Source organism: Cyrtonyx montezumae, unplaced genomic scaffold (genome assembly GCF_038088225.1).
Source record: "Cyrtonyx montezumae isolate F1298 unplaced genomic scaffold, pur_monq_1.0 scaffold_8, whole genome shotgun sequence".
NCBI classification, from domain to species: Eukaryota; Metazoa; Chordata; class Aves; order Galliformes; family Odontophoridae; genus Cyrtonyx; species Cyrtonyx montezumae.
In genome coordinates, this window is record NW_027072089.1 from 30604931 (window position 1) to 30890599 (window position 285669).

Sequence of the window (285669 nt, forward strand, 5' to 3'; positions counted from 1 at the left end):
CAACTGGAAATTTGGAATTCAGAAATGCTGAGGGAATTGATAAGTACTGCACAAAATCACGTTTCACATCTGATATTTCTATCAGAGATGTGCATAGATTCTGTGTGCCTTGCTCTCAAGTTGTACCTTAAGCCAAAAGGGCCAAATGTTTCTTGTGTGCTACTTTGACTGTAAATCAAGTTTGCGTGTGATATCTGGTTGTCTTGGTGCTGTCAGAATCATAAAGTATGGAGAAGGAAATTATAAAGGAAGCTTTTAAGGTACTTCTTCAGTTCTTTGAGATGTTGGAGTCTGAGGATTGTGACTGTTGTGTCCCTAAGGCAAACTGTTTTTGTAAAGCTCATTCTTTGTCACGAGAGGCTTGAAGTGTGAACTTCAGATTCACTTCCAAAAACTTAGAGGAGTGTGTTCTTGCCTGTCAGTACTGACATTGTTTTTTTGTCTCCTGTTGGCCTTATGGATGTTCTTGGCCTTTGGACTTCACAAATAGAATTTTTACTTCCATGATGGCTTAAATCTTCATCTTTGCCTTATAGGATTTGTTGCTTTCTGACGAGTAATACAGAACGACTTCTCTAGATCTTGGGTTTGAGCAGAGCATTGAATGCCAGTTTCTTTCATCTTCTTCTGCCATAGCTAAAAATACATATTCATAGTTTTGGAGGAGACATTCCTGACTTCCTGCAGCAGCAATAATTTTTTAATTTCTACCTTGTGGTGAAAACTTCTGTGAATTTAGAAGATTTTGAGACTTCTGTTTCCGATTTGTTACTTACTTGCTTTGGCATAAGATTATTCTTGCCTCTTTGAATAGCTTCTTTTGAGTTGCCTAAATTCTGATTTTCAAACCTTTTCACATTTCATCTGTCTGTTTGTAATCTGGGGTTCATTAGGATAGAAAATCAGTTGTCTAATAATGTTTTCAAAATAACAGTATCAGGAAAATTAAAAATGGAAATAACTGAAGAGCTCATTATTGCACTGCTATGCTTAATAAAACGCTTTTTACTTAGGCTGTAGCAGTTTATCCTGATCAATTACTAGATCCTACAAAGAGAAGGCTTTGTCCATGTAAATGGATGTGAATTGAATGTTCCATACAGACTGTGGGTTTTCATTTTATTTTCATACCTCTTTCCCCCAGCCTTGTAAGAACTCTTTCAAGACTTGCAACTGATGATGTTGGGCCTTTCTTTTTTTTTTTTTTTGGCCCTAAATGTATGTTTGCTTTTGGTGCCAGGATTAGTTACCAGAGCCAGGACTTTACTGTTACTAAATAATTTCATGCAACTTTGAAGTACTTTGAAGTAAATAGGCAGTGTGGAGCAGCTGTCGTTTATTTTCAGTTTTTGCTCTTGTTAAGACACTTTCTCCTCGTGACAAGTTAAAAAGAATGATTTCTCATGTGTAAATTACCTGCGAGGGTGACACTTTACAAACTGCTTTCTGTGTGATCCCATGCCCACACTTAGGAGCGATCAAGGGAAGGGAAGGGATTCGTGCAGAGAGAATGCATAGGCTACCGTGTTACAGTATGCTGAAAGGAAATGAAGTATGTTGGGATAACGTATTTAGAATATCAGTCATTATGAAGCTTCTGTTATTTTTCCAAAATGCTTTTCTCTTTGAGAATATTAGTTGTGTTTATGGAATTACATGACCTTGAATTCTAGGAAATAGTTACTTTGATAAGAGTAATCGACCTTCTGTAATCAGACTGCTATAAAAAGAGTTAATGTACATTTTCAGCCCTTTAAACAAATACTTTGCAAAAGTAACTGCACCTGACACTGTTGTTGGGAGTCAGATTTGGTGCTGGAGGGAAGCTGTGCTAAACTTAAAGTACAGTAGGTTGCTGCCAGAAAGTGCCCCTTCTCTTTTTCTAGTGCAAACCTTTTTTGTTGCATGGTCTACTTGATCAAGGAGCTGGTACAGTTGTAAACTGACGTGTTTGCTTAGTTGTTTCTTTACTGAATTAGTTGCCTGAGAATAATCCTGGAGGTAGATGAGTCTTTATAGATAAACGAGAGGAAGAGATGTTGGAAAAAAGTGCATGAAGGTGTGAGGCAACTATTCCTTTCAACTGCTCATTTTTTGGTTGAAAATGACAGATTACACTATGTGTAAGTTGGAAGCCCTTATTGAAGGGCTTCCAGTCTTCAATACAAGAAGGAAACTGGGCTGTCTGGTAGCTCTGGCATGCCAAACTGATTAAGTATTTATGGATTTTCACCAGGTATTTTGGTGAAGGGGAAATAATCAGTATTCTGTAGTGAAATGCATTTTATCCATTTCAGTTTATGGATTACCAAGCAATGGAACATGATTTCGGTAGTGTAGAAATAGGAATTCTGAAGACATAATTTCTTCTGGATCAAGGACCAAGTTTACTTTCCTTAACAGCCAGGAAACTAGAACTTCATTTCACCGTGAACCCTTAACGTACTGAAGCAGGTCTTGCAGAGAACTTTGCAAGAACTGCGTTGTCTTTCTGTCTAGAAATCTGGGAGGGAGGGCTCTTGAGTGTATCTTCAGCTTGTTTTTCTGTTTTCGAGAAGTTGGCTAGCCCATTTTGAGGTCATGCTTACATTTTGTGCCATTTGTGACTCAGCCCTTGAACTGTGTTCTAGAAGGCAGGATCCAGCAGTTTCTGTGGGTGCCCTCTTCGTGTTGGCCGTCTGCCGGCCTAAGGGTTCTCTGTGGAAAACATGGGTACAGAAGGAGATAGAACATCAGATCGTGCTGCCTGTTCCATGTGCAGGCACAGCACGACTTAGCATACAGAGCATGCTGCATTCTAGTGGCTGCTAGTTAAATGCCTGCAGGTTCGATAATAGTTATCCTATTATACAAGTGCATAAGTTATTTCTTGTGCTGTGTGTGATTATGTCCTACAAAATTAAGTCTGATTGGGGAAATCTTTGAAAGATTCCTTTGGAAGGAATAGAACTCTTCAAAGAAATGATGTCCATTATCATCTGTTCATTGTGTTTGAATTTCTCATATTGCCTGTTTGTTTGGGCTTTTGTTGTTGTTGTTGCTCTTGGCTTCGTGTCTTCTGTTTTATTTTATTTTTCTGCTATAGATAGTGATGGATCTCTGTGGTGGGTGTACCCTCTTCTCATTGCTATCCCTGTTTTCACTGCTCCCCAAGCTACTCAGTTTAGAATCTAATACACCTGGTTCTGTGCGCATTAAGGAATTTGGCATACTTTTCAGAACTAAAATAGAAGCAGTGCCTGAGTGTTTCTGGAGCAGACATGTAAGAAGGAAGAAGCACATTAAAGCAATATACAGGGTGTCGTCAGAACCCATTTAATGGGAACTGAAACTCTTTATAGCATGAATACATTTTGATACAACTTGTATTTCAAGTGAGGTGTTTGAATTTAGCTCACATTCAGATAGCAAGTGCCTTTCTGTCCATGAAACAGAACTATTAGCATCTACAACTGTCGGTTCCCCTTCTGTGAGTGATGGGTGAGGAGTCCTGGGCTGCAGCTGCAGTAGGTTTTTTTCTGCCTCTTAAGGAAGTTCTTTTGATGTTGACTAGAAAAAAGTTAACAACTCCTATTTCAGGTTTAAAGAGAAAAAGAAAAAGCGCTACCTAGTTTTGAATTTAAGATGATTGCTCTTGATCTCGCACAGTGTGTCCTGTCACTTTTATTTTGGGTACCTGCAAATACTTTTATTTGTAGCCAGCTTGAGAATGGAAAATCTGTGATGTGAGTGCCAGAAATGACAACTCCTTTTTCGTCTTTTTATGTTCGAAACTTCTTGCAGAATCAGAGCATCAGAGGTGTAGCTTTATAATTTGATTGCTTTTCAGTGTTTGGTTTTTCTTCTTATTTATTGTGGTTAACATTTAAGGTCAGGCGCTGTCATGCAGCACAATGCAGTTGTCATTTCTTATTCTGAACAGAAGAACGTTATGCAACATGATATACTGAAATTAAAAAAAAAAAAGTGTTAAGTCCTGACTGCTTCAGGAGAAATTGGTACTCCTGGATGTTTTTGTTGGTCCATATTTTTCTGTATCTGTTCACTATTACTGTTTTTCTCATTTAGGAAACTGGGCACATAGGATTTCTCTATCTGTAGAAAGTAGGTCTGCTGTTAGACAACAAAGACATTGGCAAGTTACGGTCAAGGACTTAGATCTTTGTCTGTGTCTTATATTGATTATGAATGTTGAAGGATGTATCTTGCATTGTAATTAATGGATTAAAAACCCTGCCCGTAGTGATGGGAATATTGTAATGGGATAGGAATTTCAACTCTTGAACTTCAGGCTGGAAGCCAAACCAAAACTACCTTGTGTTCTCACACAGGTGATTCCTCCTCTTTGTTTCTTAGATTCATCATTACCTTTGTTTTGTTTATTTAGATTGTAAGTTCTTTGTGGCAAGAGTTGTCTTGTGTGTGTGTGCGTGTGTACCCAGGACAATACGGCCTCGAGCCCCAATCTGTGGAAGCTGTAATAAGCAATCACCTTGTTATCGTTTTCCTGGATATCTTAATAAAGAGTATCTAATTAAAATTGTGCTTGAATAGTCTGTCATCGACTTGAGAACCTACATCTGTGCACCTTCATTGGAAAGTGCATCTTGGTTGTGGCAGTGCTTGCATTTAAAACCTTTATAGGTGCTTCATTGAAACAGAAGAAAAAAAACAATGCAATCTGATAAAGCAACCTCTACGCTGATCCACTGGTGATGTAGGCCGCATGGTAGGGAGCTTTCACCTGAACTAAGATGAAAGTAAAGGCTGGCTGTAGAATATCTGCGCCATGTGTGTTGCCTTCAAATGAATGTTGCCTTCCATATATGATGTAGGGGTTGGCAACAGATTGAAGAATCTCCAAATTTGGCTCAAGATAAATCAAGAGTTCTTATGAAGAATTATTTCACTATTTACAAATGTAGGATTTTAAAATTATTAGCTTGTAAAACCTCAAATTAATTGATAGAAAATGTTAATCGAAGGCTAGTCACCCATGAAGACACATCTGGTTCTTGGGTTCACTACAGTTGGGTCGATTACAATTGATACACTCATCGCTTGAAAGGAAATTGTGTTAGATAATCAATGGAGAGCATATGATTGTAAGAACCAGAGCTACCTGAGTGCTGGATGTAGCTGTCAGGTCACCAACTTGAGCACGTGTGGCGAGGACTGACTGGCGGGTGTTGCACATAACGCACCCAGGAAGGCTGACAAGTCACAGAATTGTAGTGTTGGAAGGCACCTCTTGGTAGAGTCCAACCGCAGTCCCCTGCTGCCCCTCTTGGCGTCATCCCCTTGCCCTGCTTCCCCTCTCAGGTGGGTGATGTGGAAAATGCTGGTGGGAAGTGGAGCAGCTGGAGCCTTCTGAACCAAGCTCGTGATGAGTTTGGCATGCAGGAGAAAACAGCCGCTAGAGGCCGCCACAATCTTTCTGGCGGCTGCATTTGAACTTGGGTGCCCAGGAGCCCACGGTCCTGCTACGCTTTCTGGAAAAAGAAAATGCATATTTTGGTCTCCTTGTAAGTAACGTTTCTGTTGTAACTCAGAAAGCCAAGCACTGAGTTAAATTAGTCTCAGCTCCTTGTAGTTTTGATCTTGCTGCTGACCTAATTTCTTTTACTTTTTAGAAAAGTGATATTCTGCAGATCTTAAAAAACAATCTGGTTGGAATGGAAATTATTTCATGACTTAGTTCGGGAGAGCAGGATGTAGGTTCTCAGTACTCAAGCTTTATTTTGTTCCAAAGCTGCAATATCTTACATTAAAAACTGAGTTGAGAGTGCAGTGCAAGTCTCAAATTAGATCTGCTGGCTGTGCTTGGCTTTGCAGGCTAGTACATAGTGCTGTGGCTGAGGCCGATTTCTCTGCTTGTGTAGGGAAAAAAAGGAAAAAAAACCTGTTCTTTGCATCTCCAGAAATTTTTGATGCTTTCAAAGCAACATATGAGATGATACCATAAGTGTTTTCTGCACTGAAAGATTTGTTTCTATCTGCTGATAGGAGAGCCTTACTCTGTGGAAGCACTGCCTGTGGACATCCCCCTCTAGATGCTGCAGGAGCTGAAGAAGAATTCTGCAGTTAAATTAATTTCAGAGGAAAAAAAAAATATATATATATATATATAAAACTTTGTAGCTTTTATAGTTTTTCTTTTTTTTTCTGTAATCCAGAAAGGTCTTGTTTCTTTGGCAAGTGCCCACTTTCGTGTAGAAGGGAGTTAGAGGGTGGTTTTGGAAAACTGTATTCAATATATTCATTTGTGTCAATATCTTGCAGATCTGTCCTAAACACCTGGATTTGGGTAGTGCTGGTGAGGGATGGCGGATGAGAGAGATCACGTTACTGGCTGTGAGCGTGCTCTGATTTGCAGTTCATTAGATGGTCGTTCAGTGCTCGGCCTGCTCCCAGCTCAGTGGCACTGTGCTGACCGCTTGGGCAGAAGCGCAGCCAGTCCGTCTGTGTGGCTCTGCGTCAATGAAAAAGCGTTTGGAAATGGGCTGTGAGGCACACAGTGCTTATGCTGAGAAGATGGGAGGTTGGGCTTTCTCCTTCCTGGCTGTGTTCAGATCTGCAGGACGACGCAGAGCCGGGAGCTGTGCTAGTGCTGGAGCAGCTGAGTCCCTCAGGACTGGAAGCTGTACCCCTCTTCCCACCCCCAGAGCTGCCCTCCTTCAAGATCTGAAGAGATTTGACGTGGAAACCTTTTAATTTATGGCAATAAACAGCATTTAGCAGCTTGGGGGCTATTAGGAGCCTCTAAGTGAATGGAGGATGGAGTGTGTCCCAGCCTGGAGAGAATGATGTAAATCATCTTAATTCTTGGCGTTGGTGTTCTAAAAAGAAAAAAAAAGAAAGGAAAAAAAAAAACCCAGACATTTTAAACTGTGCTGTCAAGAAAGCTCTCAGCTTTCTAGAGCAGAATGTTGAGAAGGAAATGCTGTATCATTTCTGGATTCAGTGTGGATGGGGCCACATCCCTCCTGCCCCTTCTAACTCTCGCTCTGCCCCGGAAGATGTGGGGCCATGGGAAGGAGCTGCTGCAAGGGCCAAGGGAAACTGCTTCACCCACCGTGCAGGTTCCTCTTGCAGAGGCCAGCAGACCTCTTGTCTCCAAGGCCCTGGGAAAGCCCAGCGCCCATATCCCTGTATAGAACCATGCCTTCATAAGGGCAAGGAAGGCAAGATGGAGAGCTGCGACCCTACTCCATTTGCCCCATGTGTGAGGGGCTTCGGATGCCTCCAGGTGCATCAAGACTTCTACTACTCCTTGGTTTTATAGCTGCCGATGGAAGTATTCTACATGGATTTGTATGATCCCTCTTGAACTCATTTAAGTACTTGGCATCCACAGTACTCAGTCAGTTACACAATTTAATGACGCCTTTTTTAAAAAGAATGTATTTCCTTTGGCTTGTTTTTTAAACCTGATGATTTCCGTGTGTGAGTCTTGAGCTGTGAAAATTGTTCCCTCTTCATCTCTTTCACACTAGCACACAGTTTTATATACCTCTTCATTTAAAGCCCAGGCATCCCCTATCTACTTCATGTTTTCTTCTGCCCATCTGATTCTCCCTGCCACTTTTATGTACCTTTCCTAGTTCGCCTAAACGATTTATTTATTTATTTATTTATTTATTTATTTCATTTATAGAATCATAGAATCCTTAGAGTTTGAAGGGACCTCTGAAGGCTGTCTAATCCAACTCCCCTGCAATGAACAGGGACACCTCAGCTGCATCAGGCTGCCCAGGGCCTTCTCCACCCTTACTGGGAAGTAGTTCCTAGCAGTTCATCCATTTCTAGATACATTATTTTCTTTATAAATCTTAAACTACATTATTTTCCAATGTGTATGTCACAATTCTGCTAGTTTCATTGCAGGTGTTTCCGTGTTAGATAGTCAAGCAGTTGTATTCCTTCAGCAATTTGATAGCAAGGCATCCATTTTAGAATGCTGATCAATGATACGCAAGCAAATTAAACAGCAACTTGTCAGGCTTAGTCCTGCACACAGGCCTGTCCTGGCTCTGCTCCCTTCCACTCCTCTCTGTTGAGTTTGTCTGTAGCCTGCTGGGCAGGGGTTGGTCTCTGGTGCTGTTATTGCTGGTGCTAGTATGACATATTTCAAATGATTCGGAGAAATGCTTTTAAATGTAGCATTTTAATGCAAATGTGTAATTATTATGTGACTATTGCGTTCTTGAATTCTCTGTGAAACATAATCAGGGCTGAGTTTCATCCTACTTAAGGTCAGAGGGAATCAAATCCAAGGTCTGCCATACCTCGCCTCTTATTTTAACTTTTGCTCGAGATTACACCTCTCATCAATGAGCTCTTATGTGCATGTGCATCTGGAATCTGAAACTTAGTATACTATGTACACATATTTAACAGAAAAAATATGACCCACAAAGACAAGGATCCAGAACACAGTTGTATACCTGAAAAACAGCGTCAGATACCTGAATGATGCAAGTCAGGAAGAAGTCCTAAGGTGGTCAGAATGCCTTGCTTTTGCAGTGTTTCAATAGCAAACACTGGAAGTGTCAAAGGTCTGGGATCATGAGTGACTAGCTCACCAGGAGAAGCTCAGATTTCCACTAGAGGTGGAGCTCACACTGAAAGGGCCATAACTGAACTCAAGCCATAAATTTAGAATTGAAAATATTTTAAATAGGGCTACTTTATTGTTTGTTTTGTCTTTCGTTGTTGTTCTTGTTTTGTTAAAATATTTGCTTATCTTTGTCCTCGATAAATTCATAAAATGCAAAGTTGCTCTCTCCCAGCGTGGAGCTGTCTCCTGGAGCTCCCAGCAGCTGGACTTGATCTCCCAACAACTTCCGAGGATGGCTTTTGATTTCACAACAAATGGAATTGCTGCATAACGCGGTTAAGAAGTTAAGATGAAAACAGTGATGAGTTAAGTTCTGTCTTTGAATCTGTCTGTCATCTCTGTGAACCTCAGACCAATCATTTTGAACTTCCTACCTGCTTCTCTTTAAACTGTGGATTATATTTAGCTCACGTAGATATTAAGACAGTGACTCAATCATCTTCTCACGCCTTCCATCCAAGGATCTCAGTGATCTATAGATAGGTTAGAGGGAGCTTAAAAACAGTAGTGAGCCCAACTTTTTACATGGTCTGATGATAGCAATAGGACGAGGGAGAATGGTTTTAAACTAAAAGAGGAGATAATAGAATTAGATATTAGATTCCTTACTGAGAGGGTGGTGAGGGCAGTGGCACAGACTGCCCAGAGAAGTTATGGGTGCCCCATCCCTAGGGGTGTTCAGGGCCAGGCTGGATGGGGCCATCAGAAGCCTGAGCTGGTGGGTGCCCTCCACAGCAGGGGTCTGGAAATGTGTGGCTTTAAGGTCCCTACCAGCCCCAGCTGTTCTGTGACTCTGTGTTTTCTGTGCTATGCCTTGCAGCTGCTGTTTTAGAGATGAATGGTGTAACGCCTTGGGTTCTGCGTGGCCAGGTGAGTCAGCTTCATGGGAAGGCTATTTCTGTTCAGACTGTCTGTGACTTCAGAAGCAGATTTGTTTGTGTTTCTACTCAAGACACGTTGCATGATGAAAACAAGCTGCTGTGCCATAGTGCTTTGGATTTTCCACGCTTCCAACTCTTAGTCCTTTGACCTGGATAACTAAAAATAACTATACAGCATGTATGCTCAAGAACAGCTAAAAACCTGAGGACTCGTAGCTAAGTAAAAATCTGATAAAAGATGATCTATGAGTTTGAGACGGACTGCAGTGGTAATACTGTTCTCATCTTACAGTAGAATGGGAGCCAATGGTCAAAGGCTTCTGTGGTACTACAGGGAGCTGGGCCTGAATGCCAGCTCAACGCATGGAAGGGCTCCACCTCTTCCTCCCCTGCATGGCTGTAGTGGAAGCACTGCCTGAGATGCGCTGTCAGAATTCTTCTGTAGTCAGAAGATGTGATGGTATTTATGCTCATTTACACAGGAGGCAAAAAAAAAAAAAAAGAACTAAAAAGAAGAAGTGAAGAAGGGCTGGGGTGTGAGGCACCTTCTGACAACCAAGTCCTGAAGACTGAGGTGTGCCAGTTTTACATCAGAGTGTTCAAGGGGCTATACCAGAAAGGAGAAATTTGTCCTGGCTCTCACATGCCTACAAGGCAGCTGCTGACTGCTCCACTCAGCCCCCAGGGTACAGTGCAGCCATTTATACTGCTCCAGAAACTGTCCCTAGAGGAACGAAAATTTTTTCAGCTTTTTTCCCCCCTCACCCTGGCACACGGTCACTTTTCCATGCCTGCAGCTGTGAGTAATATTTGTATCTGGGCCTGTAATTTGGTGCGGTTTGGGACTTCCAAGTTGTACAGCAACCCCGCAGTTTTTGGCAGCAGCCGAGTTGTCGAGCGGCAGAATCTTTTGATCTCAGTTCAGGTTGCAAATGAACATTTCATCTAACACCTGAATGCCTGCCTTCCCAGAACAATGGGACTCTTGATCCACCTCCTCCCTCCGACACAACGCGGTTGAGCAGCCCCACAATGGATGGCTGTGCTTCCAGCTCTGTCTGCAGGACTATAAATAGGCTTAAATAATGTGTGGAAGGATCCAGTGTATTGTCTGAAGGATCTAAAATTAGATTCTTCTAATGTTTGTGCATCAGTCTTCCTTTGCTGCAGCAAAATGAGTTCCTTTCTGAAGTATTTAAGCTTGAATTACGGCTCCTTAATAACAAGGGAGGACAGGGAGACAGTGTGAGGGGAACTCCTGAAGAGATGGTTCCCGTTGTCCTAGGAGGACACAATGGCACCAACGAAGTCAGCTACCACCATTGCTGAGGAAAAAACAGCTGCAAGTTCCTGGAAAGCATGGACATACGTTCTTTCTTACAGTTTGTTTCCAAAATATCAACTTTACACTTCTTGTTTCAAGGACGTTTGCACCTTGAATGCAACTTTACAGAAGGTGGGGTGGAAAAATCCCAGAATGCACATTGGTCTTTTTGTCGGTGATTAAATGACTTTGCATGTCCTGTGTTTGGGGTAGCTTTTTTCTTGTTCTCTAACCATTCTTTGCAGCAAATCTAAGGTAGCTGTGTATTTTAGATAAATTTGAATGTTTCCTGATATCAGCTTGAAATATCTGAGTTAGCTGTTACTTCTGTGAATGTCTGTATTACTCATTCTATACGATGAAATAATGCATTCTTGTTCAAATAAATTCCTATTAAGTTGAAAGAGAACATAAATATTGGTAATTCCATAGTCTTCTGTTCCCATCTTCATACTGCAATGTTTTCTGGGGAGAATTTATTGTATAATGATATTTCATATAAAAAATCTAGTACGCTTGGTGCTTTCTGTAGATTTTGTTAGTAGTGGAAGCACAGAAAATAATTCATTGTTCTGCTGATGAAATTGCAGCTTGACTGGAAAATAGAGCTGCTTATTTTACATTTGGTTTTGTCTCCTCGTGCAAGCCCATGGTGCATCAAGACAGAACAAGAGGCATCCTCTGTTTTGTTACCGGGGCGGGGGAGCGGGCTTCAGGCCCTTGGAGTGCATTGCCATGGCACTCTTAAACAACACTAATAACACGACTTGACTTTCACTTTGTAAGGGCTGCCCTTGCTTTGTATGTTGGATTTATAATAGCCATTGAAGTGTGCTAAAAAGTGTAAACTGTTGAGGTCTATGAAGCAAGTGAAGTCTTGAAATGCCCGTAGAAAGTAGTGGATAGAATTCCACACAACCTCGGAAGAGAAGCTGAAGGGTGTGTGTTTAATCCTGTGAAGGAATCTAGCAGTTTCACATCTTTAATTTGCTAGTGAGTCTGTCAGTTTAACTCTTACTATCTCGGGCACAGCACTTTAGTCTGCAAACACTGATAAGATCACTTCTTTTGTAAGGAGCGGTACATGTACGAATATCCGATCCCTGGTAAGTTTTATTTTCCAGTTTAATCAGCCATTTGAAGGAGATAAATGTTTGTAGCCTTTCAACAGAAGGACAGTAGATGAAATTGTATCTGCAGTACGAAGTGTAAGTGTGGTGCATTGTTTAACTCGTGCCTTGTGTGTGTGAACCTGTATGTGACCGTGCACTGACAAAGAAATTCAGGTGAAGAATTCCTTTTCATATGAATTGTCACAAGACATCCAAGTGCCCCCAAGTTAGCAGTAGTTAGTTCTAGCCACGAGAGGGAGTGATGCTTAGCATCAGTGAGAGAGTGGCTTCAACTGGGAGGGATTAGCATTAATTCACAGAGTAAAAACTCTTTGTTTTCAGTCCTTATTGCAGTTCTGTTCTCATTTTTCTGTGCCTCTCAACAAAACACCTGAAAAAGAGACTGATAAGTATCAAGCAGTAAGCGTAACGTTGCTGATGAGGAGCCTCCAACTATGTTGACTTTCACCTGAAAACTGCACTGCACTCCTGAGTGGGATATATCTGTTGTACTTTGGCCTGGCTGACGTACTGCTTCTGTCAGGGGATTCCTGCAGCAGAGCTGGAAACTGCACTCCATTCTCCGGCACTATGCTTTTCTTTCCAATTCTCCTCTGCTCTCCTGAAGGCAGCAATTGGAAATATAATTTTATTTCATAATTTACTCAGCAGCAAATGAGTTCAGAAAGGAAATGATTCTCTTGCTGTTCCAAGCTGCTGGTGTATTTTTTCCATGTTTTTTCCTTTTTTTTTTTTTTATCTACTGAAAAGTTGAAGTCCTGTACCTAAGCCTCCTCACTAAGTGATCCCTGAGCTGGGACAAAAACACCTGCAGAGAGGAGCTGAAAAGGCTGATGGGGGAGGGCTGCTTACCTCCACCAGCTGCAGACTAATGGACCTGCACCAGTTGTATGACAGCAGCTGTAAAACAGCACAAAATGGGAGCAGCAGGTGGTAAGAGGCTGGTTGCTCTGGGGAAATGCTGGGGATATAAGGCTTGAAAAAGAAAAAGCAAGAGCAATGTGGAAAGGAGGGGTGAGCAGCAGGGAGGTATAGCAGCAAATCAGCAGCAGTGGATATTTAAGGGGTAGGAGGAAGAGGTCTGCTGCTGCTCCTGTTTTGTATCATTTCACAACTGCTGTTGTACAATTGGACATAAATCCTCAGGCTGGCCCAAAGATCCTCATGTCTCATAGGTATGGCCAAATGACTGCTGTATGTATCCAAGAGACAGGTATGGAGTTATGTGACCTGCATACCTGTGATCTGGCACAGAATGGAGTATGGTTTAACAGAACTCTCTTTGTTGTCCTTGCATACCCATCCCAGTTCCACCTAAACATTTCGCACGCGCTTCCTTGACTTGTCAAGTGATCAACATTTAAGTGAAGTTTAGAGGTGTGTTACAAATGAAGGACTATGACATTCTTGAGTTCCATTTTTCTTGCGGGACGCTTAATGCAGAGGATTTCAGGTTTTGCTGGTAGGTGGGTTTTTATCTGTTTGGTTTGGAATTTTTTGGATAAATTTTCCTGTGGAGACCTGGTCTGTAATACAGAAATATCACTTGCTTATTGTCTTCCCTGTCTCTATTCTCTTCTCTATCCCTGTTTGTGGGTTTTTTCTCTGGCAGAAATGGGAAAGGACATGTGTGCTATCAGAGCTGCGGCAGTCCCTGTTAGTGTGATTGCAGCCTGGGGACGGAGAACAAATCCAGTTTGCCAGGGTCAGACAGTAGCATCCTGTTCCTTGGTGGCAGTGGGTCTTTGAGGTACTACAGAGAAGTGGCAGGGACAGCTAGGTTTAGGGCTTTTTGTTTTCTGGGTTATAATGCAAGTATGCCTAATAATAGTCCATGCTCTTCTCAGGATTTCACAGTTTGCATGGGCATAAGTACAGAAGACAGAATGAAAGCAACAGATATTTCTTCTTAGTTCTTCATTATAGGGAAGTTGTGAATTTAGCCTTTTTTTTTCTTTCTTTTTGGTCTAAAGAAGCCATAAGGGTCTGAAAGCTGTGTTTTAAACTGTAACAGCATATCTGAATTCGTTGTTTGTGAGCTTGTGCTGTCAAGGCTGTTGCTTTCCTGCTGTAAGATGAACAAAATGATTGAATTTTATACTTTGGCCATGTCTGGAATATGAAATTATGAGGAAAAAATGCACCTTTGGCAATGTCCTTGGGGTAAGTAAAGCTGTAGATGGTAGATTAGGCTAGAGGATTCAGTGGAAGTGTAAGTATTTGCGTATGATAGAATTGGCGGCTGTCGAGGGTTTTATTACAGGGTTTGATCTCAGCTATAATAAGAGTCTGAGCCTGGAAACATGGAATGGATCTTTCTCATGAACAAAACTCCATGTGCATATTTGACAGCCAACATGACCAAAAATGCTGGAACTCACCATTGGGTGTAGCCTGGATAAATTTTTCTGTACTATGACCAGAAGCATGCCTTAAATCAGAACTGTGCAGGTTTGATCTGTTTTTCTTTATACAGACATGGTATAGAAACATGATACTAGTTTAATATATATGCATAACTTCATTAAAAAAGCTGGTTTCTCTACCTACTACTAGCTGCTTTGCTGATTAACTATTTTCTCTGTGTCATTTCTCGGGGAAGTTTGGTCATTTCAGAGATCTGACGTTAGGTCCTTTCCCATTTTTCAATTCGTTTGTAAGAAACTAAATCGTAGTGGTAAGTTGTTCCAGAGATTTTTTTTCTGAAAATGCGGATCCCCTCTGTCACTATTAGAGGCATCATACTGGGTCTCTCATTCTCATGACAAAGGTAGTGGTAAGGAGAAAAAGCAAACAGAAGCAGCTCTCCTAATTGACTACTGTAGTGACATTCGATGTATGAATATGCTGGTTTCTAAAATGTTAGAGGTGAGCTGTATCATAGGATTTGTGTTTTTCACCTTAAAATACTGACCTTGATTCACACATGAACCACAAGTAAGTTAATGACAGCATTATTTGGAGAATATGGAAAACTGGAATGCTGTTTTAGAACTGCTTAAGCAATTCAGCAAGTGTAAGAGAAAAAAGGAGTCTTCTAGTGAACTGGTCAAAAAAGGGAAAGCAAGAAGAAATTAATGCTGAGGTACAGCTGCCGATGACCAGAAGTTTGAATTTGGTTAGGAAAATCAAAGATTGCAGATGCAACCTTTTAAGCTGCCTGGGAAACAAATTCAGAACAGTGGGTGACAGGCAGGAGAGAGCTTGTGTTAGAACCCAAAGGAAATTCTGTCTTACTGTTGGAGATGCTGAAGAAATGTTAGCATGACTAGTGCGGTGTCTCAGCTTGCAAGTCAAGCTTTGCTAACCCCACAACAGCAAGTGCTTCTGTAGCGCTCGGACATCCTCTTTTCTCTTGTTCTTTTGAGATGACATGACAAAAAAATGAAAAACCTATTTCATAATATTGCTCATGCTGCTAAAATGCTGCTGTGAAATGCCCAACCTTATTCCTGTTTGTAGTGAAAGATGTTCAGCAGCACGTGGTTTGGTCATTACCAATGAGACATCGTGTACATAAAGATAATAACAATCCAGTGATCTTGGAAAAGCTTAGAAAAACAAATTCTTTGTGTCTACAATACCACCTTTAATTCCATCTGAGCTTGGGGAGCTATAGCCTCAGAAGGTTTACCCTGCTGCTGGCTGAATCACAGCCACTTCTGCTTGAAAGAGCAGTATCAGTCTGACAACTCAGAGATCTCTTGCACAATAGCTTTGAGCAGGAAGCAGAGCCTAAAGTTGTCTTGGGGGAAGCTGAGAGTGGTTACCAAGACTGGGGCCTGGCCTGGGATCCAGGCAAGGCAATCTTTCCGAGACATGTGTGCCAATCACTCCCCTTTTCTTTTCCCCTCCAACCAAAAGTCATCTAGGACTTCACCTTTTGGTCTCATTCTGCAAATTCTGACTGCTTTTAAAAACATTGTTATTGAAAACATGTTTTTAAATACCATTGAATTAAAAGCAGATCTTAAAATACAGAAATGAGGATTTTATTCCCCAGACACTAGGCTCTTCTGGACACACTCACTTCAGAGGTGCTGCTTCAGTGTCAGTTGGATATTTTACACACTTCATTATTTATTTGCTTTAATGCGGTGATTGTCCTAAATGATCTCCTGTCACTGGTCAGGAGCACACTGTACAGAGTTGCCCTCTTCCCAGGCAAAAAAAAAGCTGACAGAAATTGTGAGAGTGTTTGATAGCTTTACCCCTTCTATCCTTGTTCCAGATTTCCATGTTCTCAGGTATATAATCTTACACAAAAGGAGCAAACAATTGCTGCTGAGCCTCATAACATCCTTATTGGCTTGCAGATTGAACCTCAGACATGAAGAATCCATAGTATCTCAAAATGCAGTTTGCCCTGATTGTATCCAGGAACCTAGCAAAGAGCCATGTTTTATAACTACATCAAACTTCCTTCTTGCCCCTATCTTTCCTTTTTCTTTCATTTTCTTCCCTGTTGGGGCTTGATTTCAGTCCCCATATAACCTTACATTTGATGGGATTTATTACCTAGTGTTCCATAGGGTATCAGCCAAACAATTCTGCTTCAGATATTTTTCTGAAGCTCTCCAGTTGTTTAGGGTTTCTAAAATCTTCTAGTAGTCGAAATGATGCAGAGTTGTTTCTATGCATGCTATGAACCTGCAAAACATAATTCTTAGTGTCTCAAAGATGATAAGAAGCATTTCTCTGGGTTCTCATACTTGTTCTTACGTTGCTCTACTCTTTCAAAAAACTGGGTCCCCCATTTCAAGTCTTCACCTTTCTGCTGCTTTCCTTCATTTCTGCAGAGACACCCTACTGAGGTAACTTTCCACTTAGAGCAAAACAGCCCGGATTGCCACGCATCAGCCTTACTCAAGAGATGATGATAATAAAAGAGTGCTACCATTAATGGTAAAACATTCTCTCCATCTCTCTTTGATTTTAGGGTTCTTGTAATTTGTGTTGATCAACTTTCTTTCCATATTGCTAGGAACGTTCATGAAATTAGACTGAGACGACCTTCCAAACTGTATAAAACTGGGAAGGAAAGAAAAATGTCCAGTTTTGTCTCAATGAGGAAATTTCACTCTTAGCTTTTGGTAGCAAGGTAGATGAGGACTTTGCACCTGTTAAGAATCCAGCTGTCAGTAAGGTGATGGAAAAGCACTTGTTCTCTGCACTGCAACAGAATCGCCTACAGATAGCAATTATTAAAGTCCAGAGTCCTACAGTGGCCAAAGCTGTAGTTGCTATCAGCAATGCCTATTGCTCTGGCTGCATTCAGGTGTTCTCTGATGCTGAAGCATGACATACTGTGTCTTGAAGATGCAGGAAATGGCCATCACGTGACAGATTTCTGAAACTTGCTAAGAACTTTTGATTTTTTCACTCTTCTTGACACCAGCTGCCTCTGAGATGGCTGTCTGTTGCACTAAATACCAGGCCAGCTTCTTTATAATTTCTTTCAGGGCTTCAAATTGGGTTCACAGAAAAATACAGTCAAAATCAGTAATGACTTTTTGAAATGCCTGAATCTTTGCAAAGCATTTGGCGTTCATTAATGGGAAAGTACTAGAAGCAGCTGTGAAAGCATTAGGAAACAGTATTGTGCAAAACACAAAACTAGGATAGAGACTCTAGCTGTGCCATTCACTTAGTATGTGCTCCCAGCCACCTTTCTTTTTGTTACCTACTGTACGAAAGATATTTTTTCACTCCTTCAAGGTATAAGAAGTTGTATTTTATTTCATATTTAAGACCAGTAACAGGGTCACCCAAAGGACTTAGGAGATCTTGTGCCACCAAATACTTGAGTGCGCTCTGGGGATATCTCTGACCCCAGATGGTTAAAAGGCCATCTACATGGAGTGGATCAGAGTGGATTCATCATGACAAAGATGAAGGTTCACACTGTTAACAGTCTGTAGCCAGATTTGTTGCACATGGACAGATATGTTTAGTAATGCAATTCCCTTACCTGCATCCAGCCCCTTCCCTATAATTATAACTTCCTGCTAATATAGGAAGCATCTGTCCATTCTGCTTTACATGTATCACAGATTTTTTGGTCATGAATTATGAAATCATGTAAAGTTTGCTATGTCTGTCAAGCGTGTTGCAGGTGACAGTGCTCACTGAATTGGAGCTTGTGCTCTAGATTTCACCAAGCCCTTGTTTAGTTTTAGTTTTCATGTGTTTTGTGGCTGTTTTTAGATATGTTACAACATATATTTAATATATTTTTATATATACATGTATATATACTTCCATATATATATATATATATATATATACACCCACTTCTTTCTGGATGCTTTTTGGACGCATCCCAGTCAGAGTGCTATGATAAATTATTTGGGTTTGGGTTTTTTCAGTGGGTTGGTTTCTTTATAGTTCTTTTGCATCATACGTGGGTAGTACTACTTAAAATGCATAGCAGCTATAGATCAGGAAAGATAGTTCAGAGGGGCATAGAGGATTTCTCTGAAAAGCATCTCATTGATAATTTTTTTCTGTGAAGCCATTAGGTTTTGTTTCTTTTTAAAAACGCCTCTCAGAACAAGAGCATCATTTTTCTGCCAATGATTGTTCATATTAGTTTGTATACTGCAGATTTGCTATCTTTTTTCCTAGTAGAAATTTTCTTACAAAGAATGTGTCTGTTTAGATATACTTTCAGGTAAAAATACATTCCAATACCTTTGTTGCTGTTGTTGTTGTTGTTTTTAACAAAATAGCTCTGTATTTCTTGAGATAAGGGACTGCTTTTGTGGAAGGACTGGGTTTTGCCACTTGTAAAAGTCATTACCTCATTGGTTTCAGTCGAGATGGCCAAGTGCTACATGCAGAATTGCTGTTCTGTGGAAATATATTTATTTTTCCAAGAGGTGATTGTGGGTCCCAAAATAGCTGCAGTATGACTGTGCGTAGGAAATTTTAGATTTGCCAGCCTTGGCACTATCTTTTAAACAGTTTCTTTCCTCCTGCATATTTCTTCAATACCATCTTTAAAAATAATGTATCTCAAGCAATTGCAGGGGCAGTAAGATCCCTCGTTTCCTGGTGAAAATCCAGTTTTCAGTGAAATAAGCTGTTTTGCACTTCAAGTTGTATGCAAACTTTCACTTGCATTTATTATCACTTCCCTGGATTAGTCACTGGGTATTACAGCAGCAAGTAAGAAATGAGGCGTTGATTTTCTGCAGTACTTGGGGGAAGGGAGAGGCAACAGGAAATAAAAGCATGGCATGTATTTTTACTTCTCCTGTAGTACTATTATTATTTATACAGTGCATAGTGCAAACAAGGCTTGATTGCTTTTATACTAACACTTTTATTGAACGCTTTCAGCCAAAAGACGTTGACAGGTGCAGAGTGTTGGTAAAAGTTTTGTCTGAAAACAAGGGGAAAAGCTCAAAGCCCTTAATCAGCGTCTGGCACGCTGCATGTGCAAATGCTGTGGCAGAAGCACAGAAAAAGCAGAAGGAAAGCTGATGCAAATGGGCTGAAGGGTCGCACCTGCGGCATGCCAGCAATCAGTGCCGCCCCTCCTCACTGCTCCGATGGAGGCTGCGCCCATGCACGCGAATCCTGACTGATTCACACATTTTATTAAAAGCATGCTGTATGGTTTGTTTTTCTTTCCTTCCAAGGGAGTGCTCTGATTAACCATTTCCCCCTGTGGGTCTCTCGTGTGGGCTGTCTCTCCATAAACTACTCATCTTTGAAAAGTTCCCCCACCCTCCAGGCCCCATGGGACAAGAAGGCAAGGTGCCCTCTGAAGATGATGTATCCTTCATCTCATCAGGGGACTGAAAGGAATGATGAAAAATAGATCAGGAGGAGCAGTGACTGTCTTTGGGAGTGGAAGCCGGTGGCCAGCGTCCAGCTGAAAACAATGGGATGTGACAGGCACTTGGGGAGGGGGCATTCCTCGGTGGGGTCCCATCAAGAGCCACGTTTATCAGCAAGGGCAAGCATCTGGGGCTGGAGAACAAAGTGCAGCAGACAGGAGGGGGAGGTGTCCTCAGGTGCAGAATGCACAGGAGGTTTTGGTGCCTTTCTGCTTAACAAGGAGTACTGAGCTACTCTGATATCATCACCTGGGACAAGGCGAGGGTGACACCATGTGATGTCTTCTGCAAGATCTCCTTTCAGAAGTGAATTTTATCTTGCGGTCTGCTTAACATACCATTCTTCTCAGAAATAAAGTAAATGGCCTAATGTTTCTCTCAGAAAATGACTTCTGGTCCCAAAGGATTACTTCCTTCATTTGAGGAAGAAGATTTGTAATTGAGATACCACAGAAGTTAAGTTGTTTCTTTATGGATGAGTTGGTGTTTACATTTATTTGTGAGCTGCCTTTGCAAGACCGTGTAAGGACAGATAGCAAAGTCTTTCAGTGTACATTAAACCAAATGCTTCCACCTTTCTTTCTAGTTCTAATGCCGTGCTGTCCTATATAGTGAGTGAGTTATGGTAATTAGTAATAGAAAAACCTTTTAAAAGAATCCTGAAGGCCTGACTTATTTTTATATCAATAAAGCTTCTGTAATTTCTTGGCCATCTCGTAGCTTCAGAGAAAATTCAGAGTACCAGCAGAGTAAGTGTAGTGTGGGAGGGGTTGAGCTGAAGCGTAAATTAACTGTATTTCATTTCCCCTTAATAAAGAATTTCACTTTTTCCACAGCTAACTGTATAATCAATTTGCTCCCCTGCTGCCTTGCTAACTTGCTGTTGGCTTTGCTTCAATAATATCAAGCCCGTAATGAGGGAAAAGGGAGGCTCTAATCACACAGAGGAGAAATAAGCAACTGTGATATAGCACGGAGTTTAGCTGTTCAGAATTTTGCTGCCTCTTCTATCATTGAAGAGCTCAAGTATGTTTCCCCCCATGCTCGTTTTACTTTGCAGACTAAAAAGCAGTGTACTCCTCCAGACTCATTAATCATATTTCACTGATTGGATGACACTAAATACTTAAATCCTATTCAGTTTTCTACAGCCTTGAGCTCACTCATTCTTCTCCGTAAAGTTTCATCTTTAAGCTGTACTTGCGTAGTTGGGGTGCACTGCAGCTACATTTTTCTGCATTAGTACATTCATAAATGTGACCATCATTTTGTTTCCTTCTGCTGCTTCAGGTATACTATAATGGTAGCATTCTTGCACCACAAGTCTGGGAGAGATTACTGTGAAGAAAAAATACAGTATAATAACTGCCGAGTTTGTTTTTCCTGCCTTCTCCATGCCTAGAAATTATACCCTGCACTATGGGTTTGTTCAGTTACTCACTTGCAATTCCACATTTTTTTCCAACACTTTGGATATACAAGGCACAAGTTAAACATACAAGATAAACAAAGATTATCTTTAGTCACAGTATCGCCAGACAAAAGGCTCTTCTGAGCTCACAGTCCCCACCCCTACATTTCTATTTCTGCTCTTCATTCTAAATGCTCTGTTTCCAGTTGCAGATAATATGCCTGGCAGAACTGTGCAAGAAGAAAAGTCTTTGTGTCAAATCAAATGTATGAGTTTTTTTTTGTTGCTGTTTGTCTTCAGGACTTGCGGGGAATTACTTGCTTGGGATATTTTTTCTCCTTATTATTATATAAATATATGTTTTTGCTGTCAGTGCAGGGGGGAAATAGCTGAGGGGAGGAGGTGGGGTTAAAGTTCAATTTTAGTTTTCTGCGTCATTTGGTCTCATTTTGAATTGTGGCCATGTGATCAGTCAGCACTCAGTGCAACGAGATGTAGAGTGGGGGAGGCTGAGCCAGTGTCAGAAAAGCTTAGAAGACAAGTCAAGATCATGAATTAAAATCAGATTTTATCTAGTTTTCTGCTTTTTTTTCCTCATTATCAATACATGATTGCAGAAACAACTTCTTGTTGCTTCTCATGGTGTGCTGGAATCTCCCATGTACAAAGTCACGATGGAAAAAACAAAAAGGCCTTTTTTATTGCACAGGTCAATATTGCTGCAAAGACATCTGACTGCTTTCTATGTCACCAAGAGTGTGTGATAAAGCTGTCATTCCTAAGTACGTGCCCTGATTGTAGTAACAGTTTAAAGAACAAAACGATGTAAGTGTAAGCAAAGCAATGAAGTTTGCCACTGTTTTTATTGTTGCTAATAACAGCACACAGTGGTTCCATTTTGAGAGGAGTGGGAGTCCTGGAGGTCCCACAGCTGAAGGTGCAACTCAGAGGTAAGCCAAGTAAACATGATTATTTTGATTATCACAGGGAACAGCCAAAAGGAAAAAGCTATAAGGAGTGAGGGATACTGGATATATAATATTGCATCTTCTCTGATTCTGCTTTGCATTCTGGCTGGGTTGAGCACATCCAGTCACTGCTTTACTTTTTTATGTAGTTAGAGCCCAAGATTTACAGGGCATGCAAGGCTTTCTGTCTTAGATCAAAAGACAGAGTTGAGTTGCCTTTTGATTAATATTGTGATTCATGGTTTTCAAATCCGAGTGCAAAAGATTAACAATGAGGAGCATGTTGTTTTGTTTTTAGCACTTCAGAAAAGAAAAAAATAGTTACTGATTAAAATTTACATTTATCCTTCTGCATAATGCAGATGAGCTCGTTTTACATCATGACTGTAAAGCTTCAGAGAAGAACAACAGCAGTGATCACTTTAGTGGGGAAAAATGGCACACAAATCCTACTGAAGCCTTACCAGTTGTGGTACTATTTATCACAAACTAGGCCTGAAAGTGTCAGTGATCGAGGAAGTTGTCAGTTACATCCATCACATTAAGCACTGGTTTTAATGGAAGAGCTGGAACAGCTACAAATTGAGATAGGGACAGCACAATTTAAAAGAAGGTATTCTGTCATGAGGAAATACCAGGTCTTCTGGTAGCTGTGTTCTGTTAAACAGTGAAGTTTGTGGCTTTCTTCAGAAAACTTAACCTGATTTTAGTGCCAGCTTTCAGAATGACACATTTTTAAAACGTTGGTCGGAATTCTTGTGAAATATGCAGATAATGAGCTACTCTGTCCTTGTGATGAATACAATTCATGAAATAGAGAATTACTGAGAGTATATCTCCACAGAAGGAGACTCCACAAACTCCCTGGTCATTGTGTTCCAATGTTCTGTAACCTTCAAAGTAAAGAAGTTTTCCCTCATGTTCCAGTGGAACTTTCTATGTTTCAGTTTGAGCCCATTGCCCCTTGTTCTGTCACTGAGTACCACTGGAAAGAGCCTGGCCACATTCACTTGACTCCTGCCTATTAGATAGTTATAAGCACTGGTAAGGTCCCTTCTCAGCCTTCTCTTCTCTAGGCTGAACAGTCCCAGGTCTCTCAGCCTTTCCTCATAAAGGAAATGTCATCTTTGTGGCCCTCTGCTGGATTCTCTCTTCAAGTTCTCCATCCTTCTTGAACAGAGGACCCCAAAACTCAACACAGAAGTTCAAATGTGACCTCACCAGGGCAGTCAATGGAAAGGAGAACCTCCTGCAGCCTATTGGCCACACTTTTTAATGCACTCCAGGATAGCATTGGCCTTCTTGTACATGAGGCCACACTGCTGGCTCATGGCCAACCTGTTGTCCACCAAAACACCCAGGTCCTTCTACACAGAGCTCCTTTCCAGCAGGTCAGCCCCTAATCACTACTGATTCATGAGGCTATTTCTCCCCAGATGTAGAACTCTACACTTGATCTTGTTGAACCTTGTAAGATTCCTTTCTGCCCACCTCTACAGCCTGTCCAGATCTCACTGAATGACAGCACAGACTTCTGGTGTGTCAGCCACTCCTCCCAGCCTCATTATCATCAGCAAATTTGCTGAGGGTGTATTCCATCCTTCATCCAGGTCATTGATGAAGACAAACAAAATCATACCCTGTACTCACCCTTGGGGAACGCCACTTAGCTACAAGCCTCCAACTGGACTCTGCACCACTGATCACCACTCTCCAACCTCTGACGGTCCACCAGTTCTTAATCTATCTCACTGACCACTCATCTATCCTACACTTCCCAGGCTTATTTATGAGGATGTTATGAGAGACAGAGTCAAAAGCCTTGCTAAAGTCAAGGTAAACCACTTCTACTATTCTCCCCTCATATACCCAGCTGACCGTGACATCACAGAAGACTATCTAATTGGTTAAGCATTATTTCCCTTTGGTGAATCCATGCTGACTACTTCTGATAACTTTCTTCTCTTCTACTTGCTTGCAGATGAAATCCAACATAAGCTATTCCATCACCTTTCCAGGATGGAGGTGAGGTCGATTGTCCTGTTATTTCTTGGTTCCTCCTTTTTGAAGACTGAAGTGATACTGGACTTCTTTCAGCCTTCGAGCACCTCTCCTGTTCTCCATGACCTTTCAAAGATTATGGAGCATGGCTCAGCAAACACTTCTTCCAGTTCCCTCAGCACTTGTGAGTGCATCCCATCAGAGACCATGAATTAGTTTGTGTCAAGTTTGCCTAGATGATCTCCGACCAGGTCCTCCTTGACCAAGAAGAAGTCTTCTTTTGCCCAGATTCTCTCTTATTTCCACAGTCTAGAATTCCAGAGGGTCAGTCTTAGCAGTAAAGACTGAAGAAAAGGGAGCATTCACTAACTCTGCCTTTTCATTTTCCTTCATTACAAGGGCACCTACCTCATTCAGTAGTGGGCCCACATTTTCCCTAGTCTTCCTTTTGCTACTGACATACTTAAAGAAGCATTTCTTGTTCTTGACCTCCCTCACCAGATTTAATTCTAGGTGGGCTTTAGCATTGCTTATTGCATCCCTTGACAACATTCCTATATTCCCACCCAAGGGGCAAGACCCATTTTCTACATTCTATAGACTTGCTTCTCTTCTGCCATCTTTACCTGATTTTTTACTGATAGGGATGTACCTATCTTAAACTTGAAAGTGGTGCTTAAATGTGAGCCAACTCTCTTGAACCCCCTTACCTTTCAACGTACTTACCCAAGGGATACCTCCAAGTAGGTCCTTGAAGTGGTCAGAGTTGGCTCTCCTGAAGTCCAGGGTTTCAGTCCCACCTATTGCCTTGTTTCTTCCATGTGAGATTCTGTACTCCATTATCATGGTCTTTGCATCCAGGGCTGTCCCCAGCCTTCACTTTCCCAATCTTTATTTGTAAGAAGGTCCCAACAGCCTGGGAGGTTCAGCAGTACAATTCTCCTCATTGGCTCCTTTTGCAACTGCATCAGAAATCTCCCATGCACAGCAGAAACCTTCTGGACTGTGTGTGCCTGGCAGTGTTGCTCTTCCAGTGAAAATCAGGGTGGTTGAAATGTTCCCCCTGCAATAATTTTTATAAGATTGACATTGTATTTTTTATAAGCATTTCCTTCTTCACCAATCACCTTTTCTGTTGTAGGTTTCTCTTCTCTTCTCTTCTCTTCTCTTCTCTTCTCTTCTCTTCTCTTCTCTTCTCTTCTCTTCTCTTCTCTTCTCTTCCTTTCTTTTTCTTTTTCTCTTTCTTTTTCTTCTATTATCTCTTTTCTCAGTACCTCTTAGTTTAGTATTACCTGACATGATTAGCATGCAGTTTTGTTAATGAAGATGTTGAAAGAGAAGAAACCAGTTTCACAAACCTCATTAAGCTTAAACACAGTTAAATAAACTTAAATAATCACTGTTCTAACCTTCTGATATTTAAAGATGGCTATAGATGTCTTTCAAGACCTGTAAAACAGCTTGAAGTCACTCTTTAGGGAAGATGAAGACACATCATGAACCCCTGAAAAAACCTGTGAAACAGGCCCTGCTATTGAAGGAGGGCAACCTGGTTGGGTACTACAGGTGTTTCTTCCATATTTAAAGCATTTTAAATGAGATGGTACCATCAGTTTTATGTATGTCGTTGATATTTCTTTCAAGTGTATTAGACATCTTGCTATACCTTACTCAGAGAAATTGTTTTCTCTTCTGGCCTAATGCCTTGCAATGAAAATTAAAGTACCTAAGCATTTCCTGTGTCAGGTTACTCATAACAAGTATCAAAAGAGAACTCCTAAGGGGTAACTGTTCTCCAGAATGCACTTTATGTTTTAGAAAATAGTCATCCATGTGCCTACAAGGTCAGACTGAAGGCTGTAAAATCTGCTTGATACAAGGATGAGGGAAAAGAAAGATTCTAAGTAGACCTAATCATACAACCTTCTATAACCCCACACTGTATTTAAATATCCTTGAGCACTTTTTTATTTTTTTCCTGGAAAGAAGCTCAAAAATTTATATATATAAATATATATATATATATTTTTTTCTGTAGTGACTATCTTGTAGACTCAGGTGCACTCAAACTTCTCAAAGACTTATGTAAACATTTCTGGATAAAATATAAAGAGCTTTGTAACGGTAGTAACAGAAGTATAACTGTTATCACTTTCTACTTTTAGAGCACCTCCATGCACTATCCCACTAGTATGAGTAGTAACATGCTATTACAGTAAAGTGGGAAGAGAGAACTTCCTCAGTGTCATACAGTGATATGGTTATATTGTTGAATTTAGAGCAAGACATTAGGAAGTGTCTGGTATTTAGTTCAGTACTTTCTGAGAGCAGTTAATATATCAGATAGTGTTTGATTTGCTAGTGATTACTCTGCCAAGGGATACACTGGGGAGATTGTTTCTCCTTCTCATAAATGTGTTGGAGTTTTTCTTCTGAACCTTATCTGATAGGATGCAGTACTTTTGTTTTTATTTCAGTGAGAGGTGACTTATCTGTTAATATTCAGTTTTAGATATTCCAGGGTGTTCTGTACTTGCTCAACATTTGCAATGAAGTCAGCTAGAATATGCACCAAGCTTTGTGAGGTTATCTATTTCCTGAAGGTACTTTCAGGCCACAGTTTCAACAAATTGCCAGTTACATTATGTGCCCCAGTTCTTGTGGAAACATTGGAGGGGACCTGATTTTCAGAAAGCATTGAGGACAGGAGAACAGATTACATTAAAATTTCAATTACCCTGAAATTACCAACAGTGAGATCTTGGCCATTACTAGATTCATTTCCCTAGGTAATACTCTGTACTTTGCATATAATCTAGCATAAAAATAATAAGCTTATTTTTTCTTGTTATCTTATTTGCTGTAGAAAGCATTTAATCTAAGGAATTTCAACTGATATATAATTCTTGTTGTTTACAGATTTCATAACAATTTCAACTAAATTGAAAATATGTAGACACCAGTTTTAAATTCCTCCCTCAAATTATTTTCTTGCCTGCTTATCATAATCAAATGTTTTTCACTTTGTTTTTATGGTTACCTTGGTATTCCTGTTGAGAAACTGGAGCTGTTATGACCCTGCTATGTTTCTACTCACATTCATTTACTCATATCAAGTCTTCTTCATAGGAAATAAAAATTCTTTCACTGATCCCCTGAAGAGAACATGCTTTCTTGCACTGCACTCTGCTTTCTGCACAGTGATTATTTGCTTATTTTTTCTCTTGCTGGTGGTGATGGCCTTTTTCTATTTTTTATTTTTATTTTTATTTTTGGAAACTATTTAATATCGATACAAATAGTTTTTTGAATTTCATTCTTAGAGATGTGGTTTCTTGTTCAATTTCTAATGAAATGAAACATGCACATTAGAAAACCTGTGCTCAGAAGAAAACAAAGGTCTGCTTAATGTCTCCAGATGAAGTGCTTGGAGAACTGTTCTTCATTTCTTAACGGAACTGTAAGCAAACCCATTCTATGTTTTGCTGTTTGTTTTTTTCCTTTTTTCTTTCTCCTCTATTATTTTGTTCATCTTGAAAGATATCTCAGTTTTTAATGTGAAATTTGAACATTCTTCCCTCAGTAAGCCTAAGGCAAGGATGTTGCTTACTCCTAAAGATTTCAAAGTCTGAGCAAGCTAAGCTACGGAGTTACAAATCTGCTTGCATGACAGTGCTATACTACAGGCCTGTATACTTTTTCCTTCATCAGAAATGGGACTATGGCATGAGTATACAGGTTTTCTTATCCATATAATTTGATGGCAGGAAATATCAAAATAAACTATAAAATAAACTATAAACTCAATTTGCAGCTTGTCTGAGGGAGGAAATTGGAATATGACTGGGTGAAATACAGATTGCAGCCTAGAGTCTAAAAAATGTGGGTATGAAGAAAGAGAATGATTACATAAGGTTCTCTGTCATTTTCTTTCAGTGGCGTTGAATATAATTACCTCACTATTTATCTTAGTAAATGCTGGGTTCCCAAACAAATCTACATAAACATAAGTTTTTGTATTCCTTAATAAAACTGGGGAGTCTTAACTAACTGTCCTTTGTGAAGCTTCTATGTCTTAATCTATGCAATCAAATTAATTAAGGATTTAAAGTTTGGAGAAAACAGCTATTACTCTGTGGAAAATTCACTCCTAGAAACAGAATTAGTATTTTGTTAATTTTTCTTTTCTTTTTTGGTAGAACAATGAGGGCCCAGTTTTTAAAGGTGCTGAACCTCTTCTAATTAGTTTGTAAGTGAGTTAATTGCTTATGGAAGCTGTTCTACGAAGATAGTAGGAAAGTACAAATTGGGCTGCATAGCTGCAGGTTTGGTTCCATGTCTGGGGCCTGGAGCAGCACCCCATTGCTCTCATTTTGGGCCTCCTCTCTTCTCCTACAGAATGCCCAGTAGGGCCTGCTAGCACTGACTCCTCATGGGTGTGCTGCCTGCTATCTGAAGCCGTCTGGCTCCTGATAAGATGCACTGCCCATTGGAAGCAGGTTTTTTGTTCGTGTGTTGCCATCATGTGGGGCTTTTTATTTCTTTTTCTCTGACATCTACCAGATGCCCAGGTTTCAAGAAAATTTCAGCAAAAGAGTTACAGTTTTTACTAGATATATATATATATATATTTTTTTTTTTTCACTGAACTGCTGTTTCCAGGTGCTAGTAACACAGTGATTTCTATTTTCAAGTTTTTCTGGTGGTGGCAAAGGGCTGTGCAGCACAGGCCGGGCTCTGCTCCACTTCCTCCCCACCTGCACTGGGAAGCTAATGCTACCCCTGGCCACTCTTACCCAAAATGGCAGATAAAGTGATTTCTCTGCGGAAAAGGGAGGCTGGGGATTTTATTTATTTATTTATTTTATTTTTGCGCTCTGTGAAAGAGGAAGCAAAGAGCAAGAGAGGATCTGATGGGGGCAAGGGGATCAGCTGGGGCAAAGGGCTGTGGGCAGAAGGCCCATGCTGCTGGAAACCAGGCAGATCTCCTGTTGCAAACCTGAGCGGTGTCAGTTTATGCCTGAGCTGACCCTTCACCCCAGAGGTAAATGAGATCTCACTGTTCTGGCTGAGCAGTCCAAAGCAATCAATTTGCTTTCTGAAAGTCTGTATCGCTTTTACTTGCCATTAATTACACTGGGACTGTCAGATTATGAGAACCAGGAAAGTTTGCTTTACACAGCGTTTTTCTTTTCAGTGGCTAAGAATGTGCACAACTTGGAACCCTCTACACCTGTAACCTCTCAACACATGGGCACTGTGAATGTGAGGGCAGATTTCTATATACGAAGCACACCATGCGACTGCTTGTCAAAATAGTACAGATGTAACTGTCTTTTTAATGAAGTTAAACTCTTAGTCTATTTACAGGATTTTTAGCCTTCAGTTTGGAGCTGATATACTGCAAGCTGTTTGGTTTCCATTACTCTGCTTGGAGGAACATTTTCCCTAGTGTATTATTTATACTTAAAGCAGGCAATGAGTAGCAGTACCAATAGGAACATCTCGCAATGCAGAGAGAGGAATGATATTGGCTGGAAAAAAAAAAGCATAGGGAAGCACAGCCAGGGAAAGATTTCCATGGTCTTGTTTTAACACTTCATGAATTGTTTTGCTTTATGCAATTGATGTCAGTGCTGCAGTTCTGTCCCAGTTAATGAGGAAAGGTAAGGATAGCACACGGCATCCATATAAAAAGGAGCTGACGCAGTGTTTTGATGCACCTGTGCACGAACCAGTTACACCAGAACTATAAAGTGTTCTTCTCTTTTTTTTTCTTTCTAGGTGGTAGCTGCAGACACTGTGATTTGAGATAGGGTGAGATCCCTTTCTGCTTGCATTTAGAATATTATACTTGCATCTACAAAACACAATATAGAGATGAATCTTCATGTTTTCCCTAGTAGCATTTTTTTTCCACTAAAATCATGCAATACTCAATGTAGGTACTATCCTTATTGCAGTCTGCACTATATTTTGTGTTGTTTTCCATATTTGGATTATTTGAGCTGTGTGAATGAGGTATGCTGTTATGATAGGTTTTGAAGGAACGTATAAAGTATGGGATGCCATTGCTTCAGGTAAAGATATATTTCCATAGCTTAACTATTCAGGAAGTTCATTTATTTTTAGCAAGATACCTTTTCACTTGCTCTGAAGTAGCAATTTAGTCATGATTTGGTTATATATTAAGGGATATCTGGTATGTGCATTTCTGTGTTGAAGAAACAACCTGGTTTTCAGTTTCACCTCTATTTGCATTTGGCTTCCAGAACTTCTCACTGTATGCACTGAGCAAGCATTTTGTATGTAAAGAGGAGAAATTATCTCTTGAAATTATTCTTGTTTATTAGAATTTTATCTTCTCACAAATATGCATAGCTTTAACTTTTCCTCCTCTAGTTGCTATCACTTGGACTTCAGCGTGTTTTATTTCAAGGAGTACAAATAATTACAGCTAGTGATTTTATAAATCACATTTTATGCCTATAATGTGCACATAGACACATCTCTACACATAATGGAGGAAATCACAAATGATTAATAGAGTCAGGTGAAACTCTAAATGTTTAAATACTCCGCTTCTGAAAAATAAACAGCACTAATTAGAAATCATTCTTGCATTACTTCTTCATTCCACTGTTTCGGGTTTGCTGGCTTACTTGATTTTCTTGTTTGAATCACGTGAACTAGGAATGCTTACTCGAAGTAGGCAAGTGCACTGCTCCTTTCTCGTGCTGTCCTTGGTATCCTTGGTTGTCATTTACTTTTTCTACTTTTTGACACAGTAGTGAGAAGTGCTTTGGAAATAAGTTCAACTCTGGCTCATAAGAATAACAACTGTGGGCTGTATCAGGGGACATTTACATTCGTCTGTTCTTGCATAACAGCTAAACTGCAATTTATTTCTAAATGGTTGCATTTGCCGTCTGATTTTAATAGAAATACAATACAGGACTTCTCTAACCAAAATCATTCTACTAAAATTTACAAGCATTCACAAGCCACATATCAGTGAAGTGTTAGCTAAGAAAAAGGCACTGGGGAATTCAACATAATTTAAAGTAAGGAATGAAATAGAAAAAGGATACAAAACATTTAATAGAGTTTATTTAGTATTCTACTCAATTATTGTAAGGAGTTCACAAACTAAAATGCATTTTATCCTAAAAGTGTTTGCACATGAGATAGTGTGGAAAACCAAACTGTGTTCTCTATCAATGAGTATGTTACCTAACTAAATGCATTGTATATATGAATATTGACACAATCAAAATTATACATATTATACTCCATTATATAGTTCTTTCTCTGCATGGTACACGTTTTGTAATGAAAGATTTTATTAAAGTACCAAGGGATAAGTAATTTCTGAAACCAAAAAGAAAAAAAAAAGAAAAAAAACTCTTTCCATTTACAGACCTATTTTCCTCAAAATTAGAAATGTGTTACAAACACTGAAGTGCTGGATTTATTCATTTTTTCATTGATAGCTTTCATTTAAACAGGAAAAAGGATGATAAGCATCTACAGATGTAAGCATGAAAATTTTGTCTTTTAAAATATATAGGTAGCAAAGAAGTTCAAGTGAAGGTATGTTTGCAAGGCATGTTGTTTTATGCATGATTCTCTCCTGCAAAAAACTAGCTAGAACCAGGCTCAACAGCTTTACACAAACACATTTCAATTTCTATCTCCAAATATCTTAAATAGACTCCTGATTAGCAAGGTACTTAGGCATGCAAGCAGTCCCAATGAGTATCCCCAGCAAAGCTCAATGTATTTGCCAAATCACTTACCTTAGGGTGTCTCCTGAATTTTTTGAATTGTTGCATTGTTTACCCTGCTCTAGTTTCTACCCAGAGTGACTCAACAACAGTTAAGCAGCTGATCTAGTAGGACACCTCTCTCATACCAAACCCCATACTTGGTCAATTTCTCATTGTTCTTTTTAGCCTGAGTTTCTAGATGCTGAGTGGGGATGAGGTTTCTAGTTTCTTCTTTTTAATTATTCGTAGGTTTTATTATTATTTTTTTATTTCTTTTACCCACCCATTCTCTGTCTTGTTTTCAGCTTGTTTTATATGATCAGGTAAAAACTGTTCACAATAAATTTGTAGTCCTTAGCAAAGTATTATCCTGTTCAACAGCTGAACCTCCTGATCTTTAAAGGAGGAAAAATGCAGTTCACAGTTTGGCTCTATAGTTAGCTGTGTGTGACCTGTTTAAATATATATATATATTAAAAAAAAACGTGAGCACATGTGACCATCTCAGTCTCTCAGAAAAAACAAATTCTTTATCCGGCTTTGGAGGTTTATTATTCACATATCATATTGTGTGGCATAAAGCTATCAGTGAGGTAATACTAAGACTTTTCTGTACTGAAAGAGCAACTTCCATTATATTGGTTTGTCAAAATATTAACAAAGGAGAAACTAATGCAAGAGCACCTATCTTTGGAAAATTCAGGCAGACTTACACACAAACTGCCCCAGTTGTTTACTGTGCTTTCATTTTACATTTGGAGTTTGCTGAAATGTACAGACACTAATCCTTTAAAAAACTCTGCCAGACTTTTAAATAATATTTTATAGTATTTCCTTATATTATCTTATGAAGCGATAACTGGGTGAGGTCTTCAATTGAAGTGCTGGTCAGTATAATCTCTGCAATAATGTACTAAGATATGCTTTTATATTTGTCAACTTAGATGTGGTACTTAGTGATATGGTTTAGTGGGCAATATTGGAGGTTATATAGAGGTTAATTATTGGAGCAAATTATTGGAGGTTAATATAGAGTAGTGTTTTCAGTGCCTGTAATTTCTCGGACAAAGTTGGATGTTTTGTGTCAAGAACGCTTTCTCCTTTACCAGGTGAAGAAAGCCCACAGGCCCAGGGACCTGCAGAACAAGATATAAAAGGAGTGTTGGAAGGAACTGAGGTTGCTCAGCCTAGAAATACGTATACATATTTTACAAACACAGCAGCAGTTCTGCACAGGTGACACACAGTAAGTAGAGAGACCCCCCCAAAATTGGATCTCCATACCTATGATAGTTTTGAGGATAAGGCTTAAAATGCAGCAAAAGAAACTGTCTAAGCTTTAGAAAAACGAACGGTGGGAGAGCAAGGCAAGGCAGTGCCTGGGAGGCTGTGATGTCTTCATCACAGGTCATTAAGAACAGGTTAGACCGACGTCTTAGCAGTGAGATAGGCGTTGATCGTCCTGCTTTCAAGGAGGGGGAGGACACAGATGACCTCCTGACCTCCTTCAGCCTCATGATCTTGTTGTTTCTTTTTTTCTGGAAAGAGAGTATATATTTAACCCACCTGGCTGCATTTAAACTAAGAGGGAATGTGATTGTTTTCTGTATAGGGATGAAATTCCTCCTCGCACTTTGTCACTCTCTAATGTAAAAAATGAACAGCTCTGGCTCAGCAAATGTAACCATCTCTTCAAATGTGCTTTAATTCTGCAGTGCAGGGTCTTTGTTAATTATGAGAGTCAATCAAAACACAAAGCAGCAAGCTTGGGCTGTAACTCGTCTTCTGAAAAGGACAGCAAAAGATAGGAAAGAGTTTTATGCCACTCATCTTCTTAATGTTGAGGGCTACAGTGGCTCTTGCAAAACATTTGTTGATTTAAACAGCACAGGCAGAACTATTGATAGAGCCCATTACCTCAGCTGTCAGACTGGAGTCACCAGACAATAGTAAGACTGAGTTGGTTAAGTTATGTGTAAGTATGCGCATTGTTACATGTTGTGTTTTTCCAAACCATTCAGTGCATTTGCATCATCTTTCAAGAGCCTAATCAAGCATGTATTATCTTACTGCAAGCACAAACAGTAAGTTAATCCATTTCTCTTAGTTCTTTTTCTCTATTTAATTTTTAATTTTTATGAAAGTTTAATATTTAGTATTCGTTTTTGCAAATACTACAATAATTACTAAAAGCACATTTGTGAACTTATAAGTGAAAAAATATCCTTCTACAGTTTTGCCTTTGCTGACCTTCCCATTTCTTGATGGGCCATATTTAACTTAACAGCCACAGGTAATAAAAATAAAAGCAATATCTCTATCAAAAATAAATAAATAAAAAGAGAGAGACCTGAGCACGTACTATGGTATTGCAGCAACTTCAGAAATGTGAACTATCTCATACCGATCAAGAGCTGTCTACTAGAATACCTAGGAAGGCTGGAGCAATCGCTCTGAGACATGTTTTGGTGAAATGTTAATTCTGGTGACCAGTAATAATTTAGAAGTAAACTCTGTTAACTTTTCTTCTTGTTACAAGAAAGGAGAAAGCCTTAGAAGTGTTAGCTTTCTGGTGAGCAAAGTGTCTTCTCATCCTACACCTTGAGAAATTGTGTGGTAGTAGTGGCTGCTCCTGAGACCTGTAAGTAGGAAGACTGCAAGGAGACCACCAGAGCAGACAGAAGTCAGTGGGCCCCGACAGCTGCCTAAGGAAGGAAAGGATAAATATTCAACACCTTCCAGGGAGATCTTCGGCTGGTTGGTCTGCACTCTCTGGCTCACTCTTTAGGAATGACTGCTCCCCATCCCTAATGCCTTCATCTGGTGGGTCAGGTGGGGCTGATGCTAACTAGCTTTCAGGGGGCAAGACATTAGGCTGAAACAGAGGTAGTTTCAGGAAAATGAAAACTCCTGACCTGCCATGTAGTCTGGAAAGCTCAGGAACAATAACTTTTTCTTCTAGTATTTGTTAGATTAAAATAATGCCATGCAAAAAAGCATTGCTTATTCTGCAGTTTAGCATTGGAGATTAAATATGGAGCTGAGCTGTTCCTGGCTCCCTATATTTCATTCCATACGCTTTCTGGACTTTATTTACTTCAGTCAAACGTTTGTAAGATCAAGTTTGTGCTGCCTCTAAACCAAAATGTTACCTGTGGCCTCAAGTTTGGAAAGCCATTTAACTGGTTCTGTGACTAAATCACTGTCATCTCTCCATCTTCATTTCATCTCTTTCATAACAGCATTAAGAACTGCAATGCAGAGAGGCAGATCTTAAATCTGCTGTATGAAATATGTTACTTGTACAGACATGCTGAGTTTTTGCCAGTTAAAAACATGCTTCACCTCTTCTCTGATTTTTTTTTATGTCTTTTGCACTCTAATTACATGAGCTAATAAATTTACATATGTACATATCTCCAGGCTTATATGGTAAGTGGCCAATGGAGAGCACGGATTGATCATCCTCAACATGTAATCTTCAGAGGTAATTTAGAAAGTGCATTCAGCAGTAAAGTCGTAGGGCCCTTTAGACTGAAGGTTGCACAAGCATTATGGTTTTGGAGGAAAACATTCTGATGTGTTTGGTCAGTGATGAGAAGTAATTGTTAAATATTAGAGTAATTTTTCTGAGAACATCCAAGAGAGCAAAAAAAGGGTGTGTCTACAGGGGTTGTTAAAGTGTACATGTCAACTTGCTAATGATTGGGTGTCTTTTGAGAAGTGTTAGTTCCTCCTTCCCTCAGCAGAGCATTTTATTGTCAAGTCATTGGGAAGGTTGGAAAATACATATATTCAAGCACAGGAAACCAAGGGAGAAAGACAGTAATACACAATTCCAAACAGAGGGTAAGTTAACACTCAGCAGTCTAATTACAAGGGAAAGAGAATCTTGCTCTTTAAGCAGCAAAACATGAAGCAACACTTGTAGCTCTATTTCTTATGTGTAGCTCAGTTGTGCTCCTTAGTGTGGATGCTTGATGACTTTGGCTTTCTTGATTAAAGTCTGACTATAGGGGTGAGCTTGGCTTTTCGTACTTCACAGAAAGAAAGGCAATGTCTTTTTGAACAGGCTATGGAAATATGCAGAATATGTCAGGGATTAAGTATTGCTGAGCACACACTGCAGGAAGAGAATGGTAACAAAAGCCCAGGAAAAAAAAAAGATAAAAAGGAAAATAAATTCAAAAGAAAAAAGAAAATGGTGGAAAAGAGTAATAAGAAAAGTTAAAAGTTAAAAGAGAAGTGTGAAATAAAGCAGAGAAGCAGAAAGCATTTTGTCTTCCACAAAACAAAAACAAAAACAAACAAAAAAAAACAAAACAAAAAAAAACCACCATCAGAGTAGCACAAAAGTCCTGAGGCTGGAAGGGACCTGCTCCTGCCAGCAGGGTCACCCAGAGCGGGGTGTGCTGGAGCGCCGGGTGTCTGTGCCAACAGCAGTGCCATCACAGTATACAAGAAGAAATTTAGGGGCAGATTTTGTTTTGATCTAGCACTTACTGTGGTCGTGGTTTCTATCCCTGGAGTTATTCAAGGAACATTCAGGTGTTGTGTTGAGGGACATGGTTTAGTGAGAACTATTGGTGGTGGATGGTTGGACTGGATGATCTTGTAGGTATTTTCCAACCTCTATGATTCTATGCATAGCTGAAGGAAAGGTGCACGAACAAGTGGGCTGAGTAAAAAATGTGTGAGATTTTAGGCGATACTAGAATACAATGACAAATTTACACCAGTATAGCAGTTGTGCTTGAGTTATATACGTTCATTTCCCTCAGCTGAACATCATTTTGTCTCTGCCTGAACTACTGGCAAAGTAGCATGAATAAAACAAGAGTAATTTACTATTAAAAATATTTGAAAAAATATTGATTAAAATTCTAATATTTTCCCTACAAGTTAAGAATTTTCATATGTAGGTAGTCAAGTGAACTCAAAAATGTTAACAGTACCTTTCAGTAAAGAGTTGCTTTAGCAAATTCAAAGCATTTTATAACATGGAATTGTTCTCGATTTCTTGTCTTTAAAAGGTTGGGAGCTTCTCAAAGTTGTCTGATTAAGAAAAAAAAAGAATATGAAGAAAATTATTGTGTTAATAACACATCAAAATGGAATCAAATGCTTGATTCACCACTTTTTAGATTTACGATTTTATTATTTGAGGTGAAAAAAAAAATGTATATTTCTTCAATTTTTTTAAGAGAACAATCAATCTTACTTTTAGTTCTAATACATAAGCACAGCATGCTTAGGATATGTTTTTCACAGAAACATCTTAATTAAGCCAATCTATCAATGCATGAAATGCAAATTAAGCCAAAGTCCCACTGGAGAAGCTGAACTGAATTATAGATTCTTTAAAAGAACTTAGTGCCACTTAAGTTAGTGTTACTTGGAGAGGGGAGACATTGGCGAAGGGATAATGGAAGAAGGATAATCAGGGTGTTTGGAGATGTAATATCAGGTCAAAGGGGTACAGGAGCTGTAGGAACCACAAGGCATGCATAGCAGAACAGAGGAGCGCAGCATACTTTTCGAAGGTCATAGTGCCTGGGAGAGGCACGTGGTGACTGGAAGAAGGTAAATGTTGCTTCTGCTTTCAAGGGGCTAGATTTGCAAAAGAAGGGGCCAGACAGTCTGACCAGTGGGAGGATTAAGAAGGTAACAGGGGATGGGAAGTAACAGTTTACAAGATGTAAATTCTGCCTGGCCAACCCAACTACTTTCTGCAATGGGAAGGGTGAAGAGGAGAGCAGTGCCTATCAATTACCTTGACTTTTCCAACACTTTTGAGACAATCACTTGTAGACCTCTTTTAAGTACATTCCAGGGGCATGAACTAGATAAGTAGAAGGTGACTCGGGGAGAATCGGCTAGACCGTTGGGCTCAGAAGTTGTGATCAGCATTAGTTGATCCAGCTGGCAACCAGGATTCCCTTGATGGTACTGTGTAGCACCTCTGTCAGTGACCTCAGTGATGAGTTGAAGGGAACTCTCAGCAAGTCTGTGGATAACATTAGAATTGGCCCTACTTAGAGCTGGGGGTTCAATCAGAAGACTTTGACACGTCTCCTCACCCTAGAGAGGGTGAAGATCATATTGTAGATTTACTTGATTTAAAAATTAATTTTGTTTTCTTTGTGAATTTAAGTTGGATATATACTGGATCAACAAAAATTCAACTGATTTCATCAAGGCCATATTTAAATCAAATCGGGAATGTTTATGAGCAAGTGGGGACACGATTCTCCATAAAAAATGGGCAGAGTGAATCCACAGGGTAAATGCAGCTGCTCATGAAAAAGAGTTTGCACACCAACAGCTGTTTTACATATAGCCTTGGTGTCAGCAGGTGCACATAAACTTTTTGTTCCACGCTAAAGCTGCAGACGAAGCTTGATGAGACAGCAGCCATACCTAAGGGGCTTACCAACTCCGAGAACATTAAACAAATTATTCATTACCTTTCAACTTATGGAGGAGCAGCTTTATGATTTATTTGAAAATCAGGCAAGAACACTGCTATGTATGTTAGGTCTACTCACAGTACCCCTCATGTGCCAAATTTTGTAGACTTATGTAGACAAAATAAATAATTCTAAAGAATAGCGAAAAAGCACACTGAAATAGGCAGCAAGGGTATCACAGAACTGTAGGGGTTGGAAGGGACCTCTAGAGGTCATGGAGTCCAACTCCCTGCCAAAGCAGCTCCCTAGCCCAGGTTGCACAGGTTGCGTCCAGGCGGGTCTGGAATGTCTCCAGAGAAGGAGACTCCACCACCTCTCTGTGCAGCTGTGCCACTGCTCTGTCACTGCACTGGGAAGAAGTTCCCACGCACATTTGTGTGGAACTTCCTATGCCTCAGTTTGTGGCCATTTCCCCTCGTATCACCACACACTGCTGAGAAGAGTCCAGCCTCGTCCCTTTGCCTCCCGCTCCTTAGATATTTATAGATGTGGATCAGATCTCCTCTGAGTCTTTTTTCAGGGCTGAACACACCCAGGTCTCTCAGCCTTTTCTCATTAGGGAGGTGTTCCATGCCCTTTATCATCTTTGTAGCCCTCTGCTTGTCTCTTTCCAGGAGATCCCTGTCTTTTTTATACCAGGGAGCCCAGAACTGGACACAAAACTCCAGGTGAGGCCTAGAAGTATAAATAGGAGGAAGATCACAGAGTGGCTTAGGTTGGAAGGAATGTCAAGGGTCATCTAGTTCCAAACCCCTGCTGCAGCCAGAGTTGCCACCCACTAGGTCTGGCACAGGATTGGGCTGCCCAGGGCCTCATCCACCATGGCCTTGAAGATGGAAAAGGATGGACATTAGAGGACGGCAGAAAGTATTGGTTAAAGTTAGAGGAGCTTCTATTGAGAAGCAAAACACAAATCTACTCAGCTTAACACAGCACTAGTGGCAAAATGTTGGAGAAGGTTTAGAAAAGAGCTGCATCTTTGAACAAAATCCAGCACTGAAGTGTGTTCAGCAGATCCGCTTTCCTCTGGATGATGATATTTTTGCTTTAAAGAGCAGCAGTCGGGAATAACATAATTTCTGGCCTTCACACACAATGATACTTCCAACCAGGCTTTATTGGCCTTTGATGACAACATGTATTTGCTGATGAATTAGCAGCTTGGAACAAATTTCAGAGGATTTGAACATATGCGTGCAGTTAGATCCCCTCTCTCACACAGTGTGACAAGGACACTCCACTGCATCAGGGCGGGGGTTCTGTCAGTGCCGAGCCAGCCCTGAACTTTGTGACACATGGGCTGTCTTTGTGTTTGCACCCAGCATGGTGAAGGACTTTTTTGGTGGGTGCAGGTAATCATTTAATGAATACTTTTGGTTACATTAAAGGATGTGTGGATTTGGAAAAAAAAATCAAGCATTCATGTGTAAGAAAGACTGGAACTAAAATTACCTGTGCAATTCTAAATTGGACTGCTTATGGTCATAATATCAAAGACATTACTTTTTTTTTTTTTTTTTCCAGCAGACCACTGTCTCATTTTGCATGGGAAAATGAACGGATCATGACCGCGAGGTAAATAAGATTATTGCCTGTATAACTGTTAGCTTATTTGCTACAGAAATTTGCACAGATATAACAAATGAGACCAGAGGAAAAGCTCAGTCCCTTTGCCCCAGGGTTTTTTCCACATACAAGCTGCTCTCCTTTGCCATGCTATTTCAAGGTAACATTGTGATTTCTCCCCACTTCACAGTGGCCCTTCTGCCTCCTGGCTGCTGCCCAATGCCGGTGCCAAAAGCAACCTCCAAAAGAGTGATCAGAATCCTGATTGCAGAATCATGGAATCATTAAAGTTGGAAAAGACTTCTGATGGCCATCCTTACCCAAGTCCTTTCTCCAGAAGAAAAAAACAGATGGTTACAATGCTTTGGTTGCAAAGACCGTTTTTGGATGTGGTTGTGGGGAAAGAGGGGTGTAGAAGGTTTACCTTAGATTTGTTCTGAGAAACAATTGAGCTATTACTGTGCAGTGAAAGAAAAAGAAAACAGTAAAATAATCTGAGTCAGACACAAGCATGGGAAACCTTATGCAGAGCAATCTGTAGGGCAAGAAGTAACCATCTGAAGAGCAAGGATTATTGTCCTGGCAGTACTGGACAAGCCTGAACCAAGTAGAGTTCTTCATACCTCCAGTGACAATGCATAACCCCAGGATGAGCACCAAAAACTTGGGGCTGCGCATCCCTCAGAAACAATTGTTACCACCGCTGAGAGCAGCTTGCCATCGCTACTGCTTGTAAGAACACAAAGCCCTTCTGCCAAGGTGGGATTTCTGCACCGTGGCATTCACGCAGAGCTGAAGGGCAACGGTCAACAGTCACCCTTCAGCCCTTAATAATCTTTAACTTGTATTCAGTCCCCACACATGGAAAAGCCCACCTCTTCATCTCCCCGTCGCGTGAAGCACAGCTGATGCAGCGCATTTGTGCAGCGGTGTCACGCGGCGTTTTCCTTTTTTTTTTTTTTCCCCTCTTTTTATTTTGTTTTATTTTATTTTATTTTTCCAGGGGCAAAGGGAGGCGGTGAGCCTGCTCTCACGTTTGGCTAAACGTGGGCTACTGACACCCGCCCTGGGGCAGCGAGGGGGCACGCTTAAAGTCTCTCCCAGCCGAGGAAGAAGGACTTTTTTTTTCCCCCTCCTTTCCTCCCCTTCCCCCTTCGGAGCGCGGACGGCTGCCATTGTCCGCGGGCGCCGAGCGGGGCAGCACCGCGGGAGCACCGCCCGGCCCCCAGCGCGGGGCCCGGCCGCCGCCGCCGCCGCCGTGCCCGGGGGCAGAGGGTGTGCCTTGCGCCTCCCCCCGCCTCCCGCTGCCCGGCCCTCCTCCGGGCAGAAGGGGAGGAGGAGGAGGAGGAGGAGGGCGAGCGGTGGGAGGGTCTCCATTGAAATAAACAAGCAGGCAGTTATTAAAACGGGAACATGGCGGCCGCAGCCCCAGCTTCAGCTTCATCTTACAAAGCGAAGGTCAGCGGCCGCGGCGGGAGGCGACACTGACCCCGGTAACGGCTCCCGCGCGCCCCCTCGGCCCCGGCCCCTGCCCGCCGGGAGCGGAGCGGTGCGGAGAGCGGCGGCGTTGGCGGGCGGCAGCGCGGCCGCACCGGGGCGGCTTCCCCCGCGTCCGGGCGGGGGGGGGGGCGTGAAGCGAAGCCGGGCGGCGCGGGGCCGCCCCTCGCCGGGCACCGTGCTCGGGCTGCGGGCGGACTTCCCCGGGACGGCCCTGCCGCCGCAGCCGCCGCCGGGCCGGGGGTGAGGGGTTGGAGGGGGGGGATCGGGGCACGGCCGCGGAGTGGGGATGGTTGGGAAACTTGCGGGAGGCTCCGCGCCCGCCGACAAAAGGGGCGATCCGAGCGCAGGGCGGTGTTCGCCCCTTCCCCGTTGTGACACCGGCGCAGCGCCGCGGCCACTCCGCGCAGCTCCGCTCCGCTCCGCGGGGAAGGCGGGGGCACAGCGGGCAACTTCTGTTAACTTTGTGTGCGGGGGCTGCGCCTGCGTGCGGGCGCCGGGCCGGGTCGAACCGCGGTGGGGCGGTGGGGGCCCCGCGTTCAGGCCGCGGCCGCACGGCGCTACGCAGCACGGGGCGCCCCGCCGCCGCCGCCGCCTCCCCGCGATCCGCCCGAGGAGGGGAGGGGTGGGGGCCCGGCCGCCGCAGTGCCGTGTGGCTGCGGGTGTGCGCGGGGCGGGGAGCGGCGGGGGAGGAGGAAGACGAGGAGGAAGGAGGGGGTGGCAGCCGGCGGTGGAGGGTGAACCGGGGAGGGGGTGAACGCGCGCGGGGGGCGGGGGAGGGGAGGTGCCCGCCGCCCCCCCCCCCTCCTCTCCCGCCCCGTCGTGTGCGCGCAGCGGGGACCCCACCGCCCTGCTCGTCCCAGGCCGTGGGGCGAGGCGATGCCGAGTATGGGCGCTGCGGGTGGGACCGCGCGGCACGGAGCGTGTGCTGTCCCGCGGCGATGGTTGAGCTGGAAAGCGGTGCCCTGGTGGGAAGAGGACGGCTTTGCTCCTGCTGCTGCGTGCCGGTTTTTTTAGGAAGCAGGTGAACGGGGCTGTGTAACCGACCCGGTGATAATTCTGTGGTGTTGAAGAGGAGTTTGGGCTCAGCGTGTTGCGTCCGGCTATGGCAGTTCCAACGCAGCTCTGTTGCTGCTAATGATAAGTGAGCAGATTAAGGCTGCTCATCTCCTTACTTCCAGGATTTGCTTGTTTATTAATTTTGTTCTCCTATGCTGCTGATAGCGTTCATCCTTTTGCAGTTTGGTCCATGAAAACCCAAAGCCTCCCCTCCCCAGTTCACTTCCAGCTCATCGCAGCCCTGCATCAGCACTGGGCCCCACTCCCTGGGGAGCCCCGAGAGGCTGCAGAGCTCAGGGTGCTGCTGAGGCACTGTACCCACCCACAGAGCACCCAGCCCAAACCATTATCCAGAGCAGGGCTCTGCTTTGCTTCCTAACTGCCCCTGTGAGTAGTAATTGTGTCAGTTATCAACCTCCTGCAGAGTTTTCAGGATGTCTCTTGCGTACACAGTGGTGGTGTCTCACATAGGGTACATAAGGCCCATGCAAACATGCACATGTATACATCTCCAGGCACGCATGGGCACTCGTGTTTGTGTTCCTTGTTTTGTCACTTGGAATACAGCTACTCGAGGGCTGTGTTGGAACTGAGCTCAGCAGTCAGCTGCGCTGTGTCACGGAGATAAAGTGATGTGTAACTGTACACCCGTGGTTGCTCTCCAAGTCCACGACAAGTGCCACGATGAGCTCGGTGTTCGCAGCCAGCCCTGGGATTCAGCACCCTGAGCTGTGCTGTCATGGCATTGGCCCTCAGAAATAATGGAACAGCTTTACAAAGAAAGGTTGATCTTAAATGCCATACAAATATTTGGAGGATCGTGTAATTTTTTTTTTTTTATATGTTTGTATCTCATTTTAGTGAGCATTGTGCAATAAGGGCCTGGCAAAGGTGCTGTTACTGTGTCAGTTTTCCAGTCAGCATATTATTTTATTTTTTCACAAAAACTCAAGTTTTCTCAACTTTGTATTTTTTCAGGCTTGAGGCCTTTTACTGGCAAAAGGGGCCACGCGTTGCACTGATACTTCGTAGGCATGTATACTTCACATTGCAGCTCCTGAAGATGCCGTGTGCTGCAAAGTAGGGTGTGCACATCTGCCCTGTTCTTCGTGTGTCCTGGTGGTGTCAGTGCTCTGTGAAACCCAATGCATCTGAGTGTGGAATACTTTATTCCTATCAAGAATGATACTGTTGCAATAAGACAGTTGCATTTAAGTTTTTAAAGCACAGCTACGTTTCCCTATTGAAAAAAACGTATGCAAACACATCCCCAGTGTTTTGTTTTAACGTGGTGTATTGTATTAAATTGAAGCCATAAAGGTTAGTTATTTGAGAATGTTGTTTTATAATCCTGAAGGTGCAGCTAGTTCACTGCAGGGGTCTGTCCCAGCGTGGATGTGTGCTGTGCAGCACTGCTCTGTGGCTGAGGGCAGCTCTGACCTGGTTCATCTGCAGCGTGAGGGCTTTCGGCAGGAAGAATAAAGTCCTTGGGAAAGACAGCTGCAGTGACAATGCCCACTGTCTCCTGGTCCTTTCCTTTGTTGCTGATGTCACCGTCTCTTGGGCAAAATCTGGGGTTCAGTGCTGAGCTGAGTTTTGGTAGCACCACCCAGATTGTGAATTCTGGAAACTGCTGAGGCTTGTGAGATGTAAGCCTTGAGGATGCTGTCAGTTCGTTTAGGAGAAAAAGCTGTACGAAAGGCTGGTGCCAAATTCAAGTACAAATGTAACTCTCTTTGTCTGCTCAGCACTAATAGGCTCTGCGCTGGAGGAAGGCAGTGCTGAGCCAGTGCTGTCTTTGCCACGCTCGTTTTTGCACACTTGCCCGTGGACGGCTTCTCCAAACAATGCAATTTGCTTCCAAGTGCATATGAAGTATTTAACAAATCCCATGCATTTCTGTAGTATTCTTACCCACGTCAGAGTGCTCAGTTTACATTTATTTCTGCGTTTGGCTGCTGAAGTCAAAGGTTGGGTGTGCTGTTACAGGGTATGTGCCCTTCTCTGTGACTTAGCTTTTTGAGCTAGAGACTGGAGCGCTGATATTTACTTTGCAGAGGGTATATGGCAGCATCCATTCAGCACTCATTTGCTGCTCTCGGATCATGTAGTTACAGATGGCTACTCTGGCAGGAGCCCCTGTTTTTATTTTTAAATAAGGTGAAGTTCAGTGCACCACTTTATTTGTGTTAGTTGTTAAAACATTCTCGTGCTCCTGGTGGCAGATAATGACAAATTTCTCCATGCGATGCTGGGAGCAAGAGGGGCGGAGAGGGAAACAGGGAGGGACGGAGGGGGGGAACCCTCCTGAGCATATGGAGACATCCAGAAAAAGATGTGCATCGTCAGCTGTGATTCCATTGTGTGCTGGCAGACAGGATCTGATCCTCTCTTCTCTGGGGAATTTAAGCCTCACAGAAGTGTTCTTCGACTTTTACCCGTCAGGTTAATCGAGCTTAGATAACGTACACTTCACTTATTTATTATAGATGGTATTTTGATAAAGATAGTATTTTGATAATATTTTAAGATTTCAGGGAAAATATACAGTTGCAAGGACTCCTGCTGTGTGTTGGAATAATATTTTGAACAGCCATGCACGTTGCTGGAATGGTAACTTGGAGTAGTAAGAGCAATTTATATTATGACATCAGTGGTTACGTGCCACTAAAGCAGCTTACCAGTTTGAGGTTAGTAGTTTGTCAGCAGCATTTGCATTATGCAAACGCTCCCTGTTTTAATGATTCAGTAGCTTTAGCCTTCTCAAGCTATACCAGGTAGGAATGTGACGTGGAAAATGACAGCTTGTATAGTTTAGTCAGTGTGGGGTGCAGTGTTTTTGTGTGTTAAAAAAAAAAAAGAGAGAGAGTCACCATGGTGTATTTTTAAATCAGGTCTTAAAACAAACAAACAAAAAGCCCGAGCTATTTTGTCAGTATTGTGATGTAAGTACTTAGAAATAGCATTAGCATGAATTTACCTGATGGAAAAAAAGACTGAGTGGAGGAAATTAATTTTCTTCTGCTCAGTCCTGCATTTACTTATTACCTAGAACAATGTTTCCTCTCCTGAGCTTTTAGACTATTTCTGCTGCTTTTATAAAATTGCTTTGAATTGATGAATAGTTCAAAATATAGATCTTGAATGTGGTGGATTCACTGCATTACATTTTGTTAATGTTTATGATTTTTCAATCGTGTTCTGTGGAAATAAGATGTTTTTCAAGATAAGTGTAATAGAAATTTTGCTTAGTTTTAGGGAAATCATATAGGCTCAATTCCTATGGAAAGTGTATGGTCACTGGAGCAGTTGGCTTTTTGAAGTTAGTTCATTAATTTAAATGTCTAAAGCTATACAACAACACATTAACATTACACTTTTTTTTTTCCTCCTGCAGCTGCATCATTATACCATTCCAAGCCTTGCATTTCCTTAAATGGCTTCCATAACAATCTCCCATTAATACAGTTACTGGCAGATATTATTCTCTCTTTGCTCTCATTTTAGCAGTTATAGCTGGTAGTAAATCTCATTCTTTCTGTGAGCATACTCTGATTAGATTTTTCGGGAACCTTTTTATAAAATTTGTTTGATTTTTTGCAGGTAAGATGCAGTGCTCTCTGTGCAAGCCCCAATTACGTTTTTTCTGCTGTTTGTTGAAGAAGTTACTTGCTACTTGGAAAGAATAATGTGTTTTGCTGAAAGTAGTAAATGTTATGGAAACTGTTTATGTATTAATGACAGGGCAGGGAATATAGGTGACAAATTAAAGACATACTGAATGTGTTGATTTATCTATAATTCTTGGGTAGTGCAGATCACATGAGCTTATGTGGGGAGATCCTGGGATATAGTGAGATCATATATCTGATGTAGTGATGACTGAGTGTTGCTGTTTTGATGCTTTTTTAGTGAGCTACGTAAGACATATTGTTGCTCTTTGGTAGGATTTATAGTGGGCATATCACAATTGGCTGCTTTATTGGCTGCCTCAGTGGAAAAGACTGGGATTGAAGAATGGGCATGGAAAGCAAAGTAACATTTTACTTGTTAGGTCAGAATTATTATGGAATCTTACACTGTCTGTGCTGTAATTCATCTGTGAACTGATTCAGTTTTTCATTGCTGTTAGTATTGATCTCTAATGAGCCCTACACAGGGATTTTGAAGAAAATTGCTCCAGTTCAAAACAATGCAGTATGTCGCTTATTTGTGTCTCACAGATAATGCAGGAAGCACTGAAGTGCATTTCAGTAGGGAACTTTGTGAGGGAAGGAGGAAATTCTGCCTATGAAAAAAAAATGAAAAAAATGTATTGACACTTATTACAGCTATTTTTATGAACTTATAAATGCATCACGTGCCTCCATGAAAGATTCAAATTTAGAAAAATAAATTAAGGTCATGTGCTTTTCATACCTATGCAAGTGAGAGTTCAGGTATTACCTGATCTACAGTGGAGATGACTTTTCTTCAGTTTTCTTCCAGCAGGCATTGAGTTTGCCAGCTTTTCTCTTTCTAAAGTAGTATCAGGGCTTATGGACCAGCCACACTTTTTTTTATTCCCAGGAATAAATGTGATTATTGTCAACGAATTTTACTTGCTACCCTTACACAGTTTTGTACGTTGGTCTCCAGAGATATAAGCTACATCATCCTCCTGTCAATTTCCTAAAATAGTTTCTTTGAGGAGGAAGACTGAGGTTATACAGATCAATACGTTATTTATTTTGGCAGATTTCAACTGCAGCTTCAAGAAGAAGAGCTTTGGAAATCCAAGTCTGCATTTTTTTCCCCCCTATAATTGAAATTTACAAGTGAAAGTATGCTGTTTTGTTTTAGTAGAACTGTTGCATTGATCCTTTATTGTTGTTATTGTTATTTTGTTTTCTTAAGCTAACCTGTTGATACTGTCAAGAATAGCTTTAGTGACATGATCTAAAGCATTTTTTTAACTGCTTTTCAAATACTTAACTACCTTGTGTTGGCAGTTGATGTACAAATGTGCTTCTGATTGTTTTGCTTTTTTTTTTTTGAGAATCATGGCTTAATTTGATACAAAGATACTGTTTCTAATGAGAACCTCCAATTGTTTTCTTGCTACAGTTGTGTGTGAAATTAACTGTGTAGTAATAAGATGACTTGTAGGACCATTTCTTTGTAGTGTTCAGATTCCCTCTCTTACAATGTGTGTAGACAGTCAGAAAGTATATTCTGTAAGCTTACACGCATTAACTGTTCTACACGTGTTTCAAAGTTGCTGTCCTTCACTCTTCTCAGATACACTGTAGTTTGTAAGGCCACTGTTTGTTTATTTTGTTTGCAACTTGTAGTCATTGTGGGGCAAGTAAGTAACACAACTTCAACACTGATGTAGGTAGCTGAAATACAGAGGGCCCTTTGCGCAGTGAAAGAAGTTACTGTGAAGGAATAAAAAATAAAGATGTGAAGTGGCCTGAAGTCAGAGGTTAGTTATTTTGGGCCTTATCAATTTCACTTAGCCTTTAACCTTGCCTTTAAATTTTTTTTTCCCACTTTGAATTATGAAAAATTGATTGAATGGTGGTATTGGAAAATGATAAGTGTGAAGAATAGTAACTATGATACATTCCATTTTTGTGTCCTAGCTAATGTGATGCGCTCTATGAGGCAGAGACCCCTTCCTCATGTAGGCTTTTGTTTGAGGCCTGCATACAGGACTTATAATACTGTTAATGGCAGTGCTCAATCACTGTGAAAGCTGGCTTTATGCAAAGGTGGTTTCTCTTGAGTTTCCAGTGGCACACTAAGGACACTTCTGATTCTTGTGGGAATGATTAGCATGGCAATAGGTACTACTGGTGCGGTTTCCTACTGTGTTCCTTTTCCTTTGTATTTCAGGAGAGAGCTGAGAAGGAAAGCAAGGACTAATAGGTATTGTCAGTGCCCAATATTTGTCACTTTCTTCAGTGGTAGTGTAGTTTAATGAAAAGTATAAATCTGGAGTACACTGAATGATATGTGTTTGGGTACATCATTTTTGTCACTAGCTGTGGTACAGTTGGAGGCTTAGAAAGAAAAACCTTGTCAGTAGTGTTTTGAAGATAGTTTCATAAACACTATCATGCAATGTCTTGGCTTTTGTGTAGCTTGATTATTGTTTTTTTTTTTTTAATGTTGTGCATCTAGAGCAAGTGAAAATGACAAATTCTGAAGAGTTTTCATTGTTGCTGCCCTGTGTGCTACAGAGTTGCCATTGGGAATCATATTAGTTCAGCGCAGACTCTTTGAGCTGTGATATTGGAAGGCCACATAGATCAGAAGGGAATGACCTGAAATATGTTAGCAATAGCAAAACACCAGCCATGCTAGTTGTCCAGAGATGACATGGTATTAGAGTAGTGCCTATCCTCACTTTCTGACCAGCTGAAGGACAGGCATGAGGAGGCGGATTCAGCCCTAAGACTTGGGAGATGAGTGGAAAACACTTCTGTGTACACAAGTTCTTGTTATCATTGCTACCCTATTGGAAAGGGCCTCCCTGCTGTGGCCTGGGCTGCAGCCCTTGGTCTCTGCCTTTGACATGAAGAGCACACATCACCCAGCTATCATCTGCTACTTGGGCAGTGGCTTCCCTTTACGGCCTGCTTCTGTGCTGCAGGTGTCTGACAGAAATTGTAATTCCCGTGGAATTACCACATGATCTGATATATTTGTTACTGAAAAATTCTAAGATCACATTTTCCAAGAATATGAGCAAACTCCAAAGCCCATATTTGTGATTTGTGGACCTTGTATGCGTAGGCATTCCTGAGGGGATAATGTTTGTTTTCAGATCTTCTGTGTATATGTGTTATGTAAGAATACTTTTTTGTTAGTGGGCCCTCTGGCAGCCTGTTGCTGTAGTGGTATCCTGTCTAACTAGAAGAATTCAAGCCATGTTTATTTGAAGAAGGTTTATGTGAGATGGAAGAATTGACAGAAATAACATCGTTTTAAAGTTCCATTTTTCTCGAGGCATAATTAGTGCTTTATGTTGTTGTCAATAACTTATGGCTCTTCATGTTCTACTCTTCTGTTAGTCAGAATGATGACTTAGAAAGCTCTTTGGTAGCCTGCTTAGATACATTTTACGTAAAGTACTGTTTGATCTACAAAGTAAGAAGTCCAAGTTTAGTATTTTTTGTGGATAGTCCCATGTTAGTATTACCCTCCTGCTTTTCTTTCTTCAGACAGTATACATTGCTCTTCTGAAATCTTAAGTTCTGTACTAATGAAGAAATCAGGTATTTGTTTTTTAAAATCATTATAATGCTATTACTTTATTGTTTTTAATCTCTCCACTGATACTCATCACTGAGGTCAAACGCCCTCTGAGTGAAGATTTGGAGATGGAGCATGGTTCTGTACATACAATTTTTAATGACAGTTGAGAGACATTTTTATAAAAACACCAGTTTTTCCTTTTTAGAGATTTGAAACTCATGTGTTATAAAGTCAACCAACCAAGCAGTCAACCAAAAAAGGAACCAACCACTTTCACAAAGAATTAGCACAGATTCTTTTCTGAAAATGAGGGCTACATACCATGTGAGTTTAAACATCGTAGTTGCTATCCCTGCAAATCTGTAGGAGGCAGCAGGTAAAGAGGAAGTTGCTTGCCTGTAGTGATTATTCAACTGGAAGGAGATTATTGTTATGTCTGGAAAAACAGTTAATACTCTGCAAAGCGTATAATGTTCCCCTCATTATGTTACACTTGTAAGTGTGGTTTACTAACACATTTTCATTTTTTCTATGCCTGCCTTCAGAAAAAACTAATTCTTTTTTTTCTCAATTTTGTTCACAGCACGCTTGAGATGTATCTGAGTGCTGGGGCCCCCTATAAACGCAGTCTCTAGAACTCCTTGACCGTCCTACTGAGTCCCGGTGAGTTGACTGTTGGTCTCTCTGTTTTATTGGATTGCTTTAGTTTTACCTCCTTCACCAAGAAATCCAGTGTGAGATGTCTCAAACTGATTGTGTGCATACAGCAGAACAAACCTGGTTTTAAGTAATGTGTGGTTTTGCAGTCAGTAGAAATATGTACATTTTAGAGACACTGAACAGTAGCACCCAAATTAGTTATGGAAGCAGGGACCTTGCTTTTGTTCCAAGGCCAGAAATGGGACTCTTTGCTGAGAAGAGCTGAAGGGGATCAATGTGATGTTCTCTCCCTTGAAGTTTGTTTGATACTTGATCCTTTAACCAAGGAACTGATGTTTTTCAAATGTGCTGATTATGGTCTGTCTTATGGTGAAGGTTGACTATGAAGTAATGCAGACTTTTCCATCCAACTATCTGCACTAATAAATTACTTAAATTGAGGGCTGAAATAAGTATAATGACACTTGATGACTTAAACTGCTTGTGGCTCAAAAATTACTGTCTGATGGCTACATCAGGCAGTCCTGTTCCTGTTCAGTGCTGCTCACAAGAAGGGATAATACCTCTGAGAATTAGGAAAAGGGACCCCTGCGGATTGTTTAAATGCAGACTAATAATGGTTTGGTAGAATAGTGAAAGGAAGTAGAATATAACTGCTGTATTTTTATTTTAGGCATGTTTAATCTATCAATATACGTGGTATAAACCTTTTACAAATACGTATTTGAGATTTTATGTGAGAACCTTTTCAGGTTACTCATGAATAAATGTTGTCTTTTAATGCACAGAGTGACTTATTAAGGTCAGAAATATGTATTTTTGAGGCTTGCATGCTAAATATAGAGGTGGGGAATGAGCCAGCTAAGAAGGGCTTTAGTTGTTTTGGGTATGGCTGTTTGTACAATGCTGGCCGTTTATGGGTAAAATTATGTATGTCTACATCAAGTATAATTTCCTCCTTTGCTAATTGCGTTGAGCAGTTTTTTTTTACAAGCTAACAATGCTTTTCTTTAAACTTACTTGATTTTCTAGCATCAGTGAATGAAAACAGGTTTAAGAAGCTTCTGTGCTTGTGTTTTTCTGTCTTTTTCTGTGGCTGTTCTGATAACAAGAATTTGCAGTTCATTGCATTCAGTAGACTTTGTAATATTGGTTGAATAGTTTGCTTATATAATACATTACTTTGAAAGGATCGTGCCATGTAGATGTTTTTTATCTATGTACACTTATTGCTTACCCTATATTATTTGTGTACACTACTTCTCTGAGCTGTGCTGTGACCATAATATGCAGGTGCAGGTTTTCTTAATAGGAAGCTATATTTGTGATCATTTAAATCAATTGTTTAAAAAGAAGAAAATATTCTTCCCAAAACACCTGCTTTTTCTTTGAGTGAATAAAAGACTCACAATAGAATGAGTTGGGTATGACTAATGAAGAAAGGAAAATGCCACTGTCAAAATTCCCCCAAAGGGAGCGTGAAATTTTGTTGTCAAATTGATAGCATGTTTGTTTTCATTTCAGTTATCTTGATTGTAATTTTCTATTAAACAAAGAATATGTTAGATTAAGGCTGAAAAAGGTGAATATTCAAATAAAAACAATTTGCATATAATTACCTTTTTTCCTAATTAGTCTGAGTGGGGAAAAAGACAACAACATTCTTTTGTTTAGTGGTGCTGAATTCTGCACCAGACTTCCAAATTTTAGTTGTTACAGCACCAGAAAGTAATCTGATACCTCTACAGATACTGTCTATAAATATGTCTATAACATAATTGCTGTTTTTGAAAAATTCACAAGTTTTAACACGAGCAACTAGGAGGTAAAAACACCTGGAGGTGTTCAAGGAACGTTTAGACACTGTGTTGAGGGACATGGTTTAGAGAGAACTATTGGTGACAGGAAGGCAGTTGGACTGGATGATCTTGTAGGTCTTTTCCAGCCTTGGTGATTCTGTGATCTTTCTATGATTTGTGAAAAATTGGTGTATAGTGTGTATAATGTGTATAGTAATAAGTGAGAAAGAAACCAGTGTTAAAAATGGATATAATGAAATGATTCAAAAGACAAGGAACTTACCTCTGCCTGGAAGCAGAGAGGTAATTTTCCCAAAAGAATATCCTGATGTTCTAAATTGAATAGTTATTCATGTCTTCCCATGGTAGTTTAGTGAAAGGGAGCTGCATAAGACATGGAATAGTTTCAAATTTTGTTTCCTCTGAACCCTTGGAATTGGTACCATTGAATTCTGAAGTCCTATTGTTTGATTTATTCAGATGTTCTTCCTCTATAGCACAATCTCAGTTAGAAATGAATTTAACTAGTATACCAATTTGAAACTATACTAAGTGTGAAGTTAGGAAGGAGGTGCCAGCTGGAATCTCCTAAGTCCTGGCCTTGGCTTTTAATTGGAGCTGCCTGTTGAATAAGTGCTGGGTTTCAGTGAGCATTGTGATGCTGTACCATGAGTGTGGCTAGACTTGTCTTCATGCAGCCTCTGCCACTGCTGTGAGCTGAAAAGCAAGTGCAGTTCCCACTTAGTGCTGATTGGATCTATTTTGAATACGATGTAGTGCATAAGAGTTTGAATCTTCAGCATATTAAATGGCTTTAGAGCATATGTAGAGATGCACATAGAAGTAATGTGAATGCTAGAATTTGTGATTGCTCTTTTGGAACTCTGGTGGCTGGGATAATGCAGGATAGCTGTGTGCTACCAAAAAGATGTGCACTTGGAGATGGTGAGGACAGGCAAGTTCTTAAAGCAAACCAACCAATTGCAAACTTAGCTTTCCAGTCTAAAGATTTTCAGTCTGAAAATATCTTCACTCCCTTTTCCCTTTTTTTTTCCCTTTTCCCTTTTTTTCACATTCTCAGGGAAAAAGAGAGAACGTAGATTACAGAAATCTCAGTTTTCTGTCACTTTCAGTGACACTCTGCTTCAACCCAATTTTGCAGTGGCTTCATTGGCATTTGTGTTGTAGTTAGTGTCAGACATGATACATAGAAAATACTTGTCTGTTTGTTATGAGTTATAGCGCTCCTTATTGTTGCTCACAGCAGTCATAGATAAAGAATAAACGTCAGATGTCTCACTTTAGACAGTCCTCCAAATATGTGTATGTGTAAAAGAAGCACTGTCAGAAAGTGAAGCGTGATACTGAAAATATGAGTACCTTCTACTGAAACAAGTTTTGAGTCTTTACTGTTAATTTGAAAATTCAAGAAGGAAATATTACAATAGGCTTTAAGTGTGAAGTATAAATGAGGGAGAGAGCTCACTTCTATCAGAATTCAAAGCCACGCTGGGATGGATCCTACCAAGAGCTTGGGAGTAAGTTCACAGAACTTTGACTCCCAGAGGAGCACAGTAAAAAAAAAAAAAACAAAAAAAAACCTGAAATAAAACAGTTATTGATCACAAGAATGGATAATCTTTACTAACTCAGATCCTCTCATTTGAATCAGAGTTTGTGAACAATTTTTAGCCTAGTTTGAATTGGTTTGTGCTAAATAAAGAGAATGTGGTCACATTCTGAGACCTTCATACTGAGTGGTTCTGTTCTGCATGAAATATGATTGGATCTCTTTTCCAGTAGTGATATTACTTGATGTGAATTGGCTATAAAGGTGCCTGTAGAAGTAGATTCTTAATTATAGTGAATGTAATCCAGTCAGGGTTAAAATGGTACTCCTAATCTGAGAGTGAACACTGTGTGGGTGGTACAATGAGAATGTTAAACAGTAGAGAAATGAGCATCTTTTAATATTTATGAAATCTTTTTTTCTTTCTCAAGTTGGGAATGGGTGATTATGGAAATCTTCAATTTTTATTGTATGGAAGAAGTGAAATTTTTGCGATTGCAATATATTGCATTTCCTTTAAAATTAATGAAAATTGAGAGTACAGAGGAATCTCATTATCCTTACTACTAGTAGAACTAGATTTGTTAACAATAAAAGCAGACATCAAGTACTTCAATATTTTGAGGCCACAACATTCAATTTCATTCTACATCTGGGTAAACTTTCCTTAAATATGTAAGACTCATTAATTACCTTGAATGGATTTAAATGGAGTGCTCTGTCAATGAAATTCTTACTAAACTGATAGAATCAAACCTCATTTATCAAGGACTGTTGAAAACACTATCATTCAATTGATTGAAATTTGCCTTTTGTAGTTATATCCAGGAAGATTATTTCTAACGTTTCAGTTTCAGTGAGATATATAAAAAAAATAGCTAACTTGATTTCGTCCATTTCTTAAATATTGGTTTTGACTTAGTAATGGGCTTTGGTAAGATTTTTTTCTTTTCTTACCTTGATAGGAACCTCTTTATGTTGAGAAAGGTATAGCGTTTATGCGTTTTCAGAAGGAATAGCTGTCATTATTGTCTGTGGAAAATCAATATATATTTTAAATATAGATTGATGACATTCTACCACCAATATTGGAGCCTGGGAATTCTAGAGAGGTCAAGAACAGGACAACTGAGCACTTGCATCATCAAAGAAGATGAGATGCATTTATTCAGGCAAATTTTCCTCTGGGCCTGTGTTTAACCTCCGAATTGGGAAGAATGAAATATTTACCCAGTTCAGTTCTTGACAGTAAATAGTATTAATTAAATACAGGGCTTGAAAATGACACTGATATTTCAGATTAAGGCCAGTAGATTTTTGCCTTGGCTTTCTGAATATTGAATTCCAGTAGTCTGCTTATTTGACAGCATTATAGTACAATAATTCGAGGATCATAGATATTTATGTACATTAAAGTGGGTGAATTTTTATCATGCCACAGTGCTGGCATGTTAAACTCTCAAGACTTATGTGACAAGAATAGTAAGTGAATTTACAACCGGTTAATATAAAGTGTGGCACAGTTTGTTTTCATCTGATTAATTTACCTTTATACTAACTGAATTGGCAAGAAATTTTAACTTTTTTAAAACAAACTTTGGATATTGAAAATGTGATCTTCAAGATATTAAGAAGCAAAATATTATCTAACTTAAAGAAATGATTTTGAAATATCTCTCTAACTACACGTAGCTTGACAAAATAACTCATTGTAGCAATCTGGAGAGAGAGGAGGTATTTGAATATTTTCCTTCCCCAGAAAAGACGACCATTTGTGGTTAGCTGACTGCACAGGCACCAGATTTTAGTATATGTGTTTAGCAACTGATGATCCAGATGCTTCCTCTTTATCAGTACTTTGTTCCTCAGTAATCCCAGTTCAATAAACTACAGTGTTCAGTATACACCAAATTCCATGTATTTGCCAATAGCAGCAATAGGAGATCTAGGATCATTTAAAATTAGATCTGAGAAAAGAGCTGGATTTGTAATGGGTATTGCAAATCAGTTCATTCTTGTGGCAAGTGGGGTCATACATCACAATGTTTCCGTTAGTTTTCTTTCAGCATACTTTTTTGTTGCTTTTGCTGATACTATGTAAACCTTTAATTGTTGTCCATACTAATAACCTATTGAAGTGAGGGTTCCTTTTTGCTCTGAGTTCCTTTGTCCTTCAATCTCCAGGCGCCTGTTTCATGTCTATGAGAGACAGATGTGTCCTACATTGCTTTGTTCAGGGTGTAAGCTTGAAACTCTACCGCGTGGTGTTAGCTAGTAGTATTTTGGAGTGGGATTGAAACATAAATTTCTCTGAAAGTAGGTGGCCAACAAGTATGAAATTTCAGTTGAGTTAATTTTTATGGCCTTTCAGTTTTCAGTTGTGGTTTTTCGCTTGGCTTCTCTTCACAAATCCTGCTTAGCTCTGCTTTTACTGCTTCGCACAGCTGAGGAGACCCATGCAGAAAAACCTTTCCAGTCTGGAATTGCGGTGTGTTACTTCCTGAATGTATTCAACAGTGGAGTAGTGTATGTATGTGTGATGATATACCAAGTTTCACATGTGACTACTAATGTTTAAAGTACTCGCCTGAGACTGTGATGCTGATCTTGAGTTCTTCATGAGCCTGCTCTTGTCATAAGTTCTCAGCGTCTGGTCAGCACTGAAATATTTAGGGAATCAGTGCATGTGAGTATATTTTATAACACTTAAGATGTGCTTGATACAAATTAACAAAAGTTTTAAGAAAGTCGCACACAAAAGAACAACTTGCAGTATGTCATCTTACGTGAAATAACACGTGCTATTCTGCTGCTGTTATATACCAAACCTGTTAACACAACTATTGTACACTGCAGGAGATGTGCTTCAGCCTCAGCTGTTACGTGTCATTTCTTCTGTTAATTTTCTGCTGCTGCAGGTTAGCATCAGATATGCTGTGTGTGTACAGCACATCTGTGTAGTATTCACTTATTTTTTAATGTCAGCCTAGGACCAAGCATATCATGCTTGCTCCTGTTTTAGGGCACTGTTAGAAGGAAAGAGAAGAAATGTAATAGCCTACTGGTGGTGAATTTGGTTCCAGTAACAGCAGTTCACAAAGTTCTGACAGAAATGATAACACTTCAGGCTAGTCAATGCTCGTCTGCTTTGTTAAAACCCCTAGGCAGGAGTGATGTGTGGATCAGGACAGTCTGATCCATGTGAAGCTCTCATAGGAGTCTGGAGATGGATTGGTCAGTCCCTCTGCTTCGTGCTGCCTGTTCCCATTCCCCAAGAGCTGCTTCCTTTATCAAGTAGGCCTAACCTGTCCCTGGTCATTCGCAGGACACGTCTCCTGCCACAGCCTCCATTACCCAAGGAATGGGGAATTAAGACTGAGTTCAGGGGCTGGGGAATGCTGTCCTGGACCCATGTGGGCACCAGTGTGTACAATCAGGGCCACTCCTGTCTTTGGTCACTGAGGGAAGGGAGGGTGGGAGGGTAAATCTGTGTATGCTACCTTACTTGGAAAATGCAGCAGCATGGAGGAGGGAGTCACAGTACTTCTGGTGCAGAGCAGGGCTGCCCATTTAGGTGTCCTGGGAGGCTGCTGCCGCTCTGGGCTGCTGATGTTTCCTTGCAGGCAGCTTTCTATCCCTGCCTCTGAAGCATATCTACTTCTTACTGCTGTTTGAATGCCTTGTTGGAGAGCTGGATTTTCCATGTCAGCTGTGAATGCCCTATCTGCTATGTGTGCTCTGCAGGAAAGTGTGGGAGTTTCTTCACTTTGCCACTTCTGTTTATTTAATTTATTTATATGCTACCTATCAGGTTGTCTTCCCAGGCAAGGTACTGCAGAGGAAGCCAAGGTGTACATTTACAGATATATTTAGCAATTAAATCCCCTTGTGGTTGCTCATAATATTTCAGGATAGCTCACCCTACTCTGACATGAAGTAAACTTTATGAAACAAGGGCATTTTTTACTGGCAAAGTGTGTGTTTGTGCAACTTGAAAAGTTTTAAAATTTTTTAGGTTTTCTGTTGTTTTGGGGTTTGTTTTTTGCAGAGTCTGAAATGAAAAAAAAAAACATTCTAGGCACAGTTCCATTCGTTGTATTTGTGATATCTCTGTCCATAATTAAGTGATGCAGTTCACTATGAAGGTACATCACTATTCGATTTTCCTGTAGTTGTCACTGCACATGCCATCTTTTTTCCATGTTCTTTGGTTAGACCAGTGTCAAGTATTTTGCAGAAAGTGAGAAGTTCTTGGAAACATGAAAAGATCAAAATCAACATTTTTAGATATTCTGCTATTTTGAGTAAAAGGAGAACTAAAAAGCTGATTACAACGTATTTCCCAAAGGTGGAAAACCACCCTTTAAACTTTAGAATATATCACTCAATGTGTATTATTATAGTGGGAAGGGAATTTTCTATCACATTATTTGGTAGTTAGATGATTTGGGGACTGTTTTGATTAATTTTTTGTGTGTATGTGTGGCAGTGCTATTGTGTAGCCATTGCAGTCACTTTTTCACAATGAGCTGTATTCTGTTCTGTTAACACTCCTGTAAATGGTTTCACATACCTCAATATAACTGCTTGAGAAATATAGCGTCCTGTACCTCTGCACCTGTAGGGTTTCCTTTGAGGAGTAGGGTCCTTTTCTATACATACATGTGTGTATATATATGAAGATGAGACTCTAAAAGGAAATAGGAGGGACTCTTGCATTAAAGCTAAGGCACCTATTGCTATAAAATCCCATGCTGGTGAAACCTTGTTTGCTAATTGAAGACTTTTTTTCATTTATATGGACTGAGTGTACATATCATCTTTCACTGTTTTTTAACTGATTTTACATACCATGGACAGGGAAGGAAGTTGGTAATAGGGTAATAGTGACACATGATTTTTTTTTTTAAGGTATTTTAATAATTGAACACTTGTGTTTGTTTCTATATTGTAATTTGCACCGATTGAATTACCAGTTCTTCGTTCTGTCCTGTTGCTTTGTTTAGGGTATCGGGTAACTTTAGGAATCTTTATGCCATGCTGATGATGGTCTCTGGCTCTTTGGAGAAGCGTCTGTTACTCTCATATGGTGCTGAATGATCAGTTAATTTTTTTTATTCAAGTCCAGAATCAGCGATGAAAATCAAATGTAGTGGTACTTTGGATGACTCTCTCTTAAAAACCAACAGATTTGGGTAAGATGGCAGGAAACATCTGTAGAATTTGAGGGCTTACAGAATTCATCCCAGAATGAATGGATTCTGCGTTGGGAATTTAACACTACCTGTGAGAATTATGGTACATGGATAACTACTGGAATGGAATTATCCTCTGGGCTTGTGCTTGGGATCCAGGGACTTCTACTTCAGTGTCAGGGTGGGTGAGATGTGTTCTGAACAAGTCATCTGAGCTGTAAGCCCCTTCAATTCCTTATCTGTAAAATTGGCTCAGTCCTCACTTTTTTTCTCCATATACAGAATATTGAAGTTCACTGATGTTCTTATTTTCTGTGAACAGTCCACAAACATTTGTTTTCTATTTCCTCAAATGTAAATAAGATCTACTTTTATCTACCTGTATTGTGATATATTAATGAAGTTGTAAGAACTGCTGTTCAAGCAATGGCCTTTCTCCATTTTATTAAACAACCCAAATTGGTTTGAGTTAACAGTATATTTGGCTGCTCACGTTAGGAGATAAACCCGAGCACTGACAGCTTTGCATTTCACAGAGGAGAAGAATTAAAAACTATCTCCAAGTGGTGATGGTGGAAGTTATTCTTTGAAATTCTAATTTAACACTTCAGTAATGGGTCAAGCTTTCTCCGAATCCTATGTGGGATTATTTGATTTGCTGTCTGGTTGACCTCACGGAAAATGGGATGTCTTCAAATTACAAGAGGTGCTATAGCTATCGTCTTGTAATAGAGCCACATAGGAGAGCTGGTTGTTTAAAATGAGGATGGTTGCTTAATGACTAAGGGATTATGTGAATGGGGCTTATTCTCAAGAACTACCTTGAGGGAGGAAGCTGCATTTTTCAAATTATTATTATTTGGTTACCATCAGATGTATCATTGAAATTGGTATGTTTGAGAGATAAGGGGAAAATACCTACCTACCTGAGTTGGGGGCTGTGGGGGTTGGGATGGGGTTAGGGTTTAGTGCCTGTTTCATCCTCAGCATTATTTATGCATAGATGAGTTTTGTCTTTTCAGATTTTCTTTTATGCTACAACAAGAAGAATCATTACTTTTTTTTTGTATAAAAATTGTTTATTAAATGGTATTCACATGCCTGAGGAGTTGGAGGGAGAAATTCTGCTTTTTATAAGCAGACAAAGAAGCAGCTTGAATATTTTGCAAGTTCATGCATGTTGTGTTTAGCCTGCCAGAACCTTTAAAATTAATTTGCAAAGCACTGAAATAAAGAACTCAAATGTTTTGTGCTGTGTCATACATGAAGGGAATAGTTAGAAGTTAATTTGTAACTGAATTTTAGGGGGAAAATAAAGACAGGATTTTAGTTAATAATGAATTCTCTCTGAAATTGTACTTTTTGATGTTATTTATGCTAGATGTCCTGTGTGCATTTCCACTGTATTCTTTTCAGTCACAGTTCACCTTTGAAAGCCATACAACATACCTACTCATATTTTAGTGGGTTATGTATTTCTCCATCTTACAAATTAAATTGAATTTTTAAACATCTATGGTTTATGATGTCATAGGGTATAAATTAATACAATGAAAAGCTCAGTGGAATAAATCATTTTAACTGCACTTAGTGTCTCTTCAGGATTATTGAATGGAGGCAAGCTGTGCAGCGTGCGTTGCATGTATTAAGAAATATCAGAAGACGTTTTTGACAGGAGTTTTGGAGTGAGTGGTAGGCTCAACTCCAGCACTGCTGAGTGCAACCCTTCCTGCAGAACTTTCCACTACCATTTTGTCACAGGCCGCATGCCTTTATTTCAACTAAGACTTCCAATTTCAGTAACTCTAGCTATGTTAGTTGAATTGCATATTTGCTTTGAATTGCATAGTTGAATTTACTTAGTGTTGCTGGTTTTTTTTCCTAATTTCTTTAAGAATTCAAATGTATTGGTTCGTGTAAAGTTCAATTTATATCAGTTTGAATTAATGTGTTGTGGCACGTTTCCGAAGTTGGCAATAGCTATGGAAATGTAAATCTTGTAAGATGTTGAGAAGGAACATTGGGTAAAAAGCAGTGTAGTCATCAGTTTTGTATGTATGGAGAGGAGGGAAATTCTTCAGGATGTGAACATTTAACTGTAATTTCTAGTGACTGACAGGGAGATGTAAATAACATAATGCAATGAGGTTTGTAAAGATAGAAAGTGCACAGATTCATTTTACAGTATTTCCACCAAGGGCTTATTTTCAAAGGCAAAGCCTCCTTGTTCTGTCTTCTGTGTTAAAATATATACGATGAAGTGTTAGTTGCAGCACAAGCAGCTGGGTCTGGCTCACAAGCTTCCACGTGAAGAATTGGTAGCAAGTAGGATTTGGGCTGGTTTGATGCTTCTAACTGGATATCTTCCTCTTGATACAGAGATATGGTTACCCGTTTGTTACTAAAAATAGTGCTACTGGAGTAAGCAGCAGCATGGTGAGCACACACAAAAGAAAATAAGAAAAACACCCAAAACCCACCCACCCTTCCCCCCCCCAAAAAAAAAAAAAAAAAAATAACAACCAAACCCACAATTCCAAAGCACTAACAATTCAGCAAGTAGGCACTTAACACAGCATGCACCATCTCCTCACAGTACACAGAGTTATGAGTGCATTGTCTTCCAAGTCCAGCTGAATGGACAGCTTCTGTCTGCAGTATGTCTTGAAAGTCATCTATTGGGGCTATTTGGAGGAAAAAAAAAAAGGTATTTAGAACCATAGAATCTTAGAATGATTTGGGTTGGAAGGGGCCTTTAAGATTGATTTAGTTAATTTATTTTCAAGAGCTTTTGCTTTTGCAGGGGATGTTGGATTTTGCTTCTGTATTTTTTTTCCTAGAGAGGGAATATAATGTCAAGTTTGCCTTCTAACCCCAGCTCTAATAGTGGAGTGTGGTGGTTCACATAGATGAGTTCCAGGCAGAAACCCCAAATACATTGCAGACTGGAGCTTACACCATGAAATTTAGAGCATTGTAGTTGTGAAACAATCTTCCTATCAGGGCTCTGTCACGTGTGGAGAGAAGTGATTTTTTTTTATTGGTAGATGAAGCGCATCTCTGTTTTTCTTCCCTTTAACCCTGATGTGACCCTTAACAAGGTGAAAGGTGGTTCAAACTGCTATTCACTGAGATCTGGAGATTTCCGGAATATAAACTTGCTAGTTGTGCCAAATTATATAGGGCCACAAATCATCAGACTTTCTCTAGAATTTCAACTTTGGTTAAAGTAAGAGTTCAAATAAGGAAAAAAGTGTAGCATTTCGTAACATAATGTATGTAGATGGTTTTGTGTAGCATTTTTACCTTTATTAACTACTGTTCTTTCTGTGGTAGTTTAGACTTTTATAGCCATCTTCTTTTCTGTATATAGGGATAAAATACCAATAAAAATAAGGGAAAAGATATATCTTTTTTTCAGGCTTGCTTGCAGCATACATAGAGAAACAAAGAATATGTTCCAAGTCCTAATGGAAAATGTCATCGCATGATACAGAATTTTTTCTGAGTGGTGGTTTTGAGAGATCATGTACCGTGAAAGAACGAGTCACTTGGCAGATTTTCCACTAGTAGTTTGTGTTGTATTTTGGTAGGTAATACACAAGACATCTTTGTGATCACACAATTTCTCCCCAATGGCCATGACAACTGCTTTCGTGGGAAATGAGTACTAAGAACGTGAATTGATGTATTTTGGGTTTTCTTTACTGCAATTAAACATCTGGAAGTAAGCAGAGCTGTCACCATGGGACCAGCCAGCTTTCTACAGAATATCAGAAATACTCCGTGGGCCAGTCTTTGTAAATGTCTGCTGCAGTTATCTGGTGTCTATTTTTCATTCAAGGCAGTAAACTGGACTCACTGTCAGGGCTGGCTTGACATCTGACCAGTAGTCCTTCCTGATTACTGTTAAATACTTACAAATGTGCTTGTTGCTCTTTGTGAAATAAATATAAATTTGGCTCCACTGTCATCTTGGAATATTGGGATTGCACTGGAAAGTCAGAGGCAGAAATAAGAGTAAGAGTAAACTGTGTATCTTCAGGATTTTAATGAGGAAATCAGGAGGATGGTAGCTGGTAGCAAATAAAGCAGTCTGATTTGTATTAACAGATAATAGCTCAGTCTACTAAGTTTCACTTATAGAAGTACACCAGATGCTGGAGTGAGAATTTGGTGCATGATTACAGTCTGTGTAAATAGTCTTTATTGTAGTGAACTTTTTGCCTTCAGACCTGTGCTGTGTTTGTATTAGCTGAGTTTTAAATACAGAATATGTGAATAAGAAGAGTAACTCTCTGGCAATGAGTAAGGCAAATACTTCATAAAGTGTTTAAGAAAAACAATATTGATTTTCCACTTTTTCCCCTTTACCTCTCTGCCTTCAGTCTCTGCTTCCTGGCCGTGTCCTGCTAAGATAATACAGTAAATGTCTAAGCTCTGGCAAGTAAGGCTGTCACATTGATGTTTAACTGACTTTGAAGCAATGCAGCTGTAAAGGGGAAATGAATTCTGTTCTCTGTCAAAGCCTGTAAAAGAGTGTTTGTTTTAGCAGCTACTGAAGATGGAAGTGTTTATTCCATGACTGCATTGGTTGTCAAGCTGGACATATTTTCCTGTATTAATAATATTTGGAATTTTTCATTAGTTATCATTTCCTGTTGATTTCTCAAAAGGACTATTGAGATTCTGATCACTGTTACAGTCTTTATATCTTTGCTTTTTGAATTTGAATGGAAATCTTGGGATTCCATTTCTGTGTGTGTATGTGCATGCCAGCGTGTGTAAGTGCATATTATATAAAATTTTAAAAGCGGTCTCAAGTGTCTGATCCTTTCCCATATGAAAATGCAATGGATTTTTGTACAAGAGGCAGAAGGTCAGCTCGTGCTAGGTGATCGAGTAAGGAATCTAACACTCACGAAACACAACTCCTTACACATATTTCTTTTTCTCTTACTGTTTCTGTCACAGGCTTTTGCCTCTGAAGTGCGGAATCCTCTCTTGGTATGAGAAGAAAAATCCATGTTTGATTGATATATGATGTTCTGTGCAATTTATTTCAAAAATAACATACTAGGTGCACATAACAAATGTTAGCTGTTCAACGTAAACAAAATCATCCTGAAGTGTGTCTGGTACATTGTAGCTACAGTGAGAAGAAATGGTGAAGTGGTGAGGTTAGAGTATTTTTGGTTTGTTTGGCTCTTTAACGTAGGTTGTCTAGAAGTGAAAAACTTAATTAACTGTAAACTGGAAGCAATAACCATGCTAAGTAAGCCTGTCACTGTCTTGGCATAGTTGCCACAGAGAGCAAGCGGCAAGGGAAGCTACATTTTGGACTGGTATTGCTTGCAATTGTATTGCTTGCAATTGTATGCAAGTTACTCATTATCTTTGCTGTAAAATGGTTGGGAAACAGCCAAAATGCAGCTTCTTTGAGAGGATTACACTTCCCGTGTTTTTACAGGAATTACATGGATGCCAAAATGTTTCCCAAGCTTCTCCGTGATGATGAGTGATACATAGCAGGGAAGAATGACCCAATATCATAGTGGAAGTGAGAAGGAGAGAAAAAGTGGGAGAGAGAAAAAGGTGTGAGAGTAGAGGATTCTGTATGATAGCTGTGTGTTTACTCTCCTTGTTTCAATCTGGTTTCTGAAGGAAATAAAACTCACGTGATTATGACTGAGACAAAACATGTTGATGCGCATTTGCGTGGCTGTGTGCGCTTGCCGCTTCCTTCCTCAGCCCCCAGAGAAACTGCTCCCACAGGCTGCAAGAACATCCGTGCTCAGGGAGATGCTGGTGACAAAAGGTATGCTAAAACCTGTTCAGTATCAGGAGGTCATCAGGCCACCACTGTGGGTCAGGGGAGGCACCAAGTTGATCAAGGTGCTGGTGTGGCTGTCCAGCTCCTTTTTCATGTGCTTGGCTTCTGCTTGACAGCTGGAGGCTGCATGCCTTCTGATGCGGAGGAATTGTGAGGCTTAACGCGGCCTTACCTTAAAAATCAGAAGGTTTTATGCTTAGGCACTGTCTTTTGTGTTTTAAAATCTATTGCTAGAAGTCATCTACTTGTGCCGTACTGATAAAATAATCTGAGATGCTGATATGATATTCCAATACATAGAAGTAGTGAAATGTAGAATTCCATTTTTAAGTGTCTCTGTTGATTTTCAAAGTCCATGCAGGCAGAAAGCATACAGTGCTGTATGCTAGTGGGACAGTGCAGGCCTTCATTTGTCCTTTCCCTTTTCTAATGTAATGATTTTGGCTATCAGCACTGCAAGTTGTTTGCTTCAGCTTCAGATAATCAATCTGGTTAAGTATCTTGGCAGAATTTGATGTTACACAGAAACCATTTGGAATGGTGGAGAGAGATTTCACGGAGCTACTGCTCATGTGAAAGGCTTCATTTTAATAGTCTTGGTGATAACAGAACTAACTGAAAGAAGAGAGAGATGGGAATAATATATATTGGAATGTATCTTTTAGAGCGAGTGGTTTTAGACATTAACCACTACTTAGGGCTTCCTCCTATGTGCCTAGTTCCTATCTGGGTGAGTGAAAGCAGTGACATTTGTGTACTTAGTCTAATTAAGGTGTTGCTTAATAAAGTTGAGGAATAAGTTCTGCAAGCAGCACAAGTGTAAAGAACACAAGCTGCTAACGACCAGCTTTGCATTCCCGAGGATTCTGCAAGGCAGAAGATGCCTGTGGCCTCAAGTCTGAACCCCCTGGTGAGGGCAGCGATACTTCAGGAAAACCTGAAAATATGATATTATCTTAATTGCCCCAGAGACTCTCCAGCATGGCTGTGAACCAGCTTTAACCTGGGCTTATTTGATTCTGACAGCAGTGGTTGGATGGCTTTGCTTTAGCGTATCTTGCAAAATGACACCTGATAACTGACTTATTTGCTATAATAAGGTTTCTTTGGAGAAGCCCATCCCCTAGGAGCTCTGAGGAGTGTTTCAGGGAGCTGATCAGCTCTGAGTTATTGTGTCCAGTGTGTGTGGCAGCATCTCTGGCAGCCATCCCTCAAAGCTTCCGCCATGTCTTCACACTTGGCCTTTCTCACTGCAGTTAGCCAAGACTTAACTTCCCTAACACCTAAGTAGAAATTAGTTTACAAAAGAAGAAGAAAACACACACAAACAACCAAGACAACAAAAGAATGTAATCTAACCATCAATAGATTTGATTTGTAGCGAAAACTTGCTTCATTCATCTTTCTCAGTGCTAAAATTGATGTGGCACAGAGGGCCCGCTCTGTAAATGAATGCAAGCCTGATTTAGCTTCTCGTCTGCAGCAAAGTATTCAGCCATACTTTTTAAGGAATGGTTATTTAAAAGTAATGTGTTTTTGCTGCAGCACAATTATATATTTAACAGGAAACTAGGCTGCAGTGTTTATGAGTAACTCGTATTACTACTGCTCGCATGGTTTCCAGGAGATGATGGCTATAATGCTATATAAAATCTTAAAGCATATAGCATCGTCTTAGTCAATTTTCTTTTCTGCCTCATGGTACTACTGCTCTATTATTTCATCAGGAAATTTATTAAATTCAAAAACTGTATGAATAGAAGGAAATATGAAAATATTATAATTCCTTTTTGGTTTGGATGGATTGTAGGAGGACCATAATGGAACCACATCCTGACATTTTCTTTGTTTTTGCAGCTTCGTATGCATAGGTACAAAGCATATCTGAAACCTGTGTTTTGCATAAAGGAAAACATTGGCTTTTTTAATTAGTAAAACACAGTGCAACTATTCTTTTGAGGCAGCATAATCTTGCACAAAACTGATAGGATGATTTTTTTTGGTAATACATATATTTAATAAAAAGTTTTAAAAATAAAAGCATGTAATGGATGGCACTTCTCAACCTCACGTCATTTACTGCCGGGAAACAGAATCTACCTACAAGTAACTATGTAAATGACCGCACATGGGATTTCAGAGTTCCTTTCTTGGAAAGGTTTGTGTGGGGAAGAAACAATTTGGGATCTGTCCTGCAAAGAATTCCATTTGAGAATCAGAAGTATTGATCATTAATAGTTTTTTGGGTTTTTTTTTGTATGTCTTTTTTTTTTATTTATTTTAAGGAATACCAGTCCTGTTCAGTCAGTTTGGTAGCAGTGCAATATTTTTCTTACGTCTGCATTTCCTCATAATTCTTTAAAATAATGGGAGCGTGGCTATCTGTGTGCCTTTTACAGTTGTATATTACCATGATTTGAGAAGCTGACAAAACAAGCATGCAAGGACTGGTACTTGTGTCAGATGTCTTTCATTAGATATTTTTATTGGCTTAATTTTTCATGTGTGCTTTATTTTGGCAGCTTTATTTATTTATTTGTTTATTTTTGTGGATGAAACTTAATTGTCTTTCTTTTATGCACATTTATATTTTAGTAGATTAAAGTTTTACCACAAAATGTAATTTAAATTGGCATACAGAAAGTAAAGGCTTAGCTAGAAGACGATCCATTCTTCAGGCTTTAGAAAAAGGAGAGAAAAGCATCATATTTGGGTAGAGGAGCTTTTGACCACCTGAAGAGCTTAATGTTTTATTTTTCATTTTACTGCTTTATGATGGCCCTTAAGAAACTTCTGTGATGCTGCTTTAAGGAGCGGACAGAGTCCTGTTATCCATAATCAAGAGTATAACTTAAATTATTGTAGAGAGTTAGCTAGATTCTGATGATACACATTGTATGGCAGTCTAAATCCTTGTCAAATAAGTAAGGTAGTACTGAAGCTTAAGTTCTCTCTTTGGCCCTTGAGATGTTTGGTTTCCTAATACATCTGGGAAGCATCTCCTGAGGAGATAGAGGTCCTCAGTGGTCTCAGAGCTCCTGGTATCCATTCACACCAGCTGTCAACCCCTTTTTGAAAAGCGTATCTGAGGGAAATGGGTGTGAATGGTAAGACAAATGATTTAAGGCTTTAGCCTGTGTCAGAAGTTAAGCAGAGTAGAGCTAAAGCAGATTTTTTACTTTCCTTTCCCAAAAATAGCGAGATATCTGATATATGCTTGTTTTATATGAAGATGAGATTAAAGTTTCAGAAGTTTTTTGCAGACTGTGTGGATGAAAGAAGTTCAGAAATAATGAATAGCCGGTGTTACAGCATTTTCCTGTGTTGACAGGGACTCTGGTTGTAAAATTGCCAGCTTGTCTAATTCAAGGCAGGGACTTAAACATCTGTAGCAAAGCACTAGGACTGTCAGATGGGTTATCTTGGGGCGATACTTCACTGCTCACTCAAAGGTTCGTCTTGAATCTTTTCTAACAGGGCTTCTAAAACTGATTTGTTCTTGCAAGTGAGCTGGTTTTGATCAGTTAGTGTATTTTAGATGTTATTATAAAGAAAATGTACTTGCTGCTAATCTGAAGCTGAGCATTCTGTGACCCATTCCCCCTGCTCTGTTGTGATGGGAAAATGCAGAGAATGAAATAGAAGCAATGGAAACTTGCCCAAACTAGTTCATGGTCTTCTTCCAGATGAGACTTGATTTTGGAGAAAACAAAATGGTAGGAAAAAAAGACTGGTGGTGTGGGAATCCAGTACAGTCTGCTCAGCGCAATGGAACCATTGTAATTGTGGACTCATTTATGTATTTTCTTTTACATAATGTCCCACCCACATACAGATTTGCTTTTGCTTCACTGTACTTTACTAGATTCTGTTTGTTTGTAATGTAGCTGCTGTAATCCTGTCCTCCTATCTCTCAAGCTCTCCCTTAAGAGCTTTCAAATAATGCTTTGAAATGTTAACGCTCCTCTTTTTCAAAAATATTCTTTAGCTTTCAGATGAGAGCCACTTTGAATTTACTTCTGACACTTCTCATTTTTGTGCACTTAAGAAACCAAGTGAAGTGTACTCACTCTGTTTTCCTTTAGATAACAGATATCATAAAAAAGAATAGGACCTTATTTATGTTAGCATTACAAATTTGGTAACACAATATGTGTACATCTTAACATCATTCTGATTTTTAGTTTTATAAAAATTATTTTCTCACCTCCCTTTACCAATGCAGAATTGACTATAACACAGTCATGGACACGAGGGGAAAAAGATACATGGCTATGGAAGGGTATAAAATGAAAAATTGAACTAAATTGAAATTGAGTAGAATAAACAAGTATCTTAACTGACAAATGATTGTAAAAAAAAATAATTGTTATGGCTTGCAAGTTCAGTTGTGAAAGTATTAATTCATATTGTTTACGTGCAAATACAATGATACATGTTTTGATAACTGACTTTTAGAAACATATTTTATATACAAATATTGAAACCCCAAAGAAGGACTTAAATTTCTGTTGCACAGTTTATATCCGTAATAGCTAGGAAATTCTAAATTAAATTACATTCTTATTTTTCATGTGCAAGTACATTCCAAGGTTTTTGGTCCCAAACCTCAGAAATCAAGTGTGAAAATGGTGACTTAAGCGTGGAAATTTACCTATTTGTTTTAGTATAGACAATGGGTTTGCAATTAAATATAATTCTGGTAATTGTGTGCTTCCTGTATATCTCAGGATACAGTCAGAACAAGTTGCAGCTCTCAATGACTTAAATAACTCAATTAATAAATAAATAGCTATAAAATCTTGCAGAAGTGGAAAGAGTGGTCTTCTGCATTCAGTGCTTTTCTACAAATTAAATCAGTGTTCAGCTGTCTCCTAAGCATAATGCACAAATGGTTGTTACTAAAATATGCATTGTTATTACAAAGCAAAAGAGGTATTTAGGAAAAAAAAAAAAGTCTTCAGAGTAACAATTTTGCTTTATACATAAATGCATTTTATTCCTTCCCCTCTTGCTTTGTTTTCGTGTCTATTTTCTATCTGCTGGTGTTATATCTTTTGCACGCTTAGTTTTTAAATGCTCTTGTGAAAGTATCGCTCTTATTACTTCCAGCTGAGTAAGTACTCAGTTGCACCTCATAAGCTTTCCAAGTCACGTCTTATAGCAGTGACAACTCTGGTCGGAAAACAACTGAGGTTTTAAAGCCCAGTTCTTGTTCTCGTAAACCATGTTAGTGATGCTTGGAGTTGATTGCAGGCCTATCGATGAATGACGACGCAGTAATTTCAATTATTCCATTCAGTGGTGATGTAGGTGCTGATCGGTTTTCAGATACAAATCCAGCAGTTGGCCACATGTGCTAGCTTGTCCCATTAAAGAGCAGCCCTCAGAGAAAACGAGTACTGAAAGAACGAGGCAGTAGTTGAGATGTTTCCTATGTAACTGGAAAGTAAAATAAAAATGGGTGGATAATTTCAAAGACTGCGATGAGCTGTCACTGGCCTGTGGCAGTGAAAATAAAACAACCTTAAATAAGGCAAGCTACAAGACTGTTTTCTTCGATTGTCTTGCACTTCAACTTTTAAACAAAGTTCTTGGTTAATTCAAGTGTTCTCAGAGAGGAAAATATGTTGGAAGTGTATGCAAGACCGTTTTTATTCTAGTGCCGTTTCTACAATTCAAGATTAATGTCAACAACTTTTGTCACCAGGAATGCAATATAACCATTAGCAGAGGAAAATCTGTCCAACTGTCTGGGGATGATTCCTCTGCTGTTGTAAATTAGCTGGAATTCTTGTGAAAAGCTTTCCACATCATGAATGCTTTGGAGAGTATCAGTGCAGGCTTCAGCTGGTTTTAATTTGCCTTAGCTGTATATTATGTCCATGTTTGCTCCTAAAAGTTGTGCATAAATAATTACTTGTCAGTCTACAAATGGTGCAACAGCACTTTGATTGCAAAGCTAGCTTTGGATGGGCTAGACACAAAAGCAGAGCTGTACTTTTCTGTACATTTAATTTTCTTAGAAATTACTTTTTGCTGGATTCCTTTTTTTGTTGTTGTTGTGCAGTCACTCCTTGGCACTCTGTAACTTCACAAGACTACCGTACACAAGGTTTAAATCCTCATGGTAAACGATTAGTACTTGTAAGTCCATTTATTTCCATACATTTTGTCAGTTTCTGCTGAAGCATGGAGGCTTGGTTTAATTATCTTGCCTTAGCCAAATATTTTTGTCTGATTCTGCCAATTTCATGATCTATAGGGAAGGTATGTATAACTTAAGATCCAAGGATACTTGTGAAGGGATTGTGCATGTGTGTTCAAAGGCAAAATGAAGAAAAAAAATCCTCTTTTTCTCTTTCATCCTTTTAAAACTACAAAAATGTTTTTTAATGGGTTTCCTTACAGTACCGTGGTACATGTAAGCTTTGTATGGTTTCAGTTCCACCTTGTTCTTAAACTGCTTTTCACTGTGTCTTTTTTAGTTTGGCTCCTCTGGGATACAAGAATCAAATTTCCAATGTACAGCTTGTTGGAACAGGTTTTACTCCATCTCCTTTCTTTCCATTTGCTGGGTTTGTGTACGTGCAAATTTGAGAATTATCTACCGTCCCTTGATTAAAACATTTCAATTTCAAAAAGCCAGTACCTACTTAAGAAAATCAATACAAATTTACTTGTCTTCAGTTTAAGCTATAGTTATGCATTTCTGTATGTTTGATACATACAACCTGTTTGAGTTCGTGAACAGAAGTCACCAACACTTTAAAAATGAAATCATAGCAATTGTGCATTTTCTTGCAGAATAAAGTAAACCATTAGTGAATGTGGGCTCTAGCGGTACTTACAGGACTAGAGTTTTCAACAGTTCATTGTGAATGAGGTGTAAAGAATATTTTCTTCAATTATAAACTGTGGGTGTGGTATTGTTTCTGAATGTTGGCTGTTTAAGCTGATCTGCTAACATAGATATCTGTGTATTTGGTTTGTTGGGTTTTGTAAGGTTTTTTTTTATGAAATAATCAATGTTAAAATTCTATATAGTCTAGAGAAAACAAAAAACATAAGTGAAAAGCCCTATCAGCCAATCAAGATATTTCATTCCTGTTGAGATTAATGAGGAAGCTGAAAGAAGTAACAGATTCCAAGGGCACCTTCAATATATACGGAAGTGATTTTTAGGCCTGACTTTAGCAAGCTGCAATTTTTCTATTCTGAATGACTTCTAGGAGGAATATTCCTAAAATATGTTTACGTAGCCCCTCCTTCGTGGTGCTCGTACATGCTGTTTCCCAAAAAGTCTCATTAGTTGTTCTAGGATAAGCCAGAAAGCAAAATCGGATAATGATCTTAACTACCGCAGGTTTGCTTTGTGGAATTAACTGTTTGGAGAAGTCAGAAGCATGAAAATGCAGAAAATGGTGCTATCTTAGTAAAAAAGAATGTTATGTCAAACTTTTGGAGGAGTTGGTCCAATTGTCCATTGTCTCTCTCATGCCACCTTGTTTTGTGTGAGGGTCGGTGGTTTTGGTTTTTTTTGCTTGCTGATTTTTTTATTAGTTTGTGTTTGTTTGTTTTTTCTCTTGGAAAAATTTCCTTTAGAAGGTACATCCTCTTGGACCTAACAGAAGCACTATATAAATGCTCTCTTTTTCTTTTTGTTGTAGTATCACATTTTATTTTTCTCTTTAATGCCAAGATTCCTGAAAATGGAAGCAGCAATGGTTAGCTTGTTCAGAAACTTTCAGGCTGTACTTTTGCGTATATAAATATATGTATCTACTCCTTCACTGAACCTCTCAACGCTTCTCTACCACAAACTGCACATCAATGAATATCATCATTTTTTCATTTAGGAAAGAAAGCAGGCATGTGCATATTTGTTTCTGCACACGTATTAAACATAAGACTTGCTGGATACCAATTCCATGCTTAGTTCCCTAGGTTTTGCAGTTTGTGCGGAGATATTGATCTTGAGCATATTTAGCAATCTCTGCTGGTTGCCTCTGTGAATGTTCCAGGGTTTGTTACACACTTGATATGCTGTCCTGGTAGAGGACTCGTTCGCCAGGGACTTTTCCGTGCATCGCAAAGCATGATTTAAGCTTTGTAGGAATGTTCATCCTGTAATTTTGGACATCTATAGTTTAATAATTGTATCACTATTTTTACACGTGATCCTGAACGTTTCCAGCTGTTATCTGAAATCCTAGTTTGCAAAGACATGTGTTTCAAGGACTGAGATTTATCACATTTATGTAACAAATGAAATAATTATGCTGCCACTACATACTTGTTTACTAATAGCATAAATTAATGCAATTGTAATGCACAGCAGAACTACTGTGAAAGTACGTATGAAAAAACCATCTCCTTTACCACGTTTTGCAAAAATGATGAACGCTGAGTTAGAGGGATTGCTGATGTACCTTAAGTGTGTTTGGCTGCACGGGTGAAGCTGGCTTTGCACTTGCTATGGAAACGCAGGAAAAGACAGCATAAAGTGGAATCTGTGTACTCTGCTGTTAACAAAGCTTAAAAGCATGGACAGACATCCAGCTTCCAAGCTGTATGGGTTACTTGGGGAAGGTGTGCTGGCAGAGGCAGAGTACACAGAGCAGCATTCCAGAGAGCTTGTGACTTTGTACCCTGGAAGCATTTGGCAACCTGCAGAGATTGTTACAGCAAACATTTTAACTCAGTTTGGAAAAGTTGCTATTACAGAAAGAAAATAATCATTTGACCTTAAATAAACATGTTCTGAAACTTGTTAGAGAAAAAAATAGGTTTCTTTCTTTTGTGGTTTTGTTTCAGGATAGACTCTGCACATGTAAGGATTTTGCATCTGTTTTAGTACAGCTTGATCATGTTGGCCATACAGGGCAATTAGCAGCCCAGCCATAACTTTTCATGTGTAGTAAAAATACATGGGTGCTAATCAAATTATGAAGGGCAAAAAAAAGGTTGGCCTAAAATGCAACCGAATTAGAAAGGGAAATCAGAGAGTTTTGACAGCATGTTGTATTCTGGAGAAAACATGGTCTGAAACATACCAACACAATTATTGCCAGTCCTGAGTGTCTTGGCAATGCAAATTATTTTGTTATTTTATTTTATATTTTTTTTTAATCAAGTGGACGGAGTAAAAAGTAAAGTCGGGAGGTATTAGGAAAACTAAAAGATGAATTTTGGAGTAATGAATTATTGCCAGGATATAGTTATTATGAGACCATATGAAGTTTAACAGCAGCAATAATAGTGAAGTTGTTAGCGATTGGAAAACCCTTAAGCCCAGCTGGAGGTGAGTGAGATTATAGGAATGGCGTGCTTTTCTCTCCCAATAGCCCTGAAAGTGTCTTTGCAACAAGTCTGCCTTGCTCTCTTAGAATATCTGTCTTGGCTGGCAGTGTACGCTCCTCAGCTGTCCTAAGACGATCAGTGCAGCCACTGATAAAGTAGAGGTGACCAATTTCTAATAACGTTTAATTATCTTGCAGAGTTTAGGTCTCTGATTAGAGAGGGAAATCAGTTGGTGTTGTGCCTGGCTGTAGGTTTGTGCTGAGCTTGGTGGAAGGGGCAGCCCTCTGCATGCTCCTTACATCTTACTAACAGAAAAGACTCGGTCACCTGTTGGTGGAAATCTGAAGTAGGCTATAGCCATCATAGTTTTTAGGTGTGAAGTGCTAGTGGAGCATGCTGTGTTTTAGCTATTTTTGTTTTACTGCTTTTATGAGTGGGCGCTTGAACGTGGCATGATTCAGATTTTCAATCAGATTGTGGTCCACCTCACTCTAGAGTACGGGCCCATGTGCATTCCAGCAGGCATTATGTTTACCTGGAAGGCTGGTGTGCCAGATTAGCACAACAATACGTGGTGTGGTGCAGATTTGGGTGGTTCCTGAATTTCATCAGTGGAAAAAAATTAGCTATGTGTTTGGGCTGGGTTCAAGCAAAGGCATAACTTCCTGCTTGGGATCTATGCTTGTGGGCACTTGGTACATAAGTCAGCCCAATTCTAACAAATCTCTTACTTCACATTCTTCCTTCAGTGTAGTCATTTGAGGAGTAAAAAGATCTTCCGATTTGTTTACCAAAACAAGTCTGTAAGTCTGGTATAGAATTCTAACGAGTTGTTGAAACTATGATCATAATGTTGGTAGGATAATGTTTCCTAAAGAGCTATTTAAACAAGATGTAATTTCAGTGATGTTCACCTTTTATTTGGCTTAGAAAAGCAGTTGATGATAGAGCTTCTAGTTCTTGAAATACCCTCTCTGCATTTGTTTTTTAGTTGTAAAAATGGCTCATATAAATGAGTAGTATGAGCAATATGAGGCATTCAGACTATAAATAACATGTATCCAAAGGCGTCCAATTTGCCAAAATAGTTCTGATATGTTTGAAAACACTATTCAGTAATTACTAGTTTTGAGTTTGATACTGTTTCAATAGGACCTCTAATAGCTATTGAAATAGGTATGAAAGAAAAAGTGAACTGTTTTACTTAAGCATTTATGTATTTTTCCTTTTTTAACCTAAAATGATCCAAAGTTTTCCAGAATTTCTTAGCAATGGAGAAACTTTCACCCTTCATTCTCCCCAAGACCATCATGTGCTTCTAATAGAGACTCAGGGAAAATATTGTAAGTAGGACCACATGCCAACCATGGCCTTTTGGACCACCATTTGGAAACTGCTGCTTTTTAATATTTATTTATTAGTTTATAGTATTGCTCTTTTGGCTATAGCTTGAACACACGTTTTAAGTGTTAGTGCTGTAAAAACTGTAATGCTGACTGTCATGATTTTCATTGTAAATCTTCCACTGCAGTATTTTCTCACTTTTTTTTTTTCAGAATTGATCTGCTGTGTTAGAAAATGTGATTGCTCTCAAGTACATGTGGAATCATTTTAAAATAATAATAAATATATTTCCATGTATCAACTTTTCATGGGCCCTAATATTCAGAACAGTGATCAAATACACACTCTTTCTTTAAGAAAACATTTACGTAGCGTTTAACTTAGTAACATATTCTTTGTTAAATAGGTGTATCTCCCATGCAAGAAATCAATCCTGCTTTTGTAACTGATTATCATGGATCTATCGGCTTGGTTATTATAAAAGTGCAGTTACAGAACTGCAAACAGTAACTGAAAAACATTAATACTGTAAAATGTATTCTTGTGTTTGAGCTGAACAGTGGTTGAATGGAACTTGAGAAAGCCACAGGGGACCATTTGCTCGGCCAGCTCCCCTCTCCTGGTGAACCACTGTCCTGTGAGCTGTCCTCCTTGCTGTGCCAAGCCAGTGCTGGGCTGCTGAGGTGCTTGAGGCTGGAGGGTGCACCAGGTCTGTACCTCATGTCTTACCTCCTCAGCACAGATTGTGGGTCTGGTCTTGTGTGTGGCTTTGGGGCAGTCCTACAGAAGTGCCATAGCTATATAGTAGTTGAGGCGCTTGGTCTTTGAGATAACTCTTGCTGTATGACAGTCGGTCATATTTTCTAAGCACTTGACGGAGACTTTGTGGGAAATCCGTAATGCTTTTGGAGGGATTCATGATACCTGTCTAAAAATATTCCTAATGGTCTAGTTTATGAAAAGTTGGTGCAACTCTGAAGTGCAGTCCCAGGAGCAGACAGCTGCTGAAGTTTATCTGTCACACGCTGGCTATGAGAGCCAGCTCCAGGAGGCAGGAGCTCTGCTGACTGGAAGAAACTTCACACTGTGAAGAAATGCTCTGACCCACTTCATCCATCCTCCTGGGCTGGTGGTTACTCCTTCTCCCTGGAGCATAAAAGATCAAAGATTTCCAGGTGTGGCCCAGCATTATTTGCTTTAGCAGAGCTGGCTGAACAGGGGGTATAAGAGATTTCATGAGGGCTTCTCTAAGCAGGCACACCTCCTGTATTGAAATTACATCACTTCTGTGAGGTTGTTAAAGCTGGAGGGTTGCATACCTTGAAGCCAGTGTTGCTTCCTTCATCTTTGCTGAGTGAATCAAAGTGTGACTGTTTCTGTGACGCTAATGTTGATGTCATTTTATTCTACCAAGAATGCTAGCTGTCCAATGCAGGTCTGAAATCTTCTTCCAAGGTAATTTTATTCCTCATGTATTCTTCTTTATAGTAATAATTAAAAAAAATTTTTTTTTCCCTCTTAGCAGATTTCCTCTTTGCTTAGGCATCCTTTGAAGAAAACTGCTTGTAAAAGATTATTTACTTTGAGAAGTCTTATCTGCTTTCTTCTCTTATTGTGTAAGAAGCACTGAGGGAGCACAGGACTGAACTGGTTTGCCTTGCAGAGCAGTCAGATTTTCTCCTGAACTTATTGGCCAGTTCTATCCAAAACAAAATCAGTCATCCTGAAAGGCTCTAGGAAGACTCCAGCATCTTGTTTGTTGAGACTGTGTCTCTGTAGTAGCCAAGACTTTCTCTGACCTTCTGGATGAGATGTTGAGATGTCATGAGTATCACATGGGAAGATCTCACAGTTTTCTTTGATATTCTGCAGGTGAACTACTGTGCTTCTCAGTATTGTTCTATTCTTGTTTATGTGCATACCATGATCTGGAGCAGGTTACCCTTCTAGATTTGCATCGAAGAGCAGATAGCAGTTAGCAGTTTTTCTTTCAGTGGTGTAAATACTTCATTCACACAATGCAGAGTCACTAAGCTTTACCCTGTAGATAGATTATGTGAATATAAATAGAGTTGGGAATAAGTTTTGCTTGAAGGAAGGTCTTGTGATTGGTCAGGATGTTGAAAGCCTTTTCCTTTTATGTGGCTTTGAGGCATGTACAGTCCCAATGCTGAATGAATCTTTCACATTCTGATGAGCAGCAGAGCAGGAATACCCAAATATAGAGTTTGACTGGGATCATTACTGATAATAAAAACTAGATACACTTTGGTCATTGCCTTGATAGGTTGCCCGGAGAGGTTGTGGTGATGTACTTGGAGACATTCAAGATCCATTTGGGTATGTTCCTGTGCAGCCTTAGTTCTGACCCTGCTTGATTAGACAGGTTTGACCAGATGGCCTCCAGAGATCCCTTCCAACCTTGGCTGTTAAGTGGTTCTGTCACAGTGATTTCAGTGTAAATTCTTACACTTCAGGTGTGAGGCTGTGTTTATGAGCAACTCCATGCTATTGGAAGCAGTAAGAAGACAGTTTCAGGCAGTATTACCCATTGATCTTTGAGAGTGCTTCAGTGGTTTGGTAACAACTGGCTGAGCTAAAGTCTCTTTAACCTGCCTGATGGAGGTGAGGACCACGGCTGAATCCCACCCTATGATCTCCTTATTTCACTAAGCTTGATCAAAAGTTATTTTGGGTCTGAAAATTTTCCTCTTTTGCCTGAAGAAGAAACAGTTGTCTGTCCTATGGTCAGAAGGAAGAGAGTGGAGACTAATAACATTGTGAAGGAGATTATATGGGGGGCAGTTGTCAATTTCTTTATTTTTCCCCCATTCAAGATCAAGGGGCACTGCATGAAATGAGCAAGAGCTGGTTCTTCATTCAAAATATGCTGAAGCTGTGGAAGTCCTTGATTTTGAGGAAGAGTAGGGACATAGATTGTATATCACTCTTGTGTGCTGTGATTTGTGTACTGTGTTGCAAACCTTTGTTCTATGATTCTCTGTTCTGAAATGTGGTGGTGGGGAACAAAGCAAGAGTTCAGACTTCAGGTTTCCTTAGACCATAGCTGCTGTTTCATATTAATACTGAAAAAGTATTCAGTGTCTAGAGAAAAACAACTTGCTATCAGAAGAAGAGAAATCTTTCTTTGAGTGAGAATATACTCCTCTTCTGGAAGTTGCTACAATATTCTTTGCCTTGCTTGCATTTGATTGATGCTCATTTACATGTTTTTAGGACATTTGTATGTTGTTTTTCTTCACAGTGAAGAAGATAAACTTAATGAAAGAATGGTGTTATGTAACTAAAACACTATCATAATGTATTTGCATGATGTGATGGAATACTCAAAGCAGCACTGATGACTGTCAAGCCACTGTTTCCCATGTTTCAGTGTCTTGAGTACGTAACCCAAATTGTGCTCTTGCATAACTTGTGCAGGAACCATCGTGGATTTAATTAGGAGGAAATAATAGCGCTGTCATTTTGTACTGCAGCTGTAGTATCTTGAAGCATTTGACTGAACTACAAAACTGTCAGTGCCATCAGCCTTTGACAGAATGGATAATTTGATTTTAGGTTTTAAGGTGTTGAATCATCAGGCTGTCTTTCTCATGCAGTCTTTTTCCATGTTAAATACTTAAGAAAATGGTTCTCTTGTGGAGCATTGGCTGCCGTAACTAGTACTGAACCTGTGCTTTGAGGATCATTGCGTCATGGTTGGCAGTAAGGGATCTGCTGACCTGTGTGCTGACTTTGGAAGGTGATTTGGGAGGACACGGAAGAAAAGTTTTCTGCTGACCAACTGAAGTGATTCTGGCAATTCCATTGCTGCTTTGGTGGTGAAGTGAGCTCAGCTTTATAATCACTGGTTATGACTATGGTAAGCAGCCAAAAATCTTGCAGGAGTTAAAGAGAAAAGAAAAATCTGACTTTAACAACTTATATATCATCCAAAAACGAGTGGAATTTCATGGGAGAAAATGGAAACAGGGATTTCCTCTGCTGAATATCAAAGGTATACTGTAAACCATAGAGGTGTAGGCACTTCTGCTTGACAAGTTTTCAAGATCTTTATGATGAAAGGAGTTAGGAGGTTGAAGTTATAGGAGTTACTGACAAGTCTCATTATATAGTGCATAGCAGGGTTATTTGAAATGTCCCATTGACCCCAATTTCTTCGTTTTATTTCTTTCTTCTTGTTGCTGCTTGATATCAGGACTGTGTTGAAAAGATTCTGTGATCTGATGTTTTTGGGTATGCCTGAGAATTTCATCTCAGTGGTCTCACTCATGCTGGGCCAAATTCAACTTAAGTAATTTCAGGACATTTCTTTGCCTGAAATTGTATTCTTCTAAAAACAGGAGTTTTAGTGTATCACAGGTTCTGTGGTTTAAGTCATAGTTTCTACACATTGTGCATTTGTTCCTAATTGGATGTATTCTTTCTAGTGTGTGTGTATTACGTACTTACTTGTTGGTCAAATAATTATTTCCATGTATTTTTAAAGATTATGGGGTTTTCCAAATCTGTTGAAATTCTAAGCAGATTCTTATGGCAATCTTGAAAATAGTATGAAACCCATGCAGGGTGGGCCACATTGCTATAGGATCAGTATTCATATTGTAAACTTTGCAAGACAGAGGTTGTCATGTTATGTGTGTGTGGCTTGCAATTCTTTCGCTCTAAATTCATTTGGGTTTTAATTAAAAGCTGTGCCTTTGAGAACAGCTGGAATTTTTTGCTTTAAATCTTGTTTTGTGAACTAGCAAACTGATCCTCACAGAAATGTTTGTCCTTTGTTTTCTGTCTCTTGTACCTTTCATCAGTTTTCATCCTTCTTCCCCTCACCGCATTCCTGAAAAGAAGGTGCTTATTATAACTGTAAAAGGAAAATACATTTGACAACTTTGCAATGAGAACTAATTGTTCAGTGTATATGAATTTAATCAGGATATGACTGGAATTGTATTAATCTCATCTAGTCACTTTAGTGAGCTAAATTAGTAAGCTAAATTAGTCACTTTCAGAGACTAATTTAGCTTGACTTCAGAGGTTGTGGTGTTAAAGAAAAAGTAATGTAATGAGAATAGTCCCAAAGAGGAACTTCTAGTTTTCACTTAAAAATATATTTTAAAAGAGCCCAGATTTCTGAGATTGAAAAGTCAGATAAAAAGTCCTTCATGTAATTTTTTCCTTTATATTTCTATGAAGGTAAATGAGTGGAGATTAAGAAACAACAACAACAAAATGTTTCTAATGGATTTCAAACTTCTGAAAAGCTTTTGATTTATTCCCAAAGGCTGCAGCCACTGGTAAACAAAATACAGAATGAATGGCAGATAAGAAAAGGTGTTCTTTTCCAGTAACGCCACCTTAGTTACTTTTTTATTTTTATTTTTTGCTGACCTACAGCAGCACTCCACAGTTGAGCAGTGGAATAATGAGAGTTTTTATTCTACAAGCCTGACCAATATAATCAACATTTATGTGAACAAATTACAGATTGCGAGATAGCTGCAAAAGGATTATCTCTAATATTTAACCTGGGATCTCTGGAAGCTCAGTGTACACGAGTCTCAAATAATGAGTGGCAGTACCACAGCCAGCTGGGATATGCAAGAGAAACTGCTGGGTGTCCACAAGGAGCTGAAGGTGGGGATTTGTTCCATGCAAGTTTGCTGCGGGTTGCTGGAAGATATATCTGGAATCCCTAAGCTTATGTTGCATCCAGTCAGGTGAAGTAGGTATGATTTTCTTCAACAGTTTTGTTCCTTTTGTTGTTGTTGTTTTTGTTTTTAAACTCAAGGGTTTTGAAATCAATGAGTTTTTGAGGGTTTTTTTTCCTTGTGAGTACCCTACAACTCTTGTGTTTTGCATGAGAAACTTAGGGAACTTTGTTTATATCCCCATCTGTACACGTTATTTGAGTTATGTACCTCATGAGAAAGAAAGCATAAGGACAAGCTGTGGTAAAAATGACATAAACAGTAATCTTGTTTTAGCAGGACGTATTAAGATGGCAGAGAATATGAGAGGCATAGTTGGAGGGGCTGTGTATAAAGATTTTGGCTTCCACTGCAGCTAGGCTGTCTGTGGCACAGCAAAATTACATACTGGAATGTAAGGAATTAAAAGTCATAAGATTACCAAGAGCTATAAGACTTTACTAAGCCTGATTATAGAAAAACATTTTAATGTATTATTGTTTTATTAAAAGTCAACAGTCGAGCACAATTTCTAGAAAAAAGACCTAGAAAAGTCATAATTCCTAACCAAAAGCAGAGATTTTTTCATACAGCAGCATATTAGTAAAAATTTGAGTCTATACTCTTTATAAGAGTCCAGTGATAGAGTTGTGTAGCAAGGAAAACCCCCTTTTAGACTGTGCTTTAGCAGCTAAATCTAAAAGCAAAACATTATGCTTTACTTGATACATGAGTGAAATGAGAAGAGAGGAAAGCATGGAATTAGAATGAGCAGACTAAAGTGCAGTCAAGAATCAGAATAAGGAGACTAAACAGAACATTTAATACCCTTACTAACTTGAGTTCAGTGCAGGTTCTGTACATGTAAGGCTTTGTACTTACTAGTCGAGCTGTCTTGTTTGAAGCTAATAGTTAATAGCTTAGAAGTTGACTAACTTGTCATACCAGTCTCGCCATGCATTTGTTTTTCTCAAACTAGATGAAAGGTTCCTTTAAATATGGTTACTGTAGTACTGCATTCCTGATGATGCTAGTAGTTAATGATACTCTTTGTTGTAGAAATCAGGAAATGTGGGTTTGTGGCTCTGGGATCTGCATGGCCAGAGAATGGAAATGCTATATCCTGAATGGCAAGGTATTGCAGGAACAACATACCTGGTAATAGATGTCAGTAGTTTCGTGTTTTAGATGAATTTACCCTCTTGATGTGCTGCTACATCACATCCGCCCATGCAAAAACACTCATTCTAGAACTTAAAATCTTTCTTAATAAGACTATTCTGTGTTTGTGAGAGTGTTTGGTATTGGCGTCTGGTTTCTGTCACGAGAACCGTCTGATCACATCATTATTCAACATCTATTGGGCACAAAGGTTCTGGTTGGTGAAATGAACTGACATTTAACATGAATTAATTTCATTATACTGAATAAAACATCTCTTGTGGTATGCAGCCTTATTTCAATTTGAATTTTTAATTTAAATGGGAGGAAATTATTCATGGAAGTTTACATAATGGAATGTTTGTCATAAACTGCATTTAATGTATGCCAAGCTCAAGTGTTCTTACTGTGAGAAGAGGCTGTGAGATTTTCTCGCCCATTTGGCTCTTTCAAGGTTTTCAGTGAAGTGTGGGTGGGGTGGAATTGGCATTGGAGATGAGAGATTTCTGCATTTGCGATTAATTTCATTGAAATACTGGGATCCTTGTGTTTCTTGCAAATTACATTTTGACTGTTTAATGAAAAGCAAAACTCACTTATTGAAGCAACGATGGCATTGTTTCCTCAGTGAAATACCTGTGCAGTCCCTTAGATGTTTCCTAAATTACTTCGCTGTCCAAAGGAAGAGTCATCAGTGAAAATAGAGCCACTGCCAATGCATCTCAGAGGGTGCTGTTAAGGATGAAACCGTAACTTAGCTTTCTTCTCAACCTCTGATCTCTTGACTAAACTTTATGCATCATTTGGAAGCTATATGATATAGTGACCTGCTGTATCTAGGCACATTAAATATCAGCACCTCAAGCGTAATGACAGTGCAGGTATTTCAATACAGCTAAAAATAATGGAGGGCACTGCAGTGGTTTGTGTGATGGAGATTGTGATTAAACTCTTGTCTTCCTACACTGATTCCTAAAGAGCTATTATGTAGTTCCATGTTCTAAACTATTTTCTTCATTGCAAAAATATAAATGGAAAGATGTCAAAACCTATAGATTTTCAAGCCTGAACAGAGTATCAGATTTATGGTGTGTGTACATGGTATACTTCCTGTGCATTCTTCATTTCTTCACAAGAAACAATCTCTTAGTTCTATCTATCAGGATTAATCTATTGCAAAAGCCTGTTAGTTTTAAATTTCATGAAGACCCAAATGTAAAGAAAATGTACTGAGGATTAGTGACGAGCAATTGCAACCTCTTGTAACATGCTTACCCTTTCTGGTGGAGACTGGCCCTGCAAAGAACTGAGAACAGACCAGAAATGTGCAGTTGTCTGCCTTTGAGATTTTATGTTCTGTGTGCTTACAAGACAACTATTAGTGAGATATGAGGAAAATATATAATAATTTCAAAGTTAACTTTGAGATACACTTAGGATATGGGAAGGAATCTGGAATTTATTCAATCTCCTCCTGTGCCCATGTTGGGACGCTATAAAGTGCAGCAGTCAGGATTTACAGTTCTCCCATCTACATTCACCCACAGGGAAGTGCTGCTCAGTATCTTAAACTTTTTCATGAGTAAAAGATATAATAATGCTATACATATAGAAGCAGTACATTAAATTGTTGAGTAGATTGACTTATTTGGAGAGAAGGATACAGATGATGAAGGGGTGAATTCACCACAGTAAAGAACTGTGAAAGTGGTTCAATGAGAGTATGTCAATAGGATTTCAGAAAAGGAGTATTCCAAATTGTCTTAAAAAAGGTAAATTTCTTACCATTCCACTTGATTTGTTGTTATATTTTCTCAGATTTAAGCCTTTTAGTTTGTCATGTTTGATAGGCTCTTTACAAAGTGTGCTTGCTAACGTAACATTTAATTATTGCACTAAAAACAGTACTCTTTACCTTATATGAATGCAATGTTGGTTTCCCAGTTGCATGAAACAGTTGTCTTGTAAAGGCTGCAAGCAAAGCTTAGCCTTAAAGGTATGGCAAAACTAAACATATAGCAAAAACCTTGTTTTGTTTTCAGTTGAATAAAGCTTTGTTGTTTTTTTTAAGCAACAAACACAATTTCTTTATACTGAAGAGTGAGCTATTTCAGCTGTTAGAAAATAAGAAAGTTAGAAAATTGTTAGTTTTTGAGGATTTTGTTTTGAGAGTGTTCTGTTGGCCATTATACTAAAGAAGCCAAACAAATCACCCAAAATGTGTTAGGTTTGGGTTTATATATTTCCTCATTACAAGTAGGTGCCTTCTACTAATAGAATAAGATGTGCATGTTATAAAAATTGTAAAAAAAAAACCAAAAACCAAACCCTAAAATTATACTAAATCTAAGAATGTACAAGATGGACAATACTGTATCTTTTGTAATTTCCTTTCTTATATTACCTTATATCTTGTTTTACTTTATTTTCTTTCATTTCAGTATTACTCTAGGTATATTTTCTTAAAAAATTGTGAACTTATAGCCAGTGTTAGAAGATCTGGCTGTTTTTAAGCAGTGTTGAATCTAATCTAGGCATTCATGATGCTGGAGCTGAAGTTCCATGACTTGCCAAGGCAAGAAAGATTCAAAAGTACAAAAAGTTAAGTGTATTGTCGTCAGGAAGGCATTGAAGTCTCTGATAAGACTGGAATTCGGCTGTTGGCTATGCAGAATTTGGCTTAGGAGCTGCATGCATACAATGACTCTCTTGCCTTAAATCACCCAAGACAAGTCCATCCTGTAGAAATGCTCTCTTTTGGTTATGGCTCTTGGGGCTTTCTTTTTCCCTTTTTCTTTTTGTTAATGTGCTGAAGCAAATTTGATGAAAAATTATTGTGTATACTAATTTTTCTTAAATGGTGCTTAAAACTATCAGAATAATTTTCCTATGGTCCGCTGAAAATTTGACTTCTATAAAATTTGTATATTATTTTCATAAGGGGGGAAAAATTGGTTACAATTTTAAAGTATACATTTTTTAATCTATCTGCACTTATTCCTGGGTTCAGACTCTGATGCGACAGACTTGAGATTAGACTGTTTATTTATTTATTTAATTTAAGTTGTTACGCACAAGCTAGGGGAAAGTACTCAAACATTGTTCAATAATTTAATTAGGTTGTAGCAGGACATCTTTAATATGCAATCAGTGCTTTGGATTGATTCAAACTTGGAAAACTTTGCCCTTATAAGGGAGATGGTTGGAAGATGAGCCTAAAATAGGAGTCTTGGCAAACGCTTAACATCTTCGGAGGGGTATGAATGTAAGGACTGTTTCCAGCAAGATAGCTCTAGAAAAACCCCAGCATTTTAATCTGCTTAAAGTTTTGGACAGCAAGATTTCCCAGTTGTGTGATAACCTCAAATAAAGCTGCTCAGCATCAAAAAGCTGGAGAACTCCTGGTGCTTAGAATAATCTGGATTTTTTCTGTCTTATTTTTTTGAAAATAGAAATATGAAATGAATAAATTGTCTTGTAATCATCAGGGAAGGAGCCTGTTCTTTAGGGATGCTCTAATATCCTGCTGTTCTGGGATCTTTACACCTGAAGCATACAGGTTATGCCAGCACAGTGCTGTGCTGCCCTTTTCCAGAGCTACTCACTTGTGTGTTGCTTAGAAGCCCAAGGAGTTCTACAAAGAAGGTCCTTCTTTGTTCTTCTTCTACAAAGAAGGTCCTTTTTTCCCTTGATAATTAGTTTTAAAGAGTGCTTAATCCAGAGTAGAACTCGTTTTCTCATAGTACAAGTGAGTTGTGGTTTGCCAGTTAAACCCCAGCACCTGTTTTCTGTATATTCTCCGTTACATGTAGCCCCTTATGCTCCCCATGCAATTCTGATCCAGACTTCAAAACCAGAACCACTTTGGGTAATGTCTTGCTAAATATTTCATCTGGAGATATTACAGCCAGGCCTTCATTGTTTAAGTAACGTTTGAAGATGGCAGCCTGCATGTAGTTGTAAACAAGAAGTACATGTTGAGTTTCACGGACATGCCTTCATTCAGCCCAACACTGGTATCACCACTTTTCTTCATTACAAGCAGACCTTTAATCCGTTTGTGTTGTTGCACCTTTGAGGTGTTGATCCTTACAAGCCTAGTGGGACCTTTGCTTGCCGGTTATGTTAATGAGCATGCTTATAAATCTATCGACTCAATATATTAGGGCTAGGCCTTGCCTTGTCCAGCCTTAAGAGGTGTGATCCTGATTGATTTACCCAGCTCCATCTAATTAACACCTCCAGTTAATGGAGTTAAAGCCTAGGGGGAAGCTTAAGTATTAACTTATGAGGTTTAGCACTTTTTGAAGAACAATTGCTTTGCCTTGACAAGAGTTTTAGTAAGGAGCTAATTAGGTCAGAGCAGGTAACAGATCCAACATCTTAATTGCCAGGCAGTGCGGTGTGTTACCTGTGCAGTCCCAGAATTCAGGCTTGCTGTGATTCAGTGCAATTTTTGTTCTCATCAGCTTTAGGAGAGTTGTGGGTAGTACAGTACAGATGTGATGAAAGGCATTGCGCTTTCCCCATACACCAAGATATACTCAGATACCTTCACTAAGAAAGGATTTAATGACCCTTTGAAATTCAGAAGTTCAGTGTTTGAACTTGTTTTGCATTAAAAAGCAACGATTGTGTTTATGCTGTCTGCCTCTCTTAGCGTTTCATCACTTGTACTTCTGCATTATTAGCGCTTTTCAATAAAAATTGGCAAATGACTCAAAGGGAGGAGGAGTGAATGTCTCAAAAACCTGTATAGTAACAGAAAGTTGAATAAAGGAGAGAGACTTTTATTAGTACCTGAGCTGAAGAAGAAAAAGCATTAGACTCAGGGGAATTGGCATTGGCAGAAGTGATCTCACGGATGTCTCAGCCATGGAAAGAGTTTTAATGTGAGTGAAATCAATCAAATGCATGACACAAATCTGTAGGAAAGCAGGCTTTATTCCTCAGTGCTTGCTGAATGACTTGTTTTGAACAAGCATGTATTTATTTTACAAATAGCTCTACCTTAAGCCTTCTTCATTAAACAGGGTGGCTATTGGAAGTTAGGAATTTGTTGTGTGCTTGTTGAATTAGCTGATAACATTACTTCAGATTTCAAAGGCTCATTCAAGATGCACTGCATTTCCCTCAGTAAAGTCAAAGCCTGGTCTGAAGTGATTGACCAAAGTTAATTCAGAGCAAAAATTAATTCATTACAAAGTCATTTATTTGTTAATGTTATTTTATGGGCTCCTTAAAAGCCATTCTGAAAGATGATGAAACATCTCTTATTTGAGTGCATGTCTCCATATAAACAATTTTTTTTCCGTGTCATTTCGGTCAAAATGTCTGATCATTAAGGTTGTTGTTTGACATACGACAGTGTAAAAATATCTCAGTACAACTGTAGGAGAAAGATGCTTTAGCTTTCTGAAAGCATCAGTCTGGGATTACATTTAGAGACAGTATAGGAAAGGTGACTAATTTAAATCTTTCATATCCCTGTTGCTTTGCAGTAGTATTGTTCTTCTGCTGGAGAATACACATAAGACCTTTCCTCGAGTCTTGATGCTGATTATATCATTGATTGCAACAAACAACATGTACACAAGGGTTGCATAGTGACAACAGTAGGCTGGTCACTTTCCCAATGCATGTGAAAGTGCTTAGCAAAGGGCAATTTTTAATGAGGAGTTTGTTTTCTTTTTCCCATAAGAAGGCTGCTTCGTATTTGAAATGTTATCTGTTTGTTTACATAATCAGGAAGAAATGGAATTCTCTTTGCCTGTAAATGTGTTGTCTTCTTCGTTAATTCAGAAACTCGCTTATTATATGATGGGTTGAAGCCTTTTCAACAAACCTCGGAAAAATTTGATAATCTGCTTCTAACATTGTCAGTGCTTTGGAAAGCTTTTAATTAAAAACATTTCTCATGCCAGTCCAAAATGCAGAATTGATAAACTAATGTTGATTGCTGTTAGTGATTCTGTTACAATTGTAATAAAATCAAAAATGTATAAAATGCCATAGAACTGTTTCTGTAGATCATCTTTTAAAAATTATTGTTCTCTTATTTATTTCTTTTTTTTACTTCGAGAGCACAGCTTCACTTTTCCTTCTTTCTCTGTTTGATTAATGACTGGGATCAGTGCGGTTCCTATTGTTTACATCTCTGTAGACTTGAGATGATTTCATTGTCCTTCTTTGCCATTTTCTTCATTTTATTAATAAGAAAAATGAATTAAAAAAAAAAAAAAGTGATGTGGGTTAGAGACTGCTCATAATACTAATTTAATAGTACCCTATCTACATACGGCAGATCTTTGTGGATGTAGAGAGCAACGATGCATGCTGATTGGGGCGGGTAAGATGTGCTGTAGTCAGTGAGCAGAGATGCAGAGTTGCCAGCATCCCCAACCAAAGCCCTTTTGTTTCTAACTGATGTTGCCAGCAAACCAAAATAGTGAAGTTTTTATGAAATCAAGACCACGTTATGCAGAGAATTATGACAAAATGCTGCTTCAAAAACAAAGTCAGTTCCTTTGTGGGAAGCTTTGGAGATGCCAGCCCTTATAATTTGGGCAAACCTACGGTGCCCATTTGCTGGCACAGTTCTGTAGCTGTGCTAATTTAGGGACAGCTGTGATTTAACTTGTGCTGAAAAAAAGTCATTGCCAGTTTTATCCTTTTCTGCTTCTCATTTGATGATTTTGTTTTCTTTGTCTTGTGGTTGGAATCTTCCTGTTTCCACCCCTTTCACTTTCCATCCCAAAATAATGAAGATGGTGAAGGAAGCAGGCTTTTTTCACTAAGAGACAGCTAGGTGGAAGTGAGCCAAGGATCAATTGGAGGCACCCCTTTGGAAAATCACTGTGGACTTCTCAGAGTGCTGCTTCTGGTATTCAGACATCTGAATCAACTTTAGGTTTTTCCTTCATCGCTGTGTATTTATGTCTACAAACACTGCTTAGGGTTTTTGCGCATCCTTTTAATTGGGGATTCTTTTGTAATACATTAGAGTGGGAAATTGGAGGGTCACTATATTCCAAGGTCTGTAGGTTACTTGAGATGTTACTTAGTATATGACTGAAGCTCCAGTCCGAAGGGAAGTGGATATTATGTGAAAAATGTGCGTGAAAGTGTACTTTTTACCAAGAAATCTGCATGGGAAGGATATTTGCTTCTGTAAGTCTTTGCCCTTCAATGGGAGTGGGGAAAAAAGAAAACACTTCCAAACTGACCACCACCACAAAAAAAAATCAGTTTCACGTTCAGACTTAGGACTGGAAAATTGAACCATCTGAAACAAAGCAAGACACATTTAGGACACTGAATTTGCCAGAAACATTGTCATTAACTGTTAGTGATTTTCATAAAGCTGTGAGAGGAAATAATTTTAAGTGTTTTAAAAGCAGGGCGTATGATGAAGATTTGCTGTAGTGTGACTGTCAGACCTTTACAAGAGGTGATTTGATGCCCTGAGAGCTGAGGAGGAGAGAGGCTGTCATGGGAGACCTCAAGCTGAGCTGTATTCAAAGTCTTTTTATGGTAGTACCTTAACTTTGGAGGTTCAAAATGTAGAGAGGGTGTCTTGTAAACTGAAGACAATTTGCACTGTACTCTTCAGAGAGGGGCAAAAAAAAAAAAAAAAAAAAGGCATTGCGTGGCACTGTGAGAAATGGGTAGAGCGCAGAACTTCTTATAAGTAATATTTTTTTAATTATTACTTTTTAAAGTCTCACTCTATAAGAAGTTTCAGGATGCAATTCTGAACTAAAAAATAAGCATTACCTAAAAAAAACAGATGCACATAAATTTGTGCAGAAAGTATAAGGGATGAGCTTTGAAAAATGCTCACCAGAGATCTCCTATGGCTCTGTGTGTCTGTAAATTTGCCAACTCCTGTCCAATAACTGCATGGTTTATCTTCATGGCTGCTGATTGTTATTTTTACTCCCGATGTATGTGGAAAATTTAAATTTACTTAGAAGAATACTGTCTTGGTTGGGATAAGCTGCTATTGTAGACTTAACAGCCTGACTCCAACCTTAGATAAAATCTTGAAAAGACTGACCCAGGACTTGACTACCAGGAATTAGAAGAGGGCAATATAATTAATGTTAGCTGATATAGCTTATTTGACAAGATCAGCTCTGATTTTATCTCGAGGAATGATTAGTAGTTCTCATGCAATACGCTGACACAATACATTACAGAAACAGCACTCAGATAAAGTTTAAGTGACTGGGCACAGAGATGGCTGTCCTCTCCCCTTCACTACTGAGCGAGCATGGCACCATGTTTTTGTGCAGGCTTCTGGAGTATTTTGGTTTTGTTCTAATTCAGAACTATTTAACAACCAAACAAATATTATTCTCAGGAACATGAGGCAGGGCTCCGGGTTTTCTTCTCCTTGATAGTTTTCTTCTCAAACTCTACTCCTGAAAAACCATGCTTGCTGTCATGTTTTGCTCATGTGTCTTCCCCTGTTTCTCCTAGTCACTATGAACACTGAAATACATACAGAAGAGAGATTGTGAGAATTTGAATACTGTGGGGACTGAAGATAGAATTATGTCCATGACTGCCGTGCATTTTGAGTAAATTTGTAGCTGGCTTGTGAGTTAGTGTTGCATGCAGCTGTAAGAAATTAGAACAAGGCAAAATCAAAATGCTTTATAACCACTCTATAAATTATGGCTAATAAATTATGAGTGAGGAATCACTGAGTAACTATTTCAGTAGAAAACTACAAGTGACTTATTTGGTCATATGCCCTTTGATACTGATGATATGAAATAGAATACGAAGAAATTAAATGATATAAAAGTTTGTGAAATAACAAATGATGAAGAGAGCAAGGAGCAGCTACAGAGCCATTTGGACCACTTGGCGGGCGGCAGCAGAATGACAAAATGCATTTGAACAGTCAAATATGAAGACATACATCCAGGAATAAAAGGTAGCTGTTGGAAAGGTGATGGCAAATAATCAGCTGAATCCAAGTGCTGCCAATACAATTCTGTCAAAAAAACAAAACAGAACAAAAAAGGCCAACACAACTGTGGCTGTCTAAAGAGAAGAGCAGAGGAAAGATGTATAGCAGTAGTCAGGATCTTGGATCATTTCTGTAGTAAGCTCGTTATTTTATTTTGCTGGCACCCATAGCTGGGGTTAATAAATACAAATGCTTCAAGTCAGATGTTTAGATTAAAGAATCAGAAAACAGCAGAAAAGCCTGCATCATGAGTGTAATTCCCTTTGGAAAGACAAGTCTGGGGCTGGGAGGGTGACTGCCAGAGAACTGTTCTGTGGTAGTGGGTCTGGGTCTGTAAGTTAAGCAAAGTAATCTGTAACCAAATCCAGGGGCAGGAAGACTAGATAAACTTAATTCAAAACTAAAGATGAAACTTGTTGTAAGGACAGGAACAGAAGAGCTCTGCACTGCCATATATGGGGTGAATTTTACAGTGAGTTTTAATCTAGATCAGATGCTTTTCCCTCTAGAGAAGCACTGTTTCAAGTATTAATTCAAAAACTAATTTAGCTTTTTGGCCTGTAATGCACAAAAAGTAAGGTTATGTGATCACAGTGGATCTTGTGGTTTCCTGATCTGTACTCCCTAACGTGATCAGGTATTTGTTTACTGCACATGTTGATAGTTTTATGAGAACTCAAAAGGAGAGGTGGAAAAATTCATTGTATGAAATCCACTGTTCTCTAGCATGATAAATATCTGACTCTGCACAGGAGACGTGAATTTATTATTTTTAGTTCACAGACGTCTTGAAGTGAGGCTATGTCATTTACACATTACATTTGTATTCAAACTTGTGGTATTAGTCTGTAAATGAACAGTTCAGCAATAAATATGATGCTAAAGAGCCATACTTAGCTGCCTTTGTAGTGTATTTTTACTACGTTTTACATTTAGTTGATACGTTTTTCTTCCAACATTATTTCTTCTGAAATTAATGCTTTATTCTTTCCTTAAATTATAAAACATTTTATCTTAAAAGAAAAACTGACTTGTTCATATAGAAATAAAAATAGTTATATATATACATACACAATTTTATTTTTATATAAAATACCCAAACTTAGAGAAACATGTATATAGGGAGTACATAAAACTTAAATGTGGAAATTTGTAGCCTGTAAAGCTGACAAACCACAGAAAGTGGGCAGAGAGTTGGAGAAACTAGTATTTTAAGACAGTTATGATAATATTTGTAACTTACACTGATAGAACTTGATATAAATATGAAATCTGATCTTCAGTTGCTTTCACCTTTACTGTTTTTTCGTGGTGGGTGTCTACCAGAAGCTGAATTAACAAATACTTATTCTGTATTTTTTGATCAGAAGTCTCTGTTTTTGTGGATGAGACTGTTTGAAGCTTTAATGTGTCCCCTCTTAGCAGTTCTTTAGAGTGTGTGCTTTGGAGTGAGAATTTAGATATTCTGGAGAAAAAGCTAGATCTTGTTTTATCATTGAGCAGAAGAAAATGCATTACATCAACATTTTGGGCAGGGTGTAAGCTTTAAAATACTTTGGTTTCAGTAGATGAAACATCAGAAGATGTTGTCTTTGTTGAGTTCACTTGTGCTTTGCTCAGTATCTTTTGCAAAACAAACACATGATCTACATAGGCTCTTTCTTCCCTGTTTTCCTTGCATTTCTTATCCCAACAGGGTTGTGGTGCTTGGCTGGGGGTCCAGTAGTTGACTGCAGGGCTGAGCAGAGAGAGAGACTGGTGTTGGCATGTGGAACTGGAGAGAGGTTGGGCCTGGTAGGCCATGACATAAGCGCTGCTTGCCGTGCTGAAAAGACAGGAGGGGATATAGTTTCAGAAAGTTGTCTGTTTAGGAATGAAATAAGATCAATTAAGCCGTATGATGCTTGCGTGTCACTTAGCATTTTAGGAGGTCGTCACGAAATATGTGCCTTGCTTGTCTGTGCTCAGCTCTAGGCTGATTTGTAAAAATGCTGAGCGCTCAGTCTTCTCAAGGAGAAACTGTACGTTGACTCAAGAGATGATGTGCTTTGAATATTTAAATATATGTATTTCCTAAATACTCTGTAAAATAAGGGCCTAAGTTTCCATAATAACCACCTACACTTACATACTGCCTGTTGCTCATGCTAGGAGCTGGCATAATGTAGACCCTAAATGCAAATGATGCTGTAAGTGAATCACGTTGACTTACTGGTGAACTTTACGGAATATATAGAACATTCTCTCAGGAAAAATGTAATTCGTGCCACTGAACAGCTCTGAAACCTGAAAGAAATGATGCATGGAGTCATACGTTAGTCAGTGGGAGTAATACAAAATATTGAATATAGTGAATATTGTAGTGAAGTATAGAGGGCAGTGCAAATGGAAAATGGCATGTGTGGTTAAATGTTGTGTTGTAATTCATCTATGTGGAGAGATTGAATTACCCAGGCAAGCTAACGTAGGTGATAACTCAAGAGCTTGATTTTTTGTTCCTCAGTGTTACCTTCAGAGGGGGTGCATTAGCACAGAAGCTTAAGTGAATGAGATAACCCTTGTTTTAATGTGAAATAGGCTTTTGTTGGTAGTAAGGTACTTTTTTACCTCTTGGTTGTTGTTTTTGTTGTTGTTTTTGTTTTGTTTTGTTTTTTTCCTATGCTTTTTACTTTTGTGGTTTTATAACTTAACTCTGTTAAATACTGAAGAGATTTATAGAGTTGGGAAGGAAACCGTGTCTCCACAATACAAAGGTTCTAGCAGAGAGGAGTAGCCCTGGGATCATTTAATGCCACTTGCTTTCTGCAGATGGTATTAATGGTTTTAGTCTCCTGCAAATACTCAGTTGCACTCACTCCAAATTAACTATTATCTTGTAACTGGTTATAAATTCCAGAAAATAAAACATTGCTTGAAACAAAGGGGTCTGGGACATGGCTAGGACTTTTTGGGATATTGCAAATACAGCTAAATACTAATTGTGGTGGTACTCAAAACTGTCTGTAGTAGGGGATTTTATTCTATCTGTTTCAGTGATTGGTGTACGTGTTAAGTGTGGTGTGAATGTTTCTTTCTTCTTATTATTATTTTTCTGTTTATACTTTGAGAGAAATCCTTTATAAGCTTAGAAAAAAAATCTGCTTTGGAATGGAAACAAGCATTTAAGACATACAAAACGTCATATGGTTTGGTTAAAATTTGCTGGATCTCTTCCTTCCTCCTCTAATAAACAGCAGAATACTTAATTAGCTGCAACGCTTGTGCACAGAGGTGACCTATCAGATCTGTGGTGTATACCTTACAGATAGGAAAGCAGTTTGGCTCAGATACTGTAGGATATTTTTTATGCTCCTACATGTGAAGGGAAGTTTCTACAGGCATGTTCAGCCCACGGGCCACATGAGGTTCAGCACATCTTGCAGTGCTGGCCCATGCCATCGTGGCAGCAGCTCGTTCCACCATGTGGCCTGGCCCAGCCCCTCAGCACTGACAAAGCATCAGAGCACTATGAACCCCATCTGGGCTGAAACCACGGCACGGGGAAGGCACAGTGCTGTGCCAGCTCTACTGATGGCAAATAAGTTTGTCTTTTGATGCACTGTCTAAACATGATTCTGTGAACAGCAAAAAATATGCTGCCATGCTCTCCTTTTTGGCACAGGAATTTGAGAATGGGTTTCAAGATTGCAGAAAAAAAATCATCAGTTTTTTTGTTTTATTTGGCTCCATTTTCAGTCAGTGTGAATACATGATATGCAAATTTTCAAATGGAATGTGCAGAGTTGCAATCCAAAATCTGATCATGTCTCTTTACCAGACTTTTATAAGCCCTGATTCACCAGAGGTAATATTCCTTGCTTCACAGTCATGCCTCTTTTGTGTCATTAGCAGTACATACAGATGTGAACAACAGTTACAAAGGATGAAGCACAGGAGGAGTAAAATTTCATCCAAAATCTGTGACAAACACCTTGAGAGCTCAGTGAGAATTGAAGTCACTGCCATCGAGCCAGACTGAGGCATTAGTTTCACAGAATCAGGGTCACGTATCCCATGAGTTTAATGTTTTTGTGGCTTTCTTTTTAATATATAAAAAAAATGAAAAATTGAAATGAGTTTTGCCACTTATATACATTAACTGTATTGTGTATTTTGCAAGGACTGCTCTAAAAATAATGCCTCCTATGATATTGTGCTTCCTCATGATATCAGAGGCTGGCGTTGTTGATGTAGTAGTAGAGGCTGAACTTTCCTTCCGATATTCCATTACCTGTGTTTGTCATGTGACAGATGGCAGCACAGGGGCAGGCTGACACAACGGCATCTGACATGGGCGTTCGTATGAAGCAAAAGGGTGTCACTGAATTCCTCCATGAAGAAAAACTAATACTCGCTGACATTCATCGATGCTTGCTGAATGTTTAAGGAGACCAAGCAGTGGATGTGAGCGCAGTGAGGCAGTGGGTGATGCGTTTCAGCTGTGGCAAGAGTGGGTCATCTCCACTGGTGCAGATTTTCCTGTGCGTGGCATGCAGGCTTTTGTTCATTGCTGGCAAAAACGCATAGCTAATGGTGGTTGACTGTGTTGAAAAAGAATGGTTTGTAGCTGAGAATTTGCTCTATCAGATGGTGTTACTGTGCTCTTTGTTTCATTTGCCATTTCTATGGAAACAATTAGGAAGCGTTACTTTCAGAGAAACCTTCATAGATGCAGCCCTAGACAGTTCTTCTTCAGAGAGGCCATGCAAGCCAAAAGCTTGGACACCCATGACTTCGTAGTTTCAAAAATTAAACTGTACACTAGGTAAATAAAAGTTTATGGAACATCTAGACACTTGAATAAGTAAAACAGCAAGTATTAACCAGTATCATGTGGGATAGAGCGTTTCTAGTGTTTTTCTTCTGTTAGTGGGATTTGTATGGCTTTGGTTTTTTGAATTTTGGGTGTTGATTGCTTTGTTTGTTTTTTGTTTTTCAATTTGGGTTATTGCTCAGAAGAAGGCTTTTGATCTCTGTGCTTTCTACTGTGAGTAGCAGGGTGAGTGCATTTTCTTTGAAACCAAGGAATCAGGTCCTTCTAATATGTAAAAGTCCAAATTTAAAAAGGAGGAGATGACAGAGAAGCAGTGCCAGTGACAGGCTGGGAAGGGGAGCATGCACACCGGCAGTACTTAAGTTCTTTGGCTGACACTGTCATACACTGAGATCATATAATGTAATTTTAATATTTAAATTTTGCTATTCCATTGTCAAAACACTATTAAAAACACAGTTTTTGTTTGACAAATAAAATAATTTTGCTCAGAAGAACTTCAGCAAACAGATAATTAACCAGCACTGTTGGCAGAGCTATGCAAATTTTTGCATATATTATTGATAGTGACAGCCCAAAAAAGGCCTAAGTAAACAGATGGGGGCAGTTGATTTGAGATTAATTGATATATGGATGCTATTCCATATACACAAAAATATGCCTCTTCAATCCTGAAAGCATGTTTTTGAAGCAGTTGCTCGTTTTGTATTTTTAGGTAGCGTTACGTGATTTGGTTCTAAATATATTAACAGGTACTGCAGAAAAAGTACAATTGTTAGCTTCCTGCCTACCAGAATGACAGTCAGACAGTACTGGGATTCAGGACTGTGCCGTTAGATACAAGTATTCACTTTCTTGGTCTCGGCCGCTTCTCTTGATAATGCTTCATGCCTCTGATCATTGTGTTCTCTGATGTTCAGCATCCCACTGAATCTTTGGAGATCATTTACATAGACCTAGATGTGAGCCTTTATCTGCTTCTCTTTCAAAATACTGAAATAAACACAAGAGCCTTTCTGGCACTGGTGCAGATGCTTCTTGCAGGAAAAGCAGCATTCAGATAACTTGGGGTCGGCCCTCCAACCCTTATTTGTTCATGTTGCTGCCATCAAGTGAACTCTGTACAGCCCCGTGCTCTGGTTGTGAACTCACTGCTGTTGCCTCTGCTACTTGATCTTTCCCTTCGAGCACCGAGTGGCTTCAGCACATATTTGAATGTGGACTCCAAACCAAGTTGCTGCTTTTCTAGGGGACAGATTTTGTGCAAGGTTTTTTTTTTCCTTCTTCTGAACTGTTTTAAATACTGGTTTTAGAAACTGCGTGCTGCTGCATCTTGGTCAGAATATAGCCTTTTTTTGGTCCGGGTCCACTGCCAACTTTAAAATTAAAATGAAAGTGGACATTTCTAGTCAGTTTAAATATCTTGTGGTTTTTTTAATGTTATATTTATACATATATGTAATGACTGTTTAGTTTTGCCTCCCCTTTTTTCCCATTCCAAGGAAGCTCATATGGTCAGGTATTTAAAAATAACCCTCTGAGAAAAACTCCGAGTTCAATTTACTTGCACAAAACCCCAGCTGAGATTGGTCTGATGTTAAAACATGAAAAGTGTTTTGTTGCCACTTCCTCCTCTGATGGATCTGGCCTGAAAGCTGTGTTGATGCCGTTCAGTGGTTTGCTGCCTTGCCTCCAGCCAACCTTGTGCTCCTTACCACAGCCTGCTTTTCCCAAGACAAGCATGATCGGTAGATGTCTTCGCTTGTTTGTTTGTCTGCAACACCCTAAGCTTTCAGAGAACTCCTGCCTCCTATCTGGGACATTGCTCTGCAGCAGTCTTTTCTCTGTGTGGCAACAGCCCAAAGCACAGACAAGAGCACAGCCTTCTGCTCTAGGCCCCTGCCCACTCCTTTTCAGAAGTGAACATAGTCTTCATAGGATCGTATCAGACAGGGACTGTATTTCTGATGCATTTGGTATTTAGAATGTTTAAGTGAGTGCTTTAATTATGATTTTAAGATCACCTCTCTTCTTTGGGGCAGTGGCTTGCATTAGCTACGCGTGGATGTGAAGTAGGGGTGAGTGAGGGTCTTGTAGGATGGTGCTCAGAGGTACTTGGGCAGGGCTCATCCTTGGGTTTAATTACTGTGATAATCTTACATTTGCATACAGATTTCCATTGTTTTTCTTCCATGAATCTGCTCTGACTAATCCTTTGGCCTGTATTTCATTAAAAGTGTTGACTACAGAGTGATGGTTTTGGTAATAGATGAAACAAAACTTTTCCTTTTTTTCCTTTGCATGCACAGAATAAAAAGCACAGGATGATCTTTATTTGATAATTGAAAATGTGCCTGACTTTGTTAGGAAAGCCATAGTCTAAGAATACAATTCACCAGTCTTTTTATAAATTAATGCCAGGACGGTGTATCAGTTCTCACTCCCACTTATCCTCTTATTCCACCCCCTTCCCTTCCCCCTGCACTCCTTTCCTATTTTTAGAGGCAACACAAAGCTGTTTTGCTTCAAGCGAGAGACAAAGATGAGGAGAGTTTGGCTGTTTTGCAGCAGATTTCTGAAAGGTACCTGAACCATGCTTGTATATTCTGCTCCTCAGACACCAATAAATAGTTTCTGTGCTGTATTCGGGAATGTTGTTTTTATTTACTTAAAAAAAAAAAAGGAAGTTTATTCCTTACCTCAGAGCTCTGAGCAAATTGTGACTGAAGGCTGAATTCTGTCGAATCTGGGTGTGAGGAGCACAGATTCTCTCCTCCTCCATATGAGTGCTGGTGTTGTGTAACGTTTCCTGCGCTCTTGTGCAAATAAAACTTGGTTCAGAGTCTCTGTTCCTGTGATCTGCAAACTGCATGGCAAGGAGAGGAGCCTTAGAGAGGCCCGTTAATGTGGCGGTGATAAAAATCGCACTTACTCTCAGCAGCCCTAAAGACTCTGTGGATTTTATTAAACTGTAAAGAAAGCATGTGTGTTTGTGTGTGTATCTGTATCAATAAATCTGTATCATTCACATGACAGAGCCATTTTAAGAATGCTTAGGCTTACTTGGTCTCAGACACAGGTTTGCAGCGCTACAGCTCCCTGCTATGGAATAAGAATACTGAGCTTTTAGCTCATGCGTGCTGAATGCTTAACATCAATTGATTGTTTTAAGGGTAAAATAGTTGTTTACAATACTTAATAACACGGGAAACATTTGTGATCTAGCTTGCAGTTCCTTTTATCTTAAAGAATGAACAGAATATGTTGCTTAACAAAAAAAATAGAACAAGCATTTTTGTAAAGAGTATAGTTAGATATACAGCAATCTTACTATTGCAAGACATTTCTTGTTAATTATTCCATTCACTTTAAAGGCTGAGATTAAGAAGTATTGCTGGTACTGTTACTCATAAACTTCTGCTACAGAAAAGGTGCATTAATATACTGTGATGTTGGGTGTATTTACCAGAAATTGAAGTTTAATATTTTTCCCTGGATTTAATATGTTGTGTACCTGATTGAATTCTGATAAATGCCTTTTTAACAGGGCTGCACATTTTAATCAGTTCCTCGCAGTCATCTAGGAATCTATCCTCGTACTACTTAAAAGCAAGTTGCTCAGTAGACCCTAGTGTGTTTTTCCTTCCTGAAAGCCCTAGCTTTCTATAAAATAACAAAATAATCTTTCTGTCTGAGGTTGCCATCAGCACTCTTTCACCTTTAGGCCTTGCCCTGTCTGTCCTTATGACAATTCCTGCATGACCCACAGTCAGGAGTGAAGTGGTGAAACCAGTATGTTGAGTGTCATAGCTGCATGTGGTGCGTCTTGGAGCAGTCACCATCCTTAAAATTTTAATAGCTATCCAGGATGCTCATTTGCCATTGTACGAGCTCTCATTTTGTGTTTTTATGCGAAGCTCATCTGAGATCTTAGCTTTTTAGAAAGTAATTTGGCACTGCCATGAGTGCTGTGTTTTCTTCCTTTTGTGCTGAACTGTCAGTTCAGCTTTTTGCTCCCTTTTATAAAGAGTTGCAGTAACGTTCTTTGGAGGGCACTGAAGATTCATCTTCTGTTAAGCTGATACTGATAACAGGTTGTAAAAACTCCGGAATATATTTACACATGGCTGGATGAACTTGGGCTTTTACAATGCAGGTTTGACACCCAGCCAGTTTTGGTCTCTGAAGATCTAATAAATGAAAGATTTTTCCACTGCCCTCTCACAGAAAACAAAAACGCAGCTTACTGAGTTGGCTGTTCTCTGCCAGTTAAGGAAAAAAAATGGTCATTTTCTTTCTCCATCTGATGGAAGTGGTACCTATTAGTAGAAAGTGCTAAAACAATACCATATACTTTTCGTATTTTTTTTTCTTAAGTATATGGTTATGATAAGAACATTGGAAAACTACGCTTTGTTAAACTTCAGCAATCAAATTCCATGTGAGGTTCAGATTACTCTTAAACAATTGTGACTGTGACAAAAGAATCCTTTTCCTAATTAAGCTGTGGGTTTGCAAACTTTCTGACATCTATGAAAGCAGAGTAGTCCCTTTTAAATTCAGACTAACTCTATAATTGTTTTATAGAGCCTTGCACTCAAGTTGATGGCATTTCTGTCTTGTCTGTACTGCAAAAGGAAGAAAAGGGGGAAGGAGGGAGCCCCTTGCATCTGGTTAGCAGGCCCAGATCTGCAGTTCTCTGCAGATCAAAGAGCCATGTGATGGTGGCCGCTAACACCTCCCAGCAGAATATCCCCAGCACCATCTGCCCATCCTCATGGAGCAGCTCAGAGCTAGTGCTTGGAAGGACCTAACCCTGAATAGGATATGAGGTGTGTGGGAGGTGGGATGAAGGGTGAGGTAGAAGGAAGGTAACATGGGAATCCCTGGTGTTACCAAATGATGGCATACAAAACCTTTTTTGGGGTGGAATGGGCAAGAGGATGAGGGTAAGAGGAGAGAAATAGAGGGTTAAGAATACCAGTTGGGCAGTTACTTTTTCAAAAAGCATATATATTTATATATTTATGTATATATACATATATATATATACAAGTCCACAGTTGCCTGGTGTGCATGCTGAGATGCTCTGTGCACATGGAAAGGTGCTGGTTGTACCAAAAAGGATGGCCCTGGCATGATATAGGAGCTGGGAGCCAAAGAATGTGGGTTGTGCCCTGGTATTCCCACGCATCTCACCTCAGTGGCTGCACATGGAACTGGAATATTCAGTTGTCTCATCCGCGGTCATTAAGGCAAGAGAAAGAATGGACCTGCCTGGTTAGAAACTAGTTGGGTAGCGAATGTATGAATGGCCCTCAGCTTCCAGAAAGCTGGATGGAAGGAGATGGCGTGCTCCCTAGCTGATTAAGTGGATAAACAAAACAACCTGTGAAATGGAGTAAGTTGGAAACTTGGCAGGGGGTGCTTGGGGCCTTTGGTGAGGTGTGGTGAGCATGACCAAGTGTCATAACCAAGTGTGGAGCTCTTGTTAACCCCTTTCATTTAAAAATAGTCAGAATTTTTTTGCACTCAACTTTGCACTGATTAACTTGGCAAAAGCTGTGGGCTACACCAAGATGTGGCTGTGGCAGCTTTTCCATTTGCTTCCATCTGCACTTAAGGAGCACTTGAAAGAATCCAAGTATTGTCTGTCTTGTGAGAGATGCAACCTCTTCCATTTGTGTTCAGCAGGAACAAAAGCACTTTCCACATTTCTTTTGGGTGTCTGGAGAAAGATCTTAGAACCAAAAGAGAAAATTAGTCATAAAATTCAGTCATAAAATTGGAGCAGCTTTGATTTTTAGAAGAACTGAATAACAGGGCTTTGGCAGATTATTTTTTAACCTGCTTTAGAAAGTATATGTGTATATATATTTATGTTTTTTTATTTTTATGTATACATGCATGTGCATTTCTCTATATGCATATGCATAGCACATTGGTTTTGTAGTAAATTGAGTAGAATTATCTCATTTTAAACTTTTATTTAAATGTTATACATTCATTTTGACTCAAATTCATGTGATTAATATATAATAATTCTTTGTTTTTGTGGTGTAACTGTCACTGTCAGTAGATACTGAAACCATTTTGCATTTGGGAAGATTATTTGATAAAGAATTCTTTTTTACAAAACAAAGAAAATCTAGTTTCCATAGTTAGTTGATGTTGAGCTCATTTAAAGAAAAGGGAAAAAAGAAAACAACTCGTGGCAACAAATCAAAAAAATAATAGAAGCCAGGCAGCTCAATTTGAACCAGAATGCTTAGTTACTGTTTTTGTTTTTTCCTCTTAGCTGAAGGGCTCAGAGAAAGTTTTTGTAGCTTCTTGCATGGCTCAGTTTGAATAGTTTGCAGTATGTGGTGTCCATGGGGTCTGCCTTGGCTGATGAGAGAGGCACCTGTGAGGATGCAGGTTAAGGATGGGGCATGCTCTGGCCACACAGGGCAGGGGCTTTCTTTCTTCTTTGCAGAAGGACCCACACAAAGTAAGTCCAATCACTAGCTAGTTCCCCAAATACTAAATTGTTAATACTAAATTTTCTCACTGGATATTGGTATAACCCAGTGAAATATAGACTTTTATAATTATGATGTTTGGTACAGTTGTGTTGGACTAGCTGTAGCCTGTAGCCCATGTCTTTTGACCATGCATTACAGTTTGGAAACTGTCCTTCTGGGGTATTTGGAGATTCTTTGCATCTCCTGTTTCTCCTACAGAGAACAATATGCAGATGCAAAGGTATGGATTTACAGTGGTTGTCAAACGTGCACTCAGCTGGCAGCACACATACCTACCTGAACACACTGCCTTGGGCAGCTAGCAGGTGTTAATTTATACAAAGTGGAGAAACATCAACAGGTGGTGGAGGTTTTGGTATGTTAGGATAAACTGAGCTAATCTGGTAGAAAAAAAAGTTGGCTGCTTCTAGAAATGAAACCCCTTTTCCTTATTGCCATCTCGTTTTCTGAGGCTTGACCATGTTGTTGTGTTGTATCCCATCTCACTGTAAAAGGTGAACTGATTCACTCTGCTAATCTACAAAAAGCATGAATACCTTTATGCCGTATCAGTAAGGTGAATGGGCTTTTACTGTAGGACAGGAAGAGTGCAAGGAAGGGACGGGAGGATTTTGTTAACAGCACCCAGCTGTAATGTTGGCTCAGTCTGGTGTGGCTGCCTATTAGTAGCATTTTGATGCAGTACAATTTGTAAGGGGATGGTCATGGTATTTTACCAAAGGAAGGATTTGTGGGTTCAAATAAGAGATCCCAAAAAGGATATAAAGTTTTGCAAATGTAGCCAGAGAGTTTGGAGCCCAGCATTTAAACAGAATTTAAGGCAAAAACCCCCATGTTTGCTCACAAAGTACTTGTTAGAAAATACTTCCTGCTTCTACTCATCGTGGCTTTCAGGCTCAGCACTTAAAATTTCTGGGGCTAAGCATGTTACTGGAATAACAAGATAGTGTAAAACCTGCCACTTTCTCACAGAGTCTCCAAAATTAGGCACAAATATGGTGTCAGAGTTTAATAAACACTGTTTCATTAAAAAGCCTATGATTGTTTCGGTGCAATAGAATTCCTCTTTTTTATGATTTTTTTATTTTTTACGCTCTGCTGTTTGGAGAGATTTTTTTTTTTGTCTTTTGATAATGTATGCATTTTACCATGTCTTTTTGAATTTCTGGAACGCCTGGGTGAAAGGAAAATCAACGGGGGACACTGTGTTTCCCAATATTTCACTGAAGCTAAATTTCCTCAGACTCATGCTGGTGGTATATGGGACAGGGCTAACAGCAGAGGGTTGGTGGGGCAGGTGCTTCTTATGTCAGATGGGATTTGTCAGGACACATCTTCTCTTGACACTGTGCCATGAAATTATGGACAATGCTCCACATCACTGGGAGGTTGTAGGTGCTATTGTCACTATTAGTGACTTCCATTTCTTCAGATACATTTTGTTCTTTTTTAAACTAATATGGGCTAAGTCAGTAAAATCAATGCAATACAGGTGTAAGGTTGCTATTCCATTTTAATCTACTTTTCAGTGTGAGAACAAGCTGTGAACAGCTGTGTGCAATGTATTGCAGAGCATCAAACTTAATTTGGAAGTCTGTTTATTTGCATAAGAACCGTAATGTTTTATACTGATCTTATTGTGTCATGCTATTTGAACAGACTGAAGTAAAATTGTAAACTATAGTATACATGTTGATCAATACATGAAGTAGCTTTTGTGCTGCTGCATTATTTATTTACGATATTACAGTTTTCATTTGTAAATTTGTTCTAAATGTTTCTTGAAATTAAAAGGAAAAAATGTGATTTGAGGATTTCTGGTGAATGAGTGTTCTAATTTTGTAGGAAACAATCTTTCCCCTCTACCCTGCCCTGATGAGGCCATGTTTAGAATACTGTGTCCAGTTCAAAAAAGATGGGGTTCACCTAGAAGGAGCCCTGTGGAGGGTCACAAAGATGATGAAGGGCCTAGAGCATCTCCCATATGGGGAAAGGCTAAGCAACCTGGGTCTGTTCGGCCTGGGGAAAAGCAGACTGAGGTGGAGATCTGATAAATGTTTATAAATATCTAAAGGGAGGTGGAAGACAAATGGATGAGGCCAGGCTCTTCTCAGTGGTGTACAAAAATTGGACAAGGAGTAAAGGCCTAAAACTTGAGCATAGGAAGTTCCATAATATGCAAGGAAGCGCTTCTTCACAGTACGGGTGACAGAGGACTGGAACAGGTTGCCTAGAAAGGTTGTGGAGTCAGCTTCTGTGGAGATGAACGAGACCCACCCAGGCACCTACCTGTGAGACCTATAGTAGGGGTGTGCCTGCTTTAGTAGGGGGATTGGATTCAAGCATCTCTTGCAGTCCCTTACAACCCCTGACATTCTGTAATTATGTTTTAAAGAGCAGCTTTCCTAAACAAAATAATAGACTTAATTTTGCCACATGGAGAAGAATCCTTCATCAAATGATTCCATTAAGTTGATTATATCAAATACACTATTTGCATTGCAGTGTGGCTTTTGTGATAATTATATTAGTAAGAGTGAACTGATGAAGGATTCAAGGAATTTTTTCAGACAGTATTACAGGAAATAACTTGTAGTTTAAAAATGCTATCTAGAAAATAAAAGAAACAAAAATAAACTTACCTTAAAATGAATGAATGGTCTTGGATGAGTCCTTGCTTATGAGTAGGATGTTCATGGCGATTGAGCCACCTGGCTAAAGTCCTTGCAAGAATACACTTGTCCTAAGGAAGATCAGTCTTTTTGATGGTTAGTTCTTTGCACTGAGTTTCACATTTTTCTTCACATATCTATCTGAGTGTTTATACATTCACAAAATCTTATGTAAATCCATGCGCTCCTAGAGCCATTTCAAGCATTTCTATTATCAGTGTTTTATGATTTGTTTTACATTAAAGCTTTCCTACTTGATGTAGTGTTTTAGCTCATAAATATTTATTTAAATGGCAAAATAATTAAGGTGGTTTGTGTTAAACAAATACCATTTTTGGAGGTCTGCTGGATATCAGATGAATGTTTAGGAACACTGTATAGTGGTGTGTATGTCCCAAGTCTGCTATGATTGTGTACAGTTGAGAAACAACTAGCAGTGCTGGACAGTTCTAATCAGCTGGGCAGGGTAATACCTAACCTAGTATGGTTAGGTCGTGGTTGGACTCGATGATCTGTAAGGTCTTTTCCAACCTGAGTGATTCTGTGATATGAATGGGAATGCTTTCTTTTCATTCTTGTTCATTGAAGAAAGCCCTTTGCTGACAGACAGTACTATATTGTGCCAAAAGAAACAATGCATAAAATTGTGTTGTCTTTTTTGGGATGAAGATTAGTGTGGTTTCTGAGGCTGCACATTGAAGTAGCGATGTTTGCTTCAACCTAGTTAATATTTTTCTTCTTAGCTGTAACACGCAATCAGATATTTATTTTGTTCTGTAAGGGAAAACCTAGCTTTTGTAGATGTTTGACAGCCAGTTTCACTGCTTAAATTGAATTCAAGATACGATAAGATTACTTAAGTTTCTCAGTTTATTTTCATGAAAATGAACATTCCAGGAATGTGCGTGTAGGTCATATAATATTTTTGCTGCAGTGTGTGCTTTTTGAAAATCGGTACATCAGATGTCTCTAAATACAGTCCCACAGGAACCGTTGGTCGTTCCTTGGAAATAATTATTTCATATTGAAAAATTGCTGTTGTAGCGCGTTTAGGCTGTGCTAAAATTTGCATGCAGCTGTGGACACGTGACACTTTCTCTGGGTCTGCTCTTCAGGGTGGTGTGCGTGCAGAAGTATTTACAAGAACTATGGAGAAAATGTTGTCTTGTTTACTATTATATTTGCCTACTCAGATTTAGAGCAAACAGGGAGTAAATGGGTTTGTTTAAATTATCTTTGTAAGCTCGGTGTGACCTTCAGCACGAATCCAACTCACCCACTTTACTTCAGCTCCGAATGGCCCAGAAGTATTCGGGGCACAGCTGCAGCTGTGCAGCCGTGCACTGGGACCACCCGGGCACTTGTGGCACGAGCAGTGCCCGGAGGCATGGCACAGCAGTGGTGCTGGATTGGAGGCAGGCTGGCCTGGCGTGCTCCCAGCCGCTGCCCTAGCTCAGCAGCTCGTTTGCAGCTTGACCACTTGATCTCAGATCTCAGTATCTGTGCTGTTCTTGTGTTAGTGAGTTGGACGGCTTACACTGCTAAGGGCTGGTAGGAAAGCGCCAGGAGTTGTAATAAAGAAAGCTGCCTGATGTTTTCCTGGATAGGAGGCTGGATTGATTATTTACTTTTAATTTTATGTATTTCTTTCCTTTATAATTTTGCATAAAATCCATCTTTGGGGCTGGAAAATTTGAAGCTGAATAGCTGCCTGTAACATACCTTCTTTTTTTTTCCTACAAAAATCATTTGGCTATTTATAACCATCTGTGGAAAAAAAAAACAACAGTTATTTCTCATGTCATTCTTTTTTAAGATTTTTTTTTTGTCTTTGCAAATGCTCGTGCCTCTCCCCTTGAAGCAGAAACTTGAAATGGCAGTGCAGAAAGTGCTAGTGATAAGCTTTGAGGGAAGAAGAGTGGCTTATGAGTCACAGCTTTGCCTTTGTCAGCAGTGTGAGAATCCCAGATCTAACCAAACTGTATGTTCTTAAAGAAATCACAGCTCTCGCATGCAGTCCTGAGCACGTTAGAGCTGCATGGCTGCAATTGGTAGCATTTTCCATCTTGTTGAGAAAATGTGTGCTGATTGCATGTGCTGTCCCTAAAACCAGCTGAAAAATACCTGGGCAGGTGTTTCAGCAGGAGGTAATGGATGGGGTTGGCCATTGTAACTGAGAGCAGAAAATCCTGCGTTTCTTATTCTCAGTGATTCCTGCTAAGACAGCTTTGGAAGTGAAACTGCTCTTGACTGGAAGAAAGAAATAGTCATCCAGTAAGTAGGAGGCTGATAAAATTGAGATGAGGGCAAGCGACCTGTGCCTGGTGCCCTGGTGCTCAAGATCAGGAGCAGAGCTGTGGTCTGGTCCCACCTCCGCTGTGAGCAGGGGAGACAGATCTGGGTGTAAGGGCCCTGCCTTCCTCTTTCCCCACACTTCTTCCCATTGGGCGTCCCTTCTCTGCCACTGTTGTTCTCCATATTGTTTTTATGCAGCAGAGCTGGGGAGAAAGCAAGGAGGAGGACCGACTTTTTACATGACCTGCTAGTGAAAGGAGAAGGGGAAATGGCTTTAAACTAAAAGGGGAGATTTAGGTTAGATGTTAGGAAGAAATTCTTTATTCAGTGGGCGGTGAGCCAGTGGTACAGGCTGCCCAGAGAAGCTGTGGGTGCCCCGTCCCTGGAGGCACTCAAGGCCAGGTTGGATGGGTTGGTGGGTGGCAGCCCTGCCCACAGCGGGAGGTTGGAGACAGATGGCCTTTGAGATCCCTTCTAACCTAATCCATTCTATGATTCTGTGAAAAGGGATAAATCTAGGCTGAAAGAGACTGCTGAAGGGGAGTGGGACATAGTAAGTAGCTAAGAAGCAGGGTTGTGAGAATTGATGAGCATGGGACTGAGAAACTGAATCCTGGAGGCAGAGAGAGATCAGATCAAGTAATGAGCAATGGATTTGAAGGAGGGGAAGAGTTGATGGGAGTGTCAAGGTATGCAGGAAGGACAAAGCAGGGGAGGCAAGGGGAAAGTGGCAATTCCAGTCAGCAAGGGACATGGCTGAGCAAGGAGAGCTGAAAAGCAATAAGGAGTTGGGGTTTGGAGAGACCTGGGCCCTGAAAGCAGGGGGGAAGAAGGACCAAGGCTTCAGTCAACATGGACCTCAGGAAAACAGGCAGAGGAGTTCTGGAAATGCCTTTTTTGTAAAGATCTTTCAGTATAAGGAAATATGTCTGCTTTCAGAAGGAGCTCCTTGATTATATGTTGACCACCACCTATTGCTAGTCCACTGAAGAAGATTGCTTTGCTTTTGCAGTCAGTTGCTTATTTACTCCTTTTCTGCAACAGCCAGAAGATGTGAATTTGTGTAGGTATTGGTGTGACACCACCGCACTGCCTATTTCAGTACCTTAGTTTAATTCTTCTGGAAGCGGTAATGCAAACTTCTCTGCAGGACAGGAGTGCTCAAGTCAGAAAATGACAAACCCAAGTTTGACTTTCAAATCTCCCTTCTGTTATTGTGGAGCGGTGTTTGCCCATGTGCTTACATGCTGTTGTTCCACAGGACCCCTGCTTCGCTGCACACAGGATGGACCTGCTCTGGGGATGAGCCTGGTGCCCGCGGGGCGAAGGCTGTTCACCGTGGTGGCCCAGCCTTGCTGACAGCAGGAGCCGTACGGATGCTCTGCGTGGCTACGTGCTGCCCTGGGGATTGGGACTTTCTTCCTGGCCGTGCTACAGAGTTCCTGTGTGATGCTAGGTGAGTTAGCTGACCCGGGCTTTTCTTCTGGTCTTTGTGCGCCTTGCCTTCCTGTGCACGACTTGAGATCTTTGTATCTGATTTGGGAAAGTGCTGAGCACTGATAACTGCAAGCGAGGCAGCGGGGGCCGAGGTTTGAAAGTGCTATATAAAGCTTGCTGTAATGCTAAGCACTGTGAAGAAATGAGGTCTGAGTTGTGCCAAACTGCAGACAAAGTTGTGTTCAGAACTGGGGAATCGTTTTGACCTTAAAGCTGGCTTTGCTTTGGTTAGGAAGTTAGGAATAACAGAGTTATTCTAACTTGAGAGTAACAGTGGGAGTAACCCTTCTGTTTGTTGAGCTGGGCTGCATCATTGAATTCACAAAGAAATGATTTGTTCCTTCTTCCAAAAAAAGGTTTGAATAGCATGCAGTAAGGAAGGAATCAGGCTGTATGGCAAATACCAGGAGGAAAGCAGCTCCCCACTTCGGTTCTGTGTGCTAGAGAGGAGAGGAGGTGCCCTGAGCTGTACAAGCGAGGGCAGAGTGGAGATTGCTCTGAAACTTCAGGCATTTCCTCCCACGAGTGCCTGCTTCCATACGTTGATTTCAGCGTAGATGTCCGTATGGCACAATCTGATTTGGGGTGCAGGAAGCAGGGCATTTTTTGATGCTGTCAACTCAGATAATGTATGTGCACAGAACTGAAATGACAAGGAAATTCATCGCTCATCCCCGGCACATGCCTCTTGCGCCTGGTTATTGTATCAGATACAAAGTGCCCAGTGTTTGTAATGCTCACTATCAGGATGGCTTGAGGTCAGAATTTCAGCTGCATTTCTTCAGTCTCAGGATTAGTGTTTTCCCAGCGTGGTGTCCACAGCCGGCTGTGATAGCGCTGCAATCAGTAGATAGTGGGGAAATTTTTGGCCAAGGCATGGTTAAGCTAAATATTGTTTTAACTTAGCTAACCTGAATGCACAATATCCAACGTTAGATCAGATTTTATGAATTAACCAAGAGCATGGTGCCTAGAAACATAGCGAGTGTGTTTGCCAGATAAGCTGTTACTCTGTGTCACAGAAGAGGGAGGCAGTAAAAGAGCTGAAGCTTTAATAGGAGCTAAATATTACATTAAATACACAGAGTAAGAATGCACATTCCCCTTCCAGCCTGCTCACGGGGGATCCGCTGCATCTGGCTCTGTGAGCGGCTGCAGCACTGCTTCAGGCACAGAGCAGGGTTTTCAGTGCTGCTTTCTAAGAAAACCTGAGGTATTTTTGTTTGACTACGGCCCTGCGGGGCAAGTGTTTATTCAAATCCTTGTGTTTCAAATATTTAACAAAAAAAAAAAAAAAAAAGTGGGGAGAGGAGGGCAAAAACGACCTGCATCTTCGGAGCAGAAGTTAAAAATGAAATCCTTTGCTTTGCCCAGAGCGTTGGAAATGGTGTTGCAATTAGACTGATGCAACAGCCCCTGTTATAGAACCAGCTCTGGGGCACTGCGCTGGCACCCCTGTGCGGAGCTGCTCAGTGGGGAGAGCAGGGGCCAAGCAAAATACAAACTCAGGGCTGCCAGCGGTGGGAGGGAGCTGTGTGCTATCAGCGTGCCTACTTCATTTCAGCTGCACATCCAAGTCAGCGTGGAAAATCTTTCCTGCTAGGTGAAAGAAATAATGGAAATGGAAGCTAATTTTGAGCTAATGTCTTTCGAAAGCAGCTCATAAGAGTGGAGTTTTATTCATAGCACTTTATTTTTTTGCCATAGAAAAGTAGAATTCCTTTGGGTTAACTGAAACATCTGTTGAACAAATTGATTCAGTTTCATGAGTCTGTTACTGGTTCTGAGGAGTAGATGGTGCTTTATAAAACTGGTAGAGTCTGAGGTTTAGTGCTCATATACTTTCATTTTTTTATTATTATTATTAAAGTAGGTAATTTTGAAGTGTTATGTTTTCATGAATATAGCAGTACTACAGTTAACACTTTTAGTATTTTGAGTTTTCCCTTTAATGAGTTTTCTTCACTGTTGTTTTTAATCAACATTGCTAATATTCTTTATACAGTTTCCAGCTTTTTGTCCAGTTCTTAGTAACGAAGTAATTGAGCAATTAAAAATAACCAGTACATTTCTGTACATTTTTTCACCACATTTCTGCTTGTCTCTCCTTGTTTCTGTAGTTTCTTCTACTCTGTTGCACTTGTGAAGGAACTTTGTATGTTAGCAGTATTTCAGTTGCTCCTGCTGCTGTTGTTTCATGTGGGAGAGGCTGTGGACTCCTCCTCTGGTGATATTCAGGACCCACCTGGTTGCTTTCTTGCATAACCTGCAGTAGGGAACCTGCTTTAGCAGGGAGTTGGACTTGATGAGACCCCAGGGGTCTCTTCAATTCTTACAATTCTGTGATTCATCTCAGACTTCACAATTCTAGGAAGAATGTCGTAGGTGACAAATCAGTTTATGACTTCATGTGGTGGAAACTGAGTGTCCTAAGAATCAGAACTGATGCCATGTGAATTAATTAAAAAGGAAATATTTGAATTAGTAAGAGTTTGTTCACCTGCCTCTGAAATGCATTAATCTCACGCACATATACACAAAGTAATTCATGTTTCTCAGATATATTTCCTACAATATAGTCATGGAAGGGAAATCACAAATGTAATGTTAGTCCACAAATGAGAATTATGTTGTTCGGGCTTTACCATTAAATATACAAAATCAATGCCAGTGTTTTCTGGGTACTGTGAAACTAGCAGTGTTGTTTTGACACATTTTTCATTCATCGTTTAATGGGGAAATTAAATTTAGACAGTGAATACATGTGTTTTTTTGTGGCGCATATGTGATGTGGATAATATAAGACTGGCATTAAATGTATACATTTGGTGAGACTGTAAGCTGTGCTATTGTCAGCTTCTTGGTTGGGGTACTTGACTACTGTTTGGAGTAGCTCAGATAATAAAGGATGTGAACTGAAGCTGATAACACTTTATAAATTTGCCTTAATGGATGTTTCCCTGTAATTTTTATTTTGGCTATTTTTGAAGCTTTAAAACGTGTTAATTATGTGGTAATTCAGCTGTTGTGTTTAAAGTAAAAGATAATGCAGGTACAAATAAGAGGGACAGCAGTGTGCCCTATCTGTTTGTTTTGTTTTTTTTTTTTTCCCACAAGAAATTGCTTCATTTTAAAGGAATAAAGACATATAGGTGAGTTTTGTGGGGGTGCACTGGCAGTGCAACGAGCTGCCCTTCTGATAAGATGTTCCACACTCCCCTCGTCTTAGCTTTGTCCTTGGTGCAGCTCCCTGTAGTCTCAGATGACATGAAATGAAGCGAGGGGGAAGTTTTGTGGCTGAAGTCCTGTGCCAAGTCTTTTTGAAGTTGTATGTAACAGCTGTGCTGTAGCTAAAGGAAGTCTTTCTTTGCCTCCATCTTAACATCTGCATAATCTTTAACAGCAGAATTGTTCCACTGTGATATATCATTTAGCTAATCTGAGCTGCCTTCATTGAGTCCCTTTTTATTATTTTTTTCATGTTGGAAATGTTTGCAGTACTTTTGGGGGGGATAAGGTTGCGGGGCTATGGACATGAATGCTTCCATGCAGAATCAGTAGGCTTCAGTCCAAAATAAAAAAAAAATAAATTAAAAGAAAATAGTTGAGATATAGAGTTTGTAGTTTGGCAAGGCTCTTAAGGTAACAGTGCATCCTCAACCTTAACTGCACCTCAAGAACTGGATTTCTCTGTGTCCTCCCTATTTAGAAGGTGTCATTGTCGCTAACCTCATCTTGTAACTTCCCAAAGACAGCCAGGCAGCGGTGAGGTTGTAGCCCTGCATCCCTTGTGCCAGCTGCCACATGTTGGGTGGGACCAAGTGGTTGGCTCTTCAGCTCCTGGACTGTGCAGCTGGACCAGAGTCTGTGCTGAGGATGGTTTGGAAGAAGAGATGGTGACTGCTCTGGAGCCATGTCAGTGCTTGGGGCAGGAAGAAGGGGACCAAGGGAAGTCTTTGAGAGCAGGTGTACAAGTTACACTTTTTTACTTGGAAAGTTAAGAGAATTTGTTATATCAGGCGTAATGGCATTTGAGGTTTTACCTCTAGAGTTTCTTTAGTATTCATTTCTTTTGAGGAGTTGGGTTTTTTTTTGATTGTTTTTTTTTTTTTTTTTGTATAAGGACTTCTTAATTGAACCTTCATTTAATCTTCTCCCAGTCTGAGATTAAGAGGTCTGTAAGAGTTCTCTCTCTATTAGTACTGCAATCCTGGCACTTTTTACAGTTACAGGGTTGGATCCAATGACCAGATGTAAGAGGCTGTGTCTTGGAGAGCAGGTAGTGGAAGTCCTGACTCTTCTCTGTGATAAGTATTTCGAAGGTCCAGACTGTAAATATTTTCATAGAGGGTACTTGAATCTCAAGCTGTATGTCAGGAAACAAAGCTGGAACAATATGTTTGTTGTAAGAAAGAATTATCATCATATCTTGTCATCAGAACTTACTGGAAATATGCATTTGATATTTAATTGATCAGTCTATAGATGCTTTCCTGCTGTAATCTGTTAGGAAAGTAACTGTCAATGGAAAAGCAGAGGGCTGATTTACGTAATTGTACTCCTTTCAGAAGTTTGATTTGAGAGATCCAATTAAATTAGCAAAGTAAGAGAAAAGACTCAGGAAACATCCTGCTGCTTATTAGGGTTATTAAATGGTATTTTCAAAATTATCTTCTGGTCAAATAATGATCTTTTTATTATTATTTATGCCGAGAGCACTGTGTTACTCTACATGCTCAGTGCCTATAAAATTGAACATATGCATGCCACAGTTAAGAATTAATAGTGCACCGTTCAGAATAACAAGGCTGCTGTTAGAAATTGCTTGAAATATACTGCATATTGAGTGGAAAAAGATGGACCTGCGGGTGTGTGTAGCTGGAGTGCAGGCTGCCTGCTCGGTGGGACATGCAGTGACCGTCAGCGAGCCCTGTGCACGCCCTGGTGACAGCTGGGTGTTTGGGGCTCACACATGTACAGCATATGTGCTTCCTGACGCCTGTGGAATATTATTAGGCCCTAGAAATGGAGATGCTTGACAGCAGTAGTTTAATATATGCATTTTATCTACTCATTTAAAAATAGTAAAATAAGATCTTAAGTCCAGTCTTCAAAACTGAGCTCGTTTAATACATTCCAGTTCCAGAAAAGTTAACGTGAACTAAATGATGGTAGTGGAGTACTCGCTTCAAAAACAGGAAGTGCACACATTATATAAATTGCATAGTTTCGTCTGTCATAAATGTGGTTTCAATGCAGTTGCAGGAGTAAAGCCCAAAGTAGTTATAACCAGCTTACTTCCTCTTCCAGTCAAAGTGCAAATAGCCATATAATTAACAATCTGTGGCTCGTTTTCTCTAACAGAGTAAAGTATTCTATTTCACGTGTTCCATCCCTCTTTAAACAGGGAACTCGACTCTCTGAGGCGCATTTGGAAAGCCCGATATTCTCTCTCATAACCAAATTCACAGAGAGGATCTTCGCTCACCCTGCGCTTGGCAGTGGTGCCCAGCCTGGCCTGCGTCCAGGCCCTGCGTCCAGGGGAGCCTCGCCAAGCTGGCTGCCAGCCACCATAAACTGCGCGGGGCAGCAGAACCTGCCGCAGAGCTGGTAGACAGCTTCTCTCTTCAGGGACTTCCCTTCTTACATTCCATTACAAATTGGCTTTATTCAAGGTCTTTTATCATTAATTTTTTGAGGACTGATTGCTCAGCATTTTTGGACAGCTTTTTTTCTGAGTTAATTCACCTATCCTGCCTCTGTCTCTACTCGTGCGCTCGGTATGGCAGAAAAGCACAGTGATTACAGAAGGATGAGAAAGTTCTTTTTTTTCCTCCCATACTCACAGGCCATTTCAAATATGTTTTAGGCTGTATGGGGTCTTTGAGGAGAGCTCCAGCTTCTCAGCTAGAAAAAACCTGTCATTGCTTCTCTGCCTCTGCTGCTGTCAGGCACTTGAGCAGCAAATTCCTCCTAAATATTCCCTGCTCTCTCTGCTTGCCGGGAAGAGTCAGAGAGGAGCTTGTCCATGGACAGGCAGCTCTCCCAGGAGGGGGTCTGGGAAAGCCCTTCTCAGTTGTGGAGATGAAAGCACTTGCCACATAACCAGAATCACCAGTGGAGCTTTTCTTGTTCTGACAGCCTTGGAGAGGCTTTTTGTCATGTGAGAGGCTGCATGACATTTTGCAAAGCCCTGTAAGAACCTTCAGGCTGAGCTCAACAAACATTACTCTGTCCTACACATAATATGATGGCAAAGTACAGTTTTGCTTCTTTTTCCTAGCTTTCCTCTTCCACTATCAGATAAATAGTGGACAGTGCTTACTCAAGGTCTTGTGGAGTATTATGCATTTATGATGACAATTTTTTTTTTCTTAATGCAAGAAATATTCCCTAAAAGGACTACTTTGTACTGTGCTGCCTGAGGTTGGTACCTGAGCTGGCTAACCCATTTTGTTGTCGCTGGAACAACCGGGAGAGCTACATGGATATCCAGAACCTTGATTCCTCTCTCTGAGTTGAATTTCAAGAGCAAAAGAAATGTTAGAATCATAGAATCACCAAGGTTGGAAAAGGCCCCCAAGATCACCCAATCCAACCATCAGTATTTCCCTACTAAACCATGGCCTTTAGTACAATATATGTACGTTTCTTGAATGCTTCCAGGGGCGGCAACTCCACCACCTCTCTGGGCAGACTGTTCCAGTGCCTGATCACCCTTATAGAGAGTAAATTTCTCCTAACATCCAACCTGAGGGCTTAACAGACTCTGCATGAAAACCAGTTTACAACTAACAGCAACTCTGAAGGGAACAGAAATCAGGACAGTTGTGCTTGCAGCTTCCCAGAATTGTCATCTGTATTTTAACAGGGAAGACAAGAGAAGACTAAAGAAAGTGAGAAGTGCTTTAAGACTTGTGAAATACTGTGGTTGTTTGAGGTGTTTCTTTCATTCTAAAACTTTAAGACACAGTAAGAGTTATATTTGGTTGTGCAAAAAAAGTTCCTTCCTGTTCTTGTCTTCCAATGTTTTAAGAGAGCATGCAGCTCCCACTCTGAAGGAAAGTGTTGGCATAGCTTACATTTGAGCTTCCCGTACTGTGTTCTGAGTGTAGGTAATAATTAATTATAACATAACTGTAACATTATCATCAGTCATTCAGAAGAGCCTTATCTTAGGCACTTGCCAGAGTTACTCACGTGTTTCTTTGCTTAGCGTGACGTGGCTGTAGTTTTCTTCATGACTGACTTCCTAATCCAAGCTCAGGTGTTGAATCATGCTCACATTGTGCGGTGCTTTCTCATTGACTTAAGTGACTGGAAGGGGCTGTGTTGTTGAAAAGAATGGTAGGACCATTCAGTTCGATGCAATGAATAGATTGCTCTTACTTGTGCACTAGCATGGTCCCAGCAGTGGTCTGTGGGCCAAGACCAGCCTGCAGGACATGTGTGTCTCTGCTTTTTGCCAAAGGAGGTGGGGAGTTCTGAAGCAGCAGATGCAACCCAGCACCTGGATGTTATTCAGGGCTTGCCCCTTTCCAGTCTAGAGGACAGCCTCTGGGGCAGTGGATGGAGCCCGACAGAAGAGCGTCCAACCTTTTGTGGTCCAGTCTTACGTCTTCACTGGCATCTTGGCAATATATCTGGGATAACTCCTTGTGGCATGTAGAGTCTCCTCAGGTCAGCGACTACCATGAGGACTCAGAGGTGATGTCTATGAGAATCAGGTGATGGGGGGAATCTGTAACCAACCACCAAAATATAAAGGCAAAGACCTTGTAATAAGTGACCTCTTTTAATTGAAAACCACATCCTTCAATACTGTTCATTAAAAATTTCTTTATCAATTACAAGCTACCATGGCATATAAAAAGCATAAAATTTGCATATGACATAATTCAGTTTCAAACTTCTAAATGCTATTTGAGAAGTCAAACAGTACTTTCTGAGGAGATATAGTATTATTATAGCTTATATTATAGTTCTATATTGCATTTTAGGAGAACTTAAACATTGATTTGAGACTATCTATTAACTGTGAAAAGAGCATAAGAAGCTGGAGTAAAAAAACCAAAACCACAGTACATGTATATGTACTTGTCATTGGTATGCTGTGATAGTCTATAAAGATTTTATTATCCTGAGATAATACACATTCCCATTACATGAGAGCACTGAATATTTATTTAATAGATGCAGGTTGTCCAAAGCAATTATCTCCATGCTCAGTTGTGTATTTTTATTATCGTAAGGTTAAATACTAAATAAAGATTTCAATTTTTTATACTATTTACATTTTCTTTGATTTCTGCATTTTTTCATATGACCATTTTACAAATTTTCACCACTGAGCATTAATGGAACCATTAAGCTGTAGTGGTAACAAGAAGATTCAAGTGAAAGTGAAATAATATGAAAATCATGTACAAGAAAAGGCTTTAAGATTTTAGTTTTAAGATCTCAACTCACTATGTTACTTTCAGCTGATGGTAGAAAAAGTTCTGTTTATGCTCATGTATTTAAATCATCTGCAGTATGTAATTCAGACACAGAAAAATAATGCACTGTGGTGGAGAGTCATTGCAATTAGTCCTGACCTCTAGTAATTTTTTGCAGAATATTTGTTCTTTCATTAAACTGTGTGAAAGCACCAATTCTCTTGCATCTCACTTCGCCCCAGTCAGTCCAGCTACATGTGCACCTACATGAAATCCAGCTACTTGTAAATCCCACTGAGCCTCATCAGGCTGCCCGATGATTTCTGGCCTGGAAGCTCTGCTTCCTAGGGATAGATTGTTTCTCCTGGTCACGAATGGGGCCCTTGCAAGTCAGCTAACCAGGCTCCTCCAACCAGTGTTGGACTCTCCAAATTGCCCCAGTAATATAAATGGTACTATCAATTTGTGCTCTGTAGCTGCAAACTTTCTAATATTGCTTTTTGAGCTGTAGAAATATTGGAAGTAATGTGCTCTTTAAGTAGGTATTACCACCTGGACTAAAATTCTGTGTGTTTTTGTTCTTATGGGATTTCTACTGAGCAATAGTCTCATTTAGAAGATTTCTGAACACTTGTTACTATAATGTTCCAGTTCTTATCTTCAATAATTAAAACGGTGGTTTCAGGGCTTCTCTCAACTTTTGGTCATAAAATCTTTCAATTTTTCTTCCAAATCTGGTTTCTATTTCAGACTGACTTTTATTTTCCAGAAAGAAAAATTACAGAGTTCAGGAGAAGCAGTGAAACTTCAAAATTCTGTTTGTTTCTGCAATGTTTTAAATTAATCTTCTGTCACTGTTGTTAATAGGGGCACAAAAAATGTAGGAAACAATCAGCATTTTCCAAGCACATGGAGGATTTATTCAAGCATTAGGTACATAAATAGATCCAAGGTCCATCTCGTCTAGAAGTCTGTTATTTTAGGTGGGAATGATCGAGAATGGATCAGCTTTTTTTTCTGATAACATATTCAGATAGAGCCGTGGAAATACCTCTAAGTGCAGATAATGATTTAGTAGTACATATTTTCTGTTTTGGTTTTGACAGTATTATCTACAGATGTGCTAATTTCTGAATTGGGTGGATTGTTGGTAACAAAGCACAAATACAATAAGCATAGCTGATGGATGCCAGAGCATCAGTCTTTGTTTAGCAGCTGCTAAGTAAAATCCTGTGGTCTTTGTAATGCAAGAGGTATGATGATAAAGGGCTGTTTCAGACTGATTTTGGCTTATGAACTTGGGGTAATTTTTATTCTTCTTTTTTTTTTTTTTCAATTTCTTTGTTTTTATGTGAATGATTGTGACTGCATAATTTTAATTTTGAATATGAATACATTTTAGGTTATAAACTGCTTAGAAGTGATTTAATGTTATTCATTTGATTATTCTCTCGTACATGTTACTTGACTGATATTTTCAGTGGCATGGGCTTGCTTTTGTTCTCTGGCACATTTGCAAAGGGTTTAGCATGTAAGAATCAGACATGAGACGCAGCTATGCAGCTATTCATGAGTGTCGTCTTTAGTTTGTCCTTGGAGATAGAGCACACGTGCATAAATACTAAATTAAAAAAAAAAAAGGAGTAAAGGATCACAAATCTATCACAATTCACAGACTACAGTAAAATACATGTCCTTGAAAATATGTCTCTTTCAGTATAACTTCTGTTAGAAAACCTGCGGAGTCTGCCTGCTTTTGTTTGAAATCTGCCTAGCAAAATCCACCATAGGTAAATTTAAATCTTATGATACTTCTGTCAGACAATCTTTTAGTATAACCATCTGTCTACTTTGGACCATCTAAATTAGCTAAGAAATTATAAGGTCAGATATTCTCATTTACTTTTAGCCTTCTTTCCTGTGGAATGAAAGCTCATGAGGTCACCACGCACTTGTGTACACACACACACACACACACTGTTCCTTCATCTCCCTTCATAGAATCATAGAAACATAGAAAGGTTTGGGTTGGAGGTGACCCCAAGGGTCAGCAAGTTCCAACCCCCTGCCACAGGCAGTGCCACCAACCACCAGATCTGCTGCTCCTCCCTTCGGTGGCTTCTTCACCTGTTGGGGATTTCAATCACCTCTTTTGGCAAAGCAGAGATCTCTGAAGTCAGAGCCCACACATTTTGTGAAAACAGGTATAGGTGGGAGCACCTAGACGTGTCCTGACAAAGGCAAAGGTTGCAGCATGAAATAATCTTAAATCTTATTAGCTGCGTGTGAATCCTAGCAATGGGAAAAGATAGGCTTTTCACAAACGGTCCAGCTGTGGGAAAAGTTTCCTTCAAAGCTTTCACTTTTCTAGACACAGAAGTCAAGCAACCAGGAGATGCAAATCTGTGGGAGATGAGGCTTCATTAATTCTGTTGCTCGTGGGACTGCTTGCTGTGTAAATATTTGAATAATAGTAATAATATCAGCAGCATAAATGTCTCACTGCAATCTCCTGTTGCGTACTCAAGGTTTACGTTAAATATGTAGAGGTATTCATGTGAAAATCCTAATTTTCAAAGACACTTTCACAATGAAAACAAAAACTCAGTTGAAATGCCTACAGTGCTTCTCCTCCCCCTCTCAGGACATACGGAGCGGTTGCTCCCCTCCCTTCCAAGCTGCAGGTACAGTGGGCTTCTTCCAGCCACGTTCTGCATGTGTTTCCAACTGCACGCGGCCAGAACTGCTGGAGCACTTTACAGAGAGGATTCGGTGTGGTTGCTGGGCTCCAGGGGAGTTCACTGGGAAGAACAATATCTCTCCAGTACACTTACTGAATATGGAAATAATAATTATTGAGTTAACCAACAAGAAATGTATTCTTAATAAAACGTGTGGGTAGTTTTTTTCTTCAGAGTAATCATATGACTGTATAATACAAAAATTGCTTTGAGAGCAGGTCAAAGATTGCACGTAGCAAAGTCTGCTGTGATTGGTTATGAACAAGTGAAAATACAGTAAACTTTTGACCCAGCAGCAGCAAATGGAACTGTGTAAAGCACCTACAGATGGCAGGATTTAACATATAGTCGGTCTCTCGCCCTTTCACAGCAATTACGATCATATTACAGCGGGCACGGAGGGGAAGTCGCTTTGTAACTGTAATACAGTGTGTCTTTGAAAGTTTTGCATATGCAGTTGCATGTTTCGTTTTGGTACAGCCACCAATTAGCTTAGCAAAAAGAATTCAACTTCTGTCGTTCTTGTTTGCCTTAATGGTTTCCTGAGCAGCGTGCCAAGTTGGTTTTGAACAAAAAAATCATTTGACCGTTCTGAATAATTTTGATAATTCAGGCTGCAGGGTATTTATTGCTGAGCCTTAAAGACGTGATGAAGGTTTTATGTGTCCTGTTGCTGCTGTGGGGCTGAAGGGATGAGGAAGTGTGACTTCAGAGAGACCTGGGAAATGGCACTACCGATAATCCCATTTGGTTGTTGGGTTCTTTTCACTGCATGCATTTTTCCAGTTGAGTTTTGAACAGCAAGATCAATGGATAAACTGCATTTATTAGCCTGACAAAAAATAGTATGACATTGAGACCGTTTGGCTGGGTTTTGGTTTCATTTGTACCTATGAAATCACAATGGCATCAAGTGAAAGAGTCTTGTGAACGAGAGGCTGATTTCCTGTGAACTTTGACAACAGTCAGAAGGCAGGTTGCACTGCTGGCAGAGCAATGGTTGTGAAGGCTTCTGAGCATATTTCATATGACCTGGGGCCTATCAGGGAACTGACTGAAGTGAAGGATCTTAGCCTGTGTGTGCACTTCTCCCATGTTTGCTTTTGGTTGTCAGGCTTCGACGCGCTGGCGGTCAGAAAAAACAAGTCTATGTTACAGAAGGTTTGCTGCCTTGTGTTTGTGATGCACTCACTATCTCTCCTCATCTCTTTGCAATGCCCGCTGGTTTACAGTCCAATGCATGTGCCAGATGTGGAGGGGTGCAGCGGGAGCACAGCAAGTTTTCAGGGCATTCCATAGAAGGAGTTATAATAAAATAACTGTGGTTCACAAAAATTTGCCTTTGGTTTTCCAGGATGACTTTTACAGAGAGTGGAAATTGCAAGCATATGGTAGTAAGATAAATAAGATAATGAAAAATGTTGTTTTGAAGGAAGGAAGGATTTTCAAATACCGATAAAATAAAGGTGTTTTTTCCTCTCCTTTTTATTTATTTATTTTTTTTCATGTTGAAGCTTGCATTCTGCATTGACTGCTGGGTTTAATTCCATTTGTTTTTGGAGACAAACGTATTCACTTTAGCCATGCCTGTACCTGCAGCAAAGATCTGCTGCTGAAAGCTTTAAGGCAGTTAAATGGCTCAGTGACTGTTACCACATTGAGTTTGATTGATTTGGTCACACAAGATTTTGAAACTTTCCAGTTTGTTAAAATACAGTTAAATGAAAACTACTCGTCTGGAATGCCAAGCGACGTACCTTATTGTCAACTAATTCCTTCTACTGATTTTTAACTCTCCCTTCAATAACAGACAAACAAACACTGAAACAAACTTGTTGTTTAAAAATACCACCCATCCATTCTTCTCTTGTACTCATGAGCAGAAATCTGGTGGCAAAGAGCCTGCCTCGGTAGGAACTCGTGGGTTGGCAGAGTGACCCAACAGACCTCATTAAAGCCCGACTGAGTAATCTTGATCTTCAAGGTAGGAGCATAATTCTTCAGTGTTGAGGGCTTGTCTCTGTTGTGGCCATGACTTGCATGGATTTGCTGTTTGTGTGGCAGCCATTCCACTGGAAAATAGCAACTGTTGTTGCCACATTTCTACCTTGCAAGCACCAACTTCAAGTAGATGGTCTGAATTTGTTCTACTTTGGGATTGTAAAACAGAAAAACACCTTGGTGGGGAAAGAATGTTCTTTAATGTATGGTGTGTAAGGGAAAAATAATTAAGAGATGGATTTCATACTTGAGAAGGGAAGTTATTTTATCGACTTATGTTCTTTCATGATCTTTTAGAACTACAAAAAGAAAGGTCCTAAAATAAAAAGGTCTCAAAATGTTATTATAGAAATATTATGGGATTATTCCCATAGTTTCACTGATTAAAATGAAAGACTCATACACACATAACTGCTTTATGAAAAAATAGACTAACTGGTTACATATTGCAGGAACTTAAACATCTTTAGCAATTATATCTACTTAATAAATACACTGTATACTTTTATAAAATAGAAAATGTTGATTATTCTGAGGGATATATTGAACTTTTAACAAGTTATACATACTTGATAGCACCTGCATTTTTCTCCTATTTTTTTTTTCTACAATAATTTCCGGAAATAAAATAGTTAAAATGACACTTCGACTATCATTTAAAACTGCCTAGGAAGGATTCCATTATAAATTGAACAAAAAGTTCTTATCTGCTCTTTGGTAAGTAGGTGAAACTCCTGTGTGCCATGTTAGCATAGTTTCCTTTCAGAGTTATCTAAATACCTAATTTAGTTTTCCTTTATTCTCACTCTAAAAAAGCAACAGACAATAGCTAATACCTTGCATACAGGTACAATAACACATTGTGTGCTTGCCTCTTAACTTTCCTCCTATTCTGCTCCCAAAAGATAACTTTCCTGGCCTGGTGGAATTCTTTCCTTATTGTCCTGAGTGGAAGCATAACTTAACTGGGTCACTGCTTTCCTAGTCTAATTCAGGTGCCAAAGCTGTGTTGCAAAAGGGCACCATAACCGCTGTGTCAGTCATATTTAGGTCACTACAAGTGAATCATTGTCACAGGAATATTCTAGATATTGAAAGGTTTAAAACTATCATTAAACCATTGGAAAATCATTACCAATAAATTAGCATATAGATGTTATTTGTCTACTGCACGCTGAGCTAAATGTTGGCTGTGGAACTTCACAACAGAAGTAGTAATTTGCCATTTAAATCTAAAGAACTTTTATTCCTGATAGATTTAATTTACTAGGGAATAGATAGTAAATAGACAAGGTGTAGAGTTAAAGCTCTTCACAGAAAGCACCTCAATTAAGGTGAAACACTCGCTAAAAGAGTGAAGCTGCTGAGTTTGGCTCTCTTCATTTGTAAACTGGGTAGGAATGCAGAAGATACTTGTCCTGAGGTGAGGGATCTGATGAGAGATTTCTCAGCTGCCCATGCAAGTTGGAGTGGGCACCAGCTTCAGACAACATGTGATGCAGCAAACTTCTCTGAAATGAAAAAGGGATACTTTGACCCTCGTTTCATGTGAAAGTGGGAATTAGCTTGATGCTAGTCTTCAGCAGAAGACTGTGCTTTTTGGGGTCTGTATCAGCTCAGGTGACTGTTTTGACCTCGTGACAGTCAATCCGAGCACAGCCAGAGCAATATTAGCGTGCAGATTAGTGAAAGCTGATTGGCGAAAGCAGAGACAGTGCCCATGTTTGCAGACGTGACCACTTAAAGCTAATAAGATTATAATAATTTACATAGTATCTACTTAAGCACAGGTGGTGAAAGTAGTAGTGAGGGGCGGAAAAAAAGGTAAGGAGCTTACATACGGAGAGATATGGGAAGAATTGTGGTGAAACATGCCTGGCGCAGCACGGGCAGCTGCTCTTGCGCAGGGGCTGCATGCAGCTCTGTCCTTGATGCTGATATCCCTGCTTACACCTTGGCTGTATGGGAATCAAAGACCGAACCCTGCTGAGTGGCAGTACTCACCTGTTCAGTACGTTTGGCTATTTTTTGCAGCCAGGTGTAAATACCAAGACTTTTAACAGCTTCTCGTAAAAACCTACACAGGAATTTTTGATGACATATACATGTTCCATTTTACTGTCTGCAGGACTCCGTTTGCACAGAGGAACATATATTACTCAGTCTTCAGAACAACTCTGTTGTGAAAGCTTAAAAAATTCTCTAAACCATCATCAGATTGCTTTGTTGTGGATGACTTGGTCAGAAAACAGCAGCTACCTCCGTGACCACTTTGCGTTTTGATACCCAAGTTCAGCTGGGAGAGGCTAGGAAAAAAAAGAGAGATTTACAATGATTTCCTTTTAATTAATCCCAGGGAAAATGCTGGCAAATCTTGTCCTCTCTTAATGCATAGAGTATATCTTTTAAGTTCATTTTGTTCCTATAGCACCGACAGGAACTTTTTGATTCAAAACGATACTTTGGTTTGCAATCACCACGTTTTGGGTTTACCTCATTTTAGCACATGCAGAGGATGCAGTGTGTGTGGTTTGAGATTTGCTTTCTTCCTTCCCTTTTTTTTTCTTTTTTTTTTTCTTCTTTTTCTCCCTTTTTAAAAACTTTTTTTGTTGTTGTTTTTTGGTGAGGGAGCATTCCAGTGTTGTGTTAGTTGAATCTAGCTTTGGTGTGCTTTTATGGAGTCATGTTTTATTACGAATTGTTCTATGTCAGTGGTAATAATAATGGCTATAGTTTTTTCCCTGTAAAATATAAATCTTTGGCTTACTTAAATATCTTGCTATTTCAACAGAGTTAAATTGTCCTTTTGTGGCCAATCAGTGTATGTTCTTTCTTCAGGGAAATTAAAAAAAACAAACCAAAGGCAAACAAAGACACAGCCTCACTTCTGTTATCTCTCTTGGCTAATGCATATGGACCTTGGGTCCTACTGCTCCTGCACTTCAGAGGGCAGCACGGCAGATTAATTTGTGCATGCTGTATGCTCTTAAGTCCTCAGCAGTCTGATACAACATCAAGGCTCCACCCTTAAAAATCAGGAGCAGTCTGATCCGACGCCAACAAAGCATTTGCACATAATCTTTGCAGTTAAGAACATGAGTAGAGCCTTGGACTTAACGTTAGGTAAGGCAGTTCAGAGAATTGCAAGATTAGATGTTTAATCCAAACCATTACAACTGTGATGTTAACTAACAAACTAAACTGTCTTATCTTCCCACAGTGGTATAGTCTTATAAATATTCTCAGATGGTAGGGATAAGTTCAGGGGTTGCAGTTTAAGAGATGTTTACATAGCATTTCTTGCACATTTATTTTTTATTTAAATTTCTTTTTCTTCATATTCACATTAGGAAAATCACTACTTTTTTTTGTTTGTGAAAATGGATAAGAATATATTTATTTCTCAGAATATTTGGTGGCCCTCAATTCTGTTTTAAGTAACTTTAGTCCTTGCAGTATACTTTCTTTTGATAGTTTTTTGTAGGTAGAATCAGTATCTCTGAAGTAAATTATTTTTAGGTTGGACTGTTCACAAGGTGTGATGAAATCTGTATGAGAAAATAATCTGTTGAAATACCTGTCAGTATCATTCATGTGTTAGTATACCACAACTACTTTTTTCAAGTGTAGACTGGTCTCTGTTATGGTCTCAAGAAATTTGTGCCGTGGAAGAGTGACAAATTTGTGTATCCCTGTTGAGGAGACGCTGATAGCTTTGCTCACAGAGGTAGTGATCTTTCCCAGTACCGTTTTCCTAGAGCCAGTTCTTTATTGTTTTTCCTCTTGGGTATGTTTAGACTTATAAATTTGTCAAAGAGCTAACATCCACTGTGCATTCTCATGGGTATTGTTCAAGTTGGAGGCAGTATCTGGCTGTTTTCATAGTGTTGCTCTAAGCTGCAACCTGAGTAAAAAGGCAGCATGCTCGGTGTTACCCACCTACATACACCTGGCTCACAGAATGACCTTGAGGAGGTCATTTCATTTCTCTGTTCATCCTGCGATCTATAAACTAGAGATAATAAAACATATATCCACCTTTGCAAGAGCTCTTTGAAATCCATGGGTAAAAAGTATCCCATAAGGTCAAAATATGAATTATTTATTGCTACATGACATGCACAGCATGCAGACTGTAGGGTTATAGATATCCTGTCTGTTCTTTTTTCCCCTGAGAATAGAAGTCATACTTTCAGAATTCCACTTACACAAGAAGTATTCGTTATATGAAATCTAATATAATCTTTGTGCGTATGTGATAGTATTGAAACTTCGGTATCTCCAAGGAATTGCTTTCAAGTGTTAGTACCCAGCTTACTCTGATAAGTGCAAATGCAGTTTTCAAAATAATAAACACTTCAAAAACTAAAGAACAAACAAAACAAGATGAGAAAAATAGTCGAAGGTCGAGGGAATACTGGATTTTGAATTTCATGAGTTTAGAACTGTGGTAGGCCTACCACAGGGTGAAGGATCACTTACTTCCAGCTGATTACTAATACTAGTAGCCATTATCCATTCAATGTTTGAAATGCTAGACATGGTTTGAAATAAACTGATATTTTTAGCATGATTCCTAGGGTTCATTGTAGGTCATACATGTCATCAAAATGTGGAAGGGGAAAAGTGCCACAATCAGTGCTTGCTATTGATATTATTCTTTTCATTTAGGTATGTGTTAATCGAGATATTAGATTTTTATATTTACATGTGTGCATGTGTGTGTTGATCTGTATATAACACACTGAAAGCAAAAATAAGCATATTCCAAGAGACTTTGTACTTGCATAAACAACAACAACTCTATTTGGAAATAAGTAGGCAAGCAGCAAGGTTTTGAAGGATACCATTATACATGTTCCTGCTGATATATGCTAATTTATAATCGGTTTCTCTTCTGTGTATCAGTTTTGGCTTCTGGATGAGTTTAAGGAGTAGTCTTCAGCAGTGCATGCTTGTAAGTTATCTAGCATTGAGATCCATGACATTAGCATAAATGTTAAGTGTTTGGCCTTTAATCCGAGTCCAAATATTAGCTCAGAATGGTATTCAACTAAAAGCTTTTAACTACCTGGGAAAGGACCAGGCTTTCTAATAGTAATAGAGGCAAGAGGGCTCTTGCTCAAATTTTAGATCTCCCCTAGTGATAACAGACTCTTGGGTATTCTCTATTGCACTATTGGATGAAGTGCAGCTTTACACTTGAAGTCACATCCAGTCCAAAAAACCGCTGGGAGATGTTACTAGAAAAAAAAATGTGATGGAGATGGGAAGCAGTGCTATGCCAAGTAAGATTTTTTGGGGAAAAAAAAATTTAGACCATGGTAAATTGTTTAACAGCAGTCGTCTGCTCTGAAATATTTCCCTTCTTGTTCCCTTTCATCTTGACCCTCATCTGTTTTGTTGTTTGCATTTACTTGATACTACTATCTAGCACTCTTCTCAGCTGTAGGGCTTGAGGACTTTGGTGGTTTGATTTTCACTTATCTGCTCACTGCTCTGGCTCTGAGTGGCTGAGATGCTGCAGGATATATATTAATAAAGGCAATTCATTTGTATGTATTTAAATATAGATATTAAGCAAGTGCGATATATTGAAGATGGCAGGGATCCTGTCACAGAAGCTTTCTAAATGCCTAAAACATAAAAATGGGTACTTTTTCAGCTCCTCCTCTTTCTCCTATCCTTCTCAAACATCCTCATTGTAAATACAGATGTTAGTGTTATGTAGGAGTAACCAGCTTGACCTTCCCTTTGCTGCTTTTCCTCCTTATATTATTAAATATCTAAACTCTGGGAATGGTACTGCTATCGCAGAAGCTTTTTTTTTTAAACAAAACAAAACAAAACAAACCCTGCTTTAGTAGAAGAGGAGAAACTTGTCACATCTAGGGGCTGCAGTCATGAGATTGCCTGCCTTTCTAAAATAGAGGCACTTTAATTGACCCTGTTACCTAATTCCCAGTGCATCACTCATTGCTTCCACTGGAGGCTCTCCCTTATTGCTGCTGTCAGAAAGTGTTCTCACTTTTATCCCTTCTCAATGCCATCTAGTATAAGCCTCTAAATGGCTAGCATAATCAGAATTATGTTGAATCCAAAGACTTCAGGAAGTTATTTCAGAAACTGCTGCTCTCAGCATACAGTGACATAGGTTTACCATCTGCTGGCTTCTTTCCACTGTGGTGGTGTTTGTTTGCTGCTGCTGGTGGTGTTCTGATGTAGATGGTTGTCCTATCTATCTATCTATCTATCTACCTACCTACCTACCTACCTATCTACCTATCTATGTATCTATATTTCTTTTGCTTTGGATATCTTTGTTTACTGATCTGTAAGGGCTTACATTTCTGGAGAGCCATCACTGAGTGTTTTACTCACTCTTGTGTTAGATTTTAAAATGAAAAAGCTTTGGGAAAAATGCCTGTTTGAAGAAAAGGAGGAAAAAAAAGTCCTTCAACTGCCCTGTAATATCTTAACTTTATTTAAATGGTCTTTCAGTGGTAACGTCAGCATGTCAGACATATTCATCAAGGTAATTACTCTAGCTGGAGAGTAAAACTCCCTTTACTATTTGTTAATGACCTTAGTTAATTTAAACTATATTCTGTCCACCCCTGTTAGCCTCTCATGTGAGAGAACAAATGACCATTCATGAATTCTGGTTTTGCCAAGCTAAGTTTGAAGCCATTTCCAAAAAATGACTGGCTGTCAAAGCATCTCTGTGGATCTCCCAAAACAATAGCATCCTAAACCACAATTCCCATCATGTGCAATCCAGAGAAAACCAGTCCTTAGGACTTAGAGGATTGCAGCATCTTCTGTAAGTTGATCAGACTCTGAGAGAGGCTAAACTGCACTTGTTGGGGGCAGCAGTTGTCCTCTTGATGTTAGATGTGGTCTTGTATGACATCGTGCTCCTCCAGAGGAGGTAGTGTAGAAGCCCAGAGCGCATCAGTTCTCTGGCAGTTTCTTTGATTATCTGCTGGCTTCTGCTTAAAATTATGACTTTTGAAACACGTAAATGACTTAACTTCCCAATTACTTCAGAGATCATCTCTGTCCTTTGCTCCTCTGCTGTTAAAACTACCAGCAAAATCTCTGTGAGGCGTTTTTGTCTTGAAATGTCACATATCCCACCTATTTTCCATGTAGTGCTGGTCGAGAACAGACTGCCCACAGAAGCTGTGGATGCCCCATCCCTGGAGGCGTTCAATGCCAGGTTGGATGGAGCCATAAACAATCTACTTTATTGAGTAGTAACCTTGCCCATGGTAGAGATATTGAAACAAGATGATCTTTAAGGTCTTTTCCAACCCAAGCCGTTCTACGATAAGATGTTGAATGGGAGAAAAGATCTGTTGGTTGCTCTCTTGTCAAAGGGATACTCTGACAATTCAAGACAAGTGGCTTATACTATAGTATTTATTGTTACATTATTAAGTTGTTGCTTTGAAAAGATGAAAAGGTTTTAAGAACCTCATATTTTTTTAAACATAAATAACTGAAATTTCACTGAGAGTCATCTGTGAGATTTCAAGAAATAGTCCTGTGAATTGTGAAGTATAGCACTGATGTGTATGTACAGAAGTTATCAGAATGCTACAGTATTATCTACACGTTCTGAATTTATCAGGTGAAAATGATTGAGCTGTGTGCTGTTTCTGAGCCTTTTCCTTCTGTCATACATATGTACATCCTCTGCAGTCCATCTTATGGAAAACTGAGAGGAAACAAGTTGAGAACTATATTTCTATTTTTAAAGTTCGTTGTGTTAAACTTTTCTCTTAGAGTTAGCAATAGACTCAAGTCCTGACATGCTTCCTCTCTTATCATAGACTTAAATGTTCAACTATAAACACTGGGGCTTATTGAGATTGTGTAACATTTTTGTTCAAAATTAGGTCTCCCTTAGACTTTTGTGTCTCATTTCTACTGTGAATAATTACTCACATTACATTTTGTCCTTTATTCATATGAAATGATTATTATCTTTTTTTAGACACATTTGTTAATACTGATACTACAACTGCACTGTTCGGAGAGAGAAGTTGTACTTCTTTTGAACATGTAACTGTCAAAAAGATGATAGAGGACGTGGAACACCTCCCTTATGAGGAAAGGCTGAGAGACCTGAGTCTGTTCAGCCTTGAGAAAAGAAGACTCACAGGGGAAGCAAAGGGACAAAGCTGGACTCTTCTCAGCAGTGTGTGGCAATAAGACAAGGGGAAATGGCCACAAACTGAAGGACAGGAAGTTCTGCACAAATTCCCAGTGCATGGGAACTTCTTCCCAGTGCAGTGACGGAGCAGTGGCACAGCTGCACAGAGAGGTGGTGGAGTCTCCTTCTCTGGAGATGCTCCAGACCCGCCTGGACGCCTACCTGTGCAACCTGGGCTAGGGAGCTGCTGTGGCAGGGAGGTTTAGACTAGTTGATCTCTGGAGGTCCCTTCTAACCTCTACAATTCTGTGATTCTGTCATAGCTTTAAATAATCCTGAATATACTACATCAGTGATTGTCATTATATTAGCATAAGGTTTTTTCCTCTTTTACTCTGACAATCTGTAGAAGTGGAAGATCTTAAATTTTCATAATATTTCTGTTAAATTTCAGCTTTGTCACATCATCCTCAACTGTTTAGAAATTGTCCTAAAGTTGATTTTATTCTGTATTGGATTATTTAATTGTTTGCTTGCCATTCAAGTGAATTCCAGCTACATACTTCTCTTTCACTTTCGTTTTACTCATTAGGCTGTGATCTTTGGCTCTTGGTTCTCTCATCAAATACTGTTATCTGTGACAGTAACTTTTAGGAATATTTGTGTTTGGGTTCAATCAAACAGGTCTCTCTCTCTTCACATGATTCTCTTGATACCAAGGGAAGTTTTCACCAGAACGATTAAACTTTTAATAGAAAAGCTGTCTTTCTTTTGTATCTCTTCTGTACTATTCTGTATCATCCACTGTTGTTCTGAGTACTTAGAAATCTGGCTTTATACCAGAATTTGGCATGGCCCTGTTCTATCAACACAACTGTTACTGCATACTGAATTCCAAATGATTAAGGCAAGTGGTTAGTCTTCGGTGTTTACTGTTCTTCACTGTTTGCTTTTCATCATTTACACTGACATAGCACTTTCTGACGTGTTTGTAAAGTTTAGCTTGAGTAGATGATGAAGCAATGAATAATCTCATGATTTAGTCTCAAATCGGCAATAAGCAGCTGTCTTTGTATTCCAGTTTCTCACACATGAGACCAGTTATGCTGGTAGTCTCTCTTCTCCTCTGAGGTCCCCTAGAGGGAGGGACGTGAAAGCCCAGAATTCTGGTGACTGCAGGATACAGTCCCGGTGTGTTTCCTTCTCGGCACTACCAGGAACTGGCTGACCAAATGCACAGTGGTGTCTTCATGTCTTTGGCGGCTAGAATAAAACTACTGAGCTGAGACAGGACAGAAGATTTTTTGTCTTAGTGTTAGCTTGGTTTTCTTTTTTTTGGAGAGAAGTCTAGGCATAGAGACCCACATATTCATCACTAGGCATGGTAGAGTAATTTGCTGTATCTTGAACTAAAGGTAGAGGTCCCACTTGCATTAAACAACAGCAACCTTCTATTCAAGGAAAACCACAGGCAATATATCAAGTCTTGCTGAGTTCACACAGCATTGCTTTTATGGCCAGGTGGAGTGTTACGCTGTGCTGCCCTGTCTGGTTATCAGAAACCGTAACATTTCACCAAATGATTTCTTCCTTAATCCACTACCTTGACTGAGCCATAGGATGTCATTTAGAGATGGATTTGTCTCCAGCTGAGACTACATCAAAGACCCCGGATGAAATAGAATGATTTTGTTCCACTATTAAAAGTAAACAGTTGTTAGTATAATTTAAACTTGTCTAACTTAAAGTTTCACTCATTGAATCTTGCCCTATGTTAGTCTACAGATTTACTGATCTTTTTATTAATGGACATCTGTTCTGTGATGAATCAACTTGTGATTTCTTGAAGTAAAAATGTTGGGCTGTGTTTTGAAATTATATTCACTGAAAGCCACTTTTTTAAGTGTTAAGTCATTTAAAAAAAAATCTGGACTTGGTAATATAACTTTCTTTCTGAGAAGGGATGGTAGGTGTTACACTATGCATATATCATATTAATACAACCTATTTACTTCTCTTCTGTAGTATTTCCATTCTCATTCTGGTTTTCTCTGCTTGCTCAGCTTCCTGTGTTGAGTTCCTCTCATGTATTTTTGGCGCCAGTGGAAGCAATCTGCTGTCTTGAGCTTGCCTGCCTGTGGGCTGAGACCCAGAACCCTCAGAGAGCAGCCCTTTGTGTGTAACCCATGGAGAGCACGGGCAGCAACCTCAAGGCAGAGGATCCAGCCCTTGATTAGTTTAAGAAGAGGAGAAACAGGTCATGAGGCAGGCCATTTCCATTTTTTGGTCTTTCATTTGCCTCCGTAGATAAAGGTGAATGGTTGAAACAGCAGAGATTAAAAATAATAACAACAACAAAAAACTCCCAACCTTTACTTACTCAACAGAGCACAGTAAACAGGAGTCATCACACTTGTATGTTAAAAAAAAAAAAAAGTATAATTGCCAGCAGACATGTCCATGCAGAACTTAATCGTTTTATATAGCACATGGCGTAATGCTTGACTTCTGCAGTCAGATACTGCAGAAACTTGAGCACTCTGAGTGTTATGTGCACAGTCAGAAAGCTATGAGAGCTGCATTCAAAAAGTATAAATGTTTTCATACTACTAAGAGAAGCTAATAGTATTTCCTGATAGAAGGAGTTTCCTGCTTTCTCACTGTCCTCATATGAACAGAAGTCAGAAAGTACTTAGCGGTGTGCTACTGTAGGTGCAAGTGCTGCTACTACAAACAGTTGTCAGAAATGGCGAGTGCTAAAAATCCCAGTGGAAATGCAATCAGTGTGATTCCAGCAGGAGTTGGTGGTGATCGTTGTCTCTCAGGAGAAGGTGCAGAGGGCAGAAAAATGAGATTTTCTCTCTCAAACCCTCTTTAATTTAGCTCAGCTGGTAAAAGAAAAAAACTACTTTGTGCTCAGGTACTGGTGGATTAGGAGTTCCTGAACTGGTGAAATTTTTATGTCATTGACATCTGAGTCAAGAGTTTCCAGTTCCGACTTGAAAATCCTAACATTTATGTCAGTGTTCACACAGACGAATTTTATGATCTGATCTTTGAAAGCCGTATGTTTGCTTCTGCACTTATGGAAAGTTAACACTTGGAAAATCATTGCGCTGTCTTTATTCCTGAGCTGTAATGCGCTGCACTCACTGTGCTTTGTGGAAGTCAGGCCTCAGCTTCTCCACTTCTCCTTTTCTGTGCTGGTGGAGGTTTTTGCTCTCCCAGCCCTTCTCACAAACAGCACTTGACACAGGCTAGTCAGCTCTCCTAAAAGTCAGTGGCCTCTTGACTCGAATAAAGCCCAGAGTCAGCTCTGTCATCTTTCCAGCATGTTTTCAAGTGTCTTATTCTTCTGCAGTGCAAACAGCTGTAATGGCAATGGCTGCACCTCATTCAGTGCACTGTGCAAGAGGACTGAAGTGCTGATGGGGGCAGGACTGGATTCTCCAGGCTGAGGCACACACAGAGCAGGAACAGACTGAAAAGCCTTGAGATGTTTGGGGTCTGCTTTGCCAGTCATTGCCTCAGGTGCAGGTGTGTGTGAGAAGGGTGAGCAGCAGGTCAAGCCCTATCATGGAGCATCCTCCTCCCTGCCCAGTTTACCCTGCAGGGAAAAGAATCAGAGAAAAGGAACACAAGCTCAAGAAAACTTCTGTAATACTTGTAATGGAATCAGTTTTCTCCTTATCAGTTTCAGTTATTTTGGCACGTGAAATTGTGAATGTTTTAGTGAAGGGACAGCTTTCCTGTGCCTACTGCAAAACCACTTGTGCTTAGGCAAACAAAGCACAGTACTAATGAAATATATTTCCTAGTGAAAGCTTCAGGTGAACCTCTGCTGCTGTACAAGATGTTGATCTTAAAGGAAAAATCTGTAGTGCCAGAATTTGTTTTAAAGGTCACCTGCTCAATCCAAAACCATTTGTGGGATTAATTCCTGTGAAACTGTGTTGAAAAGCAGACACCAATTCTGAGTTTTCTACTGAAAGTGTTTATTCACAGTTTGATAAAACCAAGAGCCTTTCCTCGTTCTCAGCTGCATGTTTCCTTATTTATACACACAGAGTGATGTTTTCTAACAGGAGTATTTTTTACTTCTTTCATGTTTTGTCTAGAATCAGTCTGTGTGCCACAGTGGGGTACTCCCTATTCTCCGTTCATTTTATCTGTGCTCTGTTGTTCACTAAGCTTGTTTTAATAACGACTTTTTATTTACATGCAATTCCTTCCCTAATGTGGCCGTCACTGTGTTTGGGCTCACCGTATTGTGTTGGCTTTCAATTTTTATTTTAGGTTTCTGTCAGATATTAGCAGTAGAGTTCCTTTCCTGGTAATCTGGACTGGTATGCTCCCACTTTTTATGGTTTTTTTTTAGATTATACTTCTCAAGTGAAGTATTTTGTGTATGTCCTTTGGAAAGCTCATTTTGCTTCTAGTGTTTGTCTATAAATACATTTTCTTGAATATTCAGTAGCTCTGTGTAATCTTCAGTTTTCCACAAATTTGCCAACTGTTTCTTCCACTATTACATGTAACTCAAAGTAATGTTCATTTTACTCACCTTTTACAGTGTGACACTTTCAGTTACAAAACATCCTAAGAAAGAACTGAAAAAATTAATATTCAGTTTATGGTACATGTATACATTTTTGGTGACTGTAGGGTATTATATGGTCTCCTTATTGAACCAGGTTTTTTCTTCCTGGACTTAAGGCCTTTCTCACAGATGATCTCTAAAATGCAGAAGAAGGAAAAGTAGAAAAAAAGGATTTATTCCACTGTGTAGAGGGATCTCATTTCCAGCTCCTTTGCCCCAGAAAAATCATCCCTCGGTTTGGTCAGTTCTGCAGCACAGTTTCCTCAGAGCCTTGAGTTGGGAGGAACAAACAGAAAAGGTGATGGGGAGAAGCTGAAACATACAAGAAAATCTTTATTTTCTCTTGATGTCCACTTTATTCTCCTATGAGTACAACCACAGACTCCAACAGTAACTTTCTCAGTGTTTGGAAAGACCGTAAGTTTATGATCCTTGTATTTAAGGAGAATAATGTGGGATAATGGCAGATGATAGAAGTAGAAGAAAAGAAAATAATTGTTTCCTTATAAAGAACTAAAAAAAGTGGGTGCAAAGGTGTAAAAGTTGTTTTGTGGGCTTGAAAATTCCTTTAAGATTCCCCGTCCATAGCTATCATTAACAGTTTGCAAAACCCAGAACTGAAATAGCAGGTGAAAGGTCTGAGTTGTCTGATGTGTCTGTGCTGGTGTTCTGTCTTTTGTTTAGATACTTTGTCTTTTTCAAGCAGGAAACCTCATGAGCAGTTGGTGCAAACCAACCTGAGATCTGGTGCTCTGTACTGGGAGGGATGGGAAGTCAGAAGCTGAAGAAGCTTAGATGGGTTTCTTCATTGGCCGAGAGCATTAAGAAATGCTTAAGATGCTTGTCAGGGTACTGAGTTAAAGCAAAATAAGTGATGTTATGTCAGAAAATAAAAATGCAAAGGAAGCAGCCAGGCTGGAGGTTATATTGTTTGCTATTTGTACTTTTTTGCATTTTTATGAGAGTTCAGTGCTGGGAGGAGTTAAGCCATAGGATGTCGCTAGGAGAAGAGTATTTATTGCAGCAGAACTCAAATTACAGGCGAAAGAGTAAATTACAGGGGAAAAGAGTAAATCCAGCATGCCAGATATTTTGTATTAAGCATGCTTAATATTCAGTTCAGTCCCATATGACATGTTTATGGCCAGTGTGTGTGCCCCAACAAAGGCGGTGCCTGGAAACATACTCGTTAATTAGTTTTGGTGCAAGAAGTAGAGAGGGCGCGTGCATTCCTCCCTCGCATCAGCAGCCCGATCTGCTTGTCAGCGGAGGAGGATATAAAAGGATTCCGAGTGTTCCGGGTTCGGGTTTCCTCAGGAGCTGTACCCTGGGAAGCGCAGGTCGGAGGGAGGGAGTTGCTCTGTGATTATCATAAAGCGCTGCTCATGTAGCCCGGCGCCACGTGACTGCAGAAAAGGCATTATCTCAATGAAAAGGAAACTGCTTTTTAGAGCGGCAACAGAACAGAAGCAGGAGGAATTTTCGAGTACTCCACCATGCTGGATTGTCAAAGGAGGATCTCTCTGATCAGCAGTTAGGGAAGGATTAGCGCGGCCAGTTTGTCAGCTGTCATTAGAAGCAGATGACAGAGATGATAAGCTGCTGTGTGCGCACGTCCTCGCTCAGCATGTGCTTCGGTTTACATCGAGACATAACACTGCTTTGGAATAATGGAGAGCTGATATTTTTAAGGCTGTAAATCTTCTGGTAATTGTCTTTTTTTATTATTATTTATATATATTTTTTTCCCTCCCGCTTTTAAAAAAAGCAAGCATGGTGGATGGGGGATTTATGTACATCTTGATCTGAAGACACAGAAAAGCTAGTGGGATCTGCCTTGAACTGCAAGGGCTTGAAGATGACAAGGTGTGTTTCTGAAGTGCTGTGACTTCATTGCCATTGCTGCTCTCTTCCTGCACGTCTGTGTGCCCTGGGTGTGCGCTGGGGCTTCCGGGGTTCCGCTGGGGGTGGGGGTTGTTCTGGGGAGCGGGGAGGAACTGCTAATTTCTTCTCAAGCAAGGGAAATAAAGATACGATTCCTACGTAGCAAATGTAAAGAAATACATAAAATTGATTCTCCCATGTCTGTAGTTTTCCCCCCTTTTTAATGGCTACAGGTGTACTTGTGATTACATGTGACAGTTTTATGGGTTTATGTGGCTAAATATATCGTAGCGCGCAGGAAATATTTTTGTAAGCAAGTTTTCTGGCGTCCAGAATAATACACAAACCCGTCTGTATTTTCCCACCGTGGGGAGGAGGTGGAGCTCACGAGTGCCTTTTTCATTGCAGTAATTACGATTCAGCACTCAGTAATTTCTGTGCACATGAAAAAGTACAGAGGAAGTCAGACTGAGAAATTTTTGCTTTAAAGCTTTCTCTTTCTGACCAAGAGTTCAAGCAGACAAAACAAATGGAAACATTAGCAGTTGTTACATAACTTTCTCGGTTCTCTAATCTGTATAGTTTTCTTTACAAGTCTGCGATCCTGCAAACATAATGACATTCAGTTAATCTTCAGACCTCGTAATTTATCTCACGGCTCCGCGTGCTGATGTCATTGGCTGTCTTGGCAGTATTTACTTTTCTTTTAACCTTGGGAGGGCAACACTTTATATTGCAGATGAATTTATCTGATGATAGATGATATAATTTATTAATAATAATATCTCCCATAAATGTGAGGTGGTTACTCTCAGTAAAGGAAGGCAGTGAGCTGCTTCTCCTCCCCGGGAAGTTCTTGAAGCTTGTTTGTTTTATTTCCTTGCCACATGCAGCATTAAGCCCAGCACTCTGTGTTGCCTGTGTAACACCAACTGTGATCCCACACCACAGAAAGTTGTTTAAAACCATGTGAATGTGTACCAGAGCACTGATTCTGACTTCTGCTCAGTTTTGCTCCCTAAACGAAGGGCTGGCTCGCAAAGCCAGGTAGAGCAGGTCATTGCTGCAGTGCCCGGGCAGCCTCCTGAGCGTATGTTTTCCTGGATACGCGTTGCAATAGTGCTGGTGACTATCACGTGTAGGATCCTTTTAATAATTAATAAACTGCATACAGGAAATGCCGTAGTTTATTTTATTTAGGACTTTGAAAAACTCATGCTACTTTGAGATAGGAAAAGGAAGGAAAATATTATGTTTTCCAGACTAACGGAGCTTGTGTTTGAAGCTACTTTACTTCATGCTGTGAGGACAGAGACAGAAAGGTAAACAAGGCGGCACTATTTATTTGCTTGTCCTCTCCTCTCTGCTGGGGACGTGAAGTGTAGGATGTGGCATGGCGGAGCACAGGCCCACGGCCTGCAGGGCCTTTAGGCCGGGCTGCCAGCCCCATGCCTTCCCCCAGCAAGTGGGGTCTGTGAGGACGGTGCAGCTTCCCCCAGCCTGTCAGGCTGTGCTGTGTTGTGGTGTGCTGTGCTGCGTCCGTTCGTTTCACTGCGGAAGATCTCATGAGGTAGTGAGTGCCAAGGGGCTCCCACTGCAATGGTTGCACCCAGGTTGTGCAGAAATATGGATTTCAACTCCCTGTGCAACCGTTTCTATCTTCCTTGATTCTGTTTTTGGACATATTAAGGGGGAAAATTTTGAATGAAAACAACTTTTTGTGTAGACCGTCCTTTTTAAATGGCTTTCTGTTCTCACAAAACTCAGAAGTTACAGTATTTCCTTTCATAAGTAATTCTTCAGCTATGGTGCACAGTGTATACAGAACATTGATCACTATCTTTGAAACCCTGGGAATTCTATTTTATCCTTTGCCCACACTTCAAAATTATGCTAGCGTAGTAAAAAAGATTACATTAATAACAATCAAAAGATGTTGCTGTCTTCTTACTTTCCATTTTTTTCTTTCGTCTAGTTCATTTGTCATCTCTGTAAAGTAAAATAATTGTATAGGGAAGGAGGGAATGCAGCAGTGCATTGCAAAATATACCATGTTATAAGAAAAAATGACAACAAACACTGCTAAATCAGAGCTGGGTGACCACTCTGAAAATGGCATTTCGCTCCAGAGGTCTAACCACAGTATTTAATAACAGATGCCACGATGAGGTCAGATCACTGGTTATTTTATTGCAGCACCATTTTATTTATTTACATTAGTAATGGGGGCGTGGAGGAGGGATGAGGACATGTGAAAACAGCCTTGATGATCAGAATCTGCATCATTAATAAATTGAACGAATTTCTTAGTGCACCACAGTAGTCTGGCCCCGTCTTTACAAAGATAAAGCTGAGCTGAGGGCTGAGGGCGGGTCTGTGAGCCAGTCTGACTGAGCAGAATGCAGAACGAGAGCAGAGCTGTCAGCTGATGGCTGCGTACCTGTCAGGTCAGCAGGCTGGATTTCTGCTGAGCTTTTCTTGCTCCTACCTGCTTGGCTCCTGCAGGCCCAGAAGAGTGTCTTAGTTGAACCAAAAATTATTGTTAGCAGATAAAGCCTTCGGTCTTCAAATCTTATTCCTCACATTCATCATCTACTATGCATGCTATCCCCAGACAAACTGCAAGACACTGCTGTGCTCTGTTTTCTCATTCCTGATAGCATAGGCTGTTGTGATTAAACAACCATCATACAGGATGACAATAAGAATATTCTGTTAGATCTCCATGATAATAAGGTTATATTTGTTGTTTTGCGTGAAGTTTTTTTTTTTGTTTCAGTCCAACTAGTTTTAGATGTGTGGTGCTTTTCAATTCAGGGCAGTGCATTGCAGTCTTCTGATCTACTGCTTCTATAAATGTAGTGGGTATTTCTTTCTCACTTTGATTATGTTCCAAAATTAAGAATACACGGAATATACACTAATTCTTTCATGGCAGTGGTGATTCTTCTTTACTATTAATGGCTTCAGTGATAATGCAAATTAATTTCAGTTTGTTTTTACAAAGAGAATGAAATGGATGGTGATGAACAACCAGCTTTAATAGTAGAGAACTTTGTTTTCCTTGGGCTGCGGGATGCCAGCACAGTTGTGACAGGCCTGTGGAGTGATTTATGTCCTACAAAAGAGCGAAATAACAGTTTGACATCTTCCTCTAGTAGGCTAGGTGGAAAATCCAAGCTCTGCTGCAGTCGGTGATACAATTCTGATTTATTTCAATTGAGTCATAATATGCCCCTTTAGAACTCTTCAGTTTTTTCCAAAATGTGATCTCTGATGCTGAAGGAGCTGTGGCAAGCTCATGGGGTTTTGCCTGTAATGCTAGGGATGCCAGAAGTGTGGCTGTGGACTAAAGAGTAAGCAAGGCACACCTGAAGATAGGTTCAGAGGGAAGAGGAGAGGTGGAATATAGCCATCAGGACTCCTGACCCTCCAATTATCAGAAATGGAAGGAAGGACTTGCACTTCTTTCCAAAACTACTACAAGCTTCCATAGCAGACGCTGTATAAATTTTAGTCTCTTTCATCTGACTCATGGCAGCTGTTCTTATGTAGGTTTTATTTGGATGCAAGCTGCATTCCTTTATATATACTTGTAGATATGAAGTTTGTGTCCACAAGGTTTTACTCCTTGACAGCTAACAAAAGCAAATAGGTTTTTATGAGTTATGTTTTCTTATATACTTAAAGGTGACAGTTAAATTTTCCTCTTCTTTTATTGTACAAATGTTAAGTGTTAATGTTAAATGTACCAATGAAGACCGATATAGACATGAAATTTGGAGTCATTAGTAATTGTTCTTTGTGATCACAGATCAGTGATTCACTTACACATCTATTGAGAACATATCCACTTAGGGTGTGTTGACTGCTGTTGAACGTTAAACTTTTATCAAGTTTTTTTAATCTAGAACTTAATAAATGTTCACATGGCACTTCTGAATGTCTCTGACATCACTTAGTCTATTAGTTTGGATTGCTGAGCCTAATAACAATGGGCATAGTGCTTTCAATGTTTTGACAAGAGTTGAACATACATCTATATTAAGAAAAGGAAGTGTACTTCTGCATGTTGGCAGCTGATTCAAGTATATGCACTCAAATACTGCATATGCAGTCAACTTAGTGTGCACTTTTAAAGTGCATATTAACAAGATTGCTCTTTGAATAATTACCAGAAAAAGAGAATTCTGAACTCTTGTTGCTGATGTGAATGGAGGATACTGCTGTTGGATTCAAGAAGCACTTGCTGAAGGGAGCCACCTACCACAACAGATACAGCACAGGGCATGGGGCTGAGGCCAGGCTGCTGCTTCCCATGACACTGTCACCTGGGACTGTGACAGGAGTGTCACGAGAGCACTGCCTGAGATCAGGACTGAGACAAGCAAAGCCACATTCTTCTGTGAGGGGCACTAAGTTTCCTTGCTTTAAAAGCATTTCAAAAGCAGAGGCAATGGCTGAGCTAATCACCATACTAGCTATACTAGGTTTATAAGGTAAAGAAGCGATGCAAAGTACTGAACTTCAGCTGCAGTGTTCTACTGGCAAAGGGCATCGCCTAACCGTAGCAAGGCTGAGGTGGGAACAGGCCTCTGGGTCCAACTGGCTCAAACTGGGACATCTAGAGCAGGGGGCCCAGGCACGAAGTCAAATTCACCTCGTGGGCAGCTGTTAACTTTCCTACACCTGTGGCTATTTGTGCAGCTGAATACAAAAAATATATTTAAATTGAATATGGATGCATTTGACTTTGGTCCAGATTAGAGCTATGAAAAGTGGGCTGCAGAATAAGCATCTCTTGCTGAGGCTCCTGTGCATGCTTGTGTTATGTGTATCTGAGCGACAGCTCTTAAGTGATGTAGCCATGCAGAGATGCTGAGCTGATCCAGGTGACTGGGAGGACTGAAATGTGAAGTCACTGCATTTGAAGTTGGTAAGTGATAGAACTGATTTCAATATGATGGGTTGGATAATTTTATATACTATTCTGTACAACCGACGTGGAGGTGTCTCCATCTCAGCTTCTGCTTTTCTCTTTCTACCCTTAAGGAAAACAGTTTTCTCTGCTGTTTATTAATGAATTGTATTTATCTAAAGTAAACAGGCTGGTATTTGACAGGAATTTATCTTGAGTTAAATCCTAATATAGGCATGCACGTGACATGGAGATGCATAAATGCCTTCATCTATTTTGATTAAGTTTTTCTCATTATTAAGATACGGATCATGAAAATAACACCAAACTGTATAAGCTTCTGGTAATGTAAGTAATGCATACTTGCACATCAGTAATATTTATGAGACTGCAAAAATGTATTGGATTTGAATTTTCACAAAGTGACTAAAATTTGTGAGAGAACCATTGTTTTACCCTTTTCCTCTCCATTTTTTTTTCCCTTTGCTCCTTCATCATATTCTTGGGGGGAATGCTGGCACAGGGGTTTAAGTGGACAAATACATTTTGAAACTGATATTGGCAAAAAGGACTCAGTAGCAGTCTAAACAAGCTTAACTAACTGCTGTAGTAGTGCCTTCATGTAGAAATGAAGGCAATATAAACACAAGGTTTCTTTTAACATTTTCTATGTTGTTAGATATTGCTTTATTTATCAGCTGTGGCATTCACAAAGATTCAGACTGTAGTAGATTTAAAATACTATGCTTCCGAAACAGTTTGTTAAGTAAAATTATTAATGGGTGTGAAGTATAAGGGAAATAATATATATTAAATAAATTTGCTATGTAAGAATTTTGTCCTTTCCTTTTTCAGTGAAAGTTCATGCAGTCGTAATACTTCTTTTTTTTTCTTTTGGCAGACATTTTTTGATGAGTATCAAATGCAAACTAGAAGATTAAATGGTTTTATAAAGATTTAGGATGTTTTGTTTATTGGGTTTGGGTTTTTTTGTTTTTGTTATTTACCTTTACTTCCTTTATTTACAAACAAAAGGATGGAAGAGTGACTGACATATATCACAAGTAATGTTTTGGCATTGTGATTTTGTTGTTTTTTAATGTGATGTTTTAATGGAAACTACGTTGGCATTTAGCTACCTTTCATTTATCATCGAGTATCAAGAGTCAGAAATAGTTCCTGATAGTGAGAAAGGAGTACAATATCAAACATGAAATTATGATGCAGGGGCTTGAAGCTTTTTTCGATAGCACCACATCTGGTAGTACAGGTCAAAAAAGTGAAAACAGACCTTTTTGAAAGTAGAAATGGAGCAAAACTTTTGTACGTTGGGTTAAAAGGATAATTTCTTCTTAAGATATTTTACTATGTTGTCCTATTAAATCCCTGTCTTGCTGTTCGTGCGTGTATTAAAGGTGGCTGACGTAGGCTAATCTGTAAGGAGCTCAGTGACTGGCTGTATTAAGAGACCTCACCTACGGGAATGAAGAAGATAGGAGCCATCTTACAGTGCTGCTGTCAGCCAGGAGGTCTTGGTGAGGTCTGAAGTGGAGCTGCAGGTTTCTGAAACCTATCGTTTTGAGTATCTGAGAGAAAAACAACTGTTAATATTTCAGATTTAGGTGTATTTTAAAGAAAGTCATGTTAAATACCAGCCTGTAACAATGAACATTAATGTTAGCCATTTATTCGATTGCTGGAGCGTGTGTTAAAGAGCTGCTGCTGCTGCCCATTTGAAACCTAATGTGTTTATTAGATGGTCTTTGCAGTGGCATCTTGACGTGTCTTTTAGCTAAAAAATTCATGAGCGTTATTGGCTTTCAGTCTGCAAATGGAATATGCCTTCTTGTCACTAATAACACCACTCTGAAGCCATTACACAGAAGAGAAAAAATATTGTTGAGGAAGGAGCCTTCCACTTAAACATTTGTTTATAGTCTGTTATGCCTTTTTGTAGACTGAGCAGAAATACAAGTGGTAAGTGTCAGAGCCAGTGTTCTGTTCTCTTACATATTGGCCCAGTTGTGTTTTCTAATAAATTATGTTCCAGTGTGTGGAGCTGAAGCATGAAGCAGCATTCGGTAAATATTGCCATAAATCTCATTTTAATGTTACCTCTAATAGCCTCACTTCCAAATGAATTTGTATCTTTGAAGTAATGAGTACTATTTTCAGATAGAAAAGGCTACTGCCAAATAAACCACAGGTGCCTATCAGATTTTAATACAAGCCCTTTAAGGATAACCATTGAGTTTTTCAACTTACTACTACTACCTTCCTCACAGAAACTGTCCTGTTTTCACTGTGTAGTATGTGACTGTTGTAGAGTGACAAAGACTGTAGGCAGTTTCATCTCCAGTGAAAGCAGATGTGGACTTTCAGAAAAACAAAAGGACAAACTTCTGGATGAATTACTTAGGATTTTTAATATGAGGTTAATCTTGCCAGCTTAGGTCCTGTCCATCTTGCTTATTTTGGCAGAGTGGTCTTGTTTCTTTTGGGGTATGTCCCAGTTCCATGTGCTGAGTGATGGATGGGTGTAAGAAACGGACTGTAGAACACGTTGCTTGCTTACACTGAGGTGTGTATGAAGAACAATGGTTCGATTTGATTTTTCCCTATTTTCCCCATCAAGCTTTTTAGTGGTGAATATTTATTTTTATATATATATTTTTTTACTCATTTCCAAACCCTTTTCTACTTGCCTCTGGATTTGTCAGAGCAGCAGTACAAGGGACAGTCAGCACCCGAGGAGTCTGAGCATCCCCAGCCACATGTGGAGCTGCTCAGACACAGGCGCGCTCCTTTGGCTGGAGGCGATTCTGACACTTTGCTCAGTGGCAAATGCTGGGAATCAGAGTGTATTTCAGAGCACCCTCATGGATTGCTGCTGGTCACAAATACAAGGTCGTCCTTAGGCTATAGTGGCTCAGACTCTGGTCTAGGATCTCATCCTGTCCTTGACACTGACTTCCTTTACAGGCCTGGGAAAGTTGCTAGCAAGTGCTTGCCATTATTGCCTTCTTCAAAGGAGCTGAAGGTTACAGCATATACCAGCATTAAATATTTTCAGATTGAGGAATGCACTGAATGAAAAAGAGGTTATAAGCAAGAAAAAATGTGAAGAATCACGAGTTGCATGTGACTTCCAACTTCACTGTGGCTTCTTCCAAAATTAGTGGTATACAGGGCGCATCAGTAATACTGAAACTGAGACCGAAAGCTTCTAATCATGAGAACTTAGCAGGAACAAATATATAATGGACGTATGTTTCAGTTTATAATCAACCACAGAAATATGAGCTGTTTATATTGGTAAATTGGGCTGTTAGAGAAAATTTTAGCCAAATTTTTCATTGAGTTGTAATTTTTTTGGCCAGGAAGCTGAGTATTTCTTTGCTGTTTACTACTCAACAAAACAGAAACTTGAATACCTTGCTTCTGTGTGTAGCAGTTGTGTCTACACTCACTGTATGCTGGTACTGCTACCTGATTGCCTGCTATATGGTACGTCACCTTTTGTTTGCTACTTTTCAGATTGAAATAGCAGCTTTGGAGGTGTAATCCTCATTCATTCTTCAACTGCATTTGTTGGGCTTATAATAAATCTGTCAGTTTAACAGGCCTTGTTTGGAAGATGGCCTGCACTGATAAGAGATAAAAATGCACATGATCTTCTGCGTTTACTCTGGATGATTAACTGGATTCATTGATGCTGAGGATCTGTGCTTGAAGGTTTTCTCTATGCACCGTGCTCCTTGATGGTATTTAAGACTGCTCTCTTGTAAAGTACCATGTTTACTACTGCTTCATAATCAGGTTGAAAAGTCTCTCTGTGTATTCTAACTTAGAGCAGTCGCTGGCAGAGGATGTGAAGGCGGATGTGCTGTCACAATGAGAGCAGAAACTTGTTTTGTTACTGATAACAAGAAAAACATGAATTGAAACCTCTTTCAGGCTCTCTTTTCAATCGCCCGACATCTGGTGGAAACTGAATAGGTCTCACTGACTGTCAGTACTAACGTACACTGTCCAAGAGGTCGTTCATTTAATTTTCTGTGTTGGGATTTATACTTAACAATTGAAATGTACAATTATTTTGGATGCTTAGTCCTGCAGCAGCAAAATAAGGAGAGTGGCAAAAATGCACCTTTAAAATATTTATATATATATATATATTTATATTTAAATATAAATGCAAAATTATTAATTACTTACCAGAGTTGTCCCAAACAGGACATCTGTTTGAGCCTAAATTTAGCTCTTAGGTATTTTTAGTAACAATAATGCTGTTTCTCTAATTATCTACTTCCTTGTATAAAAATGGTGCAGTGAATGTGTTTGTCTTTCCGTTGCTCTGTCGTTCATTGATGCTCAGTGGAATTGAAACTTTGAATGGTATCTGAGTCAGCATTAGAAGCTGAACTCTTGCTTAGTTATTGTTGCAAGGGGGTTTGATAGCACAGGTGGAAATATATATATATGTATATTTCAACTATATGTAAATACTTCTTCAGCTATTTATATGTGTAGTTGAATAATCTGCAACCACCAGTGAGGGCAGGTGGGCAAAATGTTAATCCCACTGTATTTTGGAGTGCAGCTCAACTTCCAAACATTTTATACCATAAAAGAGTGCCTGATGTTGCATGACAGCTAATTCTACAAGACATTCATTTTAACTTCCCTTTGTAGAACAGTTTCTTTGAAATAAATGTTGTTTTGATTCATTATCTGACATAGCATCTTGTAATTTTTTTTCACTAACAAAAGTATTTGTCCTTCTCTCCATCATCTATTCAGTGATTACTTCTGATTTTGTTTTTACTATTTCCCAGTTTGACTTAATTCTTTTCCTAGTAAATACCGAGCTAAGTAATTGTTACCCAGTTTTTCTTGATTTTTGCTGCAGATTGTTTCAGAAGACATATGGTAAAGCTGATATTTCATTTCTTTTTTTTTTCTGGAATACTGAATGAATGGAACTGTTCTTTATCTTTCTTTCTGGAAATTCCTGCAGAGATGTATAAAAAGATAAGAGAAGCAAGATCAATGCTGCTTTCTAATCTAAGGTAGTTGCCCAAAGGGGAAGTTTATTGGAGTAAAACTTTGGGCCTCTAACTTGTCATTCTGCTCTCAGTGGCATCAGTTTTAAATTTTCGTTTCCTAGAAAAATCTAGTCTTCAAGTTCAGAAGCTGTATTTTGTTATCCAAGAGAGTTATTCTGTGTGTTTCAGGAAGATGGATTAGAAGAACCTTGAAAGATCCTACATCATCCTGCTAATGTCTAAATTCATATTGTTATGGTTTTGGGTTTTTTTGTATGCATTTTTAAACTATTACTAATGCTGAAGAACCAAGAAAGTTCAAAGATGTGTAAATTAATGTGTACGGAAAGAGGACAGCACCTAAAAACTGCTCTAAGCAGTTTAGCTGATCTTGACCCACAAATGTTTGTTCTTATGTTTAAACTCTTAAATTTTAAATTATTTAGAATGTTATCATTCTCACTTGCAAAATTCCAGATGGCTGCTCCTGTAGTTCTACATGTCCCAATACTGGGCCCTCATTTTCTTTCATTTGCTTCTTAAAGTCATGGAGGTAGCTGGATCTCCTGGACATTTTCGGCTGGTAACATGCATAGATCTGGAACATGAATTAGAACACAGGGAAAAAAAAAATAAAATAACCTTAATTATCTGGTTTTAGTTGTTGTTTTGTGGCTTGCTGTTTTTTGTTGTTGTTGTTTGTTTCAAAACAAATGATGAAATCAGGTGGATTCTCACCTTTTTGGCTCTGCTAAATTTAGAGTCGTTGCTGAGAAAGAAGATGGGGTAGCTGCCCTCCTCACCATAGAGAGTCAAACCTTAACACCTTGCTCCTTAAAGCAATGTTCAGACTACTTACCTATGAGTTGAATACACGTTTAAAGATTCCTACTGCACTGCAAGAGTTAATTAATTGACTCGGCTTCATAAATATCCAGCCCCAGCAGGCTGATATCCAGCCACCTCAGGGGGCTGTTCTGCGTGATTAAAAATATAGGCTTGAAATCCCTCTGCAAAGAACTCAATCTCCATCTCTGTCGTCATTGGTACTTAGTATTATGGAAGAGCAGTGATGCAGGTTTATCCATGTTTTTTATCAGGTGATTCTTTCTCATTTGTCCTAATTCATGACAATTCAGCATTTTGGCTTTTAAATCCCAAGAGAACAGTGGGAATTTATTTACTCCAGCCAGACTCTAATCTCCCTAGGAATCCATCATCCTAGGATATGTTAGGGATCACATCCTTTTGATTTTAGTGCTCTGTACTAGTGCTCTGTACTAAGTGGTTTTCATTTTGGCTGGCTTGTGAGATTTTTTTTAGTCTGCCTTAGTATCATCTCTCAGGCTCTCCACTTTACAAGGCACCTAGCTCAGGATTTTACATTCTGCTCTAGAGCACAGGCACCTAATATACAGGAACTGTAGATCTTACAGAACTCTGTGAAGATATTGAATGCAATTTTTATCGTAGACATAAGGAGAGCAGAAGACGTTGTTGTGGGTGGTAGATTTCCAGAAAAACCTTATGATGAGTAAAAAGGAAAAGGTAACTCATTCTAAGAAAAGACTGACAGAGATGCTGAGAAAAAGATGTTTTGGCCTGTAAATGCAAATAAAAAAAGATATTAAAAATAATAATAATAAAAATAATTAAATAAAAACTGCTTGGAATGACTGCCTGCATTTAAGGTAGGGAGAAGGTGTTAATTTTGTATAATGGTACCACCTTTGCTCCCTCTAAATACAGAAAGATGAAAGTTTAGATGTTTATGGTGAGACATTCATTTTAAGGTGTTCTCCAGAGGAAGATGCTGGAGAAGTAGGGGAATTCCTACAGAACAGCATGGGCCTAAGTGGAAGAATTGAGCTACATATTGGTGGAGCTAGTGGCAAAACTTGGGTTCTAGCAAAAATGAAGGTCCCTCTGAAGTAAGCCTAGCAGATTAGATAGAGTAACTGTGGATATCTGTTCCTGTTCCTCTAGGGAGGAAAGGGGACTGAAGAGAGGTGTTCCTCCTGAATGCGACTGAATGCTTGACAGGTTTCTGTGAGTCTCCATGCTTACTTTTCTTTAGAAAAGCACTCAACAGATCAGCACTTTTCAGGTAATATTCAGGAGGCATAAGAAATGAAGGAATTCCCCAACCCATTTTTCTTCTGAAATTTAGACCACAATCTGAGTCTTGCTCGGAGATCAGATGATCTCTGGAATGTACAGCTTTCATCATGCTGATGATTTTTTTTTCTCACTATTATGTCCGAAAAATTTAGTCTTTGAAGCAGGGCCATCCTGCGAGTCTGGGACTGCAGGCTCCTCACAACTCCGCTGCTGCTGTTGTCACAGTTTCTTTATACAGTCATATAGTATCCCGAGTTAGAAGGGACCCACAATGATCACTGTCACCCTGTCGCAGGTACAGAATTTGGCACTCACGCTTAAGAGTGTATTTTTTCCTCCTTCATTCTTTACTGTTACATACTCGCGCAGTCACCTCTTTTCAAGGAAGTGCTTAGCTTTTTACCAACCAGACAAACATATACATCTAGTTTTGCATTTAGGTAAGAAAGGGTGACACAAGTGTCTGATTATAAATCAGATAAGATTTGTGTTTGTCAAAGAGCAGTGAGTGTGACACAGGTTGCATTGGTGGCTTCAGCGGGTGCTTTAATCTGCAGAGTAGATATTTGGTGTGGTGCTGGGAATGCCCTGTGAGGTGCAGGTTGGCCCTTTGTTGTGGCAAGTCTACTCTTGGAAAGCTCAGGTCTGCTCTGTGCCTTCTTCTAGCATTTTTCTGTCTCTGGAATATTGCTGTTTATTGAAAAATGTGTAAACTGGGATAGACCACTTCCATGTGTTTGTAGGTGCACAGGACAATAGGGGCCAGGAGCAGGGCAGGATTTCCCTGGGCTGTTTATCACACAAATTATAATGAGCCTGTGTTGTTTTAACACATGATAGATTGGCAAGTTATTTTCCTTATGAGTTAGATTCAATGTATAAAATATTTATCAGTCCTTCAGTGGTCGCTAGTGTTAACAGATGTTCAGTTTCTCCTGTGTTGTACATGGACTTGTGCAAACATCATGTTTTGATTTTTAACCAAAGCTATATATATTGTCTTTTCGTGTAGCAGTGATATATTTCATGTCATCTATTTCAATTCTGTTGCTTTTCTTGTTGTGTAGTGCTATGGATTTTTCTTTGTCTTTCCTCATTCAGCCTTGCAAAATTGCCATGAAAATTCAACAACTCAGGCACAAAATGTACTTCTCCTATAGAACTGGTAACAATGAAAGAGATGAGAATGCTTTGCTTGCCCACCGCAAATACTGTTTTGGATGAGTTTTGTATAGCGTTCTGTGTGATCAGAAACATGGTATTTTTATTGGTACCTTTCAAACTCTTATTTCAAGTGATCGATTTGCAAAGTAAAAACTTGAGAATGGAACAAGAGACTTAGAAATATGAGCAGAAGAACTCATGACTGTTCGACCGTATCACTTTCCCTGCATTTTCTTCCTTTCAGTTGCTGATATGTGTTCAAGATGAGTGGGATGGGAGAAAATACCTCTGACCCATCCAGGGCAGAGTCAAGAAAGCGCAAGGATCCTGATCAGCTTGGACCCAGGTTAGACAAATTACATCTGAGGACATTGAAAGAAAAAGAATTAGAAAAAGTTGTTAAATGAGCACTTATTTTTCATAATCCTTAGAGAATGACAGAACTGCCTTTCTAGGTAGGAGGGGTCAGTGCCATACTGATTCAGTAATTCTATGTCGTTGTGGATGGAGGGTGGGAGCTGGAAATTACTTTTTTTTTCCTTTCTGTATTTGTTTGGTGTTTTTATTAATCCACTGTAGTGCCAAAATACGCAATTTGGGTGATCGTGTGTTAGCAATGTGAAAACATCTTTTGGCTAATCGCTGCAGAGTGTCTTCAGTCACTCATACTACCCTCCTAAGAGGGTTTTTCTGCCACCACTCTTGTACATCATTATCAGAAAATTGAAAAATATTTCAGAGTTTCATAAAATTTACATTAACAACACTGGAATAATTTTTGAACTGCAACTGTTCATTCATCTTATTTTATTATGACCTTGTGTAATTTCAGAGAGAGATGCAGGGAGCATGAATTGTTTGATTTCACTTTCCAAGCTTTTTTATTTCCTCATACACTGTCATTGCTTGGTGTTCCTTGAATTCTCAACAACATGAGGAAGCAGACTTGTAAATGTTCAGATGTGACCACTGCCCCAGTTAATCCTTTGTTTTGAACTTCATATCCCAAATCTCTTTTGAAACAAAACATGACTACAGGGAAAAATAAATAATGTCTTTTTTTAATGCTGCTTTGCTTGTTCAAGAGTAAACCTTTCTGTTTGAGTAACATGTGTATTATATTTTTGTAGAGAGAGAAGGCAGTTCTTTCTGTTTTTGTTAGATTACTCTCAAACCATTTAAAATCATCTTTGACCAGAAAGCAGTTGACCTGACATTAAATACAATGTTTTTATGCTCCTCTCTCAGCCCTAAAAGAAGCACTGAGAAACGCAATCGTGAGCAAGAGAATAAATACATAGAAGAACTTGCAGAGTTGATTTTTGCAAATTTTAATGATATTGACAACTTCAACTTCAAACCTGACAAATGTGCAATCTTGAAAGAAACTGTGAAGCAAATTCGTCAGATAAAAGAACAAGGTAAGAAATCAAATTTACTGACTAAATATTTTCCATGCTTATTATTACTTTTTTTTTTTTTTTACAAACAGCCTCTTCAGATTTTCTTCAGCAAATTTCCAAGTGGTTTTTCTTGTTTGTTTGTTTTTTGTTGTAATCACTATTAAGAACATTGTAAGGTAATGTGAATGGAGTGTGTTAAGTATCATGTTCAGCATTTTAAAAAGTAACCTTCTCTAAAAATTCAGAAGTTGCCTACAGGGAAAGAAGGTCAATCAGACTGATGTGTGCATCTGATGTGATTGAAATCAGCTGTACTTCAACAAAAGTTAAATTAGCAGGATGAGTTTGCAAGGAAAAAAAAGAGAACTGATATACTCTTACACGGATGATGACTCCACATGAAATAGGAATAATCCAGGAAAGCATGGGATATGAAAGTATTCTGCATTCCCTCTCTTGCTTTCTTTTGCTCAAATGAATAGATATTGTGGCCTAAATGGTCCATGTCCCCTAAATTCTGACATCACATCCTGAACTACAATAGATCAGGAGCTATTCTAATCTCCAGATAGGGTCCTGTTATACGTGTAAACCAGAGAACGTGACAGTTTTCTTCCTGTTCTTTGTCTAGAAGATTAGTTTTGTATTTTTTTTCTTTTGTTGTATTTCCTATTTAAAGCAAAAAAAAAAATTTAGGAACTGGAAATTTTTGGATGTGTTTTTGATGGCACAGGTCTATCTAGACAGGCATGAGTAGCACGACAGGTGTTTGGGACCGGTTCAAGTTCTTCAAAGTGTGTGCATATTGATTTTCTTTTAATTTAAAAGAAGATGGGAATTTCTTTACATGCTGTATTTATTTGGTTTTCAAACACTTGCACTTTTTTTCACTTTCAAATATCTCTCACTTTTTTGGTATCCCATAGTTTCCATATTGTATTCATGAATTTATAAAAGTGGAGATTATCTCTCATTTAATTTAGACATAGATCTATTTCTAAAACAGGTAGATAAGTAGATCAGTAGTCCCAGATATCAGCCTCTTCAAAGTTAAATGGAAAATGCAAAGAGTCAAATTACTTGGAAGTCTCTGACGTGTCAGTGTTCGATTAATCTCTGGAAATGTTCCTCTGGCTGGGTTTGTTCTTTTTGTAAAGCTGATTGGGTTGTCATAATTTTTTATTTAGGTGAAGTTACCCATGCCTCATATTAGGAGAATTTCCCTTTGTTGTTTGTTTTGTTGGTTTGGGTTTTTTTTGTTCTTCCTTTTTTCACATTCAATTTTGAGTTTTTGTTTTGCTGTTGCCAGGGAGCTCATTCTTCTTACCCTTCCCTGAGATGGCAGAAGGAAGAAACTTTTCCAAATGACACCAGAACTGTGTTTTCCTAGGAAGTGAGTGCACAGAGAGACCCGCTAGTCCCCTTAATAATTCTCTAAAAAGACCTCTGGACAATCTTGTGTGGACAATCGACTATAAAGTAATTTGGCTTCATTGGTCAGCTTTCTTTAAAGTGGTATTCATATTGTCATAAAATGTTCACATGCATCAGATTACATCCACATTACCTAAGTTGTCTTGGGCTAACAGTAGTGCCAGAAATGTATCAAAATGGAACATACACATCATTTTCTAAGCTCATAACATTTTATTGCAAAAACGATTGAAAGTAAAATTCTAAAGACAAGCAATGAATGTTTATTTCAACAAGTGGATGTGGATTGTGGCTGCTGAGCAGCGAAGATACTTAACTCTTCATGATGTTGATCTTTACAGGAGGTTCTTTAGCTGAGTACAATGAGTCTGCCTGATAGCTGGCTCTTTCCATAAAACTCATAGCTGATATAAAGTAGACCTCAATCCTCTCTAGGGGGCATTGCAAAACAACGAGGCCTCGAAAGTGATCCCAACAGCATCTTAGGGTCTAGAAACGAGGACTGCAGTGTTTCAAATTAACCCCTTAAAATGATATCAATTTCTACTTATAGGCTACATCTGTTTGTTGTTATTGTAAATGTAAAAGGATTTCCCTTTCAAGAAAAAAGTCATCTGACAGCATACTCTGAAATACAACATTGTTCTGAAGCAGGCACTTTGTTAACAAATGCAGCTCACATATAGTAAACATTCAGACTTGACGAACAGTACTCCTGTTGTTCACAACCTAATCAAGGAAATGCATTGAAGGGACAATGAAAATATGGCTATTGCTGTCTTCTGTTTTGCAGAGATTTTATCACTTCACGTGGGGAATCCTGTGCTTTATGTATTTAAATGATTAATAGATAAGTTCTAGGTTGTTAGAAGTCTTTTTGGCAGCTTTTCCACTGCCAGGGCATCTTCTGCATACTATATGATTGAAGACCTTTACAATGATGAATTATGTTAAATGGTACATATTATAAAGCAAAATAGCAAATATAATACTATACTTCCATAAAGTTCCAAGAGATTTGGATATAAAAATAATGTTGTCTTACATTTAGGATATTTTTTCCTTTATTTTATTTTTTTATTATTTTAGTGTTGCACTGAATACCGTAGGAGAAAACTTAAATTGAAGGTTCTGAAAGTCCTGAGTGGTTCAGCCCAAACATGGGCAAATTAGGGTTGCTCTCTTTTTCTACACAGCGGGTCTTTGTTCAAAGACAAAAGTAAAGTAGTAAAAACTCATTTCAGTTTTATTATTTAGAAGTCTTATTAAAGAGCTTAGTTTTGTAAATAAATACTAAAAATTCTTCGGCACATTTTCTTCTGTATATAAATAGAATCACACATTAAGGTTTAATTAGTTACAAAAGCACAGTCATTTATAAATACCTTGTAAAGCCACTGAAGGCAACAGGTTTTATAGCTGCCACTGAGATTTGACAAGGAGGCTTTATTCTAGGTTCTAGGAACGAAAACGAGGAAAGGAGGAGTACAGGCTGAGATTCATTCAAGCTCACTGGGCTGGTAGCTGAAAAAAGCTGACAAAAGATTTTTTTTGCTGCGGAAATACTATGTAATTTACTATTTTATTATCTGGATATATTTTATATGCAAAAATGTATTTGCAATACTATATCTGTTATCATTATATACTTTCTCACAGTATGCACTTCAAAGATTCTTTAGTTGTGGTATGTTAATGATTCATTTTATTTCAATTTGGAAGCAACATCATACATATATGCATTTAACTGAGTTCACTAGGTGAATTAAAAGTATTCAGAAGATGTAACCATTGCACGCAGTTTTTTAATCTGGATTCTGAAACATTTATAGTACTTGGGAGAATGAAGATCAGTTTCTTAAAAAAAAAGAAAAAAAGCAAGCTTAATTTTCTTCTGAGGATTCTTACCATATTAGCTTACAGTGATCTCATACACATTGGTTGTTGTCCAGTGGAGGTTAGAAAATGTTTTTTAGCATAAAGATGAAACAGAAGCTCAATTCATGTAAATCTTAATCTGATATTTCTATTGGATATTTGAGAATTTTGCATTTAAAAAATTAGCCTTTTTTATTTATAGCATAGTGTTCACATGTATACAAGCACATTAAGTTCATATTTGCACATGCTTAATTTAAAGAGCTTGTTTTAGGCAAGTGTAAAGACCTCTGGGGACAAATGTTCCTTTATTTGCCCGGTAACCTAGAAGCTATAATTAGCTTTCTTATAATCAGTTGAACTGTTTCACAGCGATCTTATTTGATTTCGTACCTATAGTAGGCCCTTTCCTTGAACTGTATCCTCTGACTGACTCTCTCCTTATTTTTCTTTCTCATTATTGTTTTAGGTTGCTACATCCTCCTTTAGCTGATTTTTTTTTCCTTTATTAAATACTGTATCAAAATTAAACCTTTGCCCTTAGTTTAAAGATCTTTTTTACCTGTCACGCTGACATCAGTCTCAGCTGGTAAATAGCTCACATTTTCAGAGAGTATTCATTATATTTCACTGCTTGAACATCTCCTGGTTCAGTCTTTGAAACCTCTTTATCTTCGTTATCTAGATCTGCTTTTACCTTCTTCTCTGGGTATCAGAAGTGCACTGGGTACCAGAGGACAATGAAGATCACCTCTAGCTCCTTCAGCAGTTTCTCTAGCTAAGCTGTGTTCCTCTGACCTTTCTGGGGGGAGTGCTGGGGAACGTGGCCCACCCTCAAGTACAACACCAGGGTTTTTTCCTCAATTTGCCTGAGTACCTTTTATTAAATATCAGATCTGCATCTCTTATTTTTCTCTGATTTTCCATACCTCTCTTAACTTTCAGGAGCCTTTTTAAGGATGACACGCACTTGCATTATTGAAATTCATTCTCAGTGGGATGTAACCTACTGTACCAGAGTATCCCCAAATGCAATTTGATCTGTCAACTCTGTTTTGCTGCAGAGCCCAGCTTTCACTTCTGCCTGGTTTCTGGAAAGGTTTTGTGTTCTGTGCATCAGATTTTCAGTAGTGTACAGCGAAGAGATATTCAGGTGGCGATTATCAGTCTAGATGTTAATTTATACTTTTGAGTTGTCAGATCTTGTTTTCAGAATAGCCTTACAAGACAGACCTTGAACAGAACAAGTCACCATGTGAAAGCTGAACACCGCAGGGAGAAGGAATATTAGTTGATGAAAAGAGACATGCAGGAGCTATGGGATCTGTATGAATTAAAAATAAAAAGGCTTGTTGTTAATCATATATATTTTATTTTGCTGATTTCACCTATGATAGCAAAACCAGTTTTTGCTTCCCTATAGCAGTACTACTTTGTAATCACTTACTACTTTGTAATCACTGCTGGTTTGCTCCAGCAGATACTATTTCTTACATGCAGCACCAGCATGCAAGTAAAATTGCTTGCTAAAGGAAAACAGCATGGTCTTAAAGGTGTAATGAGGTGTTACTTTGGCTGCTGCTACTTGGAATTTATCAGATCTGAATTTAGATTCATGCTTCACGAGTTATTTAAGCAACTGCCTAAATTTAATCATGAATAATCCCTGTTAAGTCAGTGGAACTACTTATAAGTTGGAAGTTTTGTGTGTAAGTATCTTACCAAATCAGGCTTTTATGAGAACGTATGTATACTAAAATCTTCTTTTTTGTTTTGTTTTGTTGTTGTTTTGTTTGTTTGTTTTGCTTTGCTAGTATTTCAGGTAGTCAATTGTATTATAATTAGAGATTATTCTAAGTTCATTGCATGTGAGATGTCAGGAGGTTAAAATCAATGCCATCATATACATCAATTAGTACTTTTTGAACCTCTTTTGAAGGAGCTCCGCATGGCTATTATTGGTTATATGTGCTGCACATCTGGCTTGGTAGGATTCTAATGCTGAATTAAGTGCCAGAGGAATTTGTATGGTGAAGTGAAACAATTTATGCAGAACATTTACAAAAAAAATCTATTACTGAATTTGTTTTGCTGTCTCCACTACCTACAGCTGAGAGTGATGTGCTGAAGATGGCTTTGATCTTCCTCTGTACATCATAAAGCGTTATGGCTAAATATCCCATTATGTTGAGTTAATACTTGCATGTCTCCAGAGAACTGCTGATTCAGTGAAGAATTTAGGATGTTTTTAGGTAATGCAAAATGTCAGTTTCTCTTCTGGATTGGATGACAAGTAGTCACTAGACAGCAGACTCACCAAGTGTGAAATTTCCTGGGGTCTGCTTATTTCAGTGGAGTTGTAGATCATATAGACTCATTGTCTATATAATAGGCTTTGTCTATATAAAAGTTAAAACATTTAAACTATCCTATATAGTTATGATAATCGTTTTCTATATAAACTGTTGTGATTTTCCTTATATGACTTATGATCAGAATATCTGAAGGCACCCTTATGGCATGTAGCTTGTCTATGCTGGGCTCAAACTATCACTTTGGGAAAACAGGGAAAAATAATCACCAGACCGTTAATCAAAATTGTGAAATCAGCACGATACCTATACACATAACAAAATTTTATTGGATTGTTGTCATATTTTGCTCCCTTAGTCACGGTTAGAGTTTTATCTGCTTGTTTAGAATAAATACAATCTTGTTCCCCAAAGTTAATGAGACTGTTTATTTGTCATCTGAGCAGGAGATTTAGGATTTTTGTGTTCTACTTTTTCCTCACTAAGAGCAATAATAGAGTGATCCTAAGGATGATGATATGTGGGTGCAGACTAATCCACAGGAAATGAGGCAGCTGTTTAAAACACTGCTTCCACCCATCTCAGCCCTCATCGTGGCCACAAGTTCCTGTTCCTGTTCCCCTGGCATTTGTATTTATGCAGCTGAGCCATATTTTTTATTTGGCCAGTTTGTCAGAGTAGGAGAGGAGCTATTTCCTCACAGAGGCTTGATGGGGCCTCCTCTCTTACACAGCTACAGGCCCACCAGGAGGCCAAGAGCCTGCAGTGACTGAGCTTTGGTCTGTCTTACAGCTGCCTTGGAGCTGTTGAGCATTTCTGGTTGTCAGAGATGCCTTTCTGTAGAAAAGTCGTGTGCCTTGTCCATTGATGATGGATGTTCTAGGGATAAGTTTCTTGAAGTTTTAAACTGGAAATCTAAGCTATGACTCCAGGCTGTGGCTCAAACTTGTAGAGGAACTGAATGTTCAGTCTTCACTGGTATTTCAATTAGAAATAGTTATTGGCAGGTGTTACAGGAAAACGTGTTTGTTTTGTATCCTACTTGAATTTTGCTTTTCCTTGTTTTTTGTTTTATTTTATTTCATAACTTCTAAGTGACCAAGTGAGAAAATCATTTACAACTAGTGAAATATGGTTGTTTATTTTATGTTCTGAAGCTGCAAAGATGGTTGCAGTTCAAGAGGTATGTAATCCTATACAAGATTCAGGTGGTTCTGCTAAATCTCACATGCTTTGGGAGATTTGGTTAAAGTGCTTGTTTGTTTCTTGAAGGAGTGTTTTCATTTCATTTTTATTTTTGTTAATTTAATAGTTGTCAATATGAATTTTTACTTCTGAGAGTGTAGTGGAAGTATATAAGTAAGGTAGAGACATCTCTTCCTGAAATTTAGATTTTGGAGGCTACCTAAATTTGAAAAAGAATAAAACACAGAAATTTAGGCTCACATACATAACTCAAATTCGAACCGAATTCTTGAGCCTACAGTTTCCCACCAGCTGTGCCATCTGGTATCTGATCCATTAGAAATATTACATTTGGATGCTGAAGAAAGATTAGGAGCCCACTCAGCTTGGTGTCATCAGCCAAGCTGCTGAGAGTGCACTTGATCCCTTATCTTTGATAAAGATGTTGAAGAGCATCCAGTCCCAAGATGGACCCCAGGCAGACACCATTTGTGAACAGCCTCTACCTGGACATAGATCTGTTGATCACAGCCCTCTGGCTGCAGCCGTTCAACCAATTCTTTTTCCACCAATTGTCCACACTTCAAATCCATCTCTCTCCAATTTAGAGATAAGAATGTGGCATTGGTCCATGCTAAAGGCCTTGCACAAGTCCAGGTAGATGACATCATTTGCTCTTCAGTTGTCCCTCAGTGTCATCACTCCACTGTGGAAGGTCACCAGGTTGGTAAGGCACAATCTGCTCTTGGTGAAGCTGCACTGTCTGAGATCCACTCCTCATCTCATGTGTATCAAAGTACTATGCCCAGGCCTGGTGCCACAGCACAGGAAAGATGTGGAGCTGGAATATGCAGTGTGAAAGGTACTTACCATACTCCGCTGTGTGCTTTAGATGAGTGCATGCAGTATCAGCATCATGCAAAGAAAGTAAATGAGGAAGGAAGCTTCGTGTTACCTTGATTTTCTCTGTAGAGCTTAATTTATGGAATAGTGAATTAATTTACTGAGAGTAGTGATGATACTTCAGTCAAAATAAGATAATCTATTAAAAGGAGCCCAGCCTGTTTTACATGGCTTTTATCTTTTCTTTTTAAAGAATGTGGCCTGAAAAGTAATAATACAATATTTACTCACAATATAGTGCAACGCCTTTCATACTGTCTTTGAATCTTGACAATATGTGGATTCACAGCACGTTAAAGAGGTATCGATCAAAGGCTCTGTGTTCAAACTGAAAACAAGATAATTGCATCTGCTCTAACTCATGCCTTTTCTTACTTCTGCAAAGATTCTGTATATGGACAGCTGCAAGTTAGTTAGAAATGGGGGTCTCTGCAAATGAAATTACTGAGGCTATGGAAAACAGCTAATATTTCAGGTTTTGGTTTCTTTTCTGAAAACCCGCAGTGTGCAATGGAGGAAAAACGTATAGACTGAAGCTTGAAAGATGACATGGCAAACACTCATTTGCTTTCTCTGTGATGTGCACTGGAGCTCCTACTGAACATCCTTAGGCAGATGATTAGAGAGCCAAGACACACAAGCCTTGTGATTCCTTTTGTTATTAAAGCATCTTGGCACATCTGCATGCATTTTACAAGGCAGTGGGTGCTGTAATATGTTCCCAGCACACACATACAAATACACATTCTCTTCCTCCTCCCTCTGAAGGCAGGCCTTCCTTCTCTAGAGAGGATCAGTTAGAAGAGTATAGAAAGTGCATAAATAAATTTAAGTCCTGCTAAAATAGAAAAAAAATCAGAGTAAATGTAATTGCAGATACTCCAAAACTGGAGATGTTCCAGAGATTGCCTTGTTATCTAAAACAGTATCCATGGGTCCCTCTGAACAAGCAGCAGTATCCTATATCTGTTGATTTAGGCTCCATTCATCTTGAAGCAGAAAGGCATTTCCCTGCAAACTTTGCTGATACAAGGCAAAACGGAGCAGTGCACTGTGCCTTCCACAGAGGACTCTTTAACAGGCAGAAGCAGTATGCAGCCTAAAAGCTGCAGTCTGTGGCCAAAGTCAACTCGTACATGAGATGCAAATTCTGAGTTGAAAGTTATTTGAAATTTGAAGCAACTTAATGGAGAATTTGGTGAGTTTCATCAACCCTCCCTATCATATTTGAATATCTTTTGAAATGCATATTTTGCAATGCAGTGGAACTTGTTGGCATGATGCAGAAATCACTTAGTAAAACTTTTTGGGTTCTATTAGGAAGGTCTGGCTAGGCAGTTCATAGCGGTCCCTTGTCATCTGAAGATGTGTGAGTACGAAGAGAACCAACCTTTTACTGGTTATTTTTTCTTCTGAGACATGATTTCCTAGAAAGACTTGGAACAACCTGCAGTTCCCATGATCCTTCTGAAAGAAGTCTTCCAGAGACGGGTTATCCTATGTCACATTAGGTCCAGGCCTGTGTTCAACATGGAAGAGGAAGTGTGCTTAAATATAACAATTGATTCACTTGGGAATGAAAAAAGTGGAGGAAGAGATGTCAAGGTTGTAAATTCTAAATATAGGTCGGAAAACTCAGAAGGATCCTCATTTAGATTTTTCTTGTTTTGTTTGTTTTGGTGTTGCGTGGAAAAATATAGAGGCGTTTTGTGCCAATAACATAATATTTTTCCTGTCTTCCTTGACTTCTACAAAACCTTCTACCCTCTTAGAGTGGAGGAAATATTTGAATGTTTGACTTGAATTTTCTACCTTTAGTTATTTTTCATATACTCCTTGACTTTTCTGAACATGGTACTCCCTGACCAGCTGTCAAACATGATAATTTGTGTAGAATGGATTTTCTTTATGTTTTCCTACTTCTCCCTTTTCTCTTGAAGAGCTTTATTTTTCAGCCCTTGTTGTTTTCTTTTCTCTCCTTTTAATAATTCTGTATTTTCTCTTTCTTTTCTACCCCAGTTGTGCTCTTTCATGGCTTCAGTGCAGCTTTAGTGGTGCGTCCAACATCACCACAGCTGTGATGGTTTTACTCCTTTCACTCCTTGTCTCTCCAATACTGTTTTTTTCTCTTAGTGCTGCACTAAGAAATAATGAAATAATTATAGGGAATGTGACAAAATTTACTGATAAAATGTTGAGTTACAATGATTGATGTCAAGAATATTGCATACTGTATATTGTAAAGATGCCCATTAAGCTTTTATCAGTGATACATGTTGAGAAGCCAGTCCATAAGCTGTTATTAAATGTAATTCAGCTTCACTGGGAGTTGTGGTGTAAGAAGACTCTTCATTTCCTTGAGCTCTGTGATGTTCATGGGCATTGATGTTCTTTCTTTCCTTGAAGCTCAGTCAGGGGGTCCTTAAGATATTAAAACCTTCCCAAAGATCTGTGGTGGTGTTCTGTTGTTGTTTTTTTTAACAAGGCTTTGGCTTATATCTACAGAAGGGCTTAGAGTTTAGATTCGTAGATCAAAAAACAGCATCCCAGAATCCTGCAGAAATAACAAGTGTTATTTAAAAGATGGGTGGAGTGAGAAGCTGCTACCCAAGTTTCCTTTTGCAAGAGGATAAGTAAATTGCTGACCTGAGGACAAGGTTCTGGATGAGGACTTCTCATTTGATGTACTGGTTTTGCTGCAGACCAGCATTACCAGCCTTGGTGCCAGGGAAGGACATGACTGGAGCATAAAACATTTCCTCATTAAAGCTACAACTACCAAGTGGAGGCATCCAGCCTGGTACAGCAGTTCCCAGCCTCACAACATGGAGCATCTTTTTCTGTGTGTGCTGCTGGTTGTTGGTGGCTAAGGGGACCCTTTGCTTTAAAAGCAGGTCGAAGTTGCTTCATAGAGCAGAGCTAATTAAGCTCACTAAGAAGACAGAGAAAGCAATAGTGTTTGTTTTTATTTCTCTGTTTATGAATTAATATATTGAATTATAGTGTCATTTAAGGCTGGATGCTGATCTCTACTTCACGACTCTAAAGTAGAGAACAAGAAGTGATAATGCCTGATTTATTATGCTGTAAGTATGGTTCAGTCTATTGAAAGGATCCTGTTTGTACCTATCAGATCTATTAGCAGGCACTTTAAAATCTGACAGAACAAATTAATGTAAATTGAACATTCATTGAAATGAAAAGTGAATTTGTTTGGATGTAAATCTTAGCAACCAGATAAGCCAAACTTTTCTAAGGTGATGATTAAAATCTTTTCATTTTAAAGAATGTCTTGTACAATACCATGTTGGTAGTCATTAGCATCCTTCCTGACTGTTGTATTTTAATCCTGGCAAGCAGCTCAATACCACACTACTGCTCACTTGCTCTTCCCATGTGGGATTGGGAAGAGGTTTGGAAAGATGAAAGCACAAAAACTCACAGGTTGAAATAAAGGCATTTTACTAGGAAAAGCAGAAGCTGCATGCACAAGCACTGCAAAACAAGGAATTCACTTGCCACTTTGCATCAACAGGCAGATGTTCAGTTGCTCTTAGGAAAGTAGGATGCATTGTGCATTTGTCTACTTGCAAATGTCATCACCCCAAGCATCCCACCTACCTTCTTCTTCATCCCAGTACTTACTGCTGACCATTATGCCACCTGGTGTGGGATCTCCTTTTGACCAGTTTGGGTCAGCTGTCCTGGTTCTGTCCCCTCTAGCTCCTTGTTCCTCCTCAACTTCTCTTTCTAGCAGGGCAGTCCAAGAAACCAAAACTACCTTGGATTTGTGCAGCACTGTTCAGCAGCACTGATGTGTTATCACTGGTATTTTCATCAACAGTCCAGATCATATGAGACTTGACGAAGACAGTTAACTCCATCCCAGTCAAAACCATTCCACTGACTTTCCTAAAGCAATGTAGCCACTGTGGGAATGTACAAAATGAAATTTGAATGCAATTTCATAGAAAATTTAGACTTGCAGTTTTCTCTAGGTAACTATCATGCAGAAGATGTTCTTTAAGGAAGCTTTTGGGTTTTGTTGTTGTTCTTTTCCTTGCAGTAATAGCAACATTTCTGTTTCTAAACTCACTTAAACATTTGGCTCAGGCCTGTGCTCATGGGTAAGAAAAGCAAGAATAGGGGCCTCAATGTCTATTTCTGAACAGTGAGCTATTATAGGGAGAAAACTTTACTTGTCCTCAATGATTTAGAGCTTTTTCATGAAAGATTTATCTCCTATAATCTGGGCTATTAGAAACAGTAGGAGCCGTGTTCTGTATGTTAGCATGGGCACATTAAATTAGACTTGTTTCTGTTCTTCCTTAGCTGTCTTCAATTATCTGTGCTCAGTTTTGGCCTACTCTTCATTATGGAAACTTTTCTTTCACAAAGATCACAGGGAGCCAGTGATCCCTCATATTTCTTTTTGGTGCGCCATATTGGGGCTCTTGAAAATTTTTGCAGTCATCTATGGCAATTTATTAAAGCAAAAAGCTCTTCACATGTTGTTGTGAATGATCTGGTATGTCAGAAAGATTTATCATCAGCATCCTAAAATAAAGAAGATATTTTGTAATCACGATGATGTGGCATTCAAAGAAAGGGAGTCATCTGGTTCCTTTTAACAGTTGGTCAAGTACATAAGAATAAGGCTTCAAGAAATGGCCTCTGACTAGATTAATTTTCCTTTGCAGTTTGTTATTTTGGCCTGAGTTTTGGAAACCTATAGGTTTAATTAGCTTGGCAATTATATTTGCCGATTCTAATGTAAAGCCTGTTAACCACTGAATCTCTATTTTCACAATCTTGCCTGTGGTTCTTATGCTTTGGAAAGCTGTTAACTTTTGTGAAAGTAATATATTGTTTCTGAGACAACAGTGGAGCTGAATTATCAAATCCTGCCATATTTCTTGTCTTTCAAAACATCATCTCAGCCAAAACGTTAAAGAACATTGGGCTCCAAGCATTTAGGCATTCGTATTAATGCTGTTTTTAGAGATGAACTATCAAAATAAGATGAGGTTACTCATTAAGTAAATATCTGACACTTAGAAAATTTAAAATGCCAAAAAATACAGTAACATTTTCTGTCCTAATTCAGTACATACCAAAGAAAATAATTATTCTGTTAAACTGTGTGATGCCAAATCTTTGCATTTAATATTTCACTGCAGAGGTCAGTTGGCTTGTCCCTTTCTTTTGGAATTCAGCCATATTAATGTAACAGATTTTAAGTCAGCATTGATGGATGCATAACGTTTGTTAGTGTGCAAAAGTAGGCAGTTTAGATAAATGTTTTGAAGTATACAAATACCAATAGGCACAAAACTGTTTCCTGAGAAGGAGAGAGCGTGTAACTATAGCTATGTATATTTGATTATGTTTATCTGATTCCACAGTAGTTCAGCAGTGAGGGAATTTTTGGCTTAGACACTGATGGCCATTGTAATTGATCTGTGCTGTGTACTCCATAGTTGTCTAAATTCTGTGTTGTTGGCAGTTCTAAAATATTCTGAACTGTACCAAAGGCAGTCAAGGGTTTGAGACTGCTTCACATTTGTAGGAAGTGGAAGTGCAAGAGGGGGAAAAAGCATTTTAAACAGCGTTTTAAACCACTGAAAATTATAAATGCCATCTTGGATCTTGGCCTTTTGATATGGAAGTCTCCTGGATAGGAAGCTCCTTTGATAATTTATTGTGTTTTTTCCCTAGGCAGTCTGGAAGGATAGTGTTTAGTGGCCTTTTTGGAGAAAAGAGAAAGAAAATGTAGCTTAAAAACAGGAATATGGCCACAAGTTGTATCAGAGGAAGTTTAGGTTGGACATAAGGAAAAACTTTTTCTCTCAGAGAGTGGTCAGGCACTGTAATGGCCTGCTCAGGGAGGTGGTGGAGTCACCGTCCCTGGAAGTGTTCAAGAGGCATCTGGATGAGTAGCTATGAGATATGGTTTATCAGCTTGTGGTAGCAATGGTAATGGGTGGACTCTTGGTCTAGAAGATCTTGCAGGTCCTTTCCAACCTGGTGATTCTCTGTGAATACACACACACACACGTCTGATTTGTCAGTTTGCAGGTGAACACACCTTTTTGATGTTATTTAGAAGTGTGTGTTGAAAGTACTCAAATATTTTCATAAGATAAGAACTGTGAAAATTCTGCATCCTGTTGTATTCCCTTACACTGGGTTTCTGTTTGTTTGTTTGAAAACTTAGTGCTTGAGGTCAATGTTGCATCAGATCCAGATGATGATTGTGATGGGAGCTTAATTCCACATTCAGAACATCTTTATGAAAAACAACATGGCACTTAGTGTGGTTGTTTAGAGTAACATCACAATTTAAAATGAGGTGCTGAGTGAGAAATAGTTTCTTGAGCTGCTCTAAGACTTGGTTTAAATGGCACTGAAATAGCAGTATGGCATATGTCCTTCTGTGTCTTTACTAATAAATAACAATACTAGAAATCATTTTAGCATGGAAATAATTTTACTTGCTGTTTGGTTCTTTATTTTGGTTGCATGTTGATGATGGAGTAAGTTGTTAAAAATTTGGGTCTTGGCTAGGACAGTTTTTTCTTCAGCTCTGTTTAGGCAGCAGCAAGTGGGTTGTAATTTTGGGTTTCACTTCCCTTCACAATGCTATCAGCATTGAACAGAAAGTGGTGACACCGTTGTCATCTCAGGGCTGAATAATCCCTGCTGCTACATTAAACAGTAGAGAAATGTGGGAATGGTAACTGTACAGTCCTGCAAATAATGTTATCTCTATAAAAATTGTTGTGATTTGTAGCATTTGCTGTTAAATCCAGCAGTAAGCAACCTTTAGAGAAGGTACTGAAGTATCTTTATAGGGGTGAGACTCAGGCTTCGTACTCTGAAAAGAGCAATGTCTTGACTGCGGCAGCTGTGAGGCTGGGGGCTCCAGCACTGGTGGGTGTGCACAGCATGAAGGCATACTTATAAGGTAATGCCTGGAATTGCAGGAAGTTTTCTTGTCTTGTTTTATTTCAAATTGCTCTTTTTCTTCAGATTGCAAGCTTGGTTTCAAAAAGTAGGCCATTAAGTTTTGTAATCATGAAAGAAAAGAGGGATTGTAGTGCAACGGCAGAAGAAAAAAAAAGTAAACTGGAAGGAGAAGAAACTGAAAAAATGCAATAAAATGCATGTTAAAGTATTTAGCAAGAGTACATACAGAGGTACTGGGCTTCTTTCTGTCCAGTAGTTAAATATTATTCTTGGTGAGTTGAGTTTAATGATTTTTATCCTTGATGTCCTGAATTTTTTCCAGTTTAACTGAATGGAGGGGATTATTTCACAGACAGCACTTCTAATGCAAGTCGTGTAGGGTGAAAAAATGCTGACTGGAACAAAAAAGAATGATGGAGTAAGGTCAGAATTGCTACCAGAAAGGAAATTTACAAATTTTATGAGCTATTAGTTCAGTTTGTTTCTACTCCTAAACCCATCTCGGTTTTTCAGTGCTCGTTTTACTTTCACTGTTTGGGGAAGTGTTACATACTGACTGCTGTCTCTGAGTTTTTGAAGATCTGACATCACTCAAAGCCCAAAAAGCTCCATGAATATTCAGCTCTATTTGGTGGGTGTGTGAGCATATAGAGCTTTTTGTAGATCCGTTGTCTTCCTGATGCTTCCTGACAGCAGTGCTGTGGTGCAACCCAGCATCACTACACAGCTATTTGCTGTGGGATTGGGAAGAGAATCAGAAAAAAAAAAGTGAAACTCATAGGTTGAGATAAAAATTATTTAATAAAACAGAAAAAGAAGAGAGAAATAGCAGTAATGATTTTATATATTTTTAATTTATATATATTTGTATGTTTTTAATGTATTATGTTATATATGTATATATACATTTGCATAGATTGCTCCAAAAGTAATGCTTCCTATTTATTTCCACGGAAACTATAACTTATACAAAGAGCGCAGTATCACTATTTGATAGAGCAAATTCACAGCTACAATACAGTTTTTCAATATAATCACCATCAATAGCTATGTATTTTCATCAGCAATGAACAAGAGCCTTCATGCTGTGCTTATGAAGATCTGCACCAGCCAAGGTGACCCACTGTTGCACTGCTGAAGTGCACTGCCTCACTGTGCTCACATCCATTGTTTTTTCTCCTTAAACGTTCAGCAAGCATCAATGAACGACAGTGGAGGAGTTCAGTGACACACCTTTACTGCATCCACACTTCCATGTTGGACGCCATTGTGTCAAGACTGCCCCTCTGCTGCTGTCTGTCACATAGCCACCTCATGTAATGGAGTACAGGTGGGAAGATTCAACTTCTACTGCCGTACCACCACCACCTGCTTCTGACATCATAAGACACATAATTAAATAGGAAGCATTACTTTTGGAACAGCGGTGTGTGTGTGTGTGTGTGTGTGTGTGTGTACAAAGGAAGTGATGCACAACACAGTTGCTCACTACTTGCTGAGCAATGCCCAGCCAGACACCGAGTGCTGGCTGTCCCTCTGGCCAACTCCGCTCAGTTTTTCAGGTTTTTGACATGGTGCCCTAGGGCAGGGGATATCCCTTTGGCCAGTCTGGGTCAGCTGTCCTGGTTCTGTCCCCCCAGTGCAGCTCTTTGGCTGGCAGGGCAGTACGAGCAGCTGAAAAACTGAAACTAAAACATCACTGTATTATCAACACTGTTTTTCTCACAGAGGTAACATATAACATCAGACCAGATACTGTGAGGAAAACCAGCTCTGTCTCAGGTGAAACTGGGACAGCAGGAGGTTGGGGCAGGTGCCCGCACCCTGCTGTAAGTGCTGTTAACTACTAAGCAAGGCCCCGAGCTCACAGTTTCAAGCATCTCCCAGTCCAGTCTGCAGGGCCAGCTGCCACGTAAGCACACTTCCACCAGCGGTCCGAAACATGAAGCTGAACCCTGTCGGTGGGCCGGGCTGTGCTGGGCCCTTTTCTGCCTGCTGTACCAGGAGGGCTGCGTGGCATGAGCCGGGCCCAGCTCCGCTCGGAGACAACTCGCGCTGAATAAACGCACTGAGAAGAAGTGCAGCTGTGCTTTTTTAATATGCACTGCAGGAGATTTCAGCAGCCTGATGATATATCGTGCATTAATGTTGAAAAGATAAACACATTTGGAGAGCACAGGAAGGCCTTGTGTTTTTATGTTAGCAGAATGCTTCCTAATGAATAAGAACGTGCTGCTGGCTTCACGGAGCCATATGGCAGCTTTTCTAATTTTAGTTCAGTGCAGATGCATAATTCTCCCTTGTTTTACCTCCAAAAACCTTCCTGAGAAGTCGCGTAGTTTTTCCCGTAAGACTTGATCTATAGTTTCTGAGTGAAAAATGCATTCAGGAGCCCGATGGCTGCTGTGCTCCGGGCAGATGGATGCTGTGTGATGAAAGAGCAACCTCACCGCATAATCACCACCCCAAAATAGCAGCTAACTTTATTCATAGGCATGGGATAAGCCAGTCTTAAAATTGATTACTGAAATAGCTGCTGTTTCTTAGACACTGGTCTTTTGAGAAATCGCTTGGTTTCAGGCAAAAAAACCAACTTGTGCTGAGGCAACGGGAACCGGCTCACAGGCGTGTGTGTGCGTGGTGCAGTGCTTTCCCTGCGGTTAACCAGGCGTCAGAGCAGCCTACACATCGCTCGCTGCTCTGCTTGGTCACGTGTTGTGATGCAGAACCACTCACTTTACCGAGTACAAGCTTGCTTTTTTCCTGTTTTTCTTTTCCTTTTTACTTTTGCGTAGCATTACTCCTGTGGAAAACCTATGACCACACTCGATGTTAATACTTAGCAATCATCATAGGCATTATAAAATTCTTTATTTTCAACTAAAGCTAATCAGTTTGCTGAGTATTATTCTTTCTATTACACCATAACATTGCTTTCTAATACCCGGTCTGACTTTGTCTTTGGCCAGTTTGCATTTTACAGCAATTCAGGAGATGTCCCAAGGATCACACAGGGTGAACACATAAATACAAAGGAGGCAATGCAAAAGAAGTTGATGCCTACAAAAATTTGAGAACATGACTTGTTTTCCAGACAGTTGCACTGTAAAATTTAACTGCGTGTTTAAACAAGATATAGCATTTACAGTCACTTTCAAGTGATGTTGTCATTACTGTTGTATAAGGTTCTTTCTTCATTCATGAGATAGAATAATCTCAGATAATGCAGAATTGAACTTCCTAGTGTCTCTTCTAATAAATCTCTTTGCTTATATTTTACTTTGCTTATATTTTGCTTTGCTTGTATTTTGCTTACATTTTTTTACATACTATTATAAAGTTCTATGATTTCAAACGGATATGGCATTTCAGTAGTAGTTACAAAAAAATTATGGAGCATGTGAATTATATGGGGCACTGGAGAAAAACCGTTTTAAACAGTACTGGGTACTAAATTTGCATCCACTGCTCCAGTTATTTTTTCTTAACCTCTTTCCTCAGCAATTTGCTGAACACGGGTCCTGTCCTCTCCATATTTCACTTTCTTTTGCTCTTCTTGTTCTGCGAAGAACCGAAAGTATTTCTCCAGTGACAAATGTGTGTTGATGCAAATGTCCTCTTTCAGAGCACGCTTCATATTTTTGCAGTCCCTTAAGGCGGATTGTTCTTAGGAGAGTTTTGTTCTTTACTTTGGAAACACATTTTGATTTTGCCAAGAGCGTCAAGGGGAAAATATTTCTGTAGCTGATTTCTTTGAGGAAGTTGGGAGTCAAGCATGGATGAGGACAAAGAGAGCTTTTGGGGTAGTCCCGCCAACCCTGACTGGCCAACTGTAGGAATGGAGGGTTTGAAACCCAAACAAGAGGGGGTGAGGCCCACCAGCGGCACTGCTGAGCCTGCTGTAGGTATCCAGAGAGAGCCCTGAAAGCTTGGGCTGGGAGGAACTGCAGGACAAGAAAGTCAGAAGGGCTTCCTGAGTTTAAATGTAGCAGGAGTCTTGGAGCTATTGCTTTTGGCTTCTTTTTCACTGATTTAGGAATTTCTGTTAAACTAAAGTGATTTCACAAAGGTTTGCTTTCAGAATCTGGAAGGAGTTTCAAATTAAGCGTGAGGCTTTCCCACTGGTAAATTTACCAGAAATGTTTGTGAAGGGTCTTTTTTCTCCTCTTAACTCTGCATATTAACATAGAGAAGTAAACACTAGAAAAATACCCAGTTGAAAATATTAATGTGTGTTTCAGTATATGACTACTTCTGTAATTATAAACATATCCACAATTTAAAGCATAAGTTACATCACTGAAATGCTACATAACTGGGTGTATATATTCTTTGTTAGAATCTCTCTCAAGGGTACTTCTGTTTTACTTAATTTTTTTTCTCTAGGCTAAACTGTTAATTGAGCAGAGACAAAAATTACATATATGTATCATAACTATGTATGCATAACAAATATTTGTGACTTTTATTCCTTTATAATTTAGATAAAGCACACTTGCTCCTTGGTAGCTGTATGCATAAAGATGCATCCCTTTTCCAGTGGATGCTCCCTCTCCCCTGTCACACAGATGCTGCTGAATCTCTGCTCTGTGCTGCCTTGCTCAGGGGATGCCTGATGATGTTTCCCTGTGGTTTACAACAGGGATGGAGCTGTTGTGGCACAGCTGTGTAATGTGGCTGCAGTGGAAAAATCTGGCGGCAGTGGTTAGTCGCGAGGTAATGCCACTGGTCCCCTCGGGGCTTGAGAAGAGGCCTCTGAGAACCTCTGCAGCTCTTTTTCTGACCTCTAGTATTCAGAAATCATTCATCTATGCAGAAATAATAAGCTCCCTGTGCTCCTGATCTGTTTTTAGGCCCCCCAGTGAACCTAAAAAAAGAAGGGGGGAAGTGGAAAAAGGAAAAACAAACTTTACATTTTTGCACCACTACCTGACTTCAGAAGCTGGAGATGTTAATACAAAGCAAAAATACAAACTTGTGATTAAATACGTTAGTGTTGCCAGCACTAGAAATTCATGCACTGGCTGTTCTTTTCCAGCCTTCCTGCAACAAATTCCTTTTCTCATTTAGCCCCACGTGCGGTATCACTGTGTCAATTGGCATTTTGAGTGCCTCCCTTGCCAGGACAGTGCTGCTGACGACCTTTGCACACGCTGTTCCTGTGTGTGCTGACCGAGGCTTCAGGAGGAGCTTTGTAGTCCAGTCAAAATTGGGTAATTTACTGCACTGCTGAGCATTATCAGTAGCTGCAGTTCATAGCATCGACATAAGTTACTGCTGGGCCTGCTTTTATGCAGCTGTCTGAGGCCATGCTTTCTATACAATGCTTCTTAAATAAATTTACAGGGACCTGCAGCCTGAACGTGTAGCCTATTCTAAGCTCTCTGGTCACTAAACTTCTTACACAATTAAGTTACAGTTCCAATTATGAAGTCCATCATTTGGGAGCACTTGTGATTTATGATGCTATTTCTTGTGCCTAAAAAAACACTGTGTGGAGCAGAGTGCATGTTGTCATCAGCAGGTAGGCAGGTGATGTCTGAACAGCATTTTTGCATTTTCTCCATTAGTTTTTCTTGTAGCAAGCAGAATATATATTGATCCCTTTGGTTGGGCCCTATGTGAGCTAAGGGAAAAGGAAATGGGGAAGTTAATGGTTTCAAGGGGCAGCTGAGAATAAAACAGAAGTGCTCAGGGATCCAGGGGTCAAAATGGGGAAATGGGAACCAGAGGGGAAAGAGGGCGGTTTTCAGAGACAGACCATGATGCTTGGTCGGTCCTTGCTCTGACCAGGTGCTGCATTTTCTCTGTTAATTACCACTGAAGTCATTAAAATATTTTTTCTTCGCGTAAAGCTTTGCCCTACACATAAAAGAGTGTAATTGCATTTATGCAGATATTTTTAAAATATATAGGTACGTTGCTTGGGATTGATCTGAACTTTGTGGTTGTAAAAATGGCGAAAAATATTCAGTAATTAAATATTCATTCCTTTTGTATTGAACAACAGTTGATAAAAGCAGCCTTTATAAATCCATGAAGCCAGGACATGCCATGTAGCAAACATGCCCTCGTGGCATTGCTGTGCCACGTCTGCAGTCTCCTGCATCACAGCGTGTGCAGGATAATCCCATGCTCCCTGGTAGTCAAGATGGTATCAATGGCTGCAGCAGTGAGAAAGTGAAAGCAGGGAGATTGTGTCCCTATCCTTTAGAGTATTTTGCAGTGTGAAACCAGGGATCACTTTACGATACCAGTAGCAGATGGGAAACAAATATCATTGCTGACTTTATTAAAAGATTGGCCCTATTTTTAGAATCTTTTAAAATTTGTTTTCAATTTTTAAAACGTATTTTGAGAACTGTACCATTGTGTAGCAGGTTGCCCAGAGAGGCGGTGGAGTCTCCTTCTCTGGAGAAGTTCAAGACCCACCTGGATGCCTACCTGTGCAACCTGGGCTAGGGAGTTGCTTTGGCAGGGGGTTGGACTCCATGATTTCTAGAGGTCCCTTCCAACCCCTACACACTGCCCTTATAACCTTGGCCAAGAGAAGAGTTCAGAGGAGATTTGGTTGCAGTACTGTAGATCTGTGGACAGTAGGAGATGCTGTACATTTGGATACGTTTTAATTTGTATGACCAAATCTTCAGTTTTCACCAAGTGTGAGTTTGCTCACACGTTGATCACACGTTGATCTATCTGCACATGGAACTGTCAGTAATTCCTACGAGTCTTCCTTTACTCAGTCACTTAGTCAATGACTTATCATTGCAGAATGACTAAATTCTTGTTATTGTAGTTTCAATGGGATTTCGTGTTTATTAAAGTAATCTATTACCTAATACTCAAAAGAAAACTTTAATAATTTATTTTTCTAGATTCCAGCATTGTCCTTTTACATAATTAGATGAAAATCAATAAAAGGTGTATAGAACAAGAAAGAAAAAATACTCGTTTCTTTAACTTAAAATATACGTGGAATATGAATTTAGCATAGTGTTATTATTACTTTTATTATTTCTCCCTTACACACATATCATTCCTTGAATAGAAAAAATATTATGGTCCATTGCCTGCAAGGAATTATAAGCCCTCTTGATTTGAAAGTTACGGTGTGTATGAATGCCCCTGACATTTGAAGTAGGGTATGTTCTGTGATACCGTATATTACTTAACTGTAATGTGTGACATTATACTCAGAAATCTTAAATCATTCTTAAGTGCAGCACCCGAAGTTGTATATACTTCTATTACCATACTGGTAAAGCGGTGTGAAAGCAACGTGATAATGAAGATGTGGGCAGAAGTGTGGGGACAGGAACAAGACCACTGTTTCACAGTATTCAATCAGCAGCTCACAGACTTGGGCATTTCCTCCTAAATACAGTGATCATGGAGCTGTTGTGCAGCTGTGAGCTCTGCATACTCTGTTGGATCAGTCCTTAACATGCCTCGTCCCAGGCTGTTACTCACTGCACCCCTGTAAGGAGTCCCTGTCAGTGCCCTGAGTTATGTTTTGTAGTTTAGAATTATCTAGCAGAGAAAAAGCAGGAAGGATTTACTTTGTGACTTCGGACTTCGCAGCTGAGAAGCAATATAATAGTTATGTTTCTGTTGAACTGTGATGGGAGATCACTCAATCTCTTTTAGTTGCACTGTAACTTTCATACATAGTCTCAGTTTTTCTGCAGTCTCTTTCTGTCACTTAATGAGTACTGCTCTGTCATTTAATGCATACTTTTCTTTATTGCAGAAAAAGCAGCAGCAGCTAATGAAGATGAAGTGCAAAAAGCAGATGTGTCGTCTACGGGTCAGAGTGTCATTGACAAGGATGCACTTGGACCAATGATGCTTGAGGTGAAAAACACAGAATTCCTTTATTTAAGCCAGTTCTGCACCCCCTTGGATGAGTAGCAGTGTAAATGAAGTGAAATAATGTAGTTGGAGGCTCCTGTAAGAGAATGGTCAAGCAATGGAAACCATTCTGGCTATTTAGGATTATGAGATTTATGAGCAGCAACGCATTGCTGCTGGGTTCGGTGTCGAAATGATCTTTAACTCAGGTTGGGGAGGAACAGAGGAAGAGATGAGTTCAGTTGCTTTGTTATACAGTCTTGGGGTTGGTACATGCGTGTTTTATTCATGCCAAACCATGACAAATTTGGAAGAGCTGCTGTACCTGAACATTGACTTTCAGATACAGTAGTACTCACATGAATAATGCTTCCTTTAAAATTGCATGCCATTGCTGTACAGTTTTCCTGATTTATCATCCCAGCATTTCCAGCCTTACTCTTTTCCCCCTAGAACAGTAAAGTAATCAAGGAGAGCTTTTCAGAATATGTATTTCAGTTCATTTGGGAAAGATTTCTGCCTGATTCCACTACCTGATTCTAGCTGTTATTTTCATAACCAAAAGGGCTGCGTGGTTCAAAGCTGGCTTATAAATGGAGTCATATTAACCTTTTGTAGGTATGCTGTCTAGAATCTTCATGTCGTATGTTGCTGTCCTTTGGTACCACTGTTTATTCCTGTTCTGACTTCGGGCTTTAGAAGAAGAATAAGCACTACTTCAGATGAAATAAAACAAGCAAGCCCTGAATCTAGCTAGAGGAAGAAACTTAGGCTGAAGTATAGTTATTCTGTCATTTCTGAACGTTGCAATACCAGGATGCATGTTTTATCTGTTTTAAGTATTGTTTTAAGTATTGAGGAAAATAGAGTTTTCTGAAATAAAGGCTCCAAAATCATACTACTAAACATAAGGAAGATTAGGCAGGCTGGAATGAAAACATTCTGCTTTGAAAAGCTGGAGTCATTAAATAATTGATTTAATTTCATATTTATTATACATGCTTACTGAATTGAATTTTGTTACTTTTGCCGTCATAGTTAAACATTCCTCTCTTACACTGCCATGTTAAAATTCATCTTTAAGTTCCTTTAATGTGATTGTAAGGACCTGTTTTAGTCTCGGGGAAAATAAGGATAAAATGATTTTTCCTAGCTTGTCTTAGATGATTGGTTACTGCAGCAAACATCACACAGAAAATCACCTGTCTGCTCATTTGTTCAATTTAATTTATTTTTCCTTCACAGTAAAACCATTGCATATTAACAATGAAAGATTGTGGAACTAAATTAATAAACTGTGTTCCTCTGGTAATAAGAAACTTAAAAGGACCGAAAGTTGTTACACATTTGCTGTGAAAAGAGTACAGATACTTTTGGGGTCTTTATCTCTTTAAGGAAATGCAATTAAGTGATTTCATCTTTACAAAATTCCTTTATACAACCTCTTGAAAAATCTACTCTTTCTCTGTTGCCTATATTAATAAAAATGGCAGCACTGATGAACATTTTCTGACTTGATTTGGTTTAGAAACATAATTGTCTGTTTTTATTAAATAATAAAGCTGAAGAATCATCAAACTAGCTGAAGAAAGTGAGTAAAATTCATCACGCAGCTGCCTCTGGGGAATATTTTAACATATTTCCTGGTTAAAGCAGAAAAGTAGACATGGAAAGGGTGTAAAAAATAGTCAAGAGAGAGCTGGCAAGAGCTCAAAAAGAACACAAATTTATTCTCTGTTTCTATCTAAAATAATACCTGCTCTTGTTTTCTCTTCCAACATGTTGCCCATTAATTGTTCCCCCACTGTACCAATAGCTCTGAAGAAAAGTGTGCTGGTCTTCAATATTGTTGATTATTGTGATGGAATATATATTGGAACAGAATTAAGAAGTCATTGCAAAAATGGAAGCTTCAGAATTATTTAAGTGGCTTGGTGCACTACTTTACTCAAAAGCCTACTGCTTGCCTAAAAGATCCTTTTACAGTGGCTCTGAACAGAAAGAAATGGGAGGCTGGCCCATAGGGCGTATTCCCCTGCCTATACTGCTCTGGGCCAGATGACCACTTCTGTGGTCAGCCCAAGCAGCAGCTGTGAGGAAGCAGCTCAGAGCACTTCCTTGGCAGAGAAGGTGCTGTAGGAGGGAACAGTACAGAAAACTGAGGGTTATTATGGGATGCCAGTAACTAATAATCACTTTCTTGCCCTATCTGCCTTTGATAGTCTTCTTAGGACTGTGATAAACATCTGCTCTGGCTTTGGTTTCACAATCCCTTTGAATTGATGCAAGTGTGGACTACGGCCAAGCAGAACGGTTTGGCCAAACCCACACCCTTCTGCCAGCTCTAAAAGCCATGTGGTTTCACGGTGGGCCAGTGCAGGGGACTGATGTGGCCAGCATGTAATTTTTCTGTTTTTACATTAGTTTTCAGCCAACTGAGCTCCCTAGTGCAGCTCTTGATATCCTCTGAAATGCTGCTGAGGGAGGGGATTGTGGTATGGAGGCGGCTCAGCCAAAGAGATTGCGCTTCCCTCGGCTTCAAGCAGTGGTGAAATGCAGTTTAAGACACTAATCTGTAGCAGAGACACTGATAGGAGATAACATGAGAGCCTCCATTAATTGAATCTGTAAATCGTTAGTAGTTAAACCAAATACTAGTCAGTCGGAAGATGGCATGGTTGTAATGAAAGCCCACGGAAAGGAGGGAGCTTGCTACAGGAAATGAATTAGCAGGAGGAACCGAGGATGATCAGAACCAAAACGACAACAACAAAAAGTGAAGTCAGAGATTTGACTTTTTGGCAATGAACTGATGAAAAAGGACCTAGATTATCTTCATTTAGAAGTATATATTCCTCACGGAGGGGGTCCAGCTTGAGCAGATTTCACAGCCTTTGTGCAGCCCCTTCCCATGCCTGAGCACCTTCATGGCCATTTATTTTACTTGCATCTCTGTGAAGATCCCTGTGTTGCAGCCTGTTGCTGTTGTGTCATGTTCTTGACACCCTATGAACCTCTGTCTCATGTTCTTGACACCCTATGAACCTCTGAACAGAGCCTGTCTCTGACCTCTCTGTCCCTCAAGTGGGTGGCTGGGGACAGAAATACGTTCTTTCCTTGGCCTCCTCTTTTGCACCATCTGGATCAGCTAACTTACCCTCAGTATTTTGCAGAGGTATCTGTTACCTGAAAGCATAACAACTGGCTGTTAACACCAATGTGGAAGCTGTCTCGAATGCAGCTGTGGTCATATCAGTAAATACCACATGCCTGTGTGCACTGGCTGTGGCCACTCCTCCTTGTTAGGCTGTTTTGCAGTGAGCTGAGTTCAGGTTTAGTATGAATGCACTCACTTCAAAATCTGATAAATCACTGTTTACCAGTTTTACTGCTTAGCTTCTGTCGCTGAAGACACAAAATAGTCTTTTCAGGTTTGAGACCGAAAAGGGTGATTTTCCATTACCCTTTAGTGCGTTGAAAAAATCAGGCAAAGCTGTAGGGGCTAGTTGGTAGTTGAATGCTTAGATCAACAGTTTTTTGTGTTCTAAGTTTAAATCCCCCTTATCTGCTCATATGACATACGGTCAGTGGGACATAACCTAAAATGTTTCTAGCTTGCACAGTAATGCGTGCATCTTAAGAAACTTTGCATGAGAAGATTTGCCTGATACTCAGATTTTTACTTTATCCTGACAGGTAGGAGTGAAGTAATATTTGGGTTAAGTTTCAGATAGCATGCAGCAGGTATCTGTGAAAGTCCTTTAGCCAGGTTGTCACTGTCAGAAGAGATAAGAGGGGAAGCCGTCAGCATAGTGTAAGAAATGCCTTATTTAGATACTCCTGCTCAGAAATTGTATGTCATATAGGAAACCGTGGGGCAGAGATGAAAAGATGAAATTAAACTGCTGTCAAATAATAAAAAGAAAACAGCCCTGTGAGCAGAAACTAAAACTGTGGACTCCTCTGTGCACCCCACCGCTTGCTGTCATCTGCAGGGCACGCTGGGCTCCCTTTCCCTTCCTCTTTAACCCCATGGGTCTCACCTTCTTGGCTGCATGAGGCCCACAGCTCTGCAGATACCTTGCTCAGGATGTTAGGGGAGCCCTAATTCCTGCCTTGTTTCAGCAAATCCTGCAGTGACCTCCTGGTCTTCAACACCAGTCTCCCTGTGTTGAAAGGACAATGAAGAGGCTCTACATTTGGCAGAACTGGGTTCTAGTACAAGTTTCCTACTCCATAGGCAGGCAGCTAGGTAGCAGCATCGTCCTTTTGTGTTATTTTGTTTGATTGGATTTGTTTGTTTTCATATATGGTTTTCATTATAGTGCAAGGTATGCATCTGTCCTGTGCTTTTAAACTAGTTTGATATAAGATGAGGTGCTCGGTATGAAAAGTTTACTTTGCTATGCCAAGAATATGAGAACTGGAATGGATTCAGAAAGATTAAGATGTCTTACTTTTTGGATATCTTTTTGTCAATCTGATCATTTGGTATTGTGTTTCTCTCTCCACCCAACCCCTTCCTCTCTCTCTGACTTTTTGTTTTCCTCTCAGGCCCTGGATGGGTTCTTCTTTGTAGTGAACCCCGAAGGTAATGTTGTGTTTGTTTCGGAGAACGTGACGCAGTACCTAAGGTACAACCAAGAAGAGCTGATGAACACAAGCATATATAGCATCCTGCATGTAGGGGACCACAATGAATTCGTTAAAATCCTGCTGCCAAAATCTTTAGGTATGTATGTTTTCCTCTTCTTTACTTATTTAACTTCAGCTTCATAAATCAGTATTTCCCTAACTTTAGCTTATATAATTCCACTACCTATGGTTTCATCATATAAAATGTTTATTTTTTAAATTATTACATCAACTGTATTAATGGTTTTTATTTTTCTCAAAAGCACCCTCTGCTTTGCAGACTTGGCTTCTTCATTAACTGCAATTTTAAATGGATCTTTAGAGTGAATCACTAAGAGACAGCATTTCGCTCTGGTAGCTCTCAATCCAGGCTATTTACTTTAGAACTGTCTAAAGAAAGGAGGCATATCTTTTGCAAAATCAGAAAATTCCTAATGTTAGATTTTTTATTTCAGTGGTTTTAGTCTCACCGACGTTTAAGCTTCTCTTTCTTTTGAAACCTATTTTTGTTAGTTGCAGCCATTTTTGCACACAGCTTAATATTGGTTTTAACATCATTTTTTGGAGGAGGTACACAGAAAGTCAATACAGCACTCCTCATTTACTCACAGCAGCTTAAAAAGTATTATGTAATTCAGTTCAGCATTTTATGACTATGCTTATAAACCCCTGAAGAATTGAAAATGTAACGCTTTTAATGGCTAAACTCCATAAATTACTGCCTTTATTGCGTTTTATGACTAAAGAGGGCAAGTGAAGAGTATTTTAAATATGACCCTGCTATTTCTTTATGTGGTATTACATTAATTTGTTTTGACTGATGTCCAGTACCTATATTTGTGTATGGCAGGATTTTGTTTCTTTTTTTACTTACTTTAAGCTCTGTGTTGAGGTTTAGTTTTATCCACCACTGCACCCAGGTAATTCTCATCCCTTCAGTCTTTCCCATTGCAGCTGAGCTGTGTGCTTCAATACATTCCTGATCACATTGCTTCTTGTCTTTATAGAATGCATATGAGTTTATTTTCTTCCCGTTTCTAATCTGGACACTGATTTTTATACTCTATTGCTGTCTGCTTTGTATTAATCAGTTCTGAGCTCAACAGTCAGCTCCTGCATCCTGCCTCCCTTCTTCCGGGCACATAATCTAGCATATCTTCCCAGTAGAGTTTTCACTCTAGTCTATCTCTTTTACATGCATGAATGATTCGAATTCAACTCTGCTTTTCTACTGCTGCCATTATCAGTTGCTTGAAAAGGACACGATGGCTGTTCAACTTAGACAGCAGTGTTTTCAAAATGTGAGAATTTTATAAGTTACCTTGTTACGTGCTGATTTGGGTCCTAATATTAAAAGTAGATTGTTGTTGTTAAATCAGCTTGTTTCCTGATCAGTTTAGAAAGCACCTTGATTAATTTCCTGTGGATAAGCTGCAGAAAGGACTGCTGCCAAGTTTATCTCACTATATGATCTTTGCTTTGCTCAGTGAATGGGGGATCTTGGTCTGGTGACACTCCTAGGCGCAATAGCCATACCTTCAACTGTCGGATGCTGGTAAAACCGCTTGCTGATTCTGAAGAAGGCCACGATAACCAGGAAGCACATCAGAAATATGAAACTATGCAGTGCTTTGCTGTTTCTCAACCAAATTCCTTCAAGGAGGACGGTGAAGGTACTTGGCACTTTCTGTTTGTCTTAGTACTTCCTCTTCCCATGCTATCTCAGATGGCTACAGGACAGCAGTTTTGGTGCAGTCAATAAATAGGCCTCTGAATCCAGAAAAACAAAAAGCTGTACGTTTTCCCTTTTTCATTTAATTGTGCAAGTTTACTTTTGTCTTGGATTTTCAGTGTATACTCTAACATGTACTCAATTTGTTCAGTTTAAGTTGCGAGTAACTCTGTTTACATGAATGAGATATCCTGGTTTTATACCTCTGTAGTTGAAAGAAGGTCTCTGACTGGGAGGAAGGTTTAAATTGGCAATTTTTTGAGTTCTCAGAATGCAAAGTCAGTTGTGGTTCACCATTTCCTTTACCTTATTTTCTTTATTACCTCAGCAGGTACATTTCCTTAGATTGTTCTTTAAGCATTCAGATAAGTAAAAATGGTTTATTTTGAAGCTTTACCTCAGGGACAGCAAGCATTTGGAGCATGCTGAAGAAATGTGTTCTCTGTGTATGCTTATCCTTCAAGCAGTTGAGCTACTAGAGGTATCATAAACATGTGCCGATAACTGTGGGCCATGGTGGAGCCCTTGAATAGTTTTTCTTCATTAAAAGAAAACAAACACACTCTCCCATGATGTTTAATATTGTAGGAAATAATGAAGATGTAAAACCACTGAGTTCTGTGTATCCTTGCATTGGTATGCAGTGTTATTCTTGGTTGAAAAATAACTAAACAACATACTGAAAATACTTCTGAATTCTTTTTGGAAACAAAACCTTCCTTATCTATACAAAAAACTAAAGTAACATTTTTTTTCCTTTAAGATTTGCAGTCTTGCTTGATTTGTGTTGCAAGAAGAGCTCCAGTGAAGGAAAGACCACTTCTTCCTTCATCAGAGAGCTTTACTACTCGCCAAGATCTACAAGGTATTGTGAAAGATAAGTTTTTCATATATTTGGTTTGTTGTTCATTTCCCTAAAGGAGAAATTGCTGTAACAAATGTTTTATTTAATCTCAGGCAAAATAACTTCACTGGACACTAGCAGCATGCGAGCAGCTATGAAACCTGGCTGGGAGGATTTGGTGAGAAGATGTATTCAGAGGTTTCATTCGCAGCATGAGGGAGAAATATCTTTTGCCAAGAGGCATCACCAGGAAGGTTCGTTTTCGTATTTTTAGCACTGTCCAAGTTTCAACTGTTTGCCATTTATATCTATTAGTTGTGCTCTCTTTGTTATGTCTACGTGGAACAATCAAGCTGCTGGCAGTAAGTTTTTCAAACTGATTTCCCTAACACACTGACGACTCTCTCTGGAGAGGCTTTGCATATTTTCCCTGTTTGTTTTGCCCTTCTTATTTTAACTGTGTCATATTGGAGGTGGCTTTATATCTTGAAATTACTACAGTTATTGTAGAATGCATGAGCTTTGCATGTTGTCTTCCCATTCACTACACAGTGTGCTTCAGAGTTTAGGCTTACCCGGTGAGTTCATTGACCTGCATTCCATTTCACTGCAAAAAAAAATGGACTGTCACATTTCCTGTGAGAAATGCTCACTGTGGATTATCAAAGATGCAGCACTCATGCTATCAGGAGCCCTACATTGTTGTATCTAACTGATAAGTATTACAGGATTCACCACAAGCACTTCTACTCAGTCAACATTATGGAGGTAACCTGTAAGAGAGTAATACATTGTGACAGGTTCTCCATGAGGTTTCTGTGGTAGTCACTGGGTGGGATTTTTTATTTTTTTCATAACTCTCTGTCACTGTTAATTCTAATAACACAGTTCTAAACAAATAACCCTTTATAAACTGCTGGAAAATACTCTCAAAACCAGTGGAAAATCACTGGAACATTTCCAACGAAGGGGCGTAAGTCCTTGGATCATGTTTGTAGGACAGGATTTTCAGGTGGCCTTTAACAAATGATTGCTATGGTCATTAAACAGCAAGTATGCTGTGTTGGAAACTAAAATGTAATTGGAGTCTCAGATTATTCCAGTGAATACATGTACAAGCACATATATCCCTTTAATCATGCAGTTTTGGTTAAGTATTATTTAATAAGTTGTGCTTTTACGAAATCTTCATGTTCAGAATTGTCAGCACAAAAAATATAGTGGTATTTCATATTACAGCTTTTGGAGCATATATGGGAATACTCAAGTAGGAATGCTAAAAGCTCACAACCTTATGCTGTGATTTCAGACAGAGTTGAATGAGGTAGTGTGCAATGAAAGCTAGTAAGGAAGAATTTAGAGAGTAGTTTCAGGTATGGATCTGTCTGCAAAGATGTGATTTAGGTGATGCTGTTGTGGCATCCAGCCATGTCTTACTTCAGTCCTCTTCACAGGATTCCAGACCAGATTAGCACCTCTTAAACTCAGTGTTGAGGTTTGAGTGCCTCCTCTCTCAGTTACGTTTGAACTGATAAAAAAATACACATTTGAGAGTATTAGCCACATAGTTTTGCAGGAAAGGCTTTAGGACAGTTATATAAACTGTAAAGTTTCCTGAAATGAGGAGACTCTTGTGGAAGTGAAGAGAGTAAATGATAAGAAGAGGAGAAAAGAATAACATTAGCTTAATAAAGAAGAAAAACCCAAAAACCTTTTGAATTAACTCTCTGTAAGAAGGACAAAATATATGGCAGGTTTTTATTGGTCGCAGTCAGAAAAATAGCATTTCCTCAAGAGGAATACGGAAACATTCTTGTTTGCTTAAAGAATTAGTTTGGAAAATGATTTAAGTAGAGATTTCACTTGTATCCTGTTGGCATTGAGTATTGGAATTTCCTGATGTGGTATATGCTAAAGTTAAGAGCTTTGGACCTTCTGGTGCCCAAAGGTTAAACTGAAACAATGACATACCTAACAGTGAAATTTTGCTCTGCATTGTTTCACAGTTGTAGGTTTTTGTTTTTCTTTACATTTTTACTCTGAAAACCGTCTCTGGTTGTTTAAATTGTGCTTCCTGTTTTCTCACTGCCTAAATAATACTTTGAAACCTTGCAGAACAATATATAACAGTGGAGGGACAGGGAAGAAAGGCAATCACAATGCGTCTTGCAAGTCTAAAAACTTGATAGCTCTGTAGCAAAGGCTATTTAATAAAGCCACGCTTGGAAAACTGTCATTTCATTGTTGTAGGAAGAATAATAATACATCAGCAACACCACCAACAACAAAAAGAAAACAAGCAATGAAATGAAGATCAGATAATAATAATAATTAAAAAAAAATGACAGAAAATGTGTCTGTATGAAAAAAATAGGAAATTACAGGTATTTGTAGTGCTTTACTCCTCCTTTTTGCCTAATCAACTATATGAGCATTCTGAATTACAGTACTTCCATCCTGCCATACCTGCAATCTTAACGTGATGTAGCCTTTGAACTTTGAAAATGATGAGGCTTGTTTCACTGATGGCAAAGTGTTAGCAGTATAATCCATTAAGATTTGTTTTTTCCTAACATGATTTCCCATTTTAATTAAAGAAATGTCACCGAGGGTTACAGTAGTTGAAGAATTTAATTTGGTGAAGTTCAGATTTACACTGAAAACTTAAGGGCTGTGGAATACTGAAATGCAGTCTAATCTAACACTGGAGGAGGATAACAGACTCAATTTTAGTTTGGGTGTATTTGTAACTTTTTCAATTATATATTTTTGTATGATTTCTTTAAAAAGTAGTAATTTATTATTCCAGCTGATCTTATTTCTAATTGTTCCTATGAAGAGATTTATGTCATTTTTAAATTAAAAAATTATTGAGAGTAACTGTTGTAAGATAATTCAAGCAGGCAATAAGGAGGAGAAGGTAGACACTAATGGAAAAAGATGATCTAGAAACTGAAGGCACTTGCATTAATCATCTTGATGGAGGTGATACAGATGAAAAAATGTATGAGCAACAAAGGGAGTTAGAGACACATTTGATGGAAAGCAATATGGACATCAAGGACTTCTTGACCCACTCCTAAAATAATTTGTATTTCATAGTATCTGTCCTGTTATTGCTGTCACTCTTCGTAAGTTTTCCTTTGATCATTCTACAGTACGTGGGCTCCTTTATTCTGTACGCATCATCACTTGTATTCATTTTCTAAATTATTCTTCTGCTTTTCTGAAAAACTACATGATGTCTGTGGTATCAGTGTTGATGGATTTAGAACAAGAGTGACTAAGCTATCTGTCTCATCGTTCCTCATTAATTACTTCTGTTGTTTTGCTTGCTTGCAGTGCTGAGGCAGGGACTAGCATTTAGTCCTGTTTATCGGTTTTCCTTGTCTGACGGCACTATAGTTTCTGCCCAAACGAAGAGCAAACTCATCCGTTCTCAGACTACTAGTGAACCTCAGCTTGTCATCTCCTTGCATATGCTTCACAGGTAATCATCCCTTCTTTGTTCCATCCACACTCTACAAGAGGAGAGCAAAAGAACGAAGTTGCCAGAGCACATATATTGTTTTAGGCTGATGGATGTTCCGTTGACCTATACCTGATAGCATGAAAACAAAATAAGCTTTTGAAATCAATGCTTACAGTAGGAGACTGTTAAAATATTACAGCAGGAAAAGGATTATTTCAGTATTACAAGCCGCATGCTGGATTTTCACATCAGGATTTTCTATTAAACAGAAAGACGTTCTTTAATTTCTTCTCTTAATTTCAGTATTTTAATTTCTTGTATTTTGCTTAATGGACACGCAAAACTTGCCAGTTGTAATTAAATTTTAAAAACCTTGAGGGTAAATTCCTGTAGTTCAGAAGCAGTTGCACGTTGGGTCTAGGTCTTCTTTAAAGACTATATCTTGGTTTTTAGAACTGTTTTCTATACAAACAGTGTGTTTTAACTCTTTGTCTCTTTTCATTCCTTGTCTTTCTTCCTTTCTTTTTTTTTGGGGGGGGGGGAGGGAATGAAGTAGTGCATTTTAACAATCCAATTCTGAGAAATGCCACCACTATCAGTCAAAATTAAAATAAATACTTTAATGATTAATTTAATAATTATTTTAATGACTAGATTGTCACAGACCTCAGAAATTCAACATAAAACTGGTATTTTTTTTCGGAATTTCTTTCAGATTTTGTTAGTTGATTCTTCTTCCCAGTGCAGTGACGGAGCAGTGGCACAGCTGCACAGAGAGGTGGTGGAGTCTCCTTCTCTGGAGACGTTCAAGACCCACCTGGATGCCTACCTGTGCAACCTGGGCTAGGGAGCTGCTTTGCAGGGGGTTGGACTCCATGATCTGGTCCCTTCCAACCCCTACAGTTCTGTGATTCTGTGATTATAATTGCCATGCTGTTTTCATGTAACCACAGTATCACTGGTTGTTTTTCTTTCTTGAGAAAAAGAAAATAAATGGGATTAAAACTGAAATCATTTTACAGGGGCTGTAGATTTTGAAACTGACCTGACCAAAAGCTGTTAGAAATCTGTTTAGCAATTCTCATGCTTTAACAAAATGGGAAGGTTTATCTTCACTTATCTTGTGCAAGTAGGAATGTTCTTAATGTAATCAAAAATATATACTAGGAATGTTCCATTACCATTTGTTTCTGGAAGTCCAGAGTTGATTCAGTTTTTCTCAGAACTTTATTTTTTTCTTCCTCATCTACTTGACTTTGGCTCGTTTATGGCTTTTAGCATTTGGGAATAGGTCTTGTTTTTCAGTTTTAGCAGAGAATTAAAAAGCGTATTGCATCCTCCTGTAAACTAATTAAAATCTACTGAGGAAAATAGAAATGAACTCTAAGTGCTTTCACAAGAGGGTATTTTTTGTGTGTATATGTCTCTTTTCTGTTTCCTCCATCTTGCACCCTTCATCTCTAAACTACAAATTTCAGCTTGTATATGTGTGTGGATTTTTTTACTTCCCCTCCTTTTCTGAATGTCTGTGCAGGACTAGATTGCTAACAGACTATTCCCATTCTGTAGCAGCATCCAGTAGTTGTCTTGGCTCACGTGCTTTTTTGGAGCAGTCTCCAAATACTCTGGCAGTGTAGGAATGTGGCTTTTTCAAGTTTTTTTTCACTGTGAAGTTGGTGGGCAAATAGCCTACTCCAGGCTTGTGCTAGGGCTAGCTCATAGATGTTCAAAGCTCCGTCAAACAGCTGTCCACAGCTGTCTTGCAAAATATGTATTTGTTTGGGTCATGTGTTTGAGATGAGATTTCAGTTATGGAAGTTATCTCTTTCTGAATTGTAGAGGAAGGATATACATTAAAGGGAGAGTCTGAAATTATAACCTATCTGCATTTCTAATGACTGTCATTTAAATGAGGTCTAATTTTGTTTTTCCTCTGTTCCGCTGATCTGTTAATGAGGAGCAGAAAAACCATACTGTTAATGTGCAGCCATGTTGGTAGTTGCATATCACTTTTCTCAAAATGTCAATTTGTTTTTAGTTGCAGGTTTGCTGTGTTATTTTTAAGTGAGGTTTGGGGTTTTGTTTCTTTTTCTGTAAAGTAATTGCAAGCTGGCCACTGTCATTTTATCTGATGGCTTGTTTTTTCTTCCCCTTGCCACATAGAGAGCAGAATGTCTGTGGAATGAATCAGGATTTGACTGGACAAGGAATGGGAAAGATCTTGAACCCGATTAGCTCCAGCAGCCCTGCCCATCAGGCCATGTGCAGTGGGAACCCAGGTCAGGATATGACCATCAGTAGCAATATAAATTTTGCCATAAATGGCCCAAAGGAACAAATGGGCATGCCAGCAGGCAGATTTGGTGGTTCAGGGGGAATGAACCATGTGTCAAGCATCCAAGCATCCACTCCTCAGGGTAGTAACTATGCACTAAAAATGAATAGCCCCTCTCAAAGCAGCCCCGGCATGAACCCAGGGCAGCCAAACTCTATGCTTTCCCCAAGGCATCGCGTGAGCCCGGGAGTGGCAGGCAGTCCTCGAATCCCACCTAGTCAGTTCTCCCCTGCAGGAAGCTTGCATTCACCTGTGGGAGTTTGCAGCAGCACAGGAAATAGCCATAACTACACAAACAGTTCCCTGAATGCCCTTCAGGCCCTCAGTGAGGGCCATGGAGTTTCTCTAGGATCGTCGTTGGCTTCGCCTGACCTAAAAATGGGAAATTTACAAAATTCCCCTGTGAATATGAACCCTCCCCAGTTAAGCAAGATGGGAAGCCTGGACTCTAAAGACTGCTTTGGACTCTATGGGGAGCAATCAGAAGGTACAACTGGACAAACAGAGAGCAGCTGCCATTCAGGAGAACAGAAGGATAACAGTGAGAGCAGTGTGCCACCAGTAGTGAGTGGCGAGAGACCTGATGGACAGAATAAGCTGCATGATGGAAAAAGCCAGACAAAGCTCTTACAGTTGCTGACCACCAAATCGGATCAGATGGAGCCTTCACCTTTGTCCAGTACCATGGGAGATATCAGCAAGGACTCCACGGGAGGGTTGCCTGGGTCTGGTTCGGCACATGGAACCTCACTCAAGGAGAAGCATAAAATTTTGCACAGACTATTGCAGGACAGTAGTTCTCCTGTAGATTTGGCCAAGCTCACAGCAGAGGCCACGGGAAAAGAACTGAACCAGGAGTCCAGTAGCACAGCTCCTGGTTCAGAGGTGACTGTTAAACAGGAGCCAGTGAGTCCTAAGAAGAATAATAATGCACTACTTCGCTACTTGCTAGATAAAGATGATACTAAAGATATTGGTTTACCAGACATACCCCCAAAACTGGAGCGGTTGGACAGTAAGACAGACCCTTCCGGTAGCACAAAGTTAATACCTATGAGGACGGAAAAAGAAGAGATAAGCTTTGAGCCTAACGAACAGGTAAGCAAATCTTTACATTCTGTGTAAATCAGATGTTCCAAATCTGTGTTGCCTCCTTTTTAATTTTTTTTCCAAACTTCCTCTGTCTGTAATTTTTTGACACTCGAGGCTGTTCATAAGTAGACCGTTATCTGTCTTTTGAAATCCAGTGTTCTGAAATCCAGTCTTCACTCTGTTATGTTAGTAGGTTTTCTGGTCATTGCTCTGTCTAAACGAGCAGAGTGGTTGTGTGATTGACAGGCTCTGCCTGGGAGGAGGAGCTGGGGAACTTTTCCCATCTAGTAGTCAGACTAAGAGAAAATACTGACACTTGTTGGGTGATGCTAACTTAGTGACAGGTTTTCCCACAGGCTGTTGTTGCATGGCTAGATGGGCTTGTGACCTAGCCCAGCATAGCAAGCTGCACTTCTCCTGCGCAAGGCGGGTTTGTGCTCAAGGACAGGGGCTGTTTAAAAGGAGTGATACCACCTTGGCATCGTGGGTGCTTGCACTGTGCTTGATCTGCAAATTAAAGTCAAGGCAAATAGGCTTCCTTTGGTTCAATGCCAATTATTTTTTGGTGGTGATGGTGTATCTTTTTTACTTTAAGTTTTGTAGCTATTTGCCATTATGTCAGTTGTAGTTTTTATATCCGTTGTATGCTTTAGAGGGAAACTGAGTCAAATTACACTAATTTCTATAGGGATTAATTCTCAGGCCCGGATATCGGTCATTCTGAATACAGCTAGGATTTTGTTACTGCCTACAGAGGCAGGGCTCAAGTTCTCTTTGAAAATTTATACTTTGCTAAGCTAGAAAAACTTGGATAATTGAGAAATTCACAGCTATACTGCCTAGAATAAGCTATTGTAAAGATATCTAAATAATTTTATTTCTTAGTTCAGATCCTACACATTGAAGTCAATGGTATTATCTAAGATAATACTCGATTGAAAGTATAGATCCTCCAATCCTCAGTGTTTGATACCGTACAAGAATTTAGGATTTAATGGTCACCAGAAAAATTACATCAGTGTAAGTGAGTAGATCAAAATCATGACCTTCAGATGGTTTGCTCTCCAAATAGAAAAAGAATTAAAACAAAAGAATTAAAATTTTCTCTTTCATGATCTCTGAAGTAGACAAAAAATAGCTTAGCTGTGAACCCATTCACAGAGGGCAGGTAGCTATCTAAGGGGAAGATAACGATCTAGTTTAAGCTAGTCCTATAAGCTCCTGTTAAGAGTTAATGGGATAAACAATAGGAAAATACTTCAGAGAGAACGATGGGGAGGACAGTATGAAATTGTTCTAATGTGTGTTTAAAACGGTGAAGGTAAGCTGCTGTCTAGCAATGTTTCTGTTGACTAATGGTAGCCTGGACACCTAGTTTGTTAGTAAGTTGAGCTGCCTTGTCTTCATGACTAAAGATAGGCAGGTTGAGTCCACCCTAAATGCAAACATGTAACTGTAAGACTAACCTGAAATAAAAAGGCTTCAGTTTCTTGAAGTGTTGCCCACCTCAAGCATTTGAAAATTGGGCTCCCAACATTACAAACTGAATAAAATGGATAGTCTGTTAATTTTTTATTTTTAGGCTCTGTGTTTCTGAGGTCAGGGGTGGGTTAGTTGGGGCTGGAGGTATAGACTGTGGATGTATTGCCTTGTCTTAAGGTGGAGGTTCTCCCCCAGGAGAGAAGGAGCTGGTGGTGCAGGAAGGGGCAGGAGCTGGGCCCTGCAGGATCTGTGATGTGAGAGCTGTAGTGCTGGGGCCTGCTCAGTGCTGAGGCAAGGAGAAGCCAGACCCGCTGCGGCCGTGTACGGCTGCTGGGTCACAACAGAGGGGCTTTTGTTGTTCCTCTTGGTTTTAAATAGTTTTAAACCCTACTTAAAATGCAGTGCAACCTAGAGCTGAATAAACAAGAGAAATCCAACATGGATATGAGAGGAAATGGTGGGGAATATAAAATAATGTAAGCATTTATCAAGCTGGAGGCCAGGCCTTTATACAAATAACCACTTTACTCCAATTATAAAATCACTGAAAATATTTAGCATCAAAAACTCTTCAGCTTTGGAAGACGGTCTCCCACAGGAAGTGCTCATTGCCTAAATTTAGATCAAAGCTGGAACTATTTAGTACAAGACTGGAACACAGATTCTTGTGCTAAATTCTTCCATTCTCCTGCGTCCTTTCCCCCCCCCCCCCCCTTCTTCCTCCTGTATGTAAAAATTAGCTGTGTGCTTGTGTTACCTATTTTGCAGGTTTATTTAAAACTTCTCATCCCCAAGGAATGTTGTATTTTTAAGCAATTAGTCACTTGAGTGTGCAGTTTCTCTGGAAACTGCTGTGGAGCAGCACTGGGATGGCCTCTGCAAGGGGTGCTCGGGGGCAGAGGAGCCATTACATTTTCTCCTTTTACTTTTGGTGTGTCTTTCTGAGCAGGAAATGCTTTGAAGTGCACCAGTGACCTAAAAATAGCAGTCTTCTAGGTAGTGTGTTTAAACATACACTTCTGTGGAGACCAGCAACTGACAGGAAACCTTTCTCAAATGGCAGAGCGTATTTCCAGGACCTCTGCACCTTTTTCCCTTCCTTGGCGTGATGAGAGTTATCGAGCTTTGTTAGGCTGATTGCTGTTCCAGTTCAGGCCGCTGTGGGGGAAAAGATGAGAGAGTCCTGCAGGACTGCTGCTGTCGACTACACAAGCACTTGTGCCATTCTCTACTACTAAACAGGGAAAGCAGTGGGAGTATGAGTCCTGTGGCTACAGATTTGTTTCAGAGGTTGTCCCTCAGCAGTGAGCCAGCGCAGGGCACTACCTGTGGGGCTGCCGTAGCAGGACTTCACCTCAAATTCTCCAGCACTGTCCTCCTCTGATTCTCCTGTCTCTCAGAAACACAGAGCACGCACGGGTGCTGCTCTGGAGCAGCCCATGATGGAGGATCTACATCTTCTGGCTACTTCCCTCCAAGCAAAATGAAACAAAACGCAGTGTAATGACCAGGCTCTCCTTGCCCTTTAGTGGTGGCTATAACTGGATCTCTTTCATCTGCTTCATCGCTGACTTAGGACACACTTGTGAAACCTGCTTTATCTAATGCTGCTGTTCTTCATCAGCTCTGACAGAAGCAGCTTGGAGGTGAATAAGAGTATAGGGGAGCATCGCAGAAGCATCATGTGTTGAATAAGGTCACATATTGCATTGCAAGAGAAGCATTTTGTTTTGCTATTTTGTACTGCAAAACTCTCGTAAAACTGGGTGTGGATTATGATGTTCATATTACAGATAAAGAAGCCAAGATGTAGGAACGTGACATGACTTATCCTCTGAGAAAACACTTGGCATAGTATGGAGTGAAATTGTTATCTCTAGAAGTATTTGCCTCTCGTTTAGCCAGCAGACAATATAGACAGTCTGTTTGTCTGACAGGAGCTTTGTAATGCTACTGTCTCTACCAGTACTGTTCCAGAAACACTTCATAAGCACGTACCTTTTTCTCCCAAAATTAACACTGCTCTGGTGTCCCTCACACGTCTTGTGAACACTGCTATGCTCTTGCTTTACATGGAAACTAGTAATGGCCTGACACTAATTTATCTCCTCTACATATCCTGATCTTCCAAAAAAACTGTTTCTTAGAGTTCAGAATCTATTAGATTAACAATAGTTGTTGGTTTCTTCTCAAAATTCTGTGGGAACCTTAGAGTGGGAATACAACAGTATGTTTATTAGAGTTAGCAGGGAGGAAGATACAGTATTGATTCCACTTCTGACTTATATTTTCTCCTTTTTAATCCTTCTGTTTGTGGGCTTGAAGCAGAATTTGCTGTTTTCTTTTTACTTTTCATGTTCAAATGTTTGCCTAACCAAGGAGGTAGCTAGTGAGCTAACTGTAACTATACCTTCCTTCTATAATCCACAGGTTGTGTCCACACCTAAAGCCATCCTGTGGTGAGCAAAAGGTCCCAGGTGCATTTGTCATATGTGGTTGTAAGGGAGATGTATGGAGTTTGGAATGCAGTCTCAGTGCACGCAAGCTGTGGGCATTGCCCACAGTGAAAAAGAGCTCCCCAGAGACTGCAGAGTTCAGGGCATTATCCAGTCTTAATTTATGGAAAAATCCCCTCAGTGGAAGCTAGGCTTTGACATGGCAACATTTCTAAACCAAACTGTTTTAATTTTACTAACAGAATTCTGTTGATAGTTGAACTTCCTTTATGTGATGATGGAAAGTACTTCGAAAGAAGGTGCTTCTTCAAAAGGGAAAAAAATTCTAAGCAAACTGTCTACTGTATTCTAGGATCTAGTTTCTCACTTCCATGGAGAACTGTGTTGTGTTGTTTAGAGGTAGTAAAAATAAATGCACAAGAACTTTCTTGTGATTCGTTGCACTTTATCAGGGAATTTTTTTTAATTCATGACAAATAATTGCTTTACAGGGAGTTTAGGGTGTGCCTTCTATTTACATACAGTTCAATCTAGACCATTAACAAAATAAATACAGAGTATAAATAAAAGAAAGATCCCATGAAACTTACCAAGTAAATATTTTAACACTAGCTTCTACACATATGGTGCCATTTGAGGGTGGGTCTGGAAAAACTTAGGCTAACATCATAGCTAACGCTATCTTGGTATTTTTGCAACAGTTGAGAACCCTCATCTCATCAAAAATTAAAGTATTTGGTATTGATCATGCTAAAGCAAAAAAAAAAAAATTAAAAAAAAAAGGAGATTATGTATTTATGTTGTTAAATAGATCTGTTGTATTAGGCCTTTCATTACCACTTCCTGGGAGGAATTAAAGGCACTGAGAGGAGTGCACTTTTCTGACACTTTTGTATCATATGTTCTTCTCTGTTTGTTAGTTTGTTGTTTTGTGGGATTTTTTTTTTTAGTGCCTGATGCTTATACAAGTTGCAGTAGCTGCAATGTTCAAAACAAACAAACAAATAAATAAATAAAAATAAAATAAAATGAAGTCCTGCACAAATTCAAAGGAAAAAAATCTGCAACATGTAAAAATTTCCCTCACTGTTGTCTAAAGTATGCTTAATGAAGGCCATATGTCTTCATTCCCCCAAAGAGTATTGAATCATCCTTTCATAATTCATGATACTCTACATCAGCCTCCTCTACAGGCTCTTGCAGTCTTCTTCCATCAGCTCTCCCAGTGCTCAAAATGCAGCTTCTGTAAACATTTCTTGACTGTCTCTTGCTTGGAGTGCCTTTCTGAATCTGCTTATCACCTGTCCTCATAATGATTTAGGTTTCTTCTGATGACATTCAATTCCTCCTGGCTCGACCTTTTCTGTTGCTATGCTGTGTCAACCAAACTGCCTGTACGAGCCTGGGAGGTAGCGAGGCAGCATGGGGATTTGCCAAGAGCAGGCAATGTCAGACCCATCTATTTTCCTTCTGCTACAGGGTAACGGGCTTTTTGGCTGAAGAGAAGCAGTGCATCTTGAATTGAGTAAGGCTTTTTGGCACGGTTACACGAGGCATTCTCGTAAGCAGATCTGAGATGCAGGGTCAAGATGAAACTACTGAGAGTGTATAGGAAGCTGCTTGGAAATCCTTACACACAAAGTAGTTATTTAAGGATTCAGTGTCAAAGTGGAGGTACTGCAGGAACTTGAGCGGCAGCTATTCTGTCTTTTAGTTAACCTGAACGACCTGATGGAGGACACTTAGTAAGGCTGCATGTAATGCTTGAATGTCGAAATACTTTGGAGGATAGAATTTAATTTTCTTTGCAAGTAGGAAATATGTTGGCAAAACCTTGAGAGAATACTGAGGATGAATAAATGCTATTTATTACAATTAGGTAAAAATAATGGCACAGAGAAAAAAAAAGGAGACAGGGAGAGTAACCAAAGTGCTGGTCTGGACACTGCACTGCAACAGTAATGTGAGTGAGCTGAAGGTAGACCATGAGAGCTGACTTATCAAGAGTGATAAGAAGTCTAGAAAATAGGTTATATGTTGCAGAAGGTTAGAAAATTTTAGATTGCTTAACTTTATCTTAAAAAGTACAAAGCAGCTTTCAAATGCAGAAGAAAAAAAAAAGTTTAGTGTTGACACAAAAAAGAAACCAAACTTGAATGGTATAGATGGTAGAGGGCTGAAAGAAATTCCCTGGGGAAGCTGTGGATTTTGTCACTGCCTGTCTTTAACAAGAGGTTATATCAACTTCTGTAGACTATGGCATATACTGATTGTCTGCTTTGAGGCTTTAAATTTCTTCCAGTCCTCTTGATTCTGTGATTTTCTACCACTTTGCTACTAACACCAGCCTCCAGATCACCCACATGCTGCTTTTCAACCTGGTAAATTCTTACCTCTCTGCACTGTATAGTCTGGTCTGTAGGACTACAAGGTCATGTGGAAGAAGGGAAGTGTAATATCATGTTTATCTGCAGCAAATGCACCAAAGAAGGGATGGAGAGATGTAACATAAAGACACCCTAGCTACCTTTGAGTAAAAGAGCTCAGCTGTCCAGGAGCAGGTTAGCCATGGCAGCAGGAGTTTAATACAGCATTAGCCCACCACTTCTTAGCTAGGCCAAGCAGCTCGGTAGATGGTTGAAGGTATTTCAGCTCAGGTATTTCTTCTCAGCTCAGGTATTTCTTCTCTCGTTGCTGACCTCTGCAGCACAAGCTCTCTCTGAATAAGCAAATGTGCTCATGATGTGATGGGTGAATGAAAAAGAACAGGAAAATGGTATCTTAGTGTGTGTGTATTTGTGGTGCTGTTGCTCTGTTCCCTTACCATCCAGTCTGCTTGAGCTGTATCCCTCTTCCATGTTTTTAGATTACTAAGGAAGATGCTGATTTAAGGGTGAGGTTTTTATTATAAATACTGTCATAAAATGTTTCCTGTCTAACTTACAGGTAACTGAGACTGTACTGCTTATTTGCAGCCATTACCCAACAGAGTTTTAAAAGTAGCTCCTATTTAAAGTAGAATTGGAGAATTTATAATTGTAGTCCAACTTGCAGTGGGCAGAATTTTTCAGTTCTGAGTGTTCATAGACAGAGTGGTTGACAAAAGCAGTACTGGTGAAAAGTAACATTTTCAAGAAATATGTGCAGGTCAGTATTTATGTTAGTGTAGGATGAACTTAATCTTTCTGCCATCTTCATTTCATGCTAGATTTCTATTGGATTGAACTTAATTAGATTTCTTTCTTGCTGTAGACAAGTTATTTTCACAGATCTGGAAAGCTGTCAGCAAAATAAATTCCTAATCTAGTAACTGGTTGACAGTTGTTAATTTATAGAGCTTCACTGAAATGTGTATTTTTTGCCAGTTAAGTTCTATAAAGTTATTCACTGTTATGATTTTTAATGTAACAAAGAAAATACGCATGGGGAGTTGTTTTAGCCATGAAGCAACTTTTCCATCATATGCTTTTAATCAAGTCATAAAGAGACTGGAAGTACAACTGTGCTGAAAGCAGTATTCGTTGTACCTACATAAACCCCCATCTTCATCACTGTGGGATCTCTCTCCCTGCCAAATTACACGTGCTGCAAGAAGCCTCCCAGTTCCCGTTGGCACGAGGTACGTGTCGCGTGGCTGTGTGCGTCCCAGTGCCAGGGCCTTGAAGGGAGTGCCTGGAGAGCCTGCTGTGCCAGGCTCCCCAAAGCAAGGTGGGTGAGCCCCAGGCGACCTGCACAGTTGAGCAGCAACGTGTGTTGTGTTTTCTCTGCTTGCAGCCAGGCAGCGAGTTGGATAACTTGGAGGAGATCCTGGATGACCTGCAGAACAGCCAGCTACCGCAGCTTTTCCCAGAGAGCCGCCCAGGCGCGCCGGCAGGCTCGGTCGACAAGCAAGCCATCATCAATGACCTCATGCAGCTCACCAGTGACAGCAGCCCCGGCACGGCTGTGGCCACCCAGAAACCAGCCATGAGGATTTCACAGAGCAGTGAGTCCGGCTTGCGCATGGCCAGGGAAAGTGTGTGCAGCCTGGCGAGGGGCTGTGTGCCTGTGGGCCTGCGGTGGGGGAGGAAAGAGGCAGCAGTTCAGCCTTCCCCGGCCGTGTGCGATGGCGGAGCGCCATCTGCGGTCATCTCATTCACACAGTGCGCTCAGATCCTTTCTCAGAGAGATTTGAGGTGTGCTCTCAAAATAAACCTTTCTGTCGGAAAGTGCTGCAGTTATGCAGGGGATGCTGCTGCTGCAGGGCTGTCGGCATCATGAGAGCGTGTGTTTCACTTCCAGATGACTGTGTTCCTTAGCTTCATCAACTAATTTACACATCATGGTTGAAGTGTTGGTGTGTCACCATAAAATAGTGGAAAGCAAGCAAAGCAGCAGTTTTATCAGCTGTGAATAATATACAATATTAAAAAATATATACAATATTAAGAAAAATATACAGAGTCGCTGTTTCACTTTTTCCCCCTGTTAGCTAGGACAGCAGCATCTGTTCAACCTCCTTAGGTGCACACTGGAGGGTTATTGTTTTGTTTTGTTTCATAAAATGGAGTTTAGGTAATATTCTTAATTAAATGGAGCCATTCTGATTATGCTTTTTTTTAATACATAACATAATTTGACAAGGAATCATTCAAGGTCAAACTGGATGTGGCCCTGGACAGCCAGGTGGCAACCCTGCCCACAGCAGGGGGCTGGAGCTCTTTAAGGTCCCTTACAACCTAAGCCATGCTTGCAGTTACAGATGTAGTAACTAACTCATCTGTGTGGTCTTTCAGGCTTATAGGGAAAACTGTTCTGAAATCATCAATAGTGATAAGTTTTGGGTCAGTCCAAGACTTTATGGAGTCATTTTTGTCTCATAAGTTATTTGCTTCTCTGGACAGTGAAAACAAAAGTGTGACCTCATGGTTAGGAAATAAGTGTATGTGATGTAATTTATTCCTTCTACACAGATTCACCTAACAGAAAATTGACATATGCAGAGAGAATTCTTATAACCCAGCTTTATAAAGGAGGAAGAAGAGACAAGAGACCTTTCTAATATAATGTTGCTGTACTTAACGAGATTATTAAACCTCATCTAAGTTCTCAAATTCAGAACTATGGTTATTGATCTAAAATAAGAAATAACTTATTTGAATTCTTTCTTACACAGTGAACTGTAAAATGTAGAAGTTGCCCTAAGGATGCTATTGAAACAGAAACTCTTTTGGGAAAGTCTATCAGAAATCACTGCAAATAATGCTTTTACAAGAATAGTTCATATGTGTTTGTGTTTTTTGTGTGATTGGAAACAGAGTCACAAAGGCACATGGTTAGTGTTCGTCTCATGTTTGAAAACTACTTGTACACTCAGGAGATGGTTTCATGCATTTGAACATTGACCAGCTGAGCCAGATATTTGCCAGTCAAGATCTGAATCTCACTTTTGTTAGACAGCCTTTGCAGAGGCTGATTTTAAGAGCACAGAACAACTCAGGAGAAGAAAATAGCTAAAGAAGGATGACAGGACCCATCAAACACAGTTCTGTTTTCCAGAATATTATGGTGCTATAGCTCTAAATCTAGACCAGTGTTTATTAATGACAAAATTAAAATAAAATAAAATAGTAAGGAGACATCGAGGTGGAGGTACAGGATCAGATATAGATTCAGTCCTTCCTTAAATTTGGTAATTTCTTCAAGGATACTGCTTATGCTGGAAAAATTTCAAGACTTAGATCATTCCTAGCAGTCTTCCTCAGTGACATCTAAACACAATTACCATCCTACTAGATATAAGATTAACTGGAAGTAGTATGCACATCACATAGTGGTATATTTTGCTACAGTGGCCCTCTAAGTTCAATTTATCAGTTAAGGTTTTAAAAACATAAGTCATATCTCTCTCAGTGTCAGAATGTTCCATTTTGAAATTTACATGAAAATGTCGAGAAGGGATGTCTCTCAGACAGATGGAGTGGGTAAATTAAGCAGCATTAAATAACTCAGCCCAGAGCTTTGAGTGTGTTTGGGTTCTTTCTTTCTTTCTTTTCTTTTTTCTTTTTTTTTTTTTTACAAGTTTCCATTCTTGTAACTTTGCTTTTTGTTTGCTCCTTCTGTGTAGCTTTTAATAACCCACGAGCAGGGCAGCTGGGCAGGTTATTACCAAACCAGAATTTACCACTTGACATCACACTGCAGAGCCCAACAGGTGCAGGAGCCTTCCCACCCATAAGGACAAGTAGCCCATATTCAGTGATACCTCAACCAGGACTGATGGGCAGGAATGAAGGGATGATAGGAAGTCAAGGAGCATTAGGAAACAGTAGCACAGGTAAGAACACTTTCCATTTGTTTTAATGTAATTGGTTCACAGACTACATTACCTGTAACTTAATGCTGAGATTGTTAACAGGAATGAAATGCATGTATCCAGTCTGGAAAAAAATGTGTTCAGTGTGCTGTTACATATTGGCATCTTTATTTTGAACTTTCTGCATATTTTTAGGTATGTTCTTTGCACACTTGTACATGCACATATTGTATTGGCAGTTAGAGTCTGTTCACATTGATGTCCCAGGTTTAGCTGAAGTTTAGATAGGTGAAAATCAGATCTTTCTGCCCAGTTTAGGTAGGTAAAAATCAAACCTTCCTGACTCAAGAAAGTAAATAAATGAACCATTCCACTTTGTACAAGTGGTCCTTTCAAAACAAAACTGTAGACCTTATTATTACTCTTTTGGTATGTACCTTTACAGACCCTGCAATTGCCCTTATTTATCCTTTACTTATTAATGTTAGTTCTCATTTTAAATTGAAGAAAAAAATAATTGCCCTCATCATTTTCTGAAACTGTTTTTTTCTGGAACCATGAGATCTTGTAATGGTATTACTCCTTGTCCTGGACAAGGAGTGGTACACTGATTCCTTCATGTTACTTTAATGTTGTATAAAGATACTAAAGGGCATTTCACCAGAAGTCAGAGAGACTTATTTCAACTAATATACAGTCCAAGACTGTACAAGTGTGAAACAACTGCTAAGAAAACTGAAAAAAAATGCATATTTTAAGTCCTTTAAGCTGGCTGTTCATTACCAATGTACCAATATATACCAGTATATTTATTTTGCATCAGTATTAAAGGAGATGTACTGTCAGGCTCTGAAATATCTTATTTGAGTACATTAGAGGTCAGCTTGTTGTCTTTCAAGTGTCCTATTACTTTCACCTTCTGTATATATGTCTGAGGATGTTATTCATCTTATGTATACAAGTTAGAGAGTATTATCTGTGTTCCTGCCATTTGTTTTAGCACACCACATATTTCAGCTGATAGAATACGTACACGAGCAAAACAAACCTGAGGATGCAATATTGAAGCAAATTTTACTCAGCAGATGAAACTGTGACCCTCTGCAGAGGGTTCTTCTCCTTGGTTATATGTTACCGAACAATTGAGTAAATTAGTACTAATTGTGAGGGTAGTTTTTAAGATTCATTGAAGGATGTTGCAAAATACATCTGGATGGAGCAATATTCCAGTCTGAAATCCGTATTTTATCTGCTCTCTAAACTGCATCACATTGAAATGTACAAGCTGTACAAACACACTGCTTTAAGTATGTGTTTTGTTGCTTTGCTTTCTTGTGTGTGTATTGCATTGGCTTTTTTACTCCTGTCAGAGTGTAGTTTTCTGTGTATTCCAAGTGTAAATAAACCATATCAGTTGTTTACAGTAGATGTAGGAGGACTTCCCCTAAACTAACGGTAATGAACTTCAGCTTCTATCGGAAAGTTCCTGTGAGTAATTTCCCTGCACTGTATATTGGTTCAAGATTATCTTGGGTAAGCCTCGAAGCTAAGAAGGCTGTATACTATGAATTAAAGGACTTGCCAAAAGATGCTTGCAGAATGCAAATTTGAATTTAATCCTTTATAATTTGCAAGCATGTGTAGCGATAACATGTTGTTACTCAAATCTTCATTCTCACTTAGCACTTGGAAAGTAAAGCAGACACACATCAGCAAACGTGATTCATTTCCTGAGGAAGGAAGTCAGTGCTATCCACACACCCTCAGCACCTGTTGCAGACTACACGTGGGAGCACTTACTCCTAACAGTGTTTCAGAAATGATAAAAGGATCTTCCACGTGTAAAATGCATCATATCTCCCCTCCCTTGACTAAGCAGTGTACAGCATCTCTCTGTAGCCTTGCACATCTGGACAGGCAGTTGTGATACAGTGCGCTTTGAGCGAAACCGCTGCATTTTCATCTCTAAAAATGTAGCTCATCAGCCGCAGTGCTGAAGCTGCCCCGAGTCATGCTCCTCCACCTGACTCTGCCCGACTTTTGTGCAGGAATGATCAGCGGTAGTGCCCCGCGACCTGCCATGACATCTGGAGAGTGGGGAAGCCAGGCTTCTGCTGTGAGGGTGACATGTGCGCCCACCGCTAGCACCATGAACAGGCCGGTGCAGGCAGGCCTGATCCGCAACCCCACGGCCAGCATCCCCTTGAGACCTAGCAACCAGCCTGGCCCAAGGCAGATGCTTCCATCTCAGGTCATGAATATGGGTAAGTGTGCGCAGCTGTGCTTTTCCTTGAGCGCTGGGTCGTCAGATGAAGCACCAGAAAGTCTCACTGCAGTTCTAGATTCGATGAGAACTGGATTCCACGGTGAAAGCTTCCTGTGGGAGTAGGAAGGAAGGTGTATAAAATGCCAATTTTTAACATGTTAATAACAGCTCCTGATACTCTTTAGCTTCTTAATGGTATGGATTTCCTAAGAAAGCGAATGTGAAAAAGTTTAAATAGGAAATGCTGTAAATATTGTCACTGTACTTGGCCGGTTCTGAAGCAAGTGCACTGCTCTTATGATGCTGACTTTGTATACTACCTTTCAAAGTACTTTTCTTACTCATATTTTACATCTGTGATATCATGTTTGCTGTTTTATGGTTTTGAACCCTGTCGCAGCTCTTATATTATTTTCTCAAGCTTTAGAAGTGGTATTTAACAAAAAATAACGATGCTTCAAAATGTAGTGTTACTAGAATCTTAATGCTTTTACTGCGACATTGGTGATTCAGTGGAAAGGATTATCATGAGAGTATCAAAATCTGTATGGTTATTTTTCCTTGATTAGGGCCATCTGAATTGGAGATGAACATGGGAGGACCTCAGTATAGCCAACAGCAGGCTCCTCCAAATCAGACTGCACCATGGCCAGACAGCATCTTGCCTATAGACCAGGCAACCTTTGGTGGCCAGAACAGGTGAGTCTTAGTGACACATTGAAGCATGGAGAGATTCAACAGGCCAAAGTTTTTTTTTTTTTAAAAGTCCTGTGTAAAATATCACCACAGATATATCAATGTAGTGCTTGTAGTATTTTATGCTCATCAAGTGTATACATGTTGCAGTAACACTTGCAAATGCTTTCTTTGCCATTTATTGGGTTGGAGGAATTAAGAGTTTTGTATCACAGCAAATGCTGCCAGTGCTGCACATAATTGCATCAATTTCACTTCTCAAATATGAATATGAGCATAATTCTGTCTAGTTTTAGCGGTGTTCTTGTTAACATTGCATTATACTGTTAAGGACATGGGTTATTCTGAAAACTACTTTTGCACCTACAGAGGTGACCACTATTGCAGTCACCATAGCTGAAACACACCACCCACTGCCTCACTGTGCTCATCATATCCACTGTTCGGTCTCCAGAAACATTCAACAAACATCAGTGAATGTCAGTGGGTGCCATTTTTTCCACATGATGAAGGAATTAAATCCCACATCGTCTCTCTGTCTGCACTTCCATGTCAGGTGCCATTTTGTCAGACTGTCCATCTGCTTCCTCCTGCCGCACAGCAACAGAATGTAACGGAATATAGGTGGGAAGGCTCTGTTTCTAATGCCATACCACCAACATCCATCTCTGATGTAATAAAATAGGAGGCATTACTTTCGGAGCAGCACTTGTGCAAGGAAAATGCTTAAAACTGGAAGTGGAAAAAGGCGACTTCACAAAAAAAAAAAAAAAAAAAAGAAGCCTTTGTATTTACAACATGGCTGTCTTTTCCCATATTGGAGCAGTGCTTTTAGCCGTGCAGGATTTTGTCATCATCTCTTCTGTTTGTTCCTTTTCAATTGACCTAAATCCTCTGAAAGTGAAGAATAGATGAAGTGAAGGGGAGGCCTCCTCTCCAGGAGTTTAGCTCCTCCCAAGTTAACCAGAACCACCATTGGATCACAGTTTAACTCTCATGTAAAATACATGTTTGTTATTATGTCTTTTAAATAATCTCAAAACCACAAGGAGTAGTTTACAATTTTCAAAAAGACCTGTATATCTTCTCCTGAATGTCTTACCTAGTGGCAGATGGGAAGAGTGCCAAAAAGGAAATGAAGAGGAAAAAGTTGGGAAAAAAAGTGTGTGAAGAAAGTTGAATCTTTTGACTGCATTATCTTATCCTCTTTGCTGATTTGTAATGCTATCTTGAGAGCTGTAGAAACTTTTCTGTGTATGAGATTGATAAATGCTTTTGCAGTGTCTTAAAGATATGTCATATGCATACACACATAGTTCTGTCTGTTGTCCTTCAGGGCATTTTTACGTGTGTAGCCCAATGATGCATCTCTTCCTTTCCACTCAGCATTGGTGTAGAGATTAGACTTTCAGGGCAACCGTGTATCTCGTTATGGAAACTAATTACAAAAGCATGGCCTTTTTGTTTGTTTGTTTTACCAAACAAGCATGCAAAAAGGTTTCAAAGGCTTCTCACATAGTGCTTTTCTCTCTCCCCATATGTGGCACCTTTTCTTTTCTCTGAGTAATTACCTGGGGTGGGATTCTACCATGATGTGCTCATGGTAGCTGCCCTTAACTCACAGCATGCTTTTCTCTTAATATTTTCTCTTGTAATCTTGTAGTGTTGTGTGTGATGTAGAAGCCCTACAACATGTGAATGGTGCAAAGCAAAAACATGTCCTTTGTCTGCTGCTAAGGTGTCATTTCACATGTAGTTTATTTCTCAGTAAGTTTCCTCCTTTGGGTTGGGAATAAACCTTAGTTCTCTCTTTGTAAGTGTGTGTGTGCTTTGCATACAAATCCAGGGCTGAGGTAGGCACGGTTTGTAGGGCCACATCGGCCTGGCAGTATCCAAATTCCTGCTGATGCTATACTGAGGCATATAGCCAAATGCATAAACTGGTACCCAAGTGTGCAGTTCCATAGGATGTGCTGAGTTATTGCAGTGTTTTACTGCAAACAATAAGGGGAATGTCCTTTTCTTCTGCTTCTAGCCCGATCTTCCAGCTGCTCAGTTGTAGGCGTTCAGGCAATCTTTGGACCCCTCTATGACTCTTCAGTTTGCTTAGTGTGATAGAAAAGCAGTTCAGAGGAACTATGGAAATGATTTTTTTTCTCAGCTTGTGATTGTAAATTTAATGCAATATCTAAAATTCAAAGTTGCAGTTACCTGAAAATAAATTTATTTAGCTTTCCGTGTTCAGTGATTGTGTTCCATTCTGACTTCTATACCCCACTCTCTGCTGATATGCTTCTCTCTACAGTAGGAAATCTTCAGTCGGGCACACTGAGTGTTGGATATGCAGTTCTTGAAGGGTCTTGACAGGCATTAATCATGCTATTTAGCTGTTTCTTTGGGAGGCCAAACTTTCATCCAGAATAGGTTTCTAAACAAAATTGACAGCTATTAAAGTAATTTCTGTCTCCACTTGTTAGTTCTATTTGACTACTAATCCTCAGCTTACAGCAGCTGTTTACCAACGCTGTATTCGTGTTTTCACAGGCAACCATTTGGCAGCTCACCAGATGATCTCTTGTGTAATCATCCTTCATCAGAATCACCAAGCGATGAGGGTGCTCTCCTGGATCAGCTTTATATGGCACTAAGGAATTTTGATGGCTTAGAAGAAATCGACAGGGCTCTGGGAATACCTGAACTCGTTAGCCAGGTATAGTGGAATCTGCGTTACCTTTATTAGGTGTGGAAGTTAAAGGATAAATTGGAAGATAGGGGTGAAGTGTGTGTTGAAGAAGGGAGTTACAAGCTAAGATGAAGTAACTGACCCAAACTAACAGCTTTTGCTTACCTCGTGGTCTGAGGAACAGCTCTGGGTGGGAGAAAGGTAAGATCACAGCCAGGAATAGGGCTAAGAGAAGAAGCAAAAAAGGTTATGTAGACCTAAGATCAAAGAAGCAGGATTAATACCTTTGTATTACACTAACAGCAAGCTTTTGGATAGGCAAAACTGTCATTTCACCTGTTTGTTGTTTTTTTTTTTCCTTAGTTAATTAATGTGAGATAAAGGATACTCATTCTTCACCTTGAAGCAAATAATTTCATTCCACTTAGAAGTATGTGTTTATTTTTAATTAGGAACATGCTGCATTAAGTTTTACTTACCTTCTCACAGTTCCTTTTGCTAGCTTTCACTTGGTTCTGGTCCATTTCAGTCCTATATAGCACAAAAATGTGTATTAAAAAAAACTTTCAAAAAGCTTTTGAAGAAAAGCTGATACTTGATGTTTCTGACATCAAAATTATATTTCTGAAACAGCCTTAAGTGTCTCCATAATTATTTCATATTCTCAGACAAGGCTAGAACACTCGTTTCGCTTCCTGGGGTTCAGTAGCAGCCTGGTGATAACTTCTGAACTATCTCTGTGTTTTAGATACTACTCTTATTTCTCCTCATTCATGCACTATCTGTAACTGTGAAATAGGAGCGATTAAATCTTGCTTTGGACATGTGAAGAACATTCCCAAATTACCTTGGTACAGCACAGAACTCAGTGAAGTGTCATTGGTGAACTTCAGTTTTGTGTTGCGAAATTTCCATGCACTGTTCCATACCTTGTGGAATACCACCACCCAAAAATATGAATAATGTTTTATTTCAAACTCGATCTTAATTATATTTGTGTTTAATTAATATCTTAGTGGAAATGCTCAGAGGGTTTTGCAGATAAGGCAACTGTCACGTTTTAGGATATGCTGTTTTTTAATATCCATCAAACATCCTAGAAAAGCTTAAAATGTTTATTTCATGAGGGCAGTGAAATTTAGATAACTCAATTTCTAAGGACACTGTGGAATAAGCTGTAAAATTATTCTGGCTAGAGCAAATATTAGAGAGTATCTAGAATAGAGTTTAGAGTTGTGATTGCTTTTTATGCTAACAGGTAATCATCTGTTTGTGCCAAAGTGCCCAGAAAGAATTAGGCACTTCATTCCCATTAGCTTCAGTAGTAGTTTTAGGCATCTTTATTTCAAGTCATTATTTTGTCTAAAGATGCTGATCAAAATCCACTTTCTCATCCTTATTCATTTGTAATGTATTTGAATTTGTCTCTGATTCAACTGCAAAAATATCCTGCCATTGCCTTATTTGCAGGTTTTATTACAAGATTTGTTATTCCAAGCTTTTATTCATTAACACAATGATAAAATCGTTATGCTAAGAACATGACAAAGAATGCAAGTCATTGTTTTTAAAACAGAAAAGAAAGGCAGAATTTGTCTTCATGAACATGAGTCATTAACACCAAAATGCAATTATATTTGTTTTGTAAGAAAAAAGGAAGGCAATAATAATACAAAGAAAAAAAGTTTTACTTCATTGGCTATATAAAAGTGCTCATATGCCGGAAGGGTCATCTTGTATGTGGTCTCATACAGTCATGTGGAAGCCATGTCCCACCAACTGCTTATGTCATCCCCGTGTTTTTGCAGAGCCAAGCTGTGGACCCAGAGACCTTCTCCAGCCAGGACTCGAGCATGCTGTTGGAGCAGAAGGCTCAGGTTTTCTCCCAGCAGTACACGGCTCAGGCTCAGATGGCTCAGGGCAGCTACGCACCCATGCAGGACCCCAGCTTCCACCCCATGGGGCAGCGTCCCGGCTACACCGCCCTGCGCATGCAGCCTCGGCCTGGCCTGCGGCCCGCCAGCATCATCCAGAGCCAGCCCAACCAGCTGCGGCTCCAGCTGCAGCACCGGCTCCAGGCACAGCAGGTATGGCACAAAGCTCACTGTGCTGGCTCACTCAGGGTGCCCTGCTTAGAACAGTCTAGTTTCACTTCTAAACTAAAGCCATAATGAGCGCCTTTCACATTCTCTGTCTTTGATCTTTTTTTTTTGCAGCTTTCCCTAATTCTTTCTATAACATTGCACAAGATTGTGCCCAGTATTTAAGCCAGGGGCTTGCTTATTCTTTGACCAAGGCAACAGTGGAGCCTTTTCTTGCATAGGCCTGTTTCTGTTTGTTATATCTTGACTCCGTTTGGATACTGGGGAAAAAAATCTCAGAAAGAGTGGGTGAGGCACTGGTACGGGCTGACCAGGGAGGTGGTGGAGGCACTGTCCCTGGAGGTGTTCATGAACCAGATATATGTGGCACTGAAGAGCATGGGTTAGTGGGCATGGTGGCGCTGGCTTGATGGTTGAACTAGATGATCTTTTTTATAAAAAGATTTTCTTATATTTTTTTTTAATTTTTTTCTATAACATAAAATTGGCACTGTGAAGACAGTGTTAGTGTTGTTATTTGTGTATTCTGTGAACAACTTGAGCAGGAAAACTAGCTTCTGCTGGCATCTGTACAACTAGGTCCTGAAACCCTCAAGCCTATGAATTGAGAAGATGCAAATAAAATTTCCCTTTTTTTTTCCTACTAAGAACTGTTTTTTTCCCCATAGAACCGGCAGCCACTGATAAATCAGATCAGCAGTGTCTCCAATATGAACCTGTCTTTGAGGCCTGGGGTGCCGACGCAGGTGAGGAAAACAGTACTTTGAAGAAGATCACTGTATTTTCCCATTGCCCATTAAAATTAGTCTGAGCTACAGTAGTCATGCAGTATTGTAAACACAATGTATTTTAAAGCTTGAATACGAACAATGCAATCTGAATGATATTTTACTGGTTTTACTGGTGTTTCTCTGTTGCTTTATTTCTGAGAGTCCCATATTTACACAAGCTGGATGGTTATTTACTACAAGTAGACATGTCTGCATTTTTAACCAGACTTCTTATTTCCTAAAGCCACGTTTTTTGAATGAGCCCTCTTTGCAATTAGAAATCACTGCAGCCTTAAATGCCTTTATTTATTATTTCCATTGATGACACTCGCGCTGTTGGAAGGTGATTCTCCCCCATTTCATGTTAGGTGCGTGGTGGGAGGAAGAGAGAGCCACTGCTCCAGTGGTGATACCTTTGCGGGGTTTATGAACAGCGAGCGGTGTTTTTCCTGCAGGGCCCCATCAACGCACAGATGCTGGCACAGAGACAGCGGGAGATCCTGAGCCAGCACCTGCGGCAGCGGCAGATGCAGCAGCAGCAGCAGCAGCAGGTGCAGCAGCGGACGCTGATGATGCGAGGGCAGGGCTTGAGCATGACCCCCAGCATGGTGGCTGCCGGGGGCATACCAGCAACCATGAGCAACCCACGGATCCCACAGGCGAACGCACAGCAGTTCCCATTTCCTCCAAACTACGGTACTGGTTCCACCCGTCCTTACTCCGTAATTCCAGCGCTCCTCTCTCCCCACTGTCCCCCTGAGATCCCATCCCACAGCCCCTTCTTTGCCCAGCTCCCCAGGGAGGGGTAGAGGTTTGGGCCTCTCAGAAGTCCCCAGGTGCAGCAGCGTAGTACTTGCCACTCTCCTAGCTGAAATACCACCCTGAGCTCTACTCGTTCCCTGAGCAATAGCAGAAGTGCAATGTGTGTGATTGCTTATGTGCATAGATAGTGAATGTACAGATGTGTATGCACATGTGGAGGTGCATGAGTTAACTTGACAGACTCTGAATTTTTGACTAAAACCAATTTTTTGACTAAACAAACCAATTCGTCCAGCAAAAGTACAAATGAGGAACGTGAATTTATGTCTGCAAACCACATAAAGTGATCAGAACCAAAGTTATACGTGACCCTTTAAGATCATGTTTATTTTGATAGGAAGTATTTTACATATTTATAATGAAGTATTGCTTTAACAGCAACAGAATCTTTCCAATTCTTTTCAATCCTTTGTATAATGTAAGATTAATGACTAGCTAGTGAATTTAAGTCATAAAAATTAGTTTCAAATAGGGGTTTCTGTCTCCATCCTTCAACCTGGGTGTAAAACGATAACTGGTATCATTTTATCTATATGCTTTACAAAGCTGTGTAAGCTTTTAAGTAGTAGAATTGTAATAAGTTGCAAAAGTTACATTATAACTAAGTGACTGTAAAAGTTATAATTATATAAAATAATTTCTTCTGATAAAACCAAAACAAATTATTTCCACTCAGTTCTAAATTTGTGTTATTCTTATCGGTTGGTTACACCTTAACCCATCTTCTAAATCATAGCCGTGCTTTTCCTCTACATGTTTATAATTGCTTTATAAAAATGAAGAGATGTTAAGATATTCTCTTATAACACAGTCTCAGATTCAGAGATGTCACACAGACAGCAAATATAGAAATTGATTTCATACCACCAGAGTGATATGCCAACATTGAGTGGCTTGTTTCTGTTGAGTGTGCTGTTCTCAAAGAACTTAAGACCAAAATATCTCGTTTTAAAAGAAAATTGGTATTTTACAACCTAAGTTGTTTTCTTCCTCTAGGTATATTTTTTTCATTTCACAAAATCATTAATTACTCACACAGAATGGCACTGTCTTGTTTTGCGCAGACAGAGAAATCAAGATGTTAAAGTTCTAGGAACTTTAGAAAGACTTGACAATCATAACCAAATGTTAAAAAGTTGTGCAGTAAATGGGTACTGCATAACTTCTTTCCTAAAAGGGGATTTGTGTGCAGAACAAATGGTTTATTTGTTTGAATGCAGTTTCTGCAAAGAATTCACTTACCAGTGTTTTTGTTTGTGGTCTCTAGTGAGAAGAATGCATGTATGGTTAGGACACACAATAGCCAACATACTCAAGCAAAACAGCTTTTTGAAGTTGTATGTGTAGTATTGAGTTGATGGCATCTTGCTTTTAATGTAGGTCTTATGTTAAGATGGTGCAGGGTTATAGGTTCCATGTGACAAAGGCAGAGTCATGTCTGCAGGTTTGAGCTCTCGTTTTTTTTAAGCACTGAATGTACAATGGCTAATTTTCTCTTCTTATTTTTTAGGAATTAGTCAGCAGCCTGATCCAGGCTTCACAGGGGCCACCACTCCACAGAGTCCACTGATGTCCCCAAGACTGGCTCACACACAAAGCCCCATGATTCAGCAGACTCAGGCTAATCCTGCCTATCAGTCCTCTACAGAGATGAATGGGTGGGCACAAGGGAATATGGGTGGAAACAGGTAAATCCAGAACAAAACAAGAATGAGCACACAGTGTAATGGTCCACACTTCTTTATGGGGTTGTTTGTATGAATTTGTTTGCTGCTGATGGTCTATCCTAAAAGAGATTTCTTTTCGATTTGGCTTGACGAATTGGTTTAAATACTGTCTACATACAAGGCAAAGTGAGTGCATAGCTAAAAGATGTGCATCCATACAATGCATTGCTTCGTCTCTGGTCACTGATAAAACACTGTGTTCTTAAGAAACAACTGTGCTGCACAGTGAGCTCCAGCTCCTGACATTTGTGTGGATGCATTTCTTCTGCATATGATTTTAATGTTGTGCTCCCACAGTGCTTTCCGCATGGCTGGATCAGCTGGGCCGTAGCCTATGCATTCTATACTGCTCTGGAATTATGGTGACTGGATATCACCTCCCACTTCAAACGCTGGAGTGCAACCAGGTTCAGTCCAGTACTTGCACATATTTGGGATCAGCTATCATTCTCTGAGAGCACTGTAGAATGCTCATGCATGCAGTCACCTTTCCAATTGACTCCCATGCCCAGTCAGTTTAACTGATATAATCAGCCTGTCCGTGTTGAATGGGTTGGGTGTCTAACACAATGTGTAGGCAGCAGCAAGTTTCTGGATGGTGATGATCTGTGCTTTTCAGTGGAACACAGGAAGATCTGTCAGGGTATTGTATAACTGACCTCTATCACTTGAGGCTGGAGTGTTCACAGGTCTCTTAACACAGTGGTTTCCTCCTCCCAAAGCTCTCAGGCTTTATTATGCCAGCTGAACAAGAAATCTTTTTCCTGCTTGTTTATATATATATTTAATAAACCCGGAAAAATAGTATTTCAGTGATGAAGCTGATCTGAGTTCCCTTTCCAACAACTGATTTATCTCTCATCCTGATCCTTGTCTGTACGTCTTCCTCACTGTCTTCCTGAAGTATCTGTGGGAGGCAGAGCTACTGCTGCCACAGCTTCTGCTGAAACTGCAGTGGGGCAGACTAACGGCTGGCTCACTGAGCTGCAGCTCTACAGTGGACACGTGTCAAATGTTTTTACACAAGCCACTGAGTATTCACAATGATCTGTAGTGTACTCTTTCAGCCACCCAGATAACAACTTAAAAATGGGGTTAGGTGGCCTGAAAAGAGGTGGAATAGAAGGAAGAGAATTGCAAGTCTTCTGGAGTTTGGTCCTGTGCCTGGAATGCAGCTGCATTCCACAGAGGGCTCTGTAAAGAAAATCTGACAAGAGGCAGTGGGTGGCAATCGCATAATAGAGTACCCAAGTGCAAGGTAGAGCACTAACCCTGAAATGATATCCTCTTCTGGAGAGAGAAAGTCAGCTGCTGATGTGGAGGTGGCTGCTGTGTGCCTTCTGACATGCAGCAATCCTCCCGCAGTGCTTCAGTCTAATGCAGGTCCTCTAAACAGAGAAATCTTCAGCAATAATTCCTTCACTGGCTGTCAGAGTATGTTTGAAGAGTGGAAAAGACTGATGTGTAAATAATGGAGTGTCTTTTAGGAAATATAAGAACCCTCTTATGTAACTTCTAACACAACAAAAAGGAGGATACCATCCAGAAAGCACTTGGCTTTGAATAAAATCTGGAATGAAATCTTCCAGTTACACTTAATGCTATTCAGACGTATCCTTACAAGAGCATAAAGGGCAGTTATCTTAGGCATTCTGTTGTTTCTTACAGTGCCACATTTTTCTGCCACTAAGATCTAGTAAATAAATTTCTGCACAACTGCATGTCTATATTTGTGAGCCCACATGCCATAATTGTGTGTGCAAATCTGGTATACAAATGTGTGAATAGCCTCTGCTGCAAAAAGAAAGCTTATCAGATCAAACCCAATACTGATTCAACAGTCCTGTGCTTTGCTAATGATGGAAGGGAAAAAAAGATGTTTTCCCTTCCCTCCAAAAACCGCTTTCCTGGTTATAATATATGAAGACAAATTTCAGCAGCTAATTGGGCGTTATTGCATACACATAGCAGATTTGTACTCTGCCATAGTTTCACACGCAAAGGCATGCATTTCTGTGCACTGACATGGGAACTTAACGTCTTGGAAATCTATTCCTTAGGCACTGATGCAGCTGAAAAGTAGTCGTTTTTTTTGTTGTTGTTGTTTTCTGTTTTTTGAGGTTGGGATAAACAGCAATATGTACAAATTCTAGCTTAAAAAATACTTAAAGAGAGCAGTTTCCTAGTGGCTTCGGCATTCTGACACATTGCTTTTTCCATTCCTTGCTATAGCATGTTTTCACAACAGTCCCCACCACATTTTGGGCAGCAAGCAAGCACCAGCATGTACAATAATAACATGAACATCAGTGTATCCATGGCAACCAACACAAGTGGTATGAACAACATGAACCAGATGACAGGGCAGATCAGCATGACCTCAGCGACCTCTGTGCCTACATCAGGGTTGTCCTCCATGGGTCCTGAGCAGGTGAGAATTCAAGGACTTGAGATGACAGCTAGAGGATTTTCTGTGACTTTCAGTAGTTTTTCAGGTCCGCTGTGTTGGGCTATAACTGCTGTAAGCCATTGTGTTTCTTTTATTAGTTTTCTTAAGAAATGTTTATGTTAAAAAGGCTTTGTTTTTAGCTCTGCACTCAGATAACCATTGACCAATGAGATAGAGAGCACCATTCGCAACTAAATTTCCCCTTTGAGCTAGCACCACTGTAGCTAGTACATACAGTACTAGCACTCCTGTGAAAAATGTGTGCCAATCTAGCTCCTGATGTCACTAGGTAAGTTGCCACAGCATAGTGGCTGGACACCAGTGTCTGTGCTCAGCTGAATGGCAAGCAGGTAAGAATGAAATACGCTGGCACGGGCAGTGTAGAAAATGCTTCTACTTCTTTGTAGTACGAGAGCACAGTCAGCTTCAACAGCTATTGTGTTGGCATCTTTGCAAGCTCCAAATCCACACTTCTTGTAATGTGGTACATATAAAACAGATTGCTAAATCAATAAGTATTCTGTTCTTTTCTGCCAAGAAGAGGTTTTTGCTCTTGTTTTGATTTGAGACTGCAAGTTAGGGCATCTGATATAAAGAAAATAACATTTCCATTTGTAGGCTCATCATTAAATGCACGTGGTATATTAAAAATATTTGACAAACAAGTCCTCTTAACAGGTTCATATGCTTGTTTCAGAACTGAACACTGGTTCGTTTGATGCACAGATTTCAAATTGCAAACTTTACTTAGAAACATTGGCAGGCGTACCACTTATGTCTTCTGGTAGTTTCTACTGCTATGGTTGACAGAATTGCAAACATTTTTTTTTCTGAGATAATTAAATTACATCTTAAAGCTGGCCATATCGTTTACTTGTTAATAAATGTCTTTTTTTTCCAGCCTAAATTTGGTAACAGGCTGTTTACTTCTCTAACAGTGCCCTTTAGCTTAAATAGTTTTCTTTTTTCTCTTTCTGTATTTTGAAGAGAGCCATTCTATCAGCACAGTTTTGTTGTTGTTTCCATGTTGGTTCTGGGTGGTTTTTTTTTTTGTTGGTTTTTTTTTTTCTGCTGCCTTCAACAAGCCAGGCTGTTTCTTCTTGTAGTCTTTACAGTCCTTTTCTTTTTCTGCACCTGTTCCGGTTTGAATCAGTGTCTCCTAAACACCAGTGTCATGTGCATAACACTAGTTCTTCCCTATTTCTCTTGGAACACACTGACAGATATAGCCCTGGATCACATTTGTCTTCTACAGCTGCTGCGTACTGGTGACCTGAAGTAATTCTGATACTGCCAAATCTGTCACCTTCTCTGATATTTCCAGTTATGTAGTCCAACTACAGCAAACTTTTAAATTATTATTACTAGTTCCTAAGTGCGTACTCTAAAACATTTCTAATGTAATAAAACAGTAGTTAAAAAAAGAGTTGAGATTTGAAGGTGACGTCACAATCTGATTTATCTGCATGCATGTGCTCCATTATTTTCCCCAGGAACCTGAACTAAGAAACTCAATGATATAGAAGAGCTGTGTTTTATTCAAAGACTTCCATGCAGACTGCTGTTTCCACTGGCACAGCTGCTGCACTGCTTTTCCTTCCTGTTAGACAACTAGATCTTGATTTGAGATAGCATTTATCTAACTTCCAGTAAACTGAGTAGGTTGAATTTATTTATTCACTTCAGTATTTGTTTTTCAGCCCTTCGGTCACTGTTGTGAATGTTCTTTAAGCTCCATTATTTTTCTAGAAGCACGTACAGTAACAGGACATGGTGATTTTACACAAGCTGTCTGGAGTCAGATTTTGCTTGTAATTTCTCTTTCAGTACAGAGAGGGATTGCCTCGCCTCTGTCTGTGAGCATGTTGCACTGAAGAGCTCATACTGAAACCCACAGTATGATACCTGTATCATATGGGTCTGCTAGATGCAGCATAAACAGAACCTGCATTCTTTGTTCCCTAATGTGTATTCCCTTCCTTTTGACTACACTCAATTGCATTTGTCAGATTAAGTCTGTTTAACAAAGTTAGATTGGCTCATTCTGTAACATTAACATGTTTTCCTCCTGATTTACCACCCCAGCACTGTGTCATCTGCAGGCTGCTAGCAAATGTTTTTATGTTTCATTTAGGTCAGATGTGGCCAGCTGGCAGCTGGGAGGCCACTTCTGGGCCACAAGGAGCTACTTTTATGTCCCCAGGAATGTTTGCTGTGCTGCTTCACATTTTCTTTTTTGAGAGACAGGAATAAATAAATACTCATATGTTAACAAGAAGTAGATTATTTTGCCTCCTTTACAGGCATATTATTTTACAGCTTGGCATCTTTCCTTAGCAATTTACCTAGGCAGAGCTGAACTTCTTTTGTAACTGGTAATTTTCAGAATGACTGCATTTTCTCTAATTCTGCTGACAGATGTTTCACTCATTCTTTCAATTTTTTTTACACTGTCACCTATGTTTTTACTTATTCACTGCCATCCACTTTCTCTGTTTTGTGTTCTATAGGATGCCCGTCTCTTTCTAACCACAGTGAATAGCAGTCTGCTATTAAAACATGCTTCACACATTATGGGCTGATTTTGGAAGTAATATATACTATGTGTTAGTAAAAATCTGTGCTTGGGCTGATTTACCTGCTGAGAAACAGGTGTGCTACCTCTGGTACCAAACAGATTTCTTTGGCTTTGTCTCCTGTCTCACTGTGCCGCACTATACTGTATCACACAGTCATATTCTGGGCTCAGAAATACAAAATTTCACATTTAGCTGCTGGTACTGGTTTGTCTCCAGCTTCTCTTGTTTGCTACCTAGGCTGCCAGCAGCACCACATAGAAAACGAAGATTATGCCCAAAATGTGCTTATGCTGGGCTTGTTATGTTTGGTGCTTAGAGACTTTTATGTACTTGAGGGCTCAGACCTTGTCTCGGTATCATCTTCTCCTTTATAATTACATTAAAGCTCTCCAGGCTGCTCTTCCTAGCGTGTCTTCTAGGAATTAGCATTAGCAATGCTAAAGTGCTGGCTGCCAGATCAGTACTGTTCCTTCTGTTCAGAACAGCTACTCTGGGGCCAAGAAAGTCTAAACCTCCTGTGTGCTGCACCACTCATGTACCTTGCTGTCTCCTCGTCATAGTCATCCTGTTTGCACAATGAGCTGCTGCTTTGTTTTTGCCTTTTTATTTATTCTGCTTCATGGACACGTGTTACTTGCTGGGCTGTCAGAGAAGCAATTTGAAGCCTGTGCCAAGAGAGGAAACTTTATGAAACAAACTACTCTCTAGATGTGTGATCAGAGGAGCTCTTTGTTAATAGGTGCAGCAATCCCGAGGTCAGAGCTATGGCGGCATTTACTGAGAGTTACCTTGAAACAGTGCTTTGGTTTTACTCAGTATCCTGGATGAAGGGAGCTGTACAGTGGAAGAAAACTTCTCTTGTAGACATGTTGTAAATAATTCCATTTTATCACCAGGCAGCTGTGCTAACGTGTTTAAATGCAGAGGGGTTGTAAAACGTGTCCTGCCTTGTTTTAGACACGTTTCACATATAGTTACACCGTTTTACTGGCCTTCAAAAAGATGATAAATACTCCTCAGTTTCTTTGTCATTTTCCTTACTCTTCCAATTGAACTGTTGCAGTCATAGAAGCTCATGTGGGATGTTTTATGTTTCAAAGCCTTCTGAAGAAAATGCACCCATGTAACAAAACACTAGGGTTGCTTTGCTGTTTTTTTTATCTGTTATCATACAAATCAGGATTCTTGCATCATCGCTAGCAAGGAGATTCTGTGACTGGAACTTCACACAACTTCCTTTTCCGTGACTCTCATAACTCTGCCACAGTGCAGATCATGGACTTCCTTTTGTTCCAAAACTACTTTCAATTCACTAAGATACAATTTTGTGCTTTTGCTTTTTATTTTCTTTTTTCTTCCCTTGCCTAGTGAGCAAAATAGAAAAGACATTTGGACCTGTGCATTCCCATGGATGTTGACCAGTAGCAAAAAACACCTTTAAAACATGAATTCTGATGTTTAGCTGAATGTGTATAGATAAAACTGTGATGCCATCTGCTTCAAAACAAATAGAGTGGCTCTCTTCCTTTCTAATATAAATCTTCTGATTCAGGCTTAAAAAAAAAAATCTGTCCATCTGCTAAAAGAAGTGGAGGGCATCACTAGGAGACTTAACGCTACTTCACCAACGAGTTCTTTTATAGCTGAAAATTACCACTGGAAAAATATTTAAGATTCAAAACAGTTAGAAAAGATTGAACCTTTCCTGCTGGACAGCAGCCTTGCCTCTGGTAGCGTTTGAAACAACCTTTCTAGTCATGTTATTGCACTGAGCTTTGCAACTCTGCAAAATCAGTGAGTAGCAATAGAAGCAGTCAGGAGGACCTGAAACAAGAGGACTGTCGTGTGCTAAATTGAAGCCCACTTCCGTTGCTCCCGCAAACTGCTGCAGCTGAAGTGAGCAGTGGTGCAACCTCCTCTCCTTGGCAACGAAGAGTCCTAAAGGGCAGGTGACACAGAAAACAGCCTTTTCCTTCCACCAAAATCTAGAGGTGACTGTCTTTGCTATTGTCACCTACACCTAGGCTGAAGCAAGAGAGAAGTGAGTTAACCAAGACTCTCCAGGGTGATTTCCCTGTAAAACTTATAAGGGAAGGATCTCGTAATGCTTCAGCCCGTTGCTGACGGGCAGTGATTTGTGTTTTACATCAGTTCCTACATGGTGAGATTTAATCCTTTGATTAAGACTGTAAATTTGGCAAGCCACTCTTTCCACATAACTAAGCGTGACAGACGCTTTCGTTGTGCAGAAATACACAGCTTTGATACTTCCCTGTGTCTGCTCATAAAAATGTTGAGCCCATCCATTTAGGAAAGCATGCAGCTGCAGATTTTCCTGTTTAATGCTATCTTCCTCCCATTGTTGATGAGGTAAAAAAAATTGTCATTAACACTGAATCGGTAGTCAATGCAATTCAGCCTGTGTGTTACCAGGCTTTGAAAAATGGCCTGGTGGTTTGTAAAAACGTAAAAGCTGTGTGTCATTGAGGTTAGGAAAGTAGTGACGTGTTTCTGCTTTCGGGACTTTCATAGCAGATGAGTCCTCTTAGAAATAACACTGACCTAATTTGTGGAGCCTGTTTTGTTCAATACATGCAAGGTCATAGTATCAGCAATGAAGTCCTCATTGTCGTCTGTGAAGCAGAATAGTATGAGTCAAACTCATGCTGCACAAGAAGGGTGCTCAGCTTTTCTCATTACTGTCACTTCAGATATAGTGGTCGATGTATGCAGGTAGATTAGTGGTTTATGCTACTTCAACTTCCACTCTTTTTCCCAACATATTTTTAATCCGTTCTCCTTAATATCTTGTTACCAATAGGTTAATGATCCTGCTATGAGGGGAGGCAATCTATTTCCAAACCAGCTGCCTGGAATGGATATGATAAAGCAGGACGGAGATGCAACACGGGTAAGAGATGGCATTCGGAGCATACTGAACTATGGATATACCGTGGTCTAGAGTGGATACAGTATCTTAGGGTAGATACGGTATCCTTTTACTTACAAAGTTAAGAGTACCTAGGGTGCCACTAATTAAGTCTTATACAATTAATTTTTTGAATTCATCTCTGGGTGACATCTATATGAAGTTCCTTCTTTGATCCCACTAGCGTTATTGAAGCAAATACAGAATAGATTTACATTAACAGAATACATGACATTATTGAATTAACACACAGTCACATTCAGTAGACTTTTATTTATAGCTGTATTTGCTTTTTACTGTGCAATTACATGACTATTTTGCTGATGATGGGAAAGACTGTCGATTTATATTTGCACTGCTGCATGCTTAACCCATTTCATGTTTCATCCTGCCTAAGTGTTTTTCCACTTCTCATTGCATTACACTTAGGGCAAAAGTTTCATGAATTATTTTATTTATTACTTTCTGTCCTTGAAGAGTGGTGGTACTTGCACACACATCTCCAACTGACGATGTAATTAGTGTTTGCTTAGTTGAGAAGTGATTTGTATTCCAGGCAGTAACAGTATTTAAGGACAGAGATGGTAGAGTTCTTGGCGAGTGGCCAGGTGAATGTAGTGCTTTTTATGGGCCCCTCCTCCATGGAAGAGTTTTCTTTAATGGAAATAACCTTCCTTTAAAGTAAGCTTGTTACGACAAACCTGTATTTTGAGACCTGAGGTGATTTGAAACTAGAGCACAAATTTTTCCCTGCGTGCTCCAAGCATCGCAGCTGTGCAAACCCATCCGAACGCACGAAGCTGACCTTTCAATGTGAGGCAGCCTCTCATGGAAACCTGCACGCTGGAAAATAATACATGGATCGTTGTGAGGACGGAGCTCCTGTGCCAGCAGGGCGCGGGCAGGCCGCGGGGGAAGGCACCATCTAGTGGTCGCCTGGCTGCTGCTCCTCAGAAGGAAGGGGTGGTAAGGCTTTAACACATGCTGCTTTACGTGCGTCCATGCACGGCACTGGGCAAATATTTAATCTAGGGGCACCAGGCTTTTTATTCTTTTCAATTTTTTGTCTGTCGGGAAACTAATGTTCAAAGGTGACTGGGGCAAGGTAACATGGAAAATGAGTGGTGAGCAATAGCGAGCTTTTGACAGCAAGAGGCAGAGATCTGAATGTGAAACACCCTAAGAGAGCTGTTTTTTACTTAGGTTGTTGGCCTATGACACACTCTTTGCAAGAAGTCGTCTTCAAAAGTAATCAAAATAGGCAGATCTAACCCATGATGTCTACAGGAGTCATTATACAACCTGCTTGAAGTCCATTCTTTACCCGATCACTCACTGCCATCTACTCGTACTGTGTTGAAATCGGAAAGATGGATTTAATTTGTTTTTAAATCCCTTTTATGCTGAATCCAAAAGCAAAAATTAAAAATTTCTACTGTTATGGGGGAAAAAAATGAGGAATAGGGGAAAGCAAAACTGCAATTGACTGTGAAGGCTGTGAAGGTGCTGAGGAAGAAGTGACCACGTGTGTTTCATCATACCCACCTCTTTTTGCACACCCGTTTAGAACTTCCCAAAAGGAGTTTCCTGACACAGTTTATCTGTTCCTGTGAGCAATGCCTATCACTGGGGGTGGAGGATCTGAGCATGCAGGATTCCTCCTACAGCAATGTCATGGTCACTTTGGAGCTGAACAACAAAAATGCAGTATGTTCTGCTTTAGTGGAAGCTGTCTTACACCAAGGAGTTAACTTTGTAGTTTTCCTAACCAGCACATTGCCCAACCAGTTAAATGGGGTGCACTAAGAAAAGCCAAACGCAGATAATAAAATATAGGGTACCACTGAGGAAAGAAGGAAGCAAAGTCTAAAGGGTGTTTTAAAAGAGACAGAAAAGATGTAATGCAAAACATTTGAAGAAGTACAAGAGAGGGTGCAGAAAAGTCAACTGCTTCATAAGTTCTTTTCTAAGGACACATCTCATGGCACCCTCTGATTTTACTCTAATTCTACTAATGTAGCTCTGACTGTCAAGGACAATGTAGATAATGTTTTAATGTAATAAATGTTTTGTATGCGCTATAAATATCTGTTACAGAACTGTGACCTGTAATAGAGACTAAGTAGTTACTACTTCTGTGCTATAAACTGTACTCCTATGTAAGTTACTTAGGCTAAAGCACAAGCTGTGTAATTAGGAAGCTGAAGAGAAGATTAATGGGCATCATCCCTTGACAGTTGTAGCGTTAACATATAAAAACCTAGAAATTAATGTGACAAATGAGAAACTTGTCAGGCAGACTGCAGAGGGCTTTCTCATTGTTTTATAAATGTGATCTCAACAACTGGATTGCTTAAAGGGATCCGTTCTGCTTAGAGCTGAGTAACCAGGAAATGCCACGGTATTGCTGAAATCCCTGTAACTATGAGTGTCAAACCTCAGTGTTCACTGTTTTCCTCTGTGTCCTTAATACTGTTTCACTTTGTTTTAACGTGTTAGGAATAAAATTTTCAAAACTTTTAGGACATGCAAGAACATTAGTAATATTTAACCAAGAAGCTGTTTTGTAAACGAATTAGAAAACAGAATTTTCTGCCTTTCAAGGCACAAAATAGCCTTCATTTGAAAAGCTGAGCATAGTTGCAACTGAAATACTTGAGAAGGTTTTTTTTGTGATTACCGAAACAAACTTTTTTTTGATTTGTAAAAGAAAATTTTGAACTTGCTGTTGTTTAGAACTGAACATCTGGAGAATGCTGTGTAAGCTCTGGGTTTTTCAGGCTGCTTCTTTGTAAACTCAGAATTTTCTTCTTAACGTTAAAGTTATATGCATCAGTATGGAAGTGATTCTCAGTAATTTTTCCCACTTTCCACATTGGCCTGGAAATAATAATAATTTTAAAGGAATTAAAGAGCATTTTTATTCAGATCACTGAATAAAATATAAAATAAAGAAAGAATAATAAATAAAATAGTGGAAGAATTTACTGAGTATCTCTGTAAAGATACTACTTGCTAAATGTCCACTCTTGGTACAAAACCTAGGACATTGCTTTCCCGATCTGTGGGATGCTTTCCCACAGTGGCTTTGTTTGACAGTGAGGTGTGCTTCTAGTCCTTCTGTGACTGCAAAGAAAAGAGTGGTAAAGTCTAAAGGACCATGTGGATGGCTTCCTGATGATGGGCAGTTGCTGTTCATGTGGGCTGGAAGAGAAGCTGCTGCTGCCATCACTGAGCAATGAGTCCTTGCTCCTGCGTGCTGAGAGGCTGCCCAGTGAGGAACCACTGGGCACAAGTGGAAAACAGCCCCTGGGGAAAAAAAAAACAACATGATTTCCAGCCGGATTAGCTCGCTGACCTGCCTGACCCCAAAGCCATGTGGGAGCAGGAGTTTGCAGAGAGGCACAGGTTGCAGTCACTGGAAGGAGTGATCTTAAAACAACCATGAAAACCACATCCTGAGGCTTTAAAAAAGTAATAATAAGAAGAAAGTATGGGATAATAAACTCATTTGAAACCATCTTGTACTCTGTTTGTGTAAGGACATTGCAATAAGCGTGAAGTAAAGAGCAAAGAGTATCTCTGGGGGTTGGTAGTTGAAGCTTTTTTTTTACTTCCTTGTTCCCCCTATAATTTTGGTTCTGAAGAAGAATTTGAATGAGGACAGCTGTTTCTTTTGAAAGTATGCATCTGTAACACAGAGACATCTTTACATATAGTCCAGGTATGAGACTTCTCTAAAGCCATGTTGCTGTGCATTTATGTGGGGTCTCCAAATGTCAGATCATGGAATCGTAGAATGGCCTGGGTTGAAAAGGACTTCAAAGATCATCTAGTTTCAACCCCCCTGCCGTGGGCAGGGTCACCAACCACTAGAGCAGGCTGCCCAGAGCCCCATCCAGAATGCCTCCAGGGATGGGATATCCACAACCTCTCTGGGCAACCTGTTCCAGTGCATCACCACCCTCTGAGAGAAAGGGTGATGCCAGGTTGTTAGAATATCTGCAGTAGCTGGAAGGAATGAAGAGCCCAAGAACACAATTAAACCTCCATTTCTCCATCTCTTTATTTTTTACAGAAATACTGCTGACCCTGAGGGCGGTGTGGTCGCTCCTTTCTCCAGCTGAACGGGCGCCCAGCCCCACAGCCCTTCCCAGTTGGAGGAGCTGCACCCATTTGTTGCGCCGCAGCCACACCGGCGCGCAGTGCCGCTGGGCCTAGCCCTGCCGTCCGCGGGGCCTCGTCGCCGGGAGCAGCCTCCTCTTCAACAGTCTGAGGCTATAGCGTACAGACATTGCTCAGTCTGTTCACTGCATTCACCTTAGTGCAACTTAGATCTCTCCTGCGAAGTAAATGTTGACAGGCAGTTTTCATAAACCATGTCAGATTGAATGTATTTAAATGTATGTATTTAAGGAAAAAAAAACAACCATGCTCTTGTTCTGTTTCTGTTTAGTTTTAGACCCTGGTTTTTGGCTTTGTTTTCCCTGGCTTACTCATTCTGGTGCAAAGGATTCCGTTCTGTCTGAATACTGGTGTTGTAGACTAAGGCCTGCGTTTTGGGGCGGTGAGTGCGTGAGGAGGGTCGGGACACGGTGCCTGGTGCACGCAGGCCTGTGAGGGGCCCCTCCCGCTGCCGGCACGTCAGAGAGGACGGACCGACGGAGAAAACTGCACCGAGCAATTGGGAATGGGATTAGAGTTGTGTGAGAGATGAAAACTATCCTGTGAGAGGGCTGTTGATAAGGGGCGCTTCGGTTGGGTTTTTTAGTAACACTTTTAATGCAAAGTCGTGAGTCCAAAAAGACACGTTTGCTACGTTCTTATTTAATTCAGTTCCTAACGATCAGCAAATCCTGATTTTTTTAAGTGGCTCTCCTGACCTCTGTCATCTTCCTTCTAACAAAGAAAAAACAAGTTACCCTCTTTATTCCCGTAGGCGTGTTTCCAGCAATCTGGGCAGCAAGTTAGGGTTGCTGAGCAGCACCGTTCAATGATAATGCATGTAGTGATTATGGTAGTGGCAGAATTGGTGCATAATATCAAAGATCTACAGATACCTGCTTTGAGGCATGATCATTTCTGGTTCCCGCCCCCTGAGCCGGGGGAATAACGATTAATGTAATAGCGATGGCAGATATCACTACAGACTTCACCACTGTCGTGTGTTTCCGATTCTTTTAAAGCAGTGTGGACTACGAGGACGTTTTGTAAGGTACATAAAATCCAGTTTATATGTAAACAAGCAATAATTTAAGTTGAAAACTTAAGTGTTTTACTTGTATAATTTTTGTGAGATATACATGTTGTGAAGTTGATTCCAAATGAGGTACTTCAGTATTAAATTAGATATCTTCTTAGCCGTGTGTGTCTCCTGGAAAAGTGTTTTGTAAAGAATCACAATGCCTTGATTAGCCCTGATTTGTAGGCTTGAGACTTCTCATTTTCTAAACCTTGTGATTCTGCTCATAATGTCATTTATCTAACCTATATTATATGCAGCCACTGTAGGAACCAATTCTTGATTTTTGTATGTTTATATTCTTTCGTAACAAACCTTAGACAAACTGTTACTAAGCAGGCCACTGTTAGGGTGTTGTTGTTTTTCTTGCCCACTGTGGTTGGAATAATCTTTTACTAAGCTGACATCAGTTTCTGAGGACTGGAAGTATTGAGAAATTGATGTTTTCGACCTCTTGTTTTCTTTCCCTTAACCCCTTGCCCACAAACTTTCCTGGACGCAAATGTTTCGATGTCATGTAAAATGCAATGCATTTTATAATGTTTCATCCGCTATGCCTTTTGGGACTAAAAGGTTTGTTCTGTTGCTGTGTAATCCGTTTTGTTTTATTTTATTTTTTTTCAGATGGGAGTGAAAATAGAAAATATTCTATATTAAGGCTGGGGGAAATACGATAGAGGTGTTTTGAAGTAGGTTGTTTCTTGGGAAGGCGTCCGTTTCCTTCACACGAACGCCAAGGGAACGTTACGGTGCTGTCGGTTTCTGAGGAGGGCAGTGCCACGATTGTGGGGAAACAACGCTTTCCAGCAGTCACCGTTCTGCTGTCAAACCCAGAAAGAATGTTGGGTCAGCCAAACCATCCGTCTGTGTTCTGATGGAAAACCAAACCGGCCGTCAGCCCCGAGACCCACAGCCTCATTAACACAGCAACATCTGTGTTCGACTCACGTTATGTATCGGACAGAATGCTATTTATACAAGACGTGTCTAAATCTGAACGAATCAGCTTCACGCAACACGAAGCATAGATGAGTTTTAAAGTAATCGCATTATATTTTTTTTCAATTCTTAACCGTATCCTCTTCAGACAGATTATTCTTTCTCACAGTGGACAAGTGGAAATTTGTCCCGTTTCGTGACAGACCTGCAAAGCCCCATCCGCGATAGTGATTACGATACTGCATCGTCCATTGCCATTTAGAAAGAAAGGAGGTTGTACCTATCAGCTTTGGCTCAGTTTGGGTTCGTTGTGACTTTGTCGTCTTCTGACTAAAGAAAAAGAAAAGTGAGTGAAGGAATCTTCTGATCATATTGATCACTATAGAAACAAAAAAGCCAAATCAGTTCCCTTCGTTATCAGTATTTTCCATCGTGTAGGCGGTAAATTTGTTGGAGAAAGTACTAGAATTTTGTTTAACAGGACAAGTAATCAGTGTTCTACTTACATTACTAAATGTGAAAGGCGCATAATGTGAAAAATAAGCATATATACATGGTCATAGGGCCTGGGTAAGTGTTCATGTAATGTGGTAAGTTGAAAAAGTGAAGTGAGCTGTTTTGCTACAATGAATTAATTTGTACTCAACCTTGAAAATCTTGTCCCACACCGGTATCCCTTTGGGCCTCTTAATTAAAAGCAATGTTTTTTGCAGTTTATACAATACATTTTTTAATCTTTGTTGAAAAACGGAATTCGTATGGGCTTAGCAGATGAAATGGGTGGCACGGCTCCACTCGCAGAACCCAAAGATACACAATCAGTTTTGAAATGCAACTTAAGCCATTAATTGTTGGTGTGAATTTAAAAGTTTTCTAGTATTTGTATGGTAGTATGCTGCCTAAGAGCAAAAGCATTCTCTGCACAAAAGAAAATTGACTGTAGTGGCTTTGATTTTAATTAGAATTTTCTCCCTGGTGTTCCTTTGTAGACAAAAACAAAATCTTTTAAGTTTCTTACTACAGGTAAAAGCTACGTGCAAGAACCTCAAAATGCTAAAATCTAGCATAATGCCTTAGATCTGTTTTTAAGTATTGTATATTCCTACATAGCTGTCTGATGTATTATATTTGTATAGTGAATTGTGTACAATTTTGGAATAAGTGCATCATCGCTTAATCTTTATGTTGTTCGATAGAGATGATGGACACGTTTCTTCAAACATTTAACTGTCATTTAATTTTTCCCTTTATGTCATTTGTGGGTTTTATTTGTACAGTTCATCATGAAGTTGCATCTGAGATGTGTGTATATGAAAAGATTATCCAAGGGTAAAATTAAGCAATATATAAACTATGGTTCTTCAGGAGAAAGCTTACAGTGTTTCAGGTTGTGATTTATTTTCAAAGCGGAGTTAACTCTGAACATCACTTTGTTCACCTGCATCGATGTTTGTATTTCTAGTGTGAGCAGTTTATGCAAAGGTAGATATATTCAGAGAAATTTTAAATACATTTATGCAAGTTAATATTGCTTTGCCGATGCTATTTGCTTATTTGATGTTAAATAATGCTATTGTAAATAAAGAATTCTGTTGTTATTGCATCATTTAATAAATTTTAATGCCTTCGGGTTTTACATGGCTTTAGAGATTTCAACGTGTTTCTGTTGTGTCTTCATTTATTCTTAGCAGGGCGTAGCAGGTGGTGCTGAAGCACTGCAGGGTGGAGCAGTGTGCAGTTTTAACAAGCATGGCAGAACAGAAGAGTTGTGATGCTGCCTTCTGAAGATCATTACCTCAGTAACCTGTATGAACCTCCCAGATGGGACTTGCCAGGACAGAACAGGGGTGGCCTGGGGCTTTGTGTTGTTCCCAGTCTTGTTGATCACTGCTTCTGATTCTCCGCTTGTTTTATCCAGTATGAGGAGAGCACTGTGCAGAGCAAGCACTGCTTGGCATCACGCTGTGGCAAGGGAAGATGGCAGCCTGGAGGATCTGCCCTCTGTCTTGGCCTAGCGGGTCACAAAGTGCAGAAGCAGAAATGCCAAGGCCTGAGTGGGCTTCTTGACAGCCTTCAGATGATGTCCTGAAGCAATAACTGTGATGAATTAGTTCCTGAGCTGGAGAAAGCAGAATACAGATAGCCCATGGGCAGTTCCACAGGCTTGTGCGTGTGACAGACTCATACAGCTTGATTCCTGTTAGGCTTTGGCATAGCACTGCTGAGTGTATCTGAGCCGTATCCGTGCTGCAGGAATGCAGCTCCCACCAGTAGAGGCTGTCACTGCTGCTCTGTGCTGTCTCCTCCAGCTATAGCAACAAACTGCCGCTGCTCTGACCTCATCTAAATCACAGTTCTGTCACAGCTGCAGCTGCATCTGCTGCTGCGCCTGGCAAGGGTGCAGGCTGCTCCCTGTCAAAACCCATCGGTTCTGCTCGGAAAGGTATGGGACCATTTGAAGTCCCTGCTGGGACTTTGGCCAAGGGCAGCCTGCTGGTTTTGCAGTACTGCTGAATCCCAGCTCCTGACAAAGGGCAGTCCAGAGCCCAACCGCTGGGTAAAAGAGAGAACTGTGATGATAATTGTATACGTCCTTAGGGGAAAGCTAGGTCGGGAAAGGTTGGTATGAATGAACCGGGGTGAACAGCAGCCCTTGAGAGCTGGGCTTTGAGATCTGCTGCCTCTTAGGGACGTCCCTCAGCTGCCCACTGCCAACAGCAATGTTGGTGTGATATCTCTGTGTGCTTGACACCACGTTCCTTGTCTGATTCCAGTGTGAGCCTCCTTTGGCACCTCTCAGGCCATAGCCTCAGCCAGCTTGGTGTGCTCCGGCTGGATTTGTGACCAAGAGGACCCCTCATGTATCTCATCTCCCTCACTTTGGTCTCTGGTTCTGGAAAGTCACTGTCAGAGTGAAAAAAAATATATGGCTAGTGACTTGGAGGGGATAAAGTCTGCACCCAAATGCTGTACTCACCCTGTGCAGAGACCACTGCAGGCAGTGGGTTGGGCCCAGCAGCTGGGCAGGAGCCCTGGGCCACAGCTCCTAACATCCTTCAGCAGTTTTGCAGCCAGCAGGAGCCTGTCGAGGTGAGAGTATTCCTGAAGTTATGTGCACACAATCATGGGATGGGGCATAGACACTTTGTTAATGCGATTTGTAACCAAGCCTGTAGAATGCTACAAGCTAGGCCATGCTGAAGGGGTCCTGTGGGCAATTGCTAAAGGCAATAAGAAATTACTAAACCATATAAAAATCATCATCAGCCGAAGTACAAAGGGCAAGCCATAAAACCATTCATCCTATAGGGGAATGATAGTCGCTGGGGATTAACTGCAAAGTGGTCCCAACAATGCTATGTGCCTTTTTCTTCTCCCAGCAGCATTCTAAGGGGAAAGCAAACTTCTGTCTGCAATCAGCACTCAAAGGCTCCAGCTAACCATGGCACTGCTTTCATACTATTAATGCTGTGTCCATGAACCCAACTGCCCACCTGAAGTTGCAACACAGAGTCACTTCAGCCCTACAGACAGAGGTCTGGAACAAGAGTGAAAGGGGAAAATGATGAAAAGACAAAAAATCCATACAGCCAAATGGATTGAGAGACTGCCTCAAGAAAGCATCCCAGGGCTGCTCCTGCCTCCTCCCTAAGCCTGCTGTGCATACTGGCTGTCCCTGGTGCATCAGATGCTTCTGCCTTACAAACAGAAATCAGGATGGAGAATGTGGCTGTAGGTATGGGAATCAGACCCGCTCAGGCTCCGGGTCTCGGCAGCTGCTGAGTGCCGTTCTCACTCTCCTCAACGCACTGCGTGCAAGCACTTGACGCTCTCACCCAGACTGAAAGGTTAAGGGGAGGCCCCAACCCAAAGGCTTGGGCAGGTGGGAATTGCAGCTCCTGCACGACATAGGAGCTCGGAGGATGGCTTCACCTCCAGTCAAGCGCAGTCAGTGTCTGTCTGGAGCCAAAGTCCCTCTGTCAGTGGCAGCTCCGGATCATTCCTGGTGCATCCCTGCTGTGAGAATGCGGCACCTTACACAGGACTGCATAGTCTGGGCAGAGTCCTGGAAATTCATTCTTGCACGCGGTCACCTCCCAGGTGTCTTCCCCTGGCAGCAGCTGGGACAGAGCCCATTGTCTCCATGATGCCCAGTATGACGTTGTGTTCCGCAGAACGACGCTGCTAAGGCAGCGATTCTTCAGTTGTTGCCGAGCAGCGCTGCGCGGAACACAGGACCCGGCCGGCCTAGGAGCAGCAGGAGCCCGCTGAGCATCCCGGCGCCCGACGGGATTTCGGAAGCGGATTTTTACCTTCTCACAGGCAAAAGCCGCTCCTCGCATCGCGGGGGCGGCCGCCCCGCACAGCCCTAGCGTGCCCGGCGGCGGGGGCAGAGCCGGAGGCGGCTCCGGCCACCAACGGTGCGGCCCCGCCCCGGGGTAGGGGCTCCCGTCGGGGCAGCCCCCCAACCCCCCATACACTCGCCCGCCTCCGGGGCCGCGCGACCCCCAGCCGAGCCGCCCCCTGCCCATATAGCCGCGGGGGGGCGTCGGCCCGTTCGCCTCGACGGCGCCGGGCTAGGAGGGCAGCGCTCCCACTCCTCGCCTTCCCCTCGGACCCAGCTCTACCTGCGGCCCCCCCGGCATGGCTCTGGCTCTGGCCGGCGAGCCGGGCCTCCCCCCGGACGCCGCGGACGCTCTCGGGCTGAACCCTGCCGGGTTCACCGCCTACTACCCGCCCTTCCTGCCCCCGGCGCAGTACTTGGATGCTCCCCCTGACTTCCTCCAGCCCCTGGGCCGCCTGCTGCCCCCCTCCCCTCCGCTGCCCCCCTTCGGCATCCCCGCGTTCCTCGGCTTTCCACTGCCCCCCTCTGCCCCGCCGCCCCCCTCCCAGGCCCCGGTGGACACCCCGCAGCGGACGGCCCGGCCCGGGTCGGGCTGCGAGACGGCGGGGCAGAGCCGCAGGTTCCACTTCAGCGAGGAGGACCTGAACGCGGTGCTGTACGGAGCGCTGCGCAGCCCCCAGCTGCCCGGCGGGCTGCACGCCATCTCGGGACTCCGCTTGCCCCCCGACAGCCCGGGTAAGGGGACAGGGGATCCGGGGGGTGGAAAGGGGGCTCAAAGGCGGCACCCCACGCCCCTTCGGAGCCGCTGACGAGGGTCCCTCTCCGCAGGTGCCGCCCGCTACCCCCCAGCGCCGCCGCCCGACGGGGACGCGCTTCAGCTGCCCGAAGGTATGGGCAGGGGCACCGCCCGCGCCCCGCTCCCTGTCCCCGGCCGCGCTCAGCCCGTGCTGTCCCCGCAGGGCTGGCCGTGCTGCGTGTGGCTTACGGGGACATTTGGCACGTCGGGGTGTTCTGCACCGCCCCCATCCCCAAAGGAGTCCGCTTCGGTCCGTTCCAAGGCAAAGTGGTCAACACCACCGAGATCAAGACTTACGACGACAACTCGCTGATGTGGGAGGTAGCCGCGGCAGGGGGGGAGGTGCCGGGGCAGTGGGGCTCCCCGCAGACATTACGTTACGGCGGTGGGGTTGCCGCGAGGGGACCTCCGCCCGGCCCCGATCCGCTCTCGGCCCTGATGTTCTTCTCTGCGCCCTTCAGGTCTTCGAGCACGGGCAGCTGAGCCACTTCATCGACGGGAAGGGCGCATCCGGCAACTGGATGTCGTTGGTGAACTGCGCCCGCTTCCCCGAGGAGCAGAACCTGACGGCGCTGCAGTGCCAGGGGCAGATCTTTTACGAGAGCTGCCGGGACATCGCGCCCAAGGAGGAGCTGCTGGTGTGGTACGGGGACTGCTACGTGCAGTTCCTGGGCATCCCCATCTGCCTGAAGGGCATGCCGGAGGCGGGGCGGCCCCCGCCGCACCCCGAAGGTGAGAACACGGCATCGCTTCGGGGGTGCCCCGCGCCGCGCCCAGACCCGCACCGGGGGGGGGACGAAGGGACCCCGCCATCGCTCTTAACGGCTGCGGGGCAGCCCCGGCCTAGGCCGCTCTGCCCCGCTCTGGGGGCGGCCGTTATGGCACCCGAGGTGCCGCTCCCCTTCTGCCCCCCCCTCCCCCCGTTTTGGGGAGCAGTGCTGATGTAAAGCACCCCTCGTTGTTCCCGGGGTGTTGTTGCTGGGGGATTTTTTGCGGCGTTCCTGTTCGGGGTTTGGTTTAATCCCAGCGCAGTGGTGCTGGCAGAGGAAATGCCGAATGCGCTCATTCGGGGAGAAATTCAGTGCAGAAGGGAAGGGAGACGCCGCTGCCAGCCGAACCTGCGTCTGAAGCAAAGGCGGGAAGACGAAAGCCTGAGGGCTGGGGGGTTGGGGGTGCGCTGACAGCGAGATGCACGTACTTAGCGGGGCTGCTGTTTGGGGGGGGGGGGGGGGAGCCCCGCTCGTTTCGGGGCTCGGAGGGAACGCCGCTTTTCCACCTCCCATCAGAGGCTGAGACGGTTACGTTAACGCCCCAAATGCTTCCTGTGCTGTTCCTGAGCTCAAGTGAACAGTTTATAAACCCCGATGGAAACGAAATAAACGCGCGTTTGCACTGTTAGCGTTTTGAAAACGACAGAAAAGATGCGCGGATCGGTGGTCCTTTTTGGGGAACGGGAAGCGAAGAAACAAGCCGTGTCCCGGGCCGGGCAGCGGGCTGTGGGGTTAGTCCTACCCCTCCCCTACACACACACACACACACACACACACACACCTCCCTGCACAGAGGGAATCGAGGGGCAGCGGTCCGTTCGCTTCGGGGCTGCGGCTCGTGTTTGGTTGATGAAAACGCTGGAATCCGTTTGTAACATTATTATTACCCTCCCGGGGGCTGACGGGCACCGCGCTTTGCCGTGCAGGAGCCGGGGAGAGCTTCAAGTGCGAGCGCTGCGGGAAGGTGTTCGCTTATCGCTACTATCGCGACAAACACCTCAAGTACACGCGCTGCGTGGACCAGGGCGACAGGAAATTCCCCTGCCACCTCTGCAGCCGCTCCTTCGAGAAGAGGGACCGGCTGCGCATCCACGTGCTGCACGTCCACGAGAAGCACAGACCCCACAAGGTGAGATGCCCCCGCCGTTATCCCGGGGTCTTTGGCAGTGCTTTGTGACCCCCCCTCCCTCCCCCCACCCCATTGCTCTCAGGGCTGTCTGTACCTGGACGAGCCTGCCTCCGCAGTGCCGGCCCCCGCTGCCACGTGGGGAGGGGAAACGGGCTGGGAAGAGTTTGGGGGGGGAAGGGGGGGAGGGTTGTGCTTCCAATATGGCATTGCTACTTCATCGGTCCCAAACACCTTTGATGTTGTGGGTCGTTTCGAGACAAATTCCATTTCCAGGGATTAGATACAGTTAAATCAACGATATTGTATGTCATGTCAGAAAGTTGGATGGTTTTAGTAACAAATTTAAAATAAGCTATTAAATGGGAGGTCTAGTAGCATCCCACTAATTATGCAGTTCGAAATCACCTAATTCTTCCTTTGCCCCTTTCGTTCCTTTGCCCCTTTCGTTTCTTTGTCCCTTTAACACATAGGACAGAGATGCATTAGAACAGCAGGGTGGTAAACTCGTTCTGAATAGATACTGCATTTAAACGAGAACAAATGTATTTAAAAAGCAAGGAAGGAGAACGCATCAGTTATAAGATGTCCTTCCAACGGTTAGTTTATTTTGAGCCTGAGAATGGTAATTTATTCCAAAATAATTGTAGGATGGGAAAGTAATGTGTGGGCTCCCGCATATTCCCTCGGAGTAGGTGCAAGTCTCCCCATTGACTCAGTGTACGGGGTGTTACTGCTACCAGCAGCAGGGAGGCAGCGGCTGTGCCCCGAGGGCTGTCACCATCTCCCAACAAAAATGCTTTTTCCAAGGGGTTCCCTTCAAACGGCCTTAGGTCTAACTGTCTAATTGTTGGGAGAAAAAAAATCAGGTTTAATTACTAATCATCTTCTGCTAACCTTCAAAAGAAGGACTAGTTTTTAATGAGACGATTTTTATCATGCAAACAAAAAACAGCTTTCAAATTTTGCAGGATTTGTCAGCCTTTAAAATTGTCCCTAATGACGCATTACGATTTTGATGACATTTTAAGTTGTTCCAAGTCGCATTACAGACGTGTTTGTGTATGTAGCAGAATTACATCCCCACCTCATCCCCGTATGTAACAGCCCCTTTCCAGCTGTGATGCTCTGTGCTTCCTCTTAGCTCCCTCGTGTTTGTTTTGCAGTGCTCAGTGTGTGGGAAGAGCTTCTCACAGTCATCCAGCCTGAACAAGCACATGCGGGTTCACTCCGGGGAGCGGCCCTACAAATGTGTCTACTGCAACAAGGTGGGCAGCCCCTGTGTTCCAGTGCCCCACAGCACATGAGCTGCCCTTCACCTTTTTCTACCAGGGAAACAGAGACGCCTTCTCTATAAGTTGGCATCCACATAATTTCCCCTTTCCATCACATTGGTAATGTTTGGTCTTTCTGACTTCTGGTGTGGAGTGAGCAGATGTAGTTCAAGAGCTGAGCCTCCGTGCTGTGCATACGTGCCTCGGGTAACAGGGAAGTGTATGTAATGGCACTAAAGTGGGCTAAATGGCACTAAAGCTCTGTGGGTATCTGCCCTCACCTGTGGATGGCATTTCAACTTCCAGTGTGGCATTTTCCTCAACTTTCTGATGGTGACAAGGTTAGGAGTGATTATTTTGTGTGGTCTGCAAATAGTGCAGGACCCAAAAGTGCCTCAGCTGGGGAAAAAATAAGGAAACCGTGGGCTGCTTTGCCACCCATTTGTTTATGGCTTAGTGAGAGGATTTTCTCACAGAATGTGGTAACGCTATGAGGGGATAAATTCATGTGAGGGGATAGATGGGCTAGGAGGTCAGACTGAAGGCAGAGCAGAATGTGATAGAAGGGGAAATTAAAGCCCAAGAGGTGGATGCTGGCCCAGCATGAGTGAATTCTGGCCAATGAATTCCAAGCCCAACATGAAAGGGTTTAATTTTGAAAGCAAACGCTGCCAAGAAAACCCTCATTATGTTTCCCCTGTACGAAGCTAATTAGGATAGTATTGACTTGTCATCCTTTGGCACGTAGGACATATTTACCGGTGTCTGCGATCAGAAATCTTTGCGAGCTTCCATAGCCATGAAGCGGAGCCTGCTAACCCCGCTCCCTGCTCTCCCCCCACCCCTTCCTCCTGTGCCCTTCCAGGCGTTCACAGCCTCCAGCATCCTGCGCACGCACATCCGCCAGCACTCTGGAGAGAAGCCCTTCAAGTGCAAGCACTGCGGCAAAGCCTTCGCCTCGCACGCAGCACACGACAGCCACATGAGGCGCACACACAGCAAGGACAAGGGCAGCACCTGCACGGTGTGTGGCCAGCACTTCCCCGAGCTGGAGGAGTACCGCTTCCACATGAACATCCACGCTGCTGCCCATTAGCTGGGGGAGTGCTCCTGGCCCAGCTTTGTGGGTGTGTCCGTGCGGGTGTGGGTTTTTCTTGGCAAGTATGTGTACCAAAGATGGTTTAACATGTTTGTTTTATTCAGGCACGTGCCCAGCTGTGAGGTCTATCTTTTTGTTGTGTGCAATTCTTTTAATGAATCCCTATTTGACAGTGACTGCTGCTGGAGCAGCGTGAGAGTATTTAATTGTGGCTTCAGGACCAGCTGAGCTGACCATAGGAGCTCTGGGGGCAGTGAAACCAATGTGAAATTTCTCCAGCAGTGCTGTGGGGTGATGGCTCTACCTTCTCTCTGCAGAAGACCAAGGCTAAAGCTGTTCTGGAACACCAAAAGCTCCCAGGTGGGCTATGGGCATTCTAGCACTGTGTTGCAGCTTTGCACTGGTCTCGCTACAGGCCAGGGGTGGGCATGATTCCACCCCTAGTCTCCTCTGTATCGAGGCATAAATGTCTTTGATCAACTCTTGTACCTCACTTAAGGAAAGGGGAAAACCCTTTTCCCATCTTTACTTTAAGATGGGATGTGTATGACAGGTGAGATCTGCACTGATGGACCACTGTGCATAGGGAGTGCAGTCCTCCATCTGTGAGCACAGTGGGCAAGGGCTGTGTTTCTGCAGGAGGCTGCTGTGTTGGTGCAGATGTGCGTGTTGTGTTGCACACAGGAGGCGACAGCAGCCCTTACTGGAGCTGAACCTTTAATACAGGTAATTTGGTGGTATTGGGATGATAAGGTGCTGTTAATATCCTAGATCACCTGGAATTAACAAGGACTTTTTAAGCAAAAGTACAGAAAATGGAAGTGGATTCTGTGCCTAACAACTTTAAATACAGTGTAGAACTTTAAAGAAAGAAAAAGTTACTTGCACATTCTATCTTGCAGATACTAGTAAGTACGTATATTGACTTGCACTAACTTTTACATGGATTATTGTATTTTAAACTGCTTTGTCCTCATTTTCATGGTGAAAATTGAAATTAAAAAAAGAAAAAAGAAAAGAAAAAAAACCAAACACCTATAGAACCTCTTACTTCGAAGTATTGAGTCCCAGCACTGGGCTGCATCAGAAATAAGCCATAAATGAGTTCAGCTGAGGGCACTAAGCCTTAGTTCCAGCAGCCTGCCTCCATGCAGGTGTTTTCTCTCATGCATCTGCAACCCTGGGTGACAACAATGAATTGTGCATGAGAAGGCCTTGCTGGTTTGGCCCCATAAAGAACTCCAGTTTTGTTAAATGATCAGCTGCTTACCGAACCAAGTTGTGACTTGGAATGGATGGGACGTGCTGTGATGTGCAGTTAGCTTTGCCTGTGGGTGACCTTGCTGTCCCTTGTGAATGAGCATTATTTCAGTGGTGCATCTTCTGTAGTGCTTTTAGCTCTGTGCATATTCTTCTATGTAAAGAACCCCCCATCGATATTGTCCTGAAGTGTTTGCACTTTTCTGCAGCACTGTGTGATGAGTTGTCTGTAAAAGAGTATGTGAAGTGTCTTGCTTGTACTTGTGACTCAAGGTACTAGTTGTCTTGCACACATATGTAAATGTTTTATGATAATTACTTCTCACAGAATGGAAGAAAATAAATTATTTGAGGCTCTGCTATACGAAAATTGTCTGCGAGCTGCTTTCTGCCTATTGCATCTCTGTTGTCTATTTGAGTTACTAACAAACATGAAGGGTGTAACTGTGTCATTTGTAAGTCATTAACAGCATCGTTACAGAAAGCTGCCTCTTTCTGGGAACTACAGTCCTCCTCCCACTGGGTAACAGCTGACCATATTGGGAGGCAAATACACCCTTGATGGATTGGGCCCTAAGAGTCCCAGAAGCTGAAAGACGCTAAGACTGTTCACGTTTGGACTTGGTTCACTCCCACTTGGACTCAACAAATCTGGATGGAGCAGTATAAAAGGCATTTAACTGCCTCACAGCATTGTGGTTTCAGCGGAGCCCCGGCTGGGCTTCCTGCTTTGCTCTCGCGGCACTTGGTCTGTGCACTTCACAGCCCTGCAGAGAGACACTGGGCAGCAGGAGGGTGGCTGCATCCTGTGGGGAAGATGGATTGTAAGTGCTGGATAAGGTTTGGTAGAGATTAGGTTTAGACTAGGGAATATATCTACATACATCCTGTTAACATCTGATGAGCTGATGTTTCCCTTTCAAGGGATTTAACTGATAAGAAACATGTTTGTGATCTTATGGCAGTGTTGCAAACAGCCTGGAGAACTAATGACTGGCCAGTTCAGGTGACGTTTCGTGTTTTTATACACATAAAAAAAGGGGGAGGTGGGAGGGTACACTGAGCATTTTGTCTGGTTGCTGCCCAGGATGGCTGCAGCAAGAGCCTCCTGTGTTAGGGAGCTCTTGCACAGTCAAGTCAATGGAAGAGAGCATTCCTGAGCCTAGGTAAAAGGGACAGGAGCTGTACTGCCTGGCTGTGATGAAAAATGGTCCTGCCCAAGGAAAGAGGTAAGTGAGTTAAGGTATCAGTCCAGTAAGAGACAAGAGCACTTTGTGTTAACTCCTGTGGTTTCTAAGATTGAACAGAGGAGGTTATTCACTAGGGTAGACCAGGTTGGTGGCTCCCTCCTGCGAGAAGTTTCTCAGGGCTCCCAGCCTTGGATGTACCACCACAGGGCATGCTGGAATCTGGCTCCTTGTGAACACAGTCACTGCCAGCTTTATTTCCCTTTCTATTTCCCTTATATGCATGCATCCCGTTATACTGTCTTCTGAGTCACCTTAATGCATGTCCTATAGGGCCTCAGGCATACAGGAGGTGTCAAACTGTTTTCCACATTCTTTTTAACAGCACATAAAATGCTTGCTTTTGTCGTTTGGAGATATTTGACTCAAACTTTAGAAATGCTTGATGTCTACAGGTGAAATGCTTGATGTCTACAGGTGAAAGGCAGCTGGAAGCATTAGGGAGAACTGTAGGGGAGTACTAAGGCAGCTCTGCCTGTCCTACAGTGGCTGCAGTGCCACTGGGTTCTGTGTGGTTTGGAGAGCTCTGGGTGGTGGTGGTGGTGGTGGTAAGGATAGGGGTGGAGGTTGTGGGGGATACTGTGCTCCCCAGAGAGCTCTCACTTTCCCACAAGTGACCTCCAGGCTCTCCGTGTGGCCACTGCAGTCCTCTGGCTGGCTGGGGCTGACCAACACCTTAGGGATTACCCGTATTGATGCCGTAAGAGCTGTCAAGGTGGAGAGAAAGACTACTCTGCCACAGGCTCTGAGCTCTTAGCCGAGTAGGATCATAAGCACCCCATTAAAGGTTTCATTCAATAACATTCTTTACTAAAGTAAATGGACAACAGCAGCTCCCCCCACTCCAGTCCCTAATGTAAGAGCCATTACAGAGGAGGAAGACAGCATGCAGGAACATCTATTTCTGCAGTATCAGTTTCAACAACATCCTCAAATGACTCTTTTTGTGCAAAGTGGATTTTATTTTTTTCCCAGGGACATGAAAGCTGCGAGGAAACAACCAACAGTGAATCTGTTAGCAATCCTGAGCCTCCCCCCAGCCCACAAGGCTGCTTCCCACCAAGGCACCCACCAGTGAACAGTGACGAAAGCAGCCTGAAGGCACTGCTCTGTCACTGCTGGAAGCTGGCAAAGTGGGATGAGCAGTGCTGGGAGATGGCAGCACTGAAGGACGGCTGTGAGAGCTGTGTGCAGTGTTGGAAAAAAGGCAGTCCTGCTCTGGAAGGGGGCAGTGCTCAGGTTTCCACACTGTCCCAGTCCTGTGTTTTTCATTGTAAGCATGGTAACTGTCCTCATGAGAGAGATTTCTCCCTTGTTTTCTTGCCATGCCTACCAACTTCATTTCTTTAACACTTCTTTCCCAACATTGGCTGTAAGGGAAGGCTTCACACTATGGTTCTGAAGTCAGGGAGACAAGACAAGCCCTTACTGGGTGGCTCCGTACAGTGTAATGAGGCTATGCAATGAATCCAGACCTCTGCTAGTCAAAACCAGTTTTTCTCTTGACTTTGATGGACTTTTGGTCAAGGGTGTGAAACCGTGCACAGATATTAGTGCATTTATCAGCCTACTTCCCTGCCTCTCAACCTTTTTCCCTTAGTTTCAGAAATAGAGGAATTCCCTGAGCAGATGCTCAAGTAAACAAACAAGTCAGCATGAAAAACACATCAGCAAAAGGGAAAAATCCTGGAAAATAGAGTTAGTTATTTGTCCAAGGATTTGAGTTTTTTACCTTCCCTAAAGATCCCTTCCCAAAGGTTCTGTCAGCCAAATATTTTGGGGCTTTGAGCTTAATTCAGTGTGGGAATGGACTTAGGGCTTTTAAGCTGATTTTTTTTTGTTGTTGATTTGTTTCTATCTTGCTATTACACCACTACAATGTTAACATAGCTTGCTTCTGTATGTTGTCGGTTTGTTGGTTGTTTTTTTTTTTTAATTATATATTGTTCAAATTTAAATGTATGTTAATTTTGGTTAGAGTGACTGGACAGATCTCTTCAGATGTCCTGTGTAATCCTGTATTGCTGCTGTCAGTTTTGTAACTGTAAACTGCAAGCAGCAGGGCCTGGCATGAAAAACACCTTCTTTTATGGCATTGATTTATTTTGTCCCTTGAGAGCTGTTTTGTCTGGAATGTTATTATGAGAAGAGGTTGTATGGAGAGGTTAAGAGAGAGCAGTTGTTCTTATAAATAAGGGTGGTTTTCACTTCATTTTGGAGAAAATCAGAAGGGAAACTGAAGTGGTTGATACTAATTAAAACTTCCCCCCAAGCCCCTGAAACCTTTTGCTCAGTGACCCTGTGGATCACTTTTTCTGTTCCGGCAGCAACAAGGAAATCAAAATCACTACCAAATCACTATCTTCTGAATTTTATCTTCATTGTTTCTTGAGTCTGTCTTTCAGACTCTTCCTTCTAGCAACAGAATTATATCAGTTTAGAACAAATTACAGCCCCTGTATAATGTATAGTGATGACCAAAGATGGTACAATTTGTGTTTATACAGGTTTGTGCTTTTATTTTAGGAAGAAAAAACAGGGAAAAAACAACCTTTTTCCATTTGTGTAGGTGCAGGTACACCTGAGCATATGTAAGAAGTCTATTAAAAACGTCCTTTCAAAAAATCCACCAATATTCAAATAAGTAAATATAGAACCAATGAATGCCCACTGTCAGAGCTTCTTTTCGAGAGAGGCCATGACTAAAGGTAGGTATTCAACATCATCACCAGTTTGTTTTCCAGCACAGCCTGAATACAGGACAAGCCTTACAGCAGTGGCAGATGGCAGTCACTGTTGTGCTGCTGATTACAGCCATGTTTCCCTTGGGACCTGTGGTACTTAACCTTATTTTAATCTTTGTGTTGAGCTGATATTTGTCATTCCATGTATTTTCTTGTGCTTCTGAGACCTTTCAGTAATATGAAAGAGCTGACAGTGCCCAGCAAAGTGTGAGTCTTTTGCAGGAGCTTTCCCTAGCAATATGTTTTAGCTTTTGAAGCTGATCCACCTCTCAGTGTTACTGCATTGGTATTGATCCGGGCCCTATGGGTTCATATTTGTCAAACTTTCCAAGAAAGTTTTCTAAGATTTCTACTTGCAAAAATAATCTAAGGACGAGCCCCATCATATAGCACTGACGGCCGAGGGGGAGCATTAGGCATTAGAAACTCCTGAGAAGTTTAACCTGCAAAACCCGAAAGGGTGCAGCCACGTCCCTTCCTCCCTTCCCCGGCCGGACAGCAATTCCATGGCATCCAGAAGCATTATACGTTGCTTATATACATATCAATTCCCAGGGGCCCTCAAAACCAGAGAGCTTTTAACCTGCTATTGTAACCATTCTCATGGAAGGCCTCCCACCTTTCGCCTCGCCGGGGACGGAGTTACACTTTTATTTTAATTCAGCGTCAGCCCCTTCACGGCTCTCCTTTCTTTCGCACATCGCTGGCAGAGGGTGGAAGAAAAAAAAAAATTAAAAGAAAAAAAAAGTATAGTGGATTAATGTATGGCTGGATGTAAGGGACAAGGTTTTATAAACTTAATCCATCTTTCCCTTGCTAAACACGGCATTTTAAAAGTGTCGAAGCTTAAGAAGCGGCCAGCACGGTTAACTACCTCCAGAGGTGCAAACAGGTCTTTCAGTGCTATTCATCACCTTAAAGACCATGCTGTTCACACACAATGTCATGAGTTTGAGCCATTTTCCCTAAACCTCTATGTAAATCAGCCGTTTCGACGTTCTTCCTCTCCCCTGACCTCCCATCCCCCCCAAATAGCTTTAGGAGTGAGCTTCCGCCCCCCTCCATTCTCTTGGATAGCAATATATCAATAAGTTAATTGGATTTTCTGTGTGACTGTGTGGTTTTGTTTTGGTGTGCGTTTTTTTCTTTCAATATCTTTTAAGATCCTGTCAAGGTCAAATATTTACTTTCCCCAAACGAATAGCTAAGATGGGGGAGGCAGGGGAATCTATTACTACTTTTTTGCATGCCGCGGAGGTGCTGTTCAAATATTTTATTACCCAGAATTATCCATGTCAGGTGTTGTCATTTATGGCTGGACATCCAGGGCACGGGCAAAACATCTCTGAATCGCCTTGAGGAATTGTTGCCTGTACTAATAGGGTCTTGGGTCTTTCCTGATAGGTGCCTGAATGCCAGGCAGCAGATTTAGAGATAATAATGACAATGACTGTGATAATAGCCGGCTCCGTAGCCTAAAGCTGGCGGTGAGGAGTGTGAAAGCACCTCGGCCCGGGCGGGTGCAGCACTTTCCTCCCTTCCTGCTGGGATATTATCTCCACCCTCAGGAGTTTAACTTGCTATGAGGGCCAGCCCTCTTTGACCTGCTCGCTTTTGACGCTAGAATTGACATGTAAAGGTGCTTTAAAGCATCCCCGTGGCTGTCCCGACAAAGGAGCTTTTGCAGCCCAGTGCCCCAAACCGATGTCCTCGGCACACCTCCTGGCACCTTCTGCAAGGCAGCCAAGGCTGCAGCAGGGATGTTTTAGTTCTTCGGTGATTTTTCTGCTGGAAGAGTGCCTTCTCAAGGTGCTAAATGAGATGGGGCCTGGTAGACGCTGTCAGAAGCTTAGGAAAGCTAGAATGGGTATACGTTCATGTACCGATGTGATACAACCCACAGTCTTTTGGCGTTTTTCTTCTGAGTCGTTTGTAAAGCCTGATGGGGATAGTGACTCATTTCCAAATGAAAGAAAGATCCACAGACCAGATGAACGATATTCCTTGCACTGCACAGACTGGTGCAAGAGTGGAGCCTGTGTCTGCATTATTATACAGAAGTGGGGCACAATCGTGAATTCCCCAAAGCCAGCTTTGCCTTTTTCTACCATTCCTGGAACATGAAAAAATGTGGATGTGTGGCTTGGAAGGTAGCTGTAGCACACATTGACAGTCATATCTTCCAGTTTATGGGGGAAAAAAAGCACTAAAAGGCACCATGTGAAAAACTTTGTCTAAATATCACAGTCCCAAGTAGCAGATCAACACATTTGTAACCAAGATTTACTATTTCTTGTTTTGCTCTCTGGTTTCCCTCTTGAATATTTCACTGTGCTGGTCTCCGCCAGGTCTCGCTGCATGGCTCTTTCTGATCTAATTTGTCGAGTTCTTTTTACCTTTCCAAGGGCAGAGCTTGTATTTATACACCTGATGTTGCTGTTTGCTAGATCACTGTATCTGTGCCTCTGTAACCAAACTCAGGAACTCATGTAATAGTCTACTAAGATGATAACTCTCCTTCAATTGTGAGTTGTCATTACTTAGCATCTATACTCACTGTAGCTGGGACTTAAGCTGTTCAGAATGTCTGAAGCAGGTTTCCTCCAGTTCCATTTCTCTTTCTGCAATGAAGTTATTTATTTGTAGTGGGCATTTAGGTATACTTGAAACTTCTTTTTTCTCTGTTGCTGAATTTCCTTTTGTGCAGATCTTCTCACTGGAGGTGATATCCTTTTGTTATTTTAAATAGTGAACAAATTGACACAACTTTGTACCTACTTACAACTTTGAAGATTATAATTAGCACATATATGGGAGAAGATCTAAGACATAACAGAAAGACAGATTAAAATCCTACTGTCTGCTACAGCAGTTGCACTGCTCAGAATTTGGTCCTGTATTAACCATGCCTTATATATACATATAGTATTCCTATTACACCTTCTATTTTCTCAGTGTTATTTAGTAACTGCTCCCTTCATAAGCTGTTCATATTCAAGGGCCTCTTGGAATGGCAGATATAGCCATTCTCTGTTGTTGCTTTATCCTATAACTTTATGTATTTTATATGTTAAAGCTTTACAAGTAGAACATGAGCCACCTGAGATGGATTGAGGACTCTGGTTAAGTGATGAATTTAACACAAACCTGAAACTCTAGGTGGATGAAGATATTCCATTTAACACTTGTTCTGTATTTCAGCCTTCTTATGGTATTGACTACTGAACATAGGCATAACTGGAATCTTTCTCCCAGGTGTAGGGGTGTTTATGGACAGAAGAGCTTCTCTTGGAAGAAAAAATTCCTATTAGGGGGTACTCTGATTGTATCATGTTGGATATGCTGCAAGAAGCCAATGAGATTAAACAGAAACTGGCATTTCTAATTCCAGTGAATCATCAAAACTTTAGCTTTGCTTTACAGAAGTGGTTGATTTACAATTGCAGGTAGAAATGAGTAGTGAAGGATAACTGACTGTTCAGTATGAACAGTGACATAAAATGGAAAGACAGCATTCCTTATGAGATGAAATGTTTATTATCTAATTATTTTATTTATCTACTGAATATTTGTTACACTAGTACCTGTGATTTAAAGTTACTGTTTTCTTCTTCTTTATTCCTGACCATTTAAATTCTTAATTCATTTGTGTATAAATGTATGAAAACATTTAGCAAGGCATATCAAGGTAAGCACAGTTGAAAGAGTCTGAGCAAGAATTAAGAGTGTTACATATTTTCAGGTATGCAGTTCACCAGAGCTGCATAAAATGCACATTATTTTGTGTTATCTGATTCAAAAGCCTAAACTTGCAAACACAAAATGACAAGCCATTTTCCTGAAGTCCTCATCATCTGAAGTGAAGTCTGAAGTGAAATGAATATCATGCTTTCCTTTATATTTTACAGTGCATTGAACTTGGTTAAACAAAATGCTTTGACAGTTCTTAATAAATATTTTGAAATAAATGCATTAACTGCACTAATGATAACATCAACACATTACATTTCAGCAGCTCCATTGTTCTAGTGGAGTGGAAAATCAAACTTAATAAAAATGTGATAGCGTTTCCCTTTTTACACCATTGTGGCAACATTATAACGAGTTTCTAGTAACAAAACTAGAGGAGTCTAGTATGTGTGCTTATATTTTGGTCATTTTTGGAGAAAAAAACCCCAAACACTGTTTTATTATCTTTTGAACCCATAGTATCTTATGCTTTGATCAAACCATTCTACCTTCTAAACCTCATACGTGGTACTGATCATTTCAGTTTCTTAACTTCTTTTGTAAATGAAGAAAACTCTCTCTGTCCAGGGCTGCTCAGGATAGTGCAGGTTTCTTTGTAGAAAAATGCAATGTTGAGGGATAAATTGTACACTTCTCCATGAGAAGACTTCCTAATCTTTGTCACGTTTGCATTGGTACATCTGGGAGTCAGTGCAGAATTGAGAGATCAGCATCTCTGCGTCTGATGAATTTTGTTTTTATGTAAACATGCTCCGGGCACAACACTAGAGGTTTATTGCTTCCTTGGGTTGTGGGATATTTTACCAAAGCAATAGAATGACTGCTTCGGGGCTCAAGTGGTGTCTTACAGATATGGAAGATCTCAATAGGGAAAAAAAAAAGGGGCAACTTTTTGAAGCATTTCTGACAGAGGCACCAGAACAAGCTAACTGTAGATTTCTGTGGTTTTGTGGGGTTTTTTTGTGTTTTGTTTTTATTTTCTTGATCAAGTTTTTTCAAGGCCATAGATGTCCTTGTCTGCTCATCAATAACAGATACAAAGCCCCTTCTCTACTTTACTCCATTGTCTGTAAGCCTAAAAATAAAAAAGGGCCAAAAGTGCTGGATAGAGCATCTGTTTGTGCTCATATGAAGGCTTCTTACCAGAAATTGATTACTTGATATTTTTCTAAATGTCTTTTAACATAAATACACTCCCATTACACTCTAGGTTTCAAAAAGTAAGAACGTATATAATTGACATCTATAAATACGTCTGTGTACAACATACGTGCCATTTTCAGTGATCCTATTGAACATACCTCATCCTAAGAAGGGTGACCTTGAGTTGTTATTGGTTTAGTAAAGTCAGCCTGGTTAGGAATCTTCCATTAATGCCCTGGAATGAAAACTATAGCTCAGGCCCCAGGGATATCAGCAACAGAGGAATTTCACTGTCCTCTGGCCACTGAAATCCATTTGTTAAAATATATTTAAGTGAGATGGATCCTAATGTTAAATATTTAGTGTTTTTAGGGTGATACTACACTGAACAGACTTTACTGTCTTGTTCCAATTTTTTGTTTTAATCTCAACCCTTGTAAGTATTTTAGAACAACAATTCCACATGCTTGAAAGAAAAAGTACAGGAAAAAAGTAGAATATATACATATATTTCTTTTTTATATATAAGTAGTTTTTTGTTTGTTTCTCTCATTGATTTGTTTGTTCATTTGTTTATGTTTTGTTGTTGTTTTTGTTTTTTCCAAGGTTCACCCGAACAGAAGACTAACACACAATGGAGCCTTACCACATTTGATGAAGAGATTTACACCTTTAAGCTATGAATACTTTGGCAGGTAACTAATGAACTGTTACAAGAATGCATAACTGAGAATGCATAATTCAATGAGAAAATTGGGTGTTAGAGGTCCAGACAAGTTTTAATTAACCTGGTTGTTGCAGTGCTGAAGAACACGAGGAAGGAATACCAGCAACAACTATTAAAACAAGATAACATAGATCCAAATGGGATGTGTTTTTTGTGATAAAAGCATTGAGAAGATAAACACAATACAGAGGTAGTAGCACTCATAGAAAATATTTTGATTGTCACAGATCCAGAGGTGTGTAGAGGAAGATCTGGGTTGTCAGAGTCAGGCCTCATGTTCCTACCATTGCATTTTCTTTAGCCTAGGGAGCTACATGCTTTTCCTGAAACCTTCTCTTGAGCAGTTCCCTTCCCTTTACGCTAGACAGAAATCTTTCACATAATTCATATCTTTTCTGTGATCACTTGTTGCTGGCAAATCTGGTTTGCATTGCAGGAGAATGAATACACAGTTGCTCAGGTAATGTCATTCACCAATGAGTGTCAAGGCAATGATTAGGAGAACATCGCCATATAGTCCTTCAGGCTATGGCTACCACAACAAATATAGCCCAGAATCAGAAAGTGGTGGCCACCATGTTCATGGCAGTGATAAAGAAAGAAGTGGTGCCTGCACAGAAGCCACTCAGTATCTCACTGAGTCAAAGGAAGAAATGGTAGTCTTTATATCCTGATCAAACCTGTATTGTCCTCTTTCTGACTGTAGACTATGTTGCTCAGCTACACAATGGTCTGCAGCATATGTGAAAATTCAGCAGCCAATTGTCTTTTCAGCACTGTCTGCCACCCATATTGCAGTTTATGTCTTATGATGGTTGTCTGGCCCGAATATTTCTGAGTAGGTTAAGGTGTCCTGGGAAAGGGAGAAGAGCAGATAATGGGGGGTGGGGGGGGAAGCACAGTTATAAGGTATGATCACGTGAATATCTGTGAAAATAAAGTTGGAATTTTTAGACACTATTAGAGAAAGGTGAAGGTCGAGGGAGTAATGAAGGGTGGAAAGGAAACAATATGAAGAGAGAGGTCAAAGAAGAAAGTAAAGACAAGTCAAAGACCATATCTGGGAATATTGAAGAGAGATGTGGCATTGAGAATCATCAGATGAGGAGTGTTAGAGAAATCACAAGGTGTTGGTTCTTTGCTGTCCTGGAATATGATAGAAAAGCGGAAAGTCAGAAACTGTCTGAAGGGCTGTGTGTTTTTCTGTATAAAACTTCTGTTATAAGAGTTTGGGACATGCAGTTACATTGCTTCTGAAGACCCTTGGTGAAAGGAAGGAAAGGAATCTTGTTAAGCCTGAGCATCCCAACCTCAAGCACAGATGTAATGGTTGGACCAGCCATTTCCCATGCTGGGGTTAGAACTTCTCCACTGCTTTGGTGGCCTCCATATGTCTGCCTGCATTCCAGGGCTGGGGTCCTTCAAGGCACAATTGCTTGCCTTCACGCCACCTCCCTTTGCCCTCTTTAGAGGGTAGGTCTCAGCAGAAGCCATGCCAGTGCCTCATCCTTGGAAAGCCCTGTGGAAAAGACAGGACAAGGAAGAGGGAAGCTACAGGGAACTTCTTAATTTGGTTTGGCTGCTTTAACCCCATTTCTCAGGAGCTTTTTCCTTCAGAAAATCTATTTAGACTCAGGTTCTTGGTCCTTCAGTCTTGTTTTGTTTGAAATATCTGTGTGCAGATAGTATGCACAAAAGTGGACCATGGCTAACACAAAATTCCACTTCTGAAAAGCTGCAGTACTATTTTTCTCTTACCTTCTCTAGCTATGCATGAACAGTGAAACCATCTTGTATAGCTCACCTCACTCTTGGAGTTGCCAATCATGTTATCTGCCTTGTTCTTGTGGTTCACAGTGTTCTGTAAGATTAAAATGAATTATCACTCCTTTCCAGCATGAAGATGAGAAGCTAAGGCAAAGAGTTGTTTGTCCTTCTATGTGGATGCTTCCTCTTAACTCTTTGGTGCTTGGCCACCAACACTGTGATGTTAAGCTCTTCACAAGTCAGTTAATGGCAGTGTTACTCAATATACTGGTGAATGGGCTGTTGTGTATCTCGTATAGCCATTGCTATCCTCAGTTACAGCCTGTTTTCTCCTAATCTCCCAAGAAATGCTAGGAAAGAAGAGTTTGGGGATAGTATTGAACTGTGTTAATGTAAGGGGAAAAAAAAGGTAAGTTCTGCTTCCTCGATACAGATTATCATCCATAAAAATGAAATCCTGATTTACTTCACACCTCTGTCATGATACTGGAATCCAGAATCGCAAGCACACGTGCATAAGTTTTTACACAGGCATTGTAGGAGGACTTGATGACACTTGATGAGGACTGCTTTCAGTGTAGCTATGTTCATCTGCAGCTTTGTTTTGTGAAAACCTTTCTTTAAACACTGGTCAGGTCTAATTCTGGTAACTGTATAAATTTCAACACAGGAACTAAAAGTGTAGATACATGAAAATCAATGATGCCATAACTTCAGAAAACTTGAGGAGGTAGCTTGAATATTATTTCCTAAAGTAAGTCTTCAGTAAAATGTAGAATCGTCAAGAAATTTTGGATGTTCTCTATTAGGAAATTTACAGGATTTTATATACAAAACTTCAGGGAAATGAGCCAGAATAACTTAAATAGTAGCAGCTCAGGAATTAAAATATTTTCTTAAAGTGTCTCATTGAGTACAGGAAGAAGAGGGAGATTCCTTATCAATCACATGATCAAATGCGATAAAAGCCCACTTCTGCCCGTGCTTTGTTTTCCAAGCGCTCCACCACCGGATTTGTCGCGAAGTAGCCTCTCTAATGGAAGGTTCCCTAAGAAAGAAATGTCACTCACCATCTGTGAGACTGTACACAAAGGCAGAAGGCTCGGGAGACACTCCTGCGCTATAGAGATGAACAATTGATCCTTGCCACGGTACTATTAAGAGTCCTTGATACTCGCAACCTCCAAGACAATGTATTGTACAGAGAATTGTGGTTTGTTGTTAGTAGCCTGCGGAAAGCATAATGGAGGTACTTGGTGCTATAGATTGCTTAGAAAGGCAGACATTGATGAGAAGAAGAAAAAAAAAACTTCACATGCGTCTGAAAATTACAGCCCAGTGAAAATAAGAATTACAAAGGCATTTAAGTACAATCCCTTGCATTCTACTGGCTGCTCTACCTGCGCGGATCCTCGTTTGCTTGCAGATAATCTCAGCACAATACAGTGCTTCTCAGGTCTGTTATTCAGATGCTTTCAGTCTGGAAATTGCCTGTGTCCATTTGGAGAATAAAGGGTGGATAGTTAGAAGCAAACATCAGCCTTTCTTACCCATCCTTATCCTAAATTCCGAAGATGTAAACCAGAAGTGATCCTCTTTAGTGAGTAGTATGTTGTAATGTATGTTGTAAAGAAAGGAAGATAACCTAAAATGTCAAATGAACTAACTGAAAACCACAGCAATGCTATTATAATTATAATATAATTGATATTATTAGTTTATAACGAGTACAGCTATTCAATTTACACTCTGCTAAACCTGACTTCTGGAGAACTTTAAATGTCATTCTCGCAATCAATGCTGCTGTGGAAAAATGAAACAAAACACAACTGCAGGTTGTGAATGTTAGGTCTACCATATGACAGAATCACAGAGGTTGGAAGGGATCTCAAGAAATGATTGAGTTCAAGCCCCTTGCTAAAGCAGGTACCCTACCACAGGTTGCACAGGTAAGAGTCCAGATAGCTCTTGAATATCTCCATGGAAGGAGACTCCACAACCTCTCTGGGCAGCCTGCTCCAGAGCTCCATCACCCTTACCACAGATTAGTTTTTCTGCATACTAGTACAGGACATCCTATGTTGAAGTTTTAGGTCATTACTCCTTGTCCTATTACCGTGCATCACTACGCACTATGGAGAAGAACCTGGCCTCATCCATTTGCCTCCCACCTCCCTTTAGATATTTATAACCATTCATCAGATCCCCCCTCAGTCATCCTTTCCCCAGGTTACTCAGCCTTTCCTCATATGGGAGATGCTTCAGGCCCTTAATCTTTTTTATTTATTATTATTATTTTTTTATGATAATAACTAAAATGCACAGAATAGAGGCAATAGTCGATCGTTGAGTGGGAAAGTAGGAGCTTGAGAAAGAAAAACCGTGAAACAAGAATTTCCAGATATGTTTTGCAGCTCTTCTGGGTATGCTTGGATTTTCTTCTGGCACATACAAATGATGTCAGGAAAGGAAATGAGTGATTTCCTTCTGCCAAGACTTGGGTAGCATTTAGGTATCCAGCAGAGTGCAGCAATGAGTTAGGGCAGAGATGTTTGAGGCCACAGGATTGTCACTCTCTTCTCTGTAGCCACCTGAAGTTAAATTTAGATTGACTGCTAGGTGCTGTTTTGGCTATGCCGACTGAAATATCCTTTCAGTGTAGAAATCTCTGCTGGCACTGTTAAGTAAAGATCAGTAAAATGTGGTCTCCCAGCCCTTGGACAGGCAGACGGAGGAGAAAGCAGGGCACCTGTAGGAGGTGCAGAAGACTACAGCCACTTGCATGGCACCATTCCCAAGCTGCAGCAGCTAAACACCCAGGAAAAAAACCAACCAACAAACAAACAAACATACAAACAAAAAAGACAGCTCAGCACAGAAATGCCACTGCTATGTCACTATAGATTTACTTCAGATATGATTAAGACACGATACGTGTTGTGCCAAAGTGCATCGCAGTGTGGTTATATTCATGACCCGTAGTTTTAATTTTGCAACTGTGAAGAAGTTTAGTTAAAACAAACAGTCTGTGGCTCTGTGTCTTCAGATCAAATTGCAATCCTTAGTTTGCCCTTGCACAGTTCAGCATCGGTACATTATTGATTGGAATTAGGAAGTTAATAAGGTTTGGACTAATTAATCAGATGGGTAGGGACTGGAACTGCACTGCAAAGCTTAATCAAGTCATCAAAGCTCTCAAGCCATGAAGAAGGTAATTAAAGGAAAAGGATGCCTGTTATATAGTAACAGGAATCTAGGAGAGGACAAGAGCAAGATAGAGAACCTCCATTTTCTTTTGTGCACTTTTCTGATATAAATCAGACCAAATGTCTCCACTTCCTCTCAGCAAATTAAATTGGTTGAATTTATAAATCATGCCAGTAAAGGAATTTAATCCAGCTAGTCTAATAGCTACGAAGTCTGTTTGCCCATAGTGTCTGTTTCTTTGCAATACTGTGGCCTGCAACACAGTCTTTTACAGTGTGAGATGATTACACTGATGTGGCTGAATGGGGAATGAAGCAAGGTGGCTTACAAACCTAATAACATGCTATGGCAAAACTGATTAATGTGAATCACTGTATTGTGGCCTATTAGGTGTTTATTATGGAAGGTTAAATCTTACACTTTATTTACACGATTGCTTGGCTGAAGGAAATTGGAGTATCACAAAAACCTTAGTGGTTTCATTAAGAAGCAAATTCATAGCCTTTTTATGGTTGTATTTTACCCCTCATTGCCCTCATGTTAACAATAACATGTGAGTATTTTATAAACTGGCCTGAATAGAAATTAGAGATAACTACTAATGGCCTAAAAAATTGGATTTAACATGTGGCTTTTCCAGGTATAGTCACTAACAGATCGAGCGATTAATGTAAGTTAGCCACAGTAAGCTGAAATAGCAGCTTACTTGTATCCAGTGTTGATTTATACATCATTTTTTACTGGAAATGTTAAGGGGAAAAATATGTCAGAAATTTATATTTTGCTTCATTCTGTCTTCAAAATTAAGATTTTCACATTGGAACTTTATATAAAGAAATTAAGCATTTCATTGGAGGAAAATTCAGGAAAGTGATTGAAGAATTTGTCACAGAAGAAATAACTACAGTTTAGGAGTAGGTGAATCATTTGTATTTTCTTGAGATGATGTCTTCATCTTATATCCTTACAAGAGGGGGATTTGGTTTCACAAATGCTTGATAGAAAAATCCAAAGCCAATGTAGGGTAACAGTGGCTTCAAATAACTTGTTACACTGAGGGGAAACAGTCCTAAAAATGAAGACTTCTTTAGATATATTTGCTTGTGTTTGTTAACTGCTCTGCTGGTGAACACCATAGAGGAAGTCCATAGGAAATATACCAGCTCTACTGGTTAATATTTTAGAAAAATCTCATCGTGAATACATCAGATCTACTGGCTAACATTGAGGAGAAAGGCTGTGTATTGTTTTTTAACTGTTCTGCCAAACAAACATCTGATCTGTTTCAGAACATGTGCTATAGGGGAGGTAAGCTCACGTGACCGGTTTGGCTTTAACGAGTTTCAAAACAGGATGGGCCAAACTGTGCCTGTACCTATGTCTCCCCAGCAACAAAATAGCCCTTTTATCAGAGGTAAATGAGAAGTTAATTAATGGGACAAGTTCCAAGTGGCACAGGAAAATTAATGGTTTTATGGCAAGTGTGATAATGTCTGGGGTGTGGAAGAGCCTTCCCAGGCTTGTGAAGTGATCCCATTGGGATTTCATGCTCAGTATTCACCCAGCTGATGGCTTTATAATCATCAACACTCACCCTTCCCTGGCCGTCTGGTCTGGTCCCCAAGGACCTGACATCTACAAGCAGCTCATTTTATGTGGATCACTGAGGAGCTGCCAACCAGAACCACCATAGGTTGTATTCTAGGTGGTGGTAACCCAGAACTAAAAAATCCCCTAAGCTACTCAGTTATTTTATCTGCTGTTGAGTAACCCTAATGATGAACAGGCTCTGAGTCCAAATCATGTCTCAAGCGGGGCCAAATCATCCTGGCAGAGAATATTAAAACAGAATTGTGAGTGCCAGAAATATTTTCATTTGTCGGGTTTATAATAAAGACGACCAATAGTGTTATGTCTTTTGAACTGATGAAAGAAGATACAAATCAAATGAATCGATCATGGACATAATCAGCATTATTTGGAGTGCACAGTGTCTATATGTAGGTGATATATGAACGTAAGAGCTGACAGTACATAATGAATGCTGAGATGTGGTAATCACCAACAACTACTGCAGTCGTGTCTCTCTATCAGGCAGGGCACATTGCTCTGAGCTAGAAAAATGAGAGCAGGGGTAACAAAAGTGAGAAATAGAGCTTTTTGACAGGCGGCCTCAATAGACCTTGTCAATCGTTCACTTCCAAAGCAATGTGAGAAGTAAACTTTCAGAATGGTATGTAGTTACTGCTGTTTCAATATGCTGGTGCATCAGAAATACTCTGCACACAGCATGAGGTTAAAGTTTCTGTCCATGCTTAATCTAGTGATAACATCTCTTGTTTTTTACAGAGGAAGCGATCACCTAATTGATATGTGAAATATCAAATTTTAAAGTGCGTTTGCAAGTGCTGTAAGTATGTATTACTCTGGGAAGATCTTTACGTTTAAATGCGTAAGAAAATAGGTTATTACCTCCAGGATCAGTTAGTGTTTTAGATCCACCAGGCTTCTAACAGAGTGAAAACTTCTCTCAGTCATTCACGTTGGGTAAATGCTCCTCTTGTTTGTAAGATGAGGCCATCCGTTCAATCACTCAGCTGACACTGGTTACCAGAGCTGATACCTTGTCCTCTGGAGATGCCAGGAGGATAGCAGCTCTGTGTATACTAGAAAGTATTGTTCAGAAAATAACTCCTGTTGACTTTTGGTAAACCAGGTTTGTATCAAGACCACAGAACGGGTGTGTTTTTAGGAGTCAGTGTAACAGAAACCTGTAATTGTCTGAAGTATTCTAACACATCAGAGGTAATGCTTCCTCTGCTGCTGGCTGGACAAGGCACTGTCAGTCCTGACTAACAGTGTGATTTACACCTTCACTCATGAAAGTCTTCTCCCTCTCCTGAGACTATTCTTTGGCTTATACTCACTCCTTAAAGTTCTGTTTCTTGCTGGCCATTATTATTATTATTTCCTGTGTTATGTTGGTCTCATGTAATAAATCAAAACTTTGTCAATATCTTGCCTCCTAGTGCCCATTAACAAAAGTAAAACAATGTTAAGATGTTTAGAGCTGAAGAATTTAAACAGGATTAAATGCTGTGTTTTGTCACAGGATTTGATTTTGTAAAAGATGGGATTAAGAGGTAGACACGTTAATGTGCTCAGTAGGACCCAGATGTATCAAAGGAATGTTTTGCCATTTAGTATGGTGCGATCAAACAGTGAAAACAGAAGACAGGTAGAATTTAACTAACATTTCACAGCAAAAAATGGTGGTTTTCTTCTGATTGCTTCATCCACCCTGAGAAGATCTAGGAGGTGCAACAAGATGAATAAGTGACACACAGCTGGGCAGAATTCAATGTAATTCCCATTAGTCATGAAATTTCAAGTTACCACAGAGAGGGATTTCCCTTTTGGTTGTGCCAGTAGCACACAGCAAAGCTAGTCATGCTTGAAAGACCCCCCTTGAAGATTAGGATTGCATGACAGAAGGACAGACAAATACACAGATGTTTTTACTCCAGATATATCACTGTGAGGCTGTTGCTGAGTCTGAGCGAGGGACAAAAAGTAAGGGAGAAGGATATTTGCAGGTTTGTCTTGTAGGCATTCATTGGGATCAGTGGAATACAGTGGGAAAGGTAACCAAAGCTCACTGCCTAACTGACTTAATTAAAGATTAAGCTAATCACCTTACTTTTACTTATGCTTTTCCTATGTATAACCCTTTTCCTACTTTGTAATCAACCATAATTCCAAGTGGCTTTATCCATTAAGTTTGCAGCAATATGTTTATTATGTGGTTGCTACCTCTAGAGAGAAATCCTGTATCTTTTGGAATTGATGCTTATTAACCTTGGTCTAATTGTGATCTTGAGCTGTCACTCATTTATTATTTATCTTCATAGCTTTTCACCTGCTTCTCTATCCATTTTAACAAAACAAGGCCACCCAGGAGGCTTTTCCTTCTCTGAAATACATGTATCTCTCCAAGCTGCAGATGGCTTTCAGTATTAATATCCAACAACACTGCTTATTTTAAGGAGAAGTTGGCTTGCTGCATTAAGTGGAAGCTTTGCTGAGCCCCTTGAGAGTAAGCAAGCTCAAAGTTTGTTACAGTCTGCATTAAATTCCATTGTTTTGTCCTCCTCTGTATCCCCGTTGATGAGACTAATAGAAGCAATGGTACTGGTTTGAGTGTTCTTTGCTATATATATATATTTTTTTTTTCTTTAAGAGTTTTTCATTTGTTTAAGATTTCTTTTTATTCAGGTCAGTTTCCTTCTCTGCTTCAGAGGATGTGCCCTTGAGAAGCTGTGTTAGATGGGATAGGAGAGCACTGTAACACTGGATCAGTCAGGGAAGATAGCTTACATTATTAGTATGTTACTGACCTCTCAGCAGTGTGGAGCCATGAATGCTTCTGCCAGTTATTGCTAGATGACAACTTATTGTTGCTATAGAGCATTTAACATCAGTCTTTCTATTTAATTCCAGAAGGGTGGGACAGCCCCTCCTTGGAGCAGCATGTCCCTGGCTGGCTGCAGTTCCAGCAGGTGCAGCACAGAGAGCCATGGGATGAGTCAACAGCTGAACAATAGAGATAGCTGGTCCTGATGTGGGCATTGGGCACATTCCTGACAATTCACCCAATGCACCCTAGAAGCAGTGGATTTTACCTGCTTCCTCTGAATTTGGTTTTAGAGATTGCCAGATTCTCTACTCTTAACAGGGTAGAAATTCTCCCTGAGATCAACCAATGGGGGCTCGTGGGGATTTGCCACTGCTTTGCAGCTGGGGGATGCAGGTAAAAGCAGCTGGATTAAAAACAATCTCACTCTCGCACATGGAGCCAGATGGATGTCACTGATGGTGTAGTCAAGAGGGGAATCTGAGGAAAAGTCTACTTAGGAGATGCTGGGCTAACAGATAGGTATTTGCTGTATTTTACAGTTTTTGTCATCTAGCCCTCAGAAGTTCCTGGGGAAAATTCTTTCTGCAGTAGCCCAAGGCTTACATGCTGAGCTGAGTGCTGAGGAAGAAGAGATCTTCCCCCATCCCAGGCAAGTGTTCTAATCACTGATCTATTCCTTAGTCTGGGGTGGAGATGTCTCTCAAAATTCCTGTCTGAAATATCCTTTTCTGGGGAGAATTTCCTGGAGGGTGGTGCATTCTCAGGTAATGTCTCCATCTCCACAAATTAGCATTGGGTTTAAAAAAAAAACAACAATCAGTTAAAACTACCCTGAAGTTGGATAATTTCTCTGTTGGTTCCACATGAGGTCAGTGTTTGTTGTAGCAGTACTTGGCACCTGCTGAATAGCTGCAGTAGTGTCACTGCCTATATGAGAATACAGGCAAAAAGGTGATACTCTTGTAAGAGCTGTTCAGAAATAACACAGTCCCAAAGCTTGACTCTCCCATCCTGCACATATAAATGGCACAACAGCATAGCCATGACTGGAAGGAGAAAACCTCATGCTGATCAATTAATCCTTGACCCATTTCCTTCTGTAGGTGGTTCTCTGGAGACTGACAAATAATGGATCCAATATTTGGATGCAATCAACACTGACATTATGAGAGTTAATAATGCTCATTATCCTCCGGCTGTGTGCTCCCCATGGTAAGGCAAAGGATGTAAATTTAACATTGTTTTTTAATTAACTAACGCTCTAAGTAGCCACAAGCCTCTAACCCTTGTTATAGAAATGAAAACAGAGCCTCGAGGAAAGCTGCTTGTGTTGAAAAAGCCTCAAAATTATGTTATCAGACAAGCAACCATGAATTTTCTTCATCTTTGAGGATTCGCCTTTGGGAGTATAAGATTATTTTAATTTCACTTTTTTTAGTCTCTCAAAGTAACAAATTATAGACCATACAAAATGTCATTTACCTGTGTTGTTCTTGCTGAAATACGTGCAGATGTGAGACATGGTTTATGACCAGTAAAAAAAGTAAAGCAGAGCTCAGGAATTATCCATCGGTACAGGACAATTGTCATAAAATAGCAAAAGAAAACTCTGATCCTACTGGATTTGAAAGCAGATGAAGAGTTCCTCAATATCTGTAGCTGAAATGGAAGCATGAGGGTCAGCCTGGATCAAATCTCCCCTGAACTGTTGATCCTTTCACTGAAGAAAGGCACAATTCTACTAATCTCTGGATCACGCTAGACACCACTTGCAAATATTTGTGTCAACCTTAATCAACTGGAAGCTAAGCTGAGCCTAAGTTCCTGGCCTGAGTTAACAGTGCAAGTGCTTCTCACTGACGGTCACTATTGCTACCTTCTTGTGTCATCTGAGTTGGAGTGGGAGGAATATCTTTGTGAAGATGCCTATTCTGTGCCTCCACTGCCACGGTGGGAGCTTGGGTGAACGGGTTAGACCAGCAGCATATCTGCTGAGTGCTGAACTAGTGAGGCAATCCCCACCTTCCTGTAGATGGGATCATCATGGCTACTGATAAAACCTCAGGCTTTGATTAGGAGAGGGATTAGGGAGGGCTGTGATTCTGTGAGAGCTGAAACAACAGCTTTCTTGTCAATCTCTCATAATTCAGTCCGCTGGTGAAGCTTCATGCAAATGAAGGCCCCTGCTAGATTTTATCCAGAAGGTTCTTCCCATATGCTCACTCCACTGAGTGTTCAGACTGGCAGAGATTTATTCTCTTTGGTCATTATTTTGAACTTATGGAAGTGTGTGTGTAAACTCTCTTGCAAAAGCAGTGTGTCCAGTTGTGGGCTTGAGTAGTCCCCAACCCTTGGAGCCCTAAAAGCATGGGCTGGGGTGACTGCCATGGCAGCAAGCTTGGGGCTGTGTTCCCTGCATCTCTTCATAACAGCTCTGGCACCCACAGTCAGATATGTTGTTGCAGTGGTTATGGTGTATTATTATATAATGTTGCAGTGAAGGGAACGTCAAACCAACACAAAATGTTTTTTTTGTATAAATATGTAAGGATAAAAATATATAAAATATTTGTATAAAAAGGAAAATGTAAATATATATGAAATACATTCAAAATTCTGCAAGAATTACAGATTCAAAAGTGATCATGGCTTTGTAAGTACCTAAAGGTGATTTAAACTACTTAAATTATGCACTCCAGCAATTCAGGAACGTGCAAATAGTCTGGTCCTGCAATTCAACCAAGGATATGGTAATTTTGATGTGGATTGCCATCATTCAAACTGCTCCAGTGGGGTAGTTCTGTCTGACCAAACCCTGTCTCTACTCCAAGGACTAGATAAGCACGAATTGTCATTTCAAATAGTTCTCTATCCAGGACAACTACTCAAAATGTGGTAATATTGGTTGCTTTAGCAAATTCAGGCCTAAAGATGCTATCACAGGAATGCATCTTGCCCAAACTCCTAAGTGCATTACTTACAGCCCTAACAACTCAGTGCATTTTCTGGTTCCACTTAGAGCTACGAGCTACATCCTCGGGGAAAAAAAGAAATCAGCCTTCTTGCTGTGACTTTGGCATAGATTTAAATCAGAGTATTGCATCTATTGTAGCTGAAGAGTCTTACCTATGTTTATTGGCACAAACACGGAGCTGTTTAAAAATAAACCTTGACGAACTTTGTGTTTGCAGTCCATTCTGCTGTTGGATCATCTGTCACTGTCTCTCTGCCTTCCTCTCGGCATTCCTGATTCATTCACTGACAAATTCCTCATGGACATCGTGAAAGTGATCTATCCCTTGGCAAGTATAAACACTTTATTTTCACTTCTGATACAACTAAGTATCACGGAAAGATGACGTGTCAGTAGCCGTGCTTTACAGCCACCGGTCCGATAGAAAAATACTTCCTATGCGTTGAACCAGACGATATAATGCATTAGGCTGGAACTGGCAATGAAGCTGAAATCCAATTGAGATCAGTTCTTTTTATATGTTGTTTCTGTTTAAGGGCTTTAAGAAACTGCCAATCAACTCTAATTGCTCTGAACAGTCTGCATTAAGTGTGATTACCCCACTGAATTCCCACTGTTGTTGGGGTCTTTATTTTAGCAAAAAGTCTAAGCACTTATCAGATCTTCCTAACAAAACACTTCAGCTGCAGCCCAATACCTTAACCCTGCTGTGCTATTGTGTAGTTTCAACTACATCCTGCGTCTAACTATGCCGGCTTTGATGGATCAATGTAAATATGGACTGAAAAGCCCCAGCGAAACCTTTTGTTAAGTAAATATGGGAAATCTAAATAAGGACACAACCCAAATGATTTCATCATAAAGCTTGCGCGCGGCCCAACTTTACACAACAGGCTTATGAGTATGCATTAAAAAAAAAAGAAAAAAGAAAAAAATAATTGTTACCAAAGTTATATAAATCTCATGGCGGCAATTTTCTGGTGACAGATTTATACAGATCTAGCCTGTACTAATGTATCTTCCAGGTGTCAGAAGTTATGGTTAAGCAGTCATATAGAAATTCAAATTGAAAATAATAAGTGTGTATTGCATGCATAGGTAGCACGATTCACAAGATTTTGACTGGTTTCTCTTAAATACACTGGTATCTTGTAAATGTTACCATTGACATTCACAGGTGGGGAAAATAAGACAGACAGGCCTGAGCTTGTTGGCTTGGTTAATATCAGAACAAATAAAACTACCGAAGTTCATATACACCAGAGATGTAATGTTGTGATTGAGATTTCCTGCCCTGGTTCCTGAATATATCAGAGAAGCAGATCTATTTGAAATCAATTGATTTGAATGTAAATACTCTGGTAGGAGAAATTAAAGGTGCAGTATAGGTACTCTGATTTTTCTGCTGTCAAAATCGGGTCAGAACGTTCCCTGCTTGTGTTCCCACAGGAATTCCTCTCTACATGGGGATTTGGTTTGTGGCACTGCTTGAGTGGTTCTGTACATGCACAACTGTGTGAGCTGTCATCTGCAGAGTGGGAAGTGAATTGTGTGAGGGCCAGGGCAGTGAAAACACAAGCCTTTTTTTTTTTTGCCAACAGAGACAATGATAGTATTACTGTATTCACAGTTCCGTATAAATTGTTCAGTTATTCCTGTTTGCTTCTTCTTCGCTGTCATCTTCTGCTTTTATGTCTACAAATATCTAAGGAGCGGGAGGCAAAAGGATGAGGCTGGACACTTCCCAGCAGTGTACGGTGATAGGACGAGGGGAAATGGTCACAAACTGATGAATATGAAATTCCACTCAAATGTGCATGGGAACTTCTTCCCAGTGCAGTGACGGAGCAGTGGCACAGCTGCACAGAGAGGTGGTGGAGTCTCCTTCTCTGGAGACGTTCCAGACCCGCCTGGACGCCTACCTGTGCAACCTGGGCTAGGGAGCTGCTTTGCAGGGGGTTGGACTTGATCAACTCTAGAGGTCCCTTCCAACGCTTACAATTCTGTAATTCTTTGGGACCAGTGGAAATCTAAAGAACCTCTAGGATGTCATCACAGTATGTCAGAACTCTTAGGTACAGATATCTTAGACTATTGGTTTAACAAATGGGCCGTGTACTCAGCGTTGTGTTAGGTTAAGCCACCGATGTAATGAATAAGTGGAGAACTCAGTGTTGTCTTGAGTATCTGGTGTCTCCTACTGGATTCTGTGGGTATTAGCATCTGAACTAGCTAGCTTCGAGGTAAAGTTGTACTGCAACCACGAGTCTGATTGCAACATAGATTTGTCCTTTGAAAGGAAGGTGTGTTTGGGAATGTATGAGTTTTTTGTTTTATTTTTGTTTTTGTCCATTCTTAATGAATTCTGTTTGCTTCTTTAAAATCATTTATCCCACAAACTGTCTCATCAATTTTATCTGCTGCTCATCTCTAATTTAATTAGGATGTTCCTGCTTCCACCTAGGCCAACAAATCACTCAGTATTCACCAGAAGGCAACAAGTTCCCTTCAGTTTCATTGTTTGATTCAGACTTTTCAGAGCTATTTTCCTACTGAAGCCTTCAGTGTTTGGTTACAAGTCCGTTTCTCTTTACCAATAAGCCATCTATCTATTTGAATTTTAAGAACCTGCGTATAGACACATTGCTAACATGCTTGATGAGAAACAGGAAGAATTTCATTTCACAGCAGAAATAATATCTCTGTGCAAGTATTTCAGTACACCTCTACTACATTGCAAGATATTTCACTCTGTAAAGAAATATGTGTAAGAAACAGTGAGACAGAGCTTGTTTTATTTTAGTATTTAGAAGGTACCTGACAGTGTTCTCATGAACGTCACAAGAAGTAGATAACACAAGAAGTGTTATCTTGGTTTCAGACTCAGCAAAGTGGGCATAATCTGGTGTGGAAGTGCTATCTGTTAAGATACCCTGTGACTTCTTACAGTGAGTAGATTAGCACTGTATTATAAATCAGTTCAGGAACCAGAGTTGGCCTAAAGGTGCAGTGAAAACACAATATTTGAGTATCCCTTGTCTCAGAGGCCATTCAATGCAAATGCATGAGATAAGTGCACAAGGATGAAAAGGCAGTACAGTGAACTGTGGGGTGGCAGCAGCCATTGTTAGTTGCAGTGCAATGGGGTGGACAGTGCTTTTGCATTTCCTTCTACTAACTGAATCCCTGTTTTACCCCATGTCATGGGATGTAAGTTAGGGACATCACTTTTTCTGCTGTTTGCAGGAGACTGTGACTTCTTTTGTATTAAAAGCAGTAAGAAACACTAGGTCATTCTTCACTTGCACTGACACAATTTCCAACATGGCATTAAAAGCCTGACACATTAACAAAATACAAGCAAACAAAAAAACCTATTTTTTTCAGCCTTATGTCTGAAAATACACTGTGGTCATGTTATAGTCACAATGAAAATGCTAAATGACCCTTCAGTCTTGGCTGAGAAACACTATCTATTCAATTAATGGGCCGTAAAATGATTTAGATAAAAGATGAGCCTGAAATGCCTTCAGAAATCCAAGAGAGGAAATCTAATACTATCTAATTTCTCAAACTTCAGCGATATAAAAGGTCTAGGAAATGTAAAACATCGTTTGCACTGGGTTCTGCATAATACTTTAGGAAACCAGAAACTGCAGACTGAAAGGGAAGAAGTACAATATCCTATATGGTAAAGCATGTTAATGCACCAACGTGTGCTGTCATTTTCCAGGAGTGCTGCATTTAATTCCCTTTTCAGCTAGGATGACTGAAGAATGAGAAGGTCAAGTGATCTGACTGCAGATGTTGGTCAATGGCTTTGTGTGATTGGTGTTAGCACTGTCCTGGTTCCCACAAACCACTATACCTGGAGCTCTATTATTTTTTTCCTCTGTGAAATGACTTGTGAGGAGTTGCAGGTATTATGCTGTGATAAAACAGTAATTTTGTATTTTTACTGATATATACATAGGCTTTTTTCTTTTTTTGAGGAAAAGCCAGGAATTAGCTTTCATTGATTTTAGCAGATATGCTTTGAAGGTTTCATCCTATAATTGCTAAAGTTATCCCAGTTCTGTAGCAAACTAGTTGAGTCTTAATGATTTTTTTTCCTTGCACAAGTATTTTGTCCTGAATTGCTTTTAGTATAGCATTCCATCTACTAATAGTAAAGCAATTTGCTTTCTGTTACACATCTATATTGAGATTTTGACTATAGCTTCCCTCTATCAGATGCAAAGAAACTGATGTTTGATCTTTACCATACCCCTCAAGAGTACGCTGCTCAGCTTTAAGGAATGAGCAACCATGACATACAGCAAAGGGAGTCAAAGTAGCTCTATATTGTCAAACATTTAATGGCAATGAGCCATTTGAAGAAATTTCCTATTTCTAAATTATAGATAGAAAAATCTAGGTTTTTTCAGCCAGAAAAAAGCAGTAATTGGTGGTGGTAAGGAGCCATTTCTGTAGGATACAAAGTTAACTATGTATTTCAAAGTCCTGAAAATAGTAACGAGTCACAGGTGAACATGTTAATAAGGCTGTCTATCATATTATACATATAGAGGCTCAAAAAGATCTCACAATAGCAAGAAGTAAGAAAGACAGTGGAGTTTAGGCAAGATTAGCTCCAGGCATTATAGTAAAATGAATAGGGATTTATTGCACTAGGAGATGGAAACCAGTGAAGTAGATTTGAGGTGCTGGATGTCAGGATAATGACAGCAAAATACAAGGAACCAATAAAATTGTGTAAGCTGCATCAGTCAAAAGCAAAATAGAATTGGTCTTTAAGGGCAGTGAAGTGGCATAAATAATGATAAGCCTGTTTTCCAATGGAGCTGTGACCATTTGCTGGCACTAATGCTCTTCTAAGTTTTGGGCATTGCTGCTTATTGTGCTGTAACTCTGTGGGTTAGCAGGGCTGAACCAGCCCTGACCCTGTGTCTGCTGAGGTGCTGTGGCAGCCAGGGATGCAATAGGAAGCTCTCCTACATGTTAACACTATCCTGTGATGAGACTTTGGTTAGTTTCTGAGATGTGGGTTCTTGATTTTACAGGAATAATAATGATAAGAGGTATTCACAGGAGTATTTTGACCAAAGTGAATGTAATGTCTCATCTGACCCATCTTCTCCCTTGCTTATATTAGCCACTAGAGTAGTTGTGCTTCATTATTTAATGTTTGTAAAACTCTTCTGAGCTCTTTGAGGCACACAACATGATAACTACTTCAAGCCATGGCTGCTCTGGTGTACAGTGTTTTTGTAAGCATATGCTACTTAGTCTCTTGCTTGTCAGAACGGCTAAAGATCAAACAAATAATCATTTAGAAGATTGTAACCACAGTGCTTTGCTTATAATTAGTCAGCAAGTAACATTTCTGTGGGAAATGTCAAATTGTACAAGATTTGACTTTTTAATATCAAAAAAGACGACTGAAACCAACAGATTGTTTGGAGGATGTTGTCTATCTGCGCTGCCCTGGAGTGATCTGCTTGATAAGGAGTATCTGGGTGAATGTTAGATGGAAACTGCCCCAGTCTGCCAGGAAACCTGCCCCAAATTTGGCAGAAGTTCACTGAATACAAAGTGCTTCCAAAGAAATGCTTTACGTGTAGGGTGTCTGTGCCCATCCATACCACTGGGCTGTGCTCCTCACCCTCCCAGTTCCACTGCCTTTGGAGCTCATCTGACTGGAAGAGCACTGAGGACAGGAATAGAAATTGTTCACTTTCCTAGTTCCATGAACTGAGATTTCAAAAGTTCTCATAAACAGATGTATTTTTATTACCTATAAGATTTGAGAAAACTCTTTAAGAGGACCTCCCCCAGCTCCTGCGTGGTATTATGGTTCAGAGCCTATTCCTCAGATTGAGTGAGGTATTTGCCTTAAGACTGAGGCAGAAGAAGAGGCGGGAAGGGGCACAGAACCATAAACTTCTCTTTTGTCCGCAGGTTTAAAGTTTACAAGGAGAAACAGGCAGCGGCACCTCTGAAAGTGCTTAAACCAAATACAGAGGGGTCTTGGAGGCAAGTGTACCCAGAGCGGGCACAAGAGTGAGACAGGAAGACCAGTAGGACACACTGGTTGGAAACGGAGGATAGAAAGACTAACGGGCAGAAAGCAGAGATGGGAAGATGCAAGGAACACTAGGCTGTCTGCTTGTATCATGTCTTGCATTCAACGCCGTAGCAACAGTGTGAGAGCTGAACTTTACAGGGACAGCTCTTTTTCTTATAGAAACCTGAAACACATTTCTTCTCTTGTTCTTGCCTTTCTTCAAGCGTGTTTGCAAATATGCTTTAAATGAATCCCTGCTCTCTGAGAATCAATCACTGCACTTGGGATATTCAGATAGGGGCTTCATGCTGAAGGCTGGGGCACCTTGATGTGAGTCAGGCTCAGACAGGCACAATCCTGAGCTAAGCAGCCACGTTCAAAACGGTTATCAAAGGGAGCAGAAACGTTATGTTATGTTGGTATAAAACGATAAATCAGTTCCTGTATTTCATAGCGCGGATTTCAGTTAGGAATTAGCGTGACCTGTCTTTTAGGTGACGTGATGTTGCCCTCTCCCGGTCAAACACGGAAATACTTCATTTTGTTGAGTCGAAGGACCGTGGTCAACTCCTGCTTAGGCGAGCCAAAGTCTAACTTAAGCTCCCCCCAAAAATCAAAAGAACAACAATTATAAAATGTGTCGGTTTTTTTTTCTTCCCTGACTTCTGTTTTATAGGTGAGTTTTCTGAGGCACTATTAAAATACCTATAATTTTAATGGGAACGGATTCTGTATTTATGAAGGAAGCTCAGATCACTTGTTTTCAAGAGTGGAGTCTGATAAAGAAAATTGAATCCCGAGGCATGCATTAAAACTAAAAGAAAGAAAAGAAGACAACATCATCCTCAATATTGAAAGATCCCAAGGTATTGCTTCATACTTGAGATCACTTTGTCCCTGGTCATTTACTTCTTTGTCCTTCAGCACTGCATTGCAAAACACTGAATGTCCTTTCTCTAGGCTATGATTGTATTTAATCTGCACAAGTATTTAGCAGAGGCTCTAGCAGCTTATACTATTACCCAAAATTCTATTTTTTTAATGGTTTTGAGAAAATATGGTATGGAAAATTTCTGTTAATACATACTATTGACTGTGCCAGTCTGGATAAGCAAAGATGAATTTTTGGTTTGTGTCTCACTTTTGCAGCTAATGTCCTAGTTTAAATTTTTGGTAACAAAAAAGAACAGTTCTTGTCATGAAGAAGGTCATTTTTCCTGGAAGTGCTGAAATGAGTGTCCAGGCAAAGAGTATTGTTGCATACACTCAGATGTCTTGGTCTGTGGCTGTTCTGTGCTACTGAACAGTACTGGTTCCCCAGATTCTTTGGTTGAATAAAAATCTCATTTACTTCTGTAACTAAAAATAATAACAAAATGAAGAGAAAACACAGTAAGTTAAAGTAGCCTTATTAGTGAGTTTTAATTGTCTGAAAGGGCTTTTGAAATGGAAAACTAATTTGAAACCATTTCTTGAAGCAGTCTATCAATGATATATTGCATTTGATTTTTCAGAAGCAAAGTGAACAATCCAATATGCTGCTTAGAGGAGGGAAACAAGCATCAGGAAAAGCATCAGGAAAAACATGGTTAGCAAAAATTTTAAGAGGAAACTTGCAGTTGGCTCAAAAATGGCAGAAACCTCACTGAAAGGCTTCTAGAGCCAGCAGAAGGAGGCCTCTGGTCGCTCCTCTATGGTGTAGCAGCAATGTGTAACTCTCCCTCCCCTCTGCAATCTCACCTGGCAGTATGAGCCTGGGGGACTGCCCTGAGCACAGAGCTGTGGGCCTTCTGAGACACCTCCTGAAAAGAGCTTTTTCCAAGGAAGCTGCTGTGAGCCATGCATATGTAGGGTCTGCATGTCAGTATGAAAGTAGAAAGGAAGATTTGTCTCTGAAGTCAGAAAAGTGAGAAGAAAAAAAAGGAGATTCTGAGTTTCTGTTGTTGTTTCTTATCTTGTTATTTTCTTCGTCTTTATCTTTTACCCCTAAACAGCTCCAGAACGTTGCAGACATTTAACGTGCAGTCAGTAGCTGGAGCCAAACATACACTGCATTTGGCCAGAGCTGGAGCCAAATATGCATTGCGTCTATTCAGGAGCTGGACTCTGTCATGCCAGGCAGGATGTTCTTCCAAACAGCTTTCAAAGCCTCTGGGACTCTGATCTACTTGTTCAAAGAAACTCATTTTATTAATTATAGTAGAATTTTATTTATTCACTAGCAGAAAACACAATGTTCTCGTCATTAGAGTTGAATATATCATCCAAATGTGGAACTGGTAAATTACTTGGTGGTTTAAATCTACTTTTGAGCCCACGTGTCTACATCTGTTATTGAGCTGGAAAAGACTCGGCTATCTCTCCTTCCAGATCCTTATTTCCAGAGTCAGAACTTGTCTGGTCAGTTGCCCACAAACAGAGAACTGAAGATACACAGACACTGGTCATCATTTTTTGCTTATATTTATTCATATGAAACCTGTCCTTCAAGTTGTCATCAGTGTGGAATTCCCACTGATGTTCATAGGCTTTTGGGACTAATGAAGACCTGCAGAAGTGAATATCAAAGGCCTCTGCCTGGAAAGATCTTGGCAGTGAGCCTTTTCACTGAGGCTGTGAGCGTTCATATGAACACAGATGTCCTATGATATGTTTGTGTATATAAGTTAAAGAGATGTCTGCTGGTGACAAAGGTGATGTTTCCCACCTTTACCCCTGCACATGGGGAGGAATAACGACCCACAAGCACATTCTGAGGGTTGACCAGCTGGAAAACCACTTTGCAGAAAAGGACCTGGCAGTCTTTATAGACGCCAAGTTGTAAATGTGTCAGCAGTGTACCCTTGTTACTAAGGAGGCTAATTGTATACGGGGATACATTGTGCAATGCATTAGTCCAAGAGAAGTAATCCTTCCCCTCTACTCAGCATTGGTGAGGCCATATCTGGAGTACTGGGACCAGTTCAGGTCTTCCAAGCACTGGAGAGATATGAGCATCCTGCTCCAGGTGTCTGTGCTTGAGCAGGGGTTGGACCAGGTGGACCCAACCTCAACCATTCTGTGGACTTTGTCTGGTCAGAGCCGTAAGAACTAGGATATGTAATACCCTATGTAATTCTTCAGAAGTTTCAGTTTATCTAGAAACTGTGGTCCAGCCTGTTTACCATAGCCAGTAATACCATATTTTGAAGATGACTGTGAGCACGGCAGCACTGTTTGAACTGCTTATTTGCAAGTTTGCTGTTAAGGGTCTATGTTCTCTGAGACAGGAACTTAATAAATTACAATTTTGTACAGTATTCACCTAAAAACAACAACAACAACAAAAATTTAGCTGGTCTGTCAATTATAACTTAAAATGTTTTATTTGGAGGACTCGTTTCATTAAACTCTCAAAAACTGAGAGTTTCACAGTAAGTGTTCTGACTGTAGCACTTATTAATCAGAGATGGTCTCCTTTTCACATAGGTGAAGCAATGTCACTGAACATCTACATGAACTCTTTCTTTTTTTTTTTTTTGCTGAAGACTAAGAATTTAATTCTGTCCCTCCTCAGAACCAGCTGAAGATTTTTTCACTTCCAGATGATCAATGTGATGTGGCTTCAAGGACAACTTTGGTACATGCCTTAAGCTGAAGTTTATATTTGTTGCCTGACTAGAATGGATACCAGATATACCTAAAATAGAAAATCTATGGGAAAGTGTTCTTATTCTTCAAGCATCAGATCGATATGTAGCTATCACTGCTTTGAGAAAGTACTGCAAAATCTCCCTTCATGAAATATTTCCAGCACATCTTCTGACCAAGAGATTTCTTCTTTGTATTTATTTATTTATTTATTTATGTGCCTGTCTGCTTGTTTACTGTTCATTTTTAATTCAGAGAGGTAAACTTGCAAGCAGTTTCTATAAGAATTCTTTCTATTTGTTACTGTTGTTCCTATGATACCCTTTCTGTAAATTCAATCTTTTGGGATTGTTGCTTACAGGTGACTTCTATGTGGCAAACCTATCTATTTCAGGTAACAGCATAGATCTGCTGTCCAATGTTAGGCTGAGAGCTTTGTTAACTCTGCATCATAGGCTGTGAAGATGATGTTCCCACCTACATATTTCAGAACAGCAAAAACTTCTGGACCAGGTGCTGTACTCTCTTGATCTACTAAATGGCAATATAAAACAGCAAATACAATTGCATCTGGTACATGTTCTTGAAAGTCCATATTAGTGAATATGCCAGGGTTTGCACATCTTTCATGAGCAGTCACGGCTACAAACAAATGGCCCCTGATGAGAGCAGCTGCTGGTGGTATCAACATGTCTTTTCATGTCTTCTTAGTGTAGTACAGGTGGTTCAAGTATTTGGTTGCAGGTACAACCGCAGCTGGGGTTGGAAGGGTAGGTAATATGATGCAATCACTTTCCAATCTATTTAAAGATCATTAACATTGTTTCTTACCAGTCAGTGGGAAGAGAGGAAAGAAAGGACACCAATGCTTTCTGAAATAGAGCAGAAAACTGGGCTCATTATCTTCTTCCTATCCTGTTCTTCTCAACACTGCACACTCAAACAAGCAGAAGTGTTTGTATTTCTGGAACATGGTCAGGTAAGAGTTGGAGCAAATGAGCTAATAGCACAGTAATGTGATACATCAATGGGAAATTAATGAAGTCTTGTATGCAGATTGCAGTAATGAATGTTATCTGCAGTCTAAGTACAAAATGAGGGAAGTGTTATAAGGAGAAAACATTTCCATGGTGTTGAATAATTTGCCCATAAATATGCAAGGTATGCATAATGACAGCATTGATGTGGGCTCTACACAAATATATGTATGATGGATGGCAGTTGTGATACAGATATATGCACTTAGAACTGGGATCTCATAGAATATATTTGATATATATTTATAGACAGAGAATTGTATGATTCCACAAATCTAAGTGCTAACAGTGTGCTGTAAAGTGATATGACTTCTTGGGATATCTTCAGGATGTTTTTTCTGACTTGCTGTCTTTGCTCATGAATGTAATTTTGCTCTGCCATAAACCTGCACATCATATCCTAGGATAAGTTCATTTCTATGTTTTTGCTGAGCAAGTTGACATTTCACGTAGAACAGCTGTAAAAGAATTATGTAGATGAGTGTGTGGGACATAGCCTTTTTGCTTGGGATGGTTGGATGTCTTGTGCAGGACCATAGAAATATTAGGAATAATTTATTCTCAGAATGAGTGAAGGGTAATGCACTAGAATGGGCTCCCCAGGGAAGTGGTAGAGTCACCATCCCTGGAGGTGTTCAAGAAATGTGTTGACGTGGCACTGAGGGACATGGTCAGTGGGCATAGTGTGGATGGGCTGACGTTTGGACTAGATGATCTTCATGGTCTTTTCCAAACTTAATCATTATGTGATTCTATGATTCTACGAATACAAAATTTATTCTGAAAAAGAAAGTAAGACAAAAGAACAGGATAGAAGCTCAAACTGGAATAAGACTTTTCAGATCCTTTCCTTCTCTTTATTTCTGAGAAATGCGTACTTGATCTCAAGGCGTCAGATTATTTCCATTTTTGAGAACAAAGGAAGGGAACCAGTAAGGCATTCAGCTGCTCAGGTCTTGTTGTGTGATGCAGAATATTTCGGCAGAGGACTCAGGACAAAAGGCCAGAGACTAGCCAAGAAAAGAGAAATTACAGGAAAAGAGCTCTGTAGGCACTGTGGTGATTCAATTTCTGGACTTATCCTGGCACAGACAGGAGCAATCAGAGCAACACAGAAGGTACAGAAATATGACATGTCTAATTGGGCATAACTGCTGTCTGTTTTGGTCTGTGATTCCCTCAGTTTTTCGAGATTATCAAGGAAAGGGTCTTGCTTTGCATAGTTCTTCTCTTTCTCTAAAAGTCAGGCAGAGCATCTAGGCCCTGTAGTCAGAAGGAAGTATCCCCACAGGGTGTAGTACCCTATCTGAAATTGGCTGCCTAAAGTAACCTGAACTGCCTTCCCTGGATGCCCATTTCTTTCTGATGACTGAAAGAGCATTTCACAAAACCAGCTGAGGTTGCATCCCTAACTTGCAGGTGCATAAAATTAGATGAGTTAGATCCTATTCAGGTTGTCCAACAAAGCTAGGGAGAAATGGGGGTGCACAGAAGCATTTTGCAGTGATTACAAAACCTGTAGAATGTACTGGCACACATTTGATTAACTTCTGTGCCGGAAGAACCAGGTCCCTAATTACAGTCCAGCAGACAGATAACTGCACTTTAAGTTCCTTCCTCACTAATATTTCCAGAAGTAGGAAGTGTCACTGTAATGCTATTTTTTTAATGTTGATATAAATGATTCATAGTATTTACTGAGACTGTTTTGTCATTGCCATTATTGACCAGTGTTATGCCTACCGCACTACCACTGCCCTTTAAAAGATCACAAAGGTTTTTACTGTTAATAAAAACAAGTTTTAAAGAGATTCTTGGGGAATGCTTCATTTTCCTTAAAGCAGTCAGCTGAAAATACCCATACTTCCCAGATGTGCTCATTTCTGATTTCCCCATTCTCCCCTCCCTTGCTGGGTCAGGGTAAGACCTGAGGCGGGTACATGTGCTGTGCAGGGTGGTCAGGGCTGTCAGCCCCACTGTGTGACATGGTGAGAGGCCTTGCAGCAGTCAGATGTCAAGTGACAGCTGAGACATTTTGCTGGAAACCCTTTCCAAGAGGCCTTTGTACATCTGTACACAAGGAAACACAGGCTGTTGAGAGTGAAATGTACTGTGTCTCCATGTTTCTCTAATTTTCTTTTCTCAGGCAGAATTGCATAAAGAAGGACAGGTGAATATGTATATATTTGTTCATGCTTCCCATGTAACGATCCTGTCCAGAGGCTATAATTAAGAGGGTGCACTACCTGCTTACCTCCTTAGAGACCATAAGAGACTCATTATCTCTTCTTCCACCTGACTGATGAACTCATCTCCTTTTTGCCTGTCAGTTGTCATGCAGACCAGGGCCTGCCTCACTGCAGCCTGCACTCATTGGACCACATCAAAGTCTGAATTTCTTGAATCACTGCAAACATGGGACAAGACCCCTCAGGTGCTCCAGGTCCGTGTAACTCCAAGGGTTGTGGTAGTGATTTAGGGCAAGGTCCTTGATGCCTTTGCAAGGGACAGAGATCTTTGTCTGTGCAGAACTTCACATGACAGCTTGGAGGGGTCTCTCCAGCCCTCACTAACATGACGCTATACTCCTGTGAGGCATATGGCTTCCAGATGGTGGAGGTATCTGTCTCATCTCTGCCAGCCAGAGCAGCCAGGGAACCGGAGTGCAGGCAGCAGCTGCTCCGAGGGAGGTCAGTAGGGGACTGCTTTCTGGAGGACGAGCTCTGACACTCCGGACTTGCTCACAGGAATTGTAGCGGCTGACTTTGAAAATACAGACTAAAAAGTGGACAGAAGATGTATCTGCGTCCACAGGTGGAGCTACTTGGATGCAACATCACACAACCATGGCTGTTTTCCTGAGCTGCCCAGTGCAAAATTGGTCCCTGTCTCTCTGCACCACTCCTGCATCTGGAGCCAACAGCCTTCTGTATTAGTCTGCCTTCACTGAGGTGGGGCAGGCCCTTTCCCAAGTGCTGGGTGGTGCACGGTGCAGGGTGCTCTTGGCTCACCCCTGCTCCAAGGTCTCCATAGAAGGCCAGAAGCCAGTCCCAGTGGCTCCAGGATGAGCAGGGCTGCCCACCCCTCTGAAATGGATGTGAAGCCTGGTTGCTATGTGGGACTGGTTTGGTCAGGATGTATGCAGGGAGCACATTTTATTTTACCTTCTACCTATATGCTGGCTTGCAGAGACAGTTGACCAAGACTACTATTTTCCTCCACTCACATTGTTTTGCCTTTTGACATGGGAAGCAGGCACAAAATCCAGCTGAACTGGCACTGCAGGACTTGTGTTTTATGGCTAAAAGCACTTGGTCCTCACAGGACTGGATGTCAGTAAGCATAATGAAGCAAAGCTGGTTCCAAAGGAGGGTGCTTGAGAGCAGAATGTGGCCCCATTTGTCTTCTCTGCCTTTTGCCTTTCAGGTACATAGTACAATGCAGTTACCAGGATGACTGCAGTGTTATGATGATACATTATTACCATTTCATTTATAATTAAAATGCTGTGACAGATTCCTTTCTTTTACAGTATCACTTGAAGAAAACAGTGTCCGTTTCTGTTGGTGTACTGCTCCTCAGTTTGATTCATTCCTTCAAGCTACAATTTCCAGAGCATCAGTTCTTGCTCTGGCTGTCCCTGAGCAGATCCAGAAATCAGGACAAGTAGCTGTGACCAAACAATAAAATCTTTTTAACACTGCAAATGCCACTCTTGGTTTGGTGGACCATTGCAGAACACTGAATTACAGTCTAAACTACCTTTCTTTGGAACATAGATGCCTTCTTGAGGTGGAGTTCATACTCCCTCTTGTGATATTTATTCCAAAGTTTTCTATTGTCAGTGAGTCGACTTCAGAAAGAGATCAGAGGCACTCTACTGGCTCTGATAAGAGCAAGTATTTGTGTATTTTTTGCATTTATTTTAAATAATGCCTTTGACAATGTTGATCTACTTGTGAAATCCATAATTATAAAACATTGATACTGGGAGTAAAGATTGTGTGATGGTTTTTTTTTAGATAAATGCAGAATTCAGTTCCTAAATCTTCTTTGCTATTTTTCTTGCACCAGGTAGGTTAGGACTAGAAACAATAAAGTAGTCATTGTTATTCTCATTCAGAGCCTGAGAGATAATGAACTGTTTGGCTTTTCTGAACAGAAAGGCATAGCGAATCACAGAAGGTTTTAACAATCATTAAATAATTAACAATGATTTGGTTTGTTTGCCCATTGTTGTGAAGAGGTGCTATGAAATCGTGCTATTGTTGATGATAATTTTGAAGTGGATTGTTATCCAGCAGCTCTCTAGTGGCAATACCTCCAAGGCGACACTGGAAATAGCTTGATTGGATTTGGACAAACTTGACTGCTAAAATCACAGCAGTTCCCTGAGCTGCCTGTTACAGCCTGCCCTCACAGTGTTGATCTCCCTGCAGCGAATCTCCTTCCCAAAAGCTATTCCCTTCTGCTTCACGTCCAGGCTCGCAGCCAGAAGTCCTCGATGCTGTGCACGTACATGCCCAGAAGGAGATGGTTGTTCTCAGGTGCCTGCCCTGGCCCTGCCCTAAGCTGTCCCCAGGAGCCCAAGCACACTGACAGGGCAGCTTAACCCTGAATAACCTGTTATTGCTGTTTATTGCAGCAGAGAGAGAGGCAGCCCAGTGCCTACCTGACAGCAGCAAGAGTACCCAGCAAAGTCCTCTGCTGCACTGAGTTATTGGCTTACTGGAGACAGACTCCTGCAGTTCTGCAGTACAGTTTTTTGCTTATATCCTTCCTCAGCTCCCCAGGAGCAGTCAAGTTTATGGATACCCAAACTGATAGATGTCTGATACACATTTTTTAATAACTGTTTCATAAAATATTCAGTAATCCCTACAACAGCAGTGCCTGGTCTCTAGCTATTACCCAGCATAATTCTCTGAGCAGCTGCCTCTCAGCACTTGGGGGCTTAATTTAGAGTTCACTGAGGTGAGCAGGAACTTTCTCTAGGCTCTTGTGGGGTTGGATCTGGCCTGCAAGCTCAGAACCTTCAATGTCATGTTCCTTATACGTAGTCATTAAGGACTCTATGCATTACACCTATAGAAGCATTAATTGTAAACACTATAACCTGTGGCTTTCCCAAATTTGAAAAAAATATTTTCGGAGTCCATTCGCTCATATATTACCTCAGTGGGAATTTGGTTGTTATTTTTCCTCTGAGAACTGGGATAGGTAAACACAGATCTTTGCTGCGGGTATGGATAACATTTGATCACAAATCCCACCTGGGCATCCCAATGTGGTATCATATCACACAGTGTAGACCTATGAACTCTTCAGAGGTGTAGCACATCTGTTGACACGGCACATTTCATCCTGCTTTGTCCATGACAGTCAGACAACTCCTCGTTATGCAGTTGATTAAATGTGCCAGAGCACCACAAAAGGCTGCTGCATAATCTGGAATACATAGCAGGACGAACTCTGCTCAGAAGGCTAAGGAATGAATTTTGATACAGAGAAAATTCCCAATTTGAAACTTGCCAGCTGAGTCTGTGTTATTTTCAGCTGTGAACTCTCCTTCCGCTTGGCTGCTCAATGTCTTCAGAGCAGGTTTGGGGTAATGCAGTCACTGGCTTGTTTGTCTTTCTTGATTATCACAGCTGAAGTAAATACCTTCGGGAAGGTGTTCTTCCTGAGGATACCACCACTCAACTAATCATTCTTGCAAGCTCTTGTAGCATACCTGCAGCCCAGCACAAAGACAATCTGCAGCTACTAAACATTCTCTGACCACTGCAGGAACAATTTATCTCAAATGCTCTTCCTGGAAACAAGAGCAGCTCATAGCATCAGCCCAACTGCTCTTTCAGCAGCATCTCTGTGCAAGTGGCAAAATGCACTGCCCATTCAACAGTGCATGATTAACACCCTTAATGACTACATTGCAGTGTACTACAGAATTACTTTTCATCAGTTCTTGTGGGGTAGGGTGTATGACTAACCAATGCGTCAAGAGCCAAGGGGACAGGGTCAGAGCTGTAAAGCATAGCAGGTGAGAAAGGCTGAAGGGAGGAGACGAATGGCTGCAGCTGTACTTGGCCAGGTCTTGTTCAGCATTCCTGAATATTATTTTCTGTTAGCTTCTGTGTTTACTCAATATTTAGACTACATATAGTCAAAGGGCCAGATTTACTGCTTAGTTGGTACAGATTCTATAAATTCAGCTAGGTTTGTACCATGTGACAGTCAAGCACTAAGGAACATTTCTGGAAGTATAACTTTGATCATTACCTGTAGTCAGTACAAACACTTTTTAACCACCAGGCTTTGCCTTGAGTGCAGATTGGCCTCATAGCCTTGGTCATAGGAACTCAAAGGGCAGCACAGACTCAGCCCAATTTCTGCTCCTCTTGCCCAGTCCTTGTACTACTTTTTGTGCAGGAGAGGAGCAGTTTTAGGCTATCCTGCCCTTTGGTTGTAGCCATGAGGGGTGTTCAGTGTCAAAGCCTCTCTGGAATTCCTGCCTGCAATATTCATCAAGCTGTCTACTTTGGGAGGTTAAACTACTAGGCAAACATTGCTAGTTGTGTTCCAAAATATCAATACCATTCCTTGAATCAAACGAATCCATGTTCGAACCCCACAGTCTAAATCCACTCTTTAATATCTAATCTTATTTCTATAGTCTTGGTTGCTATTTAAATGATTTCTTAGGTCAAAACATTCTATTGCCAATGACACGGATTTTTAAATTCCTTTAATATTGGGAAAGCAAATCCCATGCAGATATATTTATATGCACTTCTTAAGATTTCTAAGAACTTGCATATGGGGCTTGTAATAGAGTTAGTCAGTCTTAGTTGTGAGGTTGCTAATAATGTAATGAAGATGAATGTGTAACACACACATCAGTAAGAGAGAATTCAACCACAGTGCTGAACGTAGGGATGTTCAGATGCAGTAATCTGCTCAGAAAATGCATACGCCATGCTATGTAATAGTAACATGAGATGTTACCACTCCACCTTCTTGCCAAAGTAATTTCTCATGAATTTCTTCATCTAAAGAAAGTAATTCCATCTGCATAATATTAATACTAAATGACCCAAATTTAATATTATCTTTTGAGGAAATTATTCATATATTGTATCAAATATATAGTTCCTTATCTGTCTCCAAATCTACCATTTTTCCTTTTAATTCAAGAAGTTCTAGAGTGAATATCAAATATCGATCATCATTATGCTGAGACCCAAAATAGAATGCCTATGTGATGGGGAACTCATTTCTGATGTTCTCTAACACAGTAAAGATCTCTGATTAATGAAATATCTCATGTATCAAGAATCTTTCCCCTGCATTTTATTAGAGGCTAAACATTACTCAGATTGCCTGATAAGGAGGAAAAATCACTGAGTTTGAATTCCAGTTAACATATACAACAAAATCCCTGAGCAGAAGAGCAGGGAAGAAAGATGACACACATGAAATTAGAATGCAGTGCTCTCCTCAAAGGACCAGAGGGAGTTTAAAATTTACTTTCTTGTTTTGTTTATACTCACTGGCTTCCTGAGAGAAGAGAAATACAAAATAAAGGATGAAGCTGACCAGGGGTCCATTTGCACTGGTTGTGACTTTCCAAGGGACAGAGATGAAGCCAATACAGCAGCTAGAGATTTATAATCCATTTGTTTACTTGATCTCTTTCCAACTCAGCATTCAGCTTTGCAGACCAGTGCTTAATCATTTGCTTTGATTGATTTAATTTGGTCTGTTCCTTAAAGAACATCTAGCAGTAAGTCCATTCTCCAAGTAATCTAATAAAAATGATAAGAGCAGCCAATTTACAGCCAAGCTGTCCTATCCTAACTCCCTACCATCTAGTCTGAGGCAAAGAGAGGGACACTGTAAAAATGACTTTTATCAGGCTGCTAGGGTGTGACGGGAACTGGTATAAATTGGGACCCTATGTGGAGAAGGAAGCTTTCCTTTCTAGGCATCAGGTTCTTATATGGGCTCATGTGTGGAGCCGCTGAGGGAACCAGGGCTGTTTAGTCTGGAGCAAAGGAGGCTGAAAGGAGACATCATCTGAAAGGAATTTGCAGTGAGGAGGGTGTTGGTTATTTTCTCAAGTGACAAGTGATAGGGTGCAAGGAAATTGACTCAAATTGTACCAGAGGAGCTGTAGATTGCCTATATGGAAGAATTTATTCAAAGAATGGGGAAGTGGGTGTTGGAACAGGCTGCCTGGGGAGGCAGAGAAGTCTCCATCCCTGGAGGTACTTAAGAAACTTGTGGGTGTGGAGCTTGGGGACATGGTATAGTGGTGGATTTGGTAGTGTTAGGCTGATAGTTAGATGTTAAGGGTCTTTTCTGTAAATGATTCTATGATTCTTCAGTGAAGAGCAAGCACTTGGAAGGTAAATATCACTGAAAGTATTCATTACCGTGACAGCCTTTTTCACTGCGACCTTTAAAATGTCCTGGCTGAAGACAGCAGGGAAGGAAGCATCCAGACTATGCAGTTTTTAAATCCCAGTTACTATATGGCTAACCACATTGGATGAGTTTCGTTTTTTGTTTTGTTTTGTGTTTTAGTTTTGCCATCAATTGTATGCTGTAACCAGAGCACGTGGCTCTCGGGGCACTGCTGGGGGTAATCTTTTCCAGTGTTGGCTAAAGAAAAAAATACTTCAGGCTGAGATTTTCTTCATTTGGTCTTATCTAGCTGTACATTTTCTAGGAAGAAAATGCTAATTTTAAAAATTAATCAGCCTTGAATTGGGGATGCCTGACTAGTGGTAGCGGTGGATGAACCAGAAAGCCATCAATTATTTCTACCTTTTTTCATCTGTTGGGATTTGTTTGAGGGCATTAAGACTATCAGACTTACTCCAGCCAACAGCAGCACTAGTAAGAAAATGAGTGAAAAGTGGAATCACAACTCTTCTCATGCTGAGTTTGCCAGGGGCATCCTGTGTCATTTTGAACATTCTGGGTACATGCAAAATGGATGACTAATGCTCACAGTACAGGTTTTATTCCATTAGATTTTGTCATCTCTAGTTTCATTAGTTTCCCTAGAGGACCTCTTCACTTCCTTATATTTAAAGGATATTTTTGCCTAAGTGAACATTGTTACCTTACAGGTCTAGTCATAACTCGGAAAGACAAAACATTAACAAGAATGGCAAATGGGGACATTTATTTCCTTTAAATAATGAATCCCTTTTGCTGATATCTCTGACAGCAACATCCTAAAAGCGAACTACTGAAAAGCTACTGCACTGAGTTCAGGCCCAGCAATATGTTAGGCAGGGCTCCTGAGATCCCTTGCAGATTGTTTCCTGTGATTTTATGCACAGATCAGTTTCTTCTGGGCTGCTTTCAAGCGCACAAGATGTACTGTGCTGAGCTGTGTGAGGAAGGGAGACACAGCTGTCAGGGGCCAGGGGTTGCCTTTTAATTTAATCTTTCTTGCTCTAATTCACTGAAGTATGTTGTTTATGTTTGCATGGATGGGGGAATAACCTCATTTGTGTTCTGACTGTCACTGTGCAGCTTTTCCAGAGGGGGTGATTGCCTCTTGGTAGAGAGGCGTGAGGATCAGCAAAAAGTAGCCCTTTTTTACATTTATTCTAACATTTATGTAGACAAAGAAGAGTCAGGCAGACTTAATTTGGCTCTGTAATAACACAATAACCACCAAATTGTTATGATTGCATGGCTGGATTTCTTGTATCAGTTCCTTGACTCTCAGTATCCCAGTTTATGTTGCCTGAGTTTTGGATAATTACAGTTGTCCCTTAGTGTACTTTACCTGTGAATTATTGACTAGTGCTTTCAACCTTAAATCCATTTAAGGATAGGTTTCCAAAGTGACCATTAGACTATCTTATGCATCTCTTTTATTACCCTCTAGACACTGTATTACATTACTATATTTGTATTTATGTACAAAGGAAGTGTTTGAAAAAACCCTTGGCTGTGGACCCATGACTAAGCATCTTCATATGATTGTCATCCACTTTCCTTCTCCATTTCTTCTTGCCTCTTCATTGTATCCAATCTAAACTTGATTTGCTTCTCCCCCCTCCTCTGTTTTATTGATGTTATTCTTAAGAAGGATTTCTGTACGTATTTTATGCCATACACCAGACATGAGATAGTAGCAGGTACAAAAATAAACCTGGTACTTTTTATTCAGAGACAGATTTGGTAGCAACTGAGTTGTCACGTTTTTCTGGCTCACAAAGGCAAGGTAATTCCTTCTCCCACAGCCTCAAGCTGGATTATTTGGTTGATTTTTGTAAAAGAGTTCCGGTCACTCCCAGTGTTTCCTAACCCTATATTAACTCGAATATAGGTCTGATCTGAGTTAGTAGTACTGGAAAATGTTCAAAGAACCTAAGTCTGGTCTCTCACTGAGTCATCTCTTGCCAAGTCCTTCACCAGCTTTGTGTGATCAAGAGTACAAAGATTTTACTGCTAATGGTTTTACTGTGGAGTGTTTATATTAAAAAATGAGAGCAATCCCAGTATTTTGGTGTGATGACCTGTGCTGCCCTGCGACTTCTAGAAATCACTGAATCACCTTGGCTGATGAAGCAGAGCCTTCAAGATTGGCTTGCCAGTAGCCTTTATGGCCAGGTGTGCTCTGGTGGCTGATGTCATTTAGGCCTGGGGTTCCCAGCACAAAAGAAGGATGCAGAGCTGTTGGAGAGGATCCAGAGGAGGGCCACAAAGACAATTAGAGGGCTGGAGCATTTCTATTATGCAGAAAGGCTGAGGCAGCTTGGCTTGCTCAACTTGGAGAAGAGAAGGCTTGGGGCAACCTCATTAAAGCCTTCCTATACTTGAAGGGAGTTTATGAGCAGGAGGGAGAAGTGACTTTTTACACTATCTAATAGTCATACAAGAGGGAATGGCTTTAAAGTAAATGAAGAAACATTTAGGTTAGGTGTTAGGGAGAAATTGTTACTCAGAGGGCGGTGATGCAGTGGCACAGGCTGTGCAGAGAGGCTGTGGGTGCTCCATCCCTAGAGGCGCTGAAGGCCAGGTCTTCATGTTATCTGCACAACTTTGTGCTGGGCAATGAGTTTCACAGGGAACACCTTGCTCAAGTCTTGCTGTTCCCAGTGTCATCTGTGAATGTAATTCCCAACACACTACTTTCAAACCTAGTTCTGGATATATAGACTTCAATACTTTTAGCAGAAGCCCTTTATAGACGTGCAGAAAGTAGTCTTGATAGAATGAAGCCACATTTGATATTGTCAGCCTTAGAAGAAACCAGATTTAGACCTGGGATCACCAAACAGGTAGAATTTCTCACGCTCAGAAGCATATGAGTTTACCAATGGGTTAATCTTCGTGCCATCCTAGCTCTTTGCTGGGAATCCACCAACAGAGGCCTGAGGGCTATCGTGCCTCATGTTTATGCGTCTCCATAAATTGTTTTCCTCACTGTAAATGTGAGACTATGTAAACCTCTGCCATCGATGACTGATTGTGCCTACTTTGGGAATGCTTTTAAGAGTACAGGGGGGTTTCCAAAGTTACCTCAAAGGAATGATATTTAGAAAGGAAAAGAGATATTTTATTACATCATTAGCAACCACTGCAAATGATTGCTTGAAGGTTTGCCTCCTAATTCATTCTTCTTCCTCCCTCACAGAAGACCCCCAAATCATTTAAATTGCTGTGCTGGCAACTGAGCCATTTGGATGACAATTTGATCTGTTTCTTTCTTCCCCTCCCCAGGCATTGTTAGGATCTGGATTTAGGCCTATGTTCCTTAAATGGATAAAAATCTACACACTCAGCAACAGGCAAAAATGCATTTATAAATGGGTTAATCTCTTTGCCAGCTGAGTTTATTTTCAGGAAATCTCAGCTCTTTCCACTCTCCTGGATTTCAACATACACAGCTCATGTAAATCTAGCAATATAAATCAGGTCAGCTCTGAGATTAGAGGTGTGGAAGCGAGACAAAGAGAACATAATCAGTTCCTGCACACTACTGCCATGCTAATGACACAGTTACAAGGAGTCACTTTAATCCCAAGTGTCCTATGTGTTCTGCAAAAATGTGTTGAGTTGACCTGCCAGGATTTAAGATAAATCCACTGAAATGAAGTGAACTGTGGCCATTTATTTATTTATTTTTAAGTGGCAGATGTGAGGGCTTTTTCTTTTTTTTTCTTTTTCTTTTTTTAAAAGTCATTTAAGTGTGGAGAGTTAAAATAGATGCTAAAAGTATTCCAACTTTCTGGCTGGATAGCAGATTGTCTGGCCATACAAAATAATACAAAACTATGGCCAGAGTATATTTTTGAAACTAGATAGATTTTCACTGTAGCAGTGAAGAATGGAAGATAAGGTAAATCTATAGTATATCTGCAGTATGACCAGTATCACGTAGGTTCTGGCTTCATTTCCCTGCAACAATTGTAATTTGGCACATGCAAACCTGTGAGTAGGTTAGCTGGGAAGTTCTGTTCTGTAATGACTACAAACATGAATAAATAATACCTGGAAGAGAGTGAGTATTCTTGGTGCAAAGGATTATTTTTAATTCTTTCCCAAGATCCTTTATTATGTAAGTGAAGGAATCCCAGATTGTTACTTCTAATTAAATCAGAGGTTTCTTCTGAGGTGTGCCTGTTAAATAACAGGGCCAGAAAGCAGAGTGGCCAAGTGCAAATTGTTGAGCTTATTTTTAACCACTTCATCATACTTGGTCCATCTTTCCTCAAATAGATCAGCCAATAATAGTAACAGCAACAAATTCCAAGTAACTCCTACTGCTGTGGAGACTTGCTAATGTTCTTGTAGGTTCACTGTCATTGAGTTTATAGAGAGAGTGCAGCTTCTTAATACTGATGGAGGATTTGTCCTGGAAATGAGGAAGGCACAGAGACCAGGACCAGGATTAAAGCAAATGTAACAGCACAAACGATAAGCTCCCTGTAGGTATTTGAACCTCACTGGGTACTACCAGTGTTGGCTCTATGTTTCATCAGGTGCTTCTGCACTTTGGTTGAAAATATATTTCTGGGTTTTATTTACAGTATTTGATTTAATGTAGCAGTGTAATGTAAAATTGTACTGACGGAGGTTCTTGGGCTTACAGAGTTTATGATTTTGGATAATAATACGATAAGAGAAAGAACTTGATGTTTGGCTGAAACAGATAAATTAAATACATTCTTTCTTAATGGAAAAAATAAAGGGGGGGTGGGGGGGGTGGGGGGTGGGGGTGGGAAGAGAGAATGACCACATAATGGAAGATTACATGGCAAGAGAATATTTAAAGAATTAACTCCCTTTATTCAATAGAAGATTTCAGGAGGGAACCAAGCTTCCTGCCTCTGGATCTGGCCCTCTACAGATTAGGTACACAATAGCCTGGGAGAGACACAGGGTCACTTTGCTACAGGAGATGAACTCTGGGATAAAACCTTGCTGTGGTCACTGAGGTCCCAGCAATGGGGAAGGGCAAGAGAGAGTGGGGCTAGGACATGGGGCTGGGGAAAATGGGGGCTGCACAGGGAAGGCGAGCTGTGGTCAGATCCCTGTTCTGCAAAGTGAGAGAGCTGGGCTGAGCAAGTGGTACTGGGGTGGAAGGTGGCTTTGAGAAGGGATTGAGAATAGCAACAGGGCAAAGAAAGGTATCAAGACTTGACCCCATAACTAGGAGGTCAGCAGAGGAGGGGGAACTGTTGTGTAGGTCAGAAGAGCAAGGTGATGAAAATACTCTTTAGGCTGCATGTGATTTTAGCGTAGGTGTAAAAGTCAAGTTGTCCAAAAAGTAAGACCAGCATCCTCTAATCATTGTACAGGAGTAAAGACAAAGTACAAAGAGCTGGAGTACACCTGCCTACATCATTGTAAAATAGTCAACTGTGCAACATGGGCTTCTTATTGCAAATAAAGAGTTAGAACTAGAAATTGTTCAGGGTCCCTCAAGTCAATCAATGCAATGTAGATACACCAGAAAATGCTGACTTTCAGCTCTTATCTCTGCACACTTGGCAAGGATGGAGCGCTCCTCCTGGGACTAACCCACAGTGGTTGTGCATGATGGGACAGGGCTGTGAAATTCCTTGCAGACATACACAACACATTTACTTTACAGAATTGTGTCTCTTACTAGACAGAAGCAGAAGGGTCTGGGTGAAAATAGTGTGGGGAACACATCATCAACAAGGTGCACAGATCAGCATCCTCTATCCAGACCAGCAGAAATCATAGAACCAAAGAATTTTAGGGGTGGAAGGGGACTCTAGAGATCATCAAGTCCAACCCCCCTGCCAAAGCAGGCTCCCTAGGCTGCAAAACTAACAGCAAAACTTCTGGAAAAACAATTAATTAATTAATCCCCAAAAGTATTTTGGAAATCTTTTCCTGCAGACTGGTTCTAGCTTTCTATGCTTTTATTTGAACGTGCAGCTTTCATTCATTTCCGTTATTTTAGAACACTGTAGGTAGTGTTTTGCAGCCATCGACCTCTCAGCTATTAAAGCTATTAAGCATACGGAACTTGAAGTGACTTGAAGGGAATTATTTTCTAACTTGTGTATTTCTTTAATGTCCAGAGGTGCAAGAAAGGATGTAAAACTGAATGCTTGCATGTTTATCAAGTTTGTCTGTACTTAAGCAAAAATGATCAAGAGCTTACTAATGCTGTTAGCTATGTTAGATGCAATACTGTGTTACACCACAATGCCTCTTTGATTACATGAATAGCTGTGATAAAATCTTGTTCTTTGACAAGTACCATACAAGGTGACTACTTTTGTTTCTAGAGCTCAGAACTAACTCAGAAATAGTGTAGTTTCTGTAACATCACTTCTGTGGACAAAACACAGTGTTTGTGGCAGTAATATTGCAAAGGACACTAGTACTGGAACTGACAACTCAGTGAAGTGCTGAAGGCCTTAATATGGAAATCTGTCTTTTGGTATCCACGTGGTTTTGTTCTGCATTTTGATGTTTTAGGATTCATTAAGCTACTCCTTGCCTTACTCATCTGAGTCATTCTTCACTCTTGTTCCAGCATTCTGGTTTTGATTAATAGTTATTAAGCAGTAACAGCTCTAATGGTAAAAATGACTTTTTTGTCCTGGAGAATTAGAGAAGCCTTAACAACTGTTAGTTTTCCCACATTGAATCTGAGCATGGAAAGTACAGACTGAAAAGACGTTACCATCTTTAAAAGCTGTCTCTTGGGAACATTGTTTCTTTTGCATTTTCATTATGATTGCAAGCTACTATGTTTCCTCGATAGTTTATTTTAATAAGATGAGACTTCTTTATGTTTAGTGAACAATAAAGCTGATCTTTCCACTGTATCAACAATGTATGTGTGAGAAATAATTAAAGCTATAATGCCAGAAATAAGGGTAAATGGGATAATCCAAACATCTGCTTTTGATCACAAATGCAGAGATCCATAAACCCATCCAGGAAAGCTACAGGCTGCTTCATATGCTCCATAAATTCAAATTAACTACCTGCAGAAGAGGTGTTTCTTACTGGAATGGTGAGGTTTCCAGATTCTGAACAATGAGGCTCGGTACAAATTTCAGGTGAAACCATGGAAACAGCAGGAGTCTTTTTACTCAAAATAGAAATATTACAAATGACCTTGACATTTTAAAGCTGATGCTGCACATTGTCATTGAGATGTGAACGATGAGTATAGTATCAAGTCCTCCTTTCCAAAACTGTTCCTGATCTTCCAAGGAGGAATATTTGAAACCTGGGGACTCTTTAGTCTTCCTTTTTAATGATTGCACGGTAAGAAAATCAGAAATATGTGGGAGGATCTGATAAACTGTAAATGACAGCACTGGAGCTTGAGAGAGTGGACTCAGAGGGAATAATTTACACTTGAAGAAAGTGTAAATTCAAGCGTATGTAAATTGAAGCTTGAATTCTACGTGAAGATCCAGCATGCAGACTTCTCCCCTCATGTAGCCCCTTGTGTAGGGCTTTTTGCTGTCCAAGTGCAAAAAGACAGGTTGTTTTCTATTAATTTCGCTGCCTTATTTTAAAGATGTTTTCACTTCTGACAGGAAATAAAAAAAAAAAAAAAAAAGCAAATTCATTCTTCACTTTGTATCAGAATGCAGAAGAAAGCTCTGGGGAGCCCAGACATGTGAAGCTCATGCTTTTAAATTGACTCACAGAAAGGCTGGCCTCCAGCAAAGACAGACAAGGCAACAGGGCTGGGAGTGCCATGATGAGCCCTCAGCTCTCACTTCCTCTTTCCCACATGGTAAGGGGTTTGAGCAGACCAGACCATATGTCTCCAGGTATTCAGATAGAGCTGAAGACACTCCCAAAGAGGTTTCAGGTGTGTTTAGATTCTTTCCTTCTCAGAAGACAAAAATGGGTTGAAGGAAACAATAAACTAGAGAATAAATGATTGATAATGGAAATGTTACTGTTTGCTTTTGTAGGACTGGGACTTTACTTTTTGCTTTGGATAGCATTTCAACTCCTGGGTGTAGCTAATACACTTATAAAATTCTCTTAAAAGTCGCCTCTGCCCCTACCTACAAATTCACAGAACCCAACCCCAAACGTGTCAGTGGCGTTTCTGCGTAGTGCTGAGCAGTGACTTAGCTAGCACTGGGCACCATATAAGGCCAGAGTTGAAATGCCTCCTGCAGCTTGGTTTGCCTTCTCTAGTGGTTTTATATAGCTCCACTGAATTCACATTTTCTTTCTTTCATCCTTCTTTTCAGCTCTTTCCCTTTATTTTCATGGTTTGACTGTTGTCTCTATGTGGATGTATATGCCCAAGAGCATGTGTGTGTGCAAATCAGTAACAATAGTTTTTACCACATTTGTCTTTTGCTTTGTTGAGTAACAGTTGTTCTTCCAGTAGAAATGTTAATACTTAAAGAAGCCTGCTGCCACTGCCCTTGAAGCTTTGCCTGCTTTGCCTTGCCCTTGTGCTGGGAGCAGCTCTTCCTTTAGGTGATGGATAGGAAGCCCATTTTCTGACATTTCAGATCCAGCAGTGTCATGGCATGAACAGCAAAACAATAGCTGCAGGGACAACAGTGACAGACTAAAAAAGTCTGAGTGAAAATCTGCTTTATGAGCATCATTCTAGGCAGGATTTTCTTTTAAAACTATTAGAGCTTAATTTAATGTAACCTTTATTTATTTATAATGTAAAATCGTTTAATTGTATTAATCACAAGTCAATAAAGAATATTAAAAGTCAATGCATAGCAACATTTCTTGTGCAAACACAACCTCTGTCCCTGTTGACCAGAGGGATTTCTGAATAATAGCAATCAGAAATCCAAGGTTTGCACCGGCTCACAAGGAGTGCAGCAGTCCCGGCAATGCAATGTCTTACCATGAGAGCCAGGAGGTCACACTGTAGTGTGCCCTTTAGCATTGTGCAGCAGGAAAACTATGACACAGTAACCAGAAACATGGTGGAATCACTCTTGTGACCGGAGGGCTGCAACCACAGGATCAGGTCCAGCCAGCGTGGGTTCATGAAAGGCAGGTCCTACCCGACCAACCTGATCTCCTTCTATAACCAGGTGACCCAACTGGATGAGGGAAAGGCTGTGGATGTAGTCTGCCTAGTCTTTAAGTAAAGCCTTTGATTCTGTCTCCCACAGTGTTCTGCTGGAGAACCTGGCAGCCTATAGCTTTGGCAGCTGACTGGATGGCCAGAGAGCGGTGGTGAATGGAGTCAAATCTAGCTGGTGTCCAGTCATGAGTGGTGTTCCCAGGGGTCAGTACTGGGGCCCATCCTATTTAATACCTTTATTGATGATCTGGATGAGTGGACTGAGTGCACCCTCGGTAAGTTTGCAAATGACACCTAGCTGGGAGGAAGCGTTGATCTGTCAGGGAATAGGAAGGCTCTACAGAGGCATCTGGATAGGCTCCTTAGTGGGCTGAGGACAAATGTATGAGCTTTAACAAGACCAAATGCCTAGTCCAGCATTTTGGTTATAAATAAATAAATAAATAGTAATAATAAAAAAACCCACAATTCATCACTACATTCTTGGGGCAGAGTGGCTGGAAAGCTGTGTGGAGGCACATGATCTAGGGTTATTAATTGACAGCCAGATAACATGAGCCAGCATTGTGCTCATGTAACCAAGAAGCCTGATGGCATTTTGGCTCATATCATATATAGTCAGCAGGAGCACACTCAGCACTGGTGAGGCCACACCTCAAGTACTGTGCTCACACTGGGGCCTCTCACTACTCAAAAGACAATGAGGCCTTGGAGCATGTTCAGAAAAGGGCAATGAAGCTGTAAAGGATCCAAAGCACAAGTCTTATGGGGAATGGCTGAGGGAACTGCAATAGTTTAGTTCTGAAAAGAGTACAGTCGGGGGAGATGTTACTGCTCTCTACAACTTCCTGAAAGGAGGTTGTGGTGAGGTGGGTGTTGATTCATTGTCTCCCTGGTAACAGTGACAGGACAAGAGATAATGGCCTTTACTTCCACCAGTGGATGTTCGGGTTGGACAATAGGAAAAAATTCTTCTCAGAAAGAGTGGGTTTACCGGTCATAATTTCATTGTTACAGACA

The 285669-nt window shown here is 40.3% G+C and overlaps 2 protein-coding genes across 2 annotated transcripts; both read left to right on the forward strand.

Moving 5' to 3' along the window:
* Positions 1-41349: 41349 nt before the first annotated feature.
* NCOA2 (nuclear receptor coactivator 2) lies at positions 41350-225351 on the forward strand. The gene is made up of 24 exons (XM_065752777.1): positions 41350-41483; positions 50375-50454; positions 108913-109107; positions 150469-150570; positions 151473-151645; positions 174062-174165; positions 178717-178894; positions 180285-180470; positions 181293-181394; positions 181487-181627; positions 184716-184863; positions 187009-188278; positions 195985-196195; positions 198317-198526; positions 200554-200769; positions 201341-201470; positions 204012-204177; positions 205959-206237; positions 206921-206998; positions 207478-207718; positions 209355-209532; positions 211804-212002; positions 217421-217510; positions 221607-225351. The coding sequence occupies exons 4-24, from the start codon at positions 150488-150490 to the stop codon at positions 221616-221618; spliced, it is 4395 nt and encodes a 1464-aa protein (XP_065608849.1). The 5' UTR covers positions 41350-41483; positions 50375-50454; positions 108913-109107; positions 150469-150487; the 3' UTR covers positions 221619-225351.
* Positions 225352-228353: 3002 nt separating this feature from the next.
* Positions 228354-233116, forward strand: PRDM14 (PR/SET domain 14). Its single transcript, XM_065751781.1, is given in 6 exon segments — positions 228354-228836; positions 228839-229171; positions 229312-229582; positions 230547-230749; positions 231913-232014; positions 232886-233116. Coding segments are annotated over 6 exon segments (1623 nt in total).
* Positions 233117-285669: the final 52553 nt, after the last annotated feature.

What these genes read in the sequence shown, in the direction of transcription:
- NCOA2 (XM_065752777.1), top strand. Translation starts at nt 150,488, where the DNA reads ATGAGTGGGATGGGAGAAAATACCTCTGACCCATCCAGGGCAGAGTCA. An exon ending in CATGAGGATTTCACAGAGCA is followed by an intron (nt 196,196 to 198,316) that starts GTGAGTCCGGCT and finishes CCTTCTGTGTAG; the next exon opens with CTTTTAATAACCCACGAGCA. An exon ending in GGGAATATGGGTGGAAACAG is followed by an intron (nt 209,533 to 211,803) that starts GTAAATCCAGAA and finishes TCCTTGCTATAG; the next exon opens with CATGTTTTCACAACAGTCCC.